The sequence below is a fragment of the Chiloscyllium punctatum genome, chromosome 22, assembly GCF_047496795.1.
Source record: "Chiloscyllium punctatum isolate Juve2018m chromosome 22, sChiPun1.3, whole genome shotgun sequence".
Classification (NCBI taxonomy): Eukaryota; Metazoa; Chordata; class Chondrichthyes; order Orectolobiformes; family Hemiscylliidae; genus Chiloscyllium; species Chiloscyllium punctatum.
Window position 1 is genome coordinate 90,095,126 of NC_092760.1, and position 288,358 is coordinate 90,383,483.

The 288,358-nt window shown below is 43.3% G+C and overlaps 4 protein-coding genes across 10 annotated transcripts; 1 reads left to right on the forward strand and 3 right to left on the reverse strand.

Annotated features, from left to right (window-relative positions):
• Positions 1-3,116: 3,116 nt before the first annotated feature.
• On the forward strand, positions 3,117-26,796 carry ccnd1 (cyclin D1). The gene is made up of 5 exons (XM_072592807.1): positions 3,117-3,406; positions 4,903-5,118; positions 6,241-6,400; positions 10,593-10,741; positions 23,130-26,796. The coding sequence occupies exons 1-5, from the start codon at positions 3,209-3,211 to the stop codon at positions 23,283-23,285; spliced, it is 879 nt and encodes a 292-aa protein (XP_072448908.1). The 5' UTR covers positions 3,117-3,208; the 3' UTR covers positions 23,286-26,796.
• Positions 15,307-157,789, reverse strand: lto1 (LTO1 maturation factor of ABCE1). 7 transcript variants are annotated; one of them, XM_072592812.1, is made up of 6 exons: positions 157,677-157,789; positions 153,199-153,304; positions 150,326-150,396; positions 148,433-148,550; positions 92,704-92,779; positions 85,355-87,388 (listed from the first exon to the last, which is right to left on the reverse strand). In XM_072592812.1, the coding sequence occupies exons 1-5, from the start codon at positions 157,727-157,729 to the stop codon at positions 92,729-92,731; spliced, it is 399 nt and encodes a 132-aa protein (XP_072448913.1). In that variant the 5' UTR covers positions 157,730-157,789; the 3' UTR covers positions 85,355-87,388; positions 92,704-92,728. The 7 variants fall into 7 exon arrangements, with proteins under 7 accessions (XP_072448914.1, XP_072448911.1, XP_072448909.1 ...); XM_072592813.1 differs by lacking the exons at positions 85,355-87,388; positions 92,704-92,779 and adding an exon at positions 15,307-15,545; XM_072592810.1 differs by lacking the exons at positions 85,355-87,388; positions 92,704-92,779; positions 157,677-157,789 and adding exons at positions 19,575-20,149; positions 156,129-157,668.
• A 20,778-nt stretch (positions 157,790-178,567) lies between these two features.
• Positions 178,568-185,098, reverse strand: fgf19 (fibroblast growth factor 19). Its single transcript, XM_072591775.1, has 3 exons — positions 184,660-185,098; positions 180,823-180,926; positions 178,568-179,788 (listed from the first exon to the last, which is right to left on the reverse strand). The coding sequence occupies exons 1-3, from the start codon at positions 184,949-184,951 to the stop codon at positions 179,489-179,491; spliced, it is 696 nt and encodes a 231-aa protein (XP_072447876.1). The 5' UTR covers positions 184,952-185,098; the 3' UTR covers positions 178,568-179,488.
• A 60,696-nt stretch (positions 185,099-245,794) lies between these two features.
• fgf4 (fibroblast growth factor 4) lies at positions 245,795-251,547 on the reverse strand. Its single transcript, XM_072592816.1, has 3 exons — positions 250,962-251,547; positions 250,053-250,156; positions 245,795-246,074 (listed from the first exon to the last, which is right to left on the reverse strand). Exons 1-3 carry the CDS (start codon positions 251,269-251,271, stop codon positions 245,898-245,900), a joined length of 591 nt encoding a protein of 196 aa, XP_072448917.1. The 5' UTR covers positions 251,272-251,547; the 3' UTR covers positions 245,795-245,897.
• Positions 251,548-288,358: the final 36,811 nt, after the last annotated feature.

The following is a 288,358-nucleotide window of genomic DNA, read 5'->3' on the forward strand; positions in this document are numbered from 1 at the left end:
TCTCTGCACTGATGTTGCCAGAGCTGCTCCTGCTGAGCTTTTCCAGCAACCTCTGTTTTTGGTACCCATGTTCCTGCTTACTATGTTTCTCAGCCGCTCAGTTTGAGAGCAATAACTAACGCCCATATCCCATGGAAGAACAGAGTATACAAGTAGCTGTGAGGCGCTCCGTTTCGGTGAGGGACATATCTAAACAATGGTTCTGAAAAAAGATCGCAGAACTCTAACTATTACATTCTGTTTCTCTCTCCACAGATGCTGCCAGACCTGCTGAGTTTTTCTTGCACTTTTTTTTCCAAAATCACAACTGGTTTAGCCTGCAATCGTAAATATTAACTTAAAAAAAATTCGCAAATGAAATCTGTAAAAGTCAATGAACAATGTGTAGAAAGGCGTGAGATTTTTATTTATATATATAATCCTTTGCCATTAATAGTTGCTAGTTTAATTTTGGAGATTAGATGTCTGAGCGCCGAAACAGTCCATATTAATCTTTCATCTTTGTCTCCAAACTCGCCGTGACGCCGATAGCTGCTTCAGTTATTTTCCGTTTACCTGGAGCCGCGTTGTGTTACCTGGCCAGCAAAACACACCTAGTTACCGTACTAACCTGTGTATGCGCCGCCCTCCACACTTCTGGACTGATAAGCTTTGGAGTGTCAGCGAAAGTCAGACTTAGATAAAACCACACAAGGAAGGTTTACAGCGATATTATCGGCAACATTTTTATTGCTGTGTGTGAAGTGTTTGTGTATATGTGTTAGTATGTGTTTGTGTGTATGTGCTTGTGTGTTTGTATGTGTGTGTTAGTATGTGTTTGTCATGTGTGAGTATGTGTATTTGTGTGTGTGTATGTATTTGTGTGTGTGTGTTTGTATATGTGTGTAGTGTTTAATGAATAAGTTTTTTTTAATTAAATGAGCAGCTTGTTTATTTCTCTGAGTTTCCCATGGCTGTATGGAGGTGTAACCATCTCCCCCTCCCTCCCCTTTGCAAATGGAATTGCGTTTCAGTTTTCAGTGAAAATTAGTTTCAATATTCAGTCAAGAGGCCAGACCGCGGCCACCGAGTCTGAAATAAACCCACCCGCTCACCGTTAGTATTTCATTTTAAAACAAAAAGCTCCCCCCACTCTCCTTAATAAGACGGGGACAGAAATTTACAATGTCCCATATCATCCCGCCGGGAAATTAAAGTTTACAAAACGTGACTTCCGACCCTCCGCCCGCACTGCACCAACTTTGTCCCGCACTGAGCGGAGTGAGGGGCAGAATTCCAGCGAAGTTCCCTCCGCTCTCTGTTCTCAAGCCCTCCCCTGAAATTAAAAACTAGCCCACGCCCTTTGTTTTAATTTGTTTTTATTTGTGTAAAAATAGCTCCCAATAATAGGATTATAATTTTATTTGCTACACTCGCTGACACACAAAGGAATTTGGGAGCGGTGTAGATGAGGAGAGGGGGGTCATTGCAGGATAGCGAAGCAATCAGTGGCGTCGTTTCTGTGCGTGGTGTGTGTGTATTTTAAGTGAAATGCACAGATCCCTCCTCACATCCGTTTTGACAAATGATCTGAGTTGCTTGGCAAAAGATTCCTCTGTTCGGAACAATAGCTTAGCTGTATTACGGTAATTAGATGCAAGTGGAGCATGTGGAGTTGTTAATGTAGGAGCAACTTGGAATCTCAGGAATGTCCCGGCTTCCATTAATGAACATGCGACAAGGATCACAGAGAGAGAGAGAGAAAGGGGGAACAGAAATAAGACTCCAAGTGACGGGGAAGGAAAGAGGAGGGGGGTAATATTTCTCAACATTAACTAAAATTATAGAGGGCTGTAAAAGAGTATGGTAGACCAGACCCAAATTAATTAAAAATAAGATTAATCTTATCTCTGAATCACACTTAAAGCAAAGGTTACAAAGGGCTTGATTGAAAAGTCTACATAACAGAAGAGAACTGTGATTCAGTATACTGTAATATGTGTTTAAAAGAATCCAACTCATTCACAACAAGGTGATCCAGATTTTTCAAGACGCCCCCTCCAGTGATCCAGATTTTTCAAGACGCCCCCTCCAGATCAAACCCCATCGTGAGCGCCCACATTCCTATGAATAAAAGAGTTGGCGCTGGATGCCTCAATGATCGATGGTCGCCCGGGCTCCGGGCTCGTTGATCTGCCTAGTAACAATCTTTTCCTCCATTGGTTATGCTAATACCTTCGCCTCTTATTTCTACCGGCGTAAGGGGTTTCCTCTGACAGACCGAGGAAGTTTTGCCAATTGAACTTCACCCCTCCCCTCCACCCCCGTACCAGGGAGAGAGAGAGAGAGAAAAAAACTTTTCTAAGTGGAGAGAGAGAGAGAGTTTTTGTTAACACTCAGAAATAAGGAGGCAGCCGGGATTAGGAGCACATGCATCAGTGTTTCAGCAAAGCAGGAAGCTTTGGGAATAAACTGGCCTGACCCCTGGATTGTGGAGTCGGCGTAGCAACAAGAACATAAAGCAGAGCGAAAAATTAATAATCATGGGGGGGTGGGAGTCGTTACAAATCTTAGCCATATGCAAATGACGATAATACAACAAAGTGCATGTTTTATCGCATGGGCACAGGAATCGCTTCATGCCCAAATATGTGCGTGCGCGGCTGCATTGCACGGTCCGAGAGGTTTTCAGTGCAGAATGAATCTTATTTTTTAACATTAAGTCTGCTCCCATCGTACCGAATGCTCGCTAACTTTCACTGAACTGTCAGTCAATCATGAGTTGATTGACAGCTGACTACAAGTTCCCACTGATTGCACGGATTGGGGTTTAATTTTGCAAATATGTAAGTGTGCAATATTGCATAGAAATCTAGGAACATGACCGGCTCCCACACACACACAAAAAGGAAGTTTCAAAATAAGCCCAGTCGCCGCAGTAAGGTTGAATTTGAGTGGATGTTGCCTCGGAATGGGGTGGCTTTATCAGCTCCCTTGCCCTTCCCAACCCACACCCGTCCCCCACCCCCCGGATTTGGCCTCTCTCGTTCCTCCTTTGATCTTCCCAGCCGCAGCTGCTCTGCATAACAACAACTCAAAGGCGATTGCGTCACTTGTGGGCAAGTTATAGTTAAAGTTTTTTTCCCTGAACTAGAGCCTCCAGAGGCAGCAGCATCCCTGCTTTAGTCAATGCAATAAGGAGAGAGAGAGAGAGAGAAGCGCCCTAGCAATGGAACATCAGCTGCTATGCTGCGAAGGAGAGACCATTAGAAGAGCTTATAACGACCCCAATCTCATCAATGATCGGGTCCTGCAGACTATGCTCAGAAGCGAGGAGAACTGCCTGCCCTCTCTCACCTATTTCAAGTGTGTTCAGAAAGACATTGCGCCTTCCATGAGAAAGATTGTTGCAACTTGGATGCTGGAGGTTTGTTCACAGAATCTTATACAGAACGTAGATGTGTGTCTCTCTCTCTCTCCCTCTCCTAGTGCAATAACTGTGTGTATCGAGCTGTGTGCACGAGTTGACGTTTGTAGTCTGCAGGACTTTATTGCAGCTCCGATCTGTCCCAGGGATTTTTTTCCCCCAAAGTTTAAACTTGCAAGCTGGCTGCACAACTGTTGGGACTTGTCATAGAGACCCTGTAAACTCCAGTTTTCGCCCCCGCATCCTCACTACCCGCGTCTCTTTGCTTTCCATCTGAGTGGGATTATTGATGTAATGTTTTAAATGCAGTTCCTTTTACCCCCCCCCCACCTCTCTCTCTCTCTCTCTCCCTCCTTTGCCCCCTGAACCCGCCCTCCTTTACTGTATGCCCATAAACAGGACCCCACTTACCCCGACCGTGAGCTGGGTACGGGGCACTGAGGTGAGGTGATGTTTTGGAAAGGCCGGTCTATTGAGGAGGGGGGAGGCTGCTAGGATAAAGGATAAACGCTCTGAATGCCCCCATCAGTCACCCACCCCCTCTGCACCCTCTCACTGCCCCTCGCCCCCGGCTCCTGGGGCTCAGAAATTAATTTTAACCCCAAAATAAGATTGTACACGTATGCAGTTCAATGCGTGCCAGTATTCAACGCCATCTTTGTTCAGAACAGCCCTTTTCAACCCCCTCCCCTCCCCAAACCTCTCTCCAGGGCATGGGGGATGTGGAGGGGGCTTTTTACCCCCTTTGGGATGGTTGCTAAGCCCGGGGTGGTGGGGAAATGCTGCTGAATTTCCGGGTGTGAAACTGGCAGAGGGTCCGTGCAAACTCTCAGAGAGAGAGAGGGGAAGGGGGGGTCAGCGAAAACCCTGTGTCTCTGAGCCCTCTCGGGGAGAAAGGTTTCGAATTGAGGGGCAAAAGGGGTCTAGGGGGTCAGGGGAAGGAGCGCGGCGCTAAGTTGAGAGCCCGCTGCACATTTTCAGGCAATTTCTGCGCCGTTCCGCCGCCGCTGAGTATTTTAAATCATTTTTTGAAGGAGAGCAGCGGCTGTTTTCTGATGTGGGCGCAGTTCGTAGCTTTCCTCCGGGGGGACTCACATTTCACTCCCTTTGGCGACTTCGACCACCTGGAAATGCCCCCAGCATTGGCCGGTTCGAAAGAGCGCCGCTTGCGCCGGATTTTCGACCCATTTTGGGCGCCCGGGCTAATTTTTAAATATTTTTAAATATTTTTTGAAAAGATGACGACGCGAAAATTCAAGCTGCTTTGGGCAAGGGAGAGAGAGAGAGAGAGACAGGAGGAGGGGAGTCTGTCTCTGCTGCTCAGTCCAAATTCCTGGGTCGGAGAAAAGGGTTACAAAGAGGAAATGAAAGGGGGGGGGGGTGATTTTGTTTTGGGGGAACGGGGTGTGGAATAACCGCCCCAGGTTCCCTCAAGTTTCACACCAAGTTTTTGTGTTTGCAAGCGAATTTTCCACTTGTGTTGTTGCCTCCTGTAGGTTTGCGAGGAGCAGAAATGCGAGGAAGAAGTCTTCCCGATGGCGATGAACTATTTGGACAGATACCTGTCGGTTGAATTGACCAAGAAAACCCACTTGCAATTATTGGGAGCCACGTGCATGTTCCTGGCCTCGAAAATGAAGGAAACGATTCCGTTAACAGCGGAAAAACTCTGCATTTACACCGACAACTCTATTCGGCCCGAGGAGTTACTGGTAAATGGCCAATCTCTTCCACCTCCTTCACCCCCCCAAAAAAAATCATCTCCCCCTCTCCATTTGAACTTGAAAGCTGAATCCTCTGAATTCTCTCTAAATCTTCATTGAATATCTACCCCCCCAACCCCCAACCCATCGCCAGCAGTAACTCCTTCTCCCTCACCCCCCACCCCCCACCCCCCGTTACATTTGAGTCAGCCAGACAATGTGCAAACACTGACATCAAGTTCCCATATTTCAGCAGCATTGAGCGCGACTCAATTTGCAAATCTCTTCCTCAAGTTAATTAGGACCAATGTTTCGCACCTATTCCCCCCACCTCCAAAGAACAAGCTTCCACTTTCCATTATCAAGCCCCTTCAATTTGGGACCTCCACTCCCCCTCCCCAAATAATTTTCTCATTCAGCACAACCCAAACCAAACCCACAATTATTTCCACTTTCCTTCAAGTAGCCGGAGAACAATGTGACTTCGAATCTCGGACATTGTCACTGATTTTAGGGATTGGGGGGTTTTGTGCTTGTAGGTTCTCACTGTCCCAGATTTCTGCCGTCGAACACTGAACGGCTCTGGGGTTTTACAGAGGGCATCTTAACTTGTCCATCGCTGGATTTGCAGGAGTTGAACTTAATATTTTCGCCCCACTGCCCTTGTTTGTTGCATTTCCATCTGAGGTGGATGGTATTTCTAAGGTGGTGGCGCCCTCTGTTGAGATCAGCCTCACCCTGTTGAGACCCTGAACAGCGTCTTGTCGATTCGATATCAGAACACGAGCAGATTAATGGTATTTATTTTTTAAAAATGTATTCCACATGTCATAATTGCACACAACAAAACTCCTCTCTTTACTTGAAGTTCAAAATTTACGCCATTGCTGAAGACTTACAGCCCATGTTCCAGCCTGTGTTTTTTTTTAAAACTTTGGAATACAATGCGGAAACTCATTAAGATATTTATTTTCCATCAATGTGTTTTACGAGATATGCCATTGGCATGTAAAATACACATTCTCTCAATGGAAACAGTTCCCAGCCCAGTTTGGTCGTTTGTTTAAAGTATAATCTTTCAGTTTCTGCTGCAGGGCCGGCACAGCCCAAATCTGTATGTTTCTGTTTCAGAAAATGGAGCTGCTTGTTCTCAACAAGCTGAAGTGGGATCTAGCCTCTGTGACCCCCCACGATTTCATTGAACACTTCCTCAACAAGCTGCCCATTCCCAAGGACAGCAAGCAGATCATTCGCAAACATGCGCAGACGTTTGTGGCTCTATGTGCTACAGGTACGGAGTCTGCACTCAAAACAACTGTCATGTGGGGTGGGGGAGGGGGTTGGGGGGGGGTGCAGGGGGCACTGCAGATCATATTTCTGAATGGTAGGGGCCAGGCATTTCAATCGAGCACTCGAGAGGCTGAATGCATTTCTTCAGCTTTGCGTAAATTTGCATTTAACACACCATTTACGCTAATGCGAGAAAGATGAGGTGTGCTACCAACATAATAGGAGCTGAGAGATAAGATTCCCTATCCCTGATTACGTGGATATGCAAAATAAAACTTAATGCAAAGACCAGTGGCTAACGCAGTCTGGGGAAGCAATTGGCATCCAGTTGAATGATTTTTAAATGCTTTTCAGTTTGATAGTTTTTGCTGGTCACATATGCTGCATTTTCTCTGATAAGAGTACCTCTACAATATTGAAAACTCAAGTCAGGAATGTTTTGGGTGTTCTGCTTCTGTATTAGGCACCAGGAAAGTGAGTTGAGCTTCCTCACTGACTATTTCCCGGTGTTAAGCAGTACATTTCTCAACCATCTGAACTTGGCTTTACCAATAACTGGAAGCTAATACAGTGTGTAGTTGTTAGTCAGAGTTTGGTCAGGATTGTGAGGAAGTCAAACTTCTCTAATTGTTAAAAATCACACAACACCAGGTTGTATTCCAACAGGTTTGTTTGGAAGCACTTATAACCTGGTGTTGTGATTTTTTTTTAACTTTGTCCACCCCAGTCCAATGCCAGCACCTCCAAATCTTCTCTAAATGTAGCATAGAGTATTATTTGGGGACTGTTAACTGCAGGTCCTGACTTGTGGGTATTGCAGGTGGAGTCATCTAAAATTTAAACAAGACAGCTTACACCTGAACTCTTGTCTCTCCATAAAGAGCCGTGTGCACTTTCAATGTTGTGTTCCATTCTAACCACCAGGATGCTAGAATAAGTCAGAGCAAGCCAATGATTTTCCCACCAATATTCCTGTCTCCATGCCTTCCCCACTCATGAATGCACATACCTCTTGTTGTAATACAGACGCACAGACATCCCACACCCTTTCACTTCTCACTGTGCATGTTGTAAATGTAGATTTTTGGAGATTGGTTGCTCGCCCTTAAGAGGCACCGCTACTAACCTAGCTGCTTAGCCGTGTGTTTGCAGCAGAAGTTGCTGGAAAGTATTTGGGAATGAAGAACACTGGTCATTTTAAAAGAAAGTTTATTTAATACTTTGCCTGCCAAGCATGGTGTGTTTGGGCTCTTTCGAAGTATGCTGCTTGAGAGAAGCTAAGTTTGCATGCTGGAATTAAACCTGGGATCTGTCTGGCTTTTATGGCCAGAATTCTAACTGGAGAAACAGATGGAACCTCCGGGAAAATCCCAAATTGTTGTGTTCTCCTACTCAGACTACACCGTGGGTGACTCGCTTGATGTTGTCAAGCTTGCCCTCTAGTGGAGCTTTTCTTTAACTACAAATAGAGACCAGACGTAAACATTGATTTTGGGCTGCACTGTACTTGCATTTCATAATTCACTTCACTGCCACCTTTTTCTTAATCCTGTCATGTGATTGCACATTGAGGAATCTACACTGAGCTTATAACTGGCAATATTGTGCTGCAGAGGTAATGTCCCTGTCTCTGAGTCAGGCTGCCTAGCTTCAAGTCCTACCTGCTCCAGAGGTGCATCACAGCATATCTGAATAGGTTAGTTCAAAATATCTATAACTAGATTCATAGCTACCATTGTTAGCTGGTGAATGATAAGGCTTGGCATTCTCCAGTCTGCTGATACTGGTGTAGAATGGCCAGTGTACTCTGGTGTACAGGAGTGAGTGCAACTCAGGCAGGTGTGTAAGTGAGGACATCTAAAGGCAAAAAATAGACAGTTATTTAATATTTAACACATTTTAATAACAGAATGCATCATTCATTTGAAGTTGCCTGACCTTTGTTGAAGCAACATGGTTTTGGTTTGATTACAGCACCACCAGATAAGCTAAAGGAATTAGTGTTTCTTTGTTTTTAAAATAATACTGAACAAACTAATATTTGCAAAGTTTGTCACATTTTTCGGTTAGGGAACGCGTTACAGGTTTGAAATTTGGCTTAAGGAAATTATCGAAGCTATGAGAGTGTGGTGTGATACATCAGCTGTTGAAGTTAATGGATAAGCTGACGGGGAAGTGTTTGGGTTTGGGGAGTTGATGAGTGGGGAAGTTGGGGGGGGGGGGGGGGGCGTGGAAAGAAGGTAGTTGTCTTGTTTGGTGGATCCCAGAAAACATTGGCCTCCTCATTTAGTTTGAGGATGATGAAGTTTTCCTGAATGTGTACTCCCTGTTGCTCTGAGAGTTACAATGCTGGAGCAAATCGAGAGAGTTCAAAGGTTGTGCAATGCTGACATTCCAGTACTTTGATCGATGGCTCCAGTTCCTTTTTTTCTGGGGGGAGGGTACAGTTGATGGGTGAAAATAGACCAGCCTAAGGCCTGAAACGCAACATGTGCCCATGGCAATTGACAGACGTATAAATGGAGCACTGAAGTAATTATCCATTACAAAAGCTTGAGCTGGGACTTTAGAGATGGTTTGGCGGGGGGGAGGTGGTTGGAAGGGATGATTTAAAAGACTTTTAATGGAAGGGATTACATTCAAGGTGATGTTGAGCAGAATTCCTTTTGTGCAGTCTCTGAATTGTCTGTTTTAATAGAGTTGGATTTTCCTAAAGACCTTCTTTTGTGCTGCGGTAGGTCACAAAAAATAACTAGTGTTGTTTGAAGTTAACACATAATTGTCAGTAATGAATGGATCTTGGCATGGACAAGTGATGTTGGGACAAATGTTCAAGTTACCAAAATTTAAAATGGCATTCATAATAGGTAAAGAATTCACAACCGGGCTGGTACAAGTTGCATATTTCTAATAATTATGTAGTTTAAAATATGGCTACTTGATATTAATGACACAAACTTGAAACAACTGCACCTCCACTGTTCTCTGTACCACTTCAAGAATGTGACTTGTTGGGACCTGTCAAATCTCAGCAAGTGGATTCAGTGAGCAGTTTTGATTTGCCTGAATGAAAGGATTTCATTCATGGCCCCCAGCCCTCGGTTTTGATGGTGTTGCTTCATGCAGAGTTGAAGGAGTGGCTCGTCCTGTTTGGGTTCTTCCCCTCCCACTCCCACCCCCACCCCTCCTTTTTCTTTCTGTTCTTTTTCAGAAAGAGACTTGGAAGATTTAGCCTCCTTTGTCTTTGTCCTGGGGGTGGTGGGGGCGGTGGTGGGGGGAATGCAGTGTTGGCTTTCTTCCTACAACACTGAAATTGTTTATTCCTTTCGGATGAAGTCTCAAGATAGGCCGGGAAGAATGTCTGTTTGAGTTGGTTTCGGAGTTGGCGGGGTGGTGGGGGTGGGGGGAGGTTGGGAGCATTGAGGAAGCAGGGGCCGGCCTCTTCCAGCCCCCATTCCAAACACCCCCCAAGCTTCCCTTTTGTCCGCATGTCAAGTCCAATTCATCTTTGCTGTGTGGAGCGCTCTCCCTCCGCGCTGTCTCGATCACACACGCTGAGCTGATGGGAGGTCAACAATGATGCAACACTCTTCACTCTGGGACACCCAATTACAAGGCACAGGCACTCATCATTAATATGCTAAAATTGCTGGCCTCTGGTACAAATAATTCCTTGTTATATGTGACAAAAGGGCAGGCCATGTTGTTTGTCTGGAGCAGTCACGAGTATAAAAGTGGACACAGAAATATCATTTAGGTTTTGAGTGTCACTGTTGTGCCTCCATAGGCACTGAGTGAAGTCAGGTAGCAGTACTGAGATTTGCTCCCTCCCAAGTTCCTGATCTCTCCCGGCAGATGGCACACCTCTGAGTCATGGTGACTCAGAGCACAAAAGAGCCATGGCAGTGGTCTCGAGTGTGGACCTACAGCAGAGCTGTCTGGCACCAGTCTTGCCCTGCTGTCAGCATGGTGTCAGATCGGAGGCTCATTGAGTGCCTGCCAAGTCCTGGAGGTTTCCGTCACTTAGTTCTGCCACATCTCACTGAGCATCAGTCACTGCAATGGGAGGACAGCCAGGGCATTGCGCACGGACTGCACACCCAAACCGCAAAGGGTCTGTCACAATTTGCCCCCAGTGGGCAATTTCTCCTCAGTGCCAAGTTTAAGATTCCTGCTGGTTTTCTCTTTTGTAGATGTCAAGTTTATATCGAACCCACCATCGATGATTGCAGCTGGCAGTTTGGCTGCAGCCGTTCATGGCCTCCACCTGGGCGATAGTGACAGCTTTCTTTCCTATCAGTCTCTCACAGACTTCCTATCACAAATCATCAAGTGTGACCCGGTAAGTGTTCCCAGTTTCAGCATGTGGTGTATGCCTTTTCTGTTATTAATAAACAGCCAAAAAATGTGTAAAATTGGTAATAGGTTTTGAGAGAGATTTGGATAAATAATTGCAGGGTTAAAAGAAATAGTGAGGATGTGAGAAAGCTAGGGTGTGCGACTCAGCTTGTCCAATAGGGCTAGCATCAGCAAGTTGGGCTGAATGGTCGCCTATCCTTTTACATTTCGAAGAGAAATTCAGTCCACTGCCCCAAATCATAAATCCAAAAGCAGACCATTCAGCTCATCAAAACCACACTTCTGAAGAGCATCCCACCTGGACCCACCACATCTCTGTATTTCCCATGGCTAATCCACCTAGCCTGAGTGCTATGAGTAAATTGACATAGCCAATCCACCCTAACTTGCACATCTTTGGATTGTGGGGAGATAACCAGAACACCCAGACTAAGTCCATGCAGAGATGAGGCAAATGTGCTACCCTCCACAGTGTCACCCAAAGTGGGAATTGAACCCAGGTCCCTTGTACTGTGAGGCAGCAGTGCTCACCACTAAGCCACCATGTGTTCCTAATGTATGTATTTTTCCTTTAGTTATCATTGTCCCTGCTTAATTGTTTTCAAGTTTAGTGTTTGATGAGTTCAATGGGTGTGGTCTCTGTTGTTCTCTGCACAACCATCCAGCAAATACCTTCCCATGATATGTACTGAAAAATGTGTTGCTGGAAAAGCGCAGCAGGTCAGGCAGCATCCAAGGAACAGGAGAATCGACGTTTCGGCCATTCCTGAAGAAGGGCTTATGCCCGAAACGTCGATTCTCCTGTTCCTTGGATGCTGCCTGACCTGCTGCGCTTTTCCAGCAACACATTTTTCAGCTCTGATCCCCAGCATTTGCAGTCCTCACTTTCTCCCATGATATGTAACTATCGTGAAGATCTTTCTTCTTGCCCTGCCTTGTTGAAAACCATAGAGGTTTATAAAATTAAAGATTTTTGTTAATGTAAAAATTGCTTTCCTTCCCCATCTGTATGGTGACTGATGCAGGGCACAGTCCCACTGCTCTCAAGATGCCTGGGCAGTGAATGCTGATAATCTGAGCACTTCACATAGGAAAGCTGAAATACTGTCAGCAACTAAACTTTGCTAAATGGTTAGTGGCTGAGGGGACAGGAGAAAATGGACTGTCTGATGCACTTATCCCTGCCAGCACAGTGCCTGTCACTCCCTTATCAATGCCTTTAGGACTGATTTAAAGAATCGCCCATGTGACTGCAAGCAACAGGAAACTCTTTCGACTGGAAGTCGATGAATAAAGGTGTATAATATGTAATTAGATTTATTTGTAGCTGCAGTGTGAAATACTGCAATTGAGACAAGTATACTTAAATGTGGCATTGCTGGGGTTCCTTTTCAATCAAAAATTAATAAAGCTCAGGGTGTGAAATGCCCTGATTGGGAGCCCCAGGATAAAAAGAATTTGAATGGTTTAGCAATAATAGCCATGTTATGTACTTGTAACTCTTCTGCATTCAAGAGTACAATAGCTGTGTGATGTGTGACTCATTAGTGGCCATTCAACAATTAATAGTGTATCAGTAAAGACAGGCAGAGGGTTAAGCTTAAAAGGAAATGGCTCATAAGAAATGTGATAAATGGGCCTCATGGTGTTTGTGACCTTTATGTGTGGCCTGTAACCTGATGCCTTTTCATGTCAAGTGGAGCCAATCTCTCTCTTGTTCAGGTTTCCTAATGATCTGAGTCCAGTTTTATTGCACCTTGCACCTATGCTGCAAAATTCACTGGCTGACCAGTCTGATGGGGACATTCTCTTTGTTTGAAGCAGATATTTGACTGATTTATGCTGCGGCTTTCCTTCTGCCTAGCTGGACAGCAGGAGATGTGCCTCAGTCAGAATTGGGCTATAAAGCAGTCAGGGATCAATTGGCTGAGGAAGACAGGGATTCTTTTGAGCAAGTGGAGGGGAAATGCTAATGTGTGGCTCGGTGACGTATGATCTCTGACGCGGAGATGTGCTTTTTCTTGTCCATTGTAATGCAGCAGCCCAGCATTATGTTAGGTCAAGGGTTCTGCAGCAGAACTAACTTTAGCAGGACCAACACGATGTACCTAAAAGCAAAGGTCTTTAAAATGTTGCTGGAAAACAGCATCCAAGAATGTTGCCCCAGGAAAGGACGTGTATGCTTCTGCTGAGTTTATATGCGAGACAGTAACCAAGATCGATTTATACAATGTACTGAACTAATTTAAGACGAGTCCTACACTTCCCCATGCCTCTTTTCAAGAATAAACCCCATTAAGTTTTCGTAGCAAAAGGCGGAAGAAGCAAGATATTTTGAATTGTTGTTTATAATTGGTTTGTTCTACTTGCAGTTGGTTATAAATATGAGCCAAACACACTCTCTAGCCCAATGGTTGGCAAATGTAGTGGCTTGACTACTTTGCTGCTGTATTTATTGTAAGAAACCTGCCGCAGGCAATTTCTGTCAGGGGTCTGTGAATGTGATAGCAACGCGAAGTTTGGACTAAACATATGCTGCCTGACCTGCTGCGCTTTTCCAGCAACACATTTTCAGCTCTAAACGTACAGTAACCCTGATCTTCCTTTCAGGCATGCAGTTTCATTGTTCATAGCATTGGTACAGTGCAGAAGGAGGCCATTTGGCCCATCACATCTTCACCAGCTCTCCAAATGTGCATCTTAGTGCCATCTCCCACACTTCAGCTCCAACCCTGTGTGTTGATTTTATTTAAATAATGGTCCAATTCCATCTTAAATGCTTCAATGGAACCTGTGTCCACTAATTTCCAGGCAGTGCTTTCCACACCTTAACTACTTGCTGGGTGAGAGAGTTTTTCCTCACATCGCATCTGCTTCTCTTTTTCAGATTACTCCAGAGGTTGGACTTCCCATTCTAGATTCTTATACAGTTTCTCTCTGCCTAATTTGTTCACTCTTTTTGTGATTGTGAAACTCTTTATTAAATCTCCTCCTCTCCAAGAAAAACTACCCCAACTCTTCCAACTTGTGTTTATCGCTGATATTTCTCAACCTGGACCTATTCTTGGAAACTGATTCTGTGCTCTCTTCAATGCATTCACATCCTTTCTATAATGTAGCATCTAGAACAATGCATAGTACTCAAGAGAAAGTGTAACAAGTGTTTTATGCAATTTTAAGATGCAACTCCTTTCTCTTGTTCCAAAGCACTGCCAATAAAACCAAGGGTACTGTATACTTTATTAACTGCTCCCTCCGCCTGTCCTGTCACCTTCAACAGTCTGTGTGCATAGAACATTACAGATGAGAATTGATTATAATTTTAACCTGATGACCCAGCAGGAAGCCCTCTAGTGCACCTGACCTGACCTTTGCTTGCTATTTATATTTAACAAGAGTATTGTTAGGTAAGACTGGTGATCAGAGTTGATCCCTGTTGATTTCCCTGCAGGGTAGCTTGGCATGAGATTCACCTGGAGTTTCCCCTTGTATCTTCAGTAATTCACATTGTAAATAACCAAGTTCCAGTTGTAAATTTAGTGCCAAAGTCTTGGTAATGACATTTGGGATGTACGTTCATGGTTACTGTTAATGGTGTTACCATCAAATGGAGATTTAATTGGAATTTGATAGAATTTTAACTGTTTGGCTGTCTGTAATTAAACATAGCTGAAAATGTGTTGCTGGAAAAGTGCAGCAGGTCAGGCAGCATCCAAGGAACAGAAGCCTTTCCTGAAGAAGGGCTTATGTCTGAAACGTCGATTCTCCTGTTCCTTGGATGCTGCCTGACCTGCTGCGCTTTTCCAGCAACACATTTTCAGCTCTGATCTCCAGCATCTGCAGTCCTCACTTTCTCCTGCAATTAAACATATGAAAGAGAGATTACCTTGACTTCCCAATACCTCTTTAAATTAAGGTGGATGTTAGGGTGTACTTTATAGGCACATACCTGATTGAAGGAAAAGCTGAGAGTTTAGAGTACTGGCATTGGTTCCATCTCCTTAGTAATGGGTCTAATTTCCTGTTTTCACTTTGATCGCCAGTAATTGAAACCCAAATTAAAATAATTGGGACGCTTGGGCAGTCTTATATATTTTTCAGAAAGTACCCTTGGCCCCATTGTGTGAGTGCTGTGAATTTGTTAGGTCTGATCAAGTTTCCACTATCCTAATTGTTTTTGGCTTAATCTTTTGAACTACCCACACACCTTCGATTCGGCATCTGTTATTCCAGGGAGAATCGAGACCTGAGAACACTCAAAAGCAAATGTGATCTTTCATTTGGCAATCTGGACTCCCTCGTCGGCGCTATCCTCCCTCCCCAACCCACATCCCACTTAACATCCTGTGTTCCCACCAACACACTCCCCACGCTAACCATTCCAAAAAGAGACAGACAGAACTGCTTCAAGTAAAAGATCACAAGAAACTTGTTTATAAAACTGGAATGGATGTTCTAGTTGAGTCCTGTTAACTATAAGTGCAACTCTTTTATTCAGATATAACAGAAAGGGGTGAGAAGCTCTCTTTTAGGATTTTTGAGTCCATTTTAAATTTCCCAAGGAATGAAGGAGGGCACTGAATACCAAAGTTTGGCAGAAGGATATAGGCAGTGGTAGCAAGACTCATTGTGTTCAGATTCTGAACCTGTGGCATTGAAGTTGTCACTGAATGCAATACTGACTGATCAGCATATTCCTGGTGAAGGGCTTATGCCCGAAACATCGATTCTCCTGCTCTTCAGATGCTGCCTGACCAGCTGTGCTTTTCCAGCACCACACTCTTCGTCTGAGGGAAAAAGAGACATGATTATTTAGCTCTAGTGGTATCTAGCCTCTCCTTACGTCACTGAGGGAAGGGGGGGGTGCAGGTCAGTGATGGGGACAGGTGCACAATTCCATTTCCCTTGGGGGAAGTGATGGTGAGCAAATGTCAGAAATATGAGGGTTGCTGAAACAATAAACACCAAGGTCATGGAAAGACATTCAGAGCAATGAATTGATCATTTAAATGAGCAATTAATAGAAATGACCCTCTGAGTACCAAGCAACAGAGCTTAATATTGAAGCTAATTTATTTTTTCTTGCCTCTTTGATTAATAAGCAGAGCTAGTGCGGGAGAGAGAGAGAGAGAGAAAGAATCAGCCCTAACTCTGGCTCACCGAGGAATGGAGTGGCACCTGGGGCCAAATGAAGGAGTGAGGCTTAATCCTAACTGTGACCTTGGGTCACTACTGGTGAGGCTCACTCTGGAGCTGATGTCACATGAATTCATACAGATTGGAGGTTAGCGGACTTTCACCACCTCCTCTCAGAGCAGCCTTACCCTCTGACATGCTGGTCTAACCATGCTCCATAAAATATAGGAGCAGAATTAGGTCCTTTAGCCCTTTGAGTCTGTTCTGCCATTCAATCATGACTGATGTTTCTCAACTCCATTCTCCTGCGTTCACCCCATAACCCTTGATTCCCTTATCAATCAAGAACCTATCTATCTTTGAATTAACAACACTCAGTGACTTTACCCAGCCCTCTCAGTATTCTATACACTTCAATAATGTTCCCCTGATCCTTCCTCTCTGGATTATTCTTGTAAACCTCCTTTGGACCTCCTCCACGTCCAACACATCCTTCCTTCGATATGGGATCCAATAATGCTCACAATATTCCAAATACAGTCTGCCTTGAGCCTAATACAGCCTCAGCAGTATATTTCTGCTCCTGTATTCTAACCCTCTTGAAATGAATACTAACATTGCATTTGCCTTCCTAACTGCCCACTGAACCTGCTGTTAACCTGAAGAGAATCCTGACCTCGTGATTGGTGGAATAGCACACCTCATGGATACAGTCCACAGGGGCTTTGGAGGATAGGAATGGTCATGGGGAGGGTTTGGGGATGGGACTCTGGCTGGGGAGAAGGGGGAAGGAGATGAGAAGTCCCACCACAGGGACTTCAAGTCCCTTTGTGCTTCAGATTGCTAAAGCCTTTCCCTGTTTAGAAAACAGTCTTTGCCTCTATTCTGAAGTGCATGACCTCACAATTTCTCCCATTGTATTCCACCTGCCATTTCTTTGCCCAGTTTCCAAGCCTGTCTAAGTCCTCTACAGCCTCCCCGCTTCCTCAACAAAACCTGTCCATCCACCTATCTTTGTGTCATCTGCAAATGTAGCAACAATTCTCTCAGTACCTTCCTAATCATCATTAACGTATAACGTGAATAGTTGTGGTCCCAATACTGACCCCTGTGGAGCTCCATGGTCAACAGCTGCCATCCTGAAAAAGACCTCTTTATCCCCCTTTCTGCCAGTCAGCCAATCCTCTATCCATGCTAGTACCTTAACTCTAACAGCATAGGCTCTTATCTTATTTAGCAGCTTCTTGTGCAGCGCTTTGTCAAAGGCCTTCTGGAAATCCAAAACGATCATGTCAGCTGGCTGTCCCTTGTCAAACTTGCTCGTTACCTCAGTCAGTTCCCAGTTGTCCTCTGTCATCTGGCGTCATTGCCTCTTCTCTGTGGTGGGACTTCTCACCTCCTTCCCCCTCCTGCCCAGCCAGAGTCCAATCCCCAAACCCCCTCTGTGTCCATTCCTATCCTCCAAACCCCCTGTGGACTGTATCCATGTAGTGTGCTGTTCCACCAATCACAGGCTGGTTCTCTGCTACTCTGACTTGTACTGGCCTCTGAATGGTGGAGTGTGTCCTTGCAAAACCTTCCACTTATATTCACGGATTTTTGAAATTTCAGCTTCAAATAAAAAATACAAAAACAATAAACTTGCACTTTTATTTTCCACTGATCCTTCCTGTGTAAGGTTGTGTAATTACTAATTATGGGGACCCTTCAAATGAGCTGTAAATTTGTGATAATTAAATGAAGAATTTGGAATGAACTTCCTTATACCAGAGAGTGACGAGATGTAAAGCAGACATGGGACTGTATGAGTTGTTTTTCCAGGGCTTTGTGAGATTAGTAACTGGTAGATCAGGCACCCCCCTATCTATTTTAGCTTATTTTCCTTCAGAGGTAGTGATTTGTCTACCATTCACATGCAGCCCCAGCCTTGTGACTTGCTTGAATGTTGACTGTGGGAGTGGAAATTGTCCGAATTAAACTTTCCTCGGCCTGACACCTGAGATTTGTCTCAGCCATTCATGGCTTTTGTCTTTGCCATTCCAGAATAAGACACCTGAGACCAGCAACGGCATCATTTTCTCTGTCGTGATTTGAATTCGGCAAACTAGAGCAACATTTTAGGAAAACGTACCTGGGCTGTTGCCCACAATTCAAATTGTGCCATCTATCTTGGAGTACTCAAGTGATTAGATGGTTGCAATTTTGCAGCTTTAAATCATGACAGCTGTTTGTTCAGGTCCTACACAGATAAGACATGGGAGCAGAAATTAGGCAGTTCAGACTGCTCTGCCATCCCGTCAATGTGATAAACTTCTCAATCTCATTCTCCTGCTTTCTCCCCATAACCTTTGATCCCCTTCATATTTGAGAACCTGTCTATCTCAGTCATAAATATACTCAGTGAAGATGTTTTAATGCTGACAGATGCTGAGAGACGTGAGTGGAGCAGAAGTACTCAGTGTAGACCAGTTGGGATAAAATGGCTTGTCTCTGCTATAAATTTATTTATTGTTACAACCGACAAGTTTAAAGGGTTAATCTGTCAGGAAAACATTCTTGCATTTTCTTTATCCCGTATATACTATGCAAGAAAAATATGTCATCATTCTGGTGTTACGTTCACAGAATCCCTATAGTGCGGGAAGAGGCGATTTGGCCCCCAAGTCTGCACTGACCCTCCAAAGAGCATCCCACCCCAGACCCACCCCAATATCCTATTTCCCCATGGCTAATCCACCCTAACCTCCTCTTTGTGACATGTTGCTTACTCCTTTTTAATTTCTAGGTTGGTAGGTGTGAAAACAGAATTAAAATGGTTCTTTCAATGACAATGTGGGGCAGGAGATCTTGGTCCATTTCTGCTTTGATCCACTCTTACCTTTCGTTATATTAGCTGACCTAATGCTCCATGTATGAGCTATGAGGGGGTAAAGTTCATTGTCCAAGACAGATTAAGATGTTCACAAGTTTATTTCTTTGGTGCCTCTGGACCGTCTAATTTTGTTTCCTTTGCATGGGTACCAGAGGTCCGTGTGCAACAGCGACTTCCAGAACTGGAAGACAATGTTGAGAATTGTCTGATCACAGCCACTGTGCAGCCTAGAAGGAGAATTGGTCAATGCAGGGCTGACCTCTCGTTATGTAGGTGATGGGGAGAGAACCAGCGTGGTGATAGTTAAATCAAGTGTTTGGAAAAAACTTCTTATTCCCAGAGAGTCGGGAGAATGTGGAATTCACTACCACCAGCTGTGGTTGAAGCACGCAGCATAGACACATTTAAGGGAAACCTCAATAACACATATTAGGGAGAAAGGAGATTGATTGAAGAGCACTGGAGGAGGTGTCTGGTGTGACCTAGTTGGTGTATTTCTGTGCCATACCATCTGTGTAATCCTCACAGGATTATTGAATTTATTGAACGGGCCGATGGAGCTTTCTAATAAAGTGAACCACGTGGGGTTAACTGTGCACCATCAATTATCCAAGAAACCTCAATTATCCAAGGGACGTGAGAGGGCAGTATTTCAATCGGTCAGTCGAATTCCGGATAATCAAATGCCAGATAATATTGTTAAGCCACCGGGACCTTGCAATCTTGCTGGATAATCCATTATTTGGATAATCGAATGCTGGATAGCTGAGGTTCCTCTATACTTCCGCTCTAAGATTTTGGGTGAGGACATGATTGAACTTAATTAGAATTAGTTTTATTGTCACATGTACTTGGGTACAGGGATACAGATGCACAGTGAAAAGTGAACAAAGTCACCATTTCCAGCACTACCTTAGGTGCCCAGGTAAAAAAATCCTTAGGTAAAAATTAGAAACATAAAGCTAAAAGTTCAGCATTGCCATCTTTCTAAAGCAGAGAAAGGGAGGAAAAACATAAAGGCAAATGGAGCAGACGCCTCCCGCACCGGTCCTGCCCTCTGGGCCGGGGGCCTCGCGCCAGTCCTGCCCTCTGGGCCGGGGGCCTCGCGCCAGTCCTGCCCTCTGGGCGGGGGGCCTCCTGCGCCAGTCCTGCCCTCTGGTCTGGGGCCAGGGCCCTCCCGCGCCGGTCCTGCCCTGTGGTCTGGGGCCCTCCCGCGCCGGTCCTGCCCTCTGGTCTGGGGCCCTCCCGCGCCGGTCCTGCCCTCTGGGCCGGGGACAAATGGTGGATGTGACGCATCATCCAATGTCCTACATGAAAGTGCACCGTCTGGAAGCCAGAGCTGCTGACACCATTGGAGAGCTGGAAGATGGCATCAGTCAATGTCTTCAGGGAAAAAGAGCACAAAGAGTTTAGAAAATACAATGAAGCCTTAATTTCAGGGTAGTGCATATTTCCCAGAAACTCTCCTTCATTGTGTTACTTGTGTTAATTCTCAGTTCTGCTCTGTTTGGACCATCAGTAGCATAAAGATTAGCCATCATTGAGAAAGGAGAATCCAGAATAGCACAAATACAGTCACTTTATAAGCTTCTTTCAGGAAGGTTGGAGCCTAAAGACTTGCTCCCAGGAATCGAGTATCAGTTCTTGTCTGACAATGTTGTTCTTGGTAATGTCCTTCCTCATGACATCAAACAATTCCAAGTCAGTGGGGAAGATCCCATGGCAAAGAGTTTGGGAAAGAGTTTATATTCTTTTAGCTCAGCGTTCTTCCCTCAGCCAACATCACTTAAAACCAATTAACTAACGCAGTCAAGTTGACGGCAGTTTCTGGGATTATTGTGCTGGGTGCAGAAAAGCTGGCTTATTGCCTGTATTTCAGAAATAATACTTTGTGAAAGGTTTTGAGTTGTGCAAGTCTTTGCAAATAAGCAAATGATTGAGGTGAGAGGATAAAAAGCAATGGTTAATGTTTTCCTTTTTCTGACGCTTTCCCGTCCTTCACCTCCCCCCGCCCCCATGGTTGGTTTGTTATCAAGTGTCCGCTGATTTAGTTCATTTACCATTATTTTGCAAGTGTCCAGAAGGTGCACTGTAGTTCTTTCAAACAGAATCTGAGGTTGTTTTGAACAAATCAGTGCTGTCAGACCAAATGTCATAGGCCCTAGGTGTATTCATTTTGCAGCTTCACAGAACTGTTTGATGTTGGACTCGAGCTCATTTTATGTGCAGTCGTCAGGAGATAGCATCAGCAGTGTTAGGGAAATGGTGAGGAAGTTAATGGACAGGCATTCTTTTGTCACTCTGACTGAATAAGCTCTGGGAAAGGTTTAAAGCAATAACTGAGGTGACCTCTGTCCTTTTTAAGCCTGTAGTCCCTGACACAACATGATTAACGATGACATGTCTGTACTGGCAGTAAAGCCACACTGATACTGAAGTAACTGTTTGATTTGTACAGTTTGCACTAATATTGGCAACAATAATGTCAAGCTTGACTTTAAATGTGATACATGATTATAGTAAGATTTGTAGTTTGGAATAATTTAATTTGATGATTCTTATTGAAAAAATGAATTTGCGATTTATAAAATTCTGAAGTTACCTTTCTGGTGCTTTTGGGGCACAAAGTAAGGAGACAAAATTGCACGCAAACACAGAAGTTGCTGGAAAAGCTCAGCACGTCTGGCAGCATGTGTGAAGAGAAATCAGAGTTAACGTTTTGGATCCAGTAACTGAGTTCTGAGAAAGTGTCACCGGACCCAAAACGTTAACTCTGATTTCTCTTCATAGATGCTGCCAGACGTGCTGAGCGTTCCCAGCAGCCTCTGTTTTTGGTTCTGATTTACATTATCTGCAGTTCTTTTTGGTTTTTAGACAAAATTGCACATTAAGCATTCCAGTTGAAGGGTGTAACGAGAGACAATGACACTGCTGCAGACCCATTTTTTTTTCCAAAAAATGTCATTGGTTTCCAGTCATGCAGATCATAACAGGAGGCACTAATTTATCATTTAAAGAGTGCTTTGACTGCAGGGGTTGACAGGCCAGAGGTCAAAGAAAATGACAGGCAAAGGTCACATCATGATAAGACTGCAAACAAAAAAGATGCTAAACCAGAAATATTAATGAATTTTCAAATACACAGAAGCAAACATTTGTGTTTTCATGTGACTTCTGGACAGCACTCTACCCAAAAATCACAGTTTTCCATCAACACTGATTGTTATACCAGAAGCAGTCTACAACATTAAATGCAGCAGAAAAGTTTAATTATATTCATATATTTTTCCAGTGCATCTGGAGGATTCCTGTTGCTGAATGCGCAGAATGTGGCGACAGTAGAAATATTAATTGGCAAGAGGGAATCCAGTTCTGCAATCCTGAGATCTTTGACATTCTCCAATTCTACACATGGTGGGGTCCAATGTCCACTCAAATTGTCCCTGGTCATAAGTGGACCTTTGGACTTGTGGAAGCAGAATATGGGGTCTGGATGGACTGTCTTACGAGGAGATGCTTTTGGGCTTGTACTGACTGGAGTTTTGGAAAAATGAGAGGCAACTTTGTACAAAGTTCTTAGGGGACATGACTAGGGAAAGTCTAGGGCAGAAAGCGCAGTTTCAGAATAAGGGCTCACCCATTTAAGACAACTTATGAGGAAGAAGTTCTCTGAGGAGGTAGTGAATCTATGAATTCTTTACTGCAGAAGGCTGTCGAGGCTGGGTCATTAAATATATTCAAGCTTGAGGTAGATTTTTCATTGTTAAGGGAATTGAGATTATGGGGAAAGGGCAGGAAAGTGGAGTTGAGGATTATCAGATACAATCTCATTGAATGGGTGAGCAGACTCAGTGGACTGAATGGTCTACTTCTTTACATACATCTTATGTTTTATAGTGTCCAAGGCCTGAGTCTCTTCATCAATGGCCTTCCCTCCAATTTGAGACCATGTGTAGGAGTGCCAATTATCATGTGTGAACACCTCAAGCAGTTAGCGAGGGGCTCCCGTGACATAGTGATGGTAGTGTTTCTACAACTGGCCCAGAACATCCAGGCTGTACCTACCACAGAGATCTATCCAGTTCTGCATATCCCCAGTTGTCCTTAATTTTGAATATTAAGCTCTCTGGGCGTTAGCTGTTGAATTTATTTCTAAAACACTCATCTGCCTGTTCCCCTTTTTTTAAGGTGCTCCTTCAAAGCTATTCATTGATAAAGCTATCACGTTTCACTGAGGCATCCGAATGTACCTTGACGTGAAATGCTGCTTTGCTAATTCTGTGAACTGTTTTTCAGTGTTAAAACCTCAACACAGTTTTAACTTTCTCTATTCCCAATCCCTTTCCTGTTTGTCTTCACACAGGATTGCTTACGGGCCTGTCAAGAACAGATTGAGTCACTTCTTGAAACAAGTCTACGCCAGGTACAACACAACAGCATATCCTCGGAAACAAAGACTGTTGAGGATGAGCTAGATGTCTCCTGCACACCGACTGATGTGCGAGATGTGAACCTATGATAATTGACAAGAACGGTCACTGGCAACTCGCAAGGAAATGCTCGCTATATATAAATAAATATATATTAAAAAAAACACCATGACCTCCCCTCCAATATCTCCAACACATTTATAAAAAGAAGGGAACTGCTTCCTTTTGTGTTTCAGTGCTCGTGTCCCTTCACCATGCATTTTAAATATGAACTAGTCTAAAACTGATTGTTTTAATGAACAGGAAAGAGAAGGCTTTTGCATAGTCAAGCATGTGTTAGCTACAAAATACATGCAGATTATATGAGACTTTAATGGAAATGCATTTTTCAATTCAAAAACCATGTTCATGCTTCTAAATTTATAATAGAGTAGAAAATGTCATTAGGGGAGGTAATAGATTTGATTTTGAATATGAATGAACCATTTTTAATGTAGAAGAGGGTTTTAGGTAGTAATGATTTAATCTTTTTTCTATTTAAAAAAAAAGGAAAAAGTGAGTAAAAAATGCATAGCTTTGACTGCAATTTAAGCTTTTCTATACCTGCTTGCATATGTGTCTAGTCACTTTATAATCGGTTTGTCCAGATGTTTATGTGATTTCTTAGTGGTTATCCTCTTCACCTTATAAATGGTTGATGTAACCCATTGGTGTATTTTAGTTATCAGCATTATTATTTGTATTCTTTGGAAACTGTGGATAAGGCTTGCTGGGTGCTTGCTTATTATTGCTCATGCAGGTTCATTTTACTACTCGTGGCTAAATACCTAATTATACACACACAAACTTACTAATGATATAATACCTTTTTAAAAAGTCTGTGTCTTTTAATTTTATTTTTTTGCCAGAAGAGACCTATGTAAATATAATGTTGGCTAGAGTCGACCCGTTCTGGCCAATCAGTAACAGGTTAAATCCACGGCCTGTGGAGATTTGTTTTCTCTCTTCTCAAACCATTCCATTTCAAAGCACTTTCGGTCAGTAGGTTTTTGTTTTAAATTCTTTGTGTGGAAATTTAAAGAAAAGTTTAAAAACAAAATGGAATGGTTTAGAAATATTAAGTGCTTGTGTTTGCAAAACAAGTTATTTCGACTATGGTGTTTGAGAGGGAATTGGAACTTGGATTGTGACATTCCAGTGAATGATAACTACATTCCAAACAAAATACTGCCAGAATCACCCACCATTTTTTTTTTCTTATTGAAAGAACAGTGTTTAGAAATCTTTCATGTGCCAACTAATTTATAAATGGGGCCTGTGTAGACGTATTCTTCAGGTTTTATCAGCACGTGTAGAATGTAACCATGTTGTTCCGGAAGCTTGATTATCCACAACTAAAGAAAATGCTTCATGTAATTTATTTATAAGGTAATGTAGATCTATTTATTGTCAGTCTGAAGTACAAGAAGCTTCCAGTAGAGATACATCAGAATTCAGGTGTTTTGTGTCGCAAATATAGGATCTTAGTCCTTATACAAAGATGTCTCGTTCCTTCTCCACGCAGTAAATTTAAGATGTTTTAAAATTGAAATGATACTTGAATGCCGTACAGTATCTTTTAGAATAATAAAGGTCCTCTGAACAAGAATTTCTGTGCGATTTGAGGGAGCATTCACTATTGGTTGATTTACTGCTATGGATGATCTTTGGTCTAAGATTTTGTTTTCGGCACCTGTGTGTGATGGAAAATTCTGATTCCTGGCCAGATATACGACCTAGCAATGATCACGAGGAGTGAGAGTGAACTCAGATGGAAGTGGGCTATGGTTAATGTTGCAAATGGGAAATAATTAACTTTGAAAGCAGCTTGTGTTTCTTTCTTTTAATGGAATTTAGTTTTTCTGAGCTTAGAAGGATATATTGGCATAGCTAACACCCCCGACCTTTCCCCTCAGTCAACAGTGATGATATGAATTCTGTCTGGAGGTGAAATTACGTCCAGCATTAAAGCTGCAGTTGGCAGTCAGATTAAGCTTGATATCTTCACTTGGCACAGGTGGGTGGGGTTGACGTTTTCTTGCGCATGTTCTTTTTTTTTCTCTTGTGCTGCGCTCGACCTTTCGAGCATTCATGATTAAAACCGGCTGGGAAAGAAATTTTGTGCTGCCTTTTCTGGAGAAACTGGCCACAGTCTTTTGACACCAGTATTTTTCCCCCTCGTTTCTCGATTTGAGGACTATGGTCCAATGGACATTTGAGACAATGTTGGTGCTTCTTGACGGCTAGTTTCAGATAGGTGAGATGAGGCAGGAAACCTGAAAAAGCTGCTGCTATTACATGCCCAACGTTCAGAGTGCTGTTGGATTGGATTCATTATCATTTCTGTAAATATCTTTCTTTAAAGTTCAGGCCCCATTTATATACCTTTTATATATTTTCCCTTTCACCACCATAAACATGAAACACCATAGTTTTTATTTTAGTACAATTAGTCTTCTTGGAGAAGAAAAATAATTAGTTGTCCCTTTTTTTTAAATTTTCCCCCCCAGCTTTTAGGTGTTGATAGAAAATTTGCACATCTTGGTATGTACTGATGCTAGAAAGTAGTCGAGGGGAGGAGGAGAAACTATACTCAGATTGAAGTTGTGGTGTGAGGAGAATGTGATGGGAGAGATGTTTTGTGTGATACTGCCGTCTATGGTGTTGATTGTAAGATATGGAGTGGACACTCCTTTTTGAGCTGCTATGGATAAGTTCCCAGCTTGGTTTAAAATTAACAATTTTTTTGCTTTTTCTCTTTTTTTAAAAAAAAGTTTTTTTTTCTTTGTCATTGTGTTTTGCTGCTATTTTATGGATCAGTTTTTATTACAATGCCATATACTGCCATGTTATAGGTTTTAATTTTCTCATAGAAAATTATGATATTGACATCAGTCTTTGTAGATTTTTTCATTAATGTGATCAGTTCTTAATGTGATTACTGCTCTATTCCAAAAAAAGGTTCCTGTTCACATTACCTCAAACTACAGATAACCAGATTTTTTTTCTTTAAACACCAGGTTTTTGTTTCATGTATTGCCTCATAGTCCAGTTTTACTGTAAACTGAAATGCATTGTACATTTATCTGAAAGGGTTCTGTAGGGAAATACTACAGGTTCCAAGAGGTCTGATGTATACTGTCTGAATTTCAGGAACATTTGCTTACCTCAAGTCATTTCTGCATGTGGATCTCTCTTCTTCTGAACCTTCCATTATGTAACCACAATGCTGCACAGACAACGGAAGTTGGTTGTACAAGGTTGTGTACCGAAAAGGCAGTGTACTGTATTTTTATATTAAAGAAGATAATCTGTACTGAAAGTCCAAAGGCTGAAATCGGGATTTCATGTACCGACAAAGATGTCTGTTTTTTTTTAAATCAATGTTTCACATATTTCAGATGGTCACAATCTATATAAAGCATTCAATTACAAATTTGTACTTTTATATTTTACAAAATGTCACTGTTCATGGTCTGAAATGCACATTTTCACAAACAGACCTGTACTAGACAAGTTTCCAACGAAGTAAACTAGAAATAAAAATGTTTTGAAAACCTTTGTGATTGTGCTTTTTGTCTTTTTTTTTAAGCGTCCTTTGGACATTTTTTTGCAGGTTGCAATCCAATGACAGATTAACTTGCATTCTCATTGAATCTTTTTACTTCCTTTGGTATGTTCCAAAGTGCATCACAGCCTTTGAATGAGCTGTTTCTCTTTTCTGGGAGAAATTCACACAAGTCTATAACCAGGTATCTCCGAAACAAATTCCTGTTTGAGACCTATGCTTTTCTCAAGAGAGAGATCATATGATACTGCAATCCGAAAGCATCTTTTAATGAATTGAGGTTGTGGCTGATGCTGCAATTCCTGTAGGTCACAGTAGATCATGCACAAACTAACCCTGATGAAAATACAAAATGAATATCATCTCATTGATCACTGTGTGCGCACTAAATAAATAGAGCAAACAACAAAACCAATACTGGACACGTGTGCAATGAGCAAGTGTGGGAACCTGCTGCCACATCACACCTGGTAACGGGTTACAAACCAATATTAGGATGAAGATATTGTGGCGTAGACTGTCAAGTGGTGTATGGTATCCTAACCTGGGAGGAATGTTCATAGTCATGTTGGGATACTGTGAAGTCGTGATGCTGCAAAGACCTTTCTGTACATAACATGGTTTGTTAACTGGGTTTTGAATAATGGTGGAAGATATAATTTTGGATGGTTTCAGAGAATATCTACTTTTAGTTTTATGTGGATAGATTATTTCAGAGTATAATGGAACTTTGACCAGATGGGCCAAGGAGTGGCAGCTGGGGTTCAATTTAGGTAAATGTGAGGGCAGGACTTTTACAGTTAGTGGTAGGGTCCTGGGGAGTGTGCAAAGCAGAGAGACCAAGGGATGCAGTTGCACAGTTCTTTGAAAGTGGAGGTGAAGACAGACAGGTTGGCGTCTGGCATGCTAGCATTCATTTGTCAGAACATTCAGCATAGCAGTTGGGACATCATGTTGCAGCTGTGCAGGTTATTGGTCAGGTCATTTTTAGAATATTGTGTACAATTCTGGTTTGCCTTCCATAAGAAAGATGTTGCCATGGATGGAGGGTTTGAGCTATAGGGAAAGACTGAATTGGCTGGGGGTGATTTCCCTAGAATAACAGAAGCTGATGGATGAGCACACAGGTTTGTAACATGAATGTGGATAGGGTAAATAGCCTAGGTCTTTTATTTTCTACAGTTTGGGGAGTCCAAAGCTAGAGGGCATAGGTTTAAGATGAGTGGGGAGAGATTTAAAAAGGACCTGAGGAGTAGCCTCAGGGTGGTGTGTGTATGGGGTGAGCTGCCAGCGGAAGTGGTGGAGACTGGTGCAATTACAACGTTTAAAGGGCATCTGGATGGGTATATGAATAGGAAGGGTTTAGAAGGATATGGGTCAAATAGTGGCAAATGGAACTAGTTCAGATTGGGATGTCTGGTCAGCATAGACAAGTTGGACTAAAGGGTTTGTTTCCTTGCTCTCTGACTTTATCTCTTCTATCGTATGCAATTCTGAATAAAACTACATAGAGGACGACAACAACAACATCAGAAGGAAATGTGAACACCGATCTATAAAACCCACCTCAACATTTTACAAATTGGAAAAAGCAACAGGCCATTCAGAAGGTCAAGCCGACTCTGCTTTTCAAAAAGGATGTGGCTGATCTGATGAACACAATGATTTTGAGGACGGAAAAGACATTAGCTGGTTCTAAAATAGGGACATGGTCCTGGCTCAGCCCATCATGAATCAAACAGGACAGTTATAGTCATGGAGATGTACAGCACGGAAACAGACCCTTCGGTCCAACCTGCCCATGCCGACCAGATATCCCAACCCAATCTAGTCCCACCTGCCAGCACCTGGCCCATATCCCTCCAAACCCTTCCTATTCATATACCCATCCAAATGCCTTTTAAATGTTGTAATTGTACCAGCCTCCACCACATCCTCTGGCAGCTTATTCCTTAGGTCCCTTTTAAATCTTTCCCCTCTCACTCTAAACCTACGCCCTCTAGTTCTGGACTCCCTGACTCCAGGGAAAAAACTTTGTCTATTTATCCTGTCCATGGTCCTCATGATTTTATAAACCTCTATAAGGTCACCCCTCAGCCTCCGATGCTCCAGGGAAAACAGCCCCAGCCTGTTCAGCCTCTCCCTGTAGCTCAAATCCTCCAACCCTGGCAGCATCCGTGTAAATCTTTTCTGAACCCTCTCAAGTTTCACAATATCTTTCCAATAGGAAGGAGACCAGAATTGCACACAATATTCCAACAGTGGCCTAACCAATGCCGCAGCATGACCTCCCAACTCTTGTACTCAGAACTCTGACCAACAAAGGAAAGCATACCAAATGCCTTCTTAACTATCCTATCTACTTGAGATTCCACTTTCATGGAGCTATGAACCTGCACTGCAAGGTCTCTGTGTTCAGAAACACTCCCTAGGACCTTCTTATTAAGTGGAAAGTCCTGCTAAGGTTTGCTTTCCCAAAATGCAACACCTTGCATTTATCTAAATTAAACTCTATCTGCCACTTCTCATTTAAGTTGTTCCTAATTTTTTTTACAATTGTATTGAGCTGAGTGTTTTACATCCCATTTCCTTTACTAACTGAAGCTTTCAGAACTGAAGGAACATTGGGTGTCAGTTTCTTAAGTATAAATGGATGTTGAGAAAGAAATTCAGAGAGATAAAATAGATGAAGATGTGGGATAGCAGAGGCAGTGGTTCAGTAGCACTGTCACTGGACTATAAATCTAGAACCCCAAGATATTGTCCTGCTAATGGGTTTGAATGCCACCATAATAGGTGTTTGAACTTGGATTCAATATAAGTTTAGAACTGAAAGTCTAAGTATAACCAAACAAAACCTTTGCCAATTGTTGTAAGAATCCATCTGGCTCACTAATGTCCTTTAAGGAATGATGAAGTATAGATGGGGAATGTATTCAAATTACAGAAACATTAGCACTTTCATTATTGTCCTCTCGTCAAGACCCCAACTTCATTCAGCATCAAAACTTTTGCTGTGATTGGAAATGTTTAGCTCAGAAGGCTTATCCATTCTACAAAAGTGTGCTCTGAAAATTGACCCTGTGTAGAATTTTCCAGCAACTAACTGGTACATCAACTGAGTTATAGTCCAACAAGTTTACTTGAAATCACAAGCTTTTGGAGCAGCTTCTGATTTCTGACCCTGCCCACCTCAGTCCAACACCAGCACATCCACATCATGTGCATCAGCCTAACAGTACATGATGGTTAGACTTTCTTTGCCTTATTTCCCCTTCAAAAGACATTTTAAAAGATTTGAAATCAAAGTTCAAAGCTTTCACTTTGGGTAAATGGTATTTTATGAATGTACAGTCTGTTGTTCTGCTATGTTCCCACTACAAACAACAATGACAGTCATGAATATATGACAACTGTAGTTCCTCTGGGAATGTTTGAAAGGAGAGAGATTAGAATAAATGTTTCTGCATGCCCCTCCTCCCAGTCTGCAGCAACAAAATGCAGGGAAATTCTAATATTCCATTGTTGATTTTATACATCATTAAAGAAAGCTTCCTAAATACCTCTGGTATTTTGGCCAAAGTTAAACTGCAAATGAAGGAATGGCGTCTTTGTTCCTATTGAGGCAAAATCACATTCTATCTTAATATGAACATAGAAATTCGCTGCAGAAATAGACCATTTACCCCCACTTGATCCATTTTTCAATAGGGTCATGGCTGTTTGTTTGTGCTTTGAATTCCAGATTTCCATCTATCCTTGATGCATTTTAATTGCCTAACAAGAACCTGTGTCTCAAACATCTGACAGCATTTTCCATGCAACTTCAACTCAGCGATTGGAGATCCAGAGATTGCATGAGCTGCATCTTTCCTGATATTCCTGTATTTGCAGAGTTTCTCACAGACAGCTAGCACAGATTCAATGGGCTGAATGATCTCCTCAGCTGTAACCATTGTAATACCTGGACATTTGTTTCTGAGATGTGAGAAATTTTCTGTAGTTTGGCTTCAGGAGAAGTGGAAAAGACAAAGTCAAGAGCTATCTTTAGGCTTAGCCCTCTATAGAGGGAGGCAATGGGCTAGTAGTACTATTGTTAGACTATTAACCTAGAAGCCTAGGTAATTCTCTGGGGATCTGAGTTCAAATCCTGCTACAGCAGATGATGAAATTTGAATCCAATTTTAAAAAATCTGGAATCAAGAGTCCTAATGGTGACCATGAATTGATTGTTGGAAAACCCATCTGGTTCACTAATGTCCTTTAGGGAAGGAAACTGTCATTTTTACCTGGTCTGGCCAACATGTGACTCCAGACCCACAACAATGTGGTTGACTCTTAAATGTCCCCTGGGTAATTAGGGATGGACAATAAATGGCGGCATAACCAGTGAAGTGCACATCACTGGAGAACCACATGATGAAGGAGCAGCACACCAAACGTTAGTGCTTCCAATTAAACCTGTTGGACTATAACCTGGTGTTGTGTGATTTTTGACTTTGTACACCTTAGTCTAACACTGGCATCTCCAAATCATTTAAAAAAAGATACTCTTTATTGTATGTTATTATTTATCTGGGGCCACATCAGTGTCCAATAACCATGTCTCTCAGGGGCCAGTGTGCTCAGACTGGGAGCAAGCTCTCATTGTACTTCATTGGGGAGATGGAACCGGGGACCTAAGCCAGGAGAATCACTGAGCCCCAGCTAAAACTATAAACGATGATACATGTTAAGTGGCTGTAACTCCTCTGACACATGATACTTATATCCTGTGGGAAACAACTTTGTGACATCATCAAAAGTCCAGGGTCCAATAAGCCTTACACAACACAAAACACTGGAAAGGTATATTCATTGCCCATCCCAAGGAATCAGCCATGAAGCGTAGTGCTTCAGCGATTCAGATCCGATCTCCATCACAAAGAGTAGAAATCAGGACAAAAGGGAGAGAATCGGGCCCCTCAAAGATCAGCAAGGCAGACTTTGTGCGGAGCCGCAGGAGATGGTGGAGATACTAAATGAGTATTTTGCATCAGTGTTTAGAACATAGAACATAGAAAAATACAGTACAGAACAGGTCCTTTGGCCTACGATGTTGTGCCGCGATTTAATTGTAATGTAAAATATAGTAACTTAACCCACGCACCCCTCAAATTACTGCTCTCCATGTGCATGTCCAGGAGGTGCTTAAATGTCCCCAATGACTCTGCTTCCACCACCACCGCTGGCAACGCATTCCATGCATTCACAACTCTCTGCGTAAAGAACCTACCTCTGATGTCTCATTTATACCTTCCTCCTAATATCTTCAAACTATGACTTCTCATACCAGTCAATCCTGCCCTGGGGAAAAGTCTCTGGCTATTGACTCTATCTATTCTTCTCATTATTTTGTACACCTTGATCAGGCCTCCTCTCTTCCTCCTTCTCTCCAGAGAGAAAAGTCCAAGCTTATTCAACCTTTCTTCATATGGCAAGCCCTCAGTCCAGGCACCATCCTGGTAAACCTTCTTTGCACCCTCTCCAAAGCCTCTGTATCTTTCCTATAGTAGGGTGACCAGAACTGGACACAATATTCCGAGTGTGGTCTCACCAGGGACTTGTCGAACTGCAGCAAAACCTCGCCGCTCTTAAACTCAATCCCCCTGTTAATGAAAGCTAAAACACCATATGATTTCTTGACAACCCTGTCCACTTGTGTGGCAACTTTGAGTGATCTATGCACTTGCACACCCAGATCCCTCTGTTCCTCCACACTGCCAAGAATCCTGTCTTTAATCCTATATTCAGCATTCGAGTTCAACCTTCCAAAATGCATCACTTCACATTTATCCAGGTTGAACTCCATCTGCCATTTCTCAGCCCATCTTTACTGTGGAAAAGGACATGGAAGATACAGGATTAGGGAAATAGATGGTGACATCTTGAAAAATGTCCATATTACAGAGGAGGAAGTGCTGGATGTCTTGAAATGTGTAAAGGCGGATAAATCCCCAGACCTGATCGCGTGTACCCTAGAACTCTGTGGGAAGCTAAGGAAGTGATTGCTGGTCCCCTTGCTGAGATATTTGTATCATCGATAGTCACAGGTGAAGTGCTGGAAGACTGGAGATTGGCTGACGTGCTGCCACTATTCAAGAAAGTTGGTAAGGAAAAGTTGTTGGAGGGAATCCTGAGGGACAGGATGTACATATATTTGGAAAGGCAAGGACTGATTAGGGATAGTCAACATGGCTTTGTGCGTGGGAAATCATGTCTCACAAACCTGATTGAATTTCTTAAAGAAGTAACAAAGAGGATTGATGAGGGCAGATGACAGATGTGATCTATATGGACTTCAGTAAGACGTTCGACAAGGTTCCTTATGGGGGACTGCTTAGCAAGGTTAGATCGCGTGATATACAGGGAGAAGTAGCCATTTGGATACAGAACTGGCTCAAAGGTAGAAGACAGAGGGTGGTGATGGAGGGTTGTTTTTCAGACTGGAGGCCTGTGACCAGTGGAGTGCCATAAAGATCGGTGCTGGGTCCTCTACTTTTCGTCATTCATATAAATAATTTAGATGCGAGCATAAGAGGTATATTTAGTAAGTTTGCAGATGACATCAAAATTGGAGGTGTAGTGGACAGTGAAGAAAGTTACCTCAGATTACAACGGGATCTTGATCAGATGGGCCAATGGGCTAAGGAGTTTAATTTAGATAAATGTGAGTTGCTGCATTTTGGGAAAGCAAATCTTAGCAGGACTTATCTAATTAATGGTAAGGTCCGAGGTAGTGTTGCTGAACAAAGAGACCTTGGAGTGCAGGTTCTTAGCTCCTTGAAAGTGAAGTTGCAAGTAGATAGGATAGTGAAGAAGACATTTGGTATGCTTTCTTTAATTGGTCAGAGTATTGAGTACAGGAGTTGGGAGGTCATGTTACATCTGTACAGAACATTGGTCAGGACACTTTTGGAATATTGCGTGCAATTCTGGTCTCCTTCCTATCAGAAGGATGTTGTGAAACTTGAAAGGGTTCAGAAAAAATTTACAAAGATATTGTCAGGGTTGGAGGATCTGAGCTATAGGGAGAGGCTGAACAGGCTGGGACTGTTTTCCCTGGAGTGCGGAGGTTGAGGGGTGACCTTATAGAGGTTTATAAAATCATGAGGAGCATGGATAGGATAAATAGACAAAGTCTTTTCCCTGGAGTTGGGGAGTCCAGATCTGAAGGGTCCAGGGTGAGAGGGGAAAGAGCAGTGGCACAGTGGCTCAATGGCTAGCACTGCTGCCTCACAGCGCCAGGGACCTGGGTTCAATTCCCAGCTCGGGCAACTGCACTGTGTGGAATTTGCAGGTTCTCCCTGTGTCTGCGCGGGTTTCCTCTGGGTGCTCCGGTCTCCTCCCACAGGCCAAAGATGTGCAGGTCAGGTGTATTGGCCATGTTAAATTGTCCATCATGTCAGGTGGATTAGTCATGGGTAAGTGTAGGGGAATGGGTGGGTTGCTCTTCAGAGGGTTGGTGTAGACTTGTTGGGCCGAAGGGCCTGTTTCCACATGGTAGGGAATCTAATGTAAAGGAGATCTAAGGGGCAACTTCTTCACACAGATGGTGGTACATGTATGGATTGAGTTGCCAGAGGAAGTGGTAGAGACTAGTCTAATTGCAACATTTAAAAGGCATCTGGATGGGTATGTGAATAGGAAGAGTTTGGAGGGATATGGGCCAGGTGCTGGCTGGTGGGACTAGATTGGGTTGAGATATCTGATCGGCATGGACAAGTTCGACGGAAGGGTCTGTTTCTGTGCTGTACATCTCTATGACTGTTTGATGCTGATAGACCTGCTGAGTTTGTTCAACAGTTTCTGTTTTTGTACAAAGACTGCAGCCAGGGAATTGTATTTGAAATTTCTATAGAAGGTAATATTTGGTGTTTTAGGTCATGAAAGATTGAAAATATCCATGAAACCCAGGATGAAGTGAGTAAACTTTATCTTGACTGAAGAAAGCTGAAAAGCATCAGAAAGGCTAATCTAGACCATTTAAAATGTCAAAAATGATAGAAATTCCTGACCAGGTTGGGGAGCCCAGTAAACAGAACAGAAATACAAAGGAGCTGATTTTAAAAAGCATGAGACCAGTAAATCTCTGTAGAACAGCTGGAAATACAACATAAAGTGAATTTAAAAAACACATTGTGGATCCTGGAAATCTGAAACAAAAACTGAAATTGCTGGAGAAAGTTAGCAGGTCTGGCAGCATCAGTGAAGATAAAGCAGAGTTAACATTTTAAGTCACATAACCCTTCTTCAGAAAATGTTCTGAAACTGGACTCACAACATTAGCTTTATTTTCTCTCCACAGATATTGCCAAACCTGTTGAGTTTTTTTGTGCAATTGCCGTTTTTACAATGCATTTTAAGACCTTTTAAAGAATGTGATATAATTATGTCTTGAAACAGATATAAAAATGACTGACAAGTGAAAAGCAACACAAAGTCTCGCAACAAAAACAGAAAATGCTGGAAACATTCAGCAGGTCTGATAGCTTCTCATCAAGTCAGAGAGTTATAGAGATGTACAGCATGGAAACAGACCCTTTGGTCCAACTTGTCCATACTGACCAGATATCCTAAGCTCATCTCGTCCCACCTGCCAGCATCCGGCCCATATCCCTCTAAACCCTTCCTATTCATATACCCATCCAGATGTCTTTTAAATGTTGTAATTGAACCTGCCTCCACCACTTCCTCAGGCAGCTCATTCTATACATGCACAACCCTCTGTGTGAAAAAGTTGCCCCTGAGGTCCCTTTTATATCTTTCCCCTCTCACCCTAAAGCTATGTCCTCTATGTGTGGTGTCCCTTACTCCAGGGAAAATACCTTGTCTATTTATCCTATCCATGCTCCTCATGATTTTATAAACTTCTATAAGGTCATCCCTCAGCCTCCGATGGTCCAGGGAAAACAGCCCCAGCCTATTCAGCCTCTCTTATAGAACATTCCAGCGCAGTACAGGCCCTTTGGCCCTCAATGTTGCACTGACCTGTGGAACTAATCTGAAGCCCATCTAACCAATGCTATTACATTTTCATCCATATGTTTATCCAATGACCATTTAAATGTCCTTAAAGCTGGTGAGTCTACTACAGGCAGGGTGCTCCATGTTGCTACTACTCTCTGAGTAAAGAAACTACCTCTAACATCTGTCCTACAGCTATCACCCTCAATCCCATGCCTCATAGTTTGTGCAATAGCCTACCGTGGGGAACCTTATCCAAGCCTTACTGAAATCCATATACACCACATCAACCACTTTACCCTCATCCACCTTTTTGGTCACCTTCTCAAAGAACGCAATAAGGTTTGTGAGGCACGACCGTCCCTTCACAAAACCGTGTTGTCTATCCCTAATCAACTTATTCCTCTCTAGATGGTTTTAGAGCCTATTTCTTATAACCTTTTCCAACATTTTACCCATTATTGAAGTAAGGCTCACTGGTCTATGATTACTAGGGTTGTCTCTACTCCCCTTCTTGAACAAGGGAGCAACATTTGCTATCCTCCAGTCTTCAGGCACTTTTCCTGTAGACAATGACAACATAAAGATCAAAGTCAAAGGCTCTGCAAGCTTCTACCTGGCTTCCCAGAGAATCCTAGGATAAATCCCAGCCAGCCAAGGGGGCTTATCTATTTTCACACTTTGCAGAATTGCTAACATTCTCTCCTTGTAAACCTCAATCCCATCTAGTCTAGTAGCCTGTATCTCAGTATTTTCCTCAACCACATTGTCTTTTTATAGTATGCATACTGACAAAAAAATTCAGTTAGTGCTCCCCCATCTCCTTGGACTCCATGCACAACTTCCCACTACTGTCCTTGACTTGCCCCAATCTTATTCTTGTCATTCTTTTATTGCTGATATACCGATAGAAAGCTTTAGCATTTTCCTTGATCCTATCTGCCAACGACTTGTCATGTGCCCTACTGGCCCTCCTTAGCTCTTTTTCTAGGTCGTTCCTGGTCAACTTGTAACTCTCAAACATATTCCAAAATATTGTGGCCTAACCAATGTTCTGTACAGCTTCACCTGCACATCCACCACTATCATTTATTGTATCCGTTGCTCCCGATGCAGTTTCCTCTACATTGGGGAGACTGGACGCATCCTCGCAGAGCGCTTCAGGGAACATCTCTGGGACACCTGCACCTATCAACCCCATTGCCCTGTGGCCCAACATTTCAACTCCCCCTTCCAGTCTGCTGAGGACATGCAGGTCCTGGGCCTCCTCCACCGCCACTTCCTCACCACCCGATGCCTGGAGGAAGATCACCTCATCTTCCATCTCATAACACTTCAACCCCAAAGCATCAATGTGGACCTCACCAGTTTCCTCATTTCCCCTCCCCTCACCTTACTCCACTTCCAAACTTCCAGCTCAGCACTGTCTTCATGACCTGCCCTACCTGCCAATCTCCCTTCCCACCTATCCACTCCAACCTCCTCTTTGACCTATCACCTCCATCCCTATCCCCATTCACCTATTGTACTCTTTGACACCTTCTCCCCAACCTCCCCCACCCCCCCCCCCCATTTATCTCTCCACCCTGGAGGCTTCCTGCCTCTATTCCTGATGAAGGGCTTTTGCCCAAAACATCAAATTTCCTGCTCCTTGGATACTGCCTCACCTGCTATGCTTTTCCAGCACCACTCTGATCTAGACTCCCAAATCTTGTACTCAATGTTCTGACCAATAAAGGAAAGAATACCAAACGCCTTCTTCACTATCCTATCTATCTGTGATTCTACTTTCAAGGAGCTATGAACCTGCACTCCAGCAGGTTCTTTATTCAGCAACACTCCTCAGGACCTTATCATTCAGTGTATAAGTCCTGCTCTGATTCTGTGGAGAGAAATCAGAGTTAATGTTTCGAGTCCAGTGACCTTTCTTCAGAACATGTTCTAACACTGGACTGAAACTCTGACTGTGATTTCTCTCCACAGATGCTGCCATACCTGCTGAGATTTTCTGACAATTTCTGTTTTGGTTTCAGATTTCCAGCATTTGCAGTTGTTTTGTATTTTTTTTTTACAGAGTCCAGCAAGGTCTGTAATAATTCACTTTAAAATATTCATGGATACAAAAACACAAGATAAAGGAACACCAATTACAGATAATGTTATGATGGTACAGATTTAAAATTGCTTTAATGTAATAAGATTAACCAATGTACTGAGAAGAAATAGTAAACTCATCAGATTTAAAGTCACTGATGGACCATACAGAAAACAAGATTGGACTTCATTGAGCTGATAGTTGTTAAAATACACCATTGCCTTAAAATTAAACACTGAGTGCAGAAGTAGGACACAGCTACAAAGCTCTCGAAAGGAGTAGGTTCCACATGCATAGAGTTCAATGTGGTAAAGTAATCCCCTTTAAAAAAGGTAGCCAAGTTATTATGAGGGGAAATAGGTGACCTCAATGGTTTGTGTTCCATTGAACTTATTCCTGTCAAAGAACAAAGAACAGTACAACATAGAAACAGAGCCCTCAGCTGACCAAGCCTACACTAACACATGATGCTTTGCTTTGCTTTGCTTATTGACAAACCTTTGCCTCTATGTGGTTTGTATCGCTCGATTCCCTACCAAATCATGTATCTGTCAAGATGCCTCTTAAATGTTGCTATTGTATCTGCTTCTACCATCTCCTTCAGCAACACATTCCAGGCATTTGTCACCCCCTGTGTAAAAAAAACCTGCCTCTTACATCTCCTTTAATTTTTTATCTTTTTTAATTTAAACTTATGTCCCTAGTCATTGACATTTCTACACTGGGAAAAAGTCTGTGATTATCCATTGTATCAATGCTTCTCATAATTCTGTAAACTTCTACTAGGTCGCCCCTCGGACTCCAACATTCAAGTGAAAACAAGCCAAGTTTTTCCAATCTCTCCTCATAGTTAATAGACAATAGACAATAGGTGCAGGAGTAGGCCATTCTGCCCTTCGAGCCTGCATCACCATTCAATATGATCATGGCTCATCAATACCCTCCAAACCAGGCCACATCCTGGTAAACCTTTTCTACACCTTCTCCAAAGCCTCCACATCCTTCTGGTAGCATGGTAACCAGAAATGTATGCAATATTTCAAATGTGGCCTAACTGAAGTTGTACACAGCTGCAACATGACTTGCTAATTTTTATGCTCTTTGACCAACCAATGAAGGTAAACATACTATATGCTTCCTTTTCCACTTATGTTGCCACTTTCAGGGAATGGTGGACCTGCACGACTGGATCCCTCTGCATGTTAATGCCTCTGAGAGTTTTTCCATTTACTGTATGCTTCCTTCCTGCATTAGATATTCCAAAATGCATCACCTCACATTTGTCTGGATTAAATTCCTTCTTTGCGAGTTTGAGAACTGACATTACCAACCCAAAGAAACCCAAACATATAAATAGAAAGCAGAAGTCGTGTAGAGTGCTTCATCTCAGGCCGACTGAAGATGTTACCTAGTAGGGTGACGAAACATCTGGAAATGAACCTTCCAGCTCAATGAGCAAACCTACATCCTTAAATTCCTTCTGCAATTTCTCTCCCTAGTCTCCAGCCTATCTCTATCCTGCTGTATCCCTCTGGCAATCCTCCTCATTATCTGCAGCTCCCCCAATCTTTGTGTCATCCACAAACTTACTAATCAGACCACCTCCTTTCTCCCCCAAATTATTTGTATATCACAGGGTGTTTAGGAGTGGTCATCTGGGAGATTATTACACCTTCAATTTATCTGAGAACTACTGAACAGATTGTATCAAAATTAGAATTAAAATTAAAATGATACAGTATTAAATTCAGAATTTTCCACTTTGTAAACATTAGCTCAGTTGAAATTTTTCAATCTGATCATCCAAACAGGAATTGCTTGAAGTGTATACTCTTCGGGGCTATGGAGATGGACAAGAATTAGGCAGAGCAGCTAAAGACCTAGTACAGGGATAAAGGACAGAATGGTCTCTCTCTTTGCTACATCATTCCATGGACTTGTTCAACAGGTTTAGCATTTTGTCTGGTTGTTTTGTGGATCTTATCAAGCATGACTCATTAAAACATCAACAGAACATAATTAATATATCACCTATTTCACATATGACGTAAAATACATTTTTTTTGGACTTTAAGTGGTACCTGTGTAATCCAAGCCCTTACTAGAAGTTTCAATGTGTTAAACACAGCAGCAAATTTTGACAAATGGTATGTTAGACAAAAGAGGCTGAATAACAAATCATCAGTTTGAGAGATGGCACTACCTGTGGGCTTCGAGTGGGAAAAGTGATGTGTTTATCTTACACTTCAGAGACAGAACATGCAAAAGGTTTAAACAAAAAAGCCACATGTGACATTTTTTTTGAGAAAAGGGTGTTAATGGATTTTGGGTCAGAATTTCAAAGGTATTGAAACAAGTGACCCAAAAAACTATATTTGACAATATATACAATTTTCCATCCAGAAGTGGTGTAGGGGCACCAGGAGTGTGTGATAGATTATTTGCATTGCTCTGTTTTCTTCCCAAACCAGAAAATACATTGCTACTGTTTAGCCAAGAGCATTAAAGAAAGACATTGCTTTTTAAATCCAAATTTTGTTTGGGTGGGGTAGGTAAATTTGCAGTAAGTAGAGAATTATTCAAATATTTGTTATTAAGAAAAAAATTGCATAGTGTACCTTTGCTTGATATGGGTGGTTATTAATAACCCTTAGGACAATGTAAGAGAAAGGAAGTGTTCTTCAAAATCTTCAATCAATGACTTACTGGTATTTTAGAGACACTTCTATGGTTTCCTTTCAATACCTTTCTGTCATTGACCTAAAATAAATAAAGCTTTCCACAGAGATTTTACGCTGGCTGGAAGCATATTTTAGTCCAGAAATTATTCAATACTTTAAATACCTGAAAATTTTAGATTGCAATGAAATCCATGTTTAAAAAGGTCAGCAATGAAATGAACAAAAACAAATAGTAGGTTTGCTGATAATTTCCAATAGTGCCATGTGCTAGGATGAGAATTACTTGACACAGTGTTTGTCGTGTTGGTAACAAGCCATTTGACCCAGTGGACAATGCCAGTTCGCCACATTAGCCACCCCAACTCTCTTCCATTAGGCTCCTGGGTGTTCCAGTGAGCAGCTCAATGGAATAGCTCTGTTTGGCCTGAAAGGTGCCCACACTAAAGTTGGTAAGAGCATCACTGAGAAAAAGAAGGCATAATCTGCAAAGGTTCTCATCTCATTTTGCAATCAACAATATCCTTCTTTAGTCCCACGTTGTGGACAGGTCAATTAAGGGGCAGGATGTTGAGACGGATGTGGGGAATTTCTTTTTTCACCTAATGAGTGGTAAGAATCTGGAACTCACTGTCTATAAGGGTGGTAGAACCCCATTCTCTGAGACACTGGAGACTTAATCAACATATTTAACATCAAGAGGGGTTGAAACAATTATCATTGACGTAAGAGTTGAGAGCCTGAGGACACAGACTGGCAGAAGAACCAAAGCTAACTTGGGGAAATCATTTCTGTGATCTGAAATGCACTGTATGAAGGGTGTTGAAGGTTAATTCAATCGTGGCTTTTAAACGGGAATTAGTGGGTAAGGAGTAGGATGAACTAAATTGGTCTTGGAGACCAATTGGACCCATCAGGCCCAAGGACATTGTGGTCTAGTGGCAAAGATAGGATGAGTAATCCAACAATTCCAGACTAATGCGCTGGGGACATGGGTTCAAATCTTAACCTTGGCAGGTAGAGACATCGGAATTCAATAAAAAGCTAAAAACATAAAGCTGGTCTAATGGCAGCTGTCTAACTGCTGCTGATTGATGTAAAAACCCATTCAGTTTACTAATGCCCCTTTCAGGATGAAAAGCAGCTGATTGCACCTGGTCTGGCCTACATGTGACTCCAGACCCAAAGCAATGTGGTTGGCTTTTGAAAACATTCTGCAATTGACAAGAGAACCATTCTGTTAGAATAAAGGACAGGCCGGCACAGAGGAATTTTGAAGAATGGCCTCCTTCTGTGCTGTACCACCCTACGATGCTATGGTGATAAAACTCACATTGCAAACTGTTATTTAGCAAAGGACAGAGGTGTCACTGGTTTCCTCAGCGTGAAGAAGACAAATTTCCAAAAGAAACTGCACCTGATAGATGTAATATTACTACTTCTGGACTGGAAAAAGTGCTGGACATTGATCTTTAAAGAACAAAAGTTTCTCTTAATTTTTAAGCAGTGCAAAAGTGAATGTCAACATAATTTTTCACAGTGGATTGGTTCCATGTGAAGGAAATGGGCCACAGACATTGTTCAAAAGTTTGCTTTTCCATTTTCTTATTTTGCTGACACCTGTGTAAGTGATCATCTGAAAGGTCACATGTCAATGGTTTCCAATAACTACTGATGTTTATGGCTCTGTTGGACTATAGTATGTGAAGCAGCTTTCACTATGTTACTGAGAACTCAATCGCATTGTTAGCTCCCATTCAGATAACATGAGCTCATGTCAGTTTTGCTGGTATGCCACTTTCCAGAACATTCCTCATTAGATGGTGTTAAGAGTTTTGTCCCTATTCTCAACAGATGTCAGTCTGAATCAAGTTCCCAGTGGACAAAAATCTACTGCATAAACTGACCTCTGCATATGGTAATGCTTATAAGGAATAATTAAAAAGCAGATGATTAGATGACTGAATCTGAACATTTCAACAGCAAGTTTAGAAAACAGAAATGAAATACAATTGTTAATGTGAATTTTATACTTCCAACTGTCTTGTATTTCATGGATTCTGTTAATGAATATTTGAATATAAGTCAGAAAATGGATGCCATGGTGTCAGATATCAAGTTTGATTATTCCAAAGTGTATGCACAAAATACCTACACTGCAACCTCTGGATTCCAACAAATGCCAGTGTCCTTCTCGAAGGCAGTCCCACAAGTATTCAGGCAAAATTCCTGCAAAATGGACATTGTTTCTGGATGGTTGAAAAACAACTCTCGTATCAGTTTTCTCAATTCACAAATGGTCAACACTCCAGGAGAGGACAAAGTGTAGACACTCTGAGGCTCTCCTTGACATTAAGGACTGGAAGGAATTCATCAGCAATTGTTCAAAGTGGCAATGATCGCCCATCAAGGAACTTTGTGCTTTGAGTCCAAAGCTCTACCTCTTGGGACACAGCAATGGCAGAGAAGGAAGGAATAGGAAGTGAATCCTGATCTCCAGCTGCCACTGTTTTGTGGGACATCATGTCTCATGTATCCAAAGATCTGTAGGTCGAGACCAGCCTGTCCACTCACATGAAGGACCGTGACAGCAACTCGGGAGCTTGAGCAGACATCATCTTTGAATGGAGGTACAATTGATTACACTGATGGGAAAATCAGATGGAGGGAAAGACATTTCCTCTTTGGAGTCAACCTGAATGCTTATTCAATTTAAGGAAAGATTAAGGCAGGTCCTATAAGGGGCATGAACTTCTCTCCACTTTGTATCTGTCTTCATTGAAGCCAAAGTGATCCAAGCAGCTGGATTCAGGAACAAGGCAATATACTCCATTGATGTTCGGAACAAGTTACAGAAATGAAATGAAGGAAGGCATTTGGTCAGCCAATCAATCTGCAATTCTCTTTTGTTCTACCCTACTGGAGGATCCCATACTGCAGGCAGCTTTACTTGCTGCACAGACAGGAATTTGCAACTGGCATATATGCAAAATGGTATATTTAACAGGCTTTTTAGTTCAGTGGTGTGTCCTGAACACACACTAAACTGTAAGAAAAACAGAAATTGCTGGAGAAGTTCAACAGATCTGGCAGCATCTGTGGAAAGAAAGCAAAGTTAATGTTTTGGGCCCAATGACTCTTCTTCAGAACTGATTTGAACTCGGAAAAGGTTGGTTTATGTGCTGAGGGTGGGTTGGTTTCTGAAACTGATTTCTCAGGTACTTCTAACCAGTCGTTTAGAACCGAGGGATATGCATGTACACTAGATGGTCATTAGGCACTCCAATACACTTTCCAGTGAACTGTATGTGGTGCTTTGAAAGGGTGTTGGCTTAACACCCTTGTCTCTTATCTCAAGAGGGTTGGAATATAAAAGCAGAGATGTACTACTAAGACTTTATAAAGCTCTGGTTAGGCCCCATTTGGAGTACTGTGTCCAGTTTTGGTCCCCACACCTCAGGAAGGACATACTGGCACTGGAACGTGTCCAGCGGAGATTCACACAGATGATCCCTGGAATGACAGGTCTAGCATATGAGGAACGGCTGAGGATACTGGGATTGTATTCGTTGGAGTTTAGAAGATTAAGGGGAGACTTAATAGAGACGTACAAAATAATATATGGCTTGGAAAAGGTGGATGCTAGGAAATTGTTTCCGTTAGACGAGGAGACTAGGACCCGTGGACACAGCCTTAGAATTAGAGGGGGTCATTTCAGAACAGAAATTCAGAGACATTTCTTCAGCCAGAGAGTGGTGGGCCTGTGGAATTCATTGCCACGGAGTGCAGTGGAAGCCGGGACGCTAAATGTCTTCAAGGCCGAGATTGATAGATTCTTGTTGTCTAGAGGAATTAAGGGCTACGGGGAGAACGCTAGTAAGTGGAGCTGAAATGCGCATCAGCCATATTGAATGGCGGAGTGGACTCGATGGGCCGAATAGCCTTACTTCCACTCCTATGTCTTATGGTCATATGGTCTAACACTGCTTGTCCAGCATTGAAAAGCATTCTTTGGCAGCATTTTTCCAATCCATGGTTATCTGGATGGACAACTGCAGTAGAAATATGGGAAAAACGCCCCCCCCCCCACCGCAAGTTCTTCTCCAAGCCATTCACTATCCTGTTTTGGAAATCTATCATTGTTCCTTTGATATCCATGGGTCAAAATCCTGCAATTCCCTCTCAGAGGGATCAATACGGCAGCTCGCCACCCCTTTCTCCAGGGAAATTAGGAATGTGCAAATGTTTAATTGATTCATGAGATGTAGGCATCGCTGACTGGGCCAGCATTTTTTGCCTATCCCTAGTTGACCCTTGAGAAGGTGGGGGTGAGCTGCCTTCTTGAACTACTGCAGTCCATGAGCTGTAGGAAGACTCACAATGCTCTTGGAGGGGATTTCCAGGATTTTGACCCAGCGATGCCAGTTCAGCCAGTGACACACATAGATATTGTGAACGAATAAACATAAAACTTCATTTGGAAAACATTTTAAAAGTGATTTATTTTGAGTGCTACACTTGTCTACTGTAGGCTGCTTTGACAGCAGTTTTTCAAAGTAAAATCTGTAGATGCTGGAAACTGAAGTAAAGATAGAAGATACTAGAAATACTTGGCAAGTCAGGCAGCAGTTATGGAGAGAGAATCAAAGTTAATGTTTCAGGTCATGATCTTCCTTACAACTGGGAAAAGTTATTGGACAACATCTATTAAGAGCAAAGAATGACTGAAAGATTAATAAAGAGGTAATAATTAGAGTCTGTGAGAAAGCTAGCCTAACGTATAAAGACAAGAAGTAAGAGGTTCTGTAGATTTTTCTAATAAGAGTTACAAAAATGAGCATTCGAACAAGACAAAATGGGCCTGGCAGATTAATATCGGACAATAAGGAGATGACAGGTGAATTTAACAGATATTTAACATCAGTCTTCACCATAAAAATACGAGTAATGTCTGAGAAAAGAATATAAACCAGGAAACTGAATGGATTGGGGAACTGAAGAAAATTATAAACATCAGAGAAGTGGCACCAAGAAAATTGTTAGAACAGGGGACTGACAAATGCTTGGGTCCTGGTGGATTTCATGCTAGGGTCTTAAAAGAAATGGCTAGTGAGGTAGTTGATTAGCTTGTTTTAATTTTCCAAAAATCCCTAGATTTGGGGAACATTCCATTAGATTAGAAATAAGCAAGTTTTATTTGTTTTCTCAAAAAGAGAGCGAGACAGAAAGCAAGAAATGTTAGGCGAATTAGCTTAAGTTCTGTCACAAATAAAAAGTTTGGAGCTTTTATTGAGGGTGTTACAGCAAGGCACTTAGAAATCTTCAAAGTAAACAGGCTGAATCAACGTGGTTTTGTGAAAGGCAAATCATGTGTAACCAACTAATTGGACTTCTCTGATGAAATACCATGTGCTGTGGATAAAGAGGATCTTGTGTTTGAACTGTACTTAGATTTCCAGAAGGGATTCGATCAGATGCTACCTCAAATGTTATTGCAGAAAGTAAAAGCTTGTTGTGTAGGAGGCATGGAATGGCAATCAGCTGGTTGACAGGAAACATGGAGTCAGTGTAAATGGGGCTTTTTCAGTTGCCAAGCTACAATAAGTGATGTGCCACAGGGATCAATGCTGAGACCTCAACTGTTTACAATTTATTAAAATGACATGTGACTAAAAGTATCTTTGCTACATTTGCTGGTAACCTAAAGCGAGTTAAGAAAGAAATTTCCAAAGAGGACCCAAGGAGGCTACAAAGGGATACAGACAGGTTAAGTAAATGAGCAAAGATCTAATAAATTGAGTCCAAATAGGAAAATTTTGACATTTCTCATTTTGTCAGTATCTAAATAGTGAGGGATTACAGAGCTCTTAGATACAGTGAAACTGGATATCCTAATGCATGAATTACCAAAGGTTAGCATGCAGATGAAACAAGTAATTTGGAAAATAAGTAGAATATTATCATTTATTGTGAGGGATAGGGTTAGGCTACAAAAGTAGGGTGGTTAAGCATTAAGCATCATTGGTAAGACTACACCTGGAATACTGTACACACTGTTGTGCTACATATTCAAAGAATAATGTACATAAACTAAAAGCAGTTAGAGAAGGGTTATCAGACTAATGCCTGAAATAGGCAGGTTATCATGTGAGGGAAGATGGTCAGCTAGAGTTTAAAAGAGCAGGCGGTGACATGATTGAAACATAGAAGATTCTGAGAAGTTTTGACAGGGGGGAGTATGGAAAGAATGTTTTGTCTTGTGGGAGAACCTAGAACTTCCAAAATAAAGACAGAGGTGAGGTAAACATTTTCTCACAGAGAATGGTAAGTCTTTGGAACTCTCTTCCACAAATGTTGTGCATCTTTGAATACATTTAAAGCTATATTCCTTTATAGATATATATCCAGGGATCCAGGGTGAGCTAGCCAATTGGATACAAAATTGGCTTGAACACAGGAGACAGACAGTGGTAGACAGTTGCTTTTCAGACTGGGGGGCTGTGACCAGCAGTGTGCCACAAGAGTCAATACTGGGTCCATTGCTTTTCATTGCTTACAAAAATGATTTGGATGTGAATATAGGAGGCATGGTTAAAAAGTTTGCAGTTGACACCAAACTAGGTGGTGTAGTAGACAGTCAAAAATATTATCTCAGAGTACAACAAGATTTTAGTCAGATGGGCCAGTGGGCTGAGGAGTGGCAGATAGATTTTAATTTAGATAAATGCAAAATATTGCCTTTTGGAAAGGCAAATCAGCACAGGATTTATACAGTTAATGGTATGGCCCTGGGGAGTTTTGCCAAATAAGACTATAGAATGCAGGTGCATGGTTCCCTCAAAGAGGAATTTCTTCTTTTGGAGGACATTGAGTTTGTAGAATTCTTTACTATGGAGGGCTGTCGAGTTTGGGTCATTAAGTATGTTCAAGCCGAGACAGACAGAGTTTTAATCAGCAAGAAAATCAAGGGATATAGGGATAATTTGAAAAGTGAAGCTGTGGATGATCAGATCAGCCAGAATATCGGATATCGGAACAGACTCGATGGGCTGATTGATCTGATTCTGCTCCTGTATCATATGGTCTTACAGTTTTCTAGACTCAACCATTCTGAGTTGCTTCATCAATAGCTTTCATCATAAGGTAGGAAGTCGGGATATTCACTGCTGATTCACAATGTTCAGTGGCATTTGAGCGTTCTCAGATCCTGCAGCAAATCATGTTCAAATGCAGCAAGGTCTGGACAACAACCAGGCTTGAGCTGCTATGGAGTAAGTAACATTCATGCGCACAAGTGACAGGCAATGACCATCTCTAACAAGAGAGAGAATCCAGCCCACCTCCTCTTAACATTCAATGGTGTTATCATCATTGAGTTTCATACCATTAACATCCTGGAGTTACCATTGATCAGAAACTAAACTGGACACCTAGTGATCTGAACTCATTATGATATTTGTTCCTTTCACATATGCTCAGTTGCTATTATTGGATAAAATTATAATTAATCCTTTATTCTACACAGTTCTAAAGTCATTTTATGCCACTCCATTCAACTGAACCATGAAAATTTAACTCTTGACAAAAGAATGCAAAAACAACAGGTGCACACTCAGTTCAGGAGAAGGGTCACTGGATCTGAATCATTAACTCTGATTTCTTTCTAGACCTGCCAGACCTGCTGAGATTTGTCTCACCAATTTCTGGTTTTTGTAACGTTTAGTTCTTTGTTTCAGACTCTCCCCACCCCTCATGTGTCTTTGGGTCAAGATATTTGTCTCGGACAGCACTCTCAGCACTCCCAGAGCACATTTTAAGATGCTGCTGCCGATGAGGGTTAACAGGTGAAGTGGAAAAGTGGCTATTCTGTAGATATTTCTGAATGAGGACCTTGAAGAAATTCTTGCATCACTCTGCAGTCAGCAGACTCGATGACCAGATGGATTACTTCCTCAAATGTCTCTAAAACTTTTGTCAATTGATCATACTTCAGCTGCAGGTGATATCTATCGTTTATATGGGCTTGTTAATCCTGAATGAATTTTGGAAAAGCTAAACAAAGACTTTTATTCTCTCTTTCAAAAATATCTCTGATTTATTGATTGTACCAAAATATTTTCATCAAGCTCTTCAAATGCAGTGTACCATATCAGTTGTGGATGAACACTGGCTATCTTTGTAGACGGGTTTTTGGAACTCAGTTGTAGCCTATTCCTTTTCAGCCTCTAAAGCCTGGTCATGGTGTGTGAGTGCAAACAGCTGGATTTCCAGTGTAGAAGTCTGTTGTGAGTGAGATGCTACACATGGTATCAGAGATGGTTAAAATCAAAAAATTCTCATAACAAACATGTAGGAGAAATAGTCAAAATCTAATATCTCTTTCTTTCAAAATCTCTCCCAAAGTCTACAATCACTGTCTCTCTCTCTCTCTCTCTCTCTATAAAATCAAGCACACCAAGTTGTTATATGTGGAAAATTCCAAAAAGACAAATGCAACACTGACTTTAAAATATTCTCAGTTTTACCAGGTTTGCCAACTTACACCATCCTGGTCTTCGAGGAGAAAGTGAGGACTGCAGATGCTGGAGATCAGAGCTGAAAATGTGTTGCTGGAAAAGCGCAGCAGGTCAGGCAGCATCCAAGGAACAGGAGAATCGACGTTTCGGGCATCAGCCATTCCTGAAGAAGGGCTGATGCCCGAAACGTCGATTCTCCTGTTCCTTGGATGCTGCCTGACCTGCTGCGCTTTTCCAGCAACACATTTTCAGCACCATCCTGGTCTTCCCAATATCTTCAGGAAAGCACATTCTATACCTTCTCAAGGACAACCAGGCTGGTAAAAAAGACACAGAAGTGAAAATAAGACTGGAAAACAGATCGAGCTTTTGAAATACAGTATCTTCATTTCCAGTTCTACACACTGCTGTCATTTTAACATAATTGTATCTCTCCAACTCCTGTTTACTTTTGCTGCACTACCTTCCAGGACTTGTCTACAAATCTCAAAGCACTGACCCATCAAGACAGGCTCAACCGGGTTTGGGGTTAAAACCCACCTCTTCCCTGGATAGCTTCGACAACTCCCTGTAAGTCTTCCGCTTCCTTGTGATAGCCCATTTCCAGTCTTTGGAGCTTTTCTATAAATATCTTACATTCAAATTGATATTCCTGTGAACAGTTGAAAGGATACTTTTTATAGAATAGGCTTGTGCTGCTGCAGATAGGACATTTACCAGCCCAACTGTAACATTTATGTCCATGACTCTGTGTGGATGCGGTGAGACCTCGCTCTTGTACAATTGAGGATCACTTTCTTGCTCCATCTTCTGAGCCATCCCAGATGTTGTGCACACTGTGGTAGCTCTGGAATTATTTGTACCTTCATCTGTCTCTCCAGTAATTAAGCATGGATTCTGCTTCTTGTCATGACCCAGCGTTTTACACAGGGACAAATGTCTTCAAAGGCTATGGTTACAAGGGCTGAAAACAAGCAATGATGGAGCTCACAGAGGGACAGGCAGCATCCATGGAGAGAAAGCAAGCTAATGTTTCAACATTGGATGACTCTCTAACTGTGCTGTTATTTCATCTATGCCTCTTCTTCACTATTTGAGGAATGGGAATGACTTTTCTCAAATGAAATAGCAAGAAACTATGGCATGGAATGCAAGATATAGGAGCATTCAAAGTGTCAGCATCTATTAAATGCCCATTCTGAGTCTCTGTGACTGCGTCCTGGAAGACCACACCAAAGTCCAGAATGCCCTGTGTTAGCCAATCATCTCTTGCTTTGGCATCTTTCTTGCTCACTCTTTCCAACTCTCCTTTTGAAAAGAAAATGGAAGGTTAGCACATTTTTTTACTCGCTTAGGGATGGTGTGTTGAACACTGAATCCTACTGTGTTGAGTCAACCTTATTATCTCCAGCATCTGCTACCTGTTTAAATTCATACATGCAGTTCCAGTTAATAAGCACCTCCTGCAGGCTGAAATTGAATGGACAATGGTTGAAGAATTATTTTTCTTAGGTACATCTCCACAAGAATGGATACACCTGCCCCTGTATCCATTTTAAAATGAATTTTCTTGTTATTTAACATATTATCTTCATACCAGAATTTATCCTGTGAGTCTATGCATTAGGGGAATTAAAATCTTGCAGTGGACATGTCATATCATGCGGGAGAGTTGAAAGCGTGGTTCTAGAAAAGCACAGTAGGTAAGGCAGCATCCGAGAAGCAGGAGAATTGACAGTTTGGGCAAGAGCTCTTCATTCCTGATGAAGCACCATACCCTCTGATCTCCAGCATCTGCAGTCCTCACTTTCTCTTTCATGCTCCTTAAGTTCTAGGAAGAAAAAAGGGGTGGCAGGGTGGCTCAGTGGTTAGCACTGCTGCCTTACAGCACCAGGGTCCCAGGTTCAATTCCTGCCCAGGTGACTGTCTGTGTGGAGTTTGCACATTCTCCCTGTGCCTCTGTGGGTTTCCTCCCACAATCCAAAGACGTGCAGGTCAGGTGGATTGGCCATGATCAATTGTCCATAGTGTTAATGCATTAGTGAGGGTAAAATGTAGAGGGATGGGTTACTCTTCGGAGGGTTGGTGTGGACTTGTTCGGCCGAAGGGCCTGTTTTCATAATGTAGGGAATCTAATCTCATGCAGGGAGAGTCCATCCTTACCTTCTGTTGCTGAGACATCATAGCTTCAGTGTTCTGAGTTTAATTCAGCTTCTGCTGCTGAAGCAGTGAGCTGATCTGTCTCTTTGAATTTCAGACCCTTTATAAAACTGGCTGCATTGGCATGCTGCTAATTCATGGCATGGATTAGATTAAATTAGATCCCTACAGTATGGAAACAGGCCCTTCGACCCAACCAGTCCACACTGACCCTCTGAAGAGTAACCCATTTCCCTCTAACTAATGCACCGAACACTATGGGCAATTTAGCATGACCAATTCACCTGACCTGCATATCTTTGGACTGTGGGAGGAAACTGGAGCACCTGGAGGAAACCCACGCAGACACGGGGAAACATTTCTTTGTGCACTGGCTTTGGTGAATTTTCACACTGTTAATTTTCTTTTCCCTATCCTGTAAGTACTTTTAATTTTCTGTAATAGTTTTCTCGCTGTGGCCAGTTGATTTCATTTCAATCTCCTGTTACCTGCTTCTCTCTGTGGTGAGCTTCCTACTATGGCGTTTCAGCTTTTGCATGAGCCATGTCTCTCCTGGTTTGGTGTCTGGGTATATCTTGAGCTCCATCATTCAGTAAACCCCACAGCAGCCCAGTAACACTTTAGCCATTTCCTCTGCTTCTGGGTTAAATCATTGGGCTGGTCTTATGGCTTACTATTAGCACTGTAACACTGTACTGTCACTGGATTTCACTTTGCTTTTTTACTGCTGCTACAATGCCTGTAGAAAGGTTTACTCTGGAGCACCATGAGTGAACTTTTACAAGCTTTATTGACATATTGTTCATAAGGTATGGTAAATTGCAGCTTTACAGGCTCCATATCCATGTGATGTGCTCCATTTGCACATGCTCTGTGCTCAGCAGTGACACTTGGAATAAAGATATAATTAACCCTTTATACTACAGTACATACAATTTTTTTATCTTATAACTAGTTATAGACTGGGGTATAGTCTTAACGTTCAGACTGATAGAATCATAGATACGTACAGCACGGAAACAGACCCTTCCATCCAACCCATCCATGCCAATCAGATATCCCAACCCAATCTAGTCCCACCTGCCAGCACCCGGCCCATATCCCTCCAAACCCTTCCTATTCATATATCCATCCAAATGCCTCTTAAATGTTGCAATTGCATCAGCTCCACCACTTCCTCTGGCAGCTCATTCCATACACGTACCACCCTCTGTGTTAAAGAGTTGCCCCTTAGGTCTCTTTTATATCTTTCCCCGCTCATCCTAAAACTATGCCCTCTAGTTCTGGATTCCCTGACCCCAGGGAGAATACTTGTCTATTTATCCTATCCATGCCCCTCATGATTTTGTAAACCTCAATAAGGTCACCCCTCAGCCTCCGACGCTCCAGGGAAAACAGCCCCAGCCTGTTCAGCCTCTCACTATAGCTCAAAACCTCCAACCCTGGGAACATTCTTGTAAATCTTTTCTGAACCCTTTCAAGTTTCACAACATCTTTCCGATAGGAAGGAGATCAGGATTGCAAGCAACATTCCAACAATGACCTAACGAATGTCCTGTACAGCCGTAACATGACCTCCCAATTCCTGTACTCAGTACTCTGACTAATAAAAGAAAGCATTCCAAGTGCCTTCTTCACTATCCTATCTATCTGTGACTCCACTTTCAAGGAGCTATGAACCTGCACTCCAAGGTCTCTTTATTCAGCAACACTCCCTAGGACCTTACCATTCAGTGTATAAGTCCTGCTAAGATTTGTTTTCCCAAAATGCAGCACCTCACATTTATCTGAATTAAACTCCATCTGCCACTTCTCAGCCCAAATGCCCATCTGATCAATATCCTGTTGTTGTTGTGGTTCTGTTCGCTGAGCTGGGAATTTGTGTTGCAGACGTTTCGTCCCCTGTCTAGGTGACATCCTCAGTGCTTGGGACCCTCCTGTGAAGCGCTTCTGTGATCTTTCCTCCGGCATTTGTAGTGGTTTGAATCTGCCGCTTCCAGTTGTCAGTTCCAGCTGTCTGCTGCAGTGGCCGGTATATTGGGTCCAGGTCGATGTGTTTGTTGATAGAATCTGTGGATGAGTGCCATGCCTCTAGGATTCATCCACAGACTCTATCAACAAACACATCGACCTGGACCCAATATACCGACCACTGCAACGAACAGCTGAAACTGACAACTGGAAGTGGCAGATTCAAACCACTACAAATGCCGGAGGAAAGATCACAGAAGCGCTTCACAGGAGGCTCCCAAGCACTGAGGGTGTCACCTAGACAGGGACGAAACGTCTGCAACACAAATTCCCAGCTCGGCGAACAGAACCACAACAACGAGCACCCGAGCTACAAATCTTCTCCCAAACTTTGAATATCCTGTTGTAATCTGAGGTAACCCTCTTCGCTGTCCACTTCACCTCCAAGTTTGGTGTCATCTTCAAACTTACTAAGTATACCTCTTATGCTCACATCCAAATCATTTATATAAATGACAACATGTAGAGGACTCAGCACTGATTCTTGTGGCACTCCACTGGTCACAGGCCTCCAGTCTGAAAAAAACCTTCCACCACCACCCTCTGTCTTCTACCTTTGAGCCAGTTCTGTATCCAAATGGTTAGTTCTCCCTGTAGTCTACTAAAGATTCCACTTGCGATCCATATTTGAATTTAACCCAGCATACATTTTTATATTAAATTGAAGTAATGTTTTTAGGAAGGTTGCATTCTACTGATGCTAGAATTGCCAAATACTCATTCAGTTAACACGCTGTTGGGTAACAGTGACAGAACACTGTTACACAAATCCGCAATGTCCTGCATCCCTGTTTTTGTTTTACAAAGCTGGCTTAAATGAGACAAGTTGACTGGTCAGGAATTACAGTTTTTATTAGTCCCATGAGGTGAAATAAAAGCAATTCAATCCTGGAGTGATCTTGGTCCTGACCTGTACAGAGGAACTCAATTATCCGGCATTTGATTATCCGGCATTCGATTAACCGAGCAAAATATTCTCTGCCTGTGTCCTTTGGATAATCGAGGTTCCTTTTGATATACTAAGAAAGAAAATTTACAGCCCTGGAACAGGCCCTTCGGCCCTCCAAGTCTGTGCCGAACCAAATCCACTGTCTAAACCTGTTGCCCAATTCCTAAGGATCTTTATCCCTCTGCTCCCCACCTACTCATGCATCTGTCCAGACGAACCTTAAATGAATCTACCGTGCTTGCCTCTACCACCTCTGCTGGCAATGTGTTCCAGGCACCTACCACCCTCTGTGTGAAGTACTTTCCGCATGTATCCCCCTTAAACTTTTCACCTCTCACTTTGGATGCATTCCCTCACTCTGGGAAAAAGCTTATCTCTAGCCATCTTGTCTATACTCTTCATGATTTTGTAGACCTCAATCAGATCACCCCTCAATCTCCTTTTTTCTAATGAAAAAGATCCTAACCTACTCAACCTCTCTTCATAGCTAACACCTTCCATACCAGGCAACATCCTCATAAACCTTCTTTGCATCCTCTCCAAAACATCCACATCCTTTTGGTAATGTGGTGACCAGAACCGTACACAGTATTCTAAATGCAGCTGAACCAAAGTCTTGTACAATTTTAATATGACCTGCCATCACCATACGATATACCTTCTTGACCACCTGAGCAGCCACCTTCAGGATACAATGGACCTGAACTCCCAGATCTCTCTGCTCATCAACTTTTCCCAAGGCTCTTCCGTTTACAGTATAGTTCGCTCTAGAATTAGACCTTCTAAAATGCATCACCTCACATTTGCCTGGATTGAACTCCATCTGCCACTTCACCCAACTCTCCAGTCTATCTATATTCTTCTGTATTTTTTGACAGTCCCCAATGCTTTCTGCTACTCCACCAATCTGCGTGTCATCTGCAAACTTACTGATCAGAACACAGATGCCCTCTTCTAGATCATTTATGTGTCTCACAAACAACAGTGGTCCCTGCACACCATGTGACTTCACTTTCTCCATTAGTTTACCATGGAATACCTTATCAAATGCCTTATTAAAGTCCATGTATATGACATCTACAGCCCTTCCTTCATCTATCAACTTGGTCACTTCCTCAATGAAATCTATTAAGTTGATAAGGTGGAATAAAACCTTTACAAAAAAATAGCCTTGAACTAAAATGTTCTCTATTGGGAAAGATTGAGCAGGTTGAGGTTTTATTTTATATTTTGAGAAGAGAATGCAGAGGTGTGGCCTCATAGAGGTCTTTAAAATTCTGTAGGGCTTTGATGGTGCAGATATAGAGAACACCTTTACACTTCTGGGGCAATCTGTAGCCAAGTGTTGTTAATATCAGCCAGTCTCACTTAAATCCAAAAGGGAATTCAGGAGGAACCACTTTATTCAAGTCTGGCCACCGTTCTACAGAGACGATGTCGTTAAACTGGAAAGGGTGCAGAAAATATTTCCAAGGATGTTGTCAGGAATGGAGGGCTTGAGTTATGGGCAGAGGCTGAATAGGCTGGGGCTCTTTTCCCTGGAGCATCAGAGCCTGAGGAGTGACGTTATAGAGGTTTATAAAATCATAAAGTGCATGTGTGAGAAGCCATGGTATTTTTCTAGGGTAGGGGAATCTAAAACCAGAGGGCATAATTTTAAGGTGAGTGGGGAAAGATTTAAAAAGGACCTCAAAGGCAACTTCTTCACGCAGAGGGTGGAGCGTGTGTGAAATAAGCTGCCAGAGGCTGTGGTGGAGGCTGGTACAATTACAACAGTTAAAAGGCATCTGGATGGTATATGAATAGGAAGGGTTTAGAGGGATATGGGCCAAGTGCTGACAAACAGGACTAGATTAGGTTGGGATATCTGGTCGGCATGTAAAAGTTGGGCTGAAGGGTCTGTCTCTGTGCTGTATGGCTCTATGATTTTATGACTGTATGAGTAGTGAGAACCCGAAACTTGCCACTGCTTCAAATTGTTGAGGTGAATAGCCAATGCATTTAAGAGAAATTACGCAGGAGACAAAAAGATAGAAATATATACAGATAACTGAAGTCAGGTGCAGGGAGACTCAAGTGCAACATACACACTGGCAAAGACCATTTGGACACAGTGGCCTCTCTCTGTGCTGTAATTATTGTAGAATCGGTGATGCCATCCATGATAGTGCAGCCTCCTGACAATTCCTGTCAAACTTCCCCTGTACATAATCGCCAAATGGGCGAGATGCCAGGGGTTTGCTGATGGCTGTGGTCCCACACAACAGGGAGAGTCTGGTTTTGGGAGAGGAGGAGGAGGAGGAGAACAAGTTAGAAAACTGCAAAAACAAAAAAAAAGTTCCCACAGACATCGGAACTTTTGCAAATGCGCAAGAATACCAACAGCAGTTGTGGTTTCATCACTTTTTTGTTGTATAAGCAATCCTTGCTTCACTTTCAATACTGAAAACACTGCCTTAGCTTTCAAATAAATAATTGTGCATTTACAGTCAAAAACTTACTTATAGATTATATTCAGAGCAGCAAATACCATGCTTGGAGTTTTTTTTACTATCTCTGGACCTCACAAGTTTTGAAGTCTTTCTGTGCAGTCAGGCCTGCATTATGTGACAGGGTATACAGTATTAGTTATGCAAGGAATGCCTTTGATCAGGAGTTTATGAGAAGCCATGTAACTAATCCACGTTAACAGACTGCTAAATGTGGCTCCTACGAAAAGTGTACTGTCTGGGAGCTGGCTACACAAATAGTGTGAATTAGGATGTAAAATTTGAGTTATCACATTATACTAACATTCATTTTGGGTATGCAATGTGACTGGAGGGAAAGAAAAATCGACACACCATGTTAGGAGTTGCAGTTTGTCTGACTGAACCCCTCTTCCTACACTGAAATATTAAAGGATTACAATTTCCCACTGTCTCAGATAACACTCTTAATTAGAAAATGGTCTTTGTGCTCTTCCACCTTTTTAACACTTTGCATTCTTGGAGATATTAAGATACAGGAAGCATGCATGAGCTCTGCTACTTATTGAAAATGAGTCCTGATAAATGCACATGGAGTCTCGGCATATAATTCCAATTCTGTTACAACACATTTTAATCTGAGAATTAGCTCAACATAACTATTAAATGTATTGGCAGGGTAGTTCTGTGCTGGTTCAGCTGTGCCATGAAATCAAAAGCTGGAATACAATACTTGGGAAGTTATGCCTGTATTTAATGTTGACTTTGGATGCAGGCTTCTGATAACCAAAGGGAAAAATAAAGTACAAGTTCTAACAAAAGATCCCATCAGAAACATTCACCTACCTGTCTGCCATGCCCCTTCAGAGGCTGACTGATAGGTTGCACATTTCATTCATATTCTGATTTTACTCGAGATAACCAAAGACATGCCTGATGAAGGGACAACTCCATAATTTATCATGCCTTTCTTTTATCATTACTTGCACCTAGATCCGGTTCTGTTTAACCAGCTGTCTGTTCATTTCTCTGAAAATAAAACAGGTATGACATGGAGGAACAAAAACTTCTGTGTGTGGCCATAACAAATTGGTGTGTTATTAACATGTGGGATGTGGGAGTCTCTGGCTGGGTTAGTATTTATTGCTTGCCCCCAGCTGCCCTGGAGAAGGTGGTAGCGAACTGCCTTCTGAATCTGCTACAATATGTTAGGTATAAGAGTTTACTTTGTGCAAATTAGACACAGATTCCCTATGTGACAATGGGTTCTGCTCTGGAGTTTGCTTGCAAGTCGATTTGTTCACAAGTGGGAACACAATGCAGGACACTATCGAGAAGGTGTTCATAAGTATAGCAAATGTTCATATGTTGGGTCTTCAAAATCATGTCTCAGTGGAAGATCTCATTCATAAATATGAGCGTTAGTAAGTCGTAACCCCCTGTAGTTTAAAAATATAACATCACTGTGAAGTACTTGTTGTGAGGTTGCTTGCAAATCTTTAACCTTTTATTAAATAAGGGTGAAATGACACCTTCTCCAGGGCAGCTAGGGACAGGCAATAAATGCTGATCCAGCCAGAGACTCCCACATCCCACATGTGAATAACACACCAATCTGTTATGACCACACACAGAGCAGAAAGAGGCTTTTCATGTTTGTTTTATTTTCAGACAGCTGGTTAAACGGAACAGGATCTACGTGTAAGCAATGATAAAAAAAAATGCACAATAAATTATGGAGTTGTCCCTTCGTCAGGCATGTCTTCAGTTATTTCAGACATTGGTATCATGTCACCAAGTCAACTTTTATTTGCAGTGCACAGTATATGGACTCTGACCAACCAGCTGAGAGCCTGTCTCCAGAGTGAGGAGAGTCCCTGAGACTCCTGTTTATATCTGTCAGCCAGGGGTCCCTGATTGGCCCTGGATTAGATTTCCAATTAGGGATCTCATACTCATCGAGATCCACCCGGCCAATCTAACAAAGGAGATGGTAGTTTCACAATTTTGGAGGACAAGCTCAGGATTCAAGTCCCACTACAGGACTTGATGGCTATGTGGTATGTATTCGTAATGGATTCAACAAGGCTAGTTGTCAGCCTGTTAATCCTGATACCCTTCATGGCAGACAATAAGAACTGGAGAGCTTCCTGGTTAGCCAAACTGCAGAAGGCAATGGAAAAGGTTAAGCATATCTATGGAACAATCCAAGAGAAGTTCATCTTCCACAATGATTCTAGAAGGCATGGGATCTGAAGAGAGGGAGAGTCTCCAGTGGTTATGCCATTGGACTTAACATTCTCACAAAGGAGGAGGCTTTGGGAATTTATCTTCACTAAAATAATAAGTAATTAGGCTCATAATGCAGGTCATAAAATCATAGAGTCATAGAGCTGTACAGCATGGAAACAGACACTTTGGTCCAACCCGTCCATACCGACCAGATACCCCAACCCAATCTCGTCCCATCTGCCAGCATCGGGCCCATATCCCTCCAAACACTTCTTATTCATATACCCATCCAAAGGCCTTTTAAATGTTGCACTTGTACCAGACTCCACCACTTCCTCTGGCAGCGCATTCCATACACATACCACCCTCTGCGTGAAAAAGTTGCCCCTTCGGTCTCTTTTATATCCTTCCCCTCTCACCATAAACCTATGCCCATTAGTTCTGGATCCCCAAACCCCAGGGAAAAGGCTTTGTCTATTTATCCTATCCATGCTCTTCATAACTTTGTAAACCTCTATAAGGTCACCCCTCAGCCTCCGACGCTCCAGGGAAAACAGCCCCAGCCTCTCCCTATAGCTCAGATCCTCCAACCCTGGCAACATCTTTGTAAATCTTTTCTGAACCCTTTCAAGTTTCACAACATCTTTCCAATAGGAAGGAGACCAGAATTGCATGCAACATTCCAACAGTGGCCTAACGAATGTCCTGTACAGCCGTAACATGACCTCCCAATTCCTGTACTCAGTACTCTGACTAATAAAAGAAAGCATTCCAAGTGCCTTCTTCACTATCCTATCTATCTGTGACTCCACTTTCAAGGAGCTATGAACCTGCACTTCAAGGTCTCTTTGTTCAACAATACTCTCTAGGACCTTACCATTAAGTGTATAAGTCCTGCTAAGATTTGCATTCCCAAAACGCAGCACCTTATCTGAAGTAAACTCCATCTGCCACTTCTCAGAACATTGGGCCATCGGATCAAGATCCTGTTGTAATCTGAGGTAACCTTCTTTGCTGTCCACTACACCTCCAACTTTGATGTCATTTGCAAACTTACTAACTGTACCCCTTATGCTCGCATCCAAATCATTTATGTAACTGACAAAAAGAAGAGGACCCAGCACCGATCCTTGTGGTACTCCACTAGTCACAGGCCTCCAGTCTGAAAAACAACCCTCCTCCACCACTCTCTGTCTTCTACCTTTGAGCCAGTTCTGTATCCAAATGGCTAGTTCTCCCTGCATTCTGTGAGATCTAACCTTGCTAACCAGTCTCCCCTGGGAAACCTTGTCGAATGCCTTACTGAAGTCCATATAGATCACATCTACCACTCTGCCCTTATCAATCCACTTTGTTACTTCCTCAAAAAACTCAATCAAGTTTGTGAGACATGATTTCCCATGCACAAAGCCATGTTGACTATCCCTAATCAGTCCTTGCCTTTCCAAATACATGTACATCCTGTCCCTCAGGATTTCTTCCAACAACTTGCACACCACCGAGGTCAGGCTCACCAGTCTATAGTTCCCTGGCTTGTCCTTACTACCCTTCTTAAACAGTGGCACCACGTTAGCCAACCTCCAGTCTTCCAGCACCTCACCTGTGACTATCGATGATACAAATATCTCAGCAAGAGGCCCAGCAATCACTTCTCTAGCTTCCCACAGAGTTCTAGGGTATACCTGATCAGGTCCTGGGGATTTATCCACCTTTATGCATTTCAAGACATCCAGCACTTCCTCCTCTGTAATATGGACATTTTGCAAAATGTCACCATCTATTTTGCTACTTTTCCACTTTGCTACTTTGATATCCTTTTCCACAGTAAATACTGATGCAAAATACTCATTTAGTATCTCCCCCATTTTCTGTGGCTCCACACAAAGGCCGCCTTGCTGATCTTTGAGGGGCCCTTTTCTCTCCCTAGTTATCCTTTTGTCCTTAATGTATTTGCAAAATCCCTTTGGATTCTCCTTAATTCTATTTGCCAAAGGTATTTCATGTCCCGTTTTTGCCCTCCTGATTTCCCTCTTGATTATACTCCTCCTTCCTTTATACTCTTCTCAGGATTCACTCAATCTATCCTGTCTATACCTGACATATGTTTCCTTCTTTTTCTTAACCAAACCCTCAATTTCTTTAGTCATCCAGCATTCCCTATACCTACCAGCCTTTCCTTTCAGCCTAACAGGAATATACTTTCTCTGGATTCTTGTTATCTCATTTCTGAAGGCTTCCCATTTTCCAGCTGTCCCTTTACCTGTGAACATTTGGCCCCAATCAGCTTTTGAAAGGTCATGCCTAATACTGTCAAAATTGGCCTTTCTCCAATTTAGAACTTCAACTTTTAGATCTGGTCTATCCTTTTCCATCATTATGGTCGCTGGTCCCAAAGAGCTCCCCCACTGACACCTCAGTCACCTGCCCTGCCTTATTTCCCAAGAGTAGGACAAGTTTTGCACCTTCTCTAGTAGGTACATCCACATATTGAATCTGAAAATTTTCTCGTACAGACTTAACAAATTCCTCTCCAGCTAAACCCTTAACACGATGGCAGTCCCAGTCTATGTTCCGAAAGTTAAAATCCTCTCCCATAACCACCCTATTATTCTTACAGATAGCTGAGATCTCCTGAAAAGTTTGTTTCTCAATTTCCCTCTGACTATTAGGAGGTCTATAATACAATCCCAATAAGGTGATCATCCCTTTTTTATTTCTCAGTTCCACCGAAATAACTTCTCTGGATGTATTCAGGGAATATCCTCCCTCAGCACAGCTGTAATGCTATCCCTTATCAAAAATGCCACTCCCCCATCTCTCTTGCCTCCTTTTCTATCCTTCCTGGAGCATTTGTATCCTGGAACATTAAGCTGCCAGTCCTGCCCATCCCTGAGCCATGTTTCTGTAATTGCTATGATATCCCAGTCCCATGTTCCTTACCATGCCTCGAGTTCATCTGCCTTCCCTGTTAGGCCCCTTGCATTGAAATAAATGCAGTTTAATTTATTAGTCCTACCTTGTCCCTGCCTGCCCTGACTGTTTGACTCACTTCTGTTCTCAACTGTACCAGTCTCAGATTGATTTCTTTCCTCAGTACCTCCCTGGGTCCACCCCGCCCCCACCCCCAACCTTACTAGTTTAAATCCTCCAGAGCAGTTCGAGCTAATCTCCCTGCCAGTATATTAGTCCCCTTCCAATTTAGGGGCAATCTGACCTTCTTGTACAGGTCACTTCTGCCTCAAAATAGATTCCAATGATCCAAAAATGTGAATGCTTTTCCCATACACCAGCTCCTCAGCCATGCATTCATCTGCTCTATCCTCCTATTCCTGCCCTCACTAGCTCACAGCACCAGGAGTAATCGAGATATTACTACTTTCAAGGACCTCCTTTTTAAATTCCTGCCTAACTCTCTGTAATCTCCCTTCAGAATCTCAACCTTTTCCCTTCCAATGTCGTTAGTTCCAATGTGGACAACATTGCTGGCCCCTTTCCCCCTTGAGAACATTCTGCACCCTCTCTGAGACATCCTTGATCCTGGCACCAGGGAAGAAATACACCATTCTGATTTTTCGCTGCTGGCCACAGAAACGTCTGTCTGTACCTCGGACTAGAAACACAATTGATCTCTTGGAAGTTGCCGTACCCCTCTTGCATTACAGCCAGTCTTAATACCAGAAACTTGGCTGTTCGTGCTATGTTCCCCTGAGAATCCATCACCCTCTACATTTTCCAAAACAGCATACCTGTTTGAAATGGGTATATCCACAAAAGACTCCTGTCCTAGGTTCCGGCCTCTCTCACCCTTCCTGGAGTTAACCCATCTATGTGACTGTATCTGAGACATCCCCCCCCTTCCTATAACTACCATCCATCACATACTGTTGCTGTTGCAAATTCCTCATCGCTTCTAACTGTGTCTCCAACTGATTCATTCGATCTGACAACATTCATAACCAACAGCATTTATTGCAGATATAATCCACAGTAACCCTTAAACTCTCTTTAAACTCCCACATCTGACAAGAAGTGCATATCAGTCTACTAAAGGCCATTTTTGCTCCTTCACAATTTATAGACCCAGAAAATAACATCATCTTATTCCTCTACAAAACACTGCCCCAGGATAAATTAATAGTTATGGCTTATATTTTAAGTTTAAGTTTAAGGTACCTGGACAAATGATCCAGAGACATTTTGCACTCAAGTCTGATCATGATAAGTAGCTTAAACAAATTAGATTACTTACAGTGTGGAAACAGGCCCTTCGGCCCAACAAGTCCACACCGTCCCGCCGAAGCGTACCCACCCATACCCCTACATCTACATCAACCCTTTACCTAACACTACGGGCAATTTAGCATGGCCAATTCACCTGACCTGCACATCTTTGGACTGTGGGAGGAAACTGGAGCACCCGGAGGAAACCCACGCAGACACGGGGAGAACGTGCAAATTCCACACAGTCAGTCACCTGAGGCGGGAATTGAACCCGGGTCTCCAGCGCTGTGAGGCAGCAGTGCTAACCACTGTGCCACCGTGCCGCCCACAAAGCACAGTGGAGAATGTGGGCAACGATCCCACTACCTCTGGAATAAAAAGCAAGAATCAGTTCTGGTGACTGTGAAGCCACCAGACTATTCTCGTAAACACACTAGTTTCACTAATGGTTTGCCACCTTTAACTGGACTGCCCCACCAGGGCAGAATTTAAAACAACGGCAGGAGACCTGTGGGGGACACACATCACTCTGCTGGTAGGGAATATTCCCACGGGTATGTCGGAGACAGAAAGAGGTCAATGTTTGCAACTTAATCCCTCATGGCAAGACTTTTGTACCTCTCCACTTACCCCTGATAACCTTTCACCCCTTTGCTTAACAAGAATCTATCTTCCTCTACCTTAAAAATATTTAAAGATTCTGCATTCACTGCCTTTGACAGACAGAATTCCAAAGACTCACAATCCTCTGAAAGAAAAAAAAGTTCCCTCATTTCTGTTTTAAATGGCTAACACTTATTTTAAACTCTGACCCTTAGTTCTGGATTGTCCCCTAAGAGGAAACATCATTTCAACATCCACCCGGTCAAGTCTGCTCAGGATCTGACGTGTTTCAATTAAGTCACCTCCGCCTCTTCAAAACTCGAGAGGACAGAAGTCTAGCTTGCCTAGCCTTTCCTGGGAAGGCAATCCACTCATTTCAGGGATTAGTCTGGTAAACCTTCTATGAACTGATTCCAACACATTAACATCCTTACCAGTAGCCCGATGCAGCCTTGCCAATGCCCTGTACAATATAAACATAAACTCCCTATTCTTGCATTCAATTTGCCTCATAATACTTTAAATTGTTGACTATTCAAACAGTAACACTAGTTATAGATTCTTCCATAAAAAGCAACATCCTCTTTACATGTGTTCAAAACCCCTTACCATACTCCCTGACACCCTTAACTGTGCAACCAAGTTCTGAACAATTGCTGCCTGCAAGTTCGCTGATGACACTACCGTGATGACACTACACTAACAACAACGAGTCAGAATACAGAAAGGAGAGAGGGGGCTTGGTGACGTTGTGCATTGAGAACAATCTCTCCTTCAATGTCAGCAAAACTAAAGTACTATCATTGACTTCAGAAAGAAAGGAGTGTGAAAATAGATAAGTCCCCTGGGCCAGATGGGATTTATCCCAGGATCCTCTGGGAAGCCAGGAAGGAGATTGCCGAGCCTTTGGCATTGATCTTTAAATTATCATTGTCTACAGGGATAGTGTCAGAAGACTGGAGGATAGCAAATGTAGTTCCTCTGTTCAAGAAGGGGAGTAGAGACAACCCAGGTAATTATAGACCAGAGAGCCTTACTTCAATTGTTGGTAAAGTATTGGAAAAGGTTATAAGACATAGGATTTATAATCATGTAGTCCTGAACCAATCTGCAACACTCAGTCGGGGTTAACCCCTTCAACGGGAAGACCAGCAAGTTTTGGGCAGAGCAAGGAGCTTCTTTTACTGAGTCGATGATCCTCAGGCACAGTTGATGTTCATCTCAGTGTGTGTCCCAGGGGACAGATCGCAAGCACAGTATCCTACATCACAGTACAGCTCAGGACAAACCTTGTCAAACACCACTACGTTCCATGCCAAATGCCTTCTTCACTATCTTATCTACTTTCAACTCTACTTTCAAGGAACTATGAACCTGCATTCCATGGTCTCTTTGTTCAGTCACTTTCCCAGTCACTTTCCCCAGGACTGGATGACTGTTAACTTGTCCTCTCTGGCTCCAACAAACCACCTATTATCCATAAGAATGCTGATTTGTATCTTCCATAAGTGGAATATATCATCAGGTATTGATATATTGGCTATTAAAGGCATGTAGAATCATACAATGCAGAAGAGGTCCTTCGGCCTGTCATGTCTGTACAGACAAAAAGCTACTCTAATTCTGCACTAGTCCTAGTTTCCAGCACTTGGCCCACACCTTTGAAAGCCAAGAACATTTCAAGTGCTCATCCAGACACTTTTCACAGTTTGTGAGTATCCCTGCCCCAACTACTGACCCAGGCAGTGCATTCCAGATCCACCCCACCATCATTCTATGTAACTAAGACTGCTTCTCCAAATCAAATAATCCACATGAAAGCTGATGCAAGGATATTCCAATCTTTTGTTTCCTTAGGTCTAATTGATTTTACTGTTCACTGTCTCAAATGTCCATCACTTTATGAAGTTTTCCAAATGTTATGATTCTGAATTACTGGTTAATGAAGATTAATTGATCATAAAGCATTGTTCTTAAGAACTTTTAAGTTTTCGTGGAGATTTTAACTTCTACATTCTTATTTTTCTTTTCCGAATTTTTCCTTTAATTACCATGAATTAAAGTTGAAAACTTCAGTATCAGAATTATTCCCCTATTCTTGCTATGGGCACTTTTTTCAAGCTTTTAAAGAGCATTGAAATAGCTTAAATTAGAGAGCTATCAGTTAACGTTTTGTACAAAATGGAGGAACAACATTTCCCCAAAGTTTTCCCCATTTTTTTCATGATTCCTCTCCCCTTTTTGATGCTATGGAGGATTTCTGTTCTTTCTCCTTTCTCTTTGACCCTTTAACACTGATTTATATTTTAAAAAGGCACCCTGTTGATAATGATTCATAAGTAATAATTTCACCTAAACAATAAATATTCATTGTTTTGAATAAATTCTTCATAGGACCTTTAAATTTTGCCATGTTCATTAACCAAATTATATTGCTAAATCTAAGCTGGTAGGTTTGTTGTCAGACATTTCATCACCATACTGGGTAACATCATCAGTGAGAGTCTCTGCTGAAGCACTGGTGGTTATGTCCCAATTCTCTATTTACAGGTTTTGGTTTTTAAGGTGTGTGATGTCATTTCTGATGTTTTTTCAAGGGAAGGTAGATAGGATCTAAGTCAATGTGTTTATTGAGGAGTTCTGGTTAGAACGCCATGCCTCTAAGAATTCTTTGTTTCGCCTGTCCTAGGGTGTGTGCGATGTCCCAGTCAAAGTGGTGTCCTTCTTTGTCTGTATGTGTGGAAACTAGTGATAGTGGGTCATGTCTTTTGATGGACAATTGGTGTTCATGTATCCTGGTGGCAAGTTTCCTGCTATTTTGTCTGATGTAGTGTTTTTTACAGTTCTTGCATGGTATCTTGCAAATGACGTTAGTTTTGCTGGTGGTATCTAATGGATCCTTTAGGTTCATTAGTCGCTATTTAAGTGTGTTGGTAGGTTTGTGGGCAACCATGTTGCCAAGGGGTCTGAGGAACTTAGAAATCTTACATTGCTGTTTCACCAATGTTCTTAACAGTGTCATTTTTTAACTAAGATTTTCTTGTAGCCTTTCCTGTTATTTTTTGAAACAATTATAGAGATACTTATTTGCTTAAGAGAGCGATGTCAGCTTTATTTTACCTTCTCAGCCTAAGATTGTCATTAAAAATTAAAAATGTTTCGCCCATACTTGAGGGGATTTAATTTCCCTAGGGTGTCCAATATCAAACACTGTATGGATTATGATTTGGATATTTCTGCTTGCTGATTTAGTATAATTAAAGATTTGGTCTTCACAAGATTTTTCAGTATTTTTAACAGTTTCTAGATGCTGGGCTTTCGCAGGTAAGCTCAATGTTGCTGCTGGTGCTACTGTTCTGAAAAATGGTGGCTGATTCATTTGAGTTACTGAGGATTTAAAGATGCATTCCTTTTTTTTATAACTTCCTTTTTTTTCTAGATAGCTAAGTTTTTGTAGAACTAAAGATTTCTTCAGGCAAGCACTGTCTCATCCAACATGAGGTCTTAGGTGGGAATTAGACTTGACAGTAATTAAATAGCGTCAAGTTCGTTAGAAATTATTGAATAACCAGTTGAATTTCTGGAATAACTGATGGCCTCTTGTGAGATAGCATGCTCAATTTAAAGTTCTAACAAAGGGTCACTAGACTTGAAACATTAACTCTGCTTTCTCTCCAGCTTCTGGATTAGTGGTGCTGGAAGAGCACAGCAGTTCAGGCAGCATCCAAGTAGCTTCAAAATCCTCTTGCAAGGATGCCTGCCTTGAAGAAGTTTTCCTCCTCTCTCTACAAGAATCTCAGGGAGTCCCTCTCCCACTGCAACTCCCAGGTCATTTCCTCTGCCCTGAAGCTCTTCAACCATGTCGTGAAACAAACTCGCTACCACAGCCACATTCGCTTTCTCAGTTCCTGCCTCGGTAACCAACTTATCCCACACGGACTCCAGACCACCTTTAAACCAGCAGAGTTCGGACCCGAACAGGACAAACAGTACAGACTACAGATTCAAAAACACTAGCAACAGTTCTCCTTCAAGATCCTCCGCTCCATGCTTGCAGTAATGCGCCGGCACCTAACCTCTCTCCAGTCAGCCCTGCCTCAGCTGAGGGCCACCGTCTCTCAGAATTGCAAAGGACCTACTCTGTACTACATCCTCAGGAGAATTCATACTCTCAACAAACAGTATTTCAATTCCATCTCAAACATCAAAAACTGTAAGTGCAACAAACTTTTATCCACCCACCTCCATAACCAGCGCTCCTCAAACATTCCAGAAGATTCCCCTGGCCTCGGAACCTATTCCACCATTAGCCATGCAGCTAATGCAGCTACCACCCCCACGCTGATTGATGATGTCATTCCACCCCCATCATGGCCACTCCCACAACCACTTCCACCCCTCACAATTCCTCATGCATCACACCTGACATCACTTCTGCCCTTCACATCATCGCTGGTACCACATGCTCAGTGACTCCCCCCACCCCTACTGCCACGGTCACCACCACTTCCGCCCCCACCAGCGCCACTCACCTGCATTCTGCTGACATGCCCCCCACAGACCCCACTGTCACTATCCCCACCCCCCAGAACCCCAAGGGGAACACTACCCCTGCTCATAACTCCACCCCCATTCCCCCCACCATCACACTCACTCCAGTTACAGGTTCCGCCACCACTCCCAGCTCTACACCCGCAACAGATCCCAGCTCCCGGCCCTGCCGAGTTTTCACCATCCCCTCAGACCTCCCCCTCACTGAGGACGAACGATCAGTCCTCAGCAAAGGACTCACCTTCATCCCCCTCCGTCCATGCATCAATGAATTTAATACACGCCGTGACGTCGAACAATTCTTCCGTCGCCTCCGCCTCCGAGCTTACTTTCACAATCAGGACTCCCGCCCACCTTCCGAGGACCCCTTCACCCACCTCCAACACACTGCATCCACCTGGACACACTGCGCTGGCCTATTACCTGCCCTCGACCTCTTCATTTCCAACTACCGCCGGGACATTAACCGCCTCAACCTGTCTACCTCCTTCCCCCACTCCAACCTCTCACCCTCACAACGCGCAGCCCTCCAATCCCTCTGCTACAATCCCAACCTCCCCATCAAGCCAGCGGATAAAGGGGGCGCAGTGGTAGTCTGGCGCACTGACCTCTACACCGCTGAAGCCAAACGCCAACTCGAGGACACCTCTTCCTACTGCCCCCTCGACCATGACCCCACCCCCCATCACCAAACCATCATCTCCCAGACCATACAGAACCTCATCACCTCAGGAGATCTCCCACCCACAGCTTCCAACCTCATCGTCCGGGAACCCCGCAGTGCCCGGTTCTACCTCATTCCCAAGATCCACAAGCCTGACCACCCTGGCCGACCCATTGTCTCAGCATGCTCCTGCCCCACTGAATTCATCTCTACCTACCTCGACACTGTCCTATCCCCCCAGTCCAGGAACTCCCCACATACATTCAAGACACCACCCACGCCCTCCACCTCCTCCAAGAATTCCGTTTCCCTGGCCCCCAACACCTCATCTTCACCATGGATATCCAATCCCTCTACACCTCCATCCGCCATGACCAGGGCCTCCAAGCCCTCTGTCTTTTCCTCTCCAGCTGTCCCCAACAGTACCCTTCCACCGACACTCTCATTTGTTTGGCCGAACTGGTCCTCACCCTTAACAATTTCTCCTTTGAATCCTCCCACTTCCTCCAGGCCAAAGGGGTAGCCAGCTATGCCTGTCTCTTTGTTGGCTACGTAGAACAGCCGACCTTCCGTAATTACACTGGCACCACTCCCCACCTCTTCCTCCGCTACATTGATGACTGCATTGGCGCCACCTCGTGCTCCCGCAAGGAGGTTGAGCAATTCATCAACTTCACCAACACTTTCCACCCTGACCTTAAATTTATCTGGACCATCTCTGACACCTCCCTCACCTTCCTGGACTTCTCCATCTCCATTAATGACGACTGACTTGACACTGACATTTTTTACAAACCCACCGACTCCCACAGCTACCTGGATTACACCTCTTCCCACCCTACCTCTTGCAAAAATGCCATCCCGTATTCACAATTCCTCCGCCTCTGCCATATCTGCTCCCAGGAGGACCAGTTCCACCACAGAACACACCAGATGGCCTCCTTCTTTAGAGCTCACAATTTCCCTTCCCACGTGGTTAAAGATGCCCTCCAACACATCTCGTCTACATCCCGCACCTCCGCCCTCAGACCCCACCCCTCCAACCGTAACAAGGACAGAACGCCCCTGGTGCTCACCTTCCACCCAACCAACCTTCGCATAAACCAAATTATCCACCGACATTTCTTCCACCTCCAAACAGACCCCACTACCAGCAATATATTTCCCTCCCCACCCCTTTCCGCCTTCCGCAAAGACCGTTCCCTCCGCGACTACCTGGTCAGGTCCACGCCCCCAAACAACCCACCCTCCAATCCTGGCACTTTCCCCTGCCACCGCAGGAACTGTAAAACCTGCGCCCACACCTCCTCCCTCACCTCTATCCAAGGCCCTAAAGGAGCCTTCCACATCCATCAAAGTTTTACTTGCACATCCACTAATATCATTTATTGTATCCGTTGCTCCCGATGCGGTCTCCTCTACATTGGGGAGACTGGGCGCCTCCTAGCAGAGCGTTTTAGGGAACATCTCCGGGACACCCGCACCAATCAACCACACCGCCCCGTGGCCCAACATTTCAACTCTCCCTCCCACTCTGCCGAGGACATGGAGGTCCTGGGCCTCCTTCACCGCCGCTCCCTCACCACGAGACGTCTGGAGGAAGAACGCCTCATCTTCCGCCTCGGAACACTTCAACCCCAGGGCATCAATGTGGACTTCAACAGTTTCCTCATTTCCCCTTCCCCCACCTCACCCTAGTTCTAAACCTCCAGCTCAGCACTGTCCCCATGACTTGTCCGGACCTGTCCTACCTGCCTATCTCCTTTTCCACCTATCCACTCCACCCTCTCCTCCCTGACCTATCACCTTCATCTCCTCCCCCACTCACCCATTGTACTCTATGCTACTCTCTCCCCACCCCCACCCTCCTCTAGCTTATCTCTCTACGCTTCAGGCTCACTGCCTTTATTCCTGATAAAGGGCTTTTGCCCGAAACATCGATTTCAAAGCTCCTTGGATGCTGCCTGAACTGCTGTGCTCTTCTAGCACCACTAATCCAGAATCTGGTTTCCAGCATCTGCAGTCATTGTTTTTACCTCGTTTTTTTCTCTCCAGCTGCCAGCCCTGCTGACTTTCTCCAGTAATTTCTGTTTCTGTTTCAAATTTCCAGAATCTGCGGTCCATTGCTTTTATTTTAAGAGAGAGTTTGCATTAATATTACTGAAACACCTTCACGTGGTGTTGGCAAAAAAAAACAGACCTAGTCAGGGTGCAGGCTTGCTCCTCCCAGGAACATTCTTTTACATCCTGCTGGGTGGAGCTTATCTTTTGATGTTAGTTAACCCATGCAGGTACTCTAGGGAAACAGAGCATTTCCAGCATCTCCTCACTTTATTTACTTTATTAATATACAAGTTAATATTTAAGAAAAGATTTAGTTAGGTGAGCACTATAGTTTGAAGTGTTGTTTGTTAGTATGGACCTTTCTGAAAAAAAGACACACTTTAACAAAGCTTCTCACCTTGCACTCATCAGGACACTTCACAAGAATGTCAATGTAATGTTTATAATGTATGAGGGCAGAGTGTCAGTTGGTTGGCAAGTGAACGCTGATTGGTCAAAGCATTGCATATGTGTAAACTCTTTGCAATTAAATCTTGCAAGTTTTGACTGGAATTATAAAAAAGAATCTGGAAATTTTTTATAGAAACACATCTTTTATTTCATTCACCCTGGGGATGTGGATGTCGTTGGCTGAGCCAGAATTTATTGTCCATTCTTAGTCACCCTTGAGAAGGTGGTAGTGAGCTGTCTTCTTGAACTGCTGCACTCTATGTGCTGGAGGTAGACCTGTGATATCAAGAGCAAGTCTTGGGGTTGTCCGTTCTGAGGCAGAAATGGTAATTGTGGAGGTCTGACCAAGTTATAATAATTGTCCTCTCGCTTTCACAGGTCCCCACTCACACAGCTCTCCATTAGCTCCTGCTACTTTCCCTTCTCACAGAATCACTGAGGTGGGTTGCAACAATTATCAAGCCTTGCAAAGGGCTCACAGTGAGGGAAGGTTTGAGTTAGGTTGTGGATCTGTTCATATGAATGGAGCAGGCTGACACACTGATTAATTGTGGTGTCCATTACAACCAAGCAATGCAAGCTTTGCCCATAAGTTCTTCTTAGCAAAGGTCACTGGATAACATTCGAAAGCTAAAACACAAGGTCACTGGATAACATTCTAAAGCTAAAACACAAGGTCACTGGATAACATTCGAAAGCTAAAACACAAGTTGATTTTCTCTACATTCATTGCATAGGATTTTCAAATCCAATTATAATAACCCTGTTAGCTCCTTGCTACAATTCTTACATTCACTCAGGATTTTTTCATACTTGTGGCTTCACTCAGTAAAAGCACAACTCATTAGATCTTCTGGGGACCATTCACCTTCCATAATTAATAAAATTAACAGTATAAGTGTGTAAGTCAGGCTTTGTGGATCAAGGTTGTAGGTAAACTTAGCATCTTGCAGATTTCAAAGCCCAGAGAATATAGAAAGAGGCATTATCTCATTTGTTGGGTCTTTGAAATGGAGCCTAGGTGAATTGACAAAAAGAAAACATGCAGGTTGTATGCTTTTAAAGAGGTTATGGGTGAACATTCACCAGACCACCAGTCCTCCTAATTACCACAGCCCCGTGGTAATAAAAATTCCTTTCATCAGCTTCATTTGATATATATTAGTGGACAGATCATTTATCAACAACCTACTGCATGCACCAGCTTTGTCAGGAAATCTCACCCATTCAAATAGAAATTCCATATTGACGAGAAGAGGGTTCATTTTGTTGGGACAAATAAATGAATTTGCCTCAAGCTAAAATGCCAGTGAGATAGAGATTGTACAACATCTGAAAATTCTTTGCTGCACTCTGTCATGAATTCTATAACCAATAAACTGGGAAACACATATCATCAACCAAATTAAATCAAATCTTTTTGAGCAGGTTATACTTCAGTGTGCTTTCAAGTCATTGTTAACAATTCATGCTGGCAATGTGTTAGAGATTACTCAGTAAATCTGACATGTTGTGGGCTATGCACACTTTTCCAATAATGTTGTAGTGTGAGATAGTGATGGTCAAGGCTCTAACTTCCTTCCTGTGACATGGCTGATCAGGGATCTCATCAGTTCCTTGGTCGTCAGGTTATAGGGTGGGACTTGAATTTGCATTTTTGCCTCAGAACCAAGGCCGCTACCTCCTGCAACACGACTCTCTACAAACAATTCACACAGCCTTCCTTTATTTCTCTTTCATGTTCTGCTGAATCCTTTGCCTTAGCAAATTCTTATTGGAAGACAAAGACAGGTCATTGTAATATCCTTGGTTATTGGCTGTTTGTGGTTGGTGAGGATGATAGTCTTCCCTGAGTCTGAAGACAATTGTTGAGGTCAACTGGAGATCTATCAACTTTAAACTTAATGACATGCAGGGCCCTTGCTGTCACATGGTATAAGTTTGAGCCATAACTTGTTCTTTTTTGTTGCTCTCATCTTCATCGCCATTGTGTCGTGAGGTCTCAAAGTGCTGGAGCCCACCTCACAGACTGCACCTCGCCCTGGTTTGGGGTCTGGGACAAGGAACTGATGTTGGTCGTACTTTTCAGTTTGTGTTGCTTGTCAACTTTCAGCAGATCGTTGAAACATCTGTCCTGACTGAATTGGGAGAAGACAACCTGTTTTGGGGACCTGGTGTCTGACATGGGAACGATCTAACCAACCGGACAAAGCCAATGATAGATGACCCTAGCCTCACTGCTTGTGCATGGAAACTGGTGTTGGTGTGCCTGTCCATCCAGTTGGTATATCCAGGCTCTTGCAAAAGCAGCACTGATGCTCTGATTCCAGTACCTTGAGGTTCCTCGTATACAACAGCCATGTTCCAGCTCAGACTGAAAGACAAGAATCACAGCCACACAGTCAAACATGAGCTGTGTTTAAGTTTTGACTCACTTCCTCAAGTGTCCAAAGTCTGAACCAACAGATTTCTGCTCACATCAATTTTCTTTGTCAATGTCAGGGTTCTATGAAAGTTACATTCCAAGGTTTTCTTTTCAAAATTATAAATTGATAGGACACTGGCATTAATAGAGTCAACCACGCTGCTGGAGGTCTGGAAGCATATGTAGGGCAGTAATCCCTATAATTCATTTTAAACCACAACCAGCAGTGGATAGATGGTTGCCATTATGCTAACTTTTTAAACCCAGACTTTTTTCCTTTCAATAAGTTAAATTTTCCTATCTGCCACAGCAGGATTCAAACCCTCGCTCCTGCAGCATTAACCTAGGGCTCTGGATTTGCCAGCACCCCGCTCCAATTACAGTAAGTGAAATATTCTACATTTACCAAGCTCACATCATGAATTTTCATCAAAGGGACTGGAGCATTTGGAGCTTGCTAACAGAGGACTTTTCTCTCCAAAATATTGAGTTGAAGTCCCATCTTTCAATACTGTACACTAATGATTCTCTGAGACATGTCTGTGATAAAACACAACTGCAGTGTCATCAGTGTATTGCAGGTGTAAGTCAGGCTGCTGTTAGTTTATAATTCAGATTGTCGGGGATTATATAGTTTACTCTGTCCATTCAATAATTTATTCACACTACACCAGGGAGCTTTTTCATCGAGTGAAGCGAGGAAGATGAGAAGAAGAATTGGGATGATGATACAGCCTTGCTTGCCTCCTGCTGTAACCTAACATTGGTCCATTGTTGAGGATCACTACAGAGGAATCTCGATTATCTGAACAAGATAGGTGAGCACTATTTCGTTCAGATAATTGATTACTCGGATAATCGATTTTACCTTAAACAAGGGAAGCCATTCGGATCTACCGGAGAATTTGTTTAAATCTATAATTTTAATGAGTCTGCTATTCAAACAAACTAACCTTTGCATTCTGCAAATTACAGGTTAAACTGAGAAGGACTAAGCCCTTCCCATCACATAAATACTGTATACGAAATCCCAGCATTATACAAGGTCCTAAACAGCTTCTACGATCGCAAGAGCATTTGTCAGTTTCTGTGGACTCAGTGTCACAGTAGAAAGACAGATGCACTGCCTCACGCATGCGTTTACCTTCTCACCCATTCTTTTCATGAACGGCCCCGTAAAGTGATGGGAATGCCCTATAAACACTTGTTTTTGTAAAGGGCTGTGTAACTAACCCTTAACTAAAAAATATCCAGTCGCTGATGCTTGAGCTGCTTGTGTTTATTTGTTTTTGCCAGCGTTTTCCCATGTTCTTCAGTACAGGTAAATCAAATACACTTACCTCTTTGATGTAACGTTTTTACAGGACCTTGAGATCTTCTTTGGATAATCCGAAACTCAGATATTTGATGTTTGGATAATCGAGGTTCCTCTGTATTCACATCTCATCATGAAGCAGGAGACTGATGGTGATGAATTTAGGAGAGCATCCACATTTCGGTAGTATCATCCATCGTGCCTCGTGATTTATAAAGTCAAAAATCTTTTTCAGGTCAAAACTCACGAAGGAGAAAGGCTGTTGTTATTCAAGTTTTGTTTCGTGTAATTGACTGTTCCTTCAGTGTCACTGAGGCAGAATCTTGGACTTCCCTCGCTCAGGGCTTTGTGGGTCAATCTACAAAACATGAGTTGCAGTGATTCAGGAAGCATCTGACCACCACCTTCTCAAGGGGGCAACTAGGGATGAGCAATAAATGTCAGTGGGATGGGACATACTGAGGAATGATGAAGGCAGTGTCGAGGACATGGCCTGTAAAGCATGGTTCATTGAGTATGATGCTCGTACTTGATTGATCTGTGCGACAGCTCTCTCAATTGTGGCACAATTCCCAAATGTTGGTAAGGTGGACTTTGCAGCATCAATAGCATTGTGTGTGCTATTGTGATTTCTGATTCTTGGTCCAATGCTGTGTTATCTACCACGGTAAATTTCTTTGTTTAGACCTTGTAGTGATTTGATACAAATGAGTGACTGCCTTGGCCATTGCAGACAATATTTAAGAGTCAATCACATTGCTGTGGGCCTGGAGTCACAGACTGAGGAAGGATAGCAGACTTCCTTTCCTAAAGGGCATTACTGAACCAGATCATTTTTATGACGATCAACAATGGTTCAATGATCCTCATCCAGCTAGTTCTTGCACCAAGATGACCCCATAGTTACAGAGGGAGGGAACAGATGATTTGATACCTGGAGAGCAAGTCCCTGCTGAGCTCAGTTCAGATGATGACAATCTGGCTTGGGACGACTTTAATGAGCTGAAGATGATGAGGTGGCAAGCAAGGGGATGTCAGAGATTGTGTGCAGGCTGGAGGAAAGGACAGGGATGTCTGCCCAGGTTCTGTCTGCTGTCAGGGCTTCAGAATGTGACAGCTGCTGTGGACAGCCAGTTCCAGCAGAACAGTCAGTATCTGCCCAAGAACACACAGGGATATTCGCTTCACCACTTGAGCGATGGAAGCATTTCTTCACTGTCTGGGGAGCACACTCTCCATCCAGGGACCCTATGGCATTGTCTGTTCAGGCCAATCAGATGGCATTTATACCCTTGCTGGAAACCTCCAGTAGGACAGAGTCCTCTAGGTCACATACCAGGAGAATCATCACCAGGAAGCCCATCAAAGTCATCTGAGTCAAGCTGGCCATGCAATCAGCAGCTTCCGGAAAGTCATCTGGCACAACAACATTGTGTGCATAGATCCAATATGCTGTACAACTTGATGCCAATTTAGCATTTTTACACCAGTCCTATGTCTCTTTTCAATCCATTGAGAAATTCTGTAATCTTTGAGGATAACATACCATGAGGATAACATACCACTCCACGTATCCTCACATGACCAATGTGTAGAGCACAGCAAAATGCAATTAAGCTTTCTGTCAGTCTCTATTCTTCTCGGGAAACCGGGACTTTAAGCCAAATGGTTGGGTTTTCCGTGATAATCAGCAAGTCATGGCATAATGGTAATGTCACATACCTAGTAATCCAGAACCCCAAGCTAATGTTCTTGGGCCATGGGCTGGGATTCAATCTGTCCAATCATAGAATCATAGAGATGTACAGCATGGAAACAGACCCATCGGTCCAACCTGTCCATGCGGACCAGATATTCCAACCCAATCTAGTTCCACCCCCGGCCCATATCCCTCCAAACCCTTCCTATTCATATACCCATCCAAATGCCTCTTAAATGTTGCAACTGTACCAGCCTCCACCACTTCGTCTGGCAACTCATTTCATACATGTACCACCCTCTGCGTGAAAAAGTTGCCCCTTAGATCTGTTTTATATCTTTCCCCTCTCACCCTAAACCTATGCCCTCTAGTTCTGGACTCCCCCACCCCAGGGAAAAGACTTCGTTTATTTATCCTTTCCATGCCTCTCATGATTTTGTAAACCTCTATAAGGTCACCCCTCAGCCTCCGCGCTCCAGGGAAAACAGCCCCAGCCTGTTCAGCCTCTCCCTATAGCTCAAATCCTCCAACCCTGGCAACATCCTTGTAAATCTTTTCTGAACCCTTTCAAGTTTCACAATAGGATAGGAAGGAGACCAGAATTACACGCAATATTCCAACAATGGCCTAACCTATGTCCTGTACAGCCGCAACATGACCTCCCAACTCCTCTACTCAGTACTCTGACCAATAAAAGAAATCATACCAAACGCCTTCTTCACTATCCTATCTACCTGCGACTCCACTTTCAAGGAGCTATGAACCTGCACTCAAGGTCTCTTTGTTCAGCAACACCACCTCGGACCTTACCATTAAGTGTATAAGTCCGACTAAGATTTGCTTTCCCAAAATGCAGCACCTCACATTTATCTAAATTAAACTCCATCTGACACTTCTCAGCCCATTGGCCCATCTGGTCAAGATCCCATTGTAATCTGAGATAACCTTCTTCGCTGTCCACTATATCTCCAATTTTGGTGTCATCTGCAAACTTACTAACTATGCCTCTTATGCTCATATCCAAATCATTTATATAAATGACAAAAAGTAGTGGACCCAGCACTGACCCTTGTGGCACTCCACTGGTCACAGGCCATCAGTCTGAAAAGCAACCCTCTACCAGCACCCTCTGTCTTCATCCTTTGAGCCTGTTCTGTATCCAAATGGCTAGTTCTCCCTGTATTCCATGAGATCTAACCTTGCTAACCAGTCTCCCAATGGGAAACTGGTCGAAAGCCTTACTGAAGTCCATATAGATCACATCTACCACTCTGTCCCATCTTCCTCAAAAAACTCAATCAAGTTTGTGAGACATGATTTCCCACGCACAAAGCCATGTTGACTATTCCTAATCAGTCCTTGCCTTTCCAAATAAAGATTACAACAAGATTACAATGGGATAGGGGAGTTCAGAATGACAGGCATAGGTTTAGGGTGAGAAGGGAAAGATATAAAAAAGACCTAAGGAGCAACTTTTTCACACAGATGGTGGTACATGTATGGAATGAGCTGCCAGAGGAAGTAGTGGAAGCTGGTACAATTGTAACATTTAAAAGGCATTTGGATGAGCATAAGAATAGGAAGTGGTTGGAGGGATATGGGCTGGATGTTGGCAGATGGGACTAGATTGGGTTGGGATATCTGGTCCTCATGGACGGGTTGGATTGAAGGGTTTGTTTCTGTGCTGTACATCTCTATGACTCTAAATACATGTCACTCACGATTCCCTCCAACAACTTGCCAACCACCGACATCAGGCTCACTGGTCTATAATTTTCTGGTATGTCCATACCACCCTTCTTAAACAGTGGCACTACGTTAGCCAACCTCCAGTCTTCCGGCACCTCACCTGTGACTATCGATGATATAAATATCTCAGCAAGAGGCCCAGCAATCACTTCTCTAGCTTCCCACAGAGTTCAAGGGCACACCTGATCAGGTCCTGGTGATTTATCCACCTTTATGCATTTCAAGACATCCAGCATTTCCTCCTTTGTAATATGGACAATTTTCAAGATGTCACCATCTACTTCCCTACATTCTGTTTCTTTCATGTCTTTTCCCTAGTAAATACTGATGCAAATACTCATTTAGTATCTCCTCCAACTCCTGCGGCTCCACACAAAGGCCGCCTTGCTGATATTTGATGGGGCCTATTCTCTCCCTAGTTACCCTTTTATCCTTAATGTATTTGTAAACACCCTTTGGATTCTTCTTAATTCTGTTTGCCAAAGCTATCTCATGTCCCCTTTTTGCCCTCCTGATTTCCCTCTTAAGTACACTCCTACTGCCTTTATACTTTTCTAAGGATTCACTCGATCTATCCTGTCTGTACCTGACATATGCTTCCTTCTTTTTCTTAACCAAAACCTCAACTTCTTTAGACATCCAGCATTCCCTATACCTACCAGCCTTTCCTTTCACCCTATCAGGAATATACTTTCTCCGGACTATCATTATCTCACTTCTGAAGGCTTCCCATTTTCCAGCCGTCCCTTTACCTGCGAACATCTGCCCCCAATCAGCTTTTGAAAGTTCTCGCCTAATAAGGTCAAAATTAGCCTCAACTTCAACTTTTAGATCTGGTCTATCCTTTTCCATCATTATTTTAAATCTAATAGAATTATGGTCGCTGGTCCCAAAGTGCTCCCCAACTGACACCTCAGTCACCTGCCCTGCTTTATTTCCCAAGAGTAAGTCAAGTTTTGCACCTTCTCTAGTAGGTACATTCACATACTGACTCAGAAAATTGTCTTGTACGCACTTAACAAATTCCTCTCCATCTAAACCTTTAACACTATGGCAGTCCCAGTTGATGTTTGGAAAGTTAAAATCCCCTACCATAACTACCCTAACTACCCTATTATTCTTACAGATAGCTGATATCTCCTCACAAGTTTGTTTCTCAATTTCCCTCTGACTATTGGGGTTCTATAATACAATCCCAATAAGGTGATCATCCCTTTCTTATTTCTCAGTTCCACCCAAATAACTTCCCTGGATGTATTTCCGGGAATATCCTCCCTCAGCACAGCTGTAATGCTATCCCTTATCAAAAACGCCACTCTCCCTCCTCTCTTGCCTCCCTTTCTATCCTTCCTGTAGCATTTGTATCCTGGAACATTAAGCAGCCAGTCCTGCCCATCCCTGAGCCATGTTTCTGTAATTGCTAAGATATCCCAGTCCCATGTTCCTAACCATGCCCTGAGTTCATCTGCCTTCCCTGTTCGTCCCTTTGCATTGAAATAAATGCAGTTTAATTTATCAATCCTACCTTGTTCTCTGCTTTGTCCCTGCCTGCCCTGACTGTTTGACTCACTTCTGTTCTCAGCTGTACCAGTCTCAGATTGATCTCTTTCCTCACTATCTCACTGGGTCCCACCCCCCCACCTTACTAGTTTAAACCCTCCTGAACAGCTCTCACAAATGTCCCTGCCAGATATTAGTCCCCTTCCAATTTCGGTGCAATCCATCCTTCTTGTACAGGTCACTTCTACCCCAAAAGAGATTCCAATGATCCAAAGATGTGATTCCTTCTCCCATACACCAGCTCCTCAGCCATGCATTCATCTGCTCTATCCTCCTATTCCTACCCTCACTAGCTCATGGCACTGGGAGTAATCCAGATATTATTACCATTGAGGACGTCCTTTTTAAATTTCTGCCTAACTCTCTGTAATCTCCCTTCAGAGTCTCAACCTTTTCCCTTTATATGTCATTGGTTCCAATGTGGACAATGACCTTTTGCTGATCCCTCTCCCCCTTGAGAACGTTCTGCACCCTCTCTGAGACATCCTTGATCCTGGCACCAGGGAAACAACACACCATTCTGATTTTTCGCTGCTAGTCAGAGAAACGTTTGTACCTCGGACTACAGAATTGATTTCTTGGAACACGACGTTCCCCTCATTGCATTAGAGCCAGTCTCAATACCAGAAACTTGGCTGTTCGTGCTACGTTCCCCTGAGAATCCATCACCCCCTACATTTTCCAAAACAACATACTTGTTTGAAATGGGGATAGCCACAGAAGACTCCTGCATTAACTGCCTACCTCTCTTACCTTTCCTGGAGTTAACCCAACTACGTGACATATCTGCAATTTTTCCCCCTTCTTATAACTGCCATCCATCACATCCCCTTGCTCTTGTAAATTCCTCATTGCCTCTAACTGTCTCTCCAGCCGATCCGTTCGATCTGATAGGATTCGCAACCAACGGCATTTATTGCAAATATAATCCACAGTAACCCATAAACTCTCCCTAAACTCCCACATCCAACAAGAAGAGCATATGAAGGCCATTTTTGCTCCTTCACAATCTACAGACCCAGAAAATGGCATTGTCTTTTTCCTCTACAAAATACTGCTCCAGGTTAAATTAATAGCTTTGTCTTATATTTTAAGTTTAATCAAGAAATGTATTTCAAAAAACACATAATCACTCACTACTGCAGACTTATTGTAAAGCCACGCTTAAATATTCACTTCTGTTTCAGTGCTGTGACCTCTCCCAAACAGGTTCCTCCAAGAGTAGTTGTGAATTTCACTGTTTATTAATTTTCCCAGATGTATTCCGTTGTCTAGCGATACATGAATTCAAACAGCAAAGGCAGTAACTGTGCAGATTCACTGCTCTGTTAGTTCCTTTCTCTCTCTCCTGCGCTGACCTCACCATGTGCTTCCTTTGTCTGTACCTCTCCCTTTTAAAACTGCTGTCTTATTATTGTTTTATACATTTCACTGAAGTTGCCTCATTCTTCTAAATTCCAGTGAACAGAGGACCAATCAAAGTAATGTCTTCTTTATAACACAAATCTACTATCCCAGGAATCAAACTGGTGAGCTTTTGTTACACTTCATCCAAGTCTGGCCCTGGACCCCTGCAATAAGACTTCCTTGCCTCTGTACTCAAATCTGCTAGCTGTGGAAGGTCAACATTGCCATTGCCTTCCAAGCTGCATGCTGCACTGGCCTGCTTGCTTTCAGTTACAACAAGGGTACCAAGGTCCTTTTGGAAATCAACACTTCCCAATTGATTACCATTTAAATAATATTCAACCAGTTCTTTTCTTCTGAGCAAAGTGACCTTAGGGAGGGAATTCCAGGATTTTGACCTAGTGGCAGTGAAGGAACGGTGATATATTTCCAAGTCAGGATGGTGAGTGGTTTACAGGGGATCTTGGAGGGGGTGGTGTTCCCATATATCTGATGCCGTCACTCTCTAGATCAGGGCTTCCCAAAGTGGCGGTCACGAACCAAATGGGGTCACAAACTTAATTTTTGGGGTCACGAGCTCTCCAGGTTGTAATGGCCTCTCCCAATAGCTCCATTCCCTAATTCCCCCAGTCTCTTCCTTAACACATCACCCACTTTCAGCACCACCCCCACATGCTCCCCAATGCTCAGCTTGCACCAAGTGGTCATGACAATTTTCAAACCTTGAAATGGGGTCACGTTGGGTAAAAGTGCACCAATCCCTGATGTAGTTGGTGGGAGCCATGGGTTTGGAAAGTACTGTCAATGGAGCCTCGGTGACTGCAAATGCCTTCACTTTGGCACTAAATAAGTGCAAGGTCGAACCTGATCGTGGAATAGTTCCATGATATTCACTCAGAGAGTTCAGATCTTGAGAACCAGAGCGGACATGAATAATACAAATGACAATTCAGCTTGTCAGCTCTGCATGTTTACAATACCCTGATGTGTTACCTTAGAACCATTCATCTCCCTCAAGAGTGAGGCACAGCCAACCTGAACAGTATCAATATAAACCATCCACACATTTCATGCTCACTCCTTGCTGGAATGCAACAACTTTTAAAACTACCACGAAGCCCCTATTGCTCTTTTCTCCTTATTTCTTAAAACTGCAAAGACATCCCACACATTTAACATGTCAACAGTTCTCCTACACCTTTCCAACTGACAGCAACTGCTGCTGAAGTCCACAACTGATTTGTCACGGTTATTTAGTTCAGATAATGCCTTCGATCGACAGCAACAAATACCATGTGTGCAAGGTGTAAGAGAGGTCTACCTTATTCCAAGGTTCCTAATTGATAGCTGCAGGTTATGAAACTCTATCTTCTCCCCTTTACAATGTGCTCTTGACATGGATCCGCCTTGAGTTGAAGTTTCTTTTAAACTGAGAGCAGGATCAAAAGTCTTAAATATTCTTTGAATATGCGTGGCAGCTAGAAAGGGCACAGGAACGTCCCCTTCCCCACAAACAATTACCAGCCATTGTTATTTGCTTCAGAATTATTTTTTAAAATACTGCTTAGACCACACAGGAAACAATTCTAGATTTAATTGAAAAACGTGGCAAATGTTGTTTGTTAGGATGTCTATTCCGTGGCCCTGCCAACTCTAGTGTGTATTTCCGACATTCAGCTGAATTGACCATGACCACCCACAGTGCAGCACTAATGTTAATAACTATTTATGAATGTTTTCAGAATACAAGCAAATGACACTACCTCTGTTAATATGTATTTTCCAAACAAAGTTTAAGTTGTCAGAATCTAAACTGAAATTTTACATTGGAAATACTGCTGTAGGACCTAAAGATTAAACATATGATTCATTTTGGAATCTGTAAAATGAAAGTATCGAGTAATTTTCTTCAGTACAACTGCATACGACTGCATTGCCATCTTTGCTAGTCCCTTGCTCATCATTTGTTGAAGTAATGTGTCCACTTTTGGGTCTGTCACAGTTCACTCTCCTGCACAATTTAACATGGACCCAATGGTCCAGGAGTAATGTTACTGGACTAGTGTTTCAGAGAGTCAGACTTACGCTTCAGAAATATGCATTCAAATCCTATCACCCCCAAGTGGAAGGATTGAAGTAAAATAACTGAATCTGGAGTAAAATGCTAGTCCCATTAATAATGATTGTCATAAAGGCGAAAATAGATGGGAAGGCAAGTGGTAAGGATAACACAAAGGGATATTGACAGGTTGTGAGCAAAAAAAAATGTCAGATAGAATACAATATGGAGAAATGTGAGACTACACATGCTGGCAGGAAGAATAAAAGAGGCTGAATATTATTTATGTGGAGAAAGACTACAGGAAGTTATGGAACAAAAGGATTTGGGAGTCCTCAACCATGGATTGCAAAAAGCTAGTGCCCAAATTTAGTAGGTAATAGGAAAGGCAAATAGAAAACTGGCCTTTATTATAAAGAAAATTCAAAACTTAAATTTGGAGGGTCTGTTAGGACTATATAAGGCACTAGTCAGACCACAGCTACGAACAGTTTTGGTCTCCTTATCGAAGGAAAGATATATTGACATTGGAGGCAGTCCAAAGAAGGTTCACTTGGCTGATCACAAGTATGGAGGGACTGTCTTATGAGGAGAGGTTGAGTAGGTTGGACATGTACTCATTGAAATGTAGAAAAATGAGAATCAACCTTTTTAAGACATGCAAGATTTTTAAGGGACTTGATGCTAGATATGGAAAGGCTGCTTTCCTTGGTGGGAGAATCTAAGACCAGAGGCCATTATCTCAGAATAAGTGTTCACCTATTTTAGGCAGAGATGAAGATTTTTTTCTCTCAAAGAGTAGTGAATCTGTGGAATTCTTTATCACAGAGGGCGGTCAAGGCTGGGTCATTAAGTATATTCAAGGCTGAGATAGACAGATTTTTAATCAGTGAAGGAATCAAGGGTTAAGAGGAAAAGGCAGGAATGTTGAGTTCAGGATTATCGGATCAGCTATGATCTCACTGAATGGTGGACTAGACTCGGTGGCTTAATGGCTTATTTGTGGCCCCATGCCATATGGTCTTGTAGTTCACTGGGGAAGTTGGGACTGCTTTCCTTCAAGAGGAAAAGGTTAATCAGAAACAGGAAGGAAGTTTTCCAGATCATGAGGGGTGTAGACATACGAGGTAAAGAGAGATTGTTCCCACTTGTGAACAGATTGAGAACCAGACGGTACCGGCAATAATGTGTTTTGCAACAGAAACAAACTTGAGGGAGAAAATACTTTTTCACACAGAGAATGGCCCAGTTCTTGAATTGCCTGGCATTGCTTGGACCTGTGATGGACACAGGCTCAACTGAGGCATTCAACAGGACACTGGCGATTGTTTAAGTAAAAGCACTATGCAGGAATATGGTGGAAAGGCAGGAGATTGGCGTTAGACCAAAATGCTCAGAGAGTTGGTACAGAGCTGATGGGCCCAATGGCCTCCTACTGCACTATAACACTGCTGCCAATCTACGTGATTCATGAATGTCCTGCTGTTCTTTCCTGGTGTGGTTTCCATATGTCTCCTGGTCCACTCCAATGTGGCTTCAATAAGTGTCCTCTGTAATGACTGAGCAAGGCATGGTGGGACAGTGTGATCCAGAGATACCAAAAAGCATGCTTTCAGGAGCAGATGACTGATTCTTTATTATGATTATTATTATTAGTACATGGGATGAGGGAATCACTGGCTAGGCAGCATTTATTGTCCATCTCTATTTGCCAGAGGGCAGTTCAGAGTCAACCATATTGCTGTGGGTCTGGAGTCACACGTAGGCAGATTCCTTCCCTAACAGATGTTAGTGAAGCAGATGAGTTTTTCTGACAATCAACAATGGATTCATGGCCACTATTAGATTCTTAATTCAGATTTTCTCTTTGAATTCAAATTCCATCATCTGCTGTGGTGGGATTCGGACCTAGGTCCCCAAAACATTCTCTAGTTTTCTGGATTAACAGTCAAGCGATAATACCACTCGGCCATCACCTTCCCCTGTGAATGCATAAAGGGAGGAGCTGGAAATCGTGACATTAGAAAACCTATCGCCAATTAACTCCTTCCAATGGTGCCAAGAAGCTAGGTTGCTTTTTGACATTTGGAGTACCCATTTATTGCTTCTATTTATTTCAAGCTATACTCTAGGTTTTGCCTATGTTCTTTGCTCCCCATTTTGATTTGATACTATTTGTGACCCAATGTGGATACAGCTCCCTGGTTCCTTAATTGCTCACTTTAAAACCCTCACACTTTCTTCTAGGGGTTAGTGGAAGCAATGGAAACCAGGTCTCAGTCCTCTTTACATTGTGTAATCGCAGCAGTTTATGTGAAAGAGCTGCTTGAATAAAGTGTACACAAAACTCCTGCTCAAAGTCAGACCCCAAGTTGCTGTCACTTTTATTAAACGCACCGCTGTGATTATCTGTCATTTGTTGAAAGAGAAACAGTGATGAAGGAGTTTAACTTGACCTGGCCTTCACAGCCCTGGTGAATGGACAGCTCATATGATCCAGGTTATTTACCTGTCCAGGCCTGGGCAGTGAGACCCTGCCCATTGCCTGTGGAGTTGGATATTTACACCGATTAGAAAGTTGAACTCTCTGCCACTAAACACAGTTGAAGCAGAAATCAGAAGAAAAATTGCTGAAGGAACTCAGCAGATCTGGCACCACCTGTGGAGAGAGAAACAGAGTTAATATTTTGAGTCCATTCTCAGTTGGTTGGAACCATGAAGCAATCTGAACCAGTATTACTAGACTCAAAATGTTAACTCTGTTTCTTTCTCTCACAGACGATGTCAGACCGGCTGAGTTTCTCCAGCATTTTCTGTGTTTGTTTCAGATTGACAACATCTGTAATCTGTTATTCCCTCCATTCTGTTGAAAGGAGGTATTTTTCTCTTGACTCTTTGTCCCTAGGAACAGGCGCAGAGATCAGAGGGGAAGGGACCTATCTCTCAATGTTTCCAGCTCTTCACTTGAGAGGCGGAGAAAGGCCTGGGTATGTGTACATGAGGTGGGACAGAGAATTCCCACCTTCTTGCCCCACTTGCCTGACATGGCCCAAGAAGACCCGACCCAAGACCAGAGAGTATTGACAGATCCTGTCAGCAAGACAACATGACCCATCCCTGAGTGTGTTTTATAAAGGGCTCAGGTGATGAGTTCCAATTGGGCAGGCCATTGTCTGTTGCTAAGGGAACTCATACCTAATGAACCCATAGGGAGATTTATTAGTGATTCCTCGTGGGCCTTGTAGGCGTCATCAAAAGGAATTAGATTTAGAATTAGATTTTATTGTCATGTGTGCTCAAGTTCAGGAATACAAGAGCACAGTGAAAAGTGTACAGAGCCACCATTCTCAGACACCATCTCAGTAACAAAACTAGAATTAAGAGAGGAACAGAAATTTTTTTTTTAAAAAAGCCAAAAAATAAGAAATGTCCAGATCTTAAAGTCTGAATTCTTATCTCCATAAAGGGATTTGGAATGCTCAGCCACCGATGCAGGCTCTCCGGCCTAGCCAAGGTTTGGAATCATGGTCAGCCTGCAAGCCTCACATCACTCGCTGTGAGGAGCTGCTGTCGTCGGCCCCGAACCATCGAAGGGAGACGTGTTGTTGCTGCCGCTGATGCCGTTACATCCACTCTCCAGGCGGCTGCCATTATTCCACGCACGGTCTGCTCTCGCTGTCATGCTGGTGTCGTCCAATCACCGCAAAAGGTTTTAAAGAAAAGAGAAAAGAGCAAAAGTAAAAAGAAGATAAGAATAAAATGAAAGATAGCAGGTTGGAGCAGACAAGCCCTGGGCAGCATCCTGTTACTCCACCGCCATCTTGAAGTGGATAGATTTCCCATCAGAATGAGACAGGAATGTGGAATTCATACTAAACAGAGCAGCCATGATCTTATTGAACAGAAAGGTAGGCCGAACGGTTTTACTAAAGCAAGATGGTCAACAGCGATTCTATAATTCAGATACTAAACACATTTTCATCAACATCATCTCACGGTGACACTGAGGTGAGCATAATCCCATTTCAGTTTAATGGCTAGTCCTGCCTTCCATCAAAACAGTCGAGACAGAACAGAAGAACTAGAAGCAGGAGTAGACCATTCAGCCCATCAAGCCTGAACCACCATTTAATATGATCATGGCTGATCTCACCTTGACCTCAACTCCACTTTCTTGCCCACTCCCCATAATCCTTTAACCCGTTACTCGTGAAACATTACCCCTCAATTTAAAGCTATGTCCCCTCGTGTTAGCCTTCACCATCCGAGGAGAAAGATCTTATATGTCTCGATTAAGTCACCTTTCAAACTTCTTCTCTCCAATGAAATAAGCTTCAATTCCCTCATCCTTTTCTCATAAGACCTTCCTTCCATACCCAACAACATCCTGGTAAATCCCCTCTGAACCCTTTCCAAAGCTTCCACATCCTTCCTATAATGTGGTGACCAGAACTGCACTCCACGTGCGGCCTTACCAGTGTCTTGTACAGCTGAAGCATGATCTTGTGGCTCCGAAACTCAACCCCCCTACCAATAAATGCCAATACACCATATGCCTTTTTAACAACCTTATCAACCTGGTTGGCAACTTTCAGAGATTTATGCACCTGGACACCAAGATCTCTCTGTTCATCTACACTGCCAAGAATCTTACCATTAGCCCAGTACTCTGCATTCCTGTTACTTCTTCCAAAGTGAACTACTTCAGACTTTTCTGCATTAAACTCCATTTGCCACTTCTCAGCCCAACTCTGCATCTTATCTATGTCCCTCTGTAACCTACAACATCCTTTGGCACTATCCACAAATATACCCACCTAAGTGTCACCCGCAAATTTACTAACACACCCTTCTCTGCCCACATCCAGATCATTTATTAAAATGACAAACAGCAGTGACCTCAAAATAGATCCTTGCGGCATACCACTGATAACTGAGCTTCAACTTCTTTAGTAAACCATGGCTCCCTCTCTCTCAACAACTACCTCCCTGCCTGACAGGTATATACTTATCAAGGACCCGCGGTAGCTGTTCCTTTTATAAGCTCCACGTTTCAAGAGTGTCCATCCCCTGCAATTGCCTTCCCCATCCTATGTATCCTAAATCTTGCCTAATTGCATCATAATTGCCTTTCCCCCAGTTATACCACTTTCTCTGAGGTTTATACCTATCCCTGCCCATTATTATTGTAAACATAACCAAATTATGGTTACTGTCGCCAAAGTGCTCACCTTCAATATCCCAGCATCCACCACACTTTGGAATAATGAATTCCTCAGATTCATGATCCTTTAAGGAAAGTAATTTTTCCTCACCTCAGTTTTAAATCTGCTATTCCTTATCCTAAAACCATGACCCCTCGTTCTAGATTGCCCCACAAGAGGAAACATCCCCTCTTATGTCTACTCTGTTAATCTCTTTAACATCTTATATACTTCAATGAGATCTCCTCTCTTTCTTTTAAGAAAATATATGCCTAAACTGCTCAATCTCTCTTCATAAGACAAACACCTCATCTCTGGAATTATTCTTGTGAACCTCCTCTCTACTGCTCCACATCTCTGAAAGTGAGATGAATGAGTTAAACTTTTTTGTGATAATATTGCTGACAGCATTTTCAAGGTTTCTTTGAGGCGCTGCAAAAGCATAATAAGGTCCTACTTATTCCAACTGTCCAAATAAAACCTTGCACTGTTTTTAATTAAAGAAATTATGCTGCCATCAAGATTAAATATTGTGACCCAGTGACTGGCTCCAATATACAATCTCATTCGCTTCGAGTTTTGCACATCTCAGGATCTAGAGAATGTTAGTTATGTTAATAAAAATGTACTGTAAGTATTGGTAATTAGCTATTGCTGAACATAATCTGTAAAAAGGACAAATGGGAGCCTCGTGTTTACTTATTGTCTGGTTTGACAAGTTAATATTTTTTTGGAATAATCTACAGTCGACAAACAGCCCTGAGCATTACTTTGCCCCCAGTCATTAGATTCAGTCCAGTAAACCATGAGAAGCTAGTCAAAACTTTCCCACAGCTTGTAACCACACTTAAGTTCCAAAGAAGGAAGCACAAAATCTGTTTACTCATTCCAAACAACTGCATTGAGAAAGCAATCCTCTCATGGTGCAAATTCGCATAAAATACCGAACTATTCAAAAACTGAATGTCCAAGTGGTTGATAGGTAAGACTGGGACCTCTGCAACCCTGGGCTGGATGCAATGAAAGCCAGAGGCTCTCAGAACAGAATGTGCTAACCCCCAATCACTTCTGTCCAGGGCTGCATGGTTACTCCACATGTGGTGGGTACTCACGCAAGCATTTTGTACCAAACGATTAAACCGTGAAATCAGTTGGTTACATGTAAAAGCTGGTTTGAGAAATGGGCTGTACAAGTGCATTCAACACCTTTAATGGTCAACCAGTAAAGAACAGGGGAAAGAATAACAACATTTAAAAAACAAAACTCGGCCATTCAAAATGGTCATGGCTGATGATTGGATCCAGTCCCCCGTTCCCACATTCTCCCCTTTAGCCCTAGGCGCGGTAACTCACTCCTTGAAAATATTCACTGTTTTGGCCATAACCATTTTCTGTGGTAGAGAACTCTACAGCGTCAGCACTCTCTGGGTGAAGTCATTTCTCCTCATTTCAGTCCTAAATGGTCTGCCCTGTATCCTTGCACTGTGACCCCAGGTTCTGGACTCCCCAGTCATCAGGAACATACTTCTGACAGAATATGACAGAAATATCTGACAGAATTTTCGATGAAATTCCTCCTCATTCTTTCAAAATCCAGTGAATATAGTGCTAACCTAACCCACCGATAATACCATAGCACCTGACTAGGGTTTTGTAACCTACATGTATCCAGTGTGAGAGAGAGTCACACTGGTGTATTGAGTGGAATACAGCAGACCATTGGTGAGCTGGAGCAATGCTTCCACAACCTGATACCGCACCCCCCCCCCCCCCCCCCCCCCACCGACCCCAACCCCTCTGGAAGAGCCCTGCAGTACTCAGCTTGAGTGGGTTGCAACACTAATGGGCTCTGCCACTGTTTCATGCTGCACAATCTTCGCATCACGTGTTGGCCAAGAAGCTGAGCAGCGGGAGTATGAGGAGGGGAAGGTGGACAAGGAAAGGAAGTTGCAAACTAGACAGCCCCTTTCTGCCTTGGCTGTTCATGAAGAACTGACGCATGAGCAACACCATGTGCTCAACATCAATTTCCATTCATTGAGGAAATATAACTCCTTGCTGCCCTCTGCCAATGACCAGCACATTTTCATCTTGGTTACAATGTAAAAATACATATTCCAAATTAAATTTATCAATGAATTCATCCCATACTGCCTGCGAGCATAAAACTAATCTGACCTGTGTAAATACGATGGGCTGAATGGCCTCTTTCTATGCGGAGACAATTCTGTGATTTGGTACAGTCCATGAGTACTCATGTTTCTTGTGTCTTTGCCTGTCCTTGTGTTCCTTCACAGTGTGACAGGGAGTTGAGGGGATCGCCAGTGTAGAGATGACATGTCGATTGAGGAGGTAGACAAGGAGATTAAGTGCTAACAGGTTGCAAAAAAGCTGTTGTTAAATGTGATACAAGGAGTAGACAGTGCTGAAGGTGTGCACTTTAGGAGTTGAAATCAATTAGGAGAAAGTGAGGACTGCAGATGCTGGAGATCAGAGTCGAGAGTGTGGTGCTGGAAGAGCACAACAGGTCAGGCAGAATCCGAGGAGCAGGCCTCATTCCTGATGAAGGCTTCTGCCCAAAACATTGATTTTCCTGCTCCTCGGATACTGCCTGACCTGCTGTGCTTTTCCAGCACCACACTCTCAACACTTTATGAGTTGATTACATCACTCATAGTGGACAGAATAGAAGATTAGTCATGTATAAGCATCTGAAACTGAGGGGTGACCTTAGTGAAGTTTATAAAATAATGAGGGACGTGGATAGGGTAAATAGACAAGGTCTTTTCCCTGGGGTGGAGAGTCCAGAAATAGAGGGCATAGAGGGTGAGAGGGGAAAGATTTAAAAGTGACCTAAGGGGTAACTTTTTCATGCAGAAAATGGTGCATGTATGAAATAAACTGCCAGAGGAGGTGGTGGAGGCTGGTACAATTACAGCATTTAAAATGCATTTGGATGGGTATGTGAATAGGAAGGGTTTGGAGGGATATGGACTGGCAGGTGGGACTAGATTGGGTTGGGATATCTGGTCGGCATGGACAGGTTGGACCGAAGGGTCTGTGTCTGTGCTGTACATCATTAGCAGAGGGATTGAATTCAAGAGTCGTGAAGTGATGTTGCAGCTGTACAGGACTTTGGTTAGGCCACAGTTGGAGTACTGTGTGCAGTTCTGGTCGCCTCACTTTAGGAAAGATGTGGAAGCTTTGGAGAGGGTGCAGAGAAGATTTACCAGGATGTTGCCTGGAATGGAGAGTAGGTCGTACGAGGATAGGCTGAGAGTTCTTGGCCTTTTCTCGTTGGAACGGCGAAGGATGAGGGGTGACTTGATAGAGGTTTATAAGATGATCAGAGGAATAGATAGAGTAGACAGTCAGAAACTTTTTCCCCGGGTACAACAGAGTGTTACAAGGGGACATAAATTTAAGGTGAAGGGTGGAAGGTATAGGGGAGATGTCAGGGGTGGGTTCTTTACCCAGAGAGTGGTGGGGGCATGGAATGCGCTGCCCGTGGGAGTGGTAGAGTAGGAATCATTGGCGACCTTTAAGCGGCATTTGGATAGGTACATGGATGGGTGCTTAATCTAGGTTAGAAGTTCGGCACAACATCGTGGGCCGAAGGGCCTGTTCTGTGCTGTATTGTTCTATGCTCTATGTTCTATGTTCTAAGACTCTAAGACTCTCAGACTCTAATGGTCTGTTTCAGTGCATAATGTTGAAGTGCAACAGTGAAAATGATCACAAAATCTCTGCAATTAGATATTGGAATTGGAAGAGGAGAGTATTTGACCATCAACCTTTGCTGTGGATTTCTCTTTCAGGTCACAAGCTGGTCAGTCTCTGGGGAAAATTGCAGCTCCTGAACCACGTAACCTGTAAATTTAAAGAAAAAGTTTGCTATTGTGGATGACTTTAATTTCCCCAATATTGACTGGAACTCCCTTCCAACAAGATGCTGAGACAGAGCAAAATTTGTTAAGTGTATCCAAGAGGGTTTCGTGAAATAGTATGTGGTTAGTCTAACTGGAGGCCTGAGTGTAGCATCTGGCAGACCTCACTTTCTCCTAGCCGGAGTGTACTGGACCTTGTACTGGTTAATGAGCCTGGCCTTTCAGTGGGGGAGATCTCAGGAAACAGTAATAACGACTCCTTATGTTTTAAGATAGCGATGAACAAGGATAAGTCAGGACCTTGGGGGAAGGTACTAAATTGTGAGAGGGCAAATTACGTCAGTATTAGGCAGGACCCAGGGCATGTTAATTAGGAGGATCTGTTAACAGGCAAGTCCAACTTTGACATGTGGGAAATGTTTAAAGACCTGCTGATGAGAGTTCAGGACCAGCATGTTCCTGTGAGGAAGAAGGATGAGGATGGCGAGGCAAGGGAACCTTGGATAACGAGGGAGGTTATGAATTTCGTCAAAAGAAAAAAATAAACATATGTAAGTTAAATGCGTGGCTACAGGGATAGTTCAGGAGGGAGGGATTCCGGTATCTGGATAACTGGGGTTCTTTCTGGGGAAGGTGGGACCTCTATAAACAGGATGGTCTCCACCTGAACCGGAGGGGCACCAGTATCCTTGGCGGGAGGTTTGCTAGTGCTCTTGGGGGGGGGGGTTTAAACTAACTCTGCAGGGGCATGGGAACCTAGACTGTAGCTTTAGGGTGCAGGACCTGGAGTGTAGGGAGGTTAGGAACATGGCATCAATCTCAAAGGAGGGTGCCTGTAAACAGAGGAGTGGCTTGAAGTGTGTATATTTCAATGCAAGAAGTATACGAAATAAGGTAGGTGAACTTGCAGTGTGGGTTGGTACCTGGGATTTCGATGTTGTGGCTATTACGGAGACATGGGTAGACCAGGGACAGGATTGGCTGTTGCAGGTTCCAGGGTTTAAATGTTTTAGTAGGGTCAGAGGTGGGGGTAAAAGAGGGGGAGGTGTGGCATTGCTTGTCAAAGATAGTATTACAGCGGTGGAAAGGACGATGGATGAAGACTCGCCATCTGAGGTAGTTTGGGCTGAGGTTAGAAATAGGAAAGTTGAGGTCGCCCTGTTAGGAGTTTTCTACAGGCCTCCTAATAGTCCTAGAAACACAGAAGAAAGGATTGTGAAGATGATTCAGGAGAAGAGTGACAGTAATAGGGTGGTTGTTATGGGGGACTTTAACTTTCCTGATATTGATTGGGAAAGCTATAGCTCGAGTTCGTTAGATGGGTCGGTGTTTGTCCAATGTGTGCAGGAGGGTTTCCTGACACAATATGTAGACAGGCCAACAAGAGGTGAGGCCATACTGGATTTGGTTCTGGGTAACGAACCAGGCCAGGTGTTAGAATTAGAGGTAGGTTGAGCACTTTGGGGACAGTGACCACAATTCGGTGACTTTTACTCCAGTGATGGAGAGGGATAAGTGTGCACTGCAGGGCAAGAGTTATAGCTGGGGGCAGGGAAATTATGATGCGGTGAGGCATGACTTAGGATGCGTGGCTTGGAAAAGTAGGCTTCAAGGCAAGAGCGCAATTGATATGTGGAGCTTGTTCAAGGAGCAACTATTGAGTGTCCTTGATAAGTATGTACCTGTCAGGCAGGGAGGAAAGGGTCGTGTGAGGGAGCCGTGGTTTAATGAGGAATTGGAATCCCTTGTTAAAGGGAAGAGGGCGGCCTATGTAAAGATGAGGCGTGAAGGTTCAATTGGGGCGTTTGAGTATTATAAGGTAGCCAGGAAGGATCTGAAGAGAGGGCTAAGAGCAGAAAGGAGGGGACATGAAAAGTCCTTAGTTGGTAGGATTAGGGAAAACCCTAAGGCTTTCTCTCGGTATGTCAGGAATAAAAGAATGACTAGGATGGGAATAGGTCCAGTCAAGGATAGTAGTGGGAAGTTGCATGTGGAGGCTGAAGAGATTGGGGAGATATTGAATGAATACTTTTCGTTAGTATTCACTCAGGAACAGGACATTGTTGCCGATGTGAATACTGAGTCACAAGTAATTAGAATTGACGGCTTTGAGGTATGTAGGGAAGAGGTGTTGGAAATTCTGGAAAGGGTGAATATAGATAAGTCCCCTGGGCCTGATGGCATTTATCCTAGGATTCTCTGGGAAGCAAGGGAGGAGATTGCAGAGCCATTGGCCTTGATTTTTATGTCCTCGTTGTCTACAGGAATAGTGCCAGAAGACTGGAGGATAGCAAATGTGGTTCACTTGTTCAAGAAGGGGAGTAGGGATAACCCTAGTAACTATAGGCCGGTGAGTCTCACTTCTGTTGTAGGCAAAGTCTTAGAGAGAATTGTAAGGGATAGGAATTATGAACATCTGGATAGGAATAATGTGATCAAGGATAGTCAGCATGGTTTTGTGAAGGGCAGGTCGTGCCTCACAAACCTTATTGAATTCTTCGAGAAAGTGACTAAGGAGGTGGACGAGGGTAAAGTGGTAGATGTGGTGTATATGGATTTTAGTAAGGCATTTGATAAGGTTCCCCATGGTAGGCTACTGCAAAAAATACGGAGGTATGGCATTGAGGGTGAGTTGGAGGTTTGGATTAGGAATTGGCTGGCTGGAAGAAGACAGAGGGTAGTAGTTGATGGTAAAGGTTCATCTTGGAGTGCAGTTACTAGCGGTGTTCCACAAGGATCTGTTTTGGGACCATTGCTGTTTGTCATTTTTATAAATGACCTGGAGGAGGGGCTAGAAGGTTGGGTGAGCAAGTTTGCAGATGATATGAAAGTCGGTGGAGTTGTTGACAGTGAGGAAGGATGTGTCAGGTTACAGCGGGATATAGATAAGCTGCAGAGCTGGGCAGAAAGGTGGCAAATGGAGTTCAATGTGGGTAAGTGTGAGGTGATTCACTTTGGTAAGAGTAACAAAAAGATGGGGTACTGGGTTAATGGTCGGATACTTGGTAGTGTGGATGAGCAGAGGGATCTTGGTGTCCATGAACACAGATCTCTGAAAGTTGCCACCCAGGTAAATAGTGCGGTGAAGAAGGCATATGGCGTACTGGCTTTTATTGGTAGAGGAATTGAGTTCCGGAGTCCTGAGGTCATGTTGCAGTTGTATAAGACTCTGGTGCGGCCGCATCTGGAGTATTGTGTGCAGTTTTGGTCGCCATACTATAGGAAGGATGTGGAGGCACTGGAACGGGCGCAGAGGAGGTTTACCAGGATGTTGCCTGGTATGGTAGGAATGATCGTATGAGGAAAGGCTGAGGCACTTGGGGCTGTTTTCATTGGAGAAAAGAAGGTTTAGGGGTGACTTGATAGAGGTATACAAGATGATTAGGGGTTTAGAAAGAGTTGACCATGAGAACCTTTTTCCACATATGGAGTCAGCTATTACGAGGGGGCATAGCTTTAAATTAAGGGGTGGTAGGTATAGGACAGACGTGAGGGGTAGATTCTTTACTCAGCGAGTCGTGAGTTCATGGAATGCCCTGCCAGTAGCAGTGGTGGACTCTCTCTCTTTATGGGCATTTAAACGGGCATTGGATAGGCATATGGAGGATAGTGGGCTAGTGTAGGTTAGGTAGGCTTGGATCGACGCAACATCGAGGGCTAAAGGGCCTGTACTGCGCTGTATTCTTCTATGTTCTATGTTCTATGTAAGGTTTAGGAAGCTGAAATCGGACAGGGTCGGTGACGAATATAAGAAAAGCAGGAAAGCACTCAAGCAGGGAATTAGGGGAGCAAGGAGGGGCCATGAAATAACTGTGGCAAGTTGGGCTAAAAAGAATCACAAAGTTTTCTATACATACATTAAAAACAAAAGGATAACTAGAGAGAAGGTAGGACCATTCAGGGGCAAAGGAGGGAACTTGTACTTGGAGGCAGAGGATGTGGGTGAGATCCTAAATTAGTGCTTTGTGTCAGTATTCACCTCAGACAAGGATATGGAGGATAGTGAGATTTTTGAGGAACATGCCAATATGCTACGGCATTTTGAGATCAAGAAAGAAGTGGTGTTGGGTCTCTTGAAGAGGAATAAGGTGAATAAGTCCCCAGGGCCCAATGCTGTCTACCCCGGGTTATTGAGAGAGTCAAGAGAGGGAATTGTTGGGGACTGGACCAAGATCTCTGTATCCTCGCTGGTCACTGGAGGGGTCCCAGAGGACTGGCAAGTAGCTAATAGAGTCATAGAGTCCTACAACACAGAGACAGGCCATTTGGCCCAAACTGGTCCATGCCGACCAAAATGTCCATCAATGCTAACCCCATTTCACTTTATTTGGCCCATATCCTTCTAATCTTTTCCGATATATGTATTTGTCCAAATGCCTTTTAAATGTTGTTAATGCACCCACCTTAACTACATCTGCTGAGAACTCATTCCATATGCATAAAACCTTTTGAGTAAAAAATTTGCCCCTCAGGTTCTCTTTTATTCTTTCCGCTCTGACCTTAAACTGATGCCTTCAAGTCCTTGATTCCCCAACCCTGGGAAAAAGACTGAGTACATCCACCCTATCCATGTCTCTCATTTGTATAACATTCCCTCTCAGTCTCCTACGCTGTAAAGAAAGAAGTCCTAGCTTTTCCAACCTCTCCTTATAACTCAGACTGTTGAGTCCTGACAGCATCCTTGTACATTTCTTCTGCATTCGTTCCAGTTTAATCACATCCTTCCTATAACAAAGTGACCAAAGCTGAACACAATACTCCAAATGCAGCCTCACCAATGTCCTGGATAACTGCAACATAACTTCCCAACTTCTATACTCATTGTCCTGAATGATGAAGGCCAGTGTGCCAAAAGCCTTCTTCATTGCCCTGTCTACTTGTGGCTCCACTTTCAGAGAACTGTGCACCTGAACTCCAAGGTCCCTCTGCTCCACGACACTCCTTAAGGCCCTACCATTCAGCACGAAACTCCTGCCTTGATTTGACTTTCCAAAATACAAGAACTTATATCTATTTATATTAAACTCTATTTTCCATTTCTCGGACCACTTCCCCAGCTGATCACGATCTTGCTACAGTTTCTGATAACCTTCCTCACTCTCCAGGATATTACCTGTTTTAGTGTCTTCAGCAAATTTACTCATCATGCCTTGTAGAATCTCATCCAAATCATTGATATAGATAACAAAGAGTAATGGGCCCAGCACTGACCCCTGAGGCACTCCATTAGTCACAGGCTTCCAGTCTGAGCAGCATCCTTCCACTACTACCCTCTGCTTCCTACCATCAAGCCAATTTTGTATCCAATTTGCCAGCTCACCCTGGATTCTATGTGATCTAACCTTCCAGACCAGCCTACCATGTGAACATTATCAAAGGCCTTACTGTAATCCATATCAATGACATCTACTGCCCTGCCCTCATTAACCTTCCTGGTCACTTCATCAAAGAACTCTAACAAATTTGTGAGGCATGATCTCCTCTATTCAAGAAGGGAAAAAGGGATAATCCAGGAAACTATAGACCGGTGAGTCTCTCATCAGTGATTGGGAAGCTACTGCACAGAATTCTTCGGGAGAAGATTTACACGCATTTGGAAAATCATGTCCTAATTAGGGACAGTCAGCGTGGCTTTGAGCAGAACAGGTCATGTCTTACTAACTTGGTTGAATCTTTCAAGGAGGTGACGAAGGTTATCGATGAGGGTAGAGCAGTGGATATTGTCTATACAGAATTTAGTAAGGCATTCAACAAGTTTTCCCATGGTATGCTCATCCAGAAGACTAAGATGCAATAGATCCACACTGACTTGGCCACGTGAATTCAGAATGAGCTTGCCCATGGAGGACAGAGGATAGTGGTTAGAAGGATGTTTCTCAGGTTGGATGTCTGTGACTAGTGGAGTTCTTCAGGGGTCCGAACTGAAACCTCTGCTTTTTGTGATCCATATAAATGACTTGGATGAAAATGTAGACGGGTGGGTTAGTAACTTTGAAGATGATACAAAGATTGGTGGAGTTGTACATAGTGTAGAAGATTGTCAAAAGATACAGCGGGATATAGATCAGTTGCAGATATGGGTGGAGGAATGGCAGATGGGTAAGTGTGAGGCGTGCACTTTGGAAGATCAAAAGTTAAGCAAAAGTATACAGTTAATGGCAGGCCCCTGAGTAGCATTTACGTACAGAGGGATCTTGGGGTTCAAGTCATAGCTCCCTGAAAGTGGCCACACAAGTAGGTAGGGTGGGAACGAAGGCATATTGCATGCTTCACTTTGTTGGTCAGGGAATTCAGTACAAGAGTCAGGATGTCATGTTGCAGTTTTATCAAACTTTGGTCAGGCCACACTTAGAGTATTGCGTTCAATTCTGGTCACTACATTACAAGAAGGATGTGGAGGCTTTGAAGAGGGTGTAGAAGAGGTTTAGCAGGGTGCTGCCCGGATTAGAGGATATGAGCTATAAGGAGAGGCTAGAAAAACTCGGGTTGTTTGCTCTGGAGCAGCAGAGGCTGAGAGGAAGTTGATAGAAGTTTATAAAATTATGAGATGAATAGATAGGATTGACAGTCAGAATCTTTTTCCCAGAGTTGAAATGTCTAAAAAATCATGAGGCATGCATTTAAGGAGAGAGGGGGAAAGTTCAAAGGAGACGTGAGGGACAAGTTTTTTACACAGAGAGTGGTAGGAGTGAGGAACGTGTTGCGAGGGATGATGGTGAGGGCAGATACAATAGGGGTGTTGAAGAGACTTTTAGATAAGCACATGAATATGCAAGGATTGGAGGGATATAGACCGAGGGCAGGCAGAAGGGATTAGTTTAATTTGGTGTCATGTTCAGCATAACATTGTGGGCTGAAGGGCCTGTTTCTGTGCAGTACTGTTCCATGTTCTGTGTTCTAAGGTAAGAATTGCTTTTATGACCTTTATGCCCAGGTCAGAAGGTGCTTCAGAGCCAATGACGTACATTTGAAATGTTGAGCGGATGCAATCCAGATCAATGTGAGATGATGCACTTGGCAGGTTGAACAAGGCAAGATCATGGGGCAGCATGGTGGCTCAGTGGTTAGCACCGTTGCCTTACAGCACCAGGGACCTGGGTTCGATTCCAGCCTCGGGCAACTGTCTGTGTGGAGTTTGTACGTTCGCCCCGTGTCTGCGTGGGTTTCCTCCAGATGCTCCAGTTTCATCCTACAATCTAAAGATGTGCAGGTTAGGTGGATTGACTCTGGGAAGTTGCCCATAATGTCCAAAGATATACAGGTTAGGTGGATTGACTATGGGAAGTTGCCCATAGTGTCCAGGGGTGTACAGGTTAAGTGGATTCATGATTGAAAATGCAGCGTTACAAGGATGGGGTAGGGAGGTGGGTCTGAGTGGGCTGCTCTTCAGAGGTTTGTGTGGACACGATGGGCTGAATGGCTTGCTTCCATACTGTACAGATTCTATGATGAGACCATAAGATATAGAAGCAGAATTAGACCATTCAGTCCACTGGGTCTGCTTCAGCATTTAATCATGGTTAGTATGTTTCCCAATCCCATTCTCCTCCCTTCTCCCCATAACACTTGATCTTTAGTGATGGCCTCTACATCATCTCTGTCCCCAGCTCTCTTGAATTTCTGGTATGCCTTCCACTGTAAAGACTGATACAAAGTATCAATTCTTTGTTCCCCATTACTATTTCTGTCTCATTTTCCAGCAGTCCAATGTTCACTCTTACCTCTCCCTTACCTTTCAGATATCTGAAAAAATTCCTGCAATCTTTTATATTACTCGTTAGCTTATTCTCATATTTAATCCAGTCTCCTTCATTTTTTTTTAGTTATCCTCTGCTGATTTTTAAAGGCTTCTCAATCCCCTGGCTTCTACTAATCTTCACCACATTGTCTGCTTTTTCTTTTGTTTTTATGCTGTTCCTGGCTTCCCCTGTCAGCCATGGTTGCCTCATCCTTCTCATAGTATGTTTCTTCTTCCTTGGAATGAATTTCTGCTGTGCCTCCCAAATTATCCCCAGAATGTCCTGTCATTGCTGCTCCACTAGCTTCCCTACTCGACTCTACTTCCAATCCTCTGGTTTGCTCCTGCCTTATGTCTCTGTTGTTACCTTTACTCAATCGTAATATCATTACATCTGATTTCAGCTTCTCCCTCTCGAACTGTAGGGCAAATTCCATTGTATTATAGCCACTGCTCCAGAGAAGTTATAGAGTCATAGAGATGTACAGCATGGAAACAGACCCTTCAGTCCAACCTGTCCATGCTGACCAGATATCCCAACCCAATCTAGCCCCACCTGCCAGCACCTGGCCCATACCCCTCCAAACCCATTCTATTCATATACCCATCCAGATACCTCTTAAATGTTGCAATTGTACCAGCCTCCACCACTTCCTCTGGCAGCTCATTCCATACCCGTACTACCCTCTGTGTGAAGAAATTGCCCTGTAGGTCTCTTTTATATCTTTCTCCTCTCACCCTAAACTATGCCCTCTAGTTCCGGACTCCCCGACCCCAGGGAAAAGACTTTGCCTATTTACCCTATCCATGCCTCTCATAATTTTGTAAACCTCTATAAGGTCACCCTCAGCCTCCGACGCTCCAGGGAAAACAGCTCCAGCCTGTTCAGCCACCTTAAGCTCCCTAATCCAGTCTGTCTCATTACACATCACCAAATCCAGAATTGCTTGTTCCCTAATGGGCTCTAACACAAGCTGCTCCAGACAAACATCTCATGGATATTCCATAAATTCCTTTTCTTGAGATCCACTACCAACCTGATTTTCCCAAATCCCAAGGGAAAACATGATGAAAAGTAAAACTCTAGGAAGTACAGAAAATCAGAGGGACCTTGTGAATATCCATAGATGCTCGAAGGCAGCAGGATTAGTAGACAAACTGGTTATGAAGGCAGATGAGATACTGACCTTTATCAGTTGAAGCATTGAGTCAAGAGCAGAGAGGTGATGCTGCAACTGTATAAAATGATGGTTAGGCCATAGGTAGAGTATAGTGTGCAGCTCTGGAATCCACATATAGCAGGTATGTGATACCACTGGAGAGGGTGCAGAGGGAGATGTACCAGGGTGTTATCTGGGCTGGAGAGTTTCAGTTATTACAAGAAGTTGAACAGACTGGGGTTGTGATTTGGAGATGCTGGTGTTGGACTGGGATGCACAAAGTGAAAAATCACACAACAACAGGTTATAGTCCTAACTGGAAGCACTAGCTTTCGGAGCGCTGCTCCTTCATCAGGTGGTTGTGGTGTATAAGTTCGTAAGACACAGAAGACTGGAGTTGGTTTTCTTAGAGCAGAGGAGACTGAGAGGGCACAAAATTGTGATACATAACAATTATATACAGGAAATAGATGGTGTAGACAGGAAGAAACATTTCACCTTGGTGGAGGGATCATTGACCGGGGCATAGATTTAAGGGAAGGAACAGAGGGCTCAGAGGGGATGTGAGGAATCATATTTTTCCCCCAGAGTGTGGTGGGGAATCTGGAACTCACTGCCTGTAAGGGTGGGAAAGGCAGAAACCCTCATCATATTGAAGAAGTGTTTATATGTGTATTTGCGATGCCAAAACACACAAGGCCATGGGCCAAGTGCTGGAGAGTGGGATTAGAACAGCCAGGACGTTGTTTTTGACCAGTACAGACTCAATGGGCCAAAAGTCTGTTTTCTGTGCTGTAGAGCTTTATTGACTCTATGACTACGTTGTCACTGTCTTAACAGGAAGTGTCATGCACAGCAAGCTCCCACAAACAGCACTGAGAAAATGACCAAATAGTGACATTCATTAATGGATAAATATTGCACAAGACACTGGGGAGAATTCTCTTATTCTTCTTTTACATCCACCTTTAGCAGATACATGGGCCCTTGATATTTCACATCTCATCTAAATGACAACACCTCTGCAAGTACAGCAACAGCATCAGTGCAGGCCCTCTGCCAGCACAGCAACACTGCCAGTCCAGCAACTTTGCCAGTGCAGCAACATTGCCAGTGCAACCCTCTGCCAGTGCAGCCCTCTGTCAGTGCAGCTGTCTCTGAGCTTTGATTTTTTTGGCTCAAGCCCCTGAGTGGGACTTGATCTCAGCATCTCCTGACTCAGGATGTCACTCAGTGACCTTTAAACCAGATACAATAGAGAGTGGAGATTGTGAGTGGACAGTGTGGAAAACTGTTCTTTCACAGGGAGTAAAATGTGCCTTCAGGAACAGGGTCAGGCCAAGGAAGGGTTTGCAATCAGGTGTTGTCTGACCACTTCCTCTCTTTCAGGGCACCAGGAGGCCTGCTGCATCTGACTTCCTTCCCGATACCATCAGCAGATCCATGTCAGACAGAGCCCTAATCTGCATTGCCACCCAGTGGATATCACACAGAGTAACTGATTGATACACATCCTGTACTCAATGCCCAACTAGGCAAAGCCAGAGCTGGGTTTGGACTGCATGTTACACGTCACATGTTCGAACATTAGACTAGCCAGCTGAGGTGCAAGACCCACTGCACATTAATGTTACCACCCTAAATGGAGTTTTTCACTGATGAAACCAAATGCTGTGTCTTCAATGCATTTTAAGATAAGTATTACTTGTACAGCAGCTAATGAGGTGTTAGATGCATTGGTATGTATTTTCTAAAATTCCTTTCATTCAGGAAAAGTTCCATTGGACTACAGCATAGCAAATAAAGCCCCTATATTCAAGAAGGGAGGGAGGCAGAAAATTGGAAGCTATTGGTCTGTTAAATATAATGGCCACAAGAGCAGGTCAGAAACTAGGACTACTATGGCAAATTATACACCTCCTAACTCCCCAAAGCCTGTCCACCACCTACAAGGCACAAGTCAGGAGTGTGATGGAATACTCCCCACTTCCCTGGAAAGGTTCCGCTCCAACAGCACTCAGGAAGCTTGACACCATCCAGGACAAAGAAACTTGCTTGATGAGCACCACACCCACAAACATCCACTCCCTCCACCACTGACACTCAATAGCAGCAGTGTGTACCATCTCCAAGGTGTACCGCAGAAATTCACCAAGGGTCCTTAGGCAGCACCTTCCAAACCCATGACCACCTCCATCTATAAGGACAAGGGCAGCAGATACATGGGAATATCATCCTTTGCAAGTTCCCCTCCAAGCTATTCACCATCCTGATTTAGAAGGATACCACTGTTCCTTCACTGTTGCAGGATCAAAATCCTGCAATTCCCTCCCTAACAGCATTCTGGATCAAGAAGGCAGCTTTTCACCATCTTCTCAAGGGCACTAGGTACAAGCAATAAATGCTGGCCCAGCCAGTGATGCCCACAACCCTATAGTCAATGCATTGAAGATCCCTCATGGGGGAGGTGTTAGAATCAGTTGTTAATGAGATTATAGTTGTGCACTTGAAAAATCATTGTTATCAAGAAGAGGCAGCATTGTTTTATGGAAGGGACATGTTGTTTAATCAATTAATTTAATTTCTTTGAAGGAGTAACACATGCTGTGGATAAAAGGGAGCCTGTAATTGGATTTCCACAAAACACCCTGTGAAGGAGTCATTTAGACCAAAGTCAAATCCTCTTCATTCAGTCTGCACCAAATTTGCTCAATCTCTTCAATTCTGCTAACAAGAAGCTCCACTGGGCCTTCAACATTGCCAAAGCAAAACTCAGAATTAACCCTACCAGCACAGCTAAATATTCCACCTCCAAGAAGGGGCCTTGATATGTATTGAGTACTTCCCATTTCCTAGCAACCAACTTTGCCAGAATGCCACCATTGACAAGGAGATTCAACACCGTTATCAGCTGTGTCAACTCAGCTCTCTACACACTACAATAGCAAGTATTTCACAACAAAGACCTTCATAAGTCAACAGAAAAATCTTAGTACAGAGTAGATGTTGTCACCACACTCCTTCCTGGAATGAGACCTGGACTATGTAGCAGTGACATATAAGAGAGCGAGAGAAAATCAATCAGCAATGCCTTCACTCACATTCTCTAAATCCAATGGGAAGACAATCAAATCAATACGGATGCTCTTTTTGAAGCCAATTCCACAGGCTTTCAGGCAAACTCTTCAAAACTTTACAAAACCAACTACGGTGGACAGGACACTTTCTCAATGGAAAGAATTTCCTTCAGCCTGATCCATGGTTCTCAACTCTCAAATGGCCAATGTTCCAGGATAGAAGGAAATTGCTTCTGAATCTCTCCTTGAAGCAGTACGTTTATTCCTCATGCAGATTGGGAAAGTCAAATTGGTACATGTGGCCATGAGGCAGAAGCTGTGATGTAGCTTGAAGGCGTCTATTCTTGCAGTGACTCCAAATCTTGCTGTGATACAGGTTGAAGCTGCCTGTTCTTGCTGTGATACAGGTTGAAGCTGAAGGTTCTTGCTATGATACAGGTTGAAGCTGAAGGTTCTTGCTGTGATACAGGTTGAAGCTGAAGGTTCTTGCTGAGATACAGGTTGAAGCTGAAGGTTCTTGCTGTGATACAGGTTGAAGCTGCCTGTTCTTGCTGTGATACAGGTTGAAGTTGCCTGTTCTTGCTGTGATACAGGTTGAAGCTGCCTGTTCTTACTGAATTCTTCCCTCACCTGAGGTCGACATTTGAGCCACTCCAGTTGAGTTTGCTGAAGTTTTTATTTACTTCAAAACAAAAATACTTGAACAATTTCTTGAGTCTTTGTCACTGCCTCAGATAAAGATAATTAATTCAACTGAACCGAATGATTGAGCCTGGAAACGCCCTTGCTCTTAATGTTAACATATGATAAATCCAAGAATAGAATGGAAGGTATTAGAGCTTCTAGAATATTATAAGATTTAAGAAGAGAGTCAATGAGGATGAGTGGAATGATAATTAAACAATTAAACATAAAATAAGAATACAACATTAAAGAAAGCAAGAGGTAGTGCAAGGAAAAAAAGTAAGAAAAAGGATCAAAAGGAACAATAACATTGTCCAAGTGAATGAGAATAAAATGAATAATTAAGCATGAGGTTAGATCTATGAGTGGAAAGGATTCATGATTATAATTTGATGGAGGTATTTAACAAATTGGGCAAAGATCACAATGTACAGAAGCAAAGCATTTTTCTGAGGATACTTGTTCCCAGACGGAATCACCTGAGGAGCTCAAGGAGGAATTTTCCATAAAAATAGTTTTTCTTCATTGTCCCCTAATTTTCTCAGGAGACGACATCACTGCAGGAGTAGTTTGATGTTCATTTTAATTGTCTCATGGTGAGTCTTCAGTCATATTAGAGCAAGGATCATATTTAATGGCTGGTTCTCTCTAACATGAGAATGTCACACATTCATAAACATATTGAATTAAACTTTACAACAGTTTCGGAAAGGAGGAAGGTCCCAAAGGTGTGTGGGCAAAGTATTTGTGTGTGTGTGTGTGTGTCAAAGACTTTCTGGCTGAACGCTTGGTCATTTGAAGGTGCCACCTTGGTCATAGCTTCAATGGGAGTTTTTGAGTTGCTGTGCATTCATGTTGTCAATAGACAATAGACAATAGATGCAGGAGTAGGCCATTCAGCCCTTCGAGCCTGCACCGCCATTCAATATGATCATGGCTGATCATTCCCAATCAGTATCCTGTTCCAGCCTTATCTCCATAACCCTTGACTCCACTATCTTTAAGAGCTCTATCCAATTCTTTCTTAAATGAATCCAGAGACTGGGCCTCCACTGCCCTCTGGGGCAGAGCATTCCACACAGCCACCACTCTCTGGGTGAAGTAGTTTCTCCTCATCTCTGTCCTAAATGGTCGACCCCGTATTTTTAAGTTGTGTCCTCTGGTTCGGCACTCCCCCATCAGCGGAAATATGTTTCCTCCTGCCAGAGTGTCCAATCCTTTCATAATCCTATACGTTTTAATCAGATCCCCTCTCAGTCTTCTAAACTCAAGGGTATACAAGCCCAGTCGCTTCAGTCTTTCCGTGTAAGGCAATCCTGCCATTCCAGGAATTGACCTCGTGAACCTACGCTGCACTCCCTCAATAGCCAGAATGTCTTTCCTCAAATTTGGAGACCAGAACTGTACACAGTACTCCAGGTGTGGTCTCACCAGGGCCCTGTACAGCTGCAGAAGCACCTCTTTGCTTCTATACTCAATTCCTCTTGTTATGAAGGCCAGCATGCTATTAGCCTTCTTCACGACCTGCTGTACCTGCATGCTTGCCTTCATTGACTGGTGGACAAGAACACCCAGATCTCTCTGAACAGCCCCTTTACCTAATTTGATACCATTGAGGTAGTAATCTGCCTTCCTGTTCTTGCCACCAAAGTGGATAACCAGACATTTATCCACATTAAACTGCATCTGCCATGCATCTGCCCACTCACCTAACTTGTCCAGGTCACCCTGTAATCTCCTAACATCCTCATCACATTTCACCCTACCACCCAGCTTTGTATCATCAGCAAATTTGCTAATGTTATTGCTGATACCATCTTCTATATCATTAACATATATTGTAAAAAGCTGCGGTCCCAGCACGGATCCCTGCGGTACCCCACTGGTCACTGCCTGCCATTCTGAAATGGAGCCGTTAATCACTACCCTTTGTTTCCTATTAGCCAACCAATTCTCTATCCAATCTAGTACTTTGCCCCCAATACCGTGCGCCCTAATTTTACTCACTAACCTCTTGTGTGGGACTTTATCAAAAGCTTTCTGAAAGTCCAGGTACACTACATCCACTGGATCTCCCTCGTCTATCTTCCGAGTTACATCCTCAAAAAATTCAAGAAGATTAGTCAAGCATGATTTCCCCTTCATAAATCCATGCTGACTCTGTCCTATCCTGTTACTATTATCCAGTATTATTGTCACACAGCTTCTCAGCACATTTGTTCAAGAAAGACAAAAGGAGCATTTTAGTTGGGTGACTTTGTGCGCAGTATTTTGAAAGGCTTTGATAAGGTAGACAAAGAAATCCCATTCCCATCAAAAGACTGGAGGACATTGATTTAAAATTTTGGTTGAGGGGTAGATTGGGATTTTGGGAGGAAGATCTCTTTTACATAGTGAATGGCAATGGCTTAAAACCAGTTTCCTGTGAGGGTGTTGAAAATAGAGGTGAGGAATCATTGATGAAATGTGAATTGAATGGGCACTTCAGAATACCACACCTGTGGAGCTTCAGGGAGACAATGAGAAATGTGACAATATAGGTTTAGATTCATAGAATCCCTACAATGTGAAAACAGGCCATTTGGCCCAACAAATCCACACCGACCCTCTGAAGAGTAACTCACCTAGACCCATTTCCCCCACTACTTTCCTTTACCCCAGACTAATGCACCTAACCTACACATCCCTGAACACTATGGGTAACTTAGCATGGCCAATTCACTTAATCTGCACATCTTTGGATTGTGGGAGGAAACTGGAACGCCCGGAGGAAACCCACGCAGACACAGGGGAGAATGTGCAAACTCCACACAGACAGTTGCCCAAGGTGGGAATTGAACCCTGGTCCCTGGCACTGTGAGGCAACAGTGATAACCACTGAAGCACATTAAAGCGAGCTACCGTTGCTGAATTCAATGCTATGACTCCAGCGGTGCCATGATGATTCCAGTTAACGTTGACCATGAATGAAGCACCAAGACACAACTTGATAGATCTTGGATCATGATGGGGCAAAGAAGGAAACTTGCTCAAAAAGAGGTTCAGGATTCTATTGCATGCTAATCTGAGCTGGAGCACTAAATAGTGGCCAAATAAGGACCACATTTAAAAATAAATTCAGAACTGATTGTTTAATCACAGACCACGCATCTAAGCTGGAGAAAATTTTACAGTCTTTAATTAAGAATCAAAACCCCACATACAGATAAAGAGAAAGTAGAAACAGCTAAATTGAATTTAAAGTGGACAATTGTGCAAACCTCACAGCATTCTTTGATGAGCAGATGGGGGGATTCTGACTGTTGTACTGTTTGTGCATAAATGAGAAACTTTTATATGATACCACACCGGAGATTTCTGGAGAAGATTACGGGGCATAGAATGAGGGAAGGGATAACAAACTGAATTAAATATTGGTTAGAATTGATGAAGCAGTGTGCAGGATTGAAGGGAATTTATGCAGTGTAGTTGGAAGTGAGTAGGAGTGTCCCACAGGCTTCAGTTCTGGGGTTGCTGAGATTTAGTGCAGACAGCATCAGGAATATACACAAAGAATGGTGACTATGTAGCACTGACTTCCAGGATGATAAAGAAATGGAGTTAACTTTCCAGATTAGGTTACATATGTGCAGGTAGAAAAAAGCATTAAAAGGAATATAGGAACAAGGTGAATGAACATTTCTGCTATTTGCAGTCTCTGCCACAATCCAGAATACCAGAACTGAATTCTGCTTCTTTCCAGTTTTATATCTCTTACATTTTAATCTATGACACCTCATTATTGACTCCTTAACTGTCAGAAACAGCCTGCTTGGGTAAAATAGAATAGGTTGGATGGTGGCTCAGGCAGATGGAACGCAAACACTGGCAAAGTTTAGTTAGTGTGGCATAGTGGCTCAGTGGTTAGCATCACAGGACCAGGAATCCGAGTCTGTTTCCACCTTTGGACGACTGTCTGTGTGGAGTTTGCACATTCTCCCCGCCTCTGAGTGGGTTTCCTCCAAGTGCTCTGGTTTCCTCCCACAGTCCAAAGATGTGCAGGTTTGGTGGATTGGCCATGGGAAATGCAGGGCTACAGGGATGCTCCTCGAGTCAGTGTAGACACAATGGGCCCAAACACTGCAGGGATTCAATGGGTGGTTTTTTACTGTAAGTTCAATGTAGCTTTATATAAAATGTGACTGGTGCTATTTGCTCACTTGGAAGGGAAATACCTACACAGACTCTGTTGGAGCTGTGGGACTCACTTCCAATCACAGTCTATCACCATGTAGTAACTTCTATATGTTTCAATGGTAAAAGTATGAATGTATGATAGCAGGCACGGTTAAATGAGTTACTCCAGTCCACAGCAACCTCTGGAGGTATCTGTGATCTCCAACTACGATAGAATCTTCATTAACAAATGGGATGAAAGATTCACCAAGCAGCTTCAAGAAAGCAGAGAATTCTTACGTTCAGCTTTTGTTCAGTTCTAAGATGCATAAAGAACGGAACATGATCAGTCGAGACCAGACCAGTATCAAAGACATCCTGGCTGTGATCCAATGGGACTGCAAATTTCCATTCAGTCTATAATAGGCCACCTGCAATTCATTGCCTCAACCGATCACGCTGTCTGTGTCATTAGTCAGAGGAAGAACCATTCAGCCATCACTTTCTGTACTCACTGACCTACACTGGCTCCTGCTCAAGCAGGGGCTTGAATTAAAATGCTCATCCTTGAAGAATTCCAGTGGGTTTGTCAAGCATGATTTCTCATTTGTAACTCCATGCAGATTGTTTAGATTCCCTACAGTGCGGAAACAGGCCATTTGGCCCAACAGGTCCACACCAACCCTCTGAAGAGTAACCCACCCAGACCCATTCCCCCTTCCCTATATTTACCCCTGACTAATGTACCTAACACTACGGGAAATTTAGCATGGCCAATTCACCTGACCTGCATATCTTTGGATTGTGTGACGAAACCGGAGCAACCAGAGGAAACCCACGCAGACACGGGGAGAATGTGCAAACTCCACACGATAGTCACCTGAGGTGGGAATTGAACCCGGATCCCTGGTGCTGTGAGGCAGCAGTGCTAACCACTGAGCCACCGTGCCACCCTCATTTGCAAATCCTTCCATGGTCAAGTCTTTCTCTATCTCTACAACCGTCCCTCTCCACAACCCTCCTAGATATCCGCACTTTAATTTAACTTAAATCTAAATGCCCCCCCCGATTTTAATTGTCTCACCAATGCCTTCAATTCCTTCGGACTGTTAAGGTTTGGAATCCATAATTTCCAAAGATATAGGAGCATCATTAAGCCATTCAGCCCATTGAGTCTGCTCCACTATTCGACCATTCCCTCCCTATTACTCCTCAGCTCACACGCTCTCCCTTCCCTTTAGGACACCCCATTTCTTTGACCAAATTCTTAAAGCATCGAAAACAGCAGCAAAGAGGGCCAACAGGGGAAATGTTGTTAAAAAAAGAAATAGAATTAATGGTCTTTACTTAAATGCATACAGTATTCAGAACAAAATAAATGAATCAACAGCACAAATAGAGGTTAATAGGTAAGACCATATCATCATTACATCAACATAGTTATAAGGAGATTAAAGCTGGGAATTAAATATTTAAGGGTGTGTAAATTTCATAAGGACAGGTAGGAAGGAAAGGGTAGTGGGGAGCATTGTTAGTCTGAGATAGAATAAGAATGATAGCACAAAATAATCGGTTCGGCCACTTTTGATATACTGCGCTCAATTCTGGTCTCCCTGCTACATGAAGGATGTTGTGAAACTTGAAAGGGTTCAGAAAAGATTTACAAGGATGTTGCCAGGGTTGGAGGGTTTGAGCTATAGGGAGAGGCTAAATAGGCAAGGGCTGTTTTCCCTGGTGCGTCGGAGGCTAAGGGGTGATCTTATAGAAGTTTATAAAATCATGAGGAACATGGATAGGGTAAATAGCTAAGGTCTTTTCCCAGGGTGGGGGAGTCCAGAACCAGAGGGGATAGGTTTAGGGAAAGATTTAAAAGGGACCTCACGGGCAACCTTTTCATGCAGAGGGTGAGTGTGTATGGAATGAGCTGCCAGAGGAAGTGGTGGAGGCTGGTACAATTGCAGCATTCAAAAGGCATCTGGATGGATATATGCATAGGAAGAGTTTAGAGGGATGTGCGCCAAGTGCTGGCAAATGAGACTAGATTAATTTGAAATATCTAGACGGCATGGACGAAATGGACCAAAGGTTCTGTTTGCATGCTGTACCTCTCGATGACTCTATAATGTTAAGATGTGAACTCTGTGCAGGAGAACGTAATAAATAACAATGCGAAAAAGACACTGGACAGAGTAATCGATAGATTCCCGAACTGTAGGTATATATTGGGACAGAGATTAAGTCAGGATATAATAATGGCATCTAATGAAAGACGGTACATTAATCTTGAGTAAAATTAATCTTTGTGTATATTGAGAAAGTCAAATTGTGATGTAGCCATGAGGAAGAATTCATAGAATGTATTCAGAGTATTCTCCTAGAACAATATGTTGTGGATCCGACTGACAATCAATCTATTTTTGGATCAGGTAATGTTTATTAAGGTAGGTTTAATAAATGATCTGAATGACATATCCCTGAGAAAACAGGGACCGTAATATGGCAGAATATGGCATTCAGTTTGAGAGTGAGAAGCTTAGCTCAAAAACATCAGTACTAAATTTAAACAACAATGCTTTCAAAGGAATTGGGGGCAGAGTTAGCTGGTGTGGACTGGAAGAGGGATTTAGCAGAAAGGAAGGTTGGGGGAAAAATTGCAGATGTTTAAGAAATAGTTCATGTCTTACAGCGAAGATATATTCCAGTGATAAAGAAGGACTCTAGGAAGATTGTCAACCAATAGCTGTTAACCAGGTAAGTTAAGGATAGCATCAAATTTAAGGAAAAATATACAACGTGGCAAATATTAGGCTAAGTCCAAGGGTTGGGAGAGTTTTAAAAATTAACAAAAGCTGACCAATAAAAAACAAAGAAGGAGAAAATACATGTTGAGGATAAACTCGCAAGTAAAATAAGATGGACAGTAAGAGCTTCTTCAAATATATATACAAAGAGAGAGTGCAAAATGAATATAGGCCCCTTAGAAAATAATGGTCAAATAATAATGGGGAATCAGAAAATGGCAGAGGAGTGGAAGAAATATTTTGCATCAATTTTCACAAATAATACTCTGGAAATACTAAATAAACAAGAGGCAGAAGGGGGAGAAGAAATAAATATAAGTAGAGAAAAAAGTGCTATGAAAACTAATGGGGCTAAAGGCCCATAAATTCCTTGAATTAATGGGATGCATCCTAGGATACTAAAGGAAGTAACTAGAGAGATAGTGGATGGAATGGCAGTAAATGGATGATTAGCACTGCTGCCTCACAGCGCCAGAGACCTGGGTTCAATTCCCGCCTCAGGCGACTGACTGTGTAGAGTTTGCACGTTCTCCCCGTGTCTGCGTGGGTTTCCTCCAGGTGCTCCAGTTTCCTCCCACAGTCCAAAGATGTGCAGGTCAGGTGGATTGGCCATGCTAAATTGCCCGTAGTGTTAGGTAAGGGGTAATTGTAGGGGTATGGGTGGGTTGCGCTTCGGCGGGTTGGTGTGGACTTGTTGGGCCGAAGGGCCTGTTTCCACACTGTAATGTAATGTAATGTAATCTAATCTAAACAGGAAACCTTAGATTCTGTAAAAGTGCCATTATAATGCCAATGTAACACCTTGATTCAGAATAGGAAGGAGCCAAGAAACAGGTAACTATATGCCAATAAGTTTAGTATCTGATGTTGGGAAAATATTAGAGTTTTTTGTCAGAGTTGGAGGGTTTGAGCTTTAGGAACAGGCTGAATAGCTTGGGACTGTTTTCCACTGAGCGTCAGAGGCTGAGTGGTGACCTAACAGAAGTTTATAAAATCATGAGGGGCATAGATAGGGTGAATAGCCAAGGTCTTTTCCCCAAGGTAGTAGAGTCCTAAATTAGAGGACATAGATTTAAAGTGAGAGGGGAAAGATTTAAAAGGGACCTAAGGGGTAACTTTTTCACACAGAGGGTGGTGCTTGTATGAAATGAGCTGCCAGAGGAAGTGGTGGAGGCTGGTACAATTACAACATTGAAAAGGCATCTGGATGGGTATATGAATAGGAAGAGATATGGGCCAAATGAGACCAGATTAATTTAGCATATCAGGGCCGCATGGATTGGTTAGACCAAAGGGTCTGTTTCTGTTCTGTATGACTCTGTGACATAATAGCAGGGCATTTAGATACATTTAATATGATCCAGCTGAGTCAGCATGCCTTCATGAAGTGGAAATTATGCCAGACAAATTTATTACAATTCTTCATAGAATCACCGGAAACCAGAGCACTAGGAGGAAACCCATGCAGACATGGGGAGAATGTGCAAACTCCACACAGAGAGTGACCTGAGGGTAAAATCAAACCCAAGTCCCTGGCACTGTGAGGCAGCAGTGCTAACCATTGAGCCACTGTGCTACCCTCAATGAAGAGTCAGAAAGCAGGATAAGTAAAAGAGAAGAGTGGATATAATAAATTTGGATTTCCTAAAGGATTCCAATAAGGAACCACACATAAGGCTCTTGATATGTCAAGAGCCCATAATGTTGGGGGGTAGTATGTTATCATGGCAAGAGGATTGGCTAACTAATAGAAGACAAACAGTTGTGATAAGGGGGACTTTTTCAGATGGCAACCTGTAACTAGTGGAGTGCCACAGGGATTAGTGCTGGGGCCACAATTATTCACAATACACATTAATGACTTGGATGAGGGAAATGAATGTTGTCTAGCCATGTTTGCAGATGATACAAAAATTGGTAGGAAGATAAGTGGTGAAAATGACACGAAGAGTTTGCAATGCAATATAGATAGGTAAAGTGAGTGAGCGAAACTTTGGTCGATGAAATACAATGTTTGAAAATGTGAGGTTATGCACTTCAGTAGGAAGAATAGAGGAGCTTAGTGTTATTTAAATGGAGAAAGATTGCAGAAAGCTACAGCATAGAGGGAGCAACACAATTCTGAAAAAGAACTCTCTCCACAGATGCTGCAAGACTTGCTGAGTTTTTCTAACACTTTCTGTGTTTGAGCAAAGACAGAATTAGGAGTCCTTGTAAATAATTACAAAATACAAGCATACACATTCAGTGGATAATAAAGAAGGGAAATGGAATGTTGGCTTTCATTTCAAAGGGAATGGAATATACAAATGGGTAAGCCTTGCTATGCAAATACTAATTAGTCCATGCCTAGAATACTGTGAACAGTTTTGGTCCAACCACAGAAAAGGCTGGAGAAACTAAGCAGGTCTGGCAGCATTTATGGAGAGAAAAAAGTTCACGTTTCAAGTTTGATAGATAGTTTTTGATCTCCTTATATAAGAAAAGGCATTGGAGACAGTCCAGAGAAGGTTCACTAACCTGATTTTGGGTATCGAGGGACTGTCTTATGAGGAGAGGTATAGTAGGTTAGGCTGATAATCATTCAAATTTAGAAGAGTAAGTGGCGACCTTATTGAAACAAAGAAGATTCTTAATTGATTAGACAGAGTGGATGGTGACAGGTTCTCTCGCCTTTGCGGGAGAGTCTAGGACCAGAGGGAGTCATCTCACTATCATCAGATCAGCCATGTTCACATTGAATTAGACCTGATGGGATTTTCCATCTTACTGCCTTATAGTCTTAATAAAACAAATAACTAAACATGCTGAAGATTGTAAACAAAATCAGAAATTAGTGGAGAAATTCAGCGGGTCTGGAAGCAACTGTGAAGAGAAAACAGAGTGACTGTTTTGAGTCCAGTGACTTTCTCTCTTCACATATTCTGCCAGACCTGCTGAGTTTCCCCAGACTTTCTGGTCTTATTGTCTTATCTGTTTTAATAGTTCTTTATGTGGCTCATTGTCTAACCATTTCTGCTCTTACGTCATATGTTTCTTAAGTTTTTTAATGTTTTGGTTCTTGGGATGTTTCATTAGGTCAAAGTCTATATACAAATACAGTATATGCATTCATGTAACATCTCTACGAGGTGATCTAGCTCATTTTAAAAAAAGAACAGAAACCAAAGTGGTCAGATTGAGTCAACATATTGCATCTTGTTCAATAATCAGGCAGAGACTGATGGCTGATGGCAATAGGCCTGTCAGTATTAATTATATTGATACATCTTACTATTGTGAGGATTAGGACACAATAAACAGTTTTTTAGGGACTGGATTGGAATGTTGTGAGCCTGTTCATTCCATTGTTGTGAATTCACCAGCAGCAGTATGTTTTCTATGGCTCCCTTCTGTGGCGAAGGAGAGAGAGCGCAGCAATAATGTACAGGAGCAGCCATACAGAAGACTCTTAGGGAAAAAAAAACTGCAGTTACCTTAAGTAACTGCATTGGATTCAAAATATATATTTTTCTTTTATTCAGAAATTTGTCATTATCTGTAATGTATCATCTGAAAGGTAGTGGAAGCCAATTCCATAAATAGTTTTGGAAAGAACATGCCTTGCTTTTGTGCTTTTCAAAATTGTGGATTGAAATGGGAATGGACTATTTTAAAACCAGGAGTTTAAAGGATTGCTGCACGTTTTGAAAAGCAGGTAACCTGACTCTCAAGCATCATTTAAGCAGCTACTTGAACAAACACGAACTGAAGTACTTGCTGATGAATTGGAGTCGAGGGCTTCTGTATTTAGATGAAGCTTTGGTTGTCAACAAGAAGTTGATTTGTTTATGGACTAGTGACCAGTTATCAGTAACAAAGGGGTTTTGCACATCAAAAACCATATGACTCATAGAATCCCTACAGTATGGAAATAGGCCATTGGCCCAACAAGTCCACACTGACCCTCCGAGGAGTAACCCCATCCAGCCCTATTCCCCTACCCTATTACTCTACATTTTCCCCTGACTAAGGCACTTAACTTACACATCCCTGAACACTATGGACAATTTAGCATTGCCAATTCACCTAACCTGCACACCTTTGGATTGTAGGAAGAAACTGGAGCAAACCCACACAGACAAGGAGAGAATGTGCAACCTCCACACAGACAGTTACCCAAGGCTGGAATTGAACCCGGGTCCCTGGCACTGTGAGGTCGCAGTGCTAACCACCGAGCCAGTGTGTTGACCTTTGGTTCTTAGTTAACTAAACAGCTTGGGGGTTTGAAACATAGAATCACTACAATGCAGAAGCAGGCCATTCAGCCCATCGAATCCACATCGACGCTCCAAAGAGACCATCCAGACTCACCCCCTTACCTATACCTGCAACCCTGCATTTCCCATGGATAGCAAGATGCAGAGAACGGATTTGATTTCCACCAGTTCAGGAGCTAACTCTTTGTTCTCTGCAGTCAAAATCAACTTTAAACCTTAAGTAAACCAATTAATCTTTCCTTCAGCACTTGCTGTAAAGTTGTGACTCCTAGTTAATAAATTAGAGACTGTTTATAAGTGAATCAGCCACCCAGTGCCTTTTGAAAACCAGTGGAAGCAGTCAGTAAGGCATGGCCGAGAAAAAATCTTCAGATCAACAAGAACTAACTCACCAGATCTTATGAATAAAGAACTGAATAGTTTCCCAGTTTCCTTCTATCCATGCTTTTTTTTGTCTGTACATATATGTGTGCATGTTTGTACGTATATAAAGGGAGTTTATAAGGGGATGAGGGTTTTGATTACTAGTGTTGTATACTGATGGTTTCTACCTATTTATGTGCTGCTAAAGTCTAATTGTTTGAAATAAATTATGATTCTTGATCAATACAGGGACCTGGTCCATGTTTTCCATCAACTTGGATCTGAAAATCAGGTAAATTGGAAAATTTTGCACACTTATTTCAAAATCTTTCACTTTTGTGACGACTTTGGAATTAGCAGTGTTTGATTTGTAATGTGCTACTCCAGTGAGTTGTGACAATTTATAAAGGGAGTTGAACAGGTGCTTGAGGATAATAAAACTTCAGGCTTGCAGATTAAATGCATGAATGTGAGGTTAGGCAAGACCTTTTCTATTCATTCATAGGACATGAGCTTTGCTGGCATTAAAGCTTTTAAGGCACATTGCTTATTGCTCCAGAGAAGGTGGCCCTTCTTAAACTGCTGCAGTCTAAGTCATTCAGGAAACACCCACAGTGCTGTTAGGGAGGGAGTTCTAGAACTTTGGCTGAGTGATAATGAAAAAAAAGGCGATATTTTCCAAATCATGGTGGTTAGTGACTCGGTGGGAAACCTGTTTCCATGTAGCTGCTATCTTTTTCCTTCTGAATGGTGGTGGTTGTGGTTTCAGAAGGTGTTATTGAAGGAGCCTTGGTTAGTTGTTCTGGTGAATCTTGTAGATTGTACACATTGCTGTTGACTGAGTGTCGTTGACGGAGGGTGTGGATGTTTGTGGATGTGGTGCCAATCAAGCGGGCTGCTTTGTCCCTGGAGGGTGTCAAGCCTCTTGAGTGTTGTTGGGGCTGCACTCACCCAGGCAAGTGGGAAGCATTCTATCACACTCCTGACTTGTACCTCGTACGTGGTGGACAGGCTTTGGAGAATCGAGAAGTGAAATACTCACTGCAGAATTCCCAGCTCTTTTCCAAAACCAGCACAGACACGCAGAGTGAATGGACTTGCTCAGCTGTTGTTTCTCTGTTTCGGTGAAATGCCTTGAATGATTTTCTTCTTTGAGGTCACCAACACAAAAATTGCTTTCTAAGAATTTAGATTTAGCATTTCATTGTCGCAACCTCCCTTTCTTCTTGTTATTTATCATTGCCATTCTCAGGATAAGCATTGACATAAATTACAAGAGGATTAAGTGAACTGAGGAAGGAGGCTATTTCACCAAGTAGCTGAATGACCCTAATTTCCCTATTTCAGGAGTTTTCTGCAGCCACAGCAGGCACATGCATCAGAATGTACCCCCTCTATTGTCAGGATGTGTCTCTTTGCTGAAAAGCGCTTGTGCTCTTTTATCTGGCTCTGGTCTTCTTAATGAGGCTAGCCGACAATTTGTTTAATTAATGCCAGGCTGCAATGCTGAATAGTTGATGGGAAAATACCTTGCACCATGCTCTTAAAGACATGGCCCTTAATTGTTGTATTGATTGACTTCACAAATACTGTTTGGCATTGTTCATTGCCAATGCAATGTGTTAAAAGAAATTAAAAAGCATCCCAAAAGTATAGTTCAATCATAGTATTTCAAGAGTAAAACGTACTAGAAAACGCTATCTTAAATAACTGTTTCATAAATTTTACATTGAAATTTGTCACTGAATAGTTTTCAAAGGATAAACATTAAAAATATATGATATAATGTGTTCAAACAGCACAAAGGTTTCACAAAATCAATGCATTTATTTCAACTAGCTAGTTTCTATTTTAATAAAGTAAATGTAATAATGAGTAATGTTATGAAACATCCCGAGTAAAAGTTGTTAGTTTTCTGCCCAGAATCCAAGTTAAAATTAACTAGTGCATGTTAAAACTGCCAACCAAGGAAGGTTAGTCTCTTTGAAAAAGGATCAGTTTTCTAAAGTGTTTTTTCCTAATTTTCATTTTGATGAATGCTGTACTTCTAACAGAGAATGCGAGAAGAAAACAGCAGCTGCTCCACACACCCTCCATATTGATGTGAAACTTTTGATATAGGGTTCTTTGATATACAGTCAGACCTCATTATAATTGCTTCCTTTATACCACTAACCTTCACAAATTACCACCACCCCCCCCCCCCCACAAAAAAATCAGCAGAACAGATTTGCTTCCACTGATTTGATCTCATTATTCTGACCCTCGCTGTCCTTCATTTGCCAACAAACAAATGGGAACAAGGCATTGAGTTTGTTCCCAACACAGAGCGCTGCACTGTAGAAGTGGTGCTAAAGTGGGGAGCATGTGACAATCTGCTGTAACATAATGTACGATCATTGAACTCTGCTAAAATACAGTTTGGAGGAGAAGTGTGGAGAATAAGTGAGGACAAATAGAATTTAAAAAGATTTTTTGTGAAGAGGAAAGAGAAAGTAAAGTAGATCGAAAGATTGGAATGAAGATGAAGTGGTAAACGAGAGGCAGGGAGTGGATAGATGCCATTTGGGCTAGTTTAAATCAACTGCTGTTTTTCAGTATTTGTTATAAGTAGTAAAAGACTATTAATAAAATTGTAAGATAATTAGAAGCAAGATTATCAACCATAAGCAGAATTACAAAAAGTTCCATTAATTCAAAACTTTGATGATTGTTTAATTTCTTATAAAGCAGTTATTTTACAACTCCAACCAAATATCTGTGATATAACTAAATCTGCCTTTGTAAAATGCATTTGAGGTGGGATGGTACACAGGTCTGACTGTATATCTACAATCTATGTATAGACATAACAAACAAGTGCGTGCCTGACTTTGATGAATTGTTTCAACTAATGCAGATTTGAATGGTGCAATGAGTTATCATTTCCTTTTATCACCTCTGCATTCTGGATTTCAATAGAATTAAGGCTAAGGGAACAAATGTTTTCTATATACAACAGCGGTTGCAGAACAAATCTACTTCAATGTGAGTGGAGCTGTAGGAGATGGGGGAGATACTAAACGAGTATTTTGCATCAGTCGTTACTATGGAGAAGGACATAGAAGATATAGAATGTGGGGAAATGGATGGTGACTCTTGAAAGATGTCCTGAATACAGAGGAGGAGGTGCTGGATGTGTTGAAACACACAATAGTGGATAAATCCCCAAGACCTGATCAGGTGTACCCTAGAACTCTGTGGGAAGCTAGGCAAGTGATTTCTGGGCTCCTTGCTGAGATATTTATATCGATAGTCACAGATAGTCCAGCCAAAGACTGGAGGTTGGTTAACGTGGTGCCATTATTTAACAAAGGTGGTAAGGACAAGCCAGGGAACTACATATTGGTGAGCCCAACATCAGTGGTGGGCAGGTTGTTGGAGAGAATCCTGAGGGACGGGATTTACATGTATTTGGAAAGGCAAGGACTGATTAGGGATAGTCAACATGGCTTTGTGTATGGAAAATCATGTCTCACAAACTTGATTGAGTTTTTGAAGAAGTAACAAAGAGGATTGATGAGGGCGGAGTGGTGGATGTGATCTATATGGGCTTCAATAAGGCATTCAACAAGGTTCCTCATACGAGACTGGTTAGCAAGGTTAGATCTCATGGAATACATGGAGAACTAGCCATTTGGATACAGAACTAGCTTAAAGGTAGAAGACAGAGGGTGGTGGTGGAGGGTTGTTTTTCAGACTGGAGGCCTGTGACCAGTGGAGTGCCACAAAGATCGGTGCTGGGTCCTCTACTTTTCATCATTAATATCAATAATTTAGATGTAAGTATAAGAGGTACAGTTAGTAAGTTTGCAGATGACACCAAAATTGAAGCTGTAGTGGACAGCGAAGAAGGTTACCTCAAATTACAAAGGGATCTAGACCAGATGGGCCAATGGGCTGAGAAGTGTCAGATGGAGTTTAATTCAGATAAATGTGAGGTGCTGCATTTTGGGAAAGCAAATCTTAGCCAGACTTATACACTTAATGGTAAGGTCCTAGGGAGTGTTGCTGAATAAAGAGACCTAGGAGTGCAGGTTCATAGCTCCTTGAAAATAGATTTGCAGGTCGATAGGATAGTGAAGAAGGCATTTAGTATGCTTTCCTTTATTGGTCAGTGCATTGAATATATGAGTTGGGAGGTCACGTTATTGCTGTACAGGACATTGGTTAGGCCATTTTTGGAATGGTGCGTGCAATTCTGGTCTCCTTCCTATCAGAAGGATGTGATGAAACTTGAAAGGTATCAGAAAAGATATACAAGGATATTGCCAGGGTTGGAGGATTTGATCAATAGGGAGAGGCTGAATAGGCTGGGGCTCTTTTCTCTGGAGTGTCGGAGGCTGAGGGATAACATTATCGAGGTTTATAAAACCATGAGGGGCATGGATTGGGTAAAATGACAAGGTCTTTTCCCTGAGGTGAGGAGTCTGGAACAAGAGGCATAGGCTTAGGATGAGGGGGGGAAAGATATAAACAAGACCTAAGAGGCAACCTTTTCATGCAGAGGGTGGTAAGTGTATGAAATGCGCTGCCAGAGGAAGTGGTGGAGGCTGTTACAATTACAACATTTAAAAGACATCTGGATTGGAAGGTATGGGCCAAGTGCTGGAAAATGGCACTAGATTAGGTTGGGATATCTGATCGGCATGGGCGAGTTGGACCAATAGGTCTGTTTTGTGCTGTACATCTCTATGACACTGTGATTCTATAACATCTACTCCATGTACTTGATAAGTATGTACCTCTCAGACAAGGAGGAAGTTGTCAAACGAGGGAACCGTGATTTAATAAATAAGTTGAAGCTCTTGTCAAGAGGAAAAAGAAGGCTTATGTCAGGATGAGATATGAAGGCTCAGTTCGGGCACTTGAGAGATACAAGTTAGCCAGGAAAGACCCAAAGTGAGAACTAAGATGAACCATGAGGGGACATGAGATAGGATCAAGGAAAATCCTAAAGCTTCTATTGGTATATCAGGAATAAAAGAATGACTCGAGAAAGATTAGGGCCAATCAAGGACAATAGTGGGAAGTTGTGCGTGGAGTCTGAGGAGATTGGGGAAATGCTAAGTGAATGCTTTTTGTTAGTCTTTACACTAGAAAAAGATGATGTGTTGAGGAGAATACTGAGATACAGATTACTAGATTAGATGGGATTGAGGTGCACAAGGAGGAGATGTTAGCAATTCTGGAAAGTGTGAAAGTAGATAAGTCCCCTAGTCTGGATGGGGTTTATCCTCGGATTCTCTGGGAAGCAACGGAGGAGATTGCAGAGCCTTTGGCTTTGGTCTTTATGTCATCATTGTCAACAGGAGTAGTCCCAGAAGACTGGAGGATAGCAAATGTTGTCCCCTTGTTCAAGAAGGGGAGTAAAGACAACCCTAGTAATCATAGACCAATGAGCCTTACTTTAGTTGTGCTTAAAGTGTTGGAAAAGGTTATGAGAGATAGGATTGATAATTATCTAGAAAGGAATAAGTTGATTAGGGATAGTCAACATGGTTTTGTGAAGGATAGCTCATGCCTCACAAATCTTGTTGAGTTCTTTGAGAAGGTCACCAAACAGGTGGATGAGGGTAAAATGGTTGATGTGGAGTATATGGATTTCAGTAAGGTGTTTGATAAAGTTCCCCATGGTAGGCTATTAGAAGAAAGTGAGGACTGCAGATGTTGGAGACCAGAGTTGAAAAATGTGGTGCTGGAAAACACAGCAGGTCAGGCAGCATCCGAGGAGCAGGAGAATCGACGTTTCGGGCATAAGCCCTTCTTCAGGAATAAGTTATGGTAGGCTATTGCACAAAATACTGAGGCATGGGATTGAGGGTGATTTAGTGGTTTGGACCAGAAATTGGTGAGCTGAAAAAAGACAGAGGGTGGTAGTTGATGGGAGCTCTTCTCCCCAGCCCCATCCCCTCCCATTTACTCTCCACCCCAGAGGCTCCCAGCCTCATTCCTGATGAAGGGTTTCTGCCCGAAACGTCAATTTTCCTGCTCCTCAGATGCTGCCTGACCTGCTGTGTTTTTCTAGCACCACTCCAATCTTGACTCTGACCTCTATCATCTGCAGTCCTCACTTTCACCTAGTTGATGGGAAATGTTCATGCCGGAGTTCAGTTACTGGTGGGGTACTGCAAGGATCTGTTTTGGGGATAGTGATGGCAAGCACGAGGGGACATAGCTTTAAATTGAGTTGCGATAGATATAGGAGAGAGTGAGGACTGCAGATGCTGGAGATCAGAGCTGAAAATGTGTTGCTGGAAAAACGCAGCAGGTCAGGCAGCATCCAAGGAACAGGAGAATCGACACTTCGGGCATGAGCCCTTCTTCAGGAAAGATAGATATAGGACAGATGTCAGAGGTAGTTTCTTTACTCAGAGAGTAATCGGGCATTAAATGGCTTGCCTCTATCAGTGGCAGACTCGCCAACTTTAGGGCATTTAAATGGTCATTGGATAGACAGATGGATGAAAATGGAATAGTGTAGGTTAAATAGATTCAGATTGGTTTCACAGGTCGGTGTAACTTTGAGGGCTGAAGGGCCTGTATTGTGCTGGAATGTTCTATGTTCTATGTATCTGATCTGTGTCAGACCTCATGCTTTCACACCCCACTCTGGCAGCACTGAAATTTGCTGTGTGAGGAACATTTATGCTGATGAGTCTGTTTCTGAATTTGGAACGAAGGCTTGTTTGGAAACAGAGTGGAGGGACTATTGTTCTGCAGCATGATCCTGTATATGACCAAGGACTTATTCAAACTGATATGTCTGCAAAAAGAGTGCCCTGTTTCACCATCAGTTCATTTGGATGAATGAACAGTTAAAAATAATTGTTGTGGTTCTGTTCGCCGAGCTGGGAGTTTGTGTTGCAGACGTTTCGTCCCCTGTCTAGGTGACACCCTCAGTGCTTGGGAGCCTCCTGTGAAGCACTTCGGTGATCTTTCCACCGGCATTTGTGGTGGTTTGAATCTGCCGCTTCCGGTTGTCAGTTCCAGCTGTCCGCTGCAGTGGTCGGTATATTGGGTCCAGGTCGATGTGCTTATTGATTGAATTGGATGAGTGCCATGCCTCTAGGAATTCCCTGGCTGTTCTTTGTTTGGCTTGTCCTATAATAGTAGTGTTGTCACAGTCGAACTCATGTTGCTTGTCATCTGTGTGTGTGGCTACTAAGGATAGCTGGTCGTGTCGTTTCGTGGCTAGTTGGTGTTCATGGATACGGATCGTTAGCTGTCTTCCTGTTTGTCCTATGTAGTGTTTTGTGCAGTCCTTGCATGGGATTTTGTACACTACATTGGTTTTGCTCATGCTGGGTATTGGGTCCTTCGTTCTGGTGAGTTGTTGTCTGAGAGTGGCTGTTGGTTTGTGTGCTGTTATGAGTCCTAGTGGTCGCAGTAGTCTGGCTGTCAGTTCGGAAATGCTCTTGATGTATGGTAGTGTGGCTAGTCCTTTGGGTTGTGGCATGTCCTCATTCCGTTGTCTTTCCCTTCGGCATCTGTTGATGAAATTGCGGGGGTATCCGTTTTTGGCGCATACATTATAGAGGTGTTCTTCTTCCTCTTTTTGCAGTTCTGGTGTCACGCAGATGACAAGCAACATGAGTTCGACTGTGACAACACTACTATTATAGGACAAGCCAAACAGAGAACAGCCAGGGAATTCCTAGAGGCATGGCACTTATCCACTGATTCAATCAATAAGCACATCGACCTGGACCAATATACCGACCACTGCAGCGGACAGCTGGAACTGACAACCGGAAGCGGCAGATTCAAACCACTATAAATGCCGGAGGAAACAGCACAGAAGCGCTTCACAGGAGGCTCCCAAGCACTGAGGATGTCACCTAGACAGGGGACGAAACGTCTGCAACACAAATTCCCAGCTTGGCGAACAGAACCACAACAACGAGCACCCGAGCTACAAATCTTCTCCCAAACTTTGAGGTAAAAATAATCTGTAAAGTTCTTTGAGAAAAAGTAACAAAGACTTGAACTTTAGTTTGATGCCAGACATATACATGGTGTTTTTGAAATTGAAGCTGAAGTGTTCATTTTTATATCAGGTCACTCAGCACCTTTATTGGTAAAGACAGTAAATTTGAACAGAATATTTTTAAAAATAAATTAATAAATATCACTTAGCGTGAAAGTATAGCAACAATGTCTTTAACAAAGCAAAACAATAAATGGGAAAGCAAAGTTTGAAATGGAGACATTGAAGAGCAGATGGGTAGGTAAAAAGGAATACTTTATAGGCATGAAGTGGATAGAGAGGTTTGAGAGTAGAGTTGAGATTGAGAGTGGAATGTGAGAGGTTGATGAGGAACGTATTGAAAAGTTGAAGTCTAAAATTAATCAAGGCAGGAATGATGATTTCAGTGGCAGAGGGAAAGGAAGAGTGAGATGAAAATCGGTGATCTGAGGGATAGGCCATAGAAATGAAACAGAACAGAAAGGGGCTATTTGGCCCATCTTGTCCAAAGACACTGAGATGCCCTTTCTAATCCACCTTCCTGCAGGTGGCCCATAGCACTGCAGCTTACAGCACTTAAGATGCAGATCCAGGTACCTTTTAAAGGAGTTTAGAGTCTCTGCCTACACCAACAACTCAGGCAGAGAACTCCAGACACCCACCACCCTCTATGTAAAAAGCTTTTTCCTCACGTCCCCTCTAATCCTTCTGCCACTGAGTTTGAATCTATGACCCCTGGTGTTTGAACTCTGTCAACTTCCTACTGTCTATCTCTACCCCTCACTATCTTTTAAACTGCAATCATGTGACCCCTCAGCCTTTTCTGTTCCAAGAAAACCCATCATTCCTGCCTTGATTAACTTTAGACTTCAACATTTCAACACATTCTGAACCTCTTCAATCTCTCCTCATAGCTACTATTCTCCAGCTCTGGCAACATGCTAGTAAATCCTCTCTATACTCTCTCCAGAGCAACTATGTCCTTCCTGTAATGTGGTGCACACAATACTCCAGTGTAGCCTCACCAATGTCTTATACAGTTTCATCATTATATCCCTACTTTTGTATTCTATCCCTTTGCCAATGAAGGAGAACATTCCATTTGCCATATTTACAGTCTTAGCTACCTGTACTGCTACCCTTAGGGACCTGGAATGTAGGAGGCTAAGGGGTGACCATATAAAGGTTTATAAAATCATGAGGGGCATGGCTAGGGCAAATAGGCAACTATTTTCCCCAGAATGGTGGAATCCAAAACTAGAGGGCATAGGTTTAATGTGAGAGGGGAGAGATTTAAAATTAACTTGAGGGACTTCAAATTAACTTCACGCAGATGGAGGTGGAGGAGGCTGGTATAATTACAACATTTAAGAGACATTTGGATGGGTATATGAATGGGAAGAGTTTAGAGGAAAATGTGCCAAATGCTGGCAAATGGACTAAATCAGTTTAGGCTATCTGATCGGCCTGGATGAGTTAGACTGAAGAGTCTGTTTCCATGCTATATAACTCTGTGACTTCATGACTGTATGATTATGTGCATTTGCTCGGCAAGATCTCTCACTTCATCTCCCCCTCTCAGTATATTCCTGTTTATTGTTTATTTCCTTTTACTGTTTGACCTCCCTAAATGCATGACTATTTTGTCAGATTTAAACTCCATCTGCTCCTTCCCTGTACACTCCAACAACCCATCTATATCATTCCAGAGCTTACAGCTATCCTCCACATTATCCACTACACAGCTAAGTTTTGTGCTGTCTGCAAATTTCTCGATGGTGCCCTCTCACATTCAAGTCCAAGTTGTTAATGTATAAAACAAACAGCAGGGATCCCAACACTGAGCCCTGCAGAACACCACGTGAAACTGCTTTCTATTCGCAAGGGTCATTAACTATTACCCTTTGTTTCCTGTTACTAAGGCAACTTTGAATCCAGTTTGTCACATTACCCTGTACACCATGAGCTTTTACTTTGTTGACCAATCTGTCATGAGGGACCTTGTTCAATGCCTTACTAAGAACCATGTAGACAACATTCACTGCACTACCCTCATAGATCCACCATGCAACTTCCTTGAAGAATTTAATCAAATTTGTAAGTCATGACCTTCCCTCAATAATACAATGTGGACTATCCCTGACCAGTCCATATCTTTCTAAGTGACAGTTTATCTGATCTCTCAGGAGCACCACTGAAGTAAGACTAACTTACCTATAATGGTTTGATATTTCCTTTGTACCCTTTTTAAACAACAGAAACACATTCTGCGTTCAGCCAGTCCAATGGCACCTCACCTGTGGTTAGTGAACGTTTGAAAATGATCCTCAGTGCATCTGCTATTTCCTCCCTGACCTCCCCGAACATCCCAGGGAACAATCCATCCAGCCCTGGTGACTTATCCACTTTTAAGATTCCAACTCCTCAATACGTCCACTCTTGTCCAACATTTCACTCTGCTCCTCTTCGATTACTTATATCCACATCATCCCTTTCCTGTGTGAACACTGAGACAAAAAAAACTTGAAATTCTTTCCAAATCCTCTGCATCTTCACATAAGTTTCCTTCATCTCTAATAGGTCCCAGTTTTCCCTTAACTATCCTTTTGCTCTTTATATACCGGTCAAACATCTTTGGGTTTTCCTTTATCTTGCTTGCAAATATTTTTGCTCTTTGATATTGTATTTCTTCTTTTTCCCCATATCCCTGTCCTCTCTATATTGCTCCAGGCGATCTGCAATGTTGAGTTTTCTGTGACTATCGTAAGCTTTCTTCTTCTGTTTAATCTTCTCCTGTGTATTTCTCGACAACCACGGCCAGGAGGGGGTGGGTCTAGATCTGGCAGCATCGTTTTTTATTTTTGGAGGGGACCTGTCTGCTTTGTGCCCTCTGGATCTCACTATTTACCGCCTCCCACTGGTTTCCCACTGAGGTATTCTTTAGCAGCCCTGTCCAGTTCACCTCAGCCAAATCACTTCTCAGTTTTGTCATAACTTCCTGACCCCGTTAAGACTTTTATTCCTGATTTACCTCCATCAAAGAAATATTTTGTTATTATTCAAACATTGATCTTAATCAGAATCTTATGAAAATTCAAGGTTTTTGTTTAAATCCTTAACAATTCACCTTGAAAGAGAAAGCATAGTGAATGTGTTCATTATGCCCATATAATTCTGAATGAGTTGTAATTTTATAATTGTCCACTGGATGTCTCTGCAAAATAGATTAGCAAAGAATTTTAAATATTTCATTCTAATAGGTCCCTTTCTTTTCTTTAATTATCCTTTTGCTCCTTATGTCTTGGTAAAACATCTTAGGGTTTTCCTTTATCCCCAGCACTTCTGAGACATTGAGAATTGCATGACAATGCACCTCCCACTTCCGAGTGAATCTTGAGTTTGAATGGGAAGCAAACCCAAGAGAGGGAAACAAGGAATGGGGATTTGAGATTGCAGAAGTGGGTGGGGTGCAGAACGCCAGGTGGGTCCCACGAGAAGTAATATTACAACATATCTGTGACAATGAACAAGCCTACAGGTTTCAGTGATTTACAGACTTAAAATACCAAACAGAGCGATTTTAAATGAGGGTGTATTAGGTCTGCCAGGGAATGCCATTCCACTTTGTTGGAATCTTAGATCAACCATGATGTGAAGATGCTGGTTTTGGACTGGGGTGGACAAAGTTAAAAATCACTGGAGAAGCCACCTGATGAAGGAGCGGCGCTCCGAAAGCTAGTGTGCTTCTAATTAAACCTGTTAGACTGTAACCTGGTGTTGTGTGACTTTTAACCGAGATCAGTTATATTTACCGAGAGACAAAAAAAAACCTGCAGATGCTGGAATCCAAACTAGACAGGCAGTAGGTTGGAAGAACACAACATCAGGAGGTGAAAAAGTCGATATTTCGGTTGTAATCCTTCTCCAGGGTTGGGAGTGGGTGTAGAGGGTGCTGCTGCGTTCTTGCAGTTATATTTACCTAGCCCTCACCCACTGTGTGTGTATATTAAACAACTCCATACTAAAATACAGTTAGCTGGTGGGCTGTGGAAACCATCATCAGTGGGAAGCGAAATTGCTTTGCAGGCAGTCTAGTTATTTTAACAGACAATTGTTTGGATTGAAGTGTCTCATTGTATTTCACTTTGTAATAAACCCAAGTTCTTAAATTTTATTTATTTTCCCTGTTTAATGCTCGTGCCTTCAACTTTGCAATACTCAAATTCTGGAAACCAAATGAGGCACAAGTGATCAATGTCAAATTCTGCTGTTCTCTCAAATATTTTTGAAGCAGGTGTCATTAGCTGAAAGGGAAAATGCCAAGACTGAGGTTACAGACTGGGTATTTACAGTGAGACAAAAGATTCATACTGTATTTATACAGCCTTTCACAAGATCAGGATATTCTGAAAACTAAAAGAACTTCAGATGCTGGAAATCAGAAGCAAAAACAAAAACAGAAATTGCTAGATAAACTCAGCAGGTCTGGCAGCATCTATGGAGAGATATCAGAGTTAATATTCTGGTCCAGTGATCCTTCCTCAGGACTCAAGAAGGACCTGTTCTGAGAAAAGGTCACTGGACCTGAAACATTAACTCTGATTTCTCTTCAAAGACATGCTGAGTTTTTCCAGCAAGTGCTGTTTTATTTTTGCATCAGGATATTCTGAAACATTTTGCAGCCAATCAAATACTCTTTGGAGTGTTGTTTCTATTATAATAGTAGGAACACAGCCAGATTGTGCACAGAAAGCTCCTAAACCAGCAAGGTTATAATGATCACATAACCATTTCTGGTGTTGATTCAGGATTAATAATTGCCTGGACACCAGGGTTAATTTCCCACCCGTCTTTGAAATAATGTGATGTAATCTTATACATTTACCTGAGGGACGATCACCTCAGTTTAAAGTTTCATCCAGTGTCGCCTATAGTCACCAACGTAATGGTGAATGTCTGTTAGGAGCAGTAGAAGGCAATTTAGACTCTCGAGGTTGCTCCACTGTTCAGTTGGATAACACTTGATCTGTTTGTGGACTTCTTTAGAGACCGTAATTTCCCTTCCCACGTGGTTAAAGATCCCCTCCAACGCATCTTGTCTACATCCTGCTCCTCCGCCCTCAAATCCCACCCCTCCAATTGTAACAAGGACAGAACCCCTCCCCCCCACCCCGGTCCTCACTTTCCACCCTACCAACCTTTGCATAAACCACATCATCCGATGACATTTCCGCCACCTCCAAACGGACCCCACCACCAGGGATATATTTCCCTCCCCACCCCCTTCTGCAAAGACCATTCCCTCCAGGACTACCTGGTCAGGTCCACGCCCCCCCCAACAACCCACCCTCCTGTCCTGGCACCCTCCCCTGCCACTGCAGGAATTGCAACATCTGCGCCCACACCTCCTCCCTCACATCCATCCAAGGCCCTAAAGAAGCCTTCCAAATCAATCAAAGTTTTACCTGCACATCCACCAATATCATTTATTGTATCCGTTGCTCCCGATGTGGTTTCCCCTACACTGGGGAGACTGGACGCCTCCTAGCAGAGCGATTTAGGGAACATCTCCGAGACACCTGCACCAATCAACCACACCGCCCTGTGGCCCAACATTTCAACTCCCCCTCCCACTCTGCCGAGGACATGGAGGTCCTGGGCCTCCTTCACCGCCGCTCCCTCACCACCAGACGCCTGGAGGAAGAACGCCTCATCTTCAGCCTCAGAAAACTTCAACCCCAGGGCATCAATGTGGATTTCACCAGTTTCCTCATTTCCCCTTCTGCCACCTCACCCCAGCTGCAATCTTCCAGCTCAGCACCTCCCTCATAACCTGTCCTACTTGCCTATCTTCCTTCCAACCTATCCACTCTACTCTCCTCTTTGACCTATCACCTCCATCCCCACTCCCATTCACCTATTGTACTCTTTGCTTCCTTCTCCCCAGCCCTCTCTGCATCCCCCCCCCACCCTCCTCCCCCCCCCCATTCACCTATTGTACTCTTTGCTTCCTTCTCCCCAGCCCTCTCTGCATCCCCCCCCCACCCCCCTCCCCCCCTTATTTATCGCTCCACCCTGGAGGTTTCCTGCCTCTATTCCTGATGAAGGGCTTTTGCCCAAAACGTTGATTTTCCTGCTCGTCAGATGCTGCCTGACCTGCTGTGCTTTTCTAGCACCACTCTAATCTAGACTCTGGTTTCCAGCATCTGTAGTCCTTGTTTTTACCTGTTTGTGGACTCAACTTTACTTTCTTTTTATGAAATTTGTCCATGGAATATGGGTATTGCTGACTGTTTCAGCAGTTATTGTACATCCTTAATTCCCTGTGAGACGGTGGTGATGAATCACCTTGTGAACTGTTCCAATCCATGTGCTGTAGGTTGACCTACAAGTTGTCTGGGGGGAGAATTCCAGGATTTTGACCCAGTGACATTTTAGTAATAACAATCACAACATGGAACAATTTAAGCTTATCATGAACAAAGAAATAGACACGTTGCAAAACAACGCCTGAATTAGGAGAGTGGATTTCAATAAAATATGGCAGGAGCCGGCCAAGTTACACTGGGAACACTACTAATGGGAAAATCCACAGAATAGTGGCTGGCGTTCAAAAAGGAAATAGGGGGTTACAAGTCCAATATGTTCCCTCTGTGGTGATTGGAAGGAGTAGCAATCCCAGAGAACCAGAGATGAGCAGAGATATTCAGGATACGATGACAAGGAAAAGAGAGGCGTTTAGCAGGTACAAGGGGAGCAAATCAGATTAAGTATTAGTAGAGTACAGAAAGTGCAGGGTAGAACTTAAGGAAACAATTTGGAAAGGAATGACGGGATAGGGAAAAGCTCTGGCTGGAAGTATTAGGTAAAATCCCAAGATATTCTCTAAGTATATGAATGGAAAGAGGATAACTTGGCTAAGAGTAGGGACTAAGAGGTCACTCTGTGGGTGCAGCCAGAGGACACTGCCAGAATGTTGAACAAATACTTCGCATCCATCTTCACTCGAGAATGAGGGTGAAGGTATGGAACCCTGGGGAAAGAATGCAAAGTGCTTGAGCAAACAGACATGAGGAAGGACAAGGTATTGGAAGGCTTCAGAATGAATAAAACTCCAGATCCAGATAAACTGTGACCCAGGCTGCTGTGGCAGTCAAGAGAGGAGATTGCAGTGACACCAACCAAAATTTTAATTAGAACATAGAAAAGTACAGCACAGAACAGGCCCTTTGGTCCACGATGTTGTGCCAAGGATTATTCCTAATCTAAAATAAAATAACCTAACCTATGCACCACCCACATCGCTGCTGTCCATGTGCCTGTCCAGGAGGCACTTAAATATCCATAATGACTCTGCCTCCACCACCACTGCTGGCAACGCATTCAATGCATTCTCAACTCTCTGCGTTTAAGAATCTTCCTCTGACGTCTCCTCTATACCTTTCACCTAATATCTTAAAACTATAACCCCTCTCACCAGTCAATCCTGCCCTGGGGAAAAGTCTCTGGCGATTGGCTCTATCCAAGCCTCTCATTATCTTGTATACCTCGATCAGGTCACCTCTCTTCCTCCTTCTCTCCAGAGACAAAAGTCCAAGCTTAGTCAACCTCTGTTCATAATTCAAGCCCTCCAGTCCAGGCAGCATCCTGGTAAACCTTCTTTGCACCCTCTCCAAAGCCTCCGTATCTTTCCTATAATAGGGCGACCAGAACTGGACACAATATTCCAAGTGTGGTCTCACCAGGGACTTGTAGAGCTGCAGCAAAACCTTGCAGCGCTTAAACTCGATTCCCCTGTTAATAAAAGCCAAAAAACTAAATGCTTTCTTAACAACCCTATCCACTTGGGTGGCAACTTTGAGGGATCTATGTCCTTGCACACTCAGATCCCTGTTCCTCCACACTGCTAAGATTCCTGTCTTTAATCATATATTCAGCATTCAAGTTCAACCTTCCAAAATGCATCACTTTGCATTTATCCAGGTTGAACTCCATCTGCCATTTCTCAGCCCAGCTCTGCGTCCTGTCTATGTCACGCTGTAGCCTAAAATAGCCCTCAATACTATCAACGGCACCTCCAACCTTTGTGTCATCGGCTCTGGTCATGGTCATGGGGGAGGTGTCCACAACTCCTCTCTGTTCATGGGGGAGGTGCCACAGAGCTAGAGAACAGCTAATGTGGTTTTGCTATTTAAGAAGGGTTGTAGAGATAAGCCAGAGAACTCCGGACCAGTGAGCCTCATGTCAGCGGTAGGGAAACTATTAGAGTAAATTCCACGTGGACAGGCAGCATTGTACCTTCAGATGGAGGTTATGCCTGACAAATTTGACTGAATATTTTTATGAACAGGTGAGCAGAGTAGCAGAGGGTTGATGTAGTTTATATGGATTTCAGCAAAGCCTTTGACAAGTTCCCCCATAGGAGACTTATTAAGAAGAAAAATGCATGTGGGATACAAGGTAATTTGAAAAGTGGACTCAAAATCAGCTCAGATGTAGTAGAGAATAAAGAACAAAGAAAGTTTACAGCTCGGGAACAGGCCCTGCGGCCCTCCAAGCCTGAGCTGATCAAAATCCACTGTCACCCATTTCCTAAGCATCTGTATCTCTCTGCTCCCAACCTGCTCATACATCTGTCCAGACGCATCTTAAATGAATCTACAGTGCCTGCCTCCACCACCTCTGCTGGCAACACATTCCAGGCACCTACTACCCTCTGTGTAATGTACTTGCTGTGTGTATTGCCTCTCACCTTGAAAACATGACCTCTCGTTATTGTATCCCTCACCCTGGGAAAAAAGCTAATCTCTATCTACCCTGTCTATACCCTTCATGATTTTGTAAACCTCACTCAGGTCCTCCCTCAATCTCCTTTCTTCTAAAGAAAACAATCCTAACCTACTCAACCTCTCTTCATAGCTAGCACCTTCCATACCAGGCAACATCCTCGTAAACCTTCTCTGTACCATCTCCAAAACATCCACATCCTTTTGGTAATGTGGTGACCACAACTGTACACTGTATTCTAAATGTGGCCGAACCAATGTCTTGTACAATTTTAACATGACCTGCCAGTTCTTATCATCGATACCCTGTCCAATGAAGGCAAGCATACCATATGCCATCTTGACCACTCTATCCACCTGGTACATTCAGGTACAATGGACCTGAACTCCCAGATCTCTCTGCCCATCAACTTTTCCCAAGTCTCTTCTGTTCACTGTATAATTCGCTCTAGAATTAGACTTCCCAAAATGCATCACCTCACATTTGCCTGGATTGAACTCCATCTGCCACTTCTACGCCCAACCCTCCAGTCTATCTATATTCTCCTGTATTCTTTGACAGTCCCCTATGCTTTCTGCTACTCCACCAATCTTTGTGTCATCTGCAAACGTGCTGATCATACCAACAGTGCCCTCTTCCAGATCATTTATGTACATCACAAACAACAGTGGCCCCAGCACTGATCCCTGTGGAACACCACTGATCACCTTTCTCTGTTTTGAAAAACTCCCTTCAACTACTCTCTGTCTCCTGTTGCTCAACCAGTTTCTTATCCACCTAGCTAGAACACCCTGCACACCACGTGACTTCACTTTCTCCATTAGTTTACCATGGGGAACCTTATCAAATGCCTTATTAAAGTCCATATATGTGACATCTACAGCCCTTCCTTCATCTATCAACTTGGTCACTTCCTCAAAGAACTCTTAAGTTGGTCAGGCACGATCTTCCCTGCACAAAACCATGCTGCCTATCACTGATAAGCCCATTTTTTTTCCAAATATAAATAGATTTTATCCCTCAGTAGCTTCTCCAGCAACTTTCCCACCACTGACATCAGGCTAACTCGTCTGTAGTTACCTGAAATAGCCCTACTACCCTTCTTGTACAGGGGACAACACGACCAACCCTCCAATCCTCCGGCACCTCACTTGTATTTAAGGATGCTACAAAGATATCTGCCAGGGCCCCAGCTAGTTCTTCTCTCGCCTCTCTCAGCAATCTGAGATGGATCCCATCCGTCCTGGGTATTTGTCCACTTTAATAGGCTCTAGCCTACCCAACACATCTTGGCAAAAGTGAGGACTGCAGATGCTGGACACCAGAGTTTAGATCAGAGTGGTGCTGGAAAAGCACAGCAGGTCAGGCAGCATCCGAGGAGCAGGAATCTCACCCATTTTCTCAGGTTTGACACACAGCCTTCCTTCCTTATCCTTTAGTGGACCAATCCTTTCTCTAGTTACCCACTTACTTCTTATATAAGAATGAAAGGCTTTGGGATTCTCCTTAATTCTGCTGGCTAAAGCTATTTCATGACCTCTTTTAGCGCACTTGATTCCTCATTTAAGACTGGTCCTACTCTCCCGATATTCTCCAGGGCCCGTTCTGTTCTTAGCTGTCTGAACATTATGTACGCTTCCCTTTTCCTCTTGGCTAGTCGTACGATTTCTCCTATCATCCACAGTTTACGAATCTCACCTTTTCTATTCTTTGCCTTCAACAGGACATGCCTATCCTGCACTGTCATTAGCCTATCTTTGAAAGCCTCCCACATCTCAAATGTGGACTTCCCTTCAAATAGCTGTGTCCAATTCACATTTCCCAGCTCCTACCTAATATTGATATATTTGGCCGTGGACCAGTTTAGCACTCTTTCCTTAGAACCACTCTCTTCTTTATCTACAAGTATTCTAAAATTTATAGAATTGTGGTCACTGTTCCCAAAGAAATCCCCAACCGCAATTTCTACCACTTGTCCTGGCTCGTTCCCCCATACCAGGTCCAATACGGCCCCTTCCCTCGTTGGCCTATTGACATACTGCTCTAGAAAACTCTCCTGGATGATTCTTACAAATTTTACTCCATCCAGACCTCTGACACTAAGTGTATCCCAGTCAATGTTGGGAAAATTAAAATCTCCCATCACCACCACCCTGTTGCCTCTACAGCTTTCCATAATCTGTTTACCTATTTGTTGTTCTACCTCTCGCTCACTGTTGGGAGGCCTGTAATACAGCCCCAACAATGTAACTGCTCCCTTATTATTTTTCAGCTCTACCCATAATGCCTCACTGCTCAAGCCCTCCATAGCGTCCTCCTTTAGCACAGCCATGATATCATCCCTGACCAATGCAACTCCTTCTGTCCCGTTACTTCCCTCCCTGTCCTGTCTGAAGCATCTATATCCTGGAACATTTAGTTGTCAATTATGTCCTTCCTTCAACCATGTCTCTGTGATTGCAATAACGTCATACTCCCAGGCACCAATCCAAGCCCTAAGTTCATCTGCCTTACCCATTATGCTCCTTGCATTAAAGAATATGCACTTCAGGCCACCAGTTCTTTTGCACTCATCTGCTCTCTGCCTACTCTTCCCCTTATTACTGCTATCTTCATGATTCTTACAGTCTCCAGTTTCCAACTTGCTGTCAACTAGTCTTCTTTTCTGCTTCCCAGTCCCCTGCCACATTACTTTAAAACCTCCCTAACAGCAGTAGCAAAAACTCCCCCAAGGACATTAGTTCCAATCTGGCTCAGGTGTAGACCAACTTCCCCAGAACCCCCTCCCTCCTACATCATCCCTCAAGCCACGTGTTCATCCTGCCTATTCTTTCATTTCTATGTTGGCTAGCACATGGCACTGGTAGTAACACTACCTTTGAGGTCCTCTTTTTTAACATCTCTCTGAGCTCCCCGAATTCTGCTTTCTGGACCTCATCTCGTTTTTTACTGATATCATTGGTGCTTTTTTTATATGCACCAAGACAACTGGCTGTCCGCCCTCCCCTTCTTAGAATGCTCTGCAGCCGATTGGTGACATCCCTGATGTAAGCACCTGGGAGGCAACTTACCATCCAGGAGTCCCATTTTCAGCCACAGAACCACCTATCTACTCCCCTCATTATAGAATCCCCTATGACTATGGTCCTACGAGCCTTTTTCCCGCCCTTCTGAGCAGCAGTGCCCACCACAGTGCCATGATCCTGGCAACTGCTGCCCTCTCCTGGTGAGCCATCTCCCCCAACAGTATCCAAAACGGTTATACCTGTTTTGGAGGGAGATGACCGCAGGAGACACCTGCACTGCCTTCCTACTCCTTTTCTGCCTTTTGGTCACCCATTCACTGTCTCCCTCAACAATTCTAACCTGCGGTGTGACCGGTTCACTAAATGTGCTATCCACGACCTCCTCAGCGTCGCAGAAGCTCCACAGTGAGTCTATCCGTAGCTCCAGAGCCATCATGCAGCCTAACAAGAGCTGCAGCTGGACAAACTTCTTGCAAGTGTAAGAGTCAGGAACGCCAGCCACATCCCTGAGCTCCCACATCAAGCAAGAGGCCTATGCCACGGGTCTGAGGTCCCCTGCCATTGTAAGCCTTAGCTTTATATCAACTAAAACCAAACAATGCACTTAAATATATGAAAAAAACGGAAGACAATAAAAACTTTACCTTAGAGTCGTCTTCTTCTGGTTACAGGAGTGGAGGGGGCAGGAGGGAGATACCATACTTGTAGTATCTCAGGTTTATGGGAGTGGCATGGTTGCTCAGTGGTTAGCACTGCTGCCTCACAGCACCCAGACCCTGGTTTGACTCCAGCCTCAGGTGGCTGTCTGTATGGAGTTTGCACATTCTCCTTGTGCCTGCGTGGGTTTCCTCTGGGTGCGCCAGTTTCCTCCCACAGTCCAAAGATGTACAGGCCAGGTGAATTGACCATGCTAAATTGCCCATAGTGTTAGGTGCATTAGTCAGAGGGAAATGGATCTGGAGGGTTACTCTTCAGAGGGTTGGTGTGGACTTGTTGGGCTGAAGGGCCTGATTCCACACTATAGGGAATCTAAAAATTATCATCTGAAGGTGACAACAAAAGTGCTTCAGTGCCTGGAACCCAGTGGCACAAAACAGTGACCTACACCAGGTCCCCTTTATTTATCATTATCGAAATGACTGGGATGTTGGATTAATAAGTTTGCAGATGACACTAAGATTATTCCATAGTTAACAATGAGGTTGAGTGTATTGGACTAAAAGTCAAGCCAAACAGAGAACAGCCAGGGAATTCCTACAGGCATGGCACTCATCCACAGATTCAAATCAATAAGCACATCGACCTGGACCCAATATACCAACCACTGCAACGGACAGCTGGAACTGACAACCAGAAGCGGCAGATTCAAACCACTATAAATACCAGAGGAAAGATCACAGAAGCGCTTCACAGGAGGCTCCCAAGCCCTGAGGATGTCACCTAGACAGGGGACGAAACATCTGCAACACAAATTCCCAGCTCGGCGAACAGAACCACAACAACGAGCACCCGAGCTACAAATCTTCTCCCAAACTTTGAACTAAAAGAAAAATAAATGGGATGGTCAAATGGTCAGGTAAATGGCAAATGGAGTTTAACCCTGAAAAGTGAGAGCTGATACACTTTGGAAGGAACAATTAGACAAGGAAGTATTCAATGAACAGCATGACACTAGGAAGCTCTGTGGAACAAAGGGACCTTTGAGTGTTTGCCCTTGGATCTTCGAAGGTGGAACAGCATGTTAATAAAGGTGGTGAAAAAGACAAATGGAACACTTGCCTTTATCAAACAAGACAGATTACAAAAGCAGGGAAGTCATGATGGAGTTGTATGGAACTTTGCTGAGACAATTGCTGGAGAACTGTGCCCAGTTATGGTCATCCCATTCCAGGAAGGATGTGATTGCACTGGAGGGGTGCAGAGGAGATGACCAGCATGCTCCCTGGGAAAAATTAAGTTATCAGAAAAGATTGGACAGGTTTACAATTGTCATTACATAGGAGAAGACTCAGGGTGATCTCATTGAAATGGCAAGATTATGACAGGCATAGGCAGAGTGCGTAAGGAGCAGCTGTTCCTCTTGGTTGAAGGATCACGCAGGAGGAAACATGGGTTCAAGGTGAGGGTAAAGAGGATTGGGGTGATTGGTAAAAAATATTTTTCCTCATGAGGGTGACAATGTTCTGGAATGGGCTGTCAAGGTAGGAGAGGCAAATTGCCTCACATCTTTTAAAAAGTATCTGGATGAGCACTTGACACATCATAATAATCAGTGCTATGGGCCAAGTACTGGTAAATGAGATGAGGTTAAAAGGTCAGATGTTTCTCACATGTTGATGCAGACTCAATAGACTGAAAGACCTCTTCTGCACTCTATTATTGAGTAATAATTAGTTTAAGCTAAACCATTAGGAAGTACAAATAGACAATCCTTTATCCGAAAAACTTGGGACCAGCTGTCTTTCGGATTTTGGAATTTTTCAGATAAAGGATTAAATGACATTTTCATTGTAAAATAAAAAAAATTACTGAACAGCAGATCCACCTGTGATTACTACAAGCACTCAGACAGAACTGATGCCTGCCAGTGCTGGGCCATGCCGTTACGTCACATCTGAGTGATATGGGTCGTGTAGGTGTGGAGTTGCGTTAACTGTTTGCATGCCAAACAACCTTGTTAATGAGAAAGAACTTCATAAAAAAGCTTCGGATTTCGGACCTTTTCAGATTTCAGAATTTCTGATAAAGGATTGTCATTTATCTTGTATTAAAAAGCTTTGTTATATTGCCAATTTCCACTTGATAACGATGGGGTCTGGTGGCTGACTGTTTCATGTTAGGTTTTCCTCTTTTCACCCATCAGCACTACTTTGATTAAAAACTCCTTTGTTACGATCAGTAAGTCAAGCAGCACTGGTATTAATCTTTAAAATGAATTCATTAAATGAACAAATTTCAATGTCAGAGTTAAATTCAAATACAAACCGTTTCAAATTTTACTTTCAGATATTTTGACTATGAGGTTTTGAATGCTTTTACAACTACAATAAATAAATTTAATCAAACTTTATTAACCATAAAACTTCAATCTATCCATTGTATACAATCAGCAGGAAACCATATCCTAGCTATTATTTATGGTTAGCCTCAGTTTAAATCTCACTGTAGAAACCTGAGTATATAATCTGGTTTGATGGTCCAGTGCAGAGAGTGTGTTGTGTGGTTGGCAATGATGTCTTTCAGGTACAATAACAAACTGAGACCCCACCATCCCTTCTAATCACACATAAAAATGTTCCACAGCACCACTTTGAAGTAGAGAAGTTAGCCAATATATACCTTGGGTAACAATCAATCATCTACTCATTGTCTCACTGCTGTTATTGAGAACTAGCCATGCTAGTTAATTTTCTGAAGTAATTAGAAATATACAAGCAACTTATGAATAATAAATTCATTGCAATTGTCCCAGAAAAACTGAATTCAAACAGCTAAAAATTGGAATCTCATTAAAATCCTCAAGTCCCCAAAAGAACATAGAAAAATACAGCGCAGTACAGGCCCTTTTGGCCCTCGATGTTGCGCCGATCCAAGCCTAACCTACACTAGCCCACTATCCTCCATATGCCTATCCAATGCCTGTTTAAGTGCCCATAAAGAGGGAGAGTCCACCACTGTTACTGGCAGGGCAAAAGGAAACTAAAGCCCCGCCCATAGTTTTTATATTAGTCAGTTCAGGTTGTATTAGTAATCTCTAAAGTTCAGTGAAAGGAATTTGAAATATTTTTTCCTCACAGCAGCAAATGAATAACTTTCCAACATCACATTCAAATCTGTAGTTATGATGTATTTGCTTTTTCTGAGCAAATCTCAATTTATCCAGTTTCATCCTCCACTTCAGGCATGGAGAGCTGGATTCGTTTTAATGTGAAGTCATCCCCTCAACAACGTTACTGAGGTCAGGCGTAATAGTCTACTTCAGAACGACATCTCAGCTGATTTTAGATTTTGGAAAGCAGGCTGGACATTGAGCAAAGAACAAATCTGGAATAAAAAATAAACAAAGTTCTGTACCAGCCAAAGTGAGTGTACAAAGGGTGTTGCTTGTGTCGTTCAGCAATCTGCGATCACTTTAAAAAGGCCAGTTATCTAAGTGTAGGGTATGAGCAACTTAAACACCAAAATATATTGATTCTAGTGGAATTCCAGGGCAATATGCAGCAATGTAATGTATGGTTCCAGCTCCAATCCTGAAAAAGGTTCTGCTTGTAGACCAGAGGATGATTAATCCTGCACGATAGACACTTTTGCTCAATTATTTATCGGTCAGAGTATTGAGTACAGGAGTTGGGAGGTCATGTTGCAGCTGGACAGGACATTGGCTAAGCCACTGTTGGAATATTGAGTACAATTCTGGTCTCCTTATCGGAAAGATGTTGTGAAGCTTGAAAGGGTTCAGAAAAGATTTACACAGATATTGCCAGGGTTGGAGGATTTGAGCTATAGGGAGAGGCTGAACAGGCTGGGGCTATTTTCCCTGGAGTGTCGGAGAATAAATAGACAAAGTCTTTTCCCTGGGGTGGGGGAGTCCAGAATTAAAGGGCATAGTTTTAGGGTGAGAGGGGAAGGAAATGCAGTCAGATCCTGATCCTCACTGAATGAGTTCGGGAACTGGAACTGAGAGGGTGATCGATAGAAGCTACAGGGACATAGTTACGCCGGAGAACAGAGGTAGCTGGGTAACAGTTAGAGGTGGGAAGGGGAAGAAGCAGGCAGTGCAGGGTTCCCCTGTGGTCGTTGCCCTAAAAAATAAGTATACAGCTTTGGAAACTGTTGGGGGGGACAGCCTTGCAGGTGTAAGCTGCAGTGAAGGGGTCTGTGGCTCTGAGACTCAGAAGGGAAAGGGGGAAGAGGAGGAGAGCGCTAGTTATAGGGGACTCTCTAGTTAGAGGGACGGACAGGCGGTTCTGTGGACATGGGCGAGACTCTCGGATGGTTTGTTGCCTCCCAGGTGCTAGGGTCCGAGACGTCTCGGACCGTGTCTTCAGAATCCTTAAGGGGGAGGGTATGCAGCCAGAAGTCGTGGTACACATTGGCACCAACGACATAGGTAGGAAGAGGGGTGGGGAGGTCATTCAAGAGCTCAAGGAGTTAGGCTGGAAGCTAAAAGCTAGGACAGACAGAGTTGTCATCTCTGGGTTGTTGCCGGTGCCACGTGACAGTGAGGCAAAGAATAGGGAGAGTGCAGTTGAACACGTGGCTGCAAGGATGGTGTAGGAGGGAGGGCTTCAGATATTTGGACAATTGGACTGCATTCTGGGGAAGGTGGGACCTGTATAAACAGGACGGGTTGCACCTGAACCAGAAGGGCACCAATATCCTGGGGGGTAGGTTTGCTAGCACTCTTCGGGGGGGTTTAAACTAATTTGGCAGGGGGATGGGATCCGGACTTGTAGTCCAGCAAGTAAGCTAGCTGTGTGTCAGGATGCCCAAGACTGTAGGGAGGCTGTGGAGAAGGTAGCACTGACAGGGTCTACTTGCGGACACAGAGATGGGCTCAAGTGCGTATACTTCAACGCAAGGAGTATCAGAAATAAGGTGGGTGAACTTAAGGCGTGGATCGGTACCTGGGACTACGATGTTGTGGCCATCACGGAAACATGGATAGATGAGGGACAGGAATGGCTGTTGGAGGTTCCTGGTTACAGATGCTTCAGTAAGATTAGGGAGGGTGGTAAAAAAGGAGGGGGGGTGGCATTGCTAATTAGAAATGGTATAACGGCTGCAGAAAGGAAGTTTGAGGGGGATCTGCCTCTGGAGGTAGTATGGGCTGAAGTCAGAAATAGGAAAGGTGCAGTCACCCTGTTGGGTGTTTATTATAGGCCCCCCAATAGCAGCAGAGATGTGGATAAACAGATTGGGAAACAGATTTTGGAAAGGTGCAGAAGCCACAGGGTCGTAGTCATGGGCGACTTCAACTTCCCAAATATTGATTGGAAGCTCTTTAGATCAAGTAGATTGGATGGGGCGGTGTTTGTGCAGTGTGTCCAGGAAGCTTTTCTAACGCAGTATGTAGAGTGTCCAACCAGAGGGGAGGCCATATTGGATTTGGTACTCGGTAATGAACTGGGACAAGTGGTGGGCTTGTTAGTGGGTGAACATTTTGGTGATGGTGACCACAATTCTGTGACTTTCACCTTGGTTATGGAGAGAGATAGGTGCGCACAACAAGGTAGATTTTACAATTGGGGGAAGGGAAATTACGATGCTGTAAGACAGGATTTGAGGAGCATACGTTGGGAGCATAGGCTGTCAGGGAAGGATGTGGTGGAAATGTGGAACTTTTTCAAGGAGCAGATACGACGTGTCCTTGATATGTATGTACCTATCAGGCAGGAAAGAAATGGTCGTGTGAGGGAGCCTTGGTTGACGAGGGAGGTTGAATGTCTAGTAAAGAGGAAGAAGGAGGCTTACATAAGGTTGAGGAAACAGGGTTCAGACAGAGCAGTGGAGGGATACAGGATAGCCAGAAGGGACCTGAAGAAAGGGATTAGGAGAGCTAAGAGAGGGCATGAAAAATCCTTGGTGGATAGGATCAAGGATAACCCCAAGGCATTTTATGCGTATGTGAGAAACCTGAGAATGACGAGAACGAGGGTAGGTCCGATCAAGGACAGTAGTGGGAGACTGTGTATTGAGTTGGAAGAGATAGGAGAGGTCTTGAACAAGTACTTCTCTTCAGTATTTACGAACGAGAGGGACCGTATTGTTGAAGAGGAGAGTGTGAAACGGACTGTTAAGCTAGAAGAGATACCTGTTAGGAAGGAAGATGTGTTGGACATTTTGAACAACTTGAGGATAGACAAGTCCCCCGGACCTGACGGGATATATCCTAGGATTATGTGGGAAGCGAGAGAGGAAATTGCAGTACCGTTGGCAATGATCTTCTCGTCTTCACTGGCAACGGAGTTGGTACCAGGGGACTGGAGAGTAGCGAATGTTGTGCCCCTGTTCAAAAAAGGGAATAGGGATAACCCCGGGAATTACAGGCCAGTTAGTCTTACTTCTGTGGTAGGCAAAGTAATGGAAAGGGTACTGAGGGATAGGATTTACGAGTATCTGGAAAGACACTGCTTGATTAGGGACAGCCAGCACGGATTTGTGAAGGGTAGGTCTTGCCTTACAAGTCTTATTGAATTCTTCGAGGAGGTGACCAAGCATGTGGATGAGGGTAGAGCAGTGGATGTAGTGTACATGGATTTTAGTAAGGCATTTGATAAGGTTCCCCATGGTAGGCTTATGCGGAAAGTCAGGAGGCATGGGATAGAGGGAAATTTGGCCAATTGGATAGAAAACTGGCTAACCGGTCGAAGGCAGAGAGTGGTGGTAGATGGTAAATATTCAGCCTGGAGCCCAGTTACAAGTGGAGTTCCGCAGGGTTCAGTTCTGGGTCCTCTGCTGTTTGTAATTTTTATTAATGACTTAGATGAGGGAGTCGAAGGGTGGGTCAGTAAATTTGCAGATGATACAAAGATAGGTGGAGTTGTGGACAGTGAGGAGGGCTGTTGTCGGCTGCAGAGGGACTTAGATATGATGCAGAGCTGGGCTGAGGAGTGGCAGATGGAGTTCAACCCTGCCAAGTGTGAGGTTGTCCATTTTGGAAGAACAAATAAGAATGCGGAATACAGGGTTAATGGTAGGGTTCTTAGTCAGGTGGAGGAACAGAGGGATCTTGGGGTCTATGTACATAGATCTTTGAAGGTTGCCACTCAGGTGGATAGAGTTTGTAAGAAGGCCTATGGAGTATTATCGTTCATTAGCAGAGGGATTGAATTCAAGAGTCGTGAAGTGATGTTGCAGCTGTACAGGACTTTGGTTAGGCCACAGTTGGAGTACTGTGCGCAGTTCTGGTCGCCTCACTTTAGGAAAGATGTGGAAGCTTTGGAGAGGGTGCAGAGAAGATTTACCAGGATGTTGCCTGGAATGGAGAGTAGGTCGTACGAGGATAGGTTGAGAGTTCTCGGCCTTTTCTCGTTGGAACGGCGAAGGATGAGGGGATAGAGGTTTATAAGATGATCAGAGGAATAGATAGAGTAGACAGTCAGAAACTTTTTCCCCGGGTACAACAGTGTGTTACAAGGGGACATAAATTTAAGGTGAAGGGTGGAAGGTATAGGGGAGAAGTCAGGGGTGGGTTCTTTACCCAGAGAGTGGTGGGGGCATGGAATGCGCTGCCCGTGGGAGTGGTAGAGTCAGAATCATTGGCGACCTTTAAGCGGCATTTGGATAGGTACATGGATGGGTGCTTAATCTAGGTTAGAAGTTCGGCACAACATCGTGGGCCGTAGGGCCTGTTCTGTGCTGTATTGTTCTATGTTCTATATAAGAGAGACCTAAGGGGCAACTTTTTCACTCAGAGGGTGGTACGTGTATGGGATGAACTGCCAAAGGAAGTAGTGGAGACTGATACAATTGCAACATTTAAAAGGCATCTGGATGGGTATATGAATAGGAAGGGTTTAGACTTTAGAGGGATATGGGCCGGGTGCTGGCAGGTGAGACTAGATTAGGTTGGGATATCTGGTTGGCATAGACGGGTCAGACTGACGGATCTATTTCTGTGCTGTACACCTCTATGACTCTAGTTCACACACTCCCAAATTCCCTAGATATCAGAACAATTACATCACATATTTTGTATGTTGAATGACATCCTATCAGTCGAGTGTAGTTTCACAAATGAGATGCACTCTGTCTTCTGCTTTTCATTGAGACATTTATAAGTACATTATATTATGTTTTGTATCACTTCACAAAGAAAGACAGAGAATAATTGAAAGGTTAATCAGAAGGAATAAATTAAGACAACGCGATGAAGTTAACTAGGAGAGCAAAAATAGACCCTAAGAATCATTATAGAAATTTTAAAAAAGAAAAGAATAAACAAAGTGAGCATTCATTCTGAAGAGAATGAGAAAAAGAAGTTAATAGCAAATAATAAGGAAACGGTGGATGATACAAACAAATATATTGTTTGCCTTCATTGCAGAGGATACAAAAATCATTCCAGTAATCGTTGCAAATCAGGAGGTGGAGGGAAAGAGGAGCTTAATGAAAGTACAATCATGAGAGAAGTGGTACTGAAAAAATTGATGCAGCTGCAGACTGACAAGTCTCTGGGTCCAGATGGATTTCATCCTAAGGTCTGAAAAGAGATATGTATCAGTGTTAACTTTCTAAGATTCCATCGATTCAGGAAAGGTTCCATCAGGCTCCGTTTCATGAAAGGAGGGAAGCAGAAAACAGGCCAGTTAGCATGACATCTGTCTAAGGGAATAGGATAGTGAGGAAGGCATTTGGTATGCTTTCCTTTATTGGAGAGAGCATTGAGTATAGAAGTTGGGAGGTCGTGTTGTGGCTCTACAGGACATTGGTTAGGCCACTGTTGGAATATTGCGCGCAATTCTGGTCTCCTTCCTAACAGAAGAATGCTGTGAAACTTGAAAGGGTTCAGAAAAGATTTGCAAGGATGTTGCCAGGGTTGGAGGATTTGAGATATAGGGGGAGGCTGAATAGACACTAGAGCTGTTTTCCCTGGAGCGTTGGAGGCTGAGGGGTGACCTTATAGAGGTTTATAAAATCATGAGGGGCATGGATAGGGTTGGGGGCATAGGTTTAAGATGAGAGGTGAAAAATTTAAAAGGGACCCAAGGGACAACTTTTTCACCCTGAGGGTGGTATGTATATGGAATGAGCTGCCAGAGGAAGTGGAGGAGGCTGGTACAATTGCAACATGTAAAAGGCATCTGGATGGGTATATGACTAAGAAGGGTTTGGAGAGATACAGGTTAAATGCTGGCAAATGGGACTAGATTAGGTTAGGATATCTGGTTGATATGGACAAGTTGAACCAAAGGGTCTGTTTCTGTGACTCAAAGGGATTATAGCAGAGCATTTACAAAGGTTCAAGGTAAACTGGAAGCATCAGCATAGATTCAAAGGGAAATAATGCTTAACCTGTTTATTGCAGTTCTTTGAAGGAATAATATGCACTGTGGATAAAGAGGGGACTGTAGGCATATCATACTTGGATTTCTAGAAGGCATGCGATAATGTGACACAGCAAATATCACCAAGGAAAATAAAAGCTCATGGTGTAGGCGGTTCCCTATTAACACGGATAGTAGATTCACTGGCTGGCAGGCAAAAAACTTAGAGAAGGAAAATAAAAGCATGGTAGTTAAATCGCAGGAGATATGAATATAGAGAGTAAATTATATTGTTAAGGCATGGAGAGGATGAAGTAAGATTTAGATTGGTGGAGTGAGTGGGTAGAAATATGACAGCTTGAGTATAATGTGAAAGAAATGTGAAGTTGTTCACTTTAGGAGGAAGAACACTAAAACAGCCTGACTTAAATGGAGAATGGCTGCACAGCTACGTGGTGCAGATGGACTTGGGTAATCTATTGCATGATTAATAAACAGTTGGCATGCAGGTAAAGCACATAATTAACACGAATGGAATGCTATCCTTCATTATGTGATTAATTGAACATAAAAGTAAGAGCTGTTTGCTTAAGTTATACAGAGAACTGCTGAGACAACCTCTCAAAACTGCATGCAGTTTTGGTTTCCTTATTTAAGGATGGGCGTAAATGCACTGGAGGAGGTTTATTAGATTGATACCTGGAATGAGAGGGTTTTTGTATGAGGAAAGGTTGGTCAGGCTGGGGTGTTTCCACTGGAGATTAGAAGAGTGAGGGGTGTCTCGATTGAAACATGCAACAACCTGAATGGTCTTGACAAGGTGGACATGGAAAAGAAGTTAGCCCTTGTGGGTCAGTCCAAAACTAGGGGACACTTCAAAGTTCATTGCAAAGTTAATGGTTGCCCTTTTGGAACAGAGATGAGAAGAATATTTTTCTCAGAGTTGTACATCTTTCAAACCCACTGCCTTAGAAGGCAGTGGAGGTGGGATCATTAAAGATTTTTAAAGACTTGGGTTATTAGATTTACAAGAGAACTGAAAGGAATAGATGGGAATGTAGAACTTGAAACACAAACAAGTTAGCCATAATCTCACTGACTGGAGGAGCAGGCTCGAGCGGGCTGAACAATCTACTGCTATTCCAATTCTGCATGCTCATAATACATTTGTTAAATGCTCATATTCTGGTATATAATTACTTTATGGTGCTAACAATGAGTTCCCTCAAAAATCTGATGAGGAAACAGATTGCACAATATATGAGAGCCATGGAAATAAGGGCAAGTCGCTGGGTCAATGCCTGATTATGATTTACAACCAATCCAACTGGGGTTTGGTGAAAGAAAAGAGGGATGGTAAAAACATAAATATTATATGTGGTTAGTAAACAAAAATAGGATGGAGCTCAATTGTGAGAATACTTTCCAGCCCAATGAAACAATCAATCTGCACTCATTTCCATACAATAATGCAAATCATGCAGCAATAAGCATCATACACAACTGATCAAGGTCAAAAGTATTCCAGCCCAAATCTCTCAACATTTCTGAAAAAGATCATATTGAGTGCAATTTGTAAGTTCACAAACCTGTTTAAATTTGGCTCGCATCTTTTCTAGGTCCTCTTGTAGCTTGTCGTAAGTTGGGTTTTCATATGGGAAGTCATGAACCATCGCCAGCAGTGAGTTTAGGGCTTTCAGCCTTTTACTGCAATAGTACAAGAGATGGCAAAGTATGTTCTTTATAAAGGACAGCAAAATCCAAGAACAAGTGATTCAATGACTTTTAAAAGAAAGTTTCTTGCAATTTAAGCTCTAATACTGCAACAATATCTAAAGAACGTAATTTGGGATGCAACTCAGGTAGAACTCCCTCCCCAGAATGCTGCAGGTGGGACTAGATTGGGTTGGGATATATGGTCTGCATGGACAAGTTGGACTGAAAGGTCTGTTTCTGTGCTGTACGTCTCTATGACTCTATGAGAACTGTGAATGTCCCAACACCTAAAGACTGCAGCAATTCTAGAAGGAAGTTAATTTTTTCCTGCTCAATTAGTGATGGGCAATAAATATTCCTGATGAAGGGCTCTTGCCCGAAACATCAATTCTCCTACTCCTCGGAGGCTGCCTGACCTGCTGTGCTTTTCTAGCACCACACTCTCGACTCTGAACTCCAGCATTTGCAGTTCTCACTTTCTCCTAATAAATGTTGGCCCCAGCCAGCAACACCAATAGCCCAAGATGAACCTTAAAACTTTACACCAGGCCTACTGGTTTGTCTCATAGCAACATAGAAAATAGAAGCAAGAGGGGCCAATGAGCCCTCCAAGTCTGCTGCATAATTCACTCTGATCATGGCTGATCATCCAACCCTATAACTTGTTCCTACTTTTCCCCATATCCGTTTGGCCCCTTTAGCACAAAGTGCTATATTCAACTCCTTCTTGAAATCCCAGAATATTTTGGCTTCAACCACTTTCTGTGGCAGCAAATTCCATAGGCTGACCATTCTGAGTGAAGAAATTTCTTTTGTAGTTGTAAATGGCCTCCTGTAGAAATGGAAACTGTTCATCTGGGCAGGAAAATGGGGTTCAGGCTGAGATGAGATGAGATGAGCCATGCTTGTATCAATTAACAGATCAGGCTCGAAGGGCTGAATTGCCTACTATGTTCTTAGATTGGACTTCCCCTTTATAGGGAAAATCATTCCTGTCTAGTCTACTTTGTCTAGTCCGGTCAGAATTTATAGGTTTCTACAAGAATTTCTCCCCTCATTCTTCTGAATCACAGCAAACATTAATCTTAACTGATTCAATCTCTCCTCATATGTCAGTCCCACCATCCCAGGAATCAGTGTGGTAAACCTTTGAAGCACTTCCTCAATAGCCAGACCATCCTTCCTCAAATGTCAAGATCAAAACTGCACACAATACTCCAGGTGTGGTCTCACCAAGGCCATGTATAATTGCAGCAAGACATGCCTGCTCCTGAGACCGAATCCTCTTGCTATAAAGGTGAATATACCATTTATCTTCTTCACCACCTGCTGCGCTTGAATGCTCACCTTAAGTGAATAATGTACAAGAACACACTGGTCTCACTGCACATTCTTCTCTCTCAATTTATAGCCAATCAGATAGCAATCCACTTCACTGTTTTTTTGCTCCTGAAGTGGATAACCTCACACTGATCCACATATTTCATCTGTCATACATTTACCCACTCACTCAGCTTATATCATCTTTATACTGCAATTATAATATAAAAGGGCTTGACTGAAGGAGAGAGTTTTACTTCAGGCTTTAAACAGGAGACAAGTTTAGCACTAATACAAAACCAAAACTTTACAGACCAATACTAGGTTTGTGTAAACAAACCAGTTATGCTTTCCATTTGGGCAACTGGAGTTGTTCCTTTCACAGGACTACTAACAGCACCACAAGAATTCTGAAGCTCCACATCAGTCAATAACCAACTGCATACCTGCTCTTAACATCTTGGTTATTCTGAAGAAGACACTTCCAGGTATAGGCAAAACCTTCATAAAAAGAAACCTGTAGAGCAGAAAGAAAATGATCAGGAGAATTAAAAGGATAAAATTTCTTGAAAGAGAGACATTGAATGATACAGTACCTTTCACATGGGCAGGCCATCCCTAAGTGCTTAACAACCAACAAGTTAATTCTGAGATGCAGTCAGTGTTTAAATGTGTGAAACCAGGCAGCCAGTCTGTGCACAGCAAGCTCTCACAAACAGTAATATGTTGAGTTGATAACCTGTTTGAAGAGGTATCCAATAACACAATACACTATTCTGAATATATAATTGGTGTACTGATCCAAATTATACGAGTTTTACACTGACCTAAAATATTTGAGAGTATTTTTTATTGATAAGTAACACCATAATACACAGGGGCAGAGGCTGACCTTCCAGACATTAAATAAGATCATGGCTAATCTGATAATCCTCAACTTCACTTTCCAGCCTTTTCCCCAAACTCCTTGATTCTCTCACTAATTAAAAATCTGCCTCAGCCTGGAATATACTTGAAAACTCAGCACTCTGTGGTAAAGAATTCCACACATTCACCACCTCATGAGACAGGACATTCCTCCTCATCTGTCTTAAATGGAAACCCCTTACGGATTATGCCCCAGTCCTAAACTCTCCCACAAGGAAAAAACTGCCACACCTACCCTGTCAAGTTCCCCAAAAGTGTCAACCTCAGAATTATAATCTAATTAGGCTGTGTCACTGAAACAATTCCTCTGTGACAAATAATAATGATAATAATAATAAACCCTTCTCCCTGACAACTGTCTGAAGCCAAAACAGATCGTTTGCAAGCTTGGTGGGATACGTGACCCTGTGGTGAGCTGCCAACATGTATCCACTGCATTACTTGACACTGCACAATATCATTATTGTGACATTGTCTAACTCTGCTCTGCCTCTGTTCATCTGCTGATGAAAGCCTCTTCCACGCCAGTGTTTCCTCCAGACTATTACAACACATTCTAGCCAGTACTCGATATTCTATCCTCCATAAACTGGGGGTCACCCAACACTCTGCTGCCCATTTCCTAACACACATTAAGTCCCTTTCACCCATTGACTTACATTACAAACTCACTTTAGAAGCCATAGTTTTTGTTTCAGACCTTCCCACCACCTTACCCCACCCCCAGACCCATCTTTAAAATTCCCTCAAGACCCACAGCAATCCAATGTATTGGTGCTTTGCCCAGTTCTGGCTACTCCAGCATCTTGATTTTAAACAAACTGCACCAGGACTCAGCCTTAAAGTCCTAAGTTCTGGAGTTCCATCAGAAAACTCTTTTCCTCCTTTAAAACCATTCCTTGAAACATACCTCTTTGACCAAGCATTTTGTCAGTTGCCTGAATATCTCCTTACAGGGCTCAATGTCAAATAATGCTTCTCTAAAGTGCATTCAGACTCACTATTATTTTCATTTATATTTATAAAACAAAGTGCTGGAGCAACTCAGCAGGCCTGTCACCATTTGCACAAAGAGAAAGAGTTAATGTTTCAAGTCCAGGATGAATAGTAAGAACTGTTCCAAAGGAAATACAGTGAAGTCATATCAAACTCAAAATGTTATCTCCGTTTCCTTCTCCACAGATGCTGCCAGACCTACTGGGTTTCTCCAGTTACTCCAAATTTCTAGCATCTGAAGTGTCTTGTTTTTATTTTCTAAATACAAGTTGTAGTTTTAACAACAGAAGTTTTGAGCATCAAAAAGCATTTACACTTTAAGACTTGTGTCTGGTAGCTTTCCAACTGATTCAGATGTGAAATTTAGTTTTGTACTGATGGTGATAACTCTACAAGTGATCGTAAAAGAACGACAGTAGGCCAGTCAGCCCCTCCAGCCAGTTTCACTATTCAGCTAGCTCATGGTTGATGCTATATCTCAACACACCTTTCCTGCCCACCCTCTGAATAGGAGTGTTTCTTTGGCTCCGCTTGAGAATTAGTGATTCAAATCATACAGACATGTAGAACACTGCCAAAAACCAATCACTCACTATAACATTTTTTAAGGAAGAGGATCAGTTAATTTTATCTAAAGCTTCAATTCCAAAAAGTTGCTGTGCTGGGAACAAACAGGGCCAAGTTTGGGATTTATTACAAAATCATTTGAAGTAAACTGAAGTGATCAACAAATGCATTACAGAGAACCTTCTTTATTCATTTATGCCACTGTTTCACAATTCTGGTTCTTTCAACAGATCACCAACTTCCAGGATTACTCAGATAAAATGTGTGTTTGAGAGAGGAATAGGAGGCACTCGCATAATAACGTCTCAGTATGAGTCAGCTCCTCATGGAAAGGAGGCATAAAGATGGAGTTATATTTACCTAGCATCTTTTAAGACATACCAAAAGCACTTTATAGCCAGTAAAATACTTTTTGAAATGCAATCATTATTGTATTCTAGGAAATTTTGGAATCAATCTGCACAGCAAACTCCCAAAACAATGTATTCCCTCATGTTTCATTGTGTGTACAATTGAGTGCTTTAACACAATTGTAGTTCTGTTGGCCGAGCTGGGAATTTGTGTTGCAGACGTTTCATCCCCTGTCTAGGTGACATCCTCAGTGATCACTATAAATGCAGGAGGAAACATCACAGAAGCGCTTCACAGGAGGCTCCCAAGCACTGAGGATGTCACCTAGACAGGGGACGAAACGTCTGCAACACAAATTCCCAGCTCGGCGAACAGAGCCGCAACAATGAGCACCCGAGCTACAAATCTTCTCCCAAACTTTGAACACATTAAACTACCTACATTTATAACTGGTGCGCAACCGTTCTAACTTATTTACCTCTGATCCAATCTTGGCACCATTCACTAATCCATAGCGTCGTCCCTCCGTTTCTCCCAAATGACCTCCTTCTGTAAACCCTTCCTGATAACCTTCTCCACGAAATCTGCCAACCGCAAGAGAAATTGCATCAGTTGAGATGCAAACAACCGCAGAAAACAATTGGGAGGGGGCAGCCATGGTGGGGGAAGGAGAGCAATGGCCAGGAAGGAGGTATGATGGAGGACAGAAAGAGTTGTGGGGGGGGGGGGGGGGGGGGGGGGGTAGAATTATTGGGTGCAGAGAGGGTGGCTGGTACCATTCATTCATGAGGACATGCTGTTGGCGATAGATCTGAATGTTGTGTGTGTAGGGGATGTCCAGTCAGGGTTGTTGGGGGCGGGAGGGAGCGGTGTAAAGGGACAGTGAGGGGGATGAAGGTGTCACTGATTAGCCACCGGGATGATGCTGTGGCAGGTTATTAATGATACATATTTGAAGGAGTTTATTTGGGGCATTTTGAAGGGTGGCTATTTTTGGAAGTAGCTCAAAAATGTGTTGCTAGAAAAGCGCAGCAGGTCAGGCAGCATCAAAGGAACAGGAGAATTGACATTTCTGGCATAAGCCCTTCTTCAGGAATGAGGAGGGTGTGCCAAGCAGGCTAAGATAAAAGGTAGGGAAGGAGGGGTGTTGGGAATACGATAGGTGGAAGGAGGTTAAGATGAGGGTGATAGGCCAGAGAGGGGGTGGGGGCGGAGAGGTCAGGAAGAAGATTGCAGGTCAAGAAGGTGATGCTGAGTCTGAGGGTTGGGACTGAGAAAAGGTGGGGGAGGGGAAATGAGGAAGCTGGAGAAATCGGAATTCATCCCTTGTGGTTGGAGGGTTCCTAGGCGGAAGATAAGGTGCTCTTTCTCCAGGCGTCGTGTTGCCATGGTCTGGCGATAGAGGAGGCCAAGTACCTGCATGTCCTGGCGGAGTGGGAGGGAGGAGTTAAAGTGTTCAGCCACAGGGTGGTTGGGTTGGTTGGTGCGGGTGCCCCAGAGGTGTTCTCTGAAATGTTCCGCAAGTAGGTAGCCTGTCTCCCCAATGTATAGGAAGCCACATCGGGTGCAGCGGATGCAGAAAATGATGTGTGTGGAGGTGCAGGTGAATTTCTGATGGATATTGAAGGATCCCTTGGGGCCTTGGAGGGAAGTGAGGGGGGAGGTGTGGGCGCAAGTTTTGCATTTCTTGCGGTTGCAGGGGAAGGTGCCGGGAGTGGAGCATGGGTTGGTGGTGGGGGGGGGGATCTGATGAGGGAGTCGCGGAGGGAGTGGTCTTTCCGGAACACTGATAGGGGTGGGGAGTGAAATATATCCTTGGTGGTGGGGTCTGTTTGGAGGTGGCGGAAATAACGAAGGATGATACGATGTATCTGGAGATTGGTGGGGTGGTAGGTGAGGACCAGTGGGGTTCTGTCCTGGTGGCGACTGGAGGGGCGGGGTTCAAGGGCGGAGGAGCGGGAAGTGGAGGAGATGCAGTGGAGAGTATCGTCAACCACGTCTGAGGGGAAATTGCGGTCTTTGAAGGAGGCCATCTGGGTTGTTCGGTATTGGAATTGGTCCTCCTGGGAGCAGATGCGGCGAAGGCGAAGGAATTGGGAATATGGGATAGCGTTTTTACAGGGGTCGGGGTGGGAGGAGGTGTAGTCTATATAGCTGTGGGAGTCAGTCGGTTTATAGTAAACGCCCGTGTTGAGTCGGTCGTCCGAGATAGAAATGGAGAGGTTTAGGAAGGGGAGGGAGGAGTCTGAGACGGTCCAGGTAAATTTGAGGTTGGAGTGGAAGGTGTTAGTAATTTGGATTTGTTGTAGGTACTGGTTGTTCTAGTTGGTCCAAATTTTGTTGATCTGAACGTAGTCCGGAGTCCATGCGGGGTCAATCGGTTCCGTAGACAGGTGCTGAGGAAGGAGATATTCCCATATTCCCAATTCCTTCGCCTTCGCCGCATCTGCTCCCAGGAGGACCAATTCCAATACCGAACAACTCAAATGGCCTCCTTCTTCAAAGATCGGAAATTCCCCTCAAACGTGGTTGACGATGCTCTCCACCGCATCTCCTCCACTTCCCGTTCCTCTGCCCTTGAACCCCGCCCCTCCAATCGCCTGGTCCTCACCTACCACCCCACCAACCTCCAGATACATCGTATCATCCTTTGTCATTTCCACCACCTCCAAACAGACCCCACCACCAGGGATATATTTCCCTCCCCACCCCTATCAGCGTTCCAGAAAGACCACTCCCTCCGCGACTCCCTCGTCAGATCCACACCCCCCACCCCCCCCGCCAACCCCCCAACCCATGCTCCACTTCCGGCACCTTCCCCTGCAACCGCAAGAAATGCAAAACTTGCGCCCACACCTCCCCTCCTCACTTCCCTCCAAGGCCCCAAGGGATCCTTCCATATCCGTCAGAAATTCCCCTGCACCTCCACACACATCATTTACTGCATCTGCTACACCTGATGTGGCCTCCTATACATTGGGGAGACAGGCCGCCTACTTGCGGAATGTTTCAGAGAACACCTCTGGGACACCCGCACCAACCAACCCAACCGCCCCGTGGCTGAACACTTTAATTCCCCCTCCCACTCCCACTCCGCCAAGGACATGCAGGTCCTTGGCCTCCTCCATCGACAGACCATGGCAACACAACGCCTGGAGGAAGAGCACCTCCAGGCGCTCTAGGAACCCTCCAACCACAGGGGATGAATGCAGATTTCTCCAGCTTTCTCATTTCCCCTCCCCCCACCTTTTCTCAGTCCCAACCCTCAGACTCAACACCGCCTTCTTGACCTGCAATCTTCTTCCCGACCTCTCTGTCCCCACCCCCTCTTGGGCCTATCACCCTCACCTTAACCTCCTTCCACCTATCGTATTCCCAACGGCCCTTCCCCAAGTCCCTCCTCCCTACCTTTTATCTTAGCCTGCTTGGCACATCCTCCTCATTCCTGAAGAAGGGCTTATGCCCGAAACATCGATTCTCCTGTTCCTTTGATGCTGCCTGACCTGCTGCGCTTTTCCAGCAACACATTTTAAAGCTCTGATCTCCAGCATCTGTAGTCCTCACTTTCTCCTAGTGTTTTTGGAAGTATCATTATTTACAGATCCACTACAAGGGTGATGGTGTGAAGGCTGTAGATGAGGTGTTACTGGGGGTATATTTGAGTGATTACTATTTAGGCCTTTATTTGACAAGGAGGAGGAGAAATTATTTAGAGTTTTTTTGGGGGGTTTAGATTTGCTGATGGAGGAGGTTATTTATGGAGTATATTTGAAGGGGTTTATTTACAGGAAAAAACAGGGGGTTGTTTAGTGGGTTATATTGAAGGGGAGTTATTATTGAAGGGGAGTTATTATTGAAGGGGGTTATCGCTGAAGGTGAATACTACTGAAGGGGGGTATTACTACTGAAGGGGGATTACTACTGAAGGGGGATTACTACTGAAGGGGGGCTTCACTGATGGGGGGCTTCACTGATGGGGACACAGCTTAAAAATCTAGGGCATTTAGGACATATTGTGGATTAGTGTTGCTGGAAAAGCACAGCAGTTCAGGCAGCATCCGAGGAGCAGTAACATTGACATTTTGGGCAAAAGCCCTTCATCAGGAATAGAGGCAGAGAGCCTGAAGCGTGGGGAGATAAGCTAGAGGAGGGTGGGAGTGGGGAGAAAGTAGCATAGAGTACAATGGGTGAGTGGGGGAGGGGATGAAGGTGATAGGTCAGGGAGGAGGGTGGAGTGGATAGGTGGAAAAGGAGATAGGCAGGTAGGACAAGTCCGGACAAGTCATGGGGACAGTTACTGAGCTGGAAGTTTAGAACTCGGGTGAGGTGGGGGAAGGGGAAATGAGGAAACTGTTGAAGTCCACATTGATGCCCTGGGGTTGAAGTGTTCCGAGGCGGAAGATGAGGCGTTCTTCCTCCAGACGTCTCGTGGTGAGAGAGCGGCGGTGAAGGAGACCCAGGACCTCCATGTCCTCGGCAGAGTGGGAGGGGGAGTTGAAATGTTGGGCCACGGGGCGGTTTGGTTGATTGGTGCGGGTGTCCCGGAGATGTTCCCTAAAGCGCTCTGCTAGGAGGCGCCCAGTCTCACCATTTAGGACAGAGATGAGGAGAAATGTCTTCACCCAGAGAGTGGTGGCTGTGGAGACCCTGTCTCTGGATTCATTTAAGAGTTGGATAGAGCTCTCAAGGATTGTGGAATCAAGGGTTATGGAGATAAGGGAGGAAGAGGATACTGATTAGGAATGATCAGCCATGATCATATTGAATGGTGGTGCAGGCTCGAAGGGCTGAATGGCCTACTCCTGCATCTATTGTCTATTGACGGGTTATTAGTGAAGGGGGATATTTATTGCTGATTTCCCTCTGGACCCGGGAGGGGGGGTGGGGGTTAGTGTTGACGGTGGATTTAAGCAGACGGCATTATTGCGGGTGGTGATGTTTTTTGCGGGTATTTACCGATCCTCCGCCAGGACGATACTGTCGAACAAATCACCGCCGGGATCCGCCATTGGAAGAGGGGCGCATGCGCACACCCTACCCCTGCTTGTCCGGGTCTGCGCCTGCGCAACTTCCGCGGTCTCCTCTTTAAGGCCCCACCACCCGCTTTTAACCAGGCCCCACGTCGATCACCGCCCCCACGTTAATCTCCGCCCCTACGTTAAACTCCGCCCCCACGTTAATCTCCGCCCCTACGTTAAACTCCGCCCCCACGTTAATCTCCGCCCCTACATTAAACTCCGCCCCCACATTAAACTCCGCCCCCACGTTAATCTCCGCCCCCACGTTAATCTCCGCCCCCACGTTAATCTCCGCCCCCATGACTAACTCCGCCCCACTATTAACTCTGCCCCCACGATTAACCCCGCCCCCAGGCCTAACTCCTCCCCCACTCCCAGCTCCAATCCCACACCAGGTCCCAGGTCCTAGCTCCCAGCCCTGCTGTGTTATCACCATCCTTCTAGACCTCCCCCTCTCTGAGGATGAAAGATCAGTCCTCGGCAGAGGCCTCACCTTCATCCCCCTACGCTCCCGGATTAACAAACTCAACACGCGGCGAGACATCGAGCATTTCTTCCGCCGCCTTCGCCTCCGCGCCTACTTCTTCAACCAGGACTCCCGCCCACCCTGTGACGACCCCTTCTCCCGCCTCCAACACACCCCATCCACCTGGACACCCCGTGCTGGCCTCTTTCCTGCCCTCGATCTCTTCATAGCCAACTGCCGCCACGACGTTAACCGCCTCAACTTCTCCACCCCTCTCACCCACTCCAACCTCTCACCCTCGGAACGTGCAGCCCTCCACTCCCTCCGCTCCAACCCCAACTTCACCATCAAACCGGCAGACAAGGGAGGCACAGTGGCAGTTTGGCACACCGATCTTTACAACGCTGAAGCTAGACGCCAACTTGCGGACACCTCCTCCTACTGCCCCCTTGACCATGACCCCACCTCCCACCACCAAACCATCATCTCCCAGACCATCCATAACCTCATCACCTCAGGGGATCTCCCATCCACTGCCTCCAACCTCATAGTCCCACAACCCCACACCGCCCTTTTCTACATCCTGCCCAAAATCCACAAACCTGACTGCCCTGGCCGACCCATTGTCTCAGCCTGCTCCTGTCCCACCAAACTCATCGCTGCATACCTCGACACGTTCCTGTCCCCCTTAGTCCAAGAACTCCCCACCTACATTCGGGACACCACCCACGCCCTCCACCTCCTCCATGATTTTCACTTCCCCGGCCCCCAACGCCTTATCTTCACGATGGACATCCAGTCCCTATACATTTTCATCCACCATCACAAAGGCCTCCAAGCCCTCCGCTTCTTCCTCTCCTGCTGACCCAACCAGTACCCTTCCACTGACACCCTCCTTCGACTGACTGAACTGGTCCTCACTCTTAACTTCTCCTTCCAATCCTCCCACTTCCTCCAAACCAAAGGAGTAGCCATGGGCAACTGCATGGGCCCCAGCTATGCCTGCATCTTCGTCGGATATGTGGAACAGTCCATCTTCCGCAACTACACTGGCACCATCCCCCACCTTTTCCTCCGCTACATCAATGATTGTATTGACGTTACCTCATGCTCCCACGAGGAGGTTGAACAGTTCATCCACTTTATTAACACCTTCCACCCCGACCTCAAATTTACCTGGACTGTCTCAGATTCCTCCCTCCCCTTCCTAGACCTCTCCATTTCTATCTCGGGTGACCGACTCAACACAGACATTTACTACAAACCGACTGACTCCCACAGCTACCTAGACTACACCTCCTCCCACCCTGCCCCCTGTAAAACTGCCATCCCATATTCCCAATTCCTTCGCCTCCGCCACATCTGCTCCCAGGAGGACCAATTCCAATAGCGAACAACCCGAATGGCCTCCTTCTTCAAAGACCGCAATTTCCCCTCAGATGTGGTTGATGATGCTCTCCACTGCATCTCCTCCACTTCCCGCACCTCTGCCCTTGAACCCCCCCCTCCAACCACCACCAGGACAGAACCCCATTGGTCCTCACCTACCACCCCACCAACCTCCATGTACAGCATATCATCCACCGTCATATCCGCCACCTCCAAACAGACCCCTCCTCTATCAGTGTTCCGGAGAGACCACTCCCTCCGCGACTCCCTCGTCAGGTCCACACCCCCCACCAACCCAACTTCCACTCCCGGCACCTTCCCCTGCAACCGCAAGAAGTGCAATGCTTGTGCCCACACCACCCCCCTCACCTCCCTCCAAGGCCCCAATGGATCATTTCATATCCGTGGCAAATTCACCTGCACCTCCACACACTTAATTTACTGTATCCGCTGCACTCGATGTGGTCTCCTCTACATTGGGGAGACAGGCCGCCTATTTGCGTAACGTTTCAGGGAACACCTCTGGGACACCCGCACCAACCAACCCAACCGCCCCGTAGCTGAACACTTTAACTCCCGTGGATTATTTTACTGCTCCTCGGATGCTGTCTGAACTGCTGTGCTCTTCCAGCACCACTAATCCAGAATCTGGTTTCCGGCATCTGCAGTCATTGTTTTTACCTACTTTAACTCCCTATCCCACTCTGCCAAGGGCATGCAGGTCCTTGGCCTCCTCCATCACTAGACCCTGGCCACATGACGCCTGGAGGAAGAGCGCCACATCTTCCATCTAGGAACCCTACATGAATGTAGATTTCTCCAGCTTTCTCATTTCCCCTCCCCCCACCTTATCTCAGTCCCAACCCCCGGATTCAGCACCGCTCTCTTGACCTGCAATCTTCTTCCCGACCTCTCTGCCCCCACCGCCTCTCCGGCCTATCACCGTCACCCCCAACCTCCACCCCCCCCCCACCTTTTATCTCAGCCCTCTTGGCACACCAGCCTCATTCCTGAAGAAGGGCTTATGGCCGAAATGTCGATTCTCCTGCTCCTCGGATGCTGCCTGGCCTGCTGCGCTTTTCAAGCACCACACTTTTCAGCTCTACTGAGAGTGATAGTGTCACTGCCTCTGTACCAGAAGGTCTGAGTTTAAGTCCTACCTGCTCTAGAAGGGTGCAATGACAACTCTGAGCAAGCAGATTAGAAAATACCTGACACAGTCCCCACTTTATAACATTGACTAAAGCTCAGAACATACAGCATTTTGAGTCATACAGCCCAGAAACAGACCCATCAGTCCAACTTATCCACACCAACTCACTTCCCAAACTGAACTAGTACCATTTGCCTTCATTTGTCCCATATCCCTCTATACCTTCCCTATTCACGTGTCTGTCTAAATATCTTATAAATGTTGTAGTTGTACCAGCCTCTACCACATCCTCTGACAGTTTGTTCCATACACACACCATCCTCAGTGTCAAAAACAATTGTCCCTTTGGTCCCTTTTAAATCTTTCCTCTCTCACTTTAAACCTATGCTCACTAGTTTTGGACTCCCCTACTCCAAGGGAAAGAGATATGAACATGGGAGACATGTTTGCTGGTGACGCCAAAATTGGAGGTGCAACATACGGTAAAGAAAGTTACCTCAGAATACAACAGGATCTTGATCATGTGGGCCAAAGGGCCAAGGAGTGGCACATGGAGTTTAATTTAGATAAATGTGAGGTGCTACATTTTGGAAAGGCAATTCAGGGCAGGACCTATACACTTAGTAATAAGGTCCTGGGGACTGTAGCTGAAAAGAAAAGACCATGGAATACAAGTTCATACTTCCTTGAGAGTGGAGTCGCAGGTAGATGGGTTAGTGAAGAAGGTGTTTAGTATGCCTGCCTAATTGGTCAGTGCATTGAGTACAGGAGTTGGGAAGCCATGTTGCAGCTATACAGGACATTGGTGAGGCCACATTTGGAATACTGCATAAAATTCTGGTCTCCCTATTGTAGGAAGGATGTTGTGAAACTTGAAAGAATTCAAGAAAGAGTTCCAAGGATTTTGCCAGGGTTGGAGGATGTGGGTTATAGGGAGAGACTGAACAGGAAGGGGCTGTTTTCCCTGGAGCATTGGAAGCTGAGGGGTGACCTTATAGAGGTTTGTAAAATTACGAGGGGCATGGATAGGATAAATAGACAAAGTCTTTTCCCTGGGGTTGGGAGTCCAAAACAAGGGGGTATAGGTTTAAGGTGAGAAGGGAAAGATTTAAAAGGGATTTAAGGGACAACATTCCTACGCGGAGAGTGGTGTGTGTATGGAATGAGCTGCCAAGAGGAAGTTGTGGAGGATGGTACAACTGCAACATTTGAAAGGCATCTGGATGGGTATATGAACAGGAAGGGTTTGGAGGGATATGGTTCAAGTACAAGCAAATGGGACTAGATTTATTTAGGATATCTGGTCAGCATGGATGAATTGGACCGAAGGGTTTGTCTCTGTGCTGTACATCTCTATGATTCTATGACATTGGCTATTCACCTTATCTATATCCTTCATCATTTTATGAATTTCTATAAGGTCACCCCTCACCCTCCAATCCTCCTGGGGAAGATTGTCCCAGACTATCCAGCTTCTCTTTATAACTCAAACCTTCAATCTTGGTACATCCCTGCAAATCTTTTTCACACCTTTTGAGTTAAATAACATCCTTCCCATAGCAGTGTGACCAGGATTGAATGCTGTACTCTAAATGTTCCTGCCAAGTTGGCAACAGAGTAGAACTTCTAAGATGGAGCTCCTGCGCTCCATCCATTACTTTTCTTTTTTCTTTCCCCTTGCTAGCCAGCTCAGACCCAACGTAAACCCCAGTACAGACTCCCGGCCTCGAGATGAAGCCCAGCACAGACTAGTCTGCTTTTTACTTTTCTCTCTGTTTTCTCTATTTTAGAAGGATTGTAATGCTAAACTTTTAACATTATTTCTTTATTTTTCTAATTTATATTTAAAATTATGTACCTAGGCTCATACCCAAAACGTTGATTCTCCTGCTCCTTGGATGCTGCCTGACCTGCTGCGCTTTTCCAGCAACACATTTTCAGCTCTGATCTCCAGCATCTGCAGTCCTCACTTTCTCCTATGTACCTAGGCACCTTTGCAGCTAAGATTGCGCTGGATATGGTGACCTTGTTCACTTTTTACTGTTCTCCTATATCCCAGTACTTGAGTACTTGTGACAATAAAACATAATTCTAATGCTATTCTAAAATGTGGCCTTATCAATGTCTTGTACAGCCATAACATGACATCTCAATTCCTCTATTCAATGATGAAGGTAAGCATGTCAGACACCCTTTTCACCACAGTGTCTACATGTGACGCCACTTTCAAGAAACTATGTATTTGCATTCCGAAGTCTCTCTGTTCGACAAATCTCTCCAGGGCCTGACCACCAACTGTGTAAGTCCTGACCTGGTTTGCACTAACAAAAGGCAAAAACCTTGCATTTAGAATATTAGAACATAGAACATTACACGCAGTACAGGCTCTTCGGCCCTCGATGTTGTGCCGACCTGTCATACCAATCTGAAGCCCATCTAACCTACACTATTCCATATACGTCCATATGCTTGTCCAATGATGACTTAAATGTACTTAAAGTTGGCGAATCTACTAACGTTGCAGGCAAAGCATTCCATATCCTTACTACTCTCTGAGTAAAGAAACTACCTCTGACATCTGTCCTATATCTATCATCCCTCAATTTAAAGCTATGCCCCCTCATGCTCGCCGTCACCATATTTGGAAAAAGGCTCTCCCTGTCCACCTGATCTAACCCTCTGATTATCTTATATGTCTCTATTAAGTCACCTCTCAACCTTCTTCTCTTTAACGAAAACAGCCTCAAGTCCCTCAGCCTTTCCTTGTAAGACCTTCCCTCCATACCAGGCAAATCTCCTCTGCACCCTTTCCAAAGCTTCCACATCCTTCTCATAATGCGGTGACCAGAACTGTACACAATACTCCAAGTGCGGCCACACCAGAGTTTTGTACAGCTGTAGCATAACCTCATTGGTTCCGGAACTCGATCCCTCTATTAATAAAAGCTAAAACACTGTATGCCTTCTTAACAATCCTATCAACCTGGGTGGCAACTTTCAAGGATCTGTGTACCTGGACACCGAGATCTCTCTGCTCATCTACACTACCAAGAATCATACCATTAGCCCAGTACTTTGCATTCCTGTTACTCCGACCAAAGTGAATCACCTCCCACTTGTCCGCATTAAACTCCATTTGCCACCTCTCAGCTCAGCTCTGCAGCGTATCTATGTCTCTCTGTAACCTACAACATCCTTCATCACTATCCACAACTCCACCAACCTTAGGGTCGTCTGTAAATTTACTAATCCACCTTCTACACCCTCATCCAGGTCGTTTATAAAAATGACAAACAGCAGTGGACCCAACATCAGTACACCACTAGTAACTGGAGTCCAGGATGAACATTTCCCATCAACCACCACTCTCTGTCTTCTTTCAGCAAGCCAATTACTGATCCAAATGGCTATATCTCCCACAATCCCATTCTTCCGCATTTTGTACAATACCCTACTGTGGGGAACCTTATCGAATGCCTTGCTGAAATCCATATACACCACATCAACTGGTTTACTCTCATCTACCTGCTTGGTCACCTTCTCAAAGAACTCAATAAGGTTTATGAGACACGACTTACCCTTCACAAAACCATGCTGACTATCCCTAATCAAATTATTCTTCCAATATTCTATAGACTCTTACACCAGTCCTGTGTTTTGGAGGATAGCTAAAGTAATCTCACTAACGTGGAAAGAAAACAAAGAATTAGAGTCTAGTTATCCTGACATCAGTAGTACGTGGCTCAGTGGTTAGCACAGCTGCCTTACAGGATCAGACAGAGTTGACATAAGTTATGCAAAGAAAACCATGCTTGAGACATCTACTGGAATTTTTCGATGATGTAACTAATAGAGTTAATACAGGGTAGTAGTAGTACTTAGACTTTTAATAAGGTCCCACACTTTTTATTCATTCACAGGATGACAGTGTTACTGGCTAGGCCAGCATTTATTGCCCACCATCAATTGTCCAGAGGGCAGTTAAGAGTCAACCAAACTGTTGTGAGTGTGGAGTCACATGTAGGCCAGACCAGGTAAGCATGGCAGATTTCCTTCCCTAAGGGACATTAATGAACAGGATAAGAATTTCCAACAATCAGCAATAGCTTCATGGTCATCATTAGACCCTTAATTCCAGATTATTTTTATTGAATTCAAATTCTACCATGTGCCATGGCAAGGACTTGAAACTTTGACTGTGTTTCTCTCTCTCCAGACCAGCTGCGTTTCTTAAGCAATTTCTGTTTTTCATACCGGCACACAGCAGATGCTGGAATCTGAAATAAAAATAGAAAATGCTGGAAATGCTCAGCTCATCAGGGGTACCAGTGGGGAGAGAAACATGGAATAATAGGAAATAAGAGTAGGAGTAGGCCATTCAGCCCTTTGAACCTGCTCTGCTATTTAGTACGATCATTACTAATCATCCAGCACGCAGAACCTTGTTTCTGCTTTCTCCACTTTAGCTCTAAGAACTATATCAAACTCTTTCCTGAAAGCATACAACAATTTTTTAATTCACTCATGGGGCATGAGGATTGCTGGCTTCCTAATGTTTATTGTCCATCCTTAGTTGCCTTTGAGCTGAATGACATTCAAAGCCATTTCAGAAGAAAGATGAACGTCATCCACATTGCTGTGGTTCTTGAGTGGCACGTAAATCAAACCAGATAAGGATGGCAAATTTCCTTCCCTGAAGGCCACGACTGGACCAAATGGGTTTTTCCTGACAATTGTCAATGATTTTGTGGTCAACAGTAGATTCTTAATTCTGGATTAGAGTGGTGCTGGAAAAACACAGCAGTTCAGGCAGCATCCGAGGAGCAGGATTCCTGCTCCTCGGATGCTGCCTGAACTGCTGTGCTTTTCCAGCACCACTCTAATCCAGAATCTGGTTTCCAGCATCTGCAGTCATTGTTTTTACTTAATTCCAGATCAGTATTGAATTCAAATTCCACCATCTGCCAGGTGGGTTTCAAAACCAGGTCCCCAGAATATGACATTAATTTTTATGGATTAATAGCTAAGCAATGGTACCACAAGGTATTGCCTCCCCCATGTGCAAATAAACCCCAAATGTTGGAACTCTCTTTCACAAATGGAAACTGATGCTCAACCAATAATTGATTTTAATTGTGACAGTGATATATTTCTGTAATCAAAGATATTAAGGGAGACAAAGAAAAGCTGGGCTTGAGAGCTTAGGTCAGAGGTCAGCCTGATTTACCCATTGATTAGCAAAACAGGCTGAAAGGGTGAAATGACAGTATAATGGTCAAGCAGAGATCAGTGTGAAAGTGTCCATCCCCTCCTCCCGAGGATGGGTCAGCTTTTTGCATACAATTACAAATCATAGAGGTATTGCAGCACAGAAGGAGGCCACTTGGCCTTTCACGTCTGGACTGGCTCATTAAATAAGCACCATTGCCCAGTAACAATTTTCACAAATCTTTGCACATTTTTAAATCAAAGTAATCATCCAGTTGTGCTGTACTTTCCTCATTGCAGATGGTCTTGTGAGGGGCATGGCGAATCCCATGCCAGAAATGGACAGGAGGTTGATGCCTCCACTACTGCCTTAAAGGTGTGAAGGACCCACCATCATATTTAAAGGGCCACTCACTCACTCATTGTAAGCCAGGAACAATGCTCAAACCCAGGCAGATACCTGCTGCTACCCATTTGACTCCTTTCCCCTTCCCCATGTCAACTCAAACTCCCTACCATCTCAAAGGACAAGGGCAGCAGATATGTGAGAACACCATCTGCAGATTCTTCTCCAAGTACCTCACCATCCTGACTTGGAAATATATCGACTTTCCTTCAGTGTTGCTGCATCAAAATCCTGCAATTCTCACCCACAGGACATCGTGGGTCTACCTCAAGCATGTGGACTGCAGCAGTTGAAGAAGGCAGCTCACTATCATCTCCTCAAGGACCAACTTAGGATGGATAATAAATGCTGGCCCAGCCAGTGATGTCCACTTCCCAAAAATGAGTAAAAGAAAAGCCCACGTCCCTTCTCTGGCCTCCTTGAACTGTGCTCATTACTCAGTCACCCTCAATGCCCTGTGCAACTTCCAGCCTCCTCAAAGAGGACCTCACTGCATTATCCAGCAAGGACAGGACCTTGCCTGCTGCATTCGTCCTTAATGCAATTGGAACCACAAGGCATATATTGCACACTGGTCAAGAAATTCTGGTGAGCTGTCCCTTTGACATGCAAATACATGATAAAAACTGAAAGGACTCCAGATGCAGGAAATCAGAAACAAAAACAAAAATTGCTGGAAAAGCTCAGCATCTGTGAAGAGAAATCAGAGTTAACATTTCGGGTCCGGTGACCCTTCCTCATAACTGGTGATATCTAGGAAAAAGTTGTTTTTTTATGCAGGAGATCAAGTGGGGGGAGGGGTAAGGAGTGAACAATAAATAGAGATAGAGCCTCAAAGAGAGAGAAGAACAGTTGGACAGACAAAAGAGTGGATCACCGAAGGCCTGGGAGAATGAATAGCTGCTAATGGGGACTGTTAGCAGCTCATAATGGTTTGTGTGTAATAGCAGACCATGTGATCACAAGGGGTGACGCTAGTGTGTAGGGGTTGGGGTAAGGACATGGGGAGAAGGTACCTCAAACCCTCACATTCTTGAACTCAATATTTAGCCCAGAAGTTGGGACAGTTCCTAAGCAGAAAATAAGATGTTGTTCTTCCAGCTTGCACTGAGCTTCACTAGAGAACTGCAGCATGCCTGAGACTGAGATGTTGGCCAGGGAAGAGGGTGGGGTGTTAAAGTGGCAGGCAACTGGAAGCTCAGGGTCTTTTTTGCGCACAGATTCTGTGAAACAGTCACCCAGTCTGCACTTGGTTTCCCCAATGTGGAGGAGACCACATTGTGAGCAGTGAATGCAGTCGACTAGATTGTGTGAAATGCAGGTAAAGTGCTGCTTCATCTGGAAGGTGTGTTTGGGAACTTGTATACTGAGGAGGGAGAAGGTAAATGGACAGGTGTTACACCTTCTGTGGTTGTGGGGGAAGCTGCAGTGGGTTGTAGGTGGTGTATTGGGAGTGAGGAGGAGTGGGCCAGTTTGTCCTGGACGGAACAGTCCCTGCGGTAGGCTGACAAGGAAGGGCAGGGAATATGTGTCTGGTGGTGGCATCTCACTGGAGGTAGTGGAAATGGTGGCTAATGATCCCCTGGATGTGCATGCTGATGGGATAGTAGGTGAATACCAAAGGGGACCCTGTCACTGTTGTGGGAGAGAAGAGAGAGGGAATGAAGGGTGAAGTGCAGGAGATGGGTTGAACCCTGTCAACAATGGTGCTGGGGAATCTTTGGTTGAGTAGAAGGTGGGCATTTCAGAAGCTTTCTTATCGAAGTTGGCATCATTGGAACAGATGCAATGGAGGTGGAGGAACTGGGAGAATGGAATAGAGTCTTTACAGGAAGTGGGGTGTGAGGATGTATAGTCCAGGTGACTGTGGGAGTCGGTAGGCATGTAGGGATTTTTGTGGCAATGGAAACAGAAATGGACCAGGTGAAGGTGAGAGAGGGATGGAAATTGGAAGCGAATTTGGAAACGAATTTGTAAACATGTCCAATTCCAGACAAGAAGGGGAAGCAGCACCAATGATGTCATCAACATTTCAGAAAAATAGTTGTCAGTGGGTGCTGGAATAGGACTAGAACAAGGAATGTTCCATATATCCCACAAAGTGATAGGTATCACTGGGGCTCATGCAGGTAACCATGGTCAGCCCTCTGACCTGAATAAAGTGAAAGGAATTAAAAGAGTCTGGAGGCTCACTGAAGATGTTACCTAGTGGATGTAGGTTTGCTCGCTGAGCTGAAAAGTTTATTTTCATTACCTTACTAGGTAACATCTTCAGTGGACCTCATGCAAAGCAAGGCTGAAAATTCCTGCTTTCTATTTATATGTTTGGGTTTCTTTGGGTTGGTGATGTCATTTCCTGTGGTGATGTTATTTCCTGTGGTAAAGTCACTTTCTGTTCCTTTTCTCAGGGGGTGGTAGATGGGGTCTAACTCATGTGTTTGTTGATAGAGTTCCGGTTGGAATGCCTTGCTTCTAGGAATTCTCGGGCATGTCTTTGTTTGGCTTGTCCAAGGATGGATGTGTTGTCCCAGTTGAACTGGTGTCTTTCCTCATCCGTGTGTGAGGATACTAGTTAGAGAGGGTCATGTCTTTTTTGGCTAGTTTGTGTTCATGTATCCTGGTGGCTAGTTTTCTGCCTGTTTGTTCAGTTCCCCTGCTCACTGCCTGGCTTCCTGCTTCCAGCAGCAGTATAAGTTACTGCTCTTTACTCCTGAAAGAAATCACAGGACATTGGTGTGAAAAATGGAAAAGAAAAATTTGATTGAATTTGTCATAGGTGCAGAAATAGGCCATCAGCACATCAAGTCTGCTCTGTCATTCAGTGAGATCATGACTGATCTGATAATCCTCAACTCCACTTTTCTGCTTTTTCCCAATAACCCTTGGTTTCCTTACTGATCAGACTTTTTTAAAAATCTGTCTATGTTGGGGCAGAGTAGAATAAATTTTACTTGGTATCTGGCTGTGTTATAACTGGTTTGGGAGATTTTTCCTGTTGTTTGACAATACAATGCCTTACATCCTCTACCTCCTTCTCTGTCCACAGGGAAAAGAGGAAAGAAGATGATGCTATTCCTACAGCAGATGGCAGTGTTGTCCCATACATAGAACATTCATTCCACCAGCACATCAATTATTTAATTTTGAACATAAAATTTGACAAGGAAAGCAATGTTTAGTTTTATACCAGTCTGAGTATACATCTGAAGATAATGAGAATAAATGCCGCCAGATTGGAAAAGCAGCGTTTGAAAGTTTTAAAATATTACCAATTTAATCAAATTTTAGGCATTTTCACTCAAGTTGCCAAACAAAGATAACAGACAAAGAAAAAGTCTAAAAGCAATAAGGTATGAGGATAGATATTCCATTTTTGTCGTTTTCGGAATAGAGTTTCAACCGTTAGAAAAACACACAGAGAAATTAGCAGATGCAACATTTAATTTTATGACTTGGAGGAGGCGGTGTTGGACTGGGGTGGACAAAGTTAAAAATCACACAACACCAGGTTATAGTCCAATAGGTTTATTTGGAAGCACTAGCTTTCAGAGTGCTGCTTCTTCATCAGGTAGTTGTGATGATAAAGAAGCAGCGCTTCGAAACTAGTGCTTCCAAATAAACCTGTTGGACTATAACCTGGTGTTGTGTGATTTTTAACTCATTTTTTAGACGATTATGATTTTAATTCTGCATCTTTGGTGGTTGATGGTCCACAACATGAATGCAAAAGCTAAAAATCTATTCCTGGTTTGTCTGTGGTAGATGATCACAATGACTTGATGAGAGCTGGCTGGGCCATAAAACACACTGTCAGGTTCCACTGGGCTTCTGACAAAGCTGCTCACATTTCCAGGAGCATCCTGAGATATGAAGGAAACTCCCGAAGGGCACTGGTAGCAGTTTTGTAGCTCCTCATTTCTCACCTGCTGCAGAATGTGTGACCCCATCTTTATCACCAAGATTGATGTGGAGGTGCCAGTGCTGGACTGGGGGTGGACAAGATCAGAAGTCACATGACATCAGGTTATAGGTCAACAGGTTTATTTGAAATCACAAGCTTTTAAAGTGCTGCCCCTTCTTTTGATCAAGTACTCCGAAAGCTTGTGATTTCAGATATAACCTGATGTCATGTGACTTTTGACCTCATCAAAATCGAGACCACCCGAACAGAATTACCAATGCTGCTTCCATCTTTTGTCTGAGCCCACTCAATCAAACTTCCTCATAAGATCACCTTGCTTCAGCCCAGAATGCACACTTCTCTCTTCAAATCACTGTATCCAAAAGACCAGAGTGGCATAGATGCTCAGTGGTTAGCACTGTGTCTTATAGTGCCAGAGACTCAGGTTTGCTTCCTCCCTCAGGCATGTGTCTGTGTAGAGTTTGCACATTCCCTCCATGCCTGCATTGGTTTCCTCCAGGTGCTCCGGTTTCCTCTCGCACTCCAAAGAAGTGCAGGTTAGATGAACTGGCCATGCTAAATTGTCTATAGTGTCAAGGGATGTGAATTAACGATGGGGAATGCACAGTTACAGAGAAAGGATAAGTCTGGGTGGGATGCTCTTTGGAGGGTTGGTGTAGACCTGATGGGCGAATAGTCCGTTCCCACTCTGTATAGATTCTATTGTATTCTAAGAAACTACCTCCAACATCAGCAAACCCATTATAGCATTAAACTACTGACCACCCAAACCCTTCTTAGAGCCCCTATTAGTTGATGCTGTTAACTGTTCCCTCTCATTAGGTACCATCCCCCTCAACTTCAAGTCTCTTGTCAATACTTCCACTTCAAAAAAACTCAACCTTCACCAAACAGACCTTGTAAACTATTCTCCCAATCCCTCTTCTCTCCAAGAAACCTTGGGATGTGTTGGCAACTCCCAAATCTGTACCATCTGTCCCAGAACTCCATGTTTCAATCACTCCCATCAGGTTTCTGTCCCTGCCAAAGTACCGAAGGAACTCTTATAAAAATAACCCTCTTTCATAAAGTGCTTTCATCGGCTTTGGGAGTCACTGGAAGGCCAACAGTTGTTGTCCATCCCACATTGCTCTTAAACTGAACGAAATGTGCCACCCTTCCCTGGTTTGACTGGACAGTAGTGACGTTAGACAGGACTTGAACTGAATCGATATTATCTTAGCATCATTCTGCAGTGTAAATCAGCCATCTAGTCAATTTAGTTACATTAAATGCTGCACGTTCCTCCTTCAAGATCCCCGTTTGGTCTTTGCTGGGCTGCAGTTGGACCGATTTACCAGCAGAGGTCAGCGCAAATCTGGTGCAAACTTCTAACTAACGGCATAAGTCCTAATTTCGACAGTTCCCTCAAATTTACTGTACACCACGTCAGTGCAAAGATGCATGTTCTACACTTGGAAACTTACTTACATTGGATGTTTCTTTTTGTTGTAAATTTATTTATGGGGGAAGTTGATGCAATTAATGATGATGTAAAAGTCCACACGAGTCATAGTAACATGATATTTTGTACAAGCCTATTGCAAATTATTAACTGTGTGGGACATCAAAGAGTGTGCGGCCCTGGGACTGTGTTGGGAGGCAGCGTCCATATCTTGTTTGGTACCATCTTGTGAAAGTTACGGGCTTTGAGGATCGCTGATTAACAGGAGGTCAGGTAATACTGGTAGCTGTTTGTTGCATGAAAGTTGCCTTTTAGGCAATAAACCTTTCGTATTATTGCAATAAAATCGATAAGAAGTCTAACGAGATCAAATGTACGGCTGTATGACTGACGGTCAAATAGGCAAAGTCTGATTACCTACAGAAACATCTAGAGTTGTAGTTCACAAAAGGCCAACAACTGACAATGAATCATGATCCTATTTCTCGAACTAGGTTTTATTGCAACAATACCCCACATGTTCCTTCTCTTTCACTATCACACACATTTTCTGATTCACTCCTCGCGTATCAAACAGTCCAGAAGGAAGAGTGATGTGGGGTTTTACATTGCAGGTTTAGGTAGATTTGGGGTTACTTAGCACAATTGGCTTGCAAAGTAAAGTGATTCTAACAGCATGGGTTCAATTCATACGCCATCTATCATTATTATGAAGGTCCCACCTCCTCAACCTCATCCTTCATCTGGGACATGGGAACCCACAGATTAAACCAGCACACTCTCCAATTAGGGAGCAGCCCTCTGCAGCAATGGTGACTTTACCTTGGGATAAATTAATCTTTCATTAATGAAAGCATGTTCATATTTCCAGAGTGTTCATGTCATGAGATAAACCTGATAAGGTATCAGAGCCAGGTAACCCTCGAGTCATTCAGATCTGACATATTCAATCCTTTCACTACAGTGAGAATGGTACACTTATCCACAGCTTCTGTAGTTTTGGAAAATCAGCCAGTGCTCTTGCTCCGAGTCACTTTAACCCAATCTCTGCTAAAGGTCTGGATAGAGGATAAAGATGGGATTACTTAGTCTACTTGTCTTGGAATGTGGGAAATGTGAAACAGAAACAGAAAGTGCAGGAAGAACTCAGCAGGTCTGACACCATCTGTGGATAGAGAAACAGAATGACTACTTTGAGTCCAGTGCGATTTTTCTTCAGAACACTTCAATGTTTCTCCACAGATGCTGCTGGACCTGTCGAGTTTCATGGGTGAAAATCATGACTCCATCTGGATTGTGTGTCACTGCTTCATGCAGCACAGAAACTTTGGTGCAACTTGTCTATGCCAACCAGATTTCCCAAACAGAACTTGTTCCATTTGCTTGCATTTGGCCCAGATCAGTTTAAACCTTTCCTCTTCATGTACCTGTGCAAATATCTTTTAAATGTTATAACTGTACCTGCATCTACCACTTTCCCTACCACTTTCATTTCACATTTGTACTACCCTCTATAAGAAAACGTTGCCCTTCAGGTCCCTTCTAAATCTTTCTCCTATCATCATAAACACCCCTATACTAAGGGAAAAAACCTTTGCTATTCAGCTTATCTACACCCCTCATAATTTTATAAACCTCTATCAACCTCCTATGCTCCAGGGAAAAAAAGTCCCAGCCTATCCAGCCTCTCCTAAAACTCAAACCCTCCAGTCCCAGGAACATTAAAGTAAATCTTTTCAGTACCCTTTCCAATTTAATACTAGCCTTCCTATGGCAGGGCAACCAAACTGTACACAGTATTCCAAAAGTAGCCTCACCAATATACTGTACAGCCACAACATGATGCCTCAACTCTTATTCTCAATGGCCAGAGTCTGGATGTTTGGATTGTGAGGAAGCAGGATATAAATGGGCAAGTATTACACCTTGTATGACTGAATAGGAAGGTGCCATGGGGCTATGAGGAGGTGTTGGGAGTGCAGGTGGAGTGGACCAGTGTGGCCTAGAGGAATTGGTCCCTGCAGAATGTTAACACGAGAGGGGAGGGGAATGTGTTTCTGGTGGTAGCGTTCTGCTGGAGACAGTGGAAAATGATGCAATATATGGAAGTGGTAGATGTCAGGGGAACCCTTTTGGTGTTGTGGGAAAGTAGAGAACAGGTGAGTGCAGAAATACGGAAAATGGGTCGGACACGACTGAGGGCTCTGTCCACCAAAGTCACAGAGAATCCTCGTTTGATGAAAAAGATGGACATTTCTGAGATCCTCTTTGCAGAAGGTGGTATAATCAAAATAAATGCTACAGAGAGGAAGAAACTGGCAGAATGGAATGAAGTATTTTGTCCGGATGTATGGTCCACATGACTGTGGAGACTGGTGGGTTTGTAGGGGACTTCCACATGTCATTAACTGTATCTGTTGCTCCTGATGTGGTCTCCTCTACATTGGGAAGACTGGACGCCTACTCGCAGAGTGCTTCAGAGAACATCTCTAGGACACCCGCAAGAATCATCCCCACCGCCCCATGGCTGAACATTTCAACTCCCCCTCCCACTTTGCTGAGGACATGTAGGTCCTGGGCCTCCTCCCTTACCACCCGACACCTGGAGGAAGAGCGCCTCATCTTGAGGAAGAATGCACGTCTCTAATCTAAACTCTGATCGCCAGCATCTGCAGTACTCAGTTTCAACCAGTTTGTAGTGGAAACCTACTAATGGTGCAGCCAACCCATGTTGATCTACTTAAGATCCCTATTATCAGTTTTACTTTCTCTCTGACGGATTATCACCATCCCTTTGTCTCCCTCATTGTCGTTTGCCCTCTCTGGCCTCTATCTCTGCGCTCCCCACTTCCACATACATTGAACATGTAACACTAGCTTCTCTAGTAGTCTTTGAGTTTGCTTGGGAAATTAATGTTGCCCTGGATGGACTTGAGGGGGCTGGGAGTTATTTTTCAATAATTAATAATTTTGATTTGATTAAGCAAGCAAGGAATTTGATTATATGCTGTTTGAGTGTAGTTAATTATAAACACACTCCCTCCGAAGGGAATCCATATGCCAGGTTAGAAGCAAAGTTATTGGCTTATGGTTTTATTGATGTTTAAGGCACAGGTAAATGTAAACTTAAAATAACAAATAACATGTGTGAGAATACTTTCATTATTACACAGCTATATTATGAACTGGTTTAGTTTTGTAGTAACACATGTAACAGGCCTGTGCATGCATTTCTGTAACCCACCATGGATAAGTGAGGTCAGTTGGCCAGATAGTTAGTTTGCAATGATGCCAACTGCATAGGTTCAGCTCCTGTACCAGCCTGATGTTATCATGAATATCCCATCTTCTCCACCTCACCTGAGGTTTGGTGACCCTAAGGTTAAACCACCAACAGTCACCTGTCTCTATTGAGAGAGTGGGACTATGGGGGTGACTTTAGTTTCAATTCGTACATACATTATCATCAGTAGTTGGTCTTGTAGTTGTTTTGATCCTTTGAGATGACTTAATTTGGACATTAGAGATGCTAGATGAATACATGGTTTCACTGATGCCAGAACAGCTTGCTGAAGAGTCATGGACTTGGTAAGAGTAAGAGGACAAACTGTTACCAACAGAATAATTGAAAAGCTTATGCCCAAAATGTCGATTCTCCTGCTTCTCAAATGTCGCCTGACCTGCTGTGCTTTTCCAGCACCATACTTATTGATTCTGATATCCAGCATCTGTAGTCTTGACTTTCTCCTAATCTAATGATATGTTTGGCATGTGAAAGAATGACACAAGAGACAATAGGAGGTGTGCTACCAATCTGACCACTGCCTCTAAAGTAATTTAGGAGGAATTAAACATACAAGACCTGACCAATCCAAGATTGGCCACGGACTATACATGCACTATCCATGCAGTAATAAGCCAATTGGAGTCATGTTTTGGAGATGCCGGTGTTGGACTGGGAAGTACAAAGTTATAAATCACACAACACCAGGTTATAGTCAAACACGTTTATGTGGAAGCACTAACTTTCAGAGTGTTGCTCCTTCATCAGGTGGCTGTGGAGTATAAGATCGTAAGACACAGAATTTATAGCAAAAGTCTACAGTGTGATGCAACTGAAATTATGTATTGAAAAACACTTGGATTATTTGTTAAGTCTCTCATGTGTTAGACTATAACTTGGTGTTGTGTGATTTTTAACTAAGCCAATTGGAATTCGGGATGTCTTTGATCATGCCCAGGGAGTAAGGGTTGGTGAGGGTTCATTAGGTCTGTGTTTCAGTGGCTCGATACATGAGAAGGAAGATCAAAGACAGTCAAGGAATGCCAGTCAACAGAACACAAGAAACTGTGACAGTGTCACAAGCTTGATATCTGAAGGGGAGTGACTGTAAAAATGCTGCTTTTATTATTTATTTTGTACTTGTTATGATGAGCCTAACAAATTCTGTAAAACATGTGAAAACATATACTTGTACCTGAAATGGGTCTAGTAACTAATCGGGTGAAGGCAATTTACATCAGCTGCCTCCAGCTTTGACTATAATTGTAATTAGCAATTAAAGTTATGGTGAACCATAAAATATCACAGGGCTGATCTAACTGAGATAGTTCAAATTCTGAAAGATTTAGATAGAGTGTTTAGACAGAAGAGTTCCTCCTCTGGGAACAGCACCATCAGAAGTCGTCAATATCAGGTAATCACCAAGAAATCCAATTGGGAATTCAGAGGAAACGTCTTTACTCAGACAGTGATATGAATGTGAACTCACTCCTTCAGGGAGTTGTTTGAGAGAACAGTAGAGGTACACCTATGGGGAAATCAGACAGGGACATGAGGGACAAGGCAATAGAGAGTTGACATGACAGATTTAGAGGAGGAGAGATGGAGTGCACAGAATATAATGATTGGCATAAACTGCTTGGGATGGATGATAGGTTTCCTGCTGCATATTCTACATAATCCTAGTTTGACAGTTTTGGATATGAACATTGCTATATAACCAATCCATGATTACCTCTGAGAATATGCCGGTAACTGTCTTGTTCAACCGTTGCTCAGTGCAATGAAGGTGCTCCAATTGCTTTAAGAAACATGGACAATCTACAGCAGATAACACTGAAGAATTCCCACAAGTGGTAGCAAGAAAGATCATTCAACAGTAGCATCCTCTCATGAGCCAACATGCCCAGTATCAAGTCATTCACTTGAAAGCAGCTCTGCTGTTTGGGACACGGCAATCATGAATGACAGAGGAAAGGTTGGTTCCCCTTATGGGAGAGTCTAAGACCAAAGGGCTAATCTCAGAGTAAGGGTTCACCCTTTTAAGAGAAAGATGAGGAACACTTTCTTCTCTCAGAATGTAGTGAATCTGTGGAATTCTTTACCACAGAGAGGTATAGAGGTTAGGTCATTAAGTATATTCAAAGCTAAGGGACAGATTTTCATGAATAATAGAATCAAGGATTATTGGGAAAGTGGAGTTGAGGTTCACAGAATGGGCTTGATGGGCTAAATGACCTACTTCTGCTTTTACATCTTATGATCGAAGAATGCTCATTCAGGAAAGCACTGAACTCAGCTAGAGACTTCATTAGAAGTGGGCAGAAGTGAAGTTGAGGTTCAGACAGAATGCTCAAACCTCCCAAAACAACAAAGACTTAAACCATCAAGAATTATCTGCTCAGCATATGGCAGAGCTGACAAATTGCATATTCAGTCTGTCAGCTATTTCAGAACTAATAGAAGTATGGATACAAGTTGTTCTCAAGCCCAAGGAAGCACCTCAGAAGAAGATTCTCATAAAAGACCTGTATGGGTGGGATTACTGGGATTTGAACTCAATGGCAATGAAGGTACAGTGATATATTGCCAAGTCAGGATGGTATCTGACTTAAAGGGGTTTGGGAAATTATGTATCTGCTTCATTGGTATTCTAGTGATTAGGACTCTTGAGAACCTAAGAATTTGTGAACTCCAGCACTACATTCTTTAGATAGAATGAACTGTAACCACTTTATATAAAAGATTACAAGTAAAGGAATGCAGACAAATTGTTACAAAATTTTATGTACATTTTATTTTAATTCACAAAGACATCAATAATTTCAAACTGTTTATTCACAATTTGGAGGTATGAAATATAAACTATGCAAACCTGGCAGATTTACTTCATCAGTTTACACTAGTTATTTTTGTTTATTAAAATGGTCCATTAACTACATATCCATCAAGCATTAACATTTATCTTCAAATAATTTGTTTGTTTTATTTATTGATCATTCAAGTGGAAAAAAATACATTAGCTTTCTATGAACACAGGTTCGTTTGAGCTAAATTACAAAAAAAGTGAAAAATTATATAAATATATGTACATAAATATAACAGCAAAATAGAAGGAACCACTGTTTGCAATAAGTTAATTATAAATACCTTCAAAATGGTCAAGTGCTTGTTTAAGTGAATTTGCAATCAACTTCCTTCATGCTAAATTCCTTCAAATCCAATGGGACAAATTTGTATATTTTGAAACAACAGATACTTGATGCATATTTGGTATGACAGTTCCAGTTTATGAACTTTATTTTTAAAGTTATTTTGTGATTGAGATGGGATGGGACCAGATCTGCAATGTTTGGAGACCTCTTTCACAACAGTGCACTGGAGTTGTACATTTCATCCTGAATATCTGGCTTAGAAATGTCACCTTAATGAGCTGATTGGGTTTAACTTTAAAAATCACACAACACTAGGTTATAGTCCAACATGTTTATTTGGAAGCACTAGCTTTCGGAACACTGCTGATGAAGAAGCAGCTCTCAGAAAGCTAGTGCTTCCAAATTAACATGTTGGACTATAACCTAGTGTTGTGTGATTTTTAACTTTGTACATCCCAGTCCAACACCGAGGTCTCCAAATCATGGGTTTAAATTGTCCTCTTCAATTTGAACCAAGCTCATTGATTTAACTGAAAGATTTTTCACCTCCCAACCCTATCCTATCAGGAATTTAACTGCAGCCCAGCTCCTCAGGTGTAAGATGGAAACTTCATCTCTGAACTCCTTTCTTAAAAAAAAAAGAGATGGTTTAAACTGCCGTCTATCCTCTCTCATAGGACATACAGTCATGGACTCTGAGGTGTACAGCATGGAAACAGACCCTTCAGTCCAATTCATTCATACTGACCAGATATCCTAAATTAATCTCATCCCGTTTGCCAGCATGTCCCTCTAAACCCTTCCTATTCAACTGAAACTACAATTGTTCTTCCTATTTTGTATCTTTCGTCCTGAATTTCACAATATTGGTACAGAATACACCAATCCCGCTATTCTCAATAGAATGGAGGTTTGTGCTGTCAACTCTTTATCCTAAATCTTACAATAGGGTGAACGCTATTTTCTCCATATTCTATCTGGCCTTACACTGAACCTTCTATTTCTTATAATACAACAGGATTCCACACTATGTCCTGAATCTTTTCTCCCAGTAGAGTTGCATTTTACACAAATCTATTACATTGCTCCTAATGCTGCCCCAACTACACTCAGTCAGCATTTCGCTTGCTTTGCAGTTAAATATTCATAATGAGAATCAATTCCTTCAAGTTGGCACTCAAACTGTCTCTTTTTAATCCTGAGTGACGGAGAAAGTCTCTCAATTAAACACTGCCACCTCTTCAGCACAGCAAAAGAGCTGAGGACAAACAATTCAGTCCAAAAGAAAAGTGCAGTGCAATCACGGGTCTAACATAAACCTCGTTCATGTGGCTTCGTAAGTGAAGTCCAAAGGGTCCATGCTGTTGATCTGAATCACTGAAGACAGCGGCGAGTCAAGTTCAGAGGTGTCCCTGGACTGATCAGCAGGGACTGGGGGGAGAGGTTGTGTGTTCCGGATGGGCAGGAACTGAGAGAGAGGGGGGAATGTCCTGCCTCTTGTGTAGCCTCGTTGCCTTCTGTTGCTCAGGGACACAGCAGCTCCGTACTTTTCCGACCAGTACAAGTTGTAGGAGCCAGACACCAGGCGCTCCCTAAATGAACAGTCAGCTTCATTATAGGTCAGCTGGAGGAGTAATAAAAAACAAAGGGTCACTTGGGAGGGAGACGGGGATGGTGGTAATAAAGGGAAAGAGTCATGAGCCAATGTGTTTCCATGCTCCTTCACGCTGACAGCTGACAACACTGGCGCCCAGGGCTACCCGTGTGGACCTGCAGGTCAGTGAACTCTGGGTCACATAAACTAACTCACAACAGACCAGCGGCTGGTGCACGAAAGCTCAGATACTGTTCCACACAATCAGGCAATTGATGAAATAACTGTTAAAGTGGCAACGACATACTTACACACACCCCTCCACCCCACACATACCCCTACCCCCCACACACGCCCTCAACCCAAACACTCCCCCACCACCCCACACACACCCTCACCACCCCCACACACATCCCTCCACCCCACACATACCCCCAACCCCACACACACCCCTCCCCCCACACACACTCCCACTCCCCATACACACACACCCCCCACACACAAAGCTCCCACCCACACTCCCACACACATAACCCATACAGATACTCCCACTCACACGCCCCCACACACACCCTTCTACTCACAGTACACCACTCCACACACAACACTCCCCACTCACCCCCGCTCCCCCCACACATGCTCCCACTCACAGCACCCCCGCACACCCCCTCACCCCAGAACACCCCCCACTCACACTCCTCCCCATACACGCTCCCATTCCCCACATCCCCACCTCCCCACTCATCACCCCCCCCACAAACACTCCCACTTACCACAACCCACAATACACACCCACATACTTACACACAGTCCCACTCACTACAAACCCCTCCACGCACTTACACACACTTCACTCTTCACACCCTCACCCACACACAGTCACACCCATAGATGCTAACACACATAACCATACGCACATTAAACCACACACACACAGATACACGCCCACAATCGCCCCTCCCCACAAGCAGAGCCTCACATACCCAGAGACCGCCCACCCTCTCACATACCCAGGCAGCATGTCCCTATCCCAGTGCAGGGTGGGTGAATGCTGGAGGACTTACCGAGCCGAGCAACCTGCCGTCCCTCTCCATGCACAGGTAGCGCCCGCTCAGGTAGCCTTTGATAGCCACCACCCCCGGCGCCACCGCTCTCATCTCCAGGAGACCTGCAAAGGAAACAACACGGGCTCAGCGGGACATTCACCCCCCCTCTCCCCACCCGCTCCCCGCGTCTGCTCCCCCAACACACTCCCACACACACACTCTAACATGAGACTTTTAGCCAAAACAGTTCCAACTTTCAGAGAGAGAGAGAGAGTCTCTGTCTCCCGGGGAAGAGAGGCAGGGTTTTGTGAATCTCCCCGCCGCTTGCAATTCTCCCCCGGGTCTTTGGGAACATGCCTCTTGCTCACTGCAGGGTCTCTCTCTCTCTTCCTGAGGAATTGTAGAGTGTCTCGAAGCCGCGGAATTCTCTGCCACAGAACAAGGCTGGGGAGGTTTTCAAAAATTCTCTGGGTTAAAGGAATCAAAAGGTAGGTGAAAACAAACGGAATAGAGGACGGAGTTGGATGAAAAATGAATGATAGAACAGGCTCGAGGGGCCGAATGGCTTATTCCTGCTTCTATTGTCTATGTTTCTATCGACTTTTTTTTGGGGGGGGGAGGACGAGGTATGGAGCGGGAGCTGAATGAGTGGAGACCGGTCTCCATCACTCCTTCCCCTCACTCCCCGATTAATGCCCCTCTCTGTTAAATCACTGATAGAATCTGCTATTTCAGAAAAACAGATAAAGTTGGTCTGGCGAACATTACATTCCCGCCCAGTCTCCATCCCGGTTTTGCTGAAGTCCGCTCTCAATCACGCCAGGAATTTCAACAGTCATTTATTTATCCTGATGAAGGGCTTATGTCAATTCTCCTGCTCCTCGGATGTTGCCTAACTTTCTGTGCTTTTCCAGCACCACGCTCTGATTTCCAGCATCTGCAGCGCTCACTTTTTCCATATTTATTTATCCTCTCTCTCTGACAGTCTGGGAACATTGAGGAACACCAACACATAATTATTAGAGAACTTGGCAGGTCCAGCAGTTTGTGTACAGAGAGAAACTTGGTGAATGTTTCCGGTCCACAATTTCAGAGGAAGTCACTGGACCCGAATCATTAACTCTGTTTTCTCTCTCTCCACAGATGCTGCTGGACCTGCCGAGTTTCTCCAGCAATTTCTGTTTTGTTTCAGATCTTCAGCACCTGCAGATCTTTGTTAGTAACACAGCCTTCCCCTTCTCCAAGTGAGACAGTGTGAGAGAGTGAATGAGTAAGAGTGAGTGAATGAGTGTGTGTGAGAGAGAGAAAGTGGACAAATGAATGAGAAAATGAACGAAAGTGTGTGAGTGAGAGTAAATGAGTGAGTGAGCAAAAAGGAATGTGTGTGTGTGTCAATGAGTGTGAGTGAGTGAATGAGTGTGAGACAGTGTGTGTGAGTAAAGACTGAGTGTGAGTGAGCGAGAGTGCATGTGTGACAGAGAGAGTGCAAATGAGGGAGGGTGAGTGAGTAAAGAGTGTGAGCGAGTGTGAATGTGTGAGAAAGATTGAATGAGTTAGTGATAGAGAGAGGGTGTGTAGTGAGAGTGAGGGTGTGTAGGGAGGGTGTGTAGTGAGTGTGTAGTGAGGATGTGCAGTGAGAGTGTGTGGTGAGTGTTAGTGAGGGTGTAGTGAGGGTGTGTAGTGAGTGAGTAGTGAGGATGTAGTGAGTGTGCAGTGAGGGTGTAGTGAGGGTATGTGCAGTGAGGGTGAGAGACTCACTGTACACACTGCACTCCCAGCTGTGAGGGTGAGAGACAGGGTGTGCAGTGAGAGTGTGCAGTGAGTGTGTAATGAGGGTGTGTGTAGTAAGGGTGTAGTGAGGGTGTGTAGTGAGGGTGTGTAGAAAGGGTGTAGTGAGGATGTAGTGAGAGTGAGAGAGGGTGTGTAGTGAGAGTGTGTAGTGAGTGTGTAATGAGGGTGTGTGTAGTAAGGGTGTAGTGAGGGTGTGTAGTAAGGGTGTAGTGAGGGTGTGTAGAAAGGGTGTAGTGAGGATGTAGTGAGGGTGTAATGAGGGTGAGAGAGGGTGTGTAGTGAGTGTGTGGTGAGTGTGTGTAGAGAGGGGGTGTAGTGAGGGTGTGGAGTGAGGGTGTAGTGAGAGTGTACTGAGTGTGTGGAGAGGGGGTGTAGTGAGGGTGTGTAGTGAGGGTGTAGTGAGGGTGTGTAGTGAGTGTGTAGCGAGGGTGAGAGAGGGTGTGTAGTGAGGGTCTGTAGTGAGGATCTGTTGTGAGGATCTGTAGTGAGGGTGTGTAGTGAGAGTGAGAGTGTGTAGTGAGGGTGTGTAGTGAGTGTGAGAGTGTGTAGTGAGGGTGTAGTGAGGGTGTGTAGTGAGTGTGAGAGTGTGTAGTGAGGGTGTAGTGAGGGTGTGTAGTGAGTGTGAGAGTGTGTAGTGAGGGTGTAGTGAGGGTGTGTAGTGAGAGTGAGAGTGTGTAGTGAGGGTGTAGTGAGGGTGTGTAGTGAGTGTGAGAGTGTGTAGTGAGGGTGTAGTGAGGGTGTGTAGTGAGTGTGAGAGTGTGTAGTGAGGGTGTAGTGAGGGTGTGTAGTGAGAGTGAGAGTGTGTAGTGAGGGTGTAGTGAGGGTGTGTAGTGAGTGTATAGTGTGTAGTGAGGGTTTAGTGAGGGTGTGCCGTGAGTGTGTAGTGAGGGTCTGTAATGAGTTTGTAGTGAGTGTGTACTGAATGTGTGTAGTGAGAGTGAGGGTGTATAGTGAGGGTGTAGTGAGGGTGAGAGAGTGTATGTAGTGAGTGTGTGTAGTGAGGGTGAGAGAGGGTATGTAGTGAGGATGAGAGAGGGTATGTAGTGAGGGTATGTAGCGATGGTGTAGTGAGGGTATGTAGTGAGGGTATGTAGTGAGGGTGGGTGTAGTGAGGGTATGTAGTGAGGGTGTAGTGAGGGTATGTAGTGAGGGTGAGAGAGGGTGTGTAGTGAGGGGGTGTAGTGAGGGTGAGAGAGGGTGTGTAGTGAGGGGGTGTAGTGAAGGTGAGAGAGGGGGTGTAGTGAGCGGGTGTAGTGAAGGTGAGAGAGGGGGTGTAGTGAGGGTGAGAGAGGGTGTGTAGTGAGGGGGTGTAGTGAAGGTGAGAGAGGGGTGTAGTGAGGGGGTGTAGTGAGGGTGAGAGAGGGGGTGTAGTGAGGGGGTGTAGTGAGGGTGAGAGAGGGGGTGTAGTGAGGGTGAGAGAGGGTGTGTAGTGAGGGTGTGTAGTGAAGGTGAGAGAGGGTGTGTAGTGAGGGGGTGTAGTGAGGGTGAGAGAGGGGGTGTGTCGTGAGGGGGTGTAGTGAAGGTGAGAGAGGGGGTGTGTAGTGAGGGTGAGAGAGGGGGTGTAGTGAGGGGGTGTAGTGAGGGGGTGTGTAGTGAGGGGGTGTAGTGAGGGTGAGAGAGGGGGTGTGTAGTGAGGGGGTGTAGTGAGGGTGAGAGAGGGGGTGTGTAGTGAGGGTGAGAGAGGGGGTGTAGTGAGGGGGTGTAGTGAGGGGGTGTGTAGTGAGGGGGTGTAGTGAGGGTGAGAGAGGGGGTGTGTAGTGAGGGGGTGTAGTGAGGGTGAGAGAGGGGGTGTGTAGTGAGGGTGAGAGAGGGGGTGTAGTGAGGGGGTGTAGTGAGGGGGTGTGTAGTGAGGGGGTGTAGTGAGGGTGAGAGAGGGGGTGTAGTGAGGGGGTGTAGTGAGGGTGAGAGAGGGGGTGTGTAGTGAGGGGGTGTAGTGAGGGTGAGAGAGGGGGTGTAGTGAGGGGGTGTAGTGAGGGTGAGAGAGGGGGTGTGTAGTGAGGGGGTGTAGTGAGGGTGAGAGAGGGGGTGTGTAGTGAGGGGGTGTAGTGAGGGTGAGAGACTCACTGTACGCACTGCGCTCCCCGCTGCTGCCCACTGTGCCGTCCGGGTTCATCACTAGGTGCCAGCTGCCGGCGTTACTCTTGCTCTGCTCCGTGTACAGGTACAGGAAGCGGATCGTCTGTTCCCAGCCAGAGTCCAGGTGCGGGCCCGAGTCCGGGGAAGCGAGCGGCTGTGCCTGCGGCCCCCAGGCCAGCATTAGCTGGGTCAGGAGCAGCAGCCAGCAGACCGCTCGCCCCATCCTACAGCGGGCTAGCCGGCCCTGGGCTAGCTCCGGGAAATCCCAGGCAGCAAGCATTGGTGTAGGCAGAGAGAGGCTCAGGGAGGTTCTCTTCTTTCTCTCTATCTCTATCTCTCTCTCTATCTCTATCTCTCTGTGTCTCTCCGTGTCTCTGTGTCTGTCTCTGATGAGACCTGGGGGCGCAGCCTTTTAAAGGGTTCATTGCTTATCAGCAACATCGATACGCCTGCTCCCAAAAGAATTATTTGAAACTGGGTCATAATAGTATTTCTTTTAAAATGCCCGCCCACTCGTGAATTGCATCACAAATTCTCAGGGATATCCTAACCTTGAGCACTGTGTGGTGTGTGTGAGTATATATATGTGTATTTGTGTGTCTGTGTCTGTGTGTCTGTATGTGTCTGCCTGTGTGCGTGTGTGTGTGCGTATGTCCGTGTTTGTGTCTGTGTCTGTATGTCTCTGTGTATGTATGTGTGTGTGCTGTGTGTTTAACAGGATCCTGGCTTTATACCGCTGCCATTAAGTGGAAATCTCAATTCACCCGGCCCTGGGAAGAAGCCCCACTTCAACGTTAAGACCCTGCTTGGCCGGGCCATTCGGGGGAACAGACTTCAAGGAATTAGGAAGCAGTGATTAACCGGGCTTTGGACACTCAGAGTTTAATGAGGATTTGAGTCTGTGCACTGGGAGGACACTGAGACAAATACATTATGGTGAAATATTCCACAGGATTTAGCTGAGCCGCTGTATTGTTCAGGATGTTCCTGGCTCTCGCTGAGACTGCGGTGGAGTGCTTCTCTTTGCGGGGAATGTTGTGGGGTTAATGTGGGAGAAAGAATTCTCAGTCTCGATGGGATTTGCCATTTGAGGCCGGCTGAGGGCACTCTCTCATCACAGACTGCAGTCAGGCAGCCATCCATTCAGTGCGAACAAAACCCCCCTGACACAGTGGGAAAAGATTAAAGAGGTTAAGAAGCAACTACCTCCTTTGCATCTTCCTGGCACATGCAGCAACGTTGTTACATTGGGAACGATTTCTTTCCACGGTGTTTCCCGTCTTGTAAATTCCATTGTTGCCTGGACCCTGGAGGAGTGGGCAGAAGGACATTAAAGACACACTCTAAACAAAGGCTTTTGCGCAAACTGTGTGCTTACAAAAACTCCACACTAGTGAGCACAAGCTATGCAAAGAAAAGCCAGTCGTATTATATAGCCAGAACTCACTCTTTTTTTCATTTTCCCTGCCTTTCAGTCGCCTTTGATTCTTCTGTGCTTTGCTTTGATTTTTGTCTTTTCTCTTTGATTTTTGCTCTCTTTGCTTTTCCCCCTCTTTGTTTTGATTTTCTCAGTGTCTGCCTCTTTGTTGGAGCCTCTTTTATCTTGCTGGCACCCTTCTCTGTTTACATAGATCATCTTGTTCATTCGGTGCCATTTATTTTTCCCTTCCGCTTGACCACTCTGTGCATCTGTCTCCAAAACCTGTCTCCCGTTTGCCTCACTATTGCTCCCTCTTATTCGTTCCTGAATCCTGCCTCAACCATCCATCACCAGCCTCCTCCTCTGCCCAGGCTTTGTTCACTTTTTGAAAGCCTACTCAGCCCAGGATCAGTTGGTATTTCTTTCTCCAAAACAGATTCACTCTTTTGAAGACTAGTGCAGACCGAAGTTCCTTATCTGTCTCAGGATATCTTCCCTTCAGGAATCTCCCTATCATGGTCAAATCCCCTCTAAATCCCCCTCTACTTCTGGTTTCACAAGAATTTGTTGATAATTGGGGCAGACTTCATGGCTATTTTGGGCATGTCCTGCTTAGGATGCATGGCAGCGCATAATAAAGATTTAATTTAAAAATAGTTTGAATTAAATAACTATACGCTCACAGAATTTGCAAACATTTTGCACCAAAATTTAAATTGTACTTCAATTCATTTTTAAAATGCGTAACTCCATTTTTGCTTCCCTTCTTTCTGCTGGGTTGCTGGTCTGAGTGCTCTCATCCTCAGGCACATGTAGCCACACTTCATCTTTGAAATTTAATAGTACATAGAAATGTCAATGCAGTTACAATACAAAAACAGGGCTTCCTCATCGACCAGTCCTTTTTTGAGATAATCTCCAAACAAGCAAACCAGTTTAATCACATTTCGCCATTGTGTTTACATCTGCTCTTTTATTAATCTACCGTTCAACCTAACTTACTCAGAGTAGTAGGGCTGTGGAGCACACTGCCTGCAACAGTAGTAGACTCGCCAACTTTAAGGGCATTTAAATGGTCATTGGATAAACATATGGACGAAAATGGAATCGTGTAGGATAGATATGCTTCAGATTGTTTCCACAGGTTGGTGCAACATCGAGGGCTGAAGGGCCTGTACTGTGCTGTAATGTTCTATGTTCTGTAATCTTGAATCATGAACTTGACTGATTATTTGGCTTGAAATTATATCAGTCTGCCTCCATATTTCTGCCCCAAACCGGAAAGTTGTGAATAGAAATCCCAGAATATTAGAAGTTATTATCAGTTGATGATTGCATGCATGCTTAGAATGTCTTACAATGTTGGAGGTACATCTTGGATGAAATACAAAATAAGTACTTTGCCTCTTCAAGTTACTGTAAAGATTTTGTTGTGCTCAACTCCTCCTGTGTCCTGACAACATTCTTATCCCAGGGTACTGAGGCTGATAGTAGTAACTTGGAATGATCATATATCCTGTGGGGACAAATTGGGTTTTGTTGTGGTTACCATATGATCCAACAATACATTTTAACATTCATTTAGCCTTACTTATGAGGTCAGCAGCACTTACACAGTCTTAATCCCACAGGGAAAAGCCAAATTAAGGAAGGAGTTAAAAAATACATTTTGGAGTGTATATACCCACTTTGACATTACTATTGCTGAATCACCCACTATTAACATCCTGAGAGTTACCATTGACCAGAAGCTCAACTAGGCCAGCCATGAATATGCAATGTCTACAAGAGTGGGTCAGAGGCTAGGAATCCTGAAATGAGTAACTCACTTCCCGACTTCCCAAAACAAGTCCTTTACTTAGAAGTCACAAATGAGAAGTGCAATGAAATACTCTCCTGGATGGGTGCAGCTCTAACAACACTCAAGGAGTTTGACACCATCCAGGACAAAGGAACCCCACTTGAGTGATACCACGTTCACAAGCATCCACTCTCTCCACCACTAACACTCAGTGTGCACCATCTACAAGATGCATTGTAGAAATTCAGAAACACTTCTTAAACAGCACCTTCAAGAATCCCATCCACTTCCAACTAAAAGGACAAGGGCAGCAGATACATGGGAAAGCCATCACCTACAAGTTTCCTTTCAGGCCATATACTGCCATTCCTTCAATGTCACTGGGTCAAATCCTGGAAACTATCCCTAATAACATTTGTCTATTGAAAGCACATGGACTGCAGTGGTTCAAGACCATAACTCACCACCACCTTCTCAAGGGCAACAAATTAATGCTGGGCTCAGCCAGTAATGCCCACATCCCATCAATGAATATAATCACTACAACCTTTCATAGATTCAGACTATGATTGTAGTATCAGTGTTGCGAAACTAGTGGCCACGTGACAATTCAATCATACCATGAGACAGCAACAACTCGGACTGGTAATGTAAACAGTACATATTGTAAACTATAATTGTCACAGTTTGTTATTACACATAAGATAACTGCAGTCAGCCATGTTGTTTTGTGTGATGCAAGATGTAATTCAATTAGGCAAGTGTTTAAAGCCAGAAACATAATGCTGTATTAAAAATAATTTCAGGGACCTTACAGCACTGGGCATTAACCTGCCATCCGAAAGTCTGGAGAGAGACTATTGAGAGGATAACTTCTGAACCACAATTGTCATGCTAATTCATATTTTCTAGGTAAGATAGCAGATCACCAACTCACTAACCTTTTGTGAGATGGTGCTTAAGAATCCTGCAACTGATTTAATATCCTTCTGATCTATTTCTTGGCCTATGCTGTTGCCTTAGATGTAAGATGCTGATCCTTCTCTGTCTGTGTGATGTTCTTCAAAAGAAACAGTAAGACTCATTCAGGAGCATTCAGACTGAGACATACACAAGCTATTATTATGTGGATTCATTGTTTTGGCTCAGGACTCTTTGTGCTGGTACATGAGCGTAGAACATAGAACATAGAATATAGAACACAGAACAGTCCAGCACAGTACAGGATCTTTGGCCCACAATGTTTGTGTTGAACATTTATCTTAATTCAAGATCACCCTAACCTACACACCCCTCAATTTACTGCTATCCATGTGCTTGTCCAGCAGTCGTTTAAATGTCCCTAATGTCTCTGACTCTACTACCACCACTGGCAATGCATTCCACACACCCACCACTCTCTGTGTAAAGAACCTACCTCTGACATCTCCCCCATCCCTTCTTTCAATCACCTAAAATTATGATCCCTTGTGACAGCCATTTATGCCCTGGGGAAAAGTCTCTGGCTATCTACTCACTCTATGCCTCTCATTATTTTGCACAACTCTGTCAAGTCACCTCTCTTCCTTCTTCTCTCCAGTGTGAAAAACCCTTGCTCACTCAACCTCTCTTCATAAGACATGACCTCCAATCCAGGCAGAATCCTGGTAAATCTCCTCTGTACCTTCTCTGAAGCATCTACATCCTTCCTATAACGAGGCAACCAGAGCTTGACACAATATTTCAAGTGTGGCCTAACCAGGGTTTTACAGAGCTGCAGCAAAACCTCACAGCACTTCAACTCAATTTCCCTGATAATAAAAGCCAAAACACCATGTGCCTTCTTAACAAACCTATCAACTTGTGGGGCAACTTTGAGGGATCCATGTGCATGGGCCCAAAGATCCCTCTGTTCCTCCACACTGCCAAGAATCCTATCTTTAACCCTGTATTCAGCATTCAAGTTCAACCTTCCAAAATGAATCATTTCACATTTATCCAGGTTGAACTCCATCTGCCACTTCTCAGCCCAGCTTGCATCCTGTCAATATCTTGTTGTAGCTGCAACAGCCCTCGACACTACCTACAACACCACTGACCTTTGTATCATCAGCAAACTTACTAACTCACCCTTCCACATTTTCAACCAAGTCATTTATAAAAACCACAAAGAGCAGAGACCCAAGAACAGAACCCTGTGGGACACCACTGATCACTGCCTTCCAGGCGGAATACTTTCCATCCACTACCACTCACTGTCTTCTTTTGGCCAGCCAATTCTGTATCCAGACAGCCAAATTTCCCTGTATCCTATACCTCCTAACTTTCTGAATGAGCCTACCGTGAGGAACCTTATCAAATGCCTTACTGAAATCCACATCCACTGCCCGACCTTCATCAACATGTCTTGTCACATCCTCAAAGAACTCAATAAAGCTTCTGAGGCATGACCTGCCCCTCACAAAGCCATGCTGACTATCTTTAATCAAACAATGTTTTTCAAAATAGTCATAATCCTATCTCTCAGAATCCTTTCCTGTACCTTGCCTACCACAGACATAAGACTGACTGGTCTGAACTCCCCAGGGATTTCCCTATTCTTTTTCTTGAACAGAGGAACAACATTCACCTTCCTCCAATCATCTGGTACTACACGTGTGCAGAGTGAGGATGCAAAGATCATCACCAGAGGCACAGTAATCTCATTCCTCACTTACCTTAGTAACCTTGGATTTATCTGGTCCAACCCTGGGGACTTATTTATCTTGATGCTGCCCAGAATTTCCAGCGTATCCACTTTCTTAATATCAATCTGTTCAAGCCTATTAATCTGGTCCACGGTTTTCTCACTATCAACAAGATACCTCTCTCAGGAAAGTGAGGACTGCAGATGCTAGAGATCAGAGTTGAGAGTGTGGTGCTGGAAAAACACAAGTCAGGCAGCATCTGAAGACCAGGAGAATCGATGTTTCTGGCATAAGCCTTTCATCAGGAATGAGGCTTGTGGGTTGGGGGGGGTTGAGAGATAAATGGGAGGTGGGTGGGGTTGGGGGGGAAGTAGCTGAGAAAGCGATAGGCAGATGAAGGTGAGGGAGAAGGTGATAGGTCGGAGGGGAGGGGGTGGAGTGGATAAATGGGAAATTTGATGGACAGGTCAGCAGGTGGTGCCGAGTTGGAGGCTTGGGACTGGGATAATGTGGGGGTAGGGGAAATGAGGAAACTGTTGAAATCCACATTCATCCCACATGGTTGCAGGGTCCCAAGGCAGAATATGAGGCATTCTTCCTCCAGGCGTCGGGTGGTAACAGTTTGGCACTGGAGGAGGCCCAGGACCTGCACGTCTGAGTGGGAGGGGGAGTTGAAGTGTTCAGCCACAGGCAGTGGGGGTTGGTGGGCGGGGGTGTCCCAGAGATGTTCTCTGAAACAATCCATAAGAAGGCATCCTGTCTCCCCGATGCCCTTTTGTCGGTTACTTGAAACAATCCATCTTCCACAGTTACACAAACACCACTTCCCACTAGTTCCTCCGCTACACTGATGACTGAATTGGTGCCACTGCATGCTCCCACAAGGAGGTTGAACAGTTTATCAACTTCACTAACACCTTCCACCCTGACCTCAAATTCACCTGAACTATCTCAGACACCTCCCTCCCCTCCCTGGACCTCTCCATCTCCATCTCCATCAACCGACTAACCATGGACATCTACCACAAGCCCACCGACTCCCACAGCTCCCTAGACTACACCTCCTCCCACCCTACCTCTTGTAAGAACACTATCCCTTCTTCCCAATTCCTCTGCCTCCACCATATCTGTTCCCAGGATGACCAATTCCACCATAGAAAATCCCAGATGGCCTTCTTCTTCCAAGATTGCAATTTCCCTTCCCACATGGTTGATGATGCCCTCCGCTGCATCTCCTCCATTTTCCACACCACTACCCTCAAACCCCCACCCCTCCCAATTCAACAAGGACAGAACCCCCTGTCCTCACCTTCCACCCCACCAACCTCTGCACACATCGCATCATCCTCCACCACTTATGCCACCTCCAAATGGACCCCACCACCAGAGATATATTTCCCTCCCCACCCCTATCAGTGTTCTGGAGAGACTATTCCCTCTTCGACTCCCTCCCACCAGCCCATATCCCACTCCTGGCACCTTTTCCTGCCACCGCAGGAAGTGCAAAATCTGCACCCACACCACTCGCCTCACCTCCATCCAAGGCCCCAAAGGATCCTTCCCTATTCGACAGAAAGTTACCTGTACATCTAGCAATGTCATCTACTATATCCATTGCACCCGATGTGATCTCCTCTACTTTGGGGAGACAGGATGCCTTCTTACGGATCTTTTCAAAGAACATCTCTGGGACACCCCCAGCCACCAACCCCACTGCCCCGTGGCTGAACACTTCAACTCCCCCTCCCACTCAGTCAAGGACATGCACTTCCACTTCCAAACCATTACCACCCAATGCCTGGAGGAAGAACACCTCATATTCTGCCTTGGGACCCTGCAACCTTGTGGGATGAATGTGGATTTCAACAGTTTCCTCATTTCCCCTCCCCCCACATTATCCCAGTCCCAAGCCTCCAACTCAGCACTGCCCTCTTGACCTGTCCATCAAATTTCTCATGTATCTGCTCCACCCCCACCCCTCCCACCTATCACCTTCGCCCTCACCTTCATCTACCTATCACTTTCTCAGCTACCTTCCCCCCAGCCCCAGCCCCATCCCCTCCCATTTATCTCTCAGCACCTCCAGCCTACTAGCCTCATTCTTGATGAAGGGCTTATGCTCGAAACATTGATTCTCATGCACTTGGGATGCTAGCTGACCTGCTGTGCTTTTCCAGCACCACACTCTCAACTCCCTATCTCTAGTGAATTCTGAAGCAAAAAAAACTCATGTGGGGCCTCCCCTACCTCTTCAGCCTCCAGGCACAAGTTCCCTCCACTACCCCTGATCGGCCCTACCCTCTGACTGATCATTCTCTTATTCCTGACGTAAGTGCAGAACACCATTGGGTTTCCCTAATCCTTCTCACTAAGGCTTGTTCATGTCCCCTCCTAGATCTCCACAGTCCATTTTTAATTTCTTTCCTAGTTACCCTGTAATCCTCTAAAGCTGTGCCAGATCCTTGCTTCCTTCTTCCTCTTGATGAGAAGCTCCTCTTCTCTTGTCATCCAAGGCTCCTTCACCTTACCATTCCTTGCCTGTCTCAGTGGGACAAAGTTATCCAACACTCACAACAAATGCTCCTTAAACAGTCTCCACATTTCTGTTGTCCATTTCCTGTAGAACAATTGTTCCCAATTTATACTCCACAACTCCTGTCTAATAGCAGTATAATTTCCCCTCCCCCAATTAAATACCTTCTCATATTGTCTGCTCCTATCCCTCTCCATGGCTATGGTAATGGTGAGACAGTTGTGGTCACTGTCACCGAAATGCTCTTCCACCAAGAGATCTGACTCCTGGCCTGGCTCGTTGCCTAGTACCAAATCCAATATGGCCTCCTGCTAGTCAGCCGATCTACATATTGAGCCAGGAATCCTTCCTGGACACACCTGACAAATCAGTTCCATCCAGATCATCTGCACTAAGGAGGTTCCAATCAATACTGGGGAAGTTGAAATCACCCATAACAACAACTCTGTTACATCTGCAACTTTCTAAGATCTGCTGCCCAATCTGTTCTTCCATCTCTTCTCTGCTATATGGTTGGTGGAGGGGGGTGGGGTAGAGCGTTTACAAAAAATACCCAATAAAGTGACTGATCCTTTCCTGTTACTGACTTTCACCCATACTGACTCATTAGACAAACCCTCCTCAACAACCTCCTTTTCTGCAGCTGTGATGCACTCTCTCATTAACAATGCTACTCCCCCTCCTCTTTTACCCCCGTCCCTGTTCTTTATAAAAGATCTAAACCCTGGAATATCCAGCAACTGTTCTTGCCCCTGTGAAACCCATGTCTCCGTTATGGCCACATCGTAGTTCCAAGTGCTGATCCATGCTCTAAATTCATCACTCTTATTCCCTGCAATCCTTGCATTGAAACAGACACACTTTAACCCATCCCTTTGCCCTATCAACTATGTATCCTTCCTGACAGATTCTCTGCATTCTATTTCTACCCATTCAACACTACCCTCTCCTCTGATCTGTAGCCCCTGTTCCCATCCCTCCACCAAACTAGTTTAAACCTTCCCGAAGTGCTCTAGCAAATCTCCCGCCTAGGATATTGGTGATCCTCTGGCTTATGTGCAACCCATCCTTCATTTATAAGTCCCACCTTCCCCAGAAGGTACCTCAATGAAGTCTGAAGTCCTCCCTCCTTCACCCTCCCTGTAACCACGTGTTTCACTGCACTCGCTCCCTGTTCCTTGCCTCACTAGCACGTGTCAACAGTAGTAACCCTGCGATTACTATTCTGCTCGTCCTGCTTTTTAGATTCCAATCTAACTCCCTGAAATCACTCTTTAGATTCTCATCACTTTTCCTGACTATGTCATTGGTGCCAGTGTGTACCACAACTTCTGGTTGCTCACCTTCCCCCTTCAGAAACCTGTAGACTCCAGCAGAGATATCCTGGACCCTGACACTTGGGAGGCAACGTACCTTCCAGGAGTCCCATTCACGACCACAGAATCTCCTGTCCGTTCCTGCACTGTCTGCCTGTTCCCTTTCCATCCTCTGACTATAACCTATCTGCTTTTTCCTGTACCTGAGGTGAGACTACCTCTCTGTAACTCCTCTCTATTAACCCCTCCACCTCTCGAATGATCCGAAGTTCATCCAGCTCCGATTCCAGTTCTGTAATGCAGTTTCCAAGGAGCTGGAGTTGGGTGCACTTCCTGCATATGAAGTCAGTGGGGACACTAGTGGTGACCCTTACCTCCCACATCCTACAGGAGGAACATGCAACTGCAATAGCATCCATTCCCACTGTTCTGAATTCTCAAAGAGACTATTGAAAAGAAAGCTACTAAACTTACTGAATCAGTGCACAGAACCTTTCTTTTTGGTTAGACGAGGATGGGTGGGAGACACTACCTAAGTAGTGTTCCAGGTAAAAGAGCCACCCAGGTATATTATCTCACTTACTCAGCAGTCCCATGTCTGCTCCTGCTCAGCGTGAGCTCTGCCAATTGAAGCGGTACGTTATTAAAGGATTAATTTACCTTCTTGGCAGTCCCCTGGTCTTTGGTCTCACTGCTCCCACTGCTGCTGCAAAAATGGAGGCCACAAGTTAAGCTTTTAAAGTAGGTAGCCTTCAGTGAAGAAAATGCACAATGCAAGTGTAGTGCTGAGGTTGGAAGTTTTGTGTTGCTTACAGTGCTGTGGTGGGGTTGGTGATGCTTTGAATGGGTGGCACGGTGGCACAGTGGTTAGCACTGCTGCCTCACAGTGCCAGAGACCCAGGTTCAATTCTCGCCTCAGGCAACTGTCTGTGTGGAGCTTGCACATTCTCCCCGTGTCTGTGCAGGTTTCCTCTGGGTGCTCCGGTTTCCTCCCACAGTCCAAAAATGTGCAGGTTAGGGTGAATTGGCCATGCTAAATTGCCCGTAGTGTTAGGTGAAGGGGTAAATGTAGGGGAATGTCTGGGTGGGTTGCTCTTTGGAATTGTTGGGCCGAAGGGCCTGTTTCCACTCTGTAAGTAATCTAATCAACTCTCAAAACATTACACCGCTGCCCTTTATCAATGCATGACATAGCACATTCCAGTGGTTTGTTTTCAACAATGAACTGAAGTATATTGTGTACAGTCAACTTCACCAGTTACATTATTAAATATATAGGAATCTTGAAAGGATTTGTGGAGGATTTGCATGGCCAGCACTGAGTGATTATAAAATTGCCCTACCTTGAGGGCAGTTTCTGTGAACCTTACCATTTCTTTCAGAAGTAGTTTATTTTTGGCAATTACCTGATAACTTTAATGCTTTTATTGACAACACATTCCATCAATGAACACAGATTGACAATGTGTGTTATATGAGATCAGACTCGGTTGTAATGGTGAGCTCATTTCGAAGATTATGCAAGACCTTGTTGTAAGTGAGAAAGTTTGTTTGTAAACACATACTCAATCAGGCCTTTCCAGTTTGTCATTCCATCGCCATCACACATAGTTGTAGTGCTCTTTTATTTGTTGTTGTCACTTTGAAGTCAGGTAGTTTTAGTGACATTGACATTTCATTTAAATTTTTGAAGTCAGAATGCCATTTGGCAGATTTTTCTTCATGACTCATAAGGCTGACTGTTGGTGACAGATGCTTTGAAAGACGTGGAAATTGTCCATTTGTAGCATGAGTACTTGAGTGGCTGATTTGTGTGTGGGTTGTCAAGCAATGTCACTAGTGATCTATTATTGGGTATTATCTCAAACCCACTTCCACACAGACTGAGACTGAGAGATTCTATTACTTTTTTTAAAATTCCCTTGTGGACTTGTCACTGGCTGGACCAACATGTCCCTCGTTGCCCCTGAGAAGGTGGTGATGAGTTGTCTTCTTGAACCGCAGCAGCTATTTTGTTTTGTGAATATCATTGCTGAAAAAAAACATTGTGGATCTTCTTGCTGTTGCAGTGATTAATGACTTGTTTTCCTTGTCTTTTTGAAAGAGAATTTCAGCTTAGCTAACCAGATTTATATCCAAGACTAGCTGGGTGATAGTCTCAGAGTCAACATAGACAGTTGACTGAATTACTGACAACCATTTTTGATCTGCAATACATCCTCATGTGTGTGATTTAACCCAGTCCTCCTAGTTATTTTTCTCAGTTCAGGTAGATGTGGAGGGAAGTGGAGGAGGGGGTTTGGGGGGAGACTGGAGGGGCACTTGTGGGGCAGATGATGCAATGAACTCAGGAATGAAATAACAACAGTATGTGATGAGTCCAAACAGTGTCAGAAATTCCTGCACATTTGAAGGATCTGCAGCACATGCAATAGTTTCAACTTTCCACAGATCAGATGATACTCTGTCACAGTTGAGCACATGACTGAAGAATTCAATTCTGTTTCAATTGAACAAGTAGCTGCATGAAACACAAACATGCAACATTATGTTTGCCAATCTGTTTAGGAAGTATTTGCATTTAAAGCAACATTCCTGAATAGAACAAACTCAATTCAAACATCATTTCCTATTTCATTTTTCATGGATTAGAAATCTACTATAACCAAAAAAAACCTTACATTTATGAAATGCCCTTTCTAACTTTAAGACATTCCAGATTTACTGTAAGTTATGTATCTTGAAGGGTAAAGTAGAAAAACATTTGGACAGATTTTGTTTTTGGTTGGTTTCTTCAAAATTTGAGCTGCGAGCAATTTTTCAAAATGAAAAGTAATCAATTGACTTGATTTCATTTGATATGCATGCAAAAGACAAACAGTCACTGATAGGAAACACTGGACTATTTTTTTAACTTTGTGTAAGAGAATGGGTTTCATGCAAGTTAAAATTAGACCAGTTAATTCTGATTGTCTGTCCATAGATACTGCTTGACCAGTTGAGTATTTCCAATATTTGGTAAAAACAATGACTGCAGATGCTGGAAACCAGATTCTGGATTAGTGGTGCTGGAAGAACACAGCAGTTCAGGCAGCATCTGAGGAGCAGTACAATCGACGTTTCGGGCAAAAGCCCTTCATCGTGAAGCCATACTATGGAGCTGGTAATTTGGTGTAGTAACTATTAATGTAGTGTCATGTCATGTAGGTCATATTTCAGGCTTGTGAGTTATGGCATTACATTTAACAAATCTGCTAACTGAGAGGTACCAACAACTATGAAGCTGTTTTACAAAAACTGACTGGCCCACTACAGTCCTGAGTGATTCCAGTCTACACTCAGTGGTTAGATTTCAATGCAAATTAAATTTTTTAGGATTTGGAGATGCCGGTGTTGGACTGGGGTGGACAAAGTTAAAAATCACACAACACCAGGTTATAGTCCAACAGGTTTAATTGGAAGCACTCGCTTTCAGAGCGTTGCTCCTTCATCAGGTGGTTGCGGAGTACACAATTGTAAGACACAGAGTTTATAGCAAAAGTTTACAGTGTGATGTAACTGAAATTATACATTGAAAAATACCTTGATTATTTAGTGCCAATCTTTATTTCAGATTTATTAGAAATAGGCAATATTGAAGTAGGCACTGGAAATGACAATAGCAAACTCAGCCCTGTTGACATTGCAACGTCCTCCTTACCAAAATCCAGGGTCAAATACCAAAACTGGAAGAGTTATAGAATCATAGAAACATAGATACATACAGCATGGAAACAGACCCTCCTGTTGAAATAGTCCATGCTGAGCAGATATTCTAAATTAGTCTAGTCCTATTTGCCAGCATTTGGCCTGGATGCCTTTAAACCCTTCCTACTCATGTACTCATCCAGAATTCTTTAATTGTTGTAATTGTACTAGTCTCCACCACTTCCTCAAGTGGTTCATTCCATACATGCACCAACTTCTACGTGAAAAAGTGAGTCCTTTGTTCCCTTTTAAATCTTTCCCTTCTCACCTTAAACCTCTGCCCCTATGGCATCCCCTATGGTGGGGAAAATACCTTGACTATTTATTCTTCCATGCCCCTCATGATTTTATAAACTTCTGTAAGATCACCCTTCAGTTTCTGAAGCTCCAGGCAAAATAACACAAGCCTTTTCAGCCTCTCCTTTTAGCTCAAACCCTCCAACCCTGACAACATCCTTGTAAATCTTTTCTGAACCCTTTCAAGTTTCACAACATCTTTCCCATACGAGGGAGACCAGAATTGAATGCAGTATTTCATTTGTCCCACAGACTAGTCAATTAACAGCCTGACATAGTTGCCTATACAGAGTCATGCTTTACAGACAATGTCCTAGACAACACTATTCCATCCTGGGTATGTCAGGAAAGTGATGGTCTAGTGGTATTGTCACCAGACTGGTAATTGCTTGCACAATGTTTTGCACCATTAGCCTTTCCTCAGATACTGAAGCACTTGTGCCCAAATGTAGCAATACCTGGAGGATATCCATGATAACCAGCAAGTAACATTTACCTTTAATCATCACCCCTTGAAATTCAATTACATGGTCAGTACTGAATCCCCCACGGGTTAGCAATGATCAGAAACTGAACTGGGTCAACTATGTAAACATTGTGTTTACAACAGCAGTTTTAGTAATTCATACATGGGAATCGGTCATCACTGTCTGGTCCAGCATTTACTTGTTTGTTTATTTTATTGATTGAAAGATTGAGAAGCTGATCGTGAGTTGCCTCTTGAATGCTGCCCTGGCCAGTAATGCCCACATCCTGTGAACAAATGTAAAACAAAACTACAACAATGAACAAGGTCACTGATGCCCTGAGCTTTAACTGTGATTAAGTTCATGATTAGTGTTTAGATAAATAATGGAGCAACATAAATATAAATATAATATGATCTTCAAGTGGATTAATCACATTTTATATTTTTAAACATTTCTTTTATTAATGCTAATGGATTATGGATAAAGTTCCAGTGACATCTTGCTCAGACTTGTAATTTAGATCGAAGTATTTAACTCTTTTGAACTCTTCATTAGGTCACAGCAAATTGCCATTCAGGCCACTGCCTAAAGAGTTGCAGTGCTCCCAATTAACCTTTTGTACAACTCATAGCTTTCATTAAATGCGAGCATCATCCCACTTCTGTGGAAATCACTGTGGATGGGACAACATCTCTGATGTGAAGCTATTGACAACTGGATAGGCGATTGTGGGTTTTTTTGTGTGTTTTCCTGGGAGTTTCACAACAGAAAAGGGCAATAGGTTTGTGATCAGTGTCCCCATCCACATCAATCCCCACTGGAGCCACCTGCACAAATGCTTGTTAACACACTATCAAAGATAGCACACGATCAGCAGCCTGGGGTCAAGCACTAGCGGGTAATGGCCTGTTGTACGAATTTGTCACTGGCCAGGCAGCTAAAGATGATTCAACTTGACAAGTTTTAGTATAATACACGATCAAAATGACGTTCAGTCAAACATAATGAAAATGCTGAGATTTTCATTGATCCCTAATCAGATTGACTAGCTAAAGAGTCATTATCGATCAATTAAAGAGAGTTTGAAAGAAAGATTATGCAACAGTGAAAGACCAGTGTGGGAAAAGAAGCAGGTGCTGCAAACAGGCTACACTGAGCCATATTCACGACTATACTGTGTGAGTTCAAGTTCCAAAGGTAACTTCAGAACATAAATAAAAAAAACCCAGATAAACAAGGTTATGGAGAGTCATTCTATCTATTTGTTTGCTCAATGTGAATTCATCAGCAACAAGAAAGTAACCAAGTATTTTGTTCATGATAGATGTCAGCAGGCGCTGAAATGAAGATTTCCAAACTCAAGACTTAGATACATTGACTGTGTTTGAGCTTATTATTCGCAGTAGACCCTAGATATCTTTTTTTTTAATCTTCAAAAACTTCTATTTCGATTTATTTTCTGTCTGTGACTCCTACAGCTTCATTGCAATAGTTTTGATGTGAAATAATGAAAGGTTTCGAAAGTTATTTTGAATATAAGTTTGTCCTGGGTTCCTATAGTTCTTCCCAGTCCATCAGAAGCCTTCTTTAATCTTACCTATAGTCTGTTTTATAGTAGCAGGTGAAAGTATTCTCTCTGTTGTACATAATCTCCCATTATCGGCTGAGACTGTAAGGGGTCAGCTGACAGATGAAAGACAAGAGGTTCATTCAAATTGCATGAAAGAGTTTGCATCTGCTGTTGAAAATTTTAAATGTTGTTGCTTACATAAAGACAAGAAAGTGTCCTTTTACTTCAAAGTGCAAAGAGAAATATTTAATACTTAGTAACAGCTAAGTTAACTTCTACTTTGCAAATAAGTCATTGCAATAAGTGAAGAGATGCTAGGGACATGCGATGTGAGGTCAGTTTTGATGTACCTGTCAGCTGTGCCTTATCTTTCATGAACACACAACCAATTGCTCCAAAGGGCCTAAAAACTTGACTTTTCAATGGAAAACGTTAATTAATATAGGACTAACATTGAATAACCATGGAAATACATAGAAGATAATTTGTTAAATTGTACTTGATAAAACAAAACAATTACGGATGCTGAAGATCTGAAACACAGAAATTGCTGGAAAAACTCAGCAGGTCTGGCAGTATCTGTGGAGAGAGAAATCAGAGTTAACATTTCAGGTCAAATGACTCTTCTTCCAAAGTTGCAGATGATGATGGGGCAGTCCCAGATTTTAGCTTATGCGTTTTTATGCTGAATACATTCTGTTGGTTCATGTTACTCCTTGTTTAATCAATATAAGATTCAGCATTATATTTCAATAACATATTTATTGATGTAAGTTTATTGAAGTATTTTAGTTTTTGAAAATGGTTTTGGGTGTTTACTTTGAAGTTTGCCTATCTTCTTTGAAAATCAATGGTTAGATAGGCCTGGACTAAGCCAAGATTAAACAAACGTCACAACTACTTATAGAGGGGATGAACACACATGCAAATACTGCAGATGCAGGTCTGCCCCACATCAAAATGTTTGTTTCTGTGCCACACAAGTTGCTGCGAACCTTCACTCCACATTGATGACCACACACCTTAGTGAATTCCCCACAAATCAATGACATCTGCACAGAAATCAATGGAGATTTGCCAATGGAATATAAATATCATATATTAACAGCAAGAATTGATATTTCTGTAGTATCTTTTGCATAAAACATTTTAAGCTGCTTTATACAAGTGTTGTCAAACAAAGTTTGGCACTAAATCAGACAAGGAGACATTGGGACACATATTGCTAAGTCATAGAATCCCTACAGAGTGGAAGCGGGCCATTTGGCCCATCGAATTCACACCAACCTTCTGAAGAGCATTTCACCCAGACCTACTTCTATCCTATCCCTTTATTTCCCATGGCTAAATCCACATCCCTGGATACTAAGGTAATTTAGCATGGCCCATCCACCTAACCTGCACACCTCTGGACTGTGGGACGAAACCAGGATACCCAAAGGAAACCCATTCAGATACTGGGAGAACGTGCAAACTTCACACAGGCAGTCACCCGAGGGTGGGATTGAACCCAGATCTTTGGCGGTCTGAGGCAGTGCTGAGCCAATAAAGGAGAATCTTAAAGGAGGAGAGAGTGGTGAGGGGAATTAGTGAGGGAATCCCCATTTGCTGATTAAAAATGAGCTGAAGGAATCCAAAGATGTGTAAAACATCCTCATTGATGGAGTGCAGAGATGTCCAAGTGTTGTGGGGCATAATGCACTGAATCAAATCAAGATACTTAATGATGTGGGCAACTGGGCTTTTCTCCTGTCTGCCATTTTTCATACATTTGCATTAAACAGTGTGAGAGTCAGAGGGAATCAAAAACTATACATTTGTTTAGCAGATAAACTGCACACCCAACAGATTTATTGCTTCTCTATCCTCCCATGCTGATTTTGATTTTTGGACCAATTAAAATGCTGTTCATTTTAGTCACTTGTAACCTTATAGTCAGGATTTCACAGTCATCAGGGAGTGAACATGGACACACATTTAAATGGCATGTTTCCTACTTTAACAAAGACAATGATAAAATAAATGCTCAAATTTAAAATAATAGACCCAAGATAAGCGATATGAGCAGATAATGATACTTATTGATATTATAATATTCAGAGTGAAGTTTGCATCTGCCATATTTATAGGTTAATGTACTGAGATTCAGCACAGCAGATTACCCATGAGACTGTTACCAGGACCTACATGACATCAGTCATTGTGCCTGATCATCTGGGTGGCTGTTGTTATCTGCGTTGGAGTAATTGAAAGTAATTTGTTTGTGATTCACAATCCAATGCTCATTCAGGAGTCTTGCTGCTTGCTGATCCACAACTGCTCCAGGGCAAGAACTGCACGCAGCGCCATTAACATCAATTAAGATTAAGACTCCCTTCAACAGGTACTAGAGGCAATGGGTAGTAACAGAATGATGTACAATTTCCATTGTTGTGCTGCCCCCTTCACCCTGAGCAAGAGTTAAAAGCGTTTTTCAAAAGCAGTTTGTCAGCAGTAACAAGCTTTGTCTCCCCTTTGCCTTTGAAAATCTCACAGGATCAAACTGAATGAGGTCCGTTAAAGTTGGCACTTTGTTACACTTAGCTTATTGCTCAAAGGAGGGAACCCTAATTGAAAAAAAAACAATTTGCAACTGGTCTTACATGGCAAAAAAAAACTCATGTGTTGAACCTACAAAATAAAGGGCTCTTTACTTATGAATGCACATCTTACCCAATGACTTAATTCTCCATAAACTGAAAGAAAGAAGTATACCACATTTATATAATACATTCCTGGACTCCAATATATTTTCCAGCAGTTATACAAGCAACAAAAAACTTTTGAAGTGAAATCACTGTGGTAATATTGGAAATGCAGCAATTTGTACACAATATCCCAATACTGGCAATGTGATGATCCACTAACTGTTATAACCTGATTAAAGCAAATTATTGTGGATGCTGGAGATTTGGAATTTGAAAAAAACAAAACGCTGAAGAATCTCGGAACGTCTGATCACATCGACAGACTTAATGTTTCAAGGCTGATGTGAATCATCTTTGGGGAGGAGCAATTACATTGGGCTCAAAACATTTTTCTCTCCATGGTCACTGTCAGATCTGCTGAGTTTCTCCAGCAATTTCTGCTAAACTGATCTGATGCTGGTAGAGAGATAGATATTTGCAAGGACACAAGGGAGATTAGCTCACCACCACAACTCTCTTCTTCAGAATATTCCCATAGGATCTTTTGGAATCACTTGAGAGGGAAAGTAGCACCTTATCTTAACTGCATGTCTGAAAAATGATTCTTCCAACTCAATCAAAAATTTTCAGAGAACATAGAACATAGAAGAGTACAGCACAGAACAGGCCCTTCAACCTACGATAAAATAACCTTACCCACGCACCCCTCAATTCACTGCTGTCCATGTGCATGTCCAGCAGGTGCTTAAGTATCCCCAATGACTCTGCTTCCACCACCACCGCTGGCAACGCATTCCATGCATTCACAACTCTCTGATGACTCCTCTATAACTTCCTCCTAATATTTTAAAACTATGACCCCTCATCCCAGTCAATCCTGCCCTAGGGAAAAGTCTCTGGCTATTGACTCTATCTATGCCTCTCATTACTTTGTATACCTCGATCAGGTCACCTCTCTTCCTTCTTCCCTCCAGAGAGAAAAGTACAAGCTTAGTCAACCTCTCTTTGTAAGACAAGCCCTCCATTCCAGGAAGCATCCTGGTAAACCTTCTTTGCATTCTCTCCAAAGCCTCTGTATCTTTCCTATAATGGGGTGACCAGAACAGGATGCAATATTCCAAGTGTGGTCTCACCAGGGACTTGTAGAGCTGTAGCAAAACACTGTAGCTCTTAAACTTGATTCCCCTGTTAGTGAAAGCCAACATGATTTTTTCTTTCTTAACTACTCTATCCACTTGGGTGGCAACTTTGAGGGGTCTATGTACTTGAACACCAAGATCCCACTGTTCCTCCACACTGGCAAGAATCCTGTCTTTAATCCTATATTCAGCATTCAAGTTCGATCTTCCAAAATGCATCACATCGCATTTATCCAGGTTGATCTCCATCTGCCATTTCTCAGCCCAGCTCTGCATCCTGTCTATGTCGCGCTGCAGCCTGCAGTAGCCCTCAATTCTATCGAATACACCTCCAACCTTTGTGTCATCTGCAAATTTACTAACCCACTCCTCAACTCCTCATCCAAGTCATTTATAAAAACTACAAAGATCAGAGGCCCAAGAACAGAGCCCTGTGGGACCCCACTCACCACTGACCTCCAGGCAGAATACTTTCCATCTACAACCACTCTCTGCCTTCTGTCAGCCAACCAGTTCTGAATCCAGATAGCCAAATCTCCCTTTGTCCCATACATCCTGACTTTATGAATGAACCTACCATGGGGAACCTTGTCAAATGCCTTGGTGAAGTCCATATACACCACATCCACTGCTCAACCTTCATTGACCTCTCTTGTCACCTCCTCAAAGAACTCAATAAGATTAGTTAGGCATGACCTGCCCCTCACAAAGCCATGCTGACTACTTTAATCATGCTATGCATTTCCAAATAGTCATAAATCCTATCCCTCAGAACTCTTTCCAAAACCTTGCTGACCACAGATGTAAGACTGACTGGTCTGTAATTGTCAGGGATTTCCCTATTACCTTTCTTGAAAAGAGGAACAATGTTTGCCTCCTTCCAATCCTCTGGTACGGCTCCCGTGAAGAGTGAGGAGGCAAAGATCTTCACCAGCCACTTAGCAACCTCTTTTTTTACTCCCTGGAGCAACCTAGGATAAATATGGTCTGGTCCTGGAGACTTATCAATCTTAGTGTTCACCATAATTTCCAGCACATCAATTTCATCAATCTTGATCTGTTCAAGCCCACATTCCAGCTCCTCAAAGTTTTCATTCGCAACAAGTTCCCTTTCCTTAGTGAAAACTGAGGTAAAGAACTTATTTAAGGCTTCCCCATCTGCTCAGACACCACACACAAGTTCCCTACGCTATCCCTAATCAGTCCTACCTTCTCCCTGATCATTCTCTTGTTTGCACTGAAATGTCAGCCTAAATTGTAGGTTTGTGGATAGGATAAGAGTAATCCTCAAGTGCAAGTGTTAAATTGGGGAGAGGCTAACTACAACAATATTAGGCAGGAACTGAGCAATGTAAATTGGGGGCGGCTGCTTGAGGGTAAATCCACATCTCTCATAAGGGAATCTCTTAAAGGCCAGTTGATTAGAGTTCATGACCTGTGAAAATGAAGGATGAGAATGGCAAGATTTGGGAACCTTGGATGACAAGAGAAATTGTGAGCTTAGTCAAAAAGAAAAAAAGGCATACATTAGGTTTGGGAAATTGAAGACAGACAGAATCTTCAAAGAATATAGAGGAAGCAAGAAAGAACTTGAACAAGAAGTTAGGAAGCTAAAAGGGAGCATGAAATATCATTGGCAAGCAGGATTAATGAAAATCCCAATATTTATCAAGAGCAAGAGGGTAGCTCGGGAAAGGGTGGGTCCACTCAGGCCCAAAGGAGGAAATTTATATGTGGAGGTGGGTAAAGCTCTTAATGAATACTTTGCATTAATATTCACAAAGGAGAAGGACATGGTGGATGGTGAGTCTAGAGAGGAGTATGTTGATAATCTAGGATATGTCGATGAGGAGGTGTTTGGTGTTTTGAAAAGCATTAAGGTAGATAGGTCCCTAGGACCTGATGGGATCTATCCCAGAATACAAAGGGAAGTGAGGGAGGAAATTCTGAGGGCTTCTACAAATCTTCGTGTCCTCTTTAGTCACAGGAAAAGTCCCAGAGGACCAGAGAATAGCCAACGTTATTCCTTTGATCAAGAAGTGCAACTAGGATAATCAGGGAATTACAGGTCAGTAAGCCTGACATCAGTGGTAAAGAAATGATTGGAGAAGATTCCTAGGGACAGGATTTACTCACATTTGGGAAAATATGAATTTATTTGTGATCAGTAGATTGGGTTTGTGTAGAAGAGTTCATGTCTCACAAACTTGGTTGAATTTTTTGAGGAAGTGGCAAAGATGTATGATGAGGGCAGAGGAGTAGTTGTTGTCCATATGGACTTAGGCAAGGTCTTTGGTGAGGTCCCTCATGGCAGACTGACACAGAATGTGAAGTCACATGGGAACGTTGGTGAGCTGGTAAGATAGATATAGAAACAAAAGCAGAAGTCCCTGGAAAAGCTCAACAGGTCTGGCAACAGCTGTGAAGAGAAATCAAAGTTAACATTTTGGGTCTGGTAACCTTTCCTCAGAGCTGGCTTAGTCATAGAAGACAGAGAGTAGTGGTCGAAATCTGGTTTTTCTGACTGGAGATATGTGACCAATGGTGTTTCACAGGAATCAGTGCTGTGACCCCAGCACTGTTGTTTGTAAGGTGTATAAATGATATGAAGGAGAATGTTGATGGTCTGATTAGTATGTTTGTGGATGACAGAAAAATGGGGGAAACTGCAGGTAGCAAGGAGGATTGCCAAAGGATACAGCAGGATATGGATAGGCTGGAGACTTAGGCAGAGAAATGGCAGTGGGAATTTAATCCGAACAAATGAGGAAGGTCTAATGCAGGAGGAAGTATACAATAAATGGCAGAACCCTTAGAAGTATCAATGTAGAGAGGGATCTGGGTGTACAGGTCCTCAGTACTGTGCAAGTGGCAAAACAAATGGATTAGGTGGTCAAGCAGGCATTTCGCATGCTTGTCTTCATCAATCGGGGCATAGAGTATAAAAATTGGCAGGTCATGTTGCAGCTGTTTAGAACTTTAATTAGGCATATTATTTACTGTTCTGATCGTCACTTTACCAGAAGGATGCGCAGGCTTTGGAGAGGGTACAGAAAGGATTTAACAGGATGTTCCTTGGTTTGGAGGGTATTAGCTGTGAAGAGACATTGGACAAACTTGTTGTATTTGCACTTAATTGTTGGAGGCTGAGGGGTGACCTGATAGAAGTTTACGATATTATGAGATTGGATAGTCAGAATCTTTTTCCCAGGGTAGCAATAACAATTAACAGGGACAAGTCAAAAATCACATGACACTGGGTTATAGTCCAATAGGTTTATTTGAAAATGCAAGCTTTCATGTTAGAGCAAACCCAGAGTCATGTGATCTTTGACTTTGTCCATCCCAGTCCAACATTGGCACCTTCACATCATAATTACCAGGGAACATAGGTTCAAGGTAAAAGGGGGAAATTTGGAAGGAGATGTGAGAGGCAAGGTTTACACAGATAATGGTCAGTGCTTGGAATGTGCTGCCAGAGGATGTTGTAGAGGCAGATATAATCATTACATTTAAGAAGCGTCTTGACAGATACATGGATACATGGGGAATCTAGGGATATGGACTATGTAGAGGCAAAGGTTTTTGGTTTAGAAAGGCGTCAAGTATCAGCACAGTCTTGGTGGGCCGAAGGGCCTGTTCCTGTGCTGTACTGTTCTTTATTTTTTGAGGATATAAGGAAACTGCAAGAAGATATAGATAAGATGATTGAGGGGGCAAAACCCTGACAGGTGGTCTTAAATGTAGGAAAGCGTGAGGTCTAGACATAGTGTTGCCAGATCTCTGTAAAATCAATCACACCTAGCACAGTGGTAATGCCATACTACATAGAGAAGGGTATTCTCACTGTGAGGACAGGATTTTGTTTCCACAAGGGCTAGACAGCATGCCATTCCTACCGATGCTGTCATGACCAGATGCATCCACTGTGGGTAGATTAGTGACAATGCAGTCAGGTGTGATTTTACATCTTGTTGAACCTCAAAAGTTAACATGTGTATCAATCTGAGAAAAATCTGGAGGGTCTTGTATCCTCTGATGAGAACTCTCCACTGTTGGAGCTCTCTTGATCATCTGTTCCTGTTGACTTATCCTGTGCAAATGGCTATGTGATAACCCAATGACCTCTGCTGGAGACCTCAACAACTTTGGAACTGTTTAGAATTGTTCATGTGTGACAGTGCATTCTCAGGGTGAGACACCTCCCTCACTGAGGGAATGCTTGTGGGACACAAAGTTGATTAGAGGCATGTATTGGAGTTGACAAAGTAAATAGATTCTAAGGTACAGATTTTCACCCAAATTTCAGCAGAACACATCTGCCTTAAGAGAAACGCCCCAAAATAGCTAGACTCAGTGGAACACTGAAGACTAAGAAATTTTGGAAATATGATAGTCAATTTGTACACAGCAAGATCCTAAAATTACAACTAAGGCAAATAACCAACAAACTGATTTGGTTGTGTTGATTTCTTTGCGCTTTTTCAGAACAGTGTCAGGAGATCCTTTAGACACACTTATGAGAACAAATGAGGTAACTATTCAATGCCTCATTCAGAATATGCCACTCCTCATTGTGCAGTACTCCTTCAGTACTGAAACTGAGATTCTACCTCAATAATATGCTAATACAATGGGACTTTAACTAAAACATTCTGACTCAGTGAAAAATAATGCCAATCACTGAGCAACTGCCAAAATAACTGCATTTTAAAAAAATGTTGTCAGCATTGAGGGAGAAATTAATTAATAGCTCTTTTCAATAATAAGATATTTGTTTAAAAATAAGAATGAGATTAATTTCCAACTTACTTATTGTGACCAGTTTGCAAAGATGAATGTTACATGTTCGTTTCCATGATTATGTCCTGTGTGTTAATTCCCTGTAAACAACTGAGGCCAACATTATACAAAATGTCCTGTTTATGATCCCATTAGAAATGGAATGTTGATGAACTCCAACAGAACATTTCTTCCAGGTGCACTTTACATACATATTTAAAAGCCACTGGCACCAATCAGAAACCTGACTATGTTTAAACATGTGGAACCAAGTCTGAATTCTCATCCATGTTGCACGCAGTAGCTTGGGTTAACTTGCAGCAACATGTTGTGTCAATTCTGAAAACAAAAATGAAATATGATGACATATGTAGTGGAAATATATATGTAGAAATATGTCGTAGTTATATGTGAAGTTGAGCAGTTGCTTTGCTATCTTGTCTTTTCAAATTGTTTATCTATGTGAACATTACCCCTGGCAATAAGAGGAGGCAATTTTTCATGGGTCAGTTGTACAATCAGATATACATGTTCACGAAGAATGAAACAAGCTCTATGTTTTTGACAAATTACACATGGAACTGTCCCTGAAGCACTTCGTCTAGCAATGGAAAGAAACCAATGTGGTAGCATGGTCTCCAATTATACCAGGACATGCTGTAAAATTGACATTGACAATGATTGCTATTTACTTGATTGTCTTCAATGTAAGTTCATAATGTGTAGTTGATAGGGATGGAAAGGTCTTTTCAGGTCATTTACCCGGGACGGAATGGTACAATGTGGGCTAACATGGTTAAGGAAACTATCCTCAAAAATTTCTTCTTCAAGTAAAGTGTTGTGAAAATTTGGAATGGACTGCACCAGAAGAGCAAAGTTATTTGAAGCACTTAATAATGAAATTAGATCCACTCTGAAGAAGAGACATTGGATTCAAACTGTTAACTCTGTTTCTCTTCACAGATGCTGCCAGACCTACTGAGTTTCTCCAGCATTCTGTTTTTATTTATTCTAGGTCTCCAGCATCTGAGTCTTTGTATCATTTAAGATAGATAGATATTTGGGAAGTGAAGAGATGAAAGAGTATGGAAAAAAACACTGCGACAATTGGAATATTGTCCATCATTGCAAGAGGGATGAAGCTGAAAGCCGTGGATAGTAAAGTATTGAAGTGGCTGGTTTTGGAAATGATATCAACATTAAAAATGGGTTTTGTTGAGAATGAAATAGGCAGTATATTGGTATCAAAAAGATAGGTTGCAAAATTATCCCTAGCTAATAAAGATGGCAGAGCAAGTTTGGTGATATGAACAATTTACTTGGCTTCCTCATCAAAATTGGATGGCATGGTGGCTCAGTGGTTAGCACAGCAGCAGGGTCTCAGGTTCGATTCCAGCCTCGGATGACTGTCTGTGTGGAGTTTGCACATTCTCCCTGTGTCTGTGTGGGTTTCTTTTGGGTGCTCAGGTTTCCTCCCACAGTCCAAAGATGTGTTAGGTGAATCGGCCATGCTAAATTGCCCGTAGTGTTAGGTGCATTAGTCAGGGGTGAATGGGCCTGGGTGGGTTACTCTTCAGCAAGGATATCATAATCATTGAAAGACACTCATTCTTCAGTGTCTGAAGGCAGGCTTGCAGATTAGATGAAGTGCTGGATCTCTAAATCAATGTCAGTTTTAGATGAGAGATGGCCTTCCCAGGTGGACTGTTTGGGCTGAAGGGCCTGTTTCCACACCATAGGGAATCCAATCTAAAAAACATGTTTGAACAATCCAGCAATGTACCTGTAGTGGGGGGATAAGAAATCAATATAAACTAGTTTGGATATCATAATAAGGGTGACCACATTACTCAGCATTTCTGAACCAAGCTTGCTTGCATCATGCAACAAAATTATTCCAGTTATTTAATGCTGCAAATACTGGGGTTCAAGGTGTGAAGAATTATAATCTAGCAAAATGTGGATTTTTGTGGTTTCAACTGTGGCTAACTTAGAACTCTATAGATGTGCAAACAAATCTACTGTATATTCAGCTCAGTCACAAGTACAATAGATCCTCCACCTGGATCAAGAAAGTAGAGCATCAAATTGATGAAAAATCATCAGCCTTAACAAAAAAAAGACATAAAATCACACAGCCTGTGGCAAATGTGGTTTATAAAAAACAAGTTGATTTAACTGCAATTATAATGCTTAAGTGTGAAGATTTTTAAAAGGGGAGGACAGGTATGAACAAGACAGAGATTTAACACATTGTAAATATGTTTGTAATTAGCTTTGTCACAATAACTACTGATGTTCAGTCTTCCTGATAGCATATCCCTGTCTACTGCATCTTCTATTTATATAGATTTGCATATATAAGGAAACAAGAGTCATCTCTCTCTCAAGCCTTCCTTTGAGGTCAGCACAGGAATCAAAAGCTGGAATATGTCATCACCCCCTACCCTGTTCTCCATCTTCCTTGCCACTATTCTTCATCTCGTCAAGAACAATCTTCCCAATGGTGTGGAAATTGTTACAGGATGGACAGAAATCTTTTCAATCTCACCTTGTGGAAATTTAAAAAGAAAACAATACTGACCTCAGTTGTTGAACTTTGGTTTGTGATGACATTGTCATCGCCACACTCTCATGAGTAAATCTTCAAGCTTCACTTAATGCCTTTGTGGACCATACCGAAGAAATAACCTTAGCCTTGCCTCAAGAAGACTCAAGTCCTTTACCAACCCATTTCAGGTCATGTTCTGCTCTATCCTTCTATTAAGATCAATGGAGAAATTCTCCCAAACATGGAACATGTCCCTGACCTTGGAAGGCCATCTCTCATCTAAAACTGACATTGATTTAGAGATCCAGCACTTCATCTAATCTGAAAGCCTGCCTTCAGACACTGAAGAATGAGTGTCATTCAATGATTATGATATCCTTGCTGATACCAAGATCCTTATGTATAAGGCAGTCATCTTTCTAAATCTTCTGTATGGCTCTGAACTTTAGACTACATACAGATGCCACCTCAAAGCTCCAGAGAAGTACCATCAATGCTGTTGGTGATGCATTCTCCACATCAATGTGGATGAAGGGAACCAATATGGCCAGCATTGAAAACATGATCACCTGAATCCAACTCTTCAAGTTTGGCAATATACTTAGGATGCTTGAGTTCCGACTTACAAAAGCAAATCTTCTTCGCCCAGCTTAAGATGGCACTCAAATGAGAGGTGGACAAAGGAAGGCATTCCCAAGACTTCCCTCAAGAAAAACAAAATAGATGTTAATATATGGAAACCCACATCCAGAAGAAACTGATTGAGGAAACTCTTGTATGAAAGGATCTAGTTCTTTGAGACCACTCATTGAGAAGATGAAGTATGGAAAAGGAACTGAAGAAAGGATGACCTCAATTCCAAGGACCAATTCCACCTCCTGAACCACCTGCTGCATTTTCAGTGGAAGATGTGGGAAGATCAGTCACACAAAGTCCTACAGAACCCATGACCAGTGACGCGGAATTCCCTAGGTGGGCAATCATCCTCATTAGTGAGTAATCGCTGATGACAAGAGTAGAAACAGCAGGATTTGACTGTGAATCTATTCCAGAGCCAACAATCTCCATTAAGTATGTTCACATTCAGCATTGGCACCTATCAGAGTTAATGCTATGTCTGTGCATCTTGTTAAGAGTATGCACTGCATCCATAATGCCTCCGTGGTAGAAAGAATAAATGTGGTAAGTTGCTTTTGTAGCAACAATATTTAAATTGCTGATGCAGTTCAGTGTTTGGTAATCCCCATAATGATGGTAGTCAAAAATGCAGTGATAATAATGCCAATTGAATGTTTACATTTCCCTTGCCGAATAGGGTCAATTCCAGGCACCTGGTTGGAGAAAATGCTACCAACCAACTTACCAGGTCAGATCCAAAGGTCTACCAGGTCATCTTTTATTTACATCTGAGGAGTTGGTAATGGTACAGATGACTGGCATTGTCTATGAAGAGACAGGAGCAGGCCAGAGGATTGGAATTCTGGAGCATCTCCTGGCTCCTCAAAGCTTTTCTATCATCTGAGATCAGGCTTTTGTTGGAATGCACTCCAGTTGCCAGATCAACTGTAGTTCCAACTACCAAGAAGCTCAATACCATCCAGGCCAAAGCAGTGATACTTATATTCATCTCACCACTGCACTACCGGAGCTTCAGTGTGTATTGTCAATAAGACGCATTCTAACAATCTACCAAGACATCTTTGATGGCAACTTCCAAACCCATGATCTTAATTGATCAGATGAACAAGGGCAGCAGATCATTGTACACCATCACCTGCATGTTCCCCTGCCTGTTACAGCTTGCCCTGATTTGGAAATATGTCATCAACACTTCGCTGTCATTGGATCAAACTGCTGAAGTTCATTGTTTAACAGAGCTGTGGAATAATGTTAGGCAAACAAAATTCAAGAAGACAGCTCAACTTCTCCAGAGTAATTGATAATGACAGTTAATGCAGCAATGCCTCCATCCCTCAACTGAGTAACAGATGATAAGAATGCCATAAGTGTTAGGTTAAAACATTAAGTTGAAATGTCAACCTGTTTAACTACAGAAAGCTCAGGATTAAACACCTGGAGGCTTTTAGCTCTTATAGAAGACAGGGCAGCTGTGACCTTGTTTAAGTCTGACTTCAGAAGGCAATTTCAAAGGAATTAATGTTGCTAAACACATTGTGGCTTTAAATTATCTTTTTAAGGTAAAGCATTGAAACTCCAAACAAGGCCATTTCTTTGAGTTAAAGAGACCGTACACAATTGATGTCAACCCTGCCTCTGAATATATATTGGTAATTTGAATGTCTGCAGATTGGAGTGCAAATCTGTGTTTAGGTTTGTGCACTGGGGCTTCTGAAGTGGTCGATGTGAAAACATGCTAGATCCCAAGTGCACCAGGCTTTCCAGACTACACTCTTCCAACAAACCCTGCATGCTCCCTCAGTTCATTTGGTTTAATGAAATTGCAAAGTAACACTGATACTGCCTCCAATAGTAGGCTGATGAATAAATTGATAGGATCTGCATGGATCAACAGATGTTGGATATGTACTGATTGTAACAAGGTCAGCCAGGTGGACCTCATGGAATATGAGTTCCCTGATGGCTCCAATCATGAGAGCCCTGGTTGGCAGAAATAAACAGGAGTGTCAGAGGTTCTGTTCACTCTGAGAGCTGGCTCTGAAGACAAGTTCTATGTACGTGAAAATAAAGGGTGCTTGGTGATGGGATACCAGCCTACATGGAGTTATTTCAGGATATGCTTATAATAAATATTAACTGATGGGCAAGGCTCCTTTCTTTTCATATTAGAAATGAACACAAAGTTAAAAGAGCTTCTCCTATTAGTTTTGGTGCTTTATGCAGGTGTGACCATGTTTGTAAAGGGCCATATCAAAATAATCTGTTACTCCTAAAATTCAGACACACTTGGCTAAAAATCTGGTTGAGATCTTCATACAGATTAAAGAATAAATGGAAGGTGGGTTTAGGCATGGGTTGGGAAAATAAGTTTCAAAGGGAACTATTCTTATATTATTTAGTTTATTATGATCTTAAATTAGAGATAAAAATGATTAAATACAGAATAGCTTCTAGCTGGACAGTTTTGGATGCTGCTTAATGTCCATCACAAGAGAAGTCAAGGGCTTCCACACCCAGCTTGTCAGATCAGAATCACTAACCCAGCAGTCAAAAGACAAAATGCATCAATAATTCTTGTCCAAAACCCGCAGCTGCTTCTCTTTATCCTACTTATCAAAGCTGTGATCACAGTCTTGCAATTAAATATCCGAATTATATTTCACATAACACACGGCACTCAACATAACAAGGCAAAAGTGAGTACTGTAGATGCTGGAGATTAAGGCCAAGGGTGTGGTGCTGGAAAAGCGCAGCAGGTCAGGCAGCAGCCGAGGAGCAGGAGAATCAATGTTTCGGGCAAAAACCCTTCATCGAGGTTTTTGCCCGAATCGTCGATTTTCGTGCTCCTCAGATGCTGCCTGCCCTGCTGTGCTTTTCCAGCACCACACTCTTGACTCAACATAATAAGCCCTAAATGTGCATGACAATCAAAATTTGTGTGAGGAATAGATATATGACTCAAAGCAAGCTGCAACATAATGAGGTGAAGGTAATTTTGTTTTCAATTTTGTTAATAAGTATGTATTTCCAGCTTACTTTGGACTTTGATCTCAGAGAAAAGCACCAAATCTGCCCGGTGACCATTAAGGTAGGCTGTATTAGGGGTGCAATCTATTGTTTCATCCTTATGAACCAAACTGCAAAATCTTTCCCTTAGAACATAGAACATAGAACAATACAGCACAGAACAGGCCCTTCGGCCCATGATGTTGTGCCGAACTTCTAACCTAGATTAAGCACCCATCCATGTACCTATCCAAATGCCGCTTAAAGGTCGCCAATGATTCTGACTCTACCACTCCCACGGGCAGCGCATTCCATGCCCCCACCACTCTCTGGGTAAAGAACCCACCCCTGACATCTCCCCTATACCTTCCACCCTTCACCTTAAATTTATGTCCCCTTGTAACACTCTGTTGTACCCGGGGAAAAAGTTTCTGACTGTCTACTCTATCTATTCCTCTGATCATCTTATAAACCTCTATCAAGTCACCCCTCATCCTTCGCCGTTCCAACGAGAAAAGGCCGAGAACTCTCAACCTATCCTCGTACGACCTACTCTCCATTCCAGGCAACATCCTGGTAAATCTTCTCTGCACCCTCTCCAAAGCTTCCACATCTTTCCTAAAGTGAGGCGACCAGAACTGCACACAGTACTCCAACTGTGGCCTAACCAAAGTCCTGTACAGCTGCAACATCACTTCATGACTCTTGAATTCAATCCCTCTGCTAATGAACGATAATACTCCATAGGCCTTCTTACAAACTCTATCCACCTGATTGGCAACCTTCAAAGATCTATGTACATAGACCCCAAGATCCCTCTGTTCCTCCACCTGACTAAGAACCCTACCATTAACCCTGTATTCCGCATTCTTATTTGTTCTTCCAAAATAGACAACCTCACACTTGGCAGGGTTGAACTCCATCTGCCACTCCTCAGCCCAGCTCTGCATCATATCTAAGTCCCTCTGCAGCCGACAACAGCCCTCCTCACTGTCCACAACTCCACCTATCTTTGTATCATCTGCAAATTTACTGACCCACCCTTCGACTCCCTCATCTAAGTCATTAATAAAAATTACAAACAGCAGAGGACCCAGAACCGATCCCTGCGGAACTCCACTTGTAACTGGGCTCCAGGCTGAATATTTACCATCTACCACCACTCTCTGCCTTCGACCGGTTAGCCAGTTTTCTATCCAATTGGCCAAATTTCCCTCTATCCCATGCCTCCTGACTTTCCGCATAAGCCTACCATGGGGAACCTTATCAAATGCCTTACTAAAATCCATGTACACTACATCCACTGCTCTACCCTCATCCACATGCTTGGTCACCTCCTCGAAGAATTCAATAAGACTTGTAAGGCAAGACCTACCCTTCACAAATCCGTGCTGGCTGTCCCTAATCAAGCAGTGTCTTTCCAGATACTCGTAAATCCTATCCCTCAGTACCCTTTCCATTACTTTGCCTACCACAGAAGTAAGACTAACTGGCCTGTAATTCCCGGGGTTATCCCTATTTCCTTTTTTGAACAGGGGCCCAACATTCACTACTCTCCAGTCCCCTGGTACCACCCCCGTTGCCAGTGAAGACGAGAAGATCATTGCCAACGGTACTGCAATTTCCTCTCTTGCTTCCCACATAATCCTAGGATATATCCCGTCAGGCCCGGGGGACTTGTCTATCCTCAAGTTGTTCAAAATGTCCAACACATCTTCCTTCCTAACATGTATCTCTTCTAGCTTATCAGTCCGTTTCACACTCTCCTCTTCAACAATACGGTCCCTCTCGTTCGTAAATACTGAAGAGAAGTACTTGTTCAAGACCTCTCCTATCTCTTCCGACTCAATACACAGTCTCCCACTACTGTCCTTGATCGGACCTACCCTCGTTCTCGTCATTCTCAGGTTTCTCACATACGCATAGAATGCCTTGGGGTTATCCTTGATCCTATCCGCCAAGGATTTTTCATGCCCTCTCTTAGCTCTCCTAATCCCTTTCTTCAGGTCCCTTCTGGCTATCCTGTATCCCTCCACTGCTCTGTCTGAACCCTGTTTCCTCAACCTTATGTAAGCCTCCTTCTTCCTTTTTTCTAGACATTCAACCTCCCTCGTCAACCAAGGCTCCCTCACACGACCATTTCTTTCCTGCCTGATAGGTACATACATATCAAGGACACGTCGTATCTGCTCCTTGAAAAAGTTCCACATTTCCACCACATCCTTCCCTGACAGCCTATGCTCCCAACGTATGCTCCTCAAATCCTGTCTTACAGCATCGTAATTTCCCTTCCCCCAATTGTAAAATCTTTGTTGTGCGCACCTATCTCTCTCCATAACTAAGGTGAAAGTCACAGAATTGTGGTCACCATCATCAAAATGTTCACCCACTAACAAGCCCACCACTTGTCCCGGTTCATTACCGAGTACCAAATCCAATATGGCCTCCCCTCTGGTTGGACACTCTACATACTGCGTTAGAAAAGCTTCCTGGACACACTGCACAAACACCGCCCCATCCAATCTACTTGATCTAAAGAGCTTCCAATCAATATTTGGGAAGTTGAAGTCGCCCATGACTACGACCCTGTGGCTTCTGCACCTTTCCAAAATCTGTTTCCCAATCTGTTTCTCCACATCTCTGCTGCTATTGGGGGGCCTATAATAAACACCCAACAAGGTGACTGCACCTTGAAATATATGCCTCATTATATTGATGTTTCATTGCTTTTCAGGGATTTTTGAAGAGGGATTGTCCATAACCACAGCTGCAGAGGCCAGTCCTGCTGCCTTAGTTCTTTATCTGAATCTTCAATTGGACATAACAAAAGCATGATGACCATTTACAGGATTATGAAGTGACTATGTCCAAGGATTCCATGAATCCTGATAGCTCTATCTGTTAATGTTAGCACTGAAGTTAATGAAATGAGCCCAAGTCTGCACACTTGATATATCCTGTAGTCTTAGGAGTTCTTCTATCAAAATGTTGTACCCATTCCTATAGATATTGAAATGAGACCATGGAGCTGATCCTTACAAACATTATATACAGTGAGTTGTTTGCTATACTTATGCAATTCCTGACAATCTTAAAATAAAATTCCATTCTAATAGGGTCACTCCTCCCAATAGGATTCTTGAATACATCTTCTACACTAAAAGTGCAAATTTTATTTGCCAAGTGATATAAAATTAGAGTCCCCAATGGTTTAGATCTTACTCTTGTTTAATGGGGATCTAATTTCCTGATTTACATTCTGCCTGCTACTATAACCACCCATGACAGACTGATAAACTATTCTTACTATTGTTTATCCTCTTGGCGTTTTTTAACTCCACTCTGATTCTTGGATCTAAGGACCTTTCCCCATATCATTCTTATTCCATCCTTTATCATCAGGACTATGTGATTCTTCTGTTTCAATTTTGCCCATCTTTTACATGAAATAACTTATAAAATGTTTAGATCTGAAACTTTAATCTTCATTTAGATTGGGATATAGAGCTTGGCAGAGGAATCCATGAGGAAGACTTCATAAACTATATTTGAGACAGTTTCCTGGATGGCCTCAACCAAGATCTTGGATTCATGTCACACCACAGGTGATCCCACTACACTATACACTCTCTGTCTCACACATGCACACACTCACACACACACAGACCCTCTCTCACACACACATACTCTCTCTCATACATATATATTCATATCCATGCATATACCCTCTCACAGGCTTATGCACTATCACACACACTTTACCAAGCTTTCACTCTCGTAACACACTCTCTCTCATGTGCACTCACACTCACACTCACTCACTACATGCACTCTCTCTCTCCCCCTCTCATATGCATGCACACACACGCAAGTCCATGGGGTGAATTTGCATTTGCAGAATTGTATTTGCGGATACATTCTGTTTGGCCCAAAAAATGTACAATCTGCAGGCAGTCAATGCAGGCAGTCAATGCATGTAATATTTTATAAATTCTTACTTTGGAAATAGAACCTGTCTGACTCAGGATGGGGATGCAGACAAACTCTGACCTTACACCTTTAATGCAGTGTCTGAGCTGAGATGTCACCTTTTTTTATAAAACCTTAAGTTATCTCGAGAAGGCGAATTAAAAGAAGTTCTGGGATTTACATATTAATGAACCAAAACCCATTCTAAAATAGACAATAGACAATAGGTGCAGGAGTAGGCCATTCTGCCCTTCGAGCCAGCACCACCATTCATTATCATCATGGCTGATTATTCCTCAATCAGTATCCTGTTCCTGGCTTATCCCCACAATCCTTGGTTCCAGAATAAGATGAAATATATAACAACAATCCAGGTTTTTTCAATATATCATTTTAGTTGCATGACACTGTAATTTTTTGTTATAAATTCTATGTCTTATGATCTTATACTCCACAACCATCTGATGAAGGAGCCGTGCTCTGAAAGCGAGTGCTTTCAAGTAAACGTGTTGGAACATAACCTGGTGTTGAATGCAGCAAAGATTAATGCTAAGCCAGAGGATTGGCAAAGTTTTCAAAGCTAACAAAAGATGACCAAAACAGAAAGAAGAAACAAATAAACTTTGAGGGTAAACTTGCAAGTAAACATAGGAACAGAGAAAATAGGAGCAGGAGTAGACCATTTGGCCCTTGAGCTTGCTCCACCATTCAATATGATCATGGCTGATGATCCAACTCAAGAGCCTGTTCCTGCTTTTCTCCCATATCTTTTGACTTCTTTAACCCAAGTGATATGTCCAGCTCCTTCTTGAAATCATACAATGTTTTGCTCCCAACTGCTTTCTGGAGTAATGAATTCGACAGACTCACTCCTCTCTGGTGAAGAAATTTCTGCTCATCTCAGTCCTAATTGGCTTATTCTGCATTCTTCGACTTGATTGCTGTTTTTGGACTCCCCTGCCATCAGGAATATCTTTGATCATCCACCCTGTCTAGTCCTGTCAGTATTTTATAGGTTTCTATGAGATTCCCCCCACTCCTTGATCCTGAGTGACAGGAGACAGAGGGTGGTGGTAGAAGGCTGTTTGTGTGACTGGAGCCTGGCGTACCACAGGGATCAGTGTTGGATCCTACATTGTTTGTGATATTCATCAATGATGTCAGTGAGAATGTCGGTGAAGGTGATAAGTAAGTTTGTGGATGTCACAAAGATTGGCTGGGGAGCTGACAGTGAGGAGGAAGGTGTTGGTTACAGGAAGACACAAATGAATTGGTTACATGGCCAGATCAGTGGCAGATGAATTTAACTCTGATAAATATGAGATGATGCACTTTGGGCGAAGGAACAAGACAAGGGAGTACTCAATGAATAGCAGGACACTAGAATGCTCAGAGGAACAGAGGGATCTTGGGGTGCCTGAACGTGGCAAGGCTGGTTGCGAGGGTAGTTAAGAAGGCACACAGGATGCCTCCCTTTATCAGTCATAGAATAGATTATAAGAGCAGTGAGATCATGTTGGAGCTGTACAGAACTTTGGTTAGGCAGCAGCTGGAACACTGTGTGCAGTTCTGGTCCCCACTCTAGAAGAAAGATGTGATTACTCTGGAGGGGGTGCAGAGGAGATTCACCAGGATGTTGCCTGAGATGGAGCATTTCAGCGATGAGGAGAGGCTGGATAAGCTCAGATTGTTTTTCTCTGGAGCAGAGAATGTTAAGGGGGAACATGATAGAGGTGTATGGGATTATGTGGGGCATGGACAGGGTGGATAGAAAGCAGCTGTTTCCATTAGTCGAAGAGTCAATAACAAGGGGTTATAATTTTAAAGTGAAAGGAAGGAGCTTTGGAAGGAATTTGAGGAAGACCTTTCTCACCCAGAGGGTGGTGGGAATTTGGAATACACTGTCTAGGAGGGTAGTTGAGGTAGAAAACCTCAGAATCTTTAAGAAGTGTGTGGATAAGCCATTAGTTTCATAATATTCAAGGCTGTGCGCCTAATGTGGAAAAGTGGGACTAGAGTTGGTTGTTTAGTTTTGTCAGTACAGACTCAAAGGGCCTCTTCTATACTATATAATTTTATTCTTCTAAACTCCAGCAAATATAATTGATTCAGCATCTCCTCATAATGGGTGTAGGTTTGCTCGCTGAGCTGGAAGATTCATTTTCAGACGTTTTGTCACCATACTAGGTAACATCTTCAATGAGCCTCTGAATGAAGCACTGGTGATGTAGCCCGCTTTCTATTTATATGTTTGAGTTTCCTTGGAACTCAAACATATAAACAGAAAGTGGGCTACACCAACAGTGCTTCATTCAGAGGCTCACTGAAGATGTTACCTAGTATGGTGATGAAATGTCTGAAAATGAACCTTCCAGCTCAGCGAGCAAGCCTACATCCAGAACCTCAACCTGAGTTACAAATCTTCTCAAAGCTTGCTACCTCCTCATAATGTCAGTACTGTCCACACAGGAATCTATCTGGTTAACTTTCACTGCCCTCTCTTTTTAGCCAGAACTTCCTTTCTCAGTTAAGGAGACCAAAACTGCACACAATACTCCAGATGTGGTGTCCCCAAGACCCTGTATAATTGCAGCAAGTTAACCCTGCTCCTGTACTCGAATCCTCTCGCTATGATGGCCAACATCTCGTTTACCTTCTTCCCTGCTTACTGTACCTTCATGCTTACTTTCAGCAACTAGTGCATGAGGACATCAGGTCTCATTGCACATTCCCCTATCTCAACTTCAAGTCAATCAGATAATAATTTGCCTCTTTGTTTTACTCTTGAAATGGATAATCTCACATTTATCTGCATTGTACTTGATCTGCCATGCATTTGCCCACTCAATCAACTTGTCCAACTCTCACTGAAGTATCTCTGAATCGTCTTCACAGCTCACTTTCCCTCCCATCATTGTGTCATCTGCAAAGTTAGAGATATTACATTTAGTTCCTTATCTAAATCATTAAACTATATTGTGAATAGCTGGGGTCCAATTACTACTTGCTGAGATACCCCACTAGTCACTGCCTGCCATCTAGAAAAAGGCCTGTTTATTCTTATTTTTGTTTTCTGTCTGCCAGCCAGCTTTATCCATCTCATTACTCCACACCCAAACCCATGCACTTTAATTTTACATGTTGATTTCTTATGTGGGACCTTATCGCATGCCTTCTGAAAGTCCAAATAGACCACTGGCTCTTCTTCCTCAACTCTACTAGTTACATCCTCAAATAATTCCAGCAGACATGTCAAACATGACTTCCCTGTTGTGAATCTGTGCTGATTCTGATTCTGCCACTTTTTAATATAGTTATATAAGTAATATCAAGATGGACAGCAAGAGATTATTTAAGTATGTAAAAAGCAAGACAGAGGCCAAAGTGAACATAGGCCATGTAGAGAATAAGTCTGAGGAAATAAAAATGGGACATTATGAAATTAATCAGTGTTTTCCATCAGTTTTCACTGCAGAAGACTATATTAGCATTCCAGAAAAGCCAAATACTCAAGGGGCAAAAGTGAGAAAATAACTATCACTAGAGAAACCATACTTGGGAAACTAATGGGGCAAAAGGCTGATAAGTCCCTGGGGCCTGATAGCTGCATCCTGATTTGATTTGATTTATTAGTGTCACATGTACCAGGACATGGTGAAAAATGTTGTTTTGTGTGCTATCCAGACAAATTATTCCTTACATAAGTGCATCAGGGTATTAGAACAGAATGCAAAATATAGTGTTAGAGCTACAGAGAAGGTGCAGAGAAAGATCAACTCTAATATATGAGAGGTCCGTTCATAAATCTAATAAAAGCTGGGAAGAAGCTGTATTTTTAATTTGTTGGTATGTGTTTTCAAACTTTTGTATCTTCTGCCCAATGGAAGAGGGTAGAAGAGTATAACTGGGGTGGGAGGGGTCTCTGATGATGTTGGCTGCTTTCCCAAGGCATCAGGAAGTGTAGACGGAGTCAGTGGATGGAAGTCTGGTTTTCATGATGGACTGAGCTATGTTTGCAACTCTCTGTAATTTCTAGAGGTCTTGGGGAGAGCAGATTCGTTACCAAGCTGTGATCTATCTGGATGGGTGTGCTTTCTTGTTTGCAGCATTGATGTGGATGGGCAAGGATAGATTGTCGGTGACACTTACTCCTAGGAACTTGAAGCTCTTGACCACGTCCACATCAGTCCCATTGATACAGACAGCGGCGTGTCCTCCACTCCACTTCCTGAAGTCAATCACTAGCTCCTTTGTTTTGTGAACATTGAGGGAGAGATTGCTGCTTTTACACCACGTTACCAAGCTCTCTGTCACTTTCCTGTACTCTGTCTCATCGCTGTTTACGATCTGACCAGTACAGTGGTGTCATCTAGAATGTTAAAGGAAGTAGCTACAAAGATAATGGATACATTGCAGCAACCTTCCAGTGATCATTTGATCCTGAAAGTTCCAGAGAAATCTGCGCTTATAAAGGGAAATAGACAACAAAAAATGTCAGTTAGCTTAGTATTTGTTATTGGGAGAATGTTAATGTCCACTCAAAAAGACAAATAAGGAGCTTTTCATGTCAAGAAAACAATATGATCAAGATGAGTCAGCATGGCTTCATGAAAGAATTATCATGCCTGGCAAATATTTGAGAATTATTTGCAAAAGTAACAAGGAGGATAGATAAAAGAGAAGCAGTGAATGTAATATATTTGAATTTTCAAGATATTTTTGATAAGATATCACACATTAGACTACTTAAGATAAGAGCCCATGGTGTAGAAGTTCACATATTAAAATGTATTGAGGATAAAACAAAGAGCGGTGGGTGCTGGAGCTCTGAAATTAAAACAGAAATTGCTGGAGAAACTCAGCAGGTCTGGCAGTATCTGCAGATAGAAAACAGAGCTGCTGCTGCAATAGACAGACTTTTAATTAGTGAGGGAATCAAGGATTATGGGGAAAAAGCAGGAAAGCAGAGTTCAGGATGACCAGGTCAGCCATGATCTCATTGAATGGTAGAGCAGACTCAATGGGCTGAATGGCCTAAGTCTTAATATTTTATGATCTTAGGGAAACCTAGTCACTAAAGCTGCATCTTCATTGTGGCTACGTCAATCAAATTCATACAGTTCGATCTGTACAATAAATGCAAAATTCTATAAATAACTTTCAGGGTAAGGGTTTGTAAGGCCAGTATTTGCTGCCATTGAGACAGTGTGCTTGTTACTAGCATTTGATAGATTCTGACATAGATCTTTTATCTTTTTCTTGTTTTCTTTGGTCTCATAGTCTTTAAGTCCTATGATCTTTGTGAATCTATCGATCCTTCCCTGACCCACACTACCTGTTTTTACTCAAGCATTACTTGGCTCTGTAGCTTTGACATTTCTCTTATGGCTTATAAATTGACCATTTCCTGAATGATCCCCTCTCATTGCCCCCACTCCATTACATTAAATTAAGTGATTTGGAATGTACTGCTTGTAAGTGTAGCAGCTTTTATAGTAACCTTCAAAAGTGAATTGGATGTACAGTGTACTTTGAAGTGAAAATATTGCTGGGTTACACTGCAAGAGTGGAACTATTAGAGATAATTAAATATCTTTTTCAAAGAGCTAGCACAAGTGTAGTGGGCCGAATGTAAGATTCTGTAATTCTATGAATAAACTTAAAAGGATTGAGAAAGTAAACTCAGCGCAGCACTTTCAGATAAGCCAAAACTACAGGACAAGAGGGCACAAGTTCAGGGTCATGAAGGACTAAATTAGGAAAGGAGTCAGAAGTTATTTCTTTGCACAAAGGGTGATCGACAGCTGGGACAAGTTACCGAGGAAGGTGGTCAAAGCTGCTTCTTAAATGAGGTATTGGCCTCATTTAAGAAACAGCTACATGCTGAAATGGGAAGATGGTATGGTTGGTATTCTGTGAGTGTGATATCAAATGAGCCTTATCCTGTAAACTTATGATGAGTGCAAAGTGGGCTGTTGGTCAAACTACAAGTTGCTGCATTTCTTTGGCTGATAGTGGGCATAAGATGCTGACATGTTCCTAGTCACTCGTGTGCAGCGAGAAAATTGGTTCTTTCATCACTGACCTGTGCAGACCCTCCCAACCATCGTGGAAAACATTATTTTCAAAGTGTTTCTCTCATTTTTTCTCAAGAAATAGTTGGAAACTGTAACTGTAAGAGGATTACGCACATGCCTTCATTCTAAAGGGGAATTCAGCAGCTGTATAAATCACCCCGTCACACAAAGTGCAACAGCTCCTTGCACTGGGACTAAACATTGTTAATTCAGGAAAAGGGTTTGCGATATAAATAGACCCAATAATAGGTACAACTTACTGTGTAAAAAAAAAGTCAAATTAGCCTGTTCTTAAAGAATTCAATGCTTTGTGCTGATCAGCAATACACAACACCAAACTGAGAAAAATGTCAGTAACGTGCTAATGAATGTATTCATGACGTGTACACATGAGTGGTAGGATAGTTATTACCTATCTACATTTGTGGAATGTGACAAGTCTTTCTTCAGGTGCATTAACCTGTTCTATGGTGGACAAAGTCAAAAATCACACAACACCAGGTTATAGTCCAACAGGTTATATAGCACTCTGAAAGCTAGTGCTTCCAATTAAACCTGTTGGACTATAAGCTGGTGTTGTGTGATTTTTAACTAGGTTTATTTGGAATCACTAGCTTTCGAAGCACTGCTCCTTCATCAGGTAATTGTGGAACAGAATCATAAGGCACAGAATTTATAGCAACAGGATTGCAGTGTCACTGAATGTAATATTAAACAAATTTAGCTTAAGTCTTTCATCTTTTAGAATGATCATGTCAGTTTCAGTTCCTTCATATGTAGAACTTTTAAAAAATTACATTCTCAAGACATCTTTAACAATAAGTGCCATCTCAGCTCAGATAATGCATTGAAGGTGTGAGGTTAAAGTCTATCTGTGTCCCAATGTTAGGTCAGACTGATTCTATTTCTAAAGTGGGATTTACAGAATCTTACATGGATTCATGCAATTTTTGAACAAAGTAAAATGTAATTCTGCCATAACAACTTCACCTCACAAACTTATATGTGTGTGCGTGAAGGAGAGACGGGGTGCGTGTGTGTGTGTGTGTGTGAGTGTGTATATGTGTATGTGTGTGAGTGTAATGGGGTATAAGTCTGTGAGAGGATGCGTGTGTGGGTGTGTGTGGGAGTGTATGGGTGAGCTTGTGTATGAGAGAGGGTCTGCGTGAGTGTGTGGATCTGTAGGAGAGGACGTATGTGTGTCTGTGTGTGTGTGAGAGAGAGAGAGAGAGAAAGAGAGAGAGAGAGTGTATAGTGCAATGGGTCACCTGTAGTGTCACATGAACCCAAGGTCCTGGTTGAGGCCATCCCATGGGTACCGAACTTGGCTATCAGCCTCTGCTCGACCACTTTACGTTGTTGCCCGTCCCAAATTCTGCAGTGGAGGATGGTCACCTGAAGATCCGAGGCCGAGTGTCCCAGACTGCTGACTAGGTCTCCCCTGCATACACATACATATAAGGCCATGGGGTGAGCCCGTACCTGCAGAACTACATTCCATTCTGCTCAAAAACTGCACAAATCCATGCAAGACTCTGCAAATCCCACCTTGCAAATATCTTTATCATTAGATTTCTGTGACAGGTTGGTCCAGGTGGTAGAATTTTTGTTTCTGAATGAGGTTCCATTCCCATCCCAGGATTTGAATGCATTCACTTTCAAGGAAATACTGCTTTGCAGAAAGCATTTTAAAACTGTGTGCTTGCATTGTTTTTTTTGACAAGAGTAAGAAAAACCTCTCAAGCTAGTTGAAGAGTTGAGCATTCTCTCTACAGCCTTGATCAACATTCAAACTTTAAGTTTAGAGGGTTATAGGCCAAATGCAGGCAAACGGCACTCATATGGTTTAGAAAATCTAGTTGGCATGGACTAATTGGCCAAAGGGGCTGTTTCCATGCTGTATGAGCCATGACTGAGATTCAAAGACAGTAATCTGCTCTGTTTACAGGTAGCTGCATATTAATTAGTGTTTGGAAAGGAGAGCAACTAATCAGTGCCTATTAGGTCGGTGTGAACAGAGAAGTGAAAAGAAATCATGTGTGAAATTTTACTTGACCAACTGCCCTTTCCCCCACCCCAACTCTGGTGGGTGTTTGTCTATACTGTTAACACATTCAATTCAATTCCCAGCAAAGCAATCTGTTTAGCAATTGAATAAATATTAATTTTCTGGAATGGTCTGGTGACTTCAAAGCTGCATACAATTGAAATAAATGTTCGCAAAGTCTGGATTCTCAGATGACACAATGTTTAGCTCTTTTAATAGCTGTTTACTGCATTAATAAATTTTGGTCCAAAAGTCCTATGGTGATCATTTAAACTAATATTGCACCTCAGGGATAGAACTTCCACTTCATAATCTTTCTGATACTGACACTAACAATAGTTTATATCAACATGACACTTTTCAAGTAATAGAACACCCAAGATCATTTCAGAGCATTGAAAAACAATTATGACGGTGGTCACATCAGGAGATTGCCAGAACCTTGATTCAACAGCTAGATGTCAAGGAGGCTCTTCAAGCAGGAATGTGGGCTAGAGAGGCAAAGATGTACATAGCAATAGGGAGGGTATTCTGGGAGCGGTGATGGGGCAGTCAGATAGCTCAGTTCGTTGGATAGCTGGTTTACAATACAGAGTGATGCCAACAGCGTGGGTTCAATTGCCACAGTAATGGGTGCCCTCATGCATGGGTCACAGGAAATTAGTATACAGATACAGCAGGTAATAAGAAAGGCAAATTAAATTTTGGAACTTATCACTAAAGGAATAGATATAAAATTAGAGAAGTGTTACTGCAACTGTACAAAGCACTAGCAGGGCTGCACCTGGAGTATGAAGAACAAAGGGAACAAAGAATATTTACAGCCCAGGAACAGACCCTTCAGCCCTACAAGCCTGAGCCAATCTAAATCCACTGTCTAAACCTATCGCCCAACTTCTAAGCATCTGTATCCCTCTGCTCCCCACCTACTCATGCATCTGTCTAGATGCACCTTATATGAATCTACCGTGCCTGCCTCTACTACCTCTGCTGGCAATGCGTTCCAGTCACCTACCACCCTCTGTGTAAAGTACTTTCCATGTGTATCCCCCTTAAACTTTTCACCTCTCACCTTGAACGTGTAACCTCTCATTATTGAATCCCTCACCCTGGGAAAAATCTTATCTCTATCTACCCTGTCCATACCCTTCATGATTTTGTAAACCTCAATCAGGTCCCCCCTCAATCTCCTTTATTCTAATGAAAACAAACCTAACCTACTCAACCTCTCTTCATAACTAGCACCTTCCAAACCAGGCAACATCCTCGCAAACCTTCTCTGTACCCTCTCCAAAGCGTCCACATCCTTTTGGTAATGTGGCGACCAGAACTGAACACAGTATTCGAAATGTGTCCAAACCAAAGTCTTGTACAATTTTAACAGGACCTGCCAGCTCTTATACTCAATACCACGTCCAATGAAGGCACGCATACCGTATGCCTTCTTAGCCACTCTACCCATCTATACAGCAACCTTCAAGGTAGAATGGATCTGCACTCCTAGATCTCTCTGCTCATCAACTTTTCCCAAGGCTCTTCCATTTACAGTATAGTTCGCTCTAGGATTAGACCTTTCAAAATGCATCACCTCACATTTGCTCAGATTGAACTCCATCTGCCACTTCACCCAACTCTCCAGTCTATCTATATTCTCCTAAAATCTTTGACAGTCCTCTATGCTTTCTGCTACTCCACCAATCTTTGTGTCATCTGCAAACTTACAGATGACCTCTTCCAGATCATTTATGTATATTACAAACAAGAGTGGCTACAGCACTGATTCCTGTGGAACACCACTTTTCTCCATTTTGAGAAACTCCCTTCAACTACTACTCTCTGTCGCCTGTTGCTCAACCAGTTCTTTATCTATCTAGCTAGAACACCCTGCACCCCACATGACTTCACTACAATGTACAATTTGTTGAGAGAAGTAAGTGCTTTGGAGGCAGTTCAAAGGAGGTTCACTAAATTGAATCCAGAGATGAGGTGTTTTCCCTATGAAGAAAGATTGAGCAGTTTAGACTGATACTGTCTAGAGTTTAGAAGAATGATGAGATCTAATTGAGGAATGTAAGATGCTAAAGGGTTTTGACAATGTAGACATTAAGAGCATTTTCCTCATCTTGAGCAATCTAGAATGAGAGGTCATTGTTTTTGGATAAGGGGAATGAGGTTTGAAACAGAGATGGGGACAAATTACTTCTCTCAAAGGATTATGATTCTGTGGAATTGACTACCCAAGAGTATGATGGATGTTGGGACATTGAGTAAATTTAAGGAGGAGATAGACAGATTTTTAATTAGCAATGAGATGGAAGTATTATGGGGAGCAGACAGGACTGTGGAGCTGAGGCTGAGATGCGATCAGCCATGATCATATTAAATATTGCAGCAGGTTCAAGTTGCTGAATGACCTACTCCTGCTGCTATTTCTTACATTAAATCTCAAAGGGAACAGCAATTTATATTACATGACAAGAGGGCGCTATTGGTTGGCAGCAGACCCTGATAGGTAAGAGTCATTGCCATAGGGGAATGGACCAGTGAACAGGAAACTTACAATCATTTGAAGAATTCAAACCAGAGAAGTTAACTCTCATCACATCAAGAAATGGCTATGCTCAAACCTTACTTCGGTTGAAAAAGGCATATTTTGTAGATATTTTCTTTCTGATTACAGAGTCCTTTCATAGCGTCTAGCATGCGTAAGTGAGCTAAGATGTCAGCTGATAACCTTATGTTGGTTGTTAGTCTAATTCCCAGCACAATCAGGATTGCTTAACAAGTGTTGTCCAACAATAGAATCACAGCTAATTTTGACCAGGGATGGCAAAGACTGTCACTAGACTATTAATCTAGAAACCCAGGTAATGTCTGGGAACCTGATTTTGAATCCTTAGCCCTATTCAATTTGAATTCAGTAAAAGCTGGAATTGAAAGTCTAATGATCATCATGAAACCATTATCGATAGTTGGAAAAACAAAACTAGTTCACATGTCATTTAGGAAAGGAAATCAGGTGTCTTTACATGATCTGACCTACATGTGGCTTCAGACCCACAGCATCTTTGAGGATGTGACAAAGCATGTTAGTGAAGGTAGAGCAGTAGATGTGGGATACATGGGTTTTAGCAAGGCATTTGATAAGGTTCCCCATGGAAATCTTATTCAGAAAGTGGGTAGCTATGGGATACAGGGAAACCTGCCTGTCTGGATACAGATTTGGCTGGCCCATAGGAGACAGAGGATGGTGGTAGATGGAACGTATTCAACCTGGAGATCAGTGACCAGTGGTGTTCCACAGGGATCGGTTCTGGGACCTCTGCATTTTGTGATGTGGATGCGGAGTGCAAGAGTGGGTTAGTAAGTTTGCCAATGTCACAAAGGTTGATGGAGTTGTGGGTAGTGTGGAGGCCTGTTGTAGGTTACAATGGGGCATTGACAGGATGCAGAACTAGTCTGATAAGTGGCAGATAAAAGTCAAACTGGAAAAGTGTGAAGTCATTCACTTTGGAACCAGATTTGAATGCAGAATATAGGGTTAAAGGCAGGATTTTTGGCAGTGTGGAGGAATAGGAGGACCTTGGTGTCCATGTCCATAGATCCCTCAAAGTTATCACCCAGGTTTATAGGCTGATTAGGAGGCGTATAGTGTGTTGGCTTTCATTAGCAGGAGGCTTGACTTTAAGAACCAAGAGGTTATGCTGCATCTCTGTAGAGCCCTGGTTGGATAACATTTGGAATATTGTGCTCACTTCTGGTCACCTCATTATTGGAAAGACGTGGATGTTTTAGAGAGGGTGCAGAGGAGATTTACCAGGATGCTGCCTGGACTGGAGGGCATGTCTTATGAAGAATGGTTGAGGGAGCTCGGGCTTTTCTCATTGGAGCGAAGAAGGATGAGAGGTGCCTTGATAGAGTTGTACAAGATTTTGAGAGGCACAGATAGAGTGGATTACCAGAGAATTTTTCCTATGGTGGAAATGTCTATCACAAGGGGGCATAATTTTAAGGTGATTGCAGGAAGGTTTAGGGGAGATGTCAGAGGTAGGTTCTTTACTCAGAGAGTGGTAGGTGTATGGAATGCACATCCAGCAGTGGTTATAGAGTCAGATACATTAGGGACATTTAAGCAACTCTTGAATAGGCACATGGAGGTTAGTACAATGAAGGGTATGTAGTTTAGTCTGATCATAGAGTAGAATAAAATGTTGGCACAACATCGAGAGCCGAAGGGCCTGTACTGTGCTGTTATGTTCTATGTCCTATCTTCTAGGGTGATTGACTGCGTTTGGATGGATGGTAGTGCGCTGGTTCGCACTGCTGCATCATTGTACCAGGGACCTGGGCTCAATTCCAGCCCTGGATGGCTGTAGGTGTTCTCTCTTATGTGGAAAACAGGATCAATGAACAGAGGCTGCTTCTCCTTGTGGGAATCGAAGAATGTGGTGCTGTTCATTCAACACAGTGATGATCAGGAGTTTCTTCTTTCAGAGAGTAGTGAATATGTGGAATTCCTTACCGTTGAGGCTGGGTCATTTACTATATTCAAAACTGAGAAAAATAGATTTTTTAAAAAACAAGGGAATCAAGTTTTGTGGGAAAAGGCAGGTAAGTGGAGTTGAAGATGATCAGATCAGCCATGATCTCATTAAATGGTGGACCAGACTTGATGGGCCAAATGGCCCACTTCTGCTCCTGCATATAATGACAAATGGCCCAATCACACTGGCTTACATCAAACTTACACCTGACTTTATGAGTTTGTATTGTTATTATCAAATTGTACCACTACACCCAGCCAGTCCTTGCAGATCACATTAAATTTCATGTGTTTCCAACTTAGGAGCAGCCCATTTGGCCCGTCTGAATTATTCTCCTGTTCCTGCTCCACTTGAGTCTCCCCTGTCTTATTATTCCAAATCTCTCCAGTGTTTTTTATAACCTCCCCCTTCCTGCATCTTTGTTACTCACAGCAATTACTGCATATTGTAATAAATTTAACATTTGTAGGTTGAGCAAAGACATTTCTTCTAAATGTTTAAGTGGACATATCAATCACTATATTAAGATATCTGTGTTCCTCCAAAATTGGCCTTATACGTGCTCACACTTAGGATGCATTATCACATCAAGGACATTATGTAAATGCCAGCTTTAGTTGAAATGACTTGTAGTGCGTGTCACATCCAGAAGTTGTATCAAAGTATTTTACTGTAAGTAAAGCAGTTTTAATATGTTGTCACTGTTGTGAAGTTGTGGGCAAATTCTGTGCAACAAACAACGAGATGGATTTCCAAATGTTGCTACTTCCAGTGGTTTAAAGACAAATAGTGCTTTGAACATCAGGACAACCATGCTCTTTTGAAAAAAAGTGGACTGGGACCATCTAAGTCCACTGGAGTGGTGAACAAAGCATTATTTTAACAGCTCATCTCAATGATAGACTCTTGACTGGTGTGACACTGCATTAATACACTGAAGTGATGTTGCTGAGCCTCCAAAGTATGGTTGGAACCCAACACTTTCTGTGCACTACAAGCACAGACCACTACAAGCTGAAATAGAATGAACTGTATAATGGGGAGGGGTGGGGAGCATTACTCATTATGCAACAGGAATTTTCGGCAAACTGTGTAAGATTGGGAGGGCGCTAAAAGCTCATTTTTTCAGTACAATGATATTGCAAGTAATCTGATAATTTGTTTTGACATGACCTAAATAAGTGGATCACGTTCAATGAATCTCTACAGGGTGGAAACAGGCCATTTTGCTCAACAAGTCCACACTGACCCTCCAAAGAGTAACCCACCCAGACCCATTCCCCTACCCTATTACTCTACCTTTACCCCTGACTAATGCACCTAACCTACACATCCCTGAACACTTTGGGCAATTTAGCATGGCCAATTCACCAAACCTGCACATCTTTGTGACTGTGGGAGGAAACCGGAACACCCAGAGAAAACCCAGGCAGACACAATGAGAATGTGCAAACTCTACACAAACAGTCGCCCGAGGCTGGAATTGAACCCAGATCACTGGCACTATGAGGCAGCAATGCTAACTACTGAGCCACTGTGCCACGCCAATTAAAGTAATTTGCCACATCTCTGTTGCATTGGATAATTGTAAACCCACAGATTGTGTGAATGATTGACTAAACAAAAAACTGTTGTCTGTGTCCAACAACAGCTGATTAGCTGGATGTGCTGCCAGTGAGGAATCATTACTTTTTATACACAGCAGCTATATTTGTAAAGACAGGTAACCCTGTCCAACATCAGCCTTGAATAGACATCCAGGCAAATACACAATATGAGTGTAGAGGCCTAACTCTTCATTTGGATGGACACAAACTGAGTCCAGGGAATAGCTTCCACATCTCAGTGAATCGGACCATGATGCAAATGATGTTGGGCATAAGTACCTTCCACAAATGTATCTTGTTTTTATCCATGAGTACACTCAGATCTTTGTGTGTATGGGATTTAAAAACATGAAGAAAAGTTATTGGTTCACTTTCACAAATCAAAGTTGCCTTGTTGGCTGTTGGCTGCACTGCTTCTGATGTTTCATTATCCGCATAGTGGCAGATAAAGATCAATATCCTAGTTCAATCTGTATCAAATTGTTAATGAAGAATTTGATCTATGGCATTACTTGGCAAACTTACCATGTAATTAAGTACAGGCAACATCACAACTTGCTCTGCCAGACCAGCCAGAAAGATTTAGTGTGATTATGATGTCTTGTCAAGAGCTACTGACACACTAGATCAACAATAACAACTTTTAGCACTTATATATTGCTTTAAAGTAGTAAAATATCCCAAGGCACTTCATAGGAGCATGATGAAACAAAAAGAAATGAGGCTGAACCAAGATATCAGGAAATGTTGCCAGAAGGTTTTTGGAGATACTTGTTTATGAACAGTATAAAGGAGGAAAGAAGTGAAGATTGATTTAAAGAAGGAATTCCAGAACATAACATCATATGGTAGAAGTTATGATTATCAGTGGTGGGCAAGAAACAGGAGTGAGCCAGACTGTTAGAAGAAGCAGTAGTTTCTGGAAAGTTGAGGGCCAGCAGAATATAACATGGGGGTGGCATGGTGCCTCAGTGGTTAGCACTGCTGCCTTGCAGCACCGGGGACCCAAGTTCGATTCCAGCCTTGGGTGACTGTCTGAATAGAGTTTGCACGTAACATCGGCGCTTCACTGGAGTCTCTCACTGATGATGTTACCTAGTATGGTGACAAAATTTCTGAAAACAAGCTTTCCAGCTCAGTGAGCACACTTACATCCAAAACCTCAACCTGAGCTACAAATCTTCTCAAAACTCGCTAACATTCTCCCTGTGTCTTTGTGGGTTTCCTCTGAGTGCTCTGGTTTCCTCTCACAGTCCAAAAAGATGTGCAAGTTTAGGTCAATTGGTGATGCTGAATTACCCATAGCATTCAGGCATATGTAGGTGGGTTAGCCATGCAGGGATAGGGTAGGGCCATGGGATGCTCTTCACAGGATCAGTGTGGAACTGTTAAGCCAAATGGCCTTTTCCACACTGTAGGGATTCTATGAAACAGAAATAGAAAAGGCTGATACATTGGTTTCAACACAAAAATGACCATTTTTAAAATCAAGTTGTTAATGAGATATATGAAATGTAAACTAGAGTTAGTCATCCTTCAATACTGTAGAAGTTGAAAGTGCTGATCACTAAAATTGATGTATAATGACATTAATCCTTGAATTAATTATTTGCTTTGAAGAATAAATTTTGAAAAACTGAGACCTAAGGGATCAGGAGAATAATTCTTCGGGGTTTGCGTCACACATAGACAGGGTGGTTAAGAAGGTGTTTAGCACATTTGCCTTCATTGCTCAGACCTTTGAGTATAGGAGTTGGAACGTCATGATGAGGTTGTACAGGACATTGATGAGATCTCTGCTGGAATACTGTGTCCAGTTCTGGTTGTTTTGTTATAGGAAGGATATTATGAAGCTGGAGAGGGTTCAGAAAAGATTTACCAAGATGTTGCTGGGAATGGAGATTTATAAGGAGAGGCTGGATAGGCTGAGACTATTTTCACTGGAGCGTAGGAGGTTGAGGGATAACCTTTATAGATGTAACTAAAATCATCAGGAATATAGATAAGGAGAATAGCAGGTGTCTTTTCCTTAGGAGGATTTCAAGACCAGGGGCATATTTTTAAGGTGAGAGGAGAAAGATTTAAAAAGAAATGAGTGGCAACTTTTTTTCAGAGAGTGGTTTGTGTGTGGAATGAACTTTCAGTGGAAGTGGCGGTTATGGATACAGTTACATTTAAAATACATTTAGACAAGTACATGAATAAGAAAGGTTTGGAGGGATATGGGTCAGCATAAGCAGGTGGGCCTAATTCAGTTTGGGATGATTTTCGGCATAGGCTGGTTGCACCAAAGCACACACTGTATGACTCTAAGTGAATGATTAAATGAATACACTTATAGCAATAGATTGCAGAAGAGTCTGAATTCTAACTACTTTATCTGACACTGTGGCAAACTATTTTCCTTCATCCTGCGGTTTGATCCTACACATGTTTACTTGCACACACACAAATGTTTTTATTGACCATTATAGCCCTCACAGTGTGAGATATGTCAAGAATATAATCTTGTGTTGTTTATCTACAAAATATAGAAATGGGTTGCTAATCCCATTGACATAACAGTATAAAAGAGAATCTCTGTTGTGCGAAGGTAATTTATAAGTGTGAAAGTATTCTCCAATTTAGTGTTTGCTCTGTTGCTGTTCACTTACAGTTCTTGAGCTGTGAGACATAATGATATTGTAATGAATTCTCATAGTAGTCTTATTTTTACTGACAAGTAAATATTTTGAAATAATGCAGTATAGAATCTTGTAAAGAAAATACTTACTTAATTTGACACATTGTAGAAAATACACATGATTGTAGAAAAAGCATAAATATAAATTAATTAATCATGAAAATATTTAACTGAGAAAGAAAACACTACAATTTAAATATATAGCTTTTTAAGTAATATATAATTTGGAAAAACAACTAAATCTTCTTGATGCATGCCAAGGTTAAAATCACAATCATATTAATTACCTGAAGCTTCTTGATGTAAAGATATGTAAATGATTCTGACACAAAATAATCACAAGTTGTAACAGGCAGAGAAGAATACAGGACAATACAAAAACTCAACTCTATTAGAATGAGAAGGACTGAATCTGTAAGGATACTATGTGACATTTACAGCACCAAAGCAGGTCATTCAGCCCAACTACTCTATGTTAATGTTTATGATCCAGATGAATGTCCTCCCACTTCTCTTCCTCTAACCTTTTCAGATTAAGATTGTATTCCTTTCTTCCTCGCGTATCTATTACATTTTCACAAAAGTGCATCTCTGCTAATTACTTCAAATATTCCTTGTAGTAGTGAGTTCTATATTCTAAACTTTTTTTGTAGTGATAGTTCTCCTGAATTTCCTACTAGACTTGTTGGTAATGATCTTATAATTATCGTCCTTATTTGTTGACTTCCCAAAAATGCAAAAATCTTCTTTCTATTTACTCTATCAAAATGCATTTCACAATTTTAAAGACCTCTCACAGGTTATTCATTTCAACCTTCCTTCTGGAGAAAGAGCCTTGACCTTATGAATAGTACCACTTGATTATTGTATCGTTCAAATAACACGTTTCTGTACATGTTCAGTGCTCTTGTATCTATTTATAACCAAATTATAACCTACTCAATTGATCTGCGCACACTTTCAATTTTGTCCATTGAAAAAACTGGTTACTGCAGTGTCTACATTATAATATGGATTGCACTTCAGAAGTACTTCATTGGTTGTAAAACACCCTGGGATGTTCTGAGGTCATCAAAGGGACTTTATAAATTCAAGCTCTTTGTTTACATTAAACATTTTTTGTGGTCCCATTTGTAATGGAGAATTCCTGAGTAATGGAATCCTCCAGCTTTGCCACAGCTGCACTGTGACCCCTGACATGAAGATATAATTTCAGCTTGACAAGTTTACAAAGGCAATTATTAATTAAAATACAGACTTGGAAATTTATGATAGATTATTAAAAATAAGGACAGCAGGTATGACTTCAAGATGCATATAAAAGTTTCTGTTAAACCTTGATCACATTTGCCTCTACTGTTCTCCTGTGGTAGTCCTTCAGGATCAAAGATAACTTGCTTCACCTCCAGGGTTTGTGGTGAGGAGGGAGGGGAAGAGGGCAGTTGTTGGTGGTGGTGGGTTCTGCAGTGGGTGAAAACTGATACACATTTTGAAGCTTCAGGTAGACTTATTCCCCAGCAAAACAAGACCATTGTGACTTTAGCTGCTGGACCTCGTGGACATGCCATTGACTTCATACTTGGTCAAGGATGTAATGTTTAAGGAGTGCATTAAGGAGAAAAGTGAGGCACGTTAGTGGATAGTTGCATGGAAATGGAGATGGAGGGGCAGTGGATGCTGGGTTTGTCCTGGATAAGGCCATGGAGAGAATGGGAGAAACTATAATGAGTTTTAGAGTCAAGATATTCCTTGATTGGGAGCCAACATAGGTGAATCAGCTCCACAGTGAGAAGGGAATGGAACCTCCTACAAATTAAACACTGGGACTAGAGATGACCTCAAGTTTTGGAAGGTAGAAAGTCAGAGTCCAGCCGTGAATGCTTTAGAAAAAAACAAAGCCATAAATGAGGGTTTCAACAGCAGCTGAGCTGTTGGGGGTGAGGTCAGGCAATGCCACAGAAGTGCATGGCAAGAATCTGAGCTTTGATGCTCACCTTAATCAACGTCACATCACGGTTGTGAATAGACTGGATCCGTCTCAGATTGCTGCCATAAAATTGATAATTAGTGAATGGAATTTGGAATGGGGATCTACAAACACTGTCTTCAAGCCTTTGTAATGTTAAATTAGGGAAAGTATCTATTCATCCAGAACTTCATATCAGATGGGCCAAATTTGGCAATGGAGAATGTGGCTGGGTTAGAATGGGGTGCTCTCGGTATTCATATATAAAATTAAGATGTTGCATGTCATGAAAGGGCAATACGGAACTGGGAAATAGATGGGTGCTAAGGAGAGATTCTTGAGAGTACCAGAGGTAACAGTGTAGGAAGAGAAGACGTTGCAAGTTATGCTCTGCCTACAATTAGGCAGATAGGAAAGTGCACATGTGAGAGTTGGGTGACAGTGCAAAGGTGCTGGAGGGAGATTGTGTTATCGGCCATGTCAATGACTGCAAATAGGACAGGAAGTACAAAAGGGAGAGTGGATATTTGTCACTGGCACGTTTGATATTGTTTGTGACTTTGATCTAAGCAACTTCCATGTGTGAAATGTGTGAAACCTATTTGGATGGTTTCCAATGTGGAGTTCAAGGAAAAATCAAAGTATTTGGGAAGCTTTGTTCAAGGACTTTAGAGACAAAAGACAGGTTGGAGAAAGGATGGCAGTTTGGAAAGATGATATGGTAAAAAGGCGTTTTTTTAGGCAAAGAGCAAGTTTAAAGCAGAATAACACCTGAAGAGAGAGTCAACAGGTCAGACAGCATCAGTGGAGAGAAACAGATTTAAATTCTCAACTGTAATATGATTCTTCTTCAGAACGCATCTTCTTCAGAAGAAGAGACATATTGTACTCAAATCTTTACTCTGTTACTCTCACCATAGATGCTGCCAGACTGTTGAGTTTCCCTGGCATTTTCTATTTTTATTTCAGATTTTCTGCATGTGCAGTATTTTGCTTTTACACAGAGAGAGTGAACTGTTTGAAACATTGACGACTATGGGGACTAGAAAGGGACATTGGGTGACCAGAAATTTAATGGGAATTGCTTCAAAAAAACAGAAAGTGGGTCCCATGAAAATGATGAACACCGAGAGGTAATGAGGGCACATAGGAGAGACAGCAGGAATGGCACAGTGGCTCAGTGGTTAACACTGCTGCCTCACAGTGCAAGGGACCTGTGTTTGATTCTAGCCTCAGGCACCTGTCTGTGTGGAGTTTGCATATTCTCCCTGTGTCTGTGTGGGTTTCCTCCGGGTGCTCCAGTTTCCTCCCAGATTTGCAGGTTAGATGAGTTGGCCATGCTAAATTGACCATAGTGTTCAGGGATGTGTAAGTTAATTGCATTAGTCCGGGGTAAATATTGAGTAATAGGGTGTGTAAATGGATCTGGGTGGTTTCATCTTCCGAGGGTCGGTGTGGATTTGCTGGGCCAAATGACCTGTTACCACACTGTAGGAATTCTATGATAAGCCTGTGAGTTCAGGGGTAAGGCAGAGCAGACCATTAAAGGGAGGTTAGTGAGGTGGGCTAGTGTAAACAAATAGCATGGTAGAGGCATCTGGTCATCCATCAGCTCTTTATATTTTTTGTTGTTGGATGTGAGGGGGGAGGGAACAAGAGAATGTACATTAAGAAGATAGTCTGCAGTACAGGAAAGAAGCCAGGGATTACCAGTGAAACCCAGGATGATCCTGGAATAATCAATAGTTTTCACAAATGAGAAAATGACCTGAGTTTTTCAAATGATCTGGCCAGATCTGACAAACAAATAGCTAAACCAGTTGCCAACCAAATCCTTTCAAGACTGTGACTTTTGACTTTAGGGGTGTGGAGATGGGACCCTTTTGTGAGATCAAGAAAGAATAATGATTTTATTGAGAATTAGGACATCAAAGTGGATGTAAAACTGTGGATGGAAGAGTAAATAAGTAGGTGCAATATGTTGTTTACTGTTTACAAATGTCTGATTTCTTCCTCCCAGTTGAATTGCAGCATTTGAAGTTAGTAATATAAATTAATGTAGTCAAGAAACTGCATTATTCTGCAGTACCTGTGCTTTCCCTGGACAGCATTACTGCTCATCAGATTGCTTTAATCATTGTTTAGAATCTAACTCACAGTTTTGTTCACAGTGGAATGGTTAAAGCACCAGCTCAATAATAAAACCAAACTCAGTCATGTAGGTTTTTTTGAACAGTGCACACAATAATTTTCAACATGATTGGTGAGAAGGCAGGAAAGTGGTTTTGATCAGTCATAATCTCATTGAATGGTTGAGGAGAATTGATGGGCTTAATACCCTACTTCTATGCATCATATCATGATTTTATATTCAACCTCAAGGGTAGGGCAAGGTTAGAAGATCTGCTGGTATGGGGAAAGCATGTGATGTGAGAATTACAGAAGCACCAAAGTCTTGAATACTGGTCAGACTTAGGGATATTACAGAGGAATGGCATTGCAGCTGGCAGCTGGAGATAGTGGACAAGACCATTGAAGAATGTGAAAATCAGTGGCATTAATCTGTCCCACACTCCAACAAAGGGAGGCAAAAATTGATTAAGGATGGTCAGCATGTTTTTGTATGGGGAAAATCGTGTCTCACAAACTGGGTTGAGTGTTTTTGAGGAAGTTACCAAACAGATTGATGACAAAGCAGTGGACTTTGTTTATTTGGATTCTAGTAAAGCCTTTGACAAGTTTCTGCATGGTAAACTAATGAGTGTCAAAAAGTGTGACACTGGAAAAGCACAGCAGTTCAGGCAGCATCCAAGGAGCAGAAGAGTCAACATTTCGGGCATAAGACCTTCAGAATGTTGCCTGACCGGCTGTGCTTTTCCAGCCACATTTTTGAACTCCATTGTAGATTAATTAGTGAAGTTAGGTCATATGGAATTCAAGGTGAGCTTGCCAATTGACTATATCATGGTTTAACAGCAGGAGATAGAGTATTGGTGAAGCGTTGCTTTTTGGACTGGAGTCCTGTGACCAGCGGGGTTCCACAGGGATCAGTTCTGGGTCCTCTTTTGTTTGTCATTTATATAAATGATTTGGATGAGCATACAGAAGACATGGTTAGTAAGTTTGCGGATGACACCAAACTTGGTGGTATTGTAGACAGTGAAGAAGATTTTCTAAGATTACGAAGAAATCTTGAACAAATGGGCCAATGGGCTGAAACAATGGCACCTGGAGTTCAATCTGAATAAATTGAGGTATTACATATTGGTCCTACAAAAAAGGGTAGGCTTATACAATTAATGAGGTAAAAACAATGACTGCAGATGCTGGAAATCAGATTCTGGATTAGTGGTGCTGGAAGAGCACAGCAGTTCAGGCAGCATCCAAGGAGCAGCGAAATCGACGTTTCGGGCAAAAGCCCTTCATCAGGAAATACCACTCTGTCTATATATGATGTAAACTTCAAAGAATTATGTACCTTCAACCCTAAGTCTCTCTGTTCAAAAACACTGCCCAAGGAAGCTACTTGGATGCTGCCTGAACTGCTGTGCTTTTCCAGCACCACTAATCCAGAATTATACAATTAATGGTAGGGCCTTGGGCGGTGTTGTTGAACAGAGAGACTTAAGGTTGAGGGTACATAATTCTTTGAAGTTTACATCATATATAGACAGAGTGGGTATTCCTGATGAAGGGTTTTTGCCCGAAATGTCGATTTCGCTGCTCCTTGGATGCTGCCTGAACTGCTGTGCTCTTTTAGCACCACTAATCCAGAATCTGGTTTCCAGCATCTGCAGTCATTTGGCAAACTTGTCTTCATTGCCTCTTCTGGAATACTGTGTCCAGTGCTGGTCGCCCAGTTATAGGAAGGATATTATTAAGCTGGAGAGGGTCCAGAACAGATTTACCAGTATGTTGCCAGGTATGGACGGTTAGAGCAATAAACAAAGGCTAGATAGGCTGGGACTTTCTTCACTTGAGCATAGGAAGTTGAGAGACAATCTGATCGAAAGTTTGTAAAGTAAGGAGAGGTACAGATAGAGTTAATGGTTGTTGTCTTTTCCCTCGGATGGAGGATTTTACAATTAGGGGGCACATTGTTAAGGTGAGAGGAGAGAGATTTAAAAAAGACATGAGAGAATTTTTTACACAGAGGTTGGTTCGTGTGTGGAATTAACTTCCTGAGAAAGTGTTGAATGTGGGTGCAATTATAATTTTTAAAAGACATTTTTATGAATACATGAATAAGAAAGGTTTGGAAAGGCAAGTGGGACTAGTTTAGTTTGGGATTATGTTTGGCACGAACTGGTTGGACCGAAGGGTCTACTTCCATGCTGTATAACTCTATGACTCTATAACTGAGCCAATCAATACTTCTTAGACAAAATAATGCTTACAAGCTAAAAGATCCATACAGATATTTCAACTGTATTGTAAAATAGTGCACTCTGTGGTTTCTCTGAAAAGAATGATGTAGTATTAATTGTCACCAGTGACAATGCAATGATAGGTCAGAGAAACTCAAATTTCTCTGTCCACTTTTCTTATTATCATAGTTTAATTTAGTGCCCAGATTTACATTTTATATGTTATTTTCTACCTTTATTGACCTGTGTAAGATCAGACTTCATTCTTTCAAAGCTGAAAAATTCCAAGTTTAACATTCTTCCTCATGATCTCATCTTCTGATGTTGAAAATCAGTCTCATGGTTATTTTCAGTACCGTCTCCAGAGTCTCCATGTCTCCATGGTGCCACAGTGATCAGAATCCATGATAGTTATAACAGGAAACTGATAACACATAGAAACTTGAAGAATCATTTTTACGTGGTTAGTCCATTTAGTTCTTTTCCCTCTTTGCACCAACATTTCAAGATTGTACTTAAAGTCAGTTCATGTTAGTCATATCAATAACAACACAATTTCAGAAAATGCATTAAAATTACTTTTTAATTCATACACTGGCACAGGTAAAAGATAAGCTTTCATTTATATAATTCCTTTCAATGTGCACGGCACATACATATACAATATTAAACATCAGCTGTATAAAACTACAGGCACATTCCAACAAAATTTAAAGCTTAAATATTATTTGACAACCATATCAAGTAATATTCTAAAATCTCAGTGTCTGTACATCCAAAGGCATAATTAACAGGGTTCTTCAAGGCAACTAGTCAGCCTAACAAGTTCAACTAACTGTCTTCTCACTGTCTCATTGCATTTCAAATGCTGTACTAACCTTGACTTAGTATAAGATAGCAAATTGGAAGTGGAGTATTAGTTAATAGAAATGCATAGGTTTTCACTAACATGTGGGTTCAGTGAGCTTCTACAGGCTGTAACAAATATAGATATATTGTACTGAGTGTAATTTGCATGGGAATATTATCAGAATGCTATACTGTCTGAAAACAAAAGTTGTTTACTAAATATTTCTGTAAAAAAAATTAGACAAACTGAATATTGATGTGAAAGTGACATAAATTAAGTTTTGAATTGAAAACTGTCTGGCAAAGTCTCTCCCCAACAAGTTATTTCTCTTTCTCACCTGTTGTGTACTTCCAGTAGATTCATTTTCCTTCCATTTCAGATTCCTGTGTATATTTTTGACTTCCATATTGTTATTCATTGCTGGTGAATCCTGCAAGATTCCCACCCCCAATGTTTCAGTAATAATTTGAACCTTAGACTTACATGTGCTGTGCCAGTGAAGAATGCACATTTAATTTAATGCCAAATTAAGGAAACTGGTGACTCTACATGCCCATAATAAGGAACAGATATTTATGCCTCAGGATGATGACAATGATTCAAATTATACAGATTATCGGAACGAATACAAAATACCAGTAATTCGCTCACCAAACATTGACACACTAACCCCACTGAAGGCAAAGCAGACGACCAGAAATGGATGCATTAGCATGGAGATATTTCAATTTATATTAAAAAAAACACAGGCGGAAAGAGTTAACCTCGTCCTGGTAAGATTTTTGCCGGTCTCATTTTGGATTTGAGTACCGTCCTTCCAGCAGCTCATCCTCACTAAAACATTGAGGACCCTTAAAAGTTCTAGAAAACACCAAGTAGCAGCTTATTAAAAGGAATGTTGAAAACTGAACTGAACTTTCTGTTGCTGTCGGATCGATGGAGTGTCAAACCCAGGAGTTAGGGCTTTCCACTTTCCTCTCCATCCTCACCATAGCAGCAAAGAGCAGGGCAGAAGTTGTTTAATGAAGGACTTCAGAATCTCTGTCTGCACTTTTGTGACAGCCCCCATTTGAACCATCTAACTGGACCTTCAAATCCACGCATGAATGGGCAACATTTGTCTCTTTATTTGAGTTGAAACTCTGAAAGGGGGGTTGTTCTTTTCAACACCAGTACCAACCGCCCTCCCCACCCCACTCACCCCCAAACGTATTGTTTGAGTAAAATGTGCTGCTGTTTTCTTTTGCTTGGAGGGCGGAGGTACGATTTGAAAAAAAATATATAAAGAAAATATAGGGTTACGCAATGACCATATAGTGCAGTCTAACAGCTGTCTGCAAATATTTTCACCATGATTATCCGTACTAAAAGTAAATCGCTGGGTAAAGATAGCTCAAACGTGACAAGGCTCAACTAGGATGCAATAGACGCCCCACTGGCTACCCTTGGCTACATATGGTAGTATGTTGACTTAAGATCACCGCCATTATGTCAGGGGCAAACTCGCAGTCTTGAATTACTATGCCGCTTTTGGGAGGAGACTATACCTTTGTTTTATTCGGTGTTCTTAAAATGAGGTAGATAATTATTTGATTGTAGGAATGGAAATCTACAAGAAAGCAGCAGCTTTTTACATCTCCTCCACAAAGTTAAATCTTGCCCAAATTCATTGCAGATGCCTCGGTACCTTTATTCATGTGGGTTGGTAAAAGAAGAACTATTTAGTGCCCGTGAGGTATATTAACGATACAAACTGGGTCCAAATCAACTTGTTCTTTGACGTGCCATAAATAGGATTGAAAATGCTCCTTTGAAGCATCTGGGCGCTTACAACACTAAAATGTTGAAGCCTGTAGGTAGGTTAAGGATAGCTTCTGACCTGAAGATCTGACAAAGATTGACTGCAGGAGAGTTCAAAGTTCAGCAGCAGCAGATCTAAAAACAGATTTGAGGGTTAGGACTTCAACACTGTACTTTCCGCAGCAGAAGTAGACGAATTCCATTGAAATTACACAGCAACGCCACACAACGGAGGTCAGATACCAAGCATTGTCACAAGCAGATATGTAAAAATGAACAGATTTACCAAACCTCATGGATGAAGACTAAGACTCTGTGCCATGAGAAACGATTCATTAAAAACCAACACAACACGAATCTCCATTACACCAGTGCAAACCCATTGCATAAAGGAATTCAGTTTCACAATTTTAAACATGACAAGCACACCTGTGACAAAGTCTAAAGCACACGAGGCATCACATTTGTATATTTCCTTGCACAGCGTTTGCAGAAATATAAAACCAGTACAACTATAAATAAACATTCTGAGCAAAATATACATCCTTAAATATTTAGTCACAATTAATTTAAATATATGATACACCTACTCATCTTGCATAAAACTTTCCTGAAAGTGCACCGACCGTGGTTGAGACCCCAACCTACAATTAGTCCCTCCCTGCTGAGGTAAGTTCTGAGGTGAGCCCCTCTCAGATTCTCGGTAGAAAATGAGTCATGGTCATGATCGGAGTCACTTTGTTCCCCTTCTTTGCTTTGCCGTTCTTGCTTAACGCCATGTACATGGTTGGGTATGCGTTGGACTCGTAGGCGTTATAATTATTGGATAGCAGTATCTCGTTGAATTTGCATTCGTCATTGTAGTATGTCTGGAACGTAAGAAGACAGTTCTTAGTGGGACTTTTTGTGGCTGCTTAATCTACTATTGCAAAACCACGGATGCCCAATTCATTTACTCTCCCAGTGTGTACACGCGGAAGTTTGTACTCGGAAGTTTACGCACGAAGTGATGCCACACCGACCAATGCACCGCAGGGTTTTATCGAGATGGAGAGGTTCCGGTGTTGGACTGGGGTGGACAAGGTCAGAAATCACACGACATCAGGTTATAGCCCAGCGGTTTATTTGAAATCACAACTGTTCCGAACGCTTGTGATTTCAAATAAACCTGTTGGAGTATTAGCTCGTGTCGTGTGACTTCTAACCAGGTTTTTACCAACACTTTGTAACCTGTAATTTCTTATGACCTTGGCTTACATTGTTGAGGTTAGCTATCACAGTGCACCCTTATTTCAGAAATGCAGTGAACGTTTCTGAGCAGTTGGTTGGTCTGTATTTATCAGGGACCCAGAGACCTCGTCAAATACTCCACAGCATGGCAGAGCGCCATTGAAATCTACCGAGAGTTGTTAGCTCGTGTTGTAAGCCCTTAACGCTGCCTCTCAATATTTGCTCAGAGACCAAAAAAAAGCTGCAAATGCTGGATCCAAGGTAGACAGGCAGGAGGCTAGGACAACCCAGCAAGCATGGCAGCATCAGGAGGGACAAGCAGGAGGCTGGGGGGACACAGCAAGGCAGGCAGCATCAGGAGGGACAAGCAGGAGGTTGGGGGGACACAGCAAGGCAGGCAGCATCAGGAGGGACAAGCAGGAGGCTGGGGGGACACAGCAAGGCAGGCAGCATCAGGAGGGACAGGCAGGAGGCTGGGGGGACACAGCAAGGCAGGCAGCATCAGGAGGGACAGGCAGGAGGCTGGGAGAACACAGCAAGACAGGCAGCGTCAGGAGGGACAGGCAGGAGGCTGGGAGAACACAGCAAGGCAGGCAGCATTAGGAGGGACTGGCAGGAGGCTGGGACAACCCAGCAAGGCAGGCAGCATCAGTAGGGACAAGCAGAAGACTGGGAGAACACAGCAAGGCAGGCAGCATCAGGAGGGACTGGCAGGAGACTGGGAGAACACAGCAAGGCAGGCAGCATCAGGAGGGAAAAGCAGGAGACTGGGAGAACACAGCAAGGCAGGCAGCATCAGGAGGGACAGGCAGGAGACTGGGAGAACACAGCAAGGCAGGCAGCATCAGGAGGGACAGGCAGGAGGCTGGGAGAACACAGCAAGGCAGGCAGCATCAGGAGGGACAGGCAGGAGGCTGGAGGAACACAGCAAGGCAGGCAGCATCAGGAGGGACAGGCAGGAGACTGGGGGAACACAGCAAGGCAGGCAGCATCAGGAGGGACAGGCAGGAGGCTGGAGGAACCCAGCAAGGCAGGCAGCATCAGGAGGGACAGACAGGAGGCTGGGGGAACACAGCAAGGCAGGAAGCATCAGGAGGGACAGGCAGGAGGCTGGAGGAACACAGCAAGGCAGGCAGCATCAGGAGGGACAGGCAGGAGGCTGGGAGAACACAGCAAGGCAGGCAGCATCAGGAGGGACAGGCAAGAGGCTGGGGGGACACAGCAAGGCAGGCAGCATCAGGAGGGACAGGCAAGAGGCTGGGGGAACACAGCAAGGCAGGCAGCATCAGGAGGGACAGGCAGGAGGCTGGGGGAACACAGCAAGGCAGGCAGCATCAGGAGGGACAGGCAAGAGGCTGGGGGAACTTAGCAAGGCAGGCAGCATCAGTAGGTGGAGAAGTCAACCTTTCGGGTATAACCCTTCTTCAGGACTGAAAGGTTACACCTTAAACGTTGACTCCTCCAGCACCTGATGCTGCCTGCCTTGCTGTGTTCCTCCAGCCTCCTGCCTGTCCCTCCTGATGCTGCCTGCCTTGCTGAGTTCCCCCACCCTCCTGCCTGTCCCTCCTGATGCTGCCTGCCTTGCTGTGTTCCCCCATCCTCCTGCCTGTCCCTCCTGATGCTGCCTGCCTTGCTGAGTTCCCCCACCCTCCTGCCTGTCCCTCCTGATGCTTCCTGCCTTGCTGTGTTCCCCCATCCTCCTGCCTGTCCCTCCTGATGCTGCCTGGCTTGCTGAGTTCCCCCATCTTCCTGCCTGTCCCTCCTGATGCTGCCTGCCTTGCTGTGTTCCCCCATCTTCCTGCCTGTCCCTCCTGATGCTGCCTGCCTTGCTGTGTTCTTCCATCCTCCTGCCTGTCCCTCCTGATGCTGCCTGCCTTGCTGTGTTCTCCCATCCTCCTGCCTGTCCCTCCTGATGCTGCCTGCCTTGCTGTGTTCTCCCATCCTCCTGCCTGTCCCTCCTGATGCTGCCTGTCTTGCTGTGTTCTCCCAGCCTCCTGCCTGTCCCTCCTGATGCTGCCTGCCTTGCTGTGTTCCCCCATCCTCCTGCCTGTCCCTCCTGATGCTGCCTGCCTTGCTGTGTTCCCCCATCCTCCTGCCTGTCCCTCCTGATGCTGCCAGCCTTGCTGTGTTCCCCCAGTCTCCTGCCTGTCGCTCCTGATGCTGCCTGCCTTGCTGAGTTCCCCCACCCTCCTGCCTGTCCCTCCTGATGCTGCCTGGTTTGCTGTGTTCCCCCATCCTCCTGCCTGTCCCTCCTGATGCTGCCTGCCTTGCTGAGTTCCCCCACCCTCCTGCCTGTCCCTCCTGATGCTGCCTGCCTTGCTGTGTTCCCCCATCTTCCTGCCTGTCGCTCCTGATGCTGCCTGCCTTGCTGTGTTCCCCCATCTTCCTGCCTGTCCCTCCTGATGCTGCCTGCCTTGCTGAGTTCCCCCACCCTCCTGCCTGTCCCTCCTGATGCTGCCTGCCTTGCTGTGTTCCCCCATCTTCCTGCCTGTCGCTCCTGATGCTGCCTGCCTTGCTGTGTTCCCCCATCTTCCTGCCTGTCCCTCCTGATGCTGCCTGCCTTGCTGTGTTCCCCCATCTTCCTGCCTGTCCCTCCTGATGCTGCCTGCCTTGCTGTGTTCTTCCAGCCCACTGCCTGTCTAGCTTGGATCCAGCGTCTGCAGCTTTTTTTTTTGGTCTCAACATTTCTTCATCAGCTTTCTTTACCTGTGATCGTTTCAGCGTAAACCGCGGAGCTCATGGTCAATTCAAGAGCCGCTCTCCAAGTTTAACAGAAACGTGTTGTCATTTGCATTTTTTAAAATTGCTCTTGTTCGGGTTCTTCTCTGTTTTAATCACATGTCGCGCCTCCTGTTGTCTGGCACTGTGGGACCACAGAGGCTTGCTCCAAGGAAGGTGAGCGGAAATCTCCCTGAGTGGTGATTAGAGGAGTGAGACTTCCAGAGTGAGAGCTCACTCTAAAGTCAGTGAAACATGGCACGCAGTGTTAAATGGAATATGTTCCCAGGTGACAAGTAAAATAGTGCAAGAATTGGCAGGTAGGAGTCTTGCCTGATAAGTCAAAATTCTGTACGGGAAGAAAGCCGTTATTCTAGATGTGGGAAGACCGTACAATATGGGTGGTCCACTTTGAGTGATTCTATTTTACGCTGGGGAGGACAGTAGGTGCTTGTGCAGCCTGGTAATGCAAAGAATGGAATGCACTGAAAGACGGACGAGCTAAAATCCAAGGCTGCAGGATCGATTTATATTTCACCCGACAGACACTACTCCACCCCATCCACCCCCCATCCACACACAATAAAATATACGGTCAGAAGTAACACAACACCAGGTTATAGTCCAATAGGTTTACTTGAAATCACAAGCGTTCGGAGCAGTTGTGATTTCAAATAAAACTATTGGAGTATAACCTGGTTCTGACCTTGTCCACCCCAGTCCAAAACCGGCACCTCCACATCAATAAAATCTACTACACAGCTCTCTTTAAGAACGTGCTTCTTGTCCTGTGGCCAGATCACACATAATAGACCCTCAAAGTGTCTTCTTGAGTACACCTTCGCGTGTCATCAGAGAGTGATAGGAGCGGTCTCTCAGGCTGACTGGTTTGTACTCACAGATCCGTAAAGCTTGCCTTTGCTATTCATAGCCACAAAGAGGCCGCTGGTCACCCCGAGCAAGCTGACAACTCCCCTCCGCACGGGAGAGATTTCCAACAGACCTGTGCAGAGAAAACATGTTAACCTGTTTCCTGCTTTTATTGCGAAACACGAAAACAACAAAACCACAAGCTGGTCGGGGGCGTTTGATCCTGTGACTAAATCTCCTGCAGGATTAGCAAGCTGTTGAACACGGTCAACTCTGCACCGAGGTCCAGAGAGTCACAACCACCTGATGCGCTTTCCACATCAGAAAAGAAGATGTAAATATGAAAATACAATATCACTCAAAGCGGATTCATTGAGTGTTTAATCAAGCGGTTAGTGAAATGGGTTTGCACTTGGATGGTAGGTTATCTGGGAACTGGCAAGAACTGTACTTTCTGACGCTTTAAGAACATAACACACAGTCAGGCCCTCTGCATTTGAATATGTTAATGAGTCAGCGTGATTAATGTAACCCCCCAACAGCATGAACAGTGATAAACACAGGACACCTCACCCCGAGTCACCCTAAACTAGAGGGTAATGAGGCAATAAGCGCAGATTGAGGGGCACTTGTTACTATCTGACAAGCTGCTTCTTACCTCCGCGTGTTGCCATGAACTTTCCCTCCACTACATTAGAAACATCCGTTAAATCGATTGATTATGCAACAGAAATGTCTCTGCGAGTAACCGATATTTTCTAGATGTACATCAGGTGTCCCAGGGAAATAAACATATCCAGACATTTTTTTTAAATACAAGAAAATAAACCTATCCAACCTAACTCTGAACTAAAGGCGGTTTCATATCGGTTGGGGTGTGCAGAGACTGTGCTAGCTCCCACATGATAACGTCTAGTGGTACATGGGCTAATACTCACTGTACCGACTCTCATCGTGAGTTCCATTTATTCTTCCATCGGACAACACTTGCAGATGAAACCCGATGCCTACATTGCAGTAAAGCCGCCGTAGCCTTTTGATGCCCAGTAAATAGTCAGTGTCCCGGCTGATTTCCTTCATCTCCCCGGGGATTCGGGGCATGGAACGGGACAAGAGGGTCTCCCATCTGCGCTCCACGGTGGTGTTGGGCTGGCCAGAGACAGGGGCAGAGCGCACGACACCAGAGGTAATTCCGAGGAGGAGCAGGAGAAGCGAACAGGCCGGTTGAACTGTTGTCTTGCAGACCATCCTGATCAACGCGTGCACACGTGGTTGGGAATCGATTGCACTAAAAATACCTCGACTCTAGCTCCACTTTCTCGCTTTATTTTGGGCGCACATTTAAAAAAGCAGCAGAAACGCTCAGCGTGTGTTATGAACTGCTCTTTGCATCTGTAGGTTGCATCAGGAGCCCCCCTCTCTGAAGAAGCGGCTCAGGGAAGTTTATTTGAACTTTGCAAGCCGCGTCAAATGATCAGTTTTGGGAGTCAGGGGAGAGCTCTCTGTGAAGTCTTCTTCCTCTGACAGTACAGCCATCCGGTCTCCCCTGACCACGATATTTATATCTATCTGCTGGCTTACCCTATTACATCACCATCTCTATCTACTTTACACTCATTGAATCCAACTTCCCGAATACGCATCATGGAGAGAGTCATGCGCTAAACGCTTCAGACTGGACAAACTTGTTTTGAAATTAAGTTTGAAAACTTTACTGCCTTTAAATATATAGGCACGTGAAGCACGCAGATATAAACATTAGCGCAAGCTAGATATATTTAAATCGATATATATGCAGAATATATAGCAGTATATATAGATATCTATATATAGGCCATATATATGCGGCGGGTGTACATATACATATATTTACTTACAGATTTGGATAATATTCTTGACTATATGTTGATTGTCTCTCACTCAGGACGCTGGGAAAAGCTAACACTTACTCTATGGATTCAGACGCCATAAATCTTCAGATTATTTGAATTTTTCTGATGTGTTTATTTCTGTCTTACATGTTATTTCACTAAAACATTTCGCTTCTGCCAGCCCCAGCCATGGCGAGAAGATCACAACACCGTGAGGTAGAATATAGACAGTGCGTGAGTATTTGGCAAGGACCTTGGTTGTATTTGAATATTTTACTGTGTTTGAACACAATAAGAAATGCGCTCCCGTTAATGAGAATGAGAAATCAAACGCTTTCAGATGGTCTTAGTGACGCTCCCTCAGAACTGGGACTGGAAATATCAACTCTGCTGTGTTCTCCACTGATGCTGTCAGACCTACTGAATTTCTCTGATTTTGCTCACTTCAAATCTCCAGCATCCGCAGCTCTGAGGAAGGATCACTGGACAAGAAATGTTAACTCTGATTTCTCTCCACAGATGCTGCCAGACCTGCTGAGCTTTTCCAGCCATTTCTGTTTTTGTTTCCGCAGTTCTTTCTTTGATCTGTTCAACATGGTCTTATTTTTGATTTATACTAAAAAGAAAACCCTGGGCCTTGATTTAAATGGTTCCCCGTTGGCATTAGGTTTAGTTTTGAGCCAATTTCTCAATATCCAGGTTTGTGTTGGACCTGTTCCAGAAGCAAGTCAAATGGTAACGTTTACAGAACGTCCCGTCACACCCTCCAGCATCTTGAAGTCGAGACAGGTGGTCAGGTGTCAGAACCTTTGGACAAGATCCTGCACGCTGTGGTTAACATCACTCAGGTTCCTCTGGTCCAGGAGTCATTTTGCCTTTCTCAGTTTCAGCAATGAGGAGTCTCCTGCTGCCCCTTGTCCGGGAGACACCCCTGAAGAGCTCAGGGTGACAGCTCAGTGGAGATTCGAAACCCAATGACTTTCACAAACTTCTCAGTTGCAGTTTCAGCTTTTCAGACAGAACACATCCAGCGGCGCGTGTTCGAGCCCGATTCGCGTGTCCGAGAGACACCTTCCAGTTAAACACCTTGAAGTGAAGGGGAAAGTTTCCAGCTAATGCAGACTGGTTGGAGCAAGAGGAGAAGCCGCTGTGTTTGTAATGTTCATGAGCCAGAAATCAAAAGCCCGGTTTATGGAGACACGGATTCAGTTCTGGCTTATCATTCAAACGCAACCATTTCGGGTACAGACAGGGAACAAGACGTTGCCTTCAATGATGACCATAGAAACGATGCTCTTGTGAAAGTTAAAAATCACACAACACCAGGTCATAGTCCAGTAGGTTTATTTGGAAGTTCAAGCTTTCGGAGCGCTGCTCCTGATCAGGGTTCTTTCGGGAAGGCAGTTCGCTCTGCTCTGGCCTACACCAGACTCAACCCCCACAGCAATGCCTTCCAGTATTCAGGGAATGTGGGTGTCATTGGCTGGCCAGCATTTATTACTCGTCCCTAGTTGCCCTTGAGAAAGTATGGGTGAGCTGCCTCCTTGAACCGCTGCAGTCCACCTGCCCGTAGGTAGACCCGCAATACTCTCAGGAAGGGATTTCCAGGAGTTTGACCCAGTGACTGTAAAGGAACGGTGATATATTTCCAAGTCAGGATGGTGAGTGACTGAGTGTGGAACTTGCAGCGGGTGGTGTTCCTGCTGCCCTTGTCCTATCTGGATGGAAGTGGCAGTGAATTTGAAAAGTGTTGTCTAAGCAGCCTTGGTGAATTTTTGCAGTGCATCTTGTAGATGGCACACATTGTTGCCACTGAGGGTTGGTGGTGGAGGGATTGGATCTTGGTGGATGTGATGCCAATCAAGCGGGCTGCTTTGTCCTGGATGGTGTCAAGCTTCTTGAGTGTTGTTGGCACAATACCATCCAGGGCAAGTGGGGAATATTCTTGGGCCTTGTAGATGGTCTATCAAACCACTCAGTTCAAGGGCAAATAGGAGTGGGCAACATTTGTGAATTGTTCATTAGATTTGTTAGGCGAAAGTGAGGACTGCAGATGCTGGAGATTAGAGTCAAGATCAGAGCGGTGCTGGAAAAACACAGCAGGTCAGGCAGCATCCGAGGAGCAGGAAAATCGACGTTTCGGGCAGGAGCCCTTCATCAGGGATCCCAGCACCACTCTAAACTTGACTCATTAGATTTGTTTTCTATCTCCAATTGCTGTGGACCTGAACAGCTGGTAATGTTAACATACCCACATCCCAGAAAAAAAACCTCAAACAGTAGTGGTGTTGTTGGGGAATTGTGGGGGGAGGAGACCAACGAGAATTTGCGAGAGTGCAGACAACTGGAACCAATTGGATAGTGCCAATCACCCAGCACAGGCATTGTGGGCCGAACGGTCCTCTTCTGGACTGTATTTTTTTCTAATTCCTTGCAGCAATTGAACCCAATATAATTCATATGTGGAATTAAATACGCCGATTAGACAAGGCAGACAATCTAGAGCGATCAGCTCTCCTTGGACCCTGCTTTTGGTGGGTGGGGGGGGGGGGGGGGGGGGGATATGTTGCGGATGTACAGAAGCTGCTGACTCCGACTCGGTGCGGTTTCAGAGCCGCGAATGTTCTCGTTTTGTGTTGTTTCTGTAATAAAGCAAATATGTCTCTCTGCGCTTTTCGCGTCCCTTTTAAGAGAAGTTGGCCACTGACTGGAAGATTCGCATGAGAACCTTTTCTCACGTTCACGTCTGGATGATTCTGTACAATAAAGACCAATCAGTTTGCATGTTGTGCAGGTTTGGGAGCTGTGCAGCCTCACTCCCCTTGGACTCCCTGTTCCACTCCCGCTCCTGGTTTTCTTTTTGTTCCCGGCTGGCTTTTATTCCTCCCGCGTTGTGCTTTGCCACAGCCCCCCATGTCTGACTTCAGGCGGCTCATTTGATCTTTAGGAAAGAGATGCTTGTCTCTTGTTGTCGGGGCTTTTGCAGCGACCTTTGGCAAACGCCGGCTTTGCGCGCAGAGAGTGGCGCACCGCCTCAGAGTAAGCGGCTCTCAGGGGGGCCCAGTGTTTAAGCTGGTCTGGTCATTTCACCTGTGTGAGACCACGGCCCACTGTCAACATATACACAAACAAACCCACAACAGTATAGGAGAAGGCTATCCGGCTCCTCAGTCCTGCTAACCATTCAATAAGATCCTGCCTGCATAGTTTGTGTTTCCAATTCCACATTCCAATCCATCCCCATCCCTCTGTCTAACAAGAATCCGTCCACTAAATAAATATTCTGAAGAAGGGTCACTGGACTGGAAATGTCAACTGATTCTCCCTCCACAGACCTGCTGACATTCTCCAGCAATTTATGCTTTTATTCTAGAATCTATCCACTATTTAATGACCCCATTTCCACCATCTTCTAAGGCAGAGACTTCCAAAGCCATTCACAAGGGGGAAAAACCTAATCTCTGTTCTAAAAAAGGCAATTTCCCAATAGAAAGCAATGCCCTCTTGTTCTGGACTGACCACTCCCGCCCCCGAGGAAACATCCTTATATGCGTCCACATTGTCAAGATGATTTAGGATCTTGTAAACATCAATCAATCTTCTGAACGCATGTGGAATATGTCCAGTCTGACTACCTTTCTTTAGAAGACAACACGCTCATTCCAGGTATGGATCAATAAGCCTCTTCTGAATTGTTTCCAATGCATTGTTATCCTTCATTAAAGCAAACCAAACTACAGACGGTATTTGAGGATTTTGAAATATTCAAAATGAGGTGGATATCACATGGATTGAGAAGTACTGATTATCCAACTCTTGATTTTTCCCAGTTATAAATCACACACCAGGTTATAGTCCAACAGGTTTATTTGGAAGCACTAGCTTTCAGAGTGCTGCTCCTTCATCAGGTGGTTGTGGGAATGAAGGAGCAATGCTCCAAAAGCTAGTGCTTCCAAGTAAACCTGTTGGACTGTAGTCTGGTGTTGTGTGATTTATAACTTTGCACACCCCAGCCCAACACCAGCATCTCCAAATCTTAATTTATCCCCAAATTTTCATACAGTTCAGAATGGCAGTGCCCATATATAAACTCTCAGGGCACCTCAAAATGTTGAGTTACCAATTAAGTATTTTTGAAACGAAAGTCGGTGGAGTTGTTGACTGTGAGGAAGGATGTGTCAGGTTACAGCGGGATATAGATAAGCTGCAGAGCTGGGCAGAAAGGTGGCAAATGGAGTTCAATGTGGGTAAGTGTGAGGTGATTCACTTTGGTATGAGTAACAAAAAGATGGTGTACTGGCTAATGGTCGGATACTTAGTAGTGTGCATGAGCAGAGGGATCTTGGTGTCCATGTACACAGATTTCTGAAAGTTGCCACCCAGGTAAATAGTGCGGTGAAGAAGGCATATGGAGTACTGACTTTTATTGGTAGAGGAATTGAGTTCCGGAGTCCTGAGGTCATGTTGCTGTTGTATAAGACTCTGATGCGGCCGCATCTGGAGTATTTTGTGCAGTTTTGGTCGGCATACTACAGGAAGGATGTGGAGGCACTGGAACGGGCGCAGAGGAGGTTTACCAGGATGTTGCCTGGTATGGTAGGAAGATCGTATGAGGAAAGGCTGAGGCACTTGGGGCTGTTTTCATTGGAGAAAAGAAGGTTTAGGGGTGACTTGATAGAGGCGCACAAGATGATTAGGGGTTTAGATAGGGTTGACCATGAGAACCTTTTTCCACGTATGGAGTCAGCTATTACGAGGGGGCATAGCTTTAAATTAAGCGGTGGTAGGTATAGGACAGATGTTAGGGGTAGATTCTTTACTCAGCAAGTCATGAGTTCATGGACTGCCCTGCCAGTATCAGTGGTGGACTCTCCCTCTTTATGGGCATTTAAATGGGCATTGGATAGGCATATGGAGGATAGTGGGCTAGTGTAGGTTAGGTGGGCTTGGATTGGTGCAACCTCGAGGGCCAAAGGGCCTGTACTGCACTGTATTGTTCTATGTTCTATGAAACATTTTCATTGTTGGAATACAGGAAGTAGGGTACCATGACCAACAGTGAACTAAATAGCCAGATACTCTTCCACTCATCAGACCTTAGCATGGAAACTAACCCATTTCCCAGTGCAATGCTGTAGGAGTGCCACACTGGTAGAGGCTGGCTTTCAGATAAGTTGTGAAACTGAGATGGAATGAACAGTCTGATCCATAATAAACACTGAAACCACTGCAAATTAACCTAATTATAATTTCTCCAGGGTCATGATATATAGAACACATTGAACTATGAAAGACAATGTGGAAATTTTCCCCCAGTTCATATATCTCCCACAATCATCTTGAGGAAACCTACACAGCTAACTGACACAGCAGTGAGTCTACACAAGTTACTGTCTTTGCTGTTTGAGTTTATGTGTCTCTGGACATCGGAGTGCGTTTGTGAAAAATTAACAAACAATGAAATTCAGAGCTGATCTTGGAGGAACCGGTGAGAATGAGGTCACAGCACAGGAATAGATAAGTGCATGGTTTTAAACTTGTAACCTTGCTGTAAGTCTACAGTAGTGAGTAGAGTGGGTTCTTTCTTGATTATATGTTTTATTGTGATCTGTCTTTTGATTGAATTTTAAAAATATAAACCATAAGTACTAATTTAACCTGGAGCACCATTTTTTTAGAGCAAAAAGACAGCGCTATTTTCTAGATCTGTAGATTATGATGGAGCAAAGATGATCTATAGTAGAGTGATGTGCATTTCCTGTGGGATGTGGGAGTTTAGGAAGAATTTCTATGTTGTTGATGATTGTGTCTTTAAGAAGTGTCTTTGGTTGTGAATCCTATCATATTGCATGGAGCAATACTTGGAGCAGCAGTTAGGTGCAATTAGGAATTTGTAAGAGCTATGGGGTTGTGATGGATGGCAGTTATTGGAGGGGAGAAAAGCCACAGTTACAGTCTGGTAGATGGATTAACTCCAGGGGTAGGCAGGATTCTTCTCTGGCTATCCCCATCTCAAATAAGTATGCTGTTTTGGAAAATGTAGGGGATGATGGACTCTCAGGGGAATGTAGCATGAACAGCCAGGTTTCTGGTATCGAGGCTGGCTCTAATATAATGAGGGATATGTTGGGTTCCATGTGATCGATTGTGACTGGGGATTCTAGTCAGAGGCACAGACAGGTGTTTCTGCAGTCAACACCGAAAAATCAGAATGGTGTGTTGCCTCCCGGGTGCCAGGATCAAGGATGTCTCAGAGATGGTGCAGAATGTTCTCAAAGGGGAGAGGGACCAGCAGGACGGCATTGTACACATTGAAACTAACAACTTAGGAAGGGAAAAAGACGAGATTGTGAAAGGAGAATATAGAAAGTAAGGCCAGGAATGTAAAAAGGAGATCCTCAAGAGTAGTAATATCTGGATTACTCCCGGTGCTACAAGTTAGTGAGGGTAGGAATAAGTGGATAGAGCAGATGAATGCATGGCTGAGGAGCTGGTGCATGGGAGAAAGGTGCACATTTTTGGATCATTGGAATCTATTCTGGAGCAGAAGTGACCTAGAGTCATAGAGATGCGCAGCATGGAAACAGACCTTTTGGTCCAACCCGTCCACGCCGACCAGGCATCCCAACCTAATCTAGTCCCACCTGCCAGCACCCGGCCCATATCACTCCAACCCTTCCTATTCATATACCCATCCAAATGCCTCTTAAATGTTGCAATTGTAACAGCCTCCACCACTTCCTCTGGCAGCTCATTCCATACACATACCACCCTCTGTGTGAAAATGTTGCCCCTTAGGTCTCTTTTATATCTTTCCCTTCTCACCCCAAACCTATGCCCTCTAGTTCTGGACTCCCCGACCCCAAGGAAAAGACTTTGTCTATTTATCCTATCCATGCCCCTCATAATTTTGTAAACCTCTACAAGGTCACCCCTCAGCCTCCGACGCTCCAGGGAAAAACAGCCCCAGCCTGTTCAGCCTCTACCTGTAGCTCAGATCCTTCAACCCTGGCAACAGCCTTGTAAATCTTTTCTGAACCCTTTCAAGTTTCGCAACACCTTTCCGATAGGAAGGAGACCAGAATTGCATGCAATATTCCAACAGTGGCCTAACCAATGTCCTGTACAGCCACAACATGACCTCCCAACTCCTGTACTCAATACTCTGACCAATAAAAGAAAGCATACCAAATGCATTCTTCACTATCCTATCTACCTGCGACTCCACTTTCAAGAAGCTATGAACTTGCACCCCAAGGTCTCTTTGTTCAGCAACGCTCCCTAGGACCTTACCATTAAATGTATAAGTACTTCTAAGATTTGCTTTCCAAAATGCAGCACCTCGCATTTATCAGAATTAAACTCCATCTGCCACTTCTCAGCCCATTGGCCCATCTGGTCCACATCCTGTTGTAGTCTGAAGTAAACCACTTCGCTGTCCACTACACCTCCAATTTTGGTGTCATCTGCAAACTTACTAACTGTACCTCTTATGCTCGCATCCAAATCATTTATGTAAATGACAAAAAGTAGAGGACCCAGCACCAATCCTTGTGACACTCCACTGGTCACAGGCCTCCATTCTGAAAAACAACCCTCCACAACCACCCTCTGTCTTCTACCTTTGAGCCAGTTCTGTATCCAAATGGCTAGTTCTCCCTGTATTCCATGAGATCTAACCTTGCTAATCAGTCTCCCATGGGGAACCTTGTCGAACGCCTTACTGAAGTCCATATAGATCACATCTACTGCTCTGCCCTCATCAATCTTCTTTGTTACTTCTTCAAAAAACTCAATCAAGTTTGTGAGACATGATTTCCCATGCACAAAGCCATGTTGACTATCCTATATCAGTCCTTGCCTTTCCAAATACATGTACATCCTGTCCCTCGAGATTCCCTCCAACAACTTGCCCACTACTAAGGTCAGGCTCACTGGTTTATAGTTCCCTGGCTTGTGTTTACTGCCCTTCTTAAACAGTGGCACCACGTTTGCCAACCTCCAGTCTTCCGGCACCTCACCTGTGACTATCGATGATGCAAATATCTCAGCAAGAGGCCCAGCAATCAGTTCTCTAGCTTCCCACAGAGTTCTAGGGCACACCTGATCAGGTCCTGGGGATTTATCCACCTTTAATTGTTTCAAGACATCCAGCACTTCCTCCTCTGTAATATGGACATTTTGCAAGATGTCACCATCTATTTCCCTACAGTCTATATCTTCCATATCCTTTTCCACAGTAAATACTGATGCAAAATATTCATTCAGAATCTCCCCCATTTTCTGTGACTCCACACATAGGCCGCCTTGCTGATCTTTGAGGGGCCCTATTCTCTCCCTAGTTACCCTTTTGTCCTTAATGTATTTATAAAAATCCTTTGGAATCTCCTTAATTCTATTTGCCAAAGCTATCTCATGTCCCCATTTTGCCCTCCTGATTTCCCTCTTAAGTATACTCCTACTTGCTTTATACTCTTCTACGGTTTCACTCGATTTATCCTGTCTATACCAGACGTATGCTTCCTTCTTTTTCTTAACCAAATGCTCAATTTCTTTTGTCATCCAGCATTCCCTATACCCACCAGCCTTCCCTTTCACCCTGACAGGAATGTACTTTCTCTGGATTATTGAAATCTAATTTCTGAAGGCTTCCCATTTTCCAGCTGTCCCTTTACCTGCGAACATCTGCCTCCAATCAGGTTTCGAAAGTTCTTGCCTAATACCATCAAAATTGGCCTTTCTCCAATTTAGAACTTCAACTTTTCGATCTGGGGTCTATCCTTTTCCATCACTATTTTAAAACGAATAGAATTATGGTCCCTGCTCCCAAAGTGCTCCCCCACTGACACCTCACTCACCTGCCCTGCCTTATTTCCCAAGAGTAGGTCAAGTTTTGCATCTTCTCTAGTAGGTACATCCACATACTGAATCAGAAAATTGTCTTGTACACACTTAAGAAATTCCTCTCTGTCTAAACCTTTAACATTATGAAAGTCCCAGTTGATGTTTGGAAAGTTAAAATCCCCTACCAAAACTACCCTATTATTCTTACAGATAGCTGAGATTTCCTTACAAGTTTGTTTCTCAATTTCCCTCTGACTATTGTGGGGTCTATAATACAATCCCAATAAGGTGATCATCCCTTTCTTATTTCTCAGTTCCACCAAAATAACTTCCCTGGATGTATTTCCAGGAATATCCTCCCTCAGCACAGCTGTAATGCTATCCCTTATCAAAAACGCCACTCCCCCTCCTCGCTTGCTCCCCCTTTCTATACTTCCTGTAGCATTTGTATCCTGGAACATTAAGCTGCCAGTCCTGCCCATCCCTGAGCCATGTTTCCGTAATTGCTATGATATCCCAGGCCCATGTTCCTAACCATGCCATGAGAGCATCTGTCTTCCATGTTAGGCCCCTTGCATTGAAATAAATGCAGTTTAATTTATTAGTCCTACCTTGACTGCCCTGACTGTTTGACTCACTTCTGTTCTCAGCTGTACCCGTCTTCGATCGATCTCTTTCCTCACTATCTCCCTGGGTCCCACCCCCCCACCTTACTAGTTTAAATCCTCCCGAGCAGTTCTAGCAAATCTCCCTGCCAGTATATTAGTCGCCTTCCAATTTAGGTGCAATCCGTCCTTCTTGTATAGGTCACTTCTACCCCAAAAGAGATTCCAATGATCCAAAAATGTGAATCCTTCTCCCATACACCAGCTCCTCAGCCATGCATTCATCTGCTCTATTCTCCTATTCCTGCCCTCACTAGCTCGTAGCACTGGGAGTAATCCAGATATTACTACCCTTGAGGACCTCCTTTTTAAATTTCTGCCTGTACAAGAAGGATGGATTGTACCTGAATTGGAAGGGGACTAATATACTGGCAGGGAGAGTTGTGAGAGTTGCTCTGGAGGATTTAAATGAATAAGGTGGGACCCAGGGAGATTAGATTACTTACAGTGTGGAAACAGGCCCTTCGGCCCAACAAGTCAACACCGACCCGCCGAAGCGTAACCCACCCATTCCCGTACATTTACCCCTTTACCTAACGTTACGGGCAATTTAGTATGGCCAATTCACCTGACGTGCACATCTTTGGACTGTGGGAGGAAACCGGAGCACCCGGAGGAAACCCACGCAGACACGGGGAGAATGTGCAAACTCCACACAGTCAGTTGCCTGAGTCGGGAATTGAACCCGGGTCTCTGGCACTGTGAGGCAGCAGTGCTAACCACTGTGCCACCGTGCTGCCCTAATACTGAGGAAAGAGATCAATCTGAGACTGGTACAGTTGGGAAAGTGAGCATGTCAAACAATCAGGGCAGGCAGGGACAAAATGGAGAATCAGGTAGGACTGATAAATTACACTGCAAGGGGCCTAACAGGGAAGCCCGATGAACTCAGGCCACGGTTAGGAACATGGTACTGGGATAGCATAGCAATTACAGAGACATGATTCAGGGATGGACAGGACTCGCAGCTCAATCTAAGGGAAAGTCATCTCAGTGTGTTAAAAGAGGTTGTTGCAAGGTTTGTGAGGTTGATCATGAGGTAGATGCATTGTTGTTAGTTGCCAAAATTCCATACATTCAGAAAGTTTCAAACAGACTGCGAAGTAACCAATATAACCCCACTATTCAGGAATGGAGGGGGGCAGAAAACAGAAATCTTAGGCCAGTTTATCTACATCTGTGTGTGGGGAGGTATTAGAATTGATCATTAAAGAGGTTATAACTGTGCACTTGAGGAACCCAAGGTAATTAGAAAGGGTCAGCAGGCTTTCATAAAGACAAAATCACTTTAAGCAATTATATTAGACTTCTTTCAAGGATTAACTTGCTTTGCTGGGGAGCCATTAGATGTATTATACTTCAGTTTCCAAAGAGCATTTAATAAGCTGTCACCAAAAAAAGTTACAGTGGAAAATAAAAGTTTATGGTGTAGGAGGTATACAAACTCACATGGATGGAAGATTGGCCAGTTGGCAGGAAAACAGAGAGTATGCCTAAATGGCTATTTGTCTGACTGGCAGGATGTGATGAGTGGAGTAGCACAGGGGCCTGTGGGCCTTCAGCTTTTTACAACTTACTACCATGACTTGGAAAAGGGGGGCAAAGGGACAGTGGCTGAATTTGTAGATGACACAAAGGTAGGTTGATAAACATGTTGTGAAAAAGGCACTGGAGTTTATTGAAAGATATAGATGCGTTGAGTGAGTGGGGAAAAGTCTTGCAGATAGAGTGTAATAGAGGAAAATGTGAAGTCTGTTGCTCAGAGTCATGGGATGCCTTACACTTATCTAAGTAAGATTGAGCTTTTCAGGAGCAGGACTGACTGACAAAGGTCCTTTCATGAGTCTTCCCAATATACACTGAGAAATTATCTGATCTGGGCAGCCATTATCCAAAAGCATGGCTTTGCTGGACCCTATTTCAAATGTCCAGGATGAACAAATGTCTTAGCACTGTTTATGAGATTGCTAATAAGATTAATTAACCAAAATTGTGGAACTGTAAGAATCTCAGATATGTTTATTCGTCAGTGAAGTTTCATGGTCAACAGATGTAGAGAACCCTGACCAATTTCTCAACGAGGAGAGGGAGCCTCTTTGACTGTTCCATTTTAAATCTGAATTTGAGCACAATGGAGCCCATTGACGTAAGGGAATTTTTAAATGTAGCTGTTGACTCAAACATACATTTGATGTTTTGGAAATATGCAAGAACTTTGAGCAACAGGTAAAACTGACTGTTTCATGCTACCAGGAGAAAGTGAGGACTGCAGATGTTGGAGATCAGACTCAAAATGTCAGAAACTCACAAACTACATTATTCACTTATATTTTAGACAGAACATTTTTTCAGCTTGATGTTAGCATTGCATTAGCTGCAAATGCCACTTACATTGCCATTGGGCAGTAATAGCATAAACAGAGTCAAAAAGTGTGGTGCTGGAAAAGCATTGCGGGTCAGGCAGCATCTGAGGGGCAGGAGAATCGACATTTCTGATGATGAGCTTATGCTCCTCAGGTGCTGCCTGACTGGCTGTGCTTTTCCAGCACCACACCTTTTGACTCTGTTTATGCTACTATTGTCCAATAGGAATAAAAGAATGACTAGGGAAGGAATAGGTCCAATCAAGGATAGTAATGGGAAGTTGCGTGTGGAGGCTGAAGAGATTGGGGAGGCGCTGAATGAATACTTTTCGTCAGTATTCACTCAGGAACAGGACATTGTTGTCGATATAAATACTGAGGCACGAATAAGTAGAATGGATGGCTTTGAGAAATGTAGAGAAGAGGTGTTGGAAATTCTGGCAAGGGTGAAAATAGATAAGTCCCCTGGGCCTGATGGTATTTATCCTAGGATTCTCTGGGAAGCAAGGGAGGAGATTGCAGAGCCATTGGCCTTGATTTTTGTGTCCTCTTTGTCGACAGGAGTAGTGCCAGAGGACTGGAGGCTAGCAAACGTGGTTCCCTTGTTCAAGAAGGGGAGTAGGGATAATCCTAGTAACTATAGGCCAGTGAGTCTCACTTCTGTTGTGGGCAAAGTCTTAGAGAGAATTGTAAGGGATAGGATTTATGCACATCTGGATAAGAGTGATGTGATCAAGGATAGTCAGCATGGTTTTGTGAAGGGCAGGTCGTGCCTCACAAACCTTATTGAATTCTTTGAGAAGGTGACTAAGGAGGTAGATGAGGGGAAAGCGGTAGATGTGGTATATATGGATTTTAGTAAGGCGTTTGATAAGGTCCCCCATGGTAGGCTACTGCAGAAAATACAGAGATATGGCATTGAAGGTGAGTTGGAGGTTTGGATTAGGAATTGGCTCTCTGGAAGAAGACAGAGGGTAGTAGTTGATGGCAAAGGTTCATCTTGGAGTGCCGTCACTAGCGGTGTTCCGCAAGGATCTGTTTTGGGACCATTGCTGTTTGTCATTTTTATAAATGACCTGGAGGAAGGGTTAGAAGGTTGGGTGAGCAAGTTTGCGGATGATACGAAAGTCGGAGGAGTTGTAGACAGTGAGGAAGGATATGGCAGGTTACAGCGGGATATAGAGAAGCTGCAGAGCTGGGCAGAAAGGTGGCAAATGGAGTTCAATGTAGCTAAGTGTGAAGTGATTCACTTTGGTAAGAGTAATAAAAAGATGGATTACTGGGCTAATGGTAGACTACTTGGTAGTGTGGAAGAGCAGAGGGATCTTTGTGTCCATGTACACAGATCTCTGAAAGTTGCCACCCAGGTAAATAGTGCAGTGAAGAAGGCATATGGCGTACTGGCTTTTATTGGTAGAGGAATTGAGTTCCGGAGTCCTGAGGTCATGCTGCAGTTGTATAAGACTCTGGTGCGGCCGCATCTGGAATATTGTGTGCAGTTTTGGTCGCCATACTATAGGAAGGATGTGGAGGCACTGGAACGGGTGCAGAGGAAGTTTACCAGGATGTTGCCTGGTATGGTAGGAAAATCCTATGAGGAAAGGCTGAGGCACTTGGGGTTGTTTTCATTGGAGAAAAGAAGGTTTAGGGGTGATTTGATAGAGGTGTACAAGATGATTAGGGGGTTAGATCGGGTTGAAAGTGAGAACCTTTTTCCACGTATGGAGTCAGCTATTACAAGGGGGCATAGCTTTAAATTAAGGGGGGGTAGATATAGGACTGATGTTAGGGGTAGGTTCTTCACTCAGCGAGCCGTAAGTTCATGGAATGCCCTGCCAGTAGCAGTAGTGGACTCTCCCTCTTTATGGGTATTTAAGCGGGCATTGGATAGGTATATGCAGGATAGTGGCTTAATGTAGGTTAGGGGTGCTTTGATCGGCGCAACATCGAGGGCCGAAGGGCCTGTACTGCGCTGTAATGTTCTATGTTCTATGTTCTATGTACAAGTGGCAGTTGCAGCTAATTCAATGCTAGCATCAAGCTGAAAGAATGTTCTGTCTAAAATATAAATGTCGTTTGTGAGTTTTAGATTGATATGATGCCACATTTCTAAGCTGTATCCCCCAAAGACAGGCAGCTCTTAGTCCACGTCCAAGGCCCCAAAGGAGCCTTCCACATCCATCAAAGTTTCACCTGTACTTCCACACATGTCATTTACTGTATCCGTTGCTCCTGATACGGTCTCCTCTACATTGGGGATACAGGATGCCTACTCGCACAGCACTTCAGAGAACATCTCTGGGACACCCGCATCAACCAACCACATCGCTCCATGGCCAAACACTTCAATTCCCCCTCCCACTCCGCCGAGGACATGCAGATCCTGGGCCTCCTCCATTGCCATTCCCTTACCACCTGACGCCTGGAGGAAGAACGCCTCATCTTCTGCCTCACAGCTCACCGACCTCATAGCATCAATGTGGATTTCACCAGTTTCCTCATTTCCCCTCCCCCCATTTTACCCCAGTTCCAACCTCCAGGTCCTCATGAACTGCCCCAATTGTTCATCCTCCTTCCCTCCTGTCTGCACCACCCTTCCTTCTGACCGATCACTTTTACCCCCACCTCCACCTGCTCTCAGCTACCTTACCCCCAGCCCCATCCCCTCCCATTTATCTTTCCACTCCCAAGGCTCCAAGCCTCATTTCTGATGAAGGGCATCTGCCCGAAAGGTTGATTTTCCTGCTCCTTGGATATTGCCTAACCTGCTGTTTTTCCAGCACCACACTCTTGAGCTCTTATCAAAAAGCAATGCCTTTGCCCGTTCACAACAAGGTACCGACCATACCCAACAGCTCATGCTTACAAAATGTACGACAGTTTTCAGCATTGGTTATAATTCTTTAATTGGAGAGCATTTGTTGAATAATCCTAAATGTGTACAGAATTATACTGACAACCAACTTAGGATTGTCAGTGAGTCTCACAGTATGGTGCACTTGTGTGTATTGAAAATGACATTGTCCAAAATTCTGGAGTAATTCCAGCAGATTGGAAAACAGCAAATGTGATGCCACCATTTAAAAAAGGAGGTAGACTAAAGTTGGGGAATTATAGACTGGTTAGCTTAACTTCTGTCATGGGGAAAATGCTTAAGTCTATTGTCAAGGAAGAAATAACAAGGCATCTAGACAGAAATTGGCCCGTTGGGCAGATGCAGCATGGGTTCATGAAGGGCAGCTCATGTTGAACTCATCTACTGGAATCCTATGAAGACTTTATGAACATGGTGCCTCAGGGATCAGTGTTGGGATTGCAATTATTCACAATTTATATAGATGATTTGGAGTTGGGGGCAAAGTTTAGAGTGTCAAAGTTTGCAGATGACACTAAGATGAACGGCAGACCAAAGTGTGCAGAGGACTGTGGAACTTTGCAGAGGGACATAGATACTCTGAGTGAGTGGGCAAAGGTCTGGCAGATGGAGTACATTGTTAATAAATGTGATGTCATCGATTTCGGTAGGAACAACGGTAAAAAGGGCTATTACTTGAATGATAAAAAGATGCAGCATGCTGCTGTGCAGAGGGACCTGCGTGTCCTTGTGTATGAATCACAGAGGGTTGGTCTACAGGTGTAACTGGTAATTAAGAAGGCAAAAGGGATTTTGTCCTTCATTGCTTAAAGGATTGAGTTTAAAAACAGGGAGGTTACGTTGGATTTGTACAGGGTGCTGGTGAGGCCACATCTGGAGTACTGCATGCAGTTTTGGTCTTCTTACCTAAGAAAGGATGTATTGACACTGGAGGGGTTGCAGAGTTGAGGTGGTTGGTTTATGAGGAGAAACTGAGTAGATTGGGATTATATTCATTGGAATTTTGAAGAATGAGGGGAGATCTTAGAGAAAAATATAAGGTTCTGAAGTGAAAAAACAAGGTAGAAGTAGAGAGGATGTTTCCATTCATGGGTGAAATTGGACAAGTGGGCATAGCCTCAAACTTAGGGGGAGCAGATTTAGGACTAAATTGAGAAGGAGCTTCTTCGCCCAGAGTGTTGTAAATCTATGAAATTCCCTGCCCAGTGAAGTTGTTGAGGCTTCCTCAGTAAATGTGTTTAAAGCTACAATAGATAGTTTTTTGAACAATAAAGGGATTAAGGGTTACAGTGATAGGGTGGGTATGTGGAGCTGAGGCCACAAAAAGATCAGCCATGATCTTATTGAATGGTGGAGCAGGCTGGAAGGGCCAGGTGGCCTACTCATGCTCCCAGTTCTTATGTTACTACACAGGACCCTGTTCTTTACAGACTAAAAGAATATCTGCACATAGTGTGCCTATTTCAACTCAACAAAATAAGTGAGAGTCATTTGCTCATTCATTTCTCAGAGCAATGTCCTGACCAATCAGAGTCAACCAGCCTGGTTTAAACTTTAAACAGTCTGGCAGTTAACTGTCAATTGGCATTTTTAGCTTATATTTGCTTTGGCACTTGCCAACCCCTCAGCACTTTATTCTTACATGATATAAATGTTGTTTTCTTCTTGAAGATGTATTCTTATGAAATGTGCAGTTTTGGAGCCATTGTCATTTTTACAAATGACCTAGATGAGGGCGTAGAAGGATGGGTTAGTAAATTTGCGGATGACACTAAGGTCGGTGGAGTTGTGGATAGTGCCAAAGGATGTTGCAGGTTACAGTGAGACATAGGTAAGCTGCAGAGCTGGCAAATGGAGTTTAATGCAGAAAAGTGTGAGGAGATTCACTTTGAAAAGAGCAACACGAATAAAGTATACTGGGTTAATAGTAAGATTCTTGGTAGTATAGATGAGCAGAGAGATCTCGGTGAATATGGAAATAGATCCCTGAAAGTTGCCAACCTGGTTGATAGGGATGTTAAGAAGGCATACGGTGTGTTAATTTTTATTGGAGAGGGACTGAGTTTCGGAGCCACAGGGTCATGCTGCAGCTGTACAAAACTCTGGTGCAGCCGTACTTGGAGTATTGCGTACAGTTCTGGTCACCGCATTACAGGAAGGATGTGGAAGCTTTGGAAAGGGTTCAGAGGAGATTTACTAGGATGTTGCCTGGTATGGAGGGAAGGTCTTACGAAGAAAGGCTGAGGGACATGAGGCTGTTTTTGTTAAAGAGAGAGGAAGGTTGAGAGGTGATTTAATTGAGACATGTTAGATAATCATAGGGTTGGATAAGGTGGACAGTGAGAGTCCTTTTCCTTGGATGGTGATGGCTATCATGGGGGACATAACTTTAAACTGAGGGGTGATAGATATAGGACAGATATCAGAGGTAGCTTTTTACTCAGAGACTAGTAGAGACATGGAATGTCCTGCCTGCAACAGGAGTAGACTCACAAAATTTAGGGGCATTAAAATGGTCATTGGATAAACATATAGATGAAAATGGAATAGTGTAGAATCCCTACAGTGTGGAAACAGGCCCTTCGGCCCAACAAGTCTACACCAACTCTCCAAAGAGCAACCCACCCAGATCTTACATTCACCCCTGACACTACGGGCAATTGATCATGGCCAATTCACCTAACCTGCATATCGTTGGATTGTGGGAGGAAGCCAGAGCACACGAGGAAGCCCACGCAGACACGGGGAGAATGTGCAAACTCCACACAGACAGTTGCACAAAGCTGGAATTGAACCCAGGTCCCTGGTACTGTGAGGCAGCAGTGCTAACCACTGAGCCACCATGCACTCCAGATGGGCTTCAGATTGGTTCCACAGGTCAGTGCAACATCGAGGGCTAAAAGGCCTGCACTGCGCTGTAATGTTCTATGTTCCAAGTACAAGAAGAAGAGTCATACTGAAGGTATAGGTAGCTTACACAAGCGGGCAAAAATCTGGCAGTTTGATGGCAATGTGGAAAAAATTGAATTTATTCACTTTGGCAGGAAGACTGTGAAAAAAAGAGCATTACTTGAACAGAGAATGACTGCAGAAATCCATGCTGAAGAAAGATCCAGGTTTTCTAGTGCGAGTCATAAAACATTTGTACGCAGGTAGAACAAATAATTAAAAAGGCTAATGGGATACTGTTTTTTTATTAGCAGAGGAATTAACCATGAAAGTTAGCTTCAGTTAGATTGGGCAGCGTTGAGACCATATCTCAAACATTTTGTGTAGTTGGGACTCTCTTATATAAAGAAGAATGTAAATGTGTGGGAGGTAATCCAGAGGAGGTTCACTAGATTGATGCCTGGAATCTGTGAGGTGTCTTATGTAGTAAGATTGGACAGATTGGGTTTGTTTCCAGTGCAGATTACAAGAGCAAGGAGTGACTAGATTGAAGTGCGTAAGATCCTGAATAGTCTTGAAAAGGTGGATATGGAACAGATTAAAACGTAGAAAAAGGAGCAGGAGAAGAAGAGGATTCAGGGTAATCCAAGATGGAGGACAAGAAAAATTTCTGGCTGTAAGAGCTGCTCCTTTTTTTGAGGTATTTTAGGTGTTGGAGGTGATTTCCTAGAATTCCAGGAGCAGCAATTACAGTTTTATATGCTGTTGCATTGTTTTGGAACCTTGGAAAAAAAAAGTCCAAACACGAGCAGTTTAAAAGGGAGAAGGACAGACAAAGGAAGCACATGGTGAGGACAGTGCAGGAGGGAGAGAGGAGAGGAGAGAGAGAGAGGGAGAGAGAGAGGGGGAGAGAGAGAGAGAGAGTTTGAATTCGTGTATCGCTGGACATCGGAGTGCATCTGGGAAAATTAACAAACAGTGAAATGCACAACTAATCTTGGAGGAACTGTTGGGCGAAGTTCACAGCACAGAATCAGAAAAGTTAATTATTGTTTTAAGTCTGTCCAAGAGAAAGGCTACAGTAGTGAGAATAGTGGATTCTTTCTTGATTATATGTTTTTGGAGATAAGTCTCTTGATTAAACTTAAAATATAAGCCATAGCTATTAATTTAACCTGAGGCAGTGTTTGTAGAGGGATAAGACAGTGTTATTTTCTGGGTCTGTAGATTGTGAAGGAGCAAAAATGGCCTTTACAGTGATATGTATTCGTGTCAGATGTGGGAGTTTAAAGGGAGTTTAAGGGTAACTGCGGATTATGTCTGCCAGTAATGCTGTTGGATGAAAATCTTATCAGATCGAGTGGATCGGTTGGAGAGACAGATAGAAGTGATGAGGAATTTGCAACAGCAACAGTATGTGATGGATGGCAGTTATAGGAAGGGGGAAAGTCTCAGATACAGTCACCCGCCCATATGGGCGGCACAGTGGCTAGCACTGCTGCCTCACAGCGCCAGAGACCCGGGTTCAATTCCCGCCTCAGGCAACTCTCTGTGTGGAGTTTGCACATTCTCCCCATGTCTGCGTGGGTTTCCTCCGGGTGCTCCGGTTTCCTCCCACAATCCAAAAAAAATGTGCAGGTTAGGTGAATTGGCCATGCTAAATTGTCCATAGTGTTAGGTTAAGGGGTGAATGTAGGAGAATGGGTCTGGGTGGTATACGCTTCGGTGGGTCGGTGTGGACTTGTTGGGCTGAAGGGCCTGTTTCCACACTGTAAGTAGTCTAATCTTAAGTCAGTCACATAGATGGGTTAACTCCAGGAAGGGTAAGAGAGGTTGGCACCTAGGGCAAGAGTCTTTTCTGGATATACCCATTTCTAACAGGTATGTTGTTTTGGAAAATATAGGGGGTGATGGATTCTCAGGGGAAAGTAGCATGAACAGCCAAGTTTCTGGTATTGAGTCTGGCTCTAATGCAACGAGGGGTACATCAGCTTCCAAGAGATCAATTGTGTTAGGGGATTCTGTAGTCAGAGGTACAGACAGACGTTTCTGTGGCCAGCAGAGAAAAAGCAGAATGGTGTGTTGTTTCCCTGGTGCCAGGATCAAGGATGTCTCAGAGAGGGTGTAGAATGTTCTCACAGGGGAGAGGGGCCAGCAAGAGGTCATTGTCCACATTGGAAGGGAACTATACTCACTGTATACCCATGACTGCGTCACCAAATACCAGACTAATGCCATTTACAAGTTCACTGATGACACCACCATAGTCAGTCGAATCTCAGATGGCGACAAAACAGACTACAGATGGAGGTGAAAGACCTGAAAAATGGTGCACTGACAACAACCTAGCTCTCAATGCTATCAATTCTACTGTTGTTAGAATACTGAATGGACTCACAAACTCTGAACATTCGCCTGTACCTGTGTTTTTGTTTTTGCTGCTGTTTACCTATTATTTACTTATCTCTGTTATTTAACTCTGTGATCTGCCTGTATTGCTCGCAAGACAAAGCTTTTCACTGTGCCTCAGTGCATGTGACAACTCCATTCAAGTGCCCCAATTTTCCTGACTGATTAACAGAAAATAATGACCAGGTTTGTGTACTTAACAGGATCTATACTTTTTCTTACAACTAAATCAATTCTATCCACAAGTAAACCAAAATAGGAAGCATCAACTTACAACCCTGCTGGCTGAAACTGTAACCACTTCACCCTACACTCACATGCGGACAGCCAGGGACAAATAAACAACATGAATTTTAGGATTGGTGGAGAAGCAATGGGAAAAAACAGTTTAATAACATCAATCCACAGGATTGGATATGGCTTCCCTCCTGTCCTTTCCAGACCTTTCTGAATTTTGGTCTCATTTCCAGATTCTTTCAGTTCTTTGCTATAAGATACAAATGACATGATGCATTGATTGCTCTGCCTTTCTATTACTGTTTGGAGGCAAAATCTTATCGCGAATGATAGCTCTTTTTTACATTATTGCAGAAAGAGAGAAGTTGACTTTTTCAGTTTGAATAGCTTTCGTCCCAATATTATTCACCTTCCCAGGAGTCAATCAGAGAGCTGTTGTCATGCTGGTAACTCCTGGTCTCCACAACCTGTTCTAAACTGTAATCTACATCTGGGCAAAGCATGTGCTGTACACACTCATAGTACCATGGCATCTTAAACATCTTCTCCACAATTTGACCAAAGCAATAGTGTAAGCACAACATACAATGAGTTACAGGAATTTATTTTTAAAAGTTAGCAACTTCTTTCACAATCCTTGGTTTAAAACTAAAATATCCTTTCCCACTTTGATCGACAATCCAAAACAAAGAAAAATAAATGATGTGGTCTTTGCGCAGCATTTATTGCTCACCCGTAATCACTCTGGAGAGGGTGATAGTGAGCTGCCTTTTTGAACCGTTCTATTTCTTGGGGTGTAGTGACATCACAGTTTTCTTAGGGAGGTAGTTCCAGGATTTGGACTCATTGAAAGAACAGTGATATATTTCCAGGTCAGGATGGTGAGTGGATTGGAGGGGAACTTGCAGGTGATTGTGTTCCCATGTATCTACTACTCTCAAAGGGTTTGGAAGGTGCTGCCTAAGTGGTGATTTACTGCAGTGCATCTTGTAGATGATATGCAATGCTGCTACTGTGCATTGTTGATGAAGGGAGTAAACGTTGAAGGTTGTGGATGGATGCTAATCACAATTGCAATACTCACAATTGCAGCCTCAATATTCAGGCTTATCGAGTCATAGAGATGTCAGCAAGGAAACAGACCCTTCCATCCAACCTGTCCATGCTGACCAGATATCCCAACCCAATCTAGTCCCACCTGCCAGCACCTGGCCCATATCCCTCCAAACTATCTTCCTATTCATATACCCATCCAAGTGCCTCTTAAATGTTGTAATTGTACTAGCCTCCACCACATCCTCTGGCAGCTCATTCCATACACGTACCACCCTCTGTGTGAAAAAGTTGCCCCTTAGGTCTCTTTTATAACTTTCCCCTCTCACCCTAAACCTATGCCCTCTAGTTCTGGGCTTGCCTATTTACACTATCTATGCACCTCATAATTTTGTAAACCTCTATAAGGTCACCCCTCAGCCTCCGACGCTCCGATAGGAAGGAGACCAGAATTGCAAGCAATATTCCAACAGTGGCCTAATCAATGTCCTGTACAGCTGCAACATGACCTCCCAACTCCTGTACTCAATACTCTGACCAATAAAGGAAAGCATACCAAACGCCTTCTTCACTACCCTGTCTACCTGCGACTCCACTTTCAAGGAGCTATGAACCTGCACTCCAAGGTCTCTTTGTTTAGTAACACTCCCTAGGACCTTACCATTAAGTGTATAAGTCCTATTATTGTATTCAGTAGCACTGCATGAATCCAAGCAAGTGGACAGTATTCCATTACACTCCTGACTTGTGTCTTGTAGATAATGAACAGGCTTTGGGAAGTCAGAAGTTCAGAATTTGCTGCTGAATTCCTAGACTCTAAACTGCTTCCACAGTCACAGCATAAAGGGCTTAAACAGTTCAGTATCTGGCCAGAGTTGACCCCTAGGATGTTGAGTACATTCAGGAATGGGTTTCACACTGCAAAGGGGAAATGGCTGAATTCTCTTTTGTCTGAGATGGTCATTGCCTAGTACTTGCATGGTGAGAATGTTGATTGTCATGTATCAGCCCAAACCAGTGTATAGTCCGTGTATGGTCAAAGACTGTTTCAGTACCTGAGGAGCCCTGAATGGTGCTGAATTTTGTGCAATTTTCAGTGAAATTCCCTCCTGACCTGATGATGGAGGGAAATATAGAACATAGAACATAGAACAATACAGCGCAGAACAGGCCCTTCGGCCCTTGATGTTGTGCCAACCTGTGGACTTTTCTCAGTTTGTCGCCCTACACTATCCCAAAATCATCCATGATGAAATATCATTGATGAAGAAGCTGAAGATGATTGAGTCTATGGCATGACATTGAGGAACTCCTGCAGAGGTGTCCTGGAGCTAAATGACTGACCTCCAATAAATTCAACCAGCTTCCTTAGTTCTAGGCATGACTCCAACCAGAGCAGGGAATTTATGTTGGAGCATACAGAACTTTGGTTAGGCCACACTAGAGTACTGTGTGCAGTTCTGGTCACCACACTATCAGAAGGATATGATTGGACTGAATGCAGTGCAAAAGAGATTCAACAGGATGTTTCCTTGTATGTATTAGTTTCACAATGAAGAGAGGTTGGATAAGCTCGGATTGTTTTCTTTGGAGCAGACAAGGTTGAGAGGGCATATGATTGAGGTGTATGAGATTATGAGGGACAGGGTGGATACAAAGCAGCTGTTTCCCTTAGTCAAAGGGTCAATGACAAGGGGACATAATTTTAAGGCAAAAAGCAGGAGATTTAGTGACAATTTGAGGAAAGATGTTTTCACCCAGAGGTTGGTGGGAGTCTGGAACACACTGTCTTGGAGGATGTTGAGGTGGGTGACCTCACAACCTTTAAAAAGTACATGGATGAACACCTGACTTTCAAGGCAATGGGCCAAATACTGGAAAGAGGGACCAGTGTAGATTTAGAGTAGCTCTTTATCAGAACAGATTCAATGGGCTGAAGAGCCTCTTCTGTACTGCATAATTCTCTGGCTTGATAAGTGAGGGGTTCCCTGTGCTCTTCATATCCCAGACTGACTCATTAGGCTGCCTTGTAAAATAATAGGGAGATGGTTATCTCCAGCTAGTTTTAGTTTCACAATAACAGTAGCAACACATTCCATTTTACAAAATATGGATTAGTGGCAGATATAATTGACACACAATGAGGAATGAGTGATATCCCATCGCCACTTCAGCATTAGTCGGCTCCTCAGTATCTTTATTTAGAATCACATCTTCACTGGGCCAGGTTTAAGGGCAGAATCCTATCTACGTCTCAGCGACTTGGGCTATGGTGAGATTTGTGGCAGAATTAGACAAAGAGTCTGGCAAGGCCCATCTCGATGTTAGGAGTATCTCACTCCATTATTGATGCTTTTGCAAGCAGCGTGATGAGATGCTCGGTCAGCAGTGGTGAGTTTTGCATTAATGGTGATTAAAATTTGTTAAATGCCTTGCTAATGGCCCAGCTCATCTCATTAATATTCAGCTTTTTTTACTCATTTGAAATCTTTATTTCAACCAAAAAAACTGTAAAAATTAACTTCGCTTTATTTGTATAATGCATGTTCTTGCGACCGACAATATCTTGTGTTGCCAAACAAGCCAGATGTGAAGAAAACACAGTTTGGGAATCACAGCAGGAACCTGGTGGAATCAGCTCACCTCTATCTCCATTCAATCTCCACAATGGACACTGGGCACTAATATCTCAGGGCACACACCATGGGCATGGTCACACACATCCCACATCCACAGCCATGGGCATCCGATGTGATCCAGTCTGTTGAATCCGCATGGTGTATCTCCAAATGCACTTACAAAATGCTTCTACAATTCAGTGCTGCACCTTGGGCCTCCCCAGTAACTCTCATTGTAATGCTGCAGCAAGGACGCAGTGTGTCCAGGGACATAGAGTCACTAAGACATACAGAGTGGAAACAAAGCCTTCAGCATCACTCATCCTGGCCAAGTAGGTTTCCTAAACTGAACTAATTCAATTTGCCTGCATTGGCCCATATCTCTCTAAATCTTTCCTAACCATAGGCTTATCCAAATGTCTCTTAAATGCTGTAATTTTACCCACCTCTACCACTTCCTCTGGCAGCTCATTCCACATACGCACCACCCTCTATGTGAAAACGTTGCCCCTCAACTCCCTTTTAAGACTTTCCCTTCTCACCTTAAACCTATGTCCTTAGTTTTGGACTCTCCTACCCTGGGGAAAAGACTTTCACTATTGACCTTATCTATGCCTTTCATGATTTTATAAACCTCGATAAAGTCACCCTTCAGCTCCCTATCCTCTTCACTCACTGTCAGAGTGCTCATTCACTCTGAGTCTCAGAGCATCGCTGCCTTTGCTTCCCCCAGAGATACAAAGCTCACATTACTCCTGTATTCCTTCCATTCAGTGAAGATACAAAAGCAGGTATCCTATTGGTTGTCAGCAAGCCTCAGTCAAGTCAAGGGACAACAGCCATTGGTCATGAGGTTCAGGCACAGTTAGCCAAGGGCAGTCTCCAATAGCAGATCAGGGGCTTGGAGACAGTCAGTCAGCTCCATGGGACAGTCAGTGTCAGGATCTTCTCCATATCAGGGGTGAGGAGCTGATTGTCGGGCAGCACACCACCCATTCTGACTCTGTCTGCCCCATGGGGAGTAGTGCTCCCTCTGCAATGACAGGAGGGTATTATGGGAGATAAAAGTGAATGACACAGCTGTTACTGTTGGTTGTGGGGGGAGGAGGGGGGTGGTCCGGAGTGAGTGAGTAGGCAGTATGGCAGACTGTGGTGCCGGGGGATTGGGATGGGGCTGAGGGTGAGTGAGTAAGGATGGTGTAGGCGATAGTGAATGAGGTAGAGCACAAGCCTTGGTGGGAGATGGGTACAGCAGCAGAGAGTGAGTAAGGGTGAGATATTGAAGAGAAGATGGTCACTGTCAGGCTGGCAGAGTGGGGAAAGTCATTGACCTCCTTCCTAGAGTGGCAACCATTCCTCCAGATGGTTGAGACTGCACTGACCTGGGAGGCTGATTCGGACTAGCCTGGGCAGAGTCTGGTGGCACGGACCCTGTTACTGGTCCCTGGGGAAGAGAATGTCTCGCGTTGGCATCACTCCATCCAGCAGGACCTGCAGCACCCTGTCCACACTGCAGGGGGCACCAAATATCCCCATGTACCACATCCAGTACAAATGTCAAGAACCATCAAGGGCAGTTCCATAGTCGGACCTGGTGCACAGCAGCTTTTAAAGCTGGCACTGACCCAAGAGCTCTTGGTGAATGTCTCTCACTCATTGGGGGAGCGGTGGGGGGCGGTGGGTGTGTGTGGTGTGGAGGACAAGGAGCAAATGTCAGTGAGAATAGTAAAGGCAACATACTGCAGCTGTTGGAAATCTGAAATAATAACAGAAAATGCTTTTCCGGCAGCATGTGTAGGGAGATAAAATGTTAACATTTTGAGTTTAAAATGACTCTTCGTGACAGAGGCTGCTGAGTTTCTCCAGCACTTTTAATGACAGATAGATCAGGTTTGGCACAATGGTAACACTGTAAAACAGTTCCAAAACAACAAGTTGATAAATTAAATAACTCAGGTGTTCGGAAAATTGTCACAGAGAGAAGAGCCAAGCAGCAAAGCTAATGAATAAAATATTTTTTTGCCTTATCAGCGAATGAACACTGCTAGAGAGAGAGAGAGACAGACAGACAGAGAGAGAGCTATAGACTGGTCCACATGTCATGATCACCAGAGAAAGTGGTAGAGACTGAAACTGACCGAAGGAATTGGGTTTTATCAAACAGTGAGCTAGTGGTGGAGACACTCAGGGCTGTTCTCGGATGTACAAGAAAGGAACATTGGAATTAGGTTTCCTTACAGCCTGGAAGGATCTCCTTTCTCAAGCTGCTTCAGATGAAAAGCAGGAGGAGAGGCCTGTCTATATGAAGGGCTTTTGCCCGAAACGTTGATTTCGAAGCTACTTGGATGCTGCCTGAACTGCTGTGCTCTTCCAGCACCACTAATCCAGAAGCCTGTCTATATACCCAGGCCACATTTAGATGCAGATTTACACACCGTCCCTTACCCATATTCTCCTCCTCTCCTTCATTTACAAACCCTTCATCCCACATTCTCCCAAAGAACTTTCCCTGCCTCATTCATATACACTCTCTCTCTCATCCACTCAACCCTCTCCCTCTCATTCACTCACCCACTCCTGCTGTCTAGTTCTAGGAATTCCTAGAAAAATTCCTAGAATCCCTACAGTCTGGAAACAGGCCATTCAGTCCAACAAGTCCACACCAACTCTCTGAACAGCATCCCAGACTCACCCCCTACCCTATCCCTGTAACCCTGCATTTCGCATGGCTAACCTAACCTGCAAATCCCTGGACACTAATGGGGCAATTTAGCATGGCCAATTCACCTGACCTGCACATCTTTGGATTGTGGAAGGAAACCGGAGCACCAGGAGGAAACACATGCAGACACAGGGAGAATGTGCAAACTCCACACAGACAGTCACCCGAGGCTAGAATCGAACTTGGGTCCCTGGTGCTGTGAGGCAGCAGCGCTAACCACTGAGCCACAGTGCCTACCCCTCTGCCATCCACTCTCCCTCTTTCTCACACACTCACCACTCTCCCTTTCTCTCACTCACTCCCATTCTCTCCCTCTCCTACTTTTCCCCTCTATCACTCACTTCCCCCTCTCCCTTTCTCTCACCCATTCTCCCCCATCTCTCTCACCCACTTCCCCTGCTCACTCACACACTTCTTCCCTCTCTTTCTCTCTCTCTCTCTCTCGCCCAATCTCCCCCCTTTTCTCTCACCCACTCCCTCTCCCCACACACATTCCACGTCTCTTGCTTTCATTCACTCAGTCCATCAGTCTCACCCATTTCCTTGTGCTCTCACCACTGTCTGCTCTCCCTTTCTCTCATTCACTCCCACTCATTCACTTGACCCTCTCTCTCTATCTCTCCCATTCTCCATCTTTCCCTCTCCCACACAATAATACTCTAGTCAGCAAGTTAGCGCAGTTCACTGTCCCTCCAATCAAATGTTGATTCTCCCCTGCATTTACTGGTGATTGGTTCCCCATTAAGCCTATTAACAGCAAAAGCAGGGCCAATGTGAGACCTGACTGGATACCCCGTCTTTGGAAACATGGTGGAGGGCTGGCTAGGGAGCCCTCAATGGGCCACAAGAGACCAATTCTGATTTCTAGTGGAACATTTAGTTCGTGTGGCTATCTTTTAGCATGTGCAATGAACTTAGGCTTCCTCCTTCCTCCTGCACTTTATTCTTGTTGAGTTTGAAGTTGAGGTTGCTAAGTTAAGATAGCCCAGGATCTAGAACCTGAAAAATCTGTTTGTTTGATTCTTCACTTGTTAAATCCACAGTGACTCTGTGTTTCCAGACCTCTTGTGGTTTTTTGCAGCAATCTTTTAATTTTCCACATACTACCTTACTTCCTGTAATTTTGGGATGGGATTTTCCCCATGTGCTCCATGTTGTCTGGAACTTAACCACCTCCAGGTGCCTGTTCAGTCTCCAATACATTCACCTGAGGCAATTTGTGAGGAGATGGCAATGTCATGGTAATGTCACTGGACCAGTAATCCCAGAAACCCAGGCTAATGTTCTTGTGACATGTGTCCAAATTCCACAGTGGTGAATGGTAACATTTGAATTCAGTTGTACATGGAATTAAAAGCTGGCCTCATGCTAGCTGCGTAACCACTGTAGATTGTTGTAATAACCCATCTGGTTCATGAATGTTCTTCAGGGAAGGAAATCTGCCATCCTTACCTAGTCTGGCCAACATGTGACTCCAGACCCACAGCAAAGAGATTGACTCAACAGCCCTCTGAAATGGACCAGACAGCCAATTGTTTCAGGGGAAACTAGGGATGGATAACACATGTGTAAGAATGCCTCACTCTGTCTAAGCACCCTGTGCTCTGTACGTTCTTACTTCCTATCATCTGCCTGTACTGCCTGCAGTCAAAGTTTTTCACTGTACTTAGGTACATGTGATGACAATAAATCAAATCAAATTAAATAAAGAAAACAGAAAGGGGCAAGCTACTCATTTTCTGCTTATTAGCCTGGGAACTTTAACCATGCATTAGCAAATTTGTGAAGAAGGAATCAACCAAATACACCTCCCGATACATCTCTCTCCCAATTTGTTGCTTTCATTTCAGTGTTTTTCCCTGTATCTGGCCTTTATCGACACTACTGACTTTATCTCAGCCTACTGATTTCTATAGGAGTTTCGTCAACTCTTTGAGGGACTGCCTTTTCAGTGTCTACAGTTTCTAAAAATGGTTCCAGAACTTTGAGAGTCACTACCCTATATTAGCCTAGGTCATGACCCAGGTAAAGGGCATGCCTATTTGTTAAGTTTGGGATCATGCCAGATGTTCGCTCTGAGACTTGTCTTCTCTGCAGTTAGATCTTAAACAAAAGGGCCTCCACTCATTCTTCAATAAGTGCCTTCTCAAACTTTCTGGCATCTACATTGCTTTCAGGTGGAAAATCTCCATCTCCTGCCAAACCAGCAAACCTTTGGGCAAACAATACCTCTGTGGAGTAAAAACAGAAAGTGCTGGAGAAATTCAGCAGGTCTGGCAGCATCTGTGGAGGCAGAAACAGATTAAGTACCTTCTTTACAGATTTGGCATTGATAGATTTCTGATTACCAATGGCTATGTGCTATGGGGGAGATGTAGGTAGAAAGTTTTCCATCAGCCATGAGGGTGTTAAATGTTGGGGTAGGTTTGATGGGCTGAATGGCCTTTTTCTGCTCTCCTATTAACATTTAAAGTCCAAAATGAATCTTTTCTTGCATCCAGGATATTTTGCTTTTCCAGCTCTGAGAATTCTTTTCAACACGAGAAAGTAGTCTGCCCTTTCCATCCTGTCGTCCTTGTCTTTTAGGTTTAACATTTCCTAAGGAAACGCTCTTGCTCCTATGATGCTGCCTGACCTGCTGTGATTTTCCAGCATGACACTATATCAACTCTGACTCTCCAGCTTTTGCAGTCCTCGCTTTCTCCTTTTCCTTTCAGTCTATTTATCTTTCACCTTCTTTCTTTCACCAATGTTCCATTTTTAATTGTCTCCCCATTTTAGAAATCTTTTCTGCAGCTCTGTAGATTATTATTGCCCAATTCCTAAGGATCTTTATCCCTCTGCTCCCTACTTACTCATGCATCTGTCCAGATGCACATTAAATGAATCTATGTGCCTGTCTCTACTATCTCTGCTGGCAACGCGTTCCAGGCACCTACCACCCTCTGTGTAAAGGACTTTCCGTGTGTATCCCTCTTAAACTTTTCACCTCTTACCTTGAATGCATGACCTCTTGTTATTGAATCCCTCACCCAGGGAAAAAGCTGATCTCTATGCACCCTGCCTACACCCTTCATGATTTTGTAGACCTCAATCTCCTTTTTTCTAATGAAAACAATCCTAACCTATTCAACCTCTCTTCATAGCTAGTGACTTCCACACCAGGCAACATCCTCATAAGCCTTCTTTGCACCCTCTCCAAAGCATCCACGTCCTTTTAGTAATGTGGCGACCAGAACTGTACACAGTATTCAAAATGCAGCCAAACCATTGTCTTGTACGATTTTAACATGACCTGCCAACTCTTATACTCAATACCCCGTCCAATGAAGGCAAGCATACCATATGCCTTCTTGACCACTCTATCCACCTGTGCAGCCACCTTCAGGGTTCAATGGACCTTAACTCCCAGATCTCTCTGCTCATCAACTTTTCCCACGACTCTTCCTTTTTCAGTATAGTTCACTCTAGAATTAGACTTCCCAAAATGCATCACCTCACATTTGCCTGGATTGAACTCCAGCTGCCACTTCTCCACCAAACTCTCCAGTCTATCCGGCACAGAGGGTCCTAAGAATCAAACACATTACAGTGGGCCTGGAGTCACATGTAGGCTAGACTGGATTAGCATAGACAGACAGGAGGCTGAAACAGCACAGCAAGTCATGGCAGATTTCCTTCTCTGAAGAACATAAGTGAAGCAGATAGGTTTTTATAACAATCAACAGTTTCCAATAGCAGACTTTTAAAATTCTAGTTAACTTTTTAATTTCACTCTCTGCAATGGTGGGGATATGAGCAGAAGGATCTCCAAGGATCATTGGGAGCTGAGATTAATTCACGCAGTCTGCCTAAGCATTCAGCTTACATCCCCCTCTCAAACATGGAAAAACATGCCTTCAGGGTAGGTGGGACTTGAATCTCTTTGGCCAAGAGTTAGGGGTACTTCTACATGTTAGCATCCCTAATGGTCTAGTCACAGAACCCTGACTGATTTTGCAAAATTGGCCTTCAGAATGGTAGGTATTCAGGCATTTTTTTATAAGAAGTCTACTTCTTGAAAATCAGGATCATGCATCAACAGTTAAGGTAAGGCATTAAAACTCATAATTCTAGTTTATTTATAATTGGAATCCTATTACATCAATTATATGGATTAATACTTGGAAACCTATTTCATTAACAATCAGGCTCCTATGAAATTAATAATTGTCTGTCCTATTACTTTAAAATTCGGGTTACATTAATTTAATAATCGGAAAGGTATTGCATTCATAGTCTGGTGACGAGTAAACCAGCAATTAGGTTCTGATTGCATAAGTCTTATTATATCAACAATCAGGATTCTAATACAGAGTTATAGAGGTCTGACAGCACAGAAAGGGGCCCTTCAGCCCACTGTGCCCACATGGGTCACCAAAATCTTCCTACTCTAATCCTACTTGCCAAGACTTGGCCCGCAGCCTTTTATGCTAAAGCATTTCAAGTATTCATCTAAATACTTCTTAAATGTTTTCAGGATTCCCACCTCTGCCACTCTTTTAGACAGTGTGTTCCAGATGCCCAGTAACACCCATTGGGTGAAAAAATCTTGACTCTAATTCCCTGTAAACTCCTGCTCCTTATCTTAAAACTATGCCCCCTAGATAGTGACCTATTTATTAGGGGAAAAGTATTTCCCTATTTACCTTTCTGTGCCTCTCAAACCTTTGTCCATCTCAATTATTTCCCCCCTCAGCTTTCTCTGCCCTACCTTATCTAACTTCTCTTCATTGCTGAATTGCAGTGAGACAGCAGGGCACACAAACAGAGTTATAAGTAGAGAGATCAAGGGCAGAGAGATCAAAAGATCATATAACTGGTGTGAGGGCAGTGTCAGATAATGCGTCTCTGCAGGTGACCAAGAGTATTAGACAGAGTGTAAAGTATTTATAACGTCAATGTGCGCGCTGTGCTGTCATGACAACAGGCAGAGCAGTAGGAATCACAAAAGGTGACATCTCAGATTTATCAACTCTTGGCCTGTCTGTGCTGCTCTCTCACTGCACCTGACAAAGGGGCTGCACTCCGAAAGCTTGTGTGATTACAAATAAATCTGTCGGACTATAACCTGGTGTTGGGTGACTTCTAACTTTGTCCACCCCAGTCCAGCAACAGCACCTCCTCATCTTAGCTGAATTCCTGCAGGCCTAACAACATTCTGTGAATCTCTTTTGCACCTTCTTCAGTGGAGTGATATCCCTCCTGTAGTGTGGTGACCAGAACTGCACACAGTACTCCAACTGTACAAAGTTAAAAATCACACAACACCAAGTTATAGTCCAACAAGTTTAATTGGAAGCACTAGCTTTCATAGCGCTGCTCCTTCATCAGGTGGTTATTCCAGCTGTAACCGAGATAATGTTATATGCACAATGTTATCTGAACTCCATGCTGTTGTATTCAGTGCTCTAAATGATAAAGACATGTCCCGTATACCTTCTTATCTACCTTATCCATCTCTCCTGTTGCTCTCTATGTACATGGACACCAAGGTCCCTCTGATTCTCTATACTTCTGAGGGTCCTACCATTCAGTGTGAACTCCCTTGTCATGTTAGACCTCATAAAATGTATCACCTCACACTTTTCAGCATTAAATTCCATTTGCTGTTGTCATACCAGCCTGTTTGTATTATCCTATACTATAAGGCTTTCCTGTTCACAATTTGCCACTCCACCAATTTTCATGTCATCTGCTACTTACACACAACACTCATGTCTCCATCATTAATGTGCACTACAAACAGCAAAGGACCCAGCAGCAAACCCTCAGGTACACCATTGGCCACAGGCTTCCAGTCACAAAAAACACCTTTTGACCATCACCCTCTGCTTCCTGCCATAAAGCCAATTTTGGATCCAATTTGCCAAATTGCCCTGGATCCCATGGAGTCTTACCTTCATGACCAGTCTCCCATGTGAACCCTTGTGAAAAGTCTTCCTAAAGTCCATTAGGTTATATCAACTGCACTACCCTTGTCTACACACTGTTACCATTTTGAAAACTTCAGTAAAATTTGTCAGACATGATTTCCCCTTTACAAAGCCATGCTGACTATCCTGAATTAAATACTTGTTTCTCAAAGTAGAGCTTAAGTCTGTCCTTTAGATTTTATAAATAGTTTCTCTGCGGCAGATGTTAGGCTCAATGGTGGGTAGTTCTCTGGTTTATCCCTTCCACCCTTCTTGAATGATGATACCACATTTACTGTCCATCAGTCCTCTGGCACTCTGTCTGTGGCCAAAGAAGATTTAAAAATTAAAGTCATTTGGTCATACTATTGGAAAAAAAGACACATTTGACAATGCTTTTCATCTTGTGCTCCTTGGGAGAATTCATAAGTAGTATCAATTAAATAGAAAAAAAACAACATTTATACTGTGATTGGTTAACAAATGGACTCTGGTTACCATACAGAATGCACTAGTTAATGATGGTTGACAGATAACCACCAGGCTTTGTTTAAATTCTAAACCAGGCAGGTTGACTCTGATTGCCCTGAGAAATGAGCTAGTGAATGGCCATTGAGTTGTAACAGGCACAGTGCACACATTGCTTCCTTTCTGTCTGTAAAGAATAGGGCCCTGTTTATCCCTATCTCCAGGCTTAATAACTTCTTGTAAAACTTTCAATCAGTGTCACACACACCTGAGGCATTAAAATGGGGTCACTCGGGGTAAACATTTGGAAAGTATTGATTTAATGCAATTGCTTCCACTTGAATATCACTTTGCAAAATCCACCTTCCACCCTCAGCTTTATGCTCTGACGGGGTGGGAGAGGGGTGCGGAAGAGGGGACCAAAGTGGTAATGGATTCGTAATTCAGAAGCCCAGGCTAATGTTCTGCTGACATAGGCTCAAATCTCACTATAGCAGCAGTCAGTGGAATTTGAATTTGATTAGTAAATCGAGGCTATAAAGCGAGTTTCAATGATCACAACAGCTATCATTGATTGTTGTAAAATCCAATCTGGTTCACTAACAATGCGCCGTATTGTAGCATTATGAAGCATTATTAGGGCGTATCACAAAGCATTTAGTGCGAATATCCAATGTGGGCTGTTTTTCAACTTTCAAGTCACTAATGCAAATATACAGGAACATGGATGTGGTTATTTGTTTTGCTTTGGAGTAAGATGTTTCCATTATCTTGTTTTTACTTGCTCCATCTATTTCAACACACGCAAATATACACAATATATAATTAGCAGCTTTAGCAGTGCGTTTTGCAACAATTAACCCATTCTAATCATGTTTTTGTGTGGTTGAACCTCACGTGTGTCAGCTAAAGCAACTCATCGTCACTGTAAGCACACACAGACACTCAGTATGTGGTGACATATAGGTTATGATTCATCTCTGATCTCAGAGATGTTGTGGAGCAGTTTGGCAGTTGTGACTCAATGAAGCATAATGAAGAATTGTTTAACATTGTAACCAGTTTTATCACGAAGCTGTCAGAACATATAGGTGCACATTTGTAAACCACAGACTGGAAATCCATTCCATAAGAAAGCAACACAACATGATTTTCTTTCTGTCCAGTTGACATTTGAAGCCAAGATGATGAAATAGCAATTTTTCAAAAATGTCATTCAGAGAACATGGGTGTCAGTGGCAGGGGTCAGCATTTATCATCCATCCTTAATTGTTCAGAGGGCAGTTAAGTGCCAAAATATTGTGGGTGTGGAGTCACATGTAGGCCAGGCCAGGCCAGGTAAGGACAGCAGATATCCATCCCTGAAGGACATTCATGTGAACTCAGCACAGTAACAGCTTTCTAACTGGTCTGACTGCAATTGAACCCATGACCTGTGAGGTGAAATGCAGCCAGGAATCTCCAGGAGATGATTTTAACAACATCCCTCTGTCCTTGATTTTGCCAAGTGCTCTCTTCCACTCTGCCAAAACAACGGGGAAACCTACATTCAAAGAAAGAGGAGGAAAGAATTCTAAAACATAAAAGAATAGGAAAGACAATGACTGGCTACAAATGATCTGTCAGTGAATAAACAACTGTCCATTCCTTTGCAGACACCATTGTGTCATCACTGACAAGCATCATTGGGATTGGGAGAACAGTTCATTCTGTTTTCGTGGTCTAGACTAATGATACAATAGTTACCCGACTGGTTGTAATTCCCCCACCCGCAGTATTTCTGTCAAACTGTCTGTCTTCTGTATTAATTTTAAATGAGTGTGTATTTGGGTTAACAGGGATGTAATGCAAGTTTAATAGTAGTCAAAGAATTAATAATCTGTCATCTTTTCTATTAGTTATGTTCAGAGACATGGGCATTGCAGAGTCAACTGGTATTTGCAGACTATAGAAGGTGGCGCTGAGCTGTTTTCTTCAACTGCTGCAGTTCAATTACTGTACAGACACACAAAGTGCCATTAAGGAGGGAGTTTTATGATCTTAACCCAGTGACACTGAAGGAAAGATGATATACGGTATTTCTGAGTCAAGATGGTGAGTAACTTGGAGGGGAATTTGCACGTGGTCGAAATAACTCCACAGAGGCTGGTATCCCATCAGTAAGGTACCCCTTATTTACACATGAACAGTCCTTGATGATAGTACTTCCTCATGCAGAGTCAGACCCCAAATTATCAGTCTCTCTGATACTCACTCTTTTTATATGTCAGTCAGGGCTCCCTCATTGGACCAGACTAACAGTCCCAATCAGGGAACTCATTCTATGTGGTCTAGCAAGCTGACCTCTTTGCAATCACTACACTGATGGCATTCCCATGTACCTACTGCCATTGTCCTTCAAAGTAGAAATGGTCAAAGGTTTGGAAGGTGCTGTCTGAGGATTTTTGGTGAATTTCTGGTATGCATCTTGTAAATGCTACACATCGGCCTTGCTGATCTTTAAGGGGTCCTATTCTCTCTCTAGTTACTCTTTTGTCCTTAATGTATTGTAGAATCCCTTTGGATTCCCCGAAAGCCCCCTATTTGCCAAAGCTACCTCATGTCCCCTATTTGCCCTCCAGATTTCCCTCTAAAGTATAGTTCTACTGTCTTTATAATCTTCTTGGGATGCACTGAATCCCTGCTGTCTGTACCTGACATATACTTCCTTCTTTTTCTCATCAAACCCTCAATTTCTTCAGTCATCCAGCATTCCCTATACCTACCGACCTTGCCCTTCACCCGAACAGGAATACACGTTCTCTGGACTCTCATTATCTCATTTTTGAAGGCTTCCCATTTTCCAGCCTTGACCTGTGAATATCCCTTCCCAATCAACTTTTGAAAGTTCTGCCCAATGTCGTGAAAATTAGCCTTCCTCCAATTTAGAATTTCACTTTTAGATCCAGTCTATTCTTTTCCATTATTATTTTAAAGCTAATAGAATTATGGTCGCTGGCCCCAAAGTGCTCCCCCACTGACACCTCAGTCACCTGCCCTGTCTTATTTCCCAAGAGTAGATCAAGTTTTGCACCTTGTCTAGTAGGTACATCCACATATTGAATCAGAAAATTGTCTTGTACACACTTAACAAAGTCCCCTCCATCCAAGCCTTTAACACTATGCCAGTCCCAGTCTCTGTTTAGAAAGTTAAAATCCCCTACCATAACCACCCTATTATTCTTACAGATAACTGAAATCGCCTTACAAATTTGTTTTTCAATTTCCTGCTAATTGTTTGGGTGGGCTACAGGACAATTCCAATAAGGTGATCACCAATTTCTTATTTCTCAGTTCCACCGAAATAATTTCCCTGGACATGGTCCCA

Bases quoted from the DNA above. Each gene is read 5' to 3' on its own strand.
- lto1 (XM_072592808.1), bottom strand. From the start codon at position 157,729: ATGGCGGATCCCGGCGGTGATTTGTTCGACAGTATCGTCCTGGCGGAG. The intron at 150,397-153,198 runs GTAAATAAGTTA...TCTGCTCTACAG, and splicing joins GTGCCAAGATTGGATCAGAG to GTTTCTTTTTATGAAGGTTT. The intron at 148,551-150,325 runs GTATGCAGTTGG...GTACTATTGCAG, and splicing joins AACCAAGATGTTAAGAGCAG to TAAAAGGCTGAAAGCCCTAA.
- fgf4 (XM_072592816.1), bottom strand. From the start codon at position 251,271: ATGGTCTGCAAGACAACAGTTCAACCGGCCTGTTCGCTTCTCCTGCTC. The intron at 250,157-250,961 runs GTGAGTATTAGC...TTCTCTGCACAG, and splicing joins TCACGATGAGAGTCGGTACA to GTCTGTTGGAAATCTCTCCC. The intron at 246,075-250,052 runs GTGAGTACAAAC...CTTACGTTCCAG, and splicing joins AAGGCAAGCTTTACGGATCT to ACATACTACAATGACGAATG.
- fgf19 (XM_072591775.1), bottom strand. From the start codon at position 184,951: ATGCTTGCTGCCTGGGATTTCCCGGAGCTAGCCCAGGGCCGGCTAGCC. The intron at 180,927-184,659 runs GTGAGTCTCTCA...TTTCCTTTGCAG, and splicing joins CGGGGAGCGCAGTGCGTACA to GTCTCCTGGAGATGAGAGCG. The intron at 179,789-180,822 runs GTAAGTCCTCCA...TTACTCCTCCAG, and splicing joins ACGGCAGGTTGCTCGGCTCG to CTGACCTATAATGAAGCTGA.
- ccnd1 (XM_072592807.1), top strand. From the start codon at position 3,209: ATGGAACATCAGCTGCTATGCTGCGAAGGAGAGACCATTAGAAGAGCT. The intron at 6,401-10,592 runs GTACGGAGTCTG...TCTCTTTTGTAG, and splicing joins TGTGGCTCTATGTGCTACAG to ATGTCAAGTTTATATCGAAC. The intron at 10,742-23,129 runs GTAAGTGTTCCC...GTCTTCACACAG, and splicing joins AAATCATCAAGTGTGACCCG to GATTGCTTACGGGCCTGTCA.